The following is a 288,358-nucleotide window of genomic DNA, read 5'->3' as shown; positions in this document are numbered from 1 at the left end:
TAGAAAGAACCTTGCCCTAAAGTGGGAAACTCGCCGTTGCGAAGGTCCCTGAAACACGGGGGTCAAGGAGCACAGCGCTAGGTCCAGCAGAGCTCTCTGCACTGCCCACCCCCCAAGCTGAGTCTGCCCTTCTCCCTGCCTCTGCCCACTGTCCACCCTCCTCGTGCTCGGCTCGAGGCCCCGGGCGGGCCAGGCCCTCTGCAGACACACACCTGCCTCCAAGCCCAGGTCTCCTGCCTCCTCTCCAGGAGCTGAAGCCTACACTTCACTAAATGCTCAGATGAAGGCTGCGTCCCTCTAAGCAATTGTCCATCCCTACTCTTGTCTCCTGGATACATAAAAGTGCATCTCATGAATATATTTTTTTAGCAATGACCAAGTTCAAACTCTTCAGAGGGAAACTGAGATGAAGAAAATGAACAGCAGGGCCCCAGTCACGTGGTAGAATGGGAGTAAAACCAGTGTCCTCTGCCCCAACTAAGGGCCCTTTCCACTCTTTTTGTGACTTTGCACTTACTCACGTAGCCTCAGCATCGCTGACACCAACCCACCTCCCAGAAGAATCCATGGATTCAGTTCCATGGAGCCTGCCCACCCGATGAGCACGCGGGTTCCCTGACGGCAGGGACGGTACCGTTCACGTCCTCGGCTTGCACGGAGCAAGACAGAGTAAAGGACAGCCGAATTTAATTAGCTACATCTCAGCTCAGCACCAGATCCTTCCCCCCGGCCGCCTCCCACTGCCCCAGTAATCTCAGCCGGCACACGTCTCCTGATTGCATTTCCAGGCCCTCCCGTGCCTTTGATGAACTTCTGTGTTCTTCAGCCGCTGCGTCGCCGAAGCAGCCGCTGTGTTACCCCAGGTGGGAAATGGCACTGTAGGGAAGAGGCAGTTAATAAGCTTAACAGGTAGGGACAGAGGCTCGTTAACGGTTGCTCCGTGACTTGTGGCTCGTTCCCCCCAGCACCCAAATCTTGAAATAAATACATTCAGAGACTCGGTTATCCCGGAAGAGAACATGGATCATTTTTCTTTCATTAACAGTGGAGTCACTCCACAGCATGTGTATTTATACGTGCGTTTCCAGGCCTAGAAGCTTGTCCCTTTAAACCTGCTCGCACTAAATCTCGATCAGCCCTTGATGAAAGAAGACTTACGGGTCGCAGACAACCTGGTAGCCATCTGTGCCCAATGCATATTAAAAGGAATGTAAATTTACCAAAGCTTCCCCCGCATATATCAGTTTATCCACTCCAGGAAGACAGAGGATGATTAGATAATCTGGGGCCAAATCTCCGGATTCAGCAGGGCCATGTTAATGAGGAACCTCGCTGCAGTGAACAGCAGGCAGATACCCTCGAGAAAGGAAATTTCTGGATGGAGGGTGTGTCCAATTTTCCTCCTCCCCGACCGCGGGCGGCCCGCGGGCGCCCCGGGACCCGGCCGGGTCCCCGCTGAAGATGTGCTGTCCACGGCGGTGGGGTTCGCTGTCCCTTCCGCCAGAGACCCCCTCGGGGGAGCGGACGGAGCAACGCGCGGCGGCGTCTGCAGCCCGCGGGTGGGGTCCCGCGCGCCCGGGGCACCGTCCTCCCCCAGGAGAGAGGTGGGCTGCGGTCCTTCCCTGGAGGGGCTCCAGAGGCTCGGGCGGTGCCGCCCGAGACAGCGAAGCCAGCTAGTACTTCCTGATCACTGCAGAGGGAAAACGCCCACAGGATTGTATAAACAGTGTAACAAAGGGCATTCTGACATGTGCGCCCCTAATGGGATCACCAAGGCGCGCGCATCGCCCCCACTGCATGCCCGCCGTGGAAGGCACCTCCTCTTACTAACCCTGAGGACACACGAGCCAAACACGAACTCCGGGGCTTCCCACCAAACCCAGGACCAGCCCTCCACCCAGGTGTCAAACCAGGAGACAGAGAAAGCAAAGACTTGTCAAGGACTGAAGTCGCCCAAGGGAGACCCGAGCGAATACAGCGCGGACCCAGGGCAGGTCCTAGAATACAAGGACGACATTCACGGGGAAAATGGGTGAAACCCGAATCAAGTCTGCAGTTAATAGCCCGGCCCCAGTGCCAGTGTCTTAGCTTTAATCACTGTTCTATAGCTAGGTAGCGCGTTAACAGAAGGAGAAACTGGGTGGGTGGAAATTCTCTGTCCTGTCTTCCCAACTCTTCTGAGTTGAAAATTATCTCAAAATAAAAAGGTTTTTAAAAATCTGAAGAAAAAAAAAAAAGGAAGAAGATACATTATACATTATTCCAGTTTCATTAAAAACTCTATACCCAACCTGGTCAAAGTTCTGTCTTTCCTGACCTCTAATGCCTGCTCTTAGGTATCTGAACGCTGGACCCAAATGGGTGCCAAAGGAGGGAGGGGAGCTTGGAGGAGAAGGGATACATGTATGTGTGTGGTGGGCCCCTTCACTATCCACAACATCGCTAGTCAGCTAACACCAACTTGAGTTTAAACAAGCAACCAAACAAAAATCACTGAAGCCCACTTCCCTGCCCAGTAATTGTATCTGTTCTCTTTCCTTATGTTGATCTCTTTTCAATCTCTAAAATGTTAAGTAAATTACTTGTTAAAAAGAAAAACCCCAGTCCCCCAAAGAGGAGCGCGCCCTCCACCGTCACACCGAGGCGCCGCCCCACACCCGTCTCCCCGCCGCCCTCCCTTGAGAAGGTCCCCCGGAGCCTGCAGAGCGGAGGGAGGAACTCAGCACCACAGAAGACACCTTATCCTCGGGAGCCGCGTGCAAGTTCAGACTCAGCCCGCATCGCAGGCGGCTTTCGCTGGCAGAGCCAGTCCCGACTGCCCTCCGGCTCAGACCCTGGGCATCCGGTCGTGGGGCGGCTCCGCGCCCAGGCTGCACGGCGCAGCCTGTGATCTGGGCTCAGGCAGCCACCCCGGCCGCCCCCACGGAAACTTTTACCCCGCTTTGTTTAGATTGTTGTAAAATCCTGCCAAGCCCGTTAGGGCTAATGCTCAGCTGAAAGCAGCCGCGCCCTCCTGACAGTGCTTGGCATGGCCAGGCCACTGGTGATTGTCTGCAAAAGAGACCAGAAGCCTCTGCTTCCAAGGTGGGGGGAGCAAGAGTGGAGAAGGCACCCCTGCCTGAACCTCTGAAGCCAAAGCCTCCCCTCTGCCTGCAGCTCAAATCTCAGCTCTTGGAAGGATCCGAGCAGCTGCAGAAGCGCCAGCTCTCAGGATTCAAAAGGTCCCACCAGAAGCTCTCTCAGAGTTTGTAATCAAAACAAAAGCACACCTGTGTTTTGGAGCTTCAAAGGGGTTACAAGCGGGGCGGGAACGCCACGTGGTTAAGAGAGACGCGGCGTGAGCCTGTGGCTGCAGGGACACACCCAGCATTCCCGCACCACGGCTGCGGGTGACCTCGGAGGGTCGCCTGGGGGACCCCGGACGTGAGACAGTCACAGCTGCTTTGCCTTGAACAAGGGTGCCCTCAGGAAATCAGTCTATGATTAAAGACGTTCACCGCCTGCCTTTCCGAGGCTTGGATCCGTACCAGTCTCTTTAGCACTGAATCAAAACTTCCTGCAGCCTTCCCTTTGTTCTTGGCTCCTGGGATGTCCTTCCCTCCCAGCTCAAATCTGGCACGTTTGCTAAGACCCAGCTTTAGCGACTTTTTCTTGGCGCCTATCTTGGCCGCGTACCACAGCCTCAAGTCTCCTCCCACAGCCCTTTCAGACGGTTGCACACAGTTCTGCAGTCCTTTTGGATTCCTCCCTGCTGTTCTCAGTAATCGTGTCTGTTGTTAATATCGTGTCCTTCGATGTCATGGGCTCCTCCAGCCCAAATCGTTTGAATGCACTCTTGGATTGCATGATGGATTAGAAGGAAAGAAACTAATAAAATGGTGATGATACAAGTCTCAAGGCATGGTTTCTTGGCCACCTTCCCTCAGAATCTGTACCCTGAATCAAGAGCATGCAGCACCATGTAATTTCCAGAGGTCAGAGCAGGGTGATCGGGGTTGGCCAGCAGAGGTCTGGTGAACCTGGCCCTCTGGGCGTTGCTGCTGTCCATTTCTGCGTACCCTCCCCCCAGCGAGGGGGGTTGAGTGCAAGTGGAGCTGGCTTCCAATCCATGGTTACAGCATCCTTCCTTTAGGCCCAAGTGTGGGTCAGCTCTGGGTCCCTGCCTTGGCAGCCAAAGGTCTGACCCAGCTCCCGTCAACTTCAAGAATAGTGACAGGACCGTAAGCCTCCTCCAGCTGCAGGGATGACCACAGAGGCCCGCAAGCGCCGGAAATGACCAACAGAGCTCGGCCTGCTTGCTTCCCCTTGGGTGCCCTTGGAGGGCCAGGCCTGGTTGAGAGGGGAGTTGGGAAAATTAGAAACGAGATTTTGCAATGAAGCTCTGTCTAAGCTCCTACAGACCCTCTGTCTCGCTGACCCTGTTCACGTCGCCAGCTGCCTTGCCGTCCACACGGCTTGCTGAACCCAGGGCAGGCAAGTGCGAGCGAAGAGGTCGGAAGGAGACTCGGGGAGCCGTAGGAAGTGCAGACACATGTCTTCTCTCCTGGCTGGCTCGGCAGCCGTGACGTGCCCTCATAGCACATAACCACGCACCGCCCCAGTGCGCCAGGGCGTTCCCCGTGGAGATCATACAGGGGCGCCGCGCACAGCCGCCCGCGACCAAGCGGGCCCCTCGGGACTCGCAGGCGCAGAGCTCGCGGTGACCTCAGCGGTTACAGAGTCGGTATGCACAAAGCGTGGCGCCAGCCTGCCACACCACCTTGGCTCGTTTGCCCGTTCCCGACCCCTCCCTGGTAAAAAGGCCTGGATATCAGCAGCCAGCAAGCCCTCAGCAGCGCTCTCGAGGACCCGCAGAGAGCCCGCGGGGCAGCCGACCACGCACCCTCCCTTCCACGTCCACACAGTCCACACAAACAGGGTGTGTGGGCCTTGGAAATCCTGGTCTCTCTCAGTGGGAGAGAAGGGGGAGCAAGAAAGAAAATTCGTCCAAAGTCGGCTTGTAGCAGAGTCCACGGGAGATGAAAACAAAAACTTTCAAGTCAGTTCAGAAGGATCTAGGAACTCAGTCATGGACTGACTTCTCTGTACTCCGTCCGTCACAGACAGAAAATGTTCTGGCTCAAGTGTTTCTAGACTGGGGTATGAAGAGAAATGTTACGTTTTTTATCTTGTCCAGAGGGGAAACCAATTATTAGGAGTTGAGAAAGAGGGACATAGGCATTTTTTTAAAAAAAAATGAGGTTAAAAAATCAGAATGGGATGAATTGCGAGAACAGCATCGAAACGTATCCATCACCATATGGAAAACAGCCCGCGGGGCTTTGCTGTGAGATGCAGGGAGCTCAGCCCAGCGCCCCGTGACCACCAGGGCGGTGGGTGAGGCGGGAGGTGCGAGGGAGGCTCCAGAGGGCAGGGACGGGGCATACCCACGGCTGGTTCATGCTGAAGGATGGCAGAAACCAGCGCAGCACTGTAAAGCAATTATCCCCCAATTACAAATGAACTAATTTAAAAAATGCCAACTAGGCCTATGAAAAAAAATCAAATGAATATGTTCAGAAATGCCTGTAAGACTTCAACTATCACGCTGCATGTGCCTTTCACCGAGCTGCGTCTGCGCAGGGGCCTGGACGCCCCGTCCCGGGACGGCCTGCTCCCCGCCCTGCCCTCTCCCCCATCCTGCACGCAGGACCCCGGAGCTCACCCAGCCCCTCAGCATCACGCGTCAGCGCAGCAGCTCCTTTATCGGGCTTCTGTGAGATTAAATTCGGTCATTATCTTGGAAGAGAGTTATCTCCTGTTGACAAAGTCCCTCAGAGTTCACTGTGGAGAACTTTAATTTCCATAGTCATATGAGATTTGAGTTTGATCGGGCGTTAATTAAGCACTGGGCACTCGCAGGGACCTAGCTTCTGAAGAAGACGCACTCCCTGCTCGGGGCTCCTTCAGCGCTAACGTTCCTCCTAAAATCATCGTCTGAGGTTGTCGGGCAGACTCAGAAATAATGGGCAAACCCGTTCACATGGGTTTGATGGCTGCTTTTAAAAAGAGCCATACCATTCTAAGCCACAGGCTCCCTTTCCTGGGTCACCTCAGGCTCAGGGAGGATAATACCACACGGCAGTTAGGAGCAAGCAGGCAGACCTGAGCCCCAGCCTCAGGCCGTCATGTTCAGCCCTGTCACACCAGGTCAGCCAGCCAGCCTCTCCACATTCAGGTTCCCCATCTGCAGCCCAGGAGGTAACAAGGAGATGATGATCATTCGGGGCGTAGCACAATGCCGAATACAGAATGCGTGTTCAGTGAAAGCTGCCACTCACCAGAACCCCTCCTAGGGTATTAACCATTTTCTACTTTCGATTATACCTTTAGTCAACCATCAAACGTGTGTTGAGAACCTACCAACCCATCAGGAAAAGTAAAAGGGATAGAGAAATAAAAATATGTGGTCTCTATGACCAACCTAGACAGCATACTAAAAAGCAGAGACATTACTTTGCCGACAAAGGTCCGTCTAGTCAAGGCTATGGTTTTTCCAGTGGTCATGTATGGATGTGAGAGTTGGACTGTGAAGAAAGCTGAGTGTTGAAGAATTGATGCTTTTGAACTGTGGTGTTGGAGAAGACTCTTGAGAGTCCCTTGGACTGCAAGGAGATTCATCCACTCCATCCTAGAGGAGATCAATCCTGGGTGTTAATTGGAAGGACTGATGTTGAAGCAGAAACTCCAATACCTTGGCTACCTGATGTAAAGAGCTGACTCATTTGAAAAGACCCTGATGCTGGGAAAGATTGAGGGCAGGAGAAGGGGACGACAGAGGATGAGATGGTTGGATGGCATCACCGACTCAATGGGCATGGGTTTGGGTGGACTCCGGGAGTTGGCAATGGACAGGGAGGCCCGGCGAGCTGCGATTCATGGGGTCTCAAAGAGCCGGACACGACTGGTGACTGAACTGAACTGAACTGAATCCTCCAAGGGCTTAGAGTTGTTGCTTTTAAAGGACAGTGTGCAGATAGGGGAGCCTGGCGTGCTACAATCCACGGGTGGTAAAGCGTCGGACACACCTTAGTGACTGAGCAACAACGGCGGGGGAGCTCCTGCCCAAAGGCCAACGTCCCCCACGGGCGCCAGCGGGCAAGACTCATCAGTGACGGAAGGGGGCCGCGTGCAGAAAAAGCACAAAGAGCTGCCAGGTTTGAGGTGGGACACGCTTCTCAGCAAGCTTATGAGTCTGTACACAGAGTGCTATGAGGAGGAACTTTTCAAGTTGACTGAAGACATCAAGGGAGGCTTTATAAGTAGAAGAGGTAGCTCTTAAACTCAAAACGGAAGGGTAAGCGTGCGTGAGAATCACAAATGCGGGGAGGCCATGCCCTCCAGAGGAAATAGCTTGTGTTAAGCCTCAGGGGCTTGGGAGTCCAGCTCACCCTGTAACGCCCAGCTGGGTCGGCCTGCCTGGTGAGGAGAGGTTAAGCAAAGGTGAAGAGGCGAACAAGGGCTGGAGAATAAAGGGCAGCGGAGGCTCCCAGGAAGACAGTATTTTAGCAGCTTTGCACTTGGAGGCAAGGGCCCAGCTTGTATTGATGAATGACCCAGCTCGAGACATGCTGCGACACTTCATTTTACGTGTCAGCTTGAAGGGGCCATAGCGTGCCCGGATCTCAGGTTCAATATTATTTCTGGGTGTGTCTATGAGAGGCTTTCCAGAATAAATTAGCACTTTAACTGGTGAAACGGAGGAAAGCAGACTGGTCTCCCCAAAGTGGGGGGCATCAGCTCACCCCCTGAGAGGCCACAGAACAAAGAGGCAGAAGCACGCTGCACCCACTCTGCCCAAAGGGGCGAGGTGAGCTGCTGGACTGCATGCTGGAACTTGCACCACCGGGCGATCTCGGCACTCAGGCCTGCAGACTCAGACTGGCATGTGAGCCACTGGCTTTCCTGGGCAAGCAGCTTGCAGACAGCAGGCCACAGGACTTCTCAGCCTCGGGAATCATATATTCATCTGTGTCTGTATCGATACTTATGTCAATATCGATATTGGTATCTATTTCCCCTATTCTGTCTCTCCAGAGACAGAGAAACTCACCCACACATACTAGGTGCTCTTTAAATGCTGCTCAAAAGACAAATTAATGAGTAGAGCATCCCAGGATTACTATCTCACTGTCAGGAATCAGATCAAATTTTGAGAGGGAAGAGATTAAAAAGGAGGAAATGGGATTTCCCACATAAATCTGGTCCAAAGCCTCTGTATTTTCCTTGTCAAGACGTCACACGGGAGACCCAGGACACACCTGGGCACACTTCTCCAGCCCTGAACTGGCACACAGTCAGCTTCTGCTCAGGTGACACTGCATTCCAGCATCAATGTTCCCACCCTCCACTGGGGGAGCTTACTGTAGGGTAAGAGTATCTCTGGTAGAAAAGCCCAAGAACCTTTCAAAACAGAGGGATCAGGAATTCTGCAGAGCCAGAGCCAGCCCTCAAGTACACACACACTTCTGATGTCAGAGCGAAAGAGGGGCTGGGTTGATGGCGGGCCGTGGAGACCATGGGAAGGAAGCTGGTGTCTCCTGGGTCCTCTGCAGGGAGGACCCCGGGGGACCAGGGCGGGCCCTCCTCCACTGAGCCCTGGCTTTCCTCAGTAACCGTTTTGCTTGGCGTTCACCCTGCACGTCCCCATGGGCAGAAATTTACTGAAATATATGTTCAGTACTTTGCTTATTATTGCCACCCAAGCAAATATTGAATAACTATGAAAATTTTGCCTACGTAAGTCCCACCCATTAGCTAATACGGGGGAACAGAGAGGCACAGAGAAGGGGCCTTCAGAGCGGCCAGCTCTGGGGATTCGCCCACATACTCGGTGGTGGTTCAAGGTTACAAGTGCCTGCGTGCGAAGTCAGTGCAGTCACATCTGACTCTGCAGCCCGATGGACTGTAGCCCGCCAGGCTCCTCCATCCATGGGATTCTCCAGGCAAGGACACTGGAGTGGGTTGCCACGGCCTTCTCCAGGGGACCTTCCCCACGCAGGGATCGAACCCGCAGCTCTTACGCCTCCTGCATTGGCAGGGGTTTTCTGACCGCTAGCGCCACCCGGGAAGCCCCCAGATCTCACAGTAAACCAGGAGGCGGACACGACATGGCCTCCACGCTCACTCGCGCTGGTCGGCCGAGAAATAACGTGAGAATGCGGGGAAGAGGCTGGGCTGAGGCGGTGAGTCTACGGGTTCAGGGGGAGCGGGACCCGTCAGCTACGAGGAGGGAAGACCAGGAACGCCCCGCTCGGGGGAAGGTTCCATGGCGGGTTTGTCAAGACCACGTTCCCGGAGGAAGAGCACGCGGGATGCTGCTTGCGATGGTTTCATTGTGTGCTACGTTCTTCTGTGAAGACGGTTCTGAATAGAAGTCACTTCCCAGGGAAGCGCCGCAGCGTGGGCAGTCCTTTCCCTTCCCTTCATTTCCAGCCCGGCCTTCCTCTGGCCTTCAGCAGGAGTCCGCAGGCGCCGCAGACAGAGGCCAGGAGTCCGCAGGCGCCGCAGACAGAGGCCAGGAGTCCGCAGGCGCCGCAGACGGAGGCCAGGAGTCCGCAGGCGCCGCAGACGGAGGCCAGGAGTCCGCAGGCGCGCCGCAGACGGAGGCCAGGAGTCCGCAGGCGCCGCAGACGGAGGCCAGGAGTCCGCAGGCGCCGCAGACAGAGGCGAGCTCTGCAGGCGGGCGCGTCCGCAGACAGAGGCCAGGAGTCCGCAGGCGCCGCAGACAGAGGCCAGGAGTCCGCAGGCGCCGCAGACGGAGGCCAGGAGTCCGCAGGCGCCGCAGACGGAGGCCAGGAGTCCGCAGGCGCGCCGCAGACGGAGGCCAGGAGTCCGCAGGCGCCGCAGACGGAGGCCAGGAGTCCGCAGGCGCCGCAGACAGAGGCGAGCTCTGCAGGCGGGCGCGTCCGCAGACAGAGGCCAGGAGTCCGCAGGCGCCGCAGACAGAGGCCAGGAGTCCGCAGGCGCCGCAGACGGAGGCCAGGAGTCCGCAGGCGCGCCGCAGACAGAGGCCAGGAGTCCGCAGGCGCCGCAGACAGAGGCCAGGAGTCCACAGGCGCGTCCGCAGACAGAGGCCAGGAGTCCGCAGGCGCCGCAGACGGAGGCCAGGAGTCCGCAGGCGCCGCAGACGGAGGCCAGGAGTCCGCAGGCGCGTCCGCAGACAGAGGCCAGGAGTCCGCAGGCGCGCCGCAGACGGAGGCCAGGAGTCCGCAGGCGCGCCGCAGACGGAGGCCAGGAGTCCGCAGGCGCCGCAGACGGAGGCCAGGAGTCCGCAGGCGCCGCAGACAGAGGCCAGGAGTCCACAGGCGCGTCCGCAGACGGAGGCCAGGAGTCCGCAGGCGCCGCAGACAGAGGCGAGCTCTGCAGGCGGGCGCGTCCGCAGCTGTCCGCGAGTTCTCCCGGGCCGGACGCGCCAGCCCGCCGTGCGCCGCCAGAGCCGCCGCTCCTGCCCTCGGCGCGGCTGCCTCCCTCGGAAGGGCTCCCTGGCGATGTCGGCGCACGCGAACCCTGACTCTCTCGTGCCGGTCAAGGCCGCGCTTGTTGATTAGACTCCACGGTGGCCGGGTGAGTGGGCAAAACCAGCTTCACACTTGGAGTCAGGCTTCCCGCGAGCCACAGCTGCCGGGGAGGCTGATCTGGAAGAACCGGAAAGAGCCCTGGTCCAAAGCCATCTGCACCGACCGGGAGCTACAGGGCTGGAAATTTTGCCGCTTTCAATTCTTTTTTTTTTTTTTTTGCAGAGTTAGCATAACTCTTTCAGAGAGTTCTGTATTTTCTATTCAGCAAATATACATCACGCATGCCATAAACATTGTGGGACACTCCACAGTGAGAGAGCTTGTAGTACAGAGTCTATACGGAAGAAGGATAACCATCGATTACTGTATTCCAGGATAAAAGTAAAAATGTCTCAAGAGAGTTTCAGATAAAATACTTTGGGAATTCAAAAGGGGATGTTATTGATCACTTCGGACTCAGAGGATGGTTGGCATTTAAGCTGTGCCTTAAAGGTGGGTATGGTTTGCACCTACCTATCTGCAAGGCTTTCAAGAGGCAATGAAATTGGTGAGCTTTCTTCCTGTCTTTTTAACAGTAAGTATTCGAAAATAAATAAGTGATTTTGTTTTTCAAATTCTTTCTGTGGCTTGAGAGGTTTGAGGATCAGCTGATCACTGACGCTTTACTCTTCCCTGCACGGGAGGAACTCTGACACAAGTGACAGAAACCGATGCCGTCCAGTGACTGCTCTGGGTGATTTATGACCATCGGAGGTACATGTCAAGCCCTGGCCGAGAGAGGCAGGGCCCCCCGGCCCGTCAGTGGCGGGGTGAGGGAGCCTGGGGAGGGTCTGTCCTCAGTCTGGGGCCGCACGTAAGGACAGTGGGCCAGCCACGGTCAGTCCAAAGTCAGTAGGCGTGATGCTCTGAGAAGGTGGGGCATCAGTTCAATTCTGGCAGCTCCCTGAGATACTGAGACTGGTCATAAGGGTCTTTTTTTAAAAATCTTTTTCTACTTCTACTTGTGATAAAATACACATAAAATTCACCATCTTAACCCTTTTTCAGCAGCATTAAGCTCACTCACCTTGTTGTGCATCCAATCTCCAGAACTCTGTCCACCTTGCAAACCTGAAACTTTACACGCATTAAACAAACACACCGCATTTTCCCCTTCCTCCAGCCCCTGGCAACTGCCATTCTATTTTCTGTTTCTATAAATTTGACTATTTTAAGTACTCCATGTAAGTAGGCTCAAGTTGCATTTGTCCTTCATGTGGCTGGCTTGTTTCACTTAGTTAATGTCCTCAAGTTTCATCCATGCTGTCAGTTCAGTCGCTCAGTCACTCAGTCGTGTCCGACTCTTTGCGACCCCATGAACCACAGCACGCCAGGCCTCTCTGTCCATCACCAACTTCCAGAGTTTACGCAAACTCATGTCCATTGAGTCAACGATGCCATCCAACCCTCTCATCCTCTGTCATCCCCTTCTCCTCCTGCCCCCAATCCCTCCCAGCATCAGGGTCTTTTCAAATGAGTCAGCTCTTCGAATCAGGTGGCCAAAGTATTGGAGCTTCAGTTTCAGCATCAGTCCTTCCAGTGAACACTCAGGACTGACTTCTGTTAGGATGGACTGGTTGGATCTCCTTGCAGTCCAAGGGACTCTCAAGAGTCTTCTCCAACAGCACAGTTCAAAAGCATCAATTCTTCAGCGCTCAGCTCATAACCTTGACTAGATGGACCTTTGTTGGCAAAGTAATGTCTCTGCTTTTTAATATGCTGTCTAGGTTGGTCATAGCTTTTCTTCCAAGGAGTAAGTGTCTTTTAATTTCATGGCTGCAGTCACCATCTGCAGTGACTTTGGAGCCCAGAAAAATAAAGTCAACCACTGTTTCCACTGTTTCCCCATCTATTTGCCATGAAGTGATAGGACCGGATGCCATGATCTTAGCTTTCTGAATGTTGACTTTTAAGCCAACTTTTTCACTGTTCTCTTTCACTTTTATCAAGAGGCTCTTTAGTTCTTCTTTGCTTTCTGCCATAAGGGTGGTGTCATCTGCATATCTGAGGTTATTGATTGATCCATGCTGTAACGTATTACATTGTATATACATACCATATTTTGTATATTCATTCATTTGTTGATGGACCCTTGGATTTTTCCACTTTTAGCTATTGTGTAATAGCTAAGTAGAATAATGTAATTATAATATATTAATTTTAAAATAATATTATTATAACATAATATTCAATTAGAATAATACTGCAATGAGTATGGGCATACAGGTATCTCTTCCAGATCCTACTTTCAGTTCTTGGGGTATATCTATCCAAAAGTGAAGTCATGAGATCACAGGGTGATTCTCCTCTTGATACCTGAGGAATGGCCATCCTGCTTCATCCAGAATGGCCCCCTCGGACTCTGCCGCCAACAGTGCACAAGATTCCCGTTTCTCTGCACTGTGCCAGCCCCCATTATTTTCTGGTTTCTTGAAGGTCACCATCCTGATGGGTAGGAGGGTCACAGAGACTTATAACATTGCCCTGAGTGGACGTATGGGAGCATATATAATGAACCAGGGAACCTGAAGTCAGTTGGATAGGTGCGTTATTTCGCGGAATGTCTGCAGGGAGGGAGCCACTAGGCAAGAGAACAGGGGCAGCTTCCGTCACGTAAAAGAGCGAACCTCTCCAAGTCTGCAAGACAGGTGAAATGGAGGCTCCCAGGGAGAGGCGCCCGCCTGGGTCAGGCTGCCCCGAGCCCCGAGACACACATGCGCCGGGCTCTCGGAGCGCAGAGCGGCTCCGCCCGGTGAGGGCTGGGCTTGCAGCCCTGCGGCAGGGGACACCTCGGTCAGAGGGGCCGGGTGAGGCGCTGGAGGGGGAATGCCCCCTGCTCTCTGAGGCCTGATATGCAAGACCCAAACGGCACCCCGAGAGTTGCCAAAGGAACCCCAACCAGCGGCAGGCGCTTCAGGAGACTGAAAGTGTGTCTGGCTCTGTGCTAAGATGAAGACAGTCTGCATTTCACAGAACTGAAATCTTCTTAGTGACGCCAGATAGTATGATTAGCCCGCCATGTTACACCATGAGCTCTCAGAGGGAGGAAGGTGCAGGATATTTTTGAAACACTGGAGTGAGCACTGTTGAAGGGAGAACTAGATTTAAACCGCATCTCTGGCCCGTGTAGACAGATCCCCGGGGTTCTGGGTGAAAGCTTCAGCCACAGAGACATGAGTCTTCTGATGCAGACAGGCCCCTCTCAGAGGGAAAGGGAGTGGCACCGCTGAGGTGACACGGCAGTCTCCCACGGAGATCAGCCGCCCCAGTAGACAGGCCACCCGCCCCCAGCCGGCGCGAGCTCCGCGGCCGCGGCGGCCAGACGCTGGTCCCCGCCGGGGTGCTCCGAAGCGCAGGCGTGCACGCCGCTCGGCCCGGCTTCACCGCGGTGTTTTGGGATCCAGTCTGCTGTTTAAAACAGCGGTTGCTGATTTCCTTGGGACACATGCTAATTTTATGCCAAGCAGAATGTTGTGCACACTTCTGCAAGGAGTCCCAGCAGAAACGAGAGGCGTAAAGAAGGTAAGGACGGCTTTTATAAACGTTTGCCTGCATTTCAAAGCCCCTGCATGAGGTTTTTCAGACACCCTGGGAAATAACATGCCTCTCTATCTGACTTCAAGGTTTCCTCTCTCATCACGCAGACTCCTGTGCCTACCTGAGCCAAAGAGGGGAAGGGGAAATGTCTGCTGACAGTGAAGCACTCGTTACATGAGTGAAGCCTCTGATAAATACCGAAATCATCACGAAAAAAAGACATTGCTTTATTTTCAAGGAGGGACCTCATCTTCTCAAGTCTTCTCTTTGCTGGTCCTTCCTTTCGTCCCCCAACCTTAAACACTCGAGCCTTCCTTGAGTCCCCTGACCGTCTCACCAGCTTTACGTTTCCAAAATGAAACTAAATCTGTTTGGTTTAACAAAGACTTCTGTCCATAGGTTTACTGAGGACAAATAACACATCCCACTGTGAGCACTCTGAGGATACAGAATGGATATTTCAGCTATCAGAAAGACTGCCAAATGTGGGCACTTAATAAATTCCTAAAAAATAAATTCATTTGAATGAAAAGTTGGTTAGTGCTCAAGAAAGAATTATCTGAAGGACTCAGCGAGTGGGAGTTTGCCTCTCCTTTATCACTGCGCCCTCTTTCCTGCACATAAGCATCTGCTCCTAGGACTCGGCCCTGCACTCACCCCCTCGCCTTGCCCCGGGCCGCCAGTAGCCGCCCGCCTCCCAGTCCCTGGCCTCTCTGCTGCGCCTGGAGGTGGCACCTGGGTCTGCGCCCACGGGATCCATTCTTCTCTCTTCATTGTGTCAGAACCACCCCAGCCTGGCTTCCTATCTTGCCAGATCATTCTCCTCCATTCTTAAGTCCAATGATGCTTCAAACCACGGTCTTCAAGCTGACACATCTGGGCTTCAGGAAGGCGAGTAGACAGGAAGGACCCAGTTCTTTTTTTTTTTTTTTTTTTTAATAGCTTCACTAAAAAGCCACTTTCAAAGCAGATCCAACTGGTAAATTTCCCTTGTGATCTATGATACACTGACATATCCAGGACTCCTTAGGGAGAAAAAAAAACACGCAGAAGGTATAAAGAGTCAGTCACTAAGTGAACTGCCACCCAACATCACGGTGAGAATCACGAGTAGCACAATGCAGTTAGCCAACAGCAGGCGTCTTCTGATCCCGTAAAGAAGACCTGGTCTCTTTATGCATCAAGAGTTAAACACAGCAAAGCAACTTTGAAAGAAATTTAAAAGGTGTGGTGAATTAATCAGATGCAAAAAAACCCACTGTGTGGCATGTCTTAATCTAGTCAAGCTTCTACAACAAAAGATCCCAGGCTGGGTAGCCTACGTAAACACTCGAAACGGATGGCTCATGGTTCTGGAGGCTGGGAGGACCAAGATGCGGAGCTGGCATGGTCACGTTCCGGTTGGGCCCCCTTCCTGGTCCACAGCCAGCGCCCCCGGGTCATGTCCTGGCACAGAGGGAGGGAGCCCGTGGGGCCTCCTTTACAAGAACGCTGACCTCCCAGTGTGAACTGGCGCAGCCACCGTGGGGAGCAGTGCGGGGTGCCTGCGCGCTCAGCCTCTCAGTCGCGTCCGACCCTTTGAGACCCGGGGACTGGAGCCCGCCAGGCTCCTCTGTCCACGGGGTCTCCGGGCAAGAATCCTGGAGTGGATTGCCACTGCCTTCTCCAAGAACAGTACAGATGTTCCTTTAAAGACTAAAAATAGAATTACCATGCAATCCTGCAATTCCACTCCTGGGCATATATCCAGAGAAAATCATGGTCTGAAAGGATACATGCGCCCTGCTGTTCATCGCAGCACTGTTTACAACAGCCCAGACGAGGAAGCAACCTACTTTCCACCGGCAGAGGAATGGATAAAGAAGGTGTGGTGTATTATACACAGTGGAATGTTACTCAGACATAAAAAGATGAAATAATACCATTTGCAACAACATGGATAGATCTAGAGATTATGATACTAAGTGAAGTAAGTGAGACAGAAAGACAAATATCATATGATATCACTTGTAGGTAGAATCTAAAAAATAATGCAAGTTAATTTATTTACAAAACAGAGACAGGCTCACAGACACCGGAAACAAACTTATGGCTACCAAGGGGAAAAGGTGGGGGGATGAATAAATTAAGACTTTTTGATAAACATATGCCCACTAGTATATATAGATAGATAATCAACCTACTGCATAGCCCAGGGAACTCCACTCAACATTTTGTAATAAGCCATATGGGAAACGAATCTGAAAAAAAAAGAATCTGTGTAACTGAATCACTTTGCTGTCTATCTGAAACTAACACAAGACTGTAAATCAACCATGTTCTAAAATAAAATAATTTTTTAAAAGAACACTAATCTCATTTATGAAAACTCCACCTTCATGACCTAATCACTTCCCAAAGTCCCCAACTACTAATTACTATCTCCTTTGGGGTTTAGGATATCAGTACTTGAATTTGGGGAAAAACACAGATATTCAGACCAAAGAAGAATACCTATTACCGACTGGGCTTCTTTAGGCACTGAAGATCCAACAGTAAACTTTAGGTCCTTGCCTATTGGAAATTTACATTTATTTGGAAAGTAAAAGCAATAAATAAAAGATGATCTTCAGATACTAATAAATGTTCTGAAGAAAATATAATCAGATTGAGGGACTGTGGTGAAACAGTGGTGGGGCAAAGACTAGGTTGGATGGGAGGAGTCCTTATGCAAACTCTTTCAAAGATCTGGAAGAGACTCCTCAGACAGAGGAGAGAGTAAGAATCCCGAGGAGCAGAAAAGCCCAACAAGTTCACAGAACCTAAGAAAGATCCCATAACTAGAACAGAGTACACAATAAGGACAAAAATAGAAAATTAGGTTAAAGAAACAGGTTGAAGTCAAAGTATGTGGGACTTGTTGGACATGATAAAAGTTTTGATTTTATCATAGGCGTGGTAAGAACATAGGACTTTCCAGGTGGCCCAGTGGTAAAGAATTCGCCTATCCATGCAGGAGATGCAGGTTTGATCCCTGCATCAGGGTTGGGAAGATCCCTGGAGGAGAAAATGGCAACCATCTCCAGTATTCTTACCCGGAGAATCCCATGGATGGAGGAGCCTGGTGGGCTACAGTCCAGGGGGTCAGAAAGAGTTGAGCATGACATGACTATGACAGGAACATAGTGGAGAATTTCAAATGAAAAGTGGTAACATCTGACTTAGGTTTTAAAAATACCATTTAAGCTGCTGGGTGGAGATTAGATTTGAGGCAGTTTCGGGTAGAAGCAAGATTCATAAGGATGCTTCTGTGTGAGCCCAAATGACAGATGATGGCGACACAATAGAATAGTACTCTCGAAATTGAAGGGTAGTTAGATTTGAGGTATAATTTGAGGAACAGAGAGGACTTTTTGATAGATACAACCTAGGATATCAAGTCAACAAAAGATTAAAAGATGGCTCCTATAATTTGACCTCAACAACTGAGTAGATTTTTGGTACATGCTAAGTTTGTGGAATTTATTGGACCCTGGAGATTTCAACAAGGCTGTGATTTTGCAGTACAGAGGAGGGGATGAGGCTGGAGACGTAGGCTACCCATGACATGTAAAGACATGAAACTAGATGGAATCATCTTAGGATATAGAGAAGGCCGAGACCTGAGCCCGGAGTTCCAGTATGCCACAAACATGGTCAGAAAGAAGAGGTGGATCCAGCAGGGAAGGCCGAGAAGTGGTTGAGGATACAGAATGAATATCAGAAAACTGTAATTGTCCAGAAGTGAAGTGTGTTTCAAAAATAAGGAGTAAAAGTTTGTGTCAAATGATGCTGAGAGTTCACAGAACTGTAAGGTGGTCAGTAGAGTTGGCAGCAGGGCAGGCACTAGAGGCCTGGCCAGGAGTGGTGAGGGCAAAGCAGAGGGGAATGAACTGGAAAGAGAGTCAGACCAGCAAGCAGAAGCCGAGTGCAGCCAACTGTAGGAGAGCTTCTTCCATCGAGATGAGCAGTGAAAACAGGCTGCAGGTGAAGGAAGATGTGAGACTTGGGGTCAAGTTTCTCTCCTCCTGGTTTGTCTTAAGATTGGAATTATGAAGAGTATTTTTATACTATCCAGTAGAGAAAATGCAATATATATGGTACGAACTGAATGTTTCTGTCTCCCCAACATCATGAGTTGAAGCCCTAGTCCCTAGTGTGATGGCATTTGGAGGTGGGCCCTCTGAGATGTGACTATTTATAAAGGCAGAACACTCATGAAGAGGATTAGGGCCCTTATAATAAGAGACACTACGAGCAAGCTCCGGGAGTTGGTGATGGACAGGGAGGCCTGGTGAGCTGCAGTCCACGGGGTCACAAAGAATCGGACATGGCTGAGCGGCTGAAAGGAACTGAACTGAGTAAGAGACACAGAGAAATGATGTCTCTCCACCATATGAGATAGAGCAGGAAGGCGTTTATCTTCAAACTGGGAGAAGGGCTCTCTCCAAGAAATGAATCTGCCACACCTCGGTCAGTCCTAACAATGTGAGAAGCAAATTCCTGTTGTTGAAGGCACCCAGTCTATCAGGGAACTCAAGCCGGGCTCTGTAACAACCTAGCGGGGTGGGACGGGAAAGGAGGCGGAGGTGGGAGGGCTTTCAAGTGGGCAGGGCCGCGGGGAAACCTATGCGGATCCACGTCGACGTTTGGTAGGAACCAACGCAACCCTGTACAGCAATTATCCTTCAGTTAAAAACAAATGATTTCTTAAAAAGTCACCCAGCGTGTGGTATTTTTCTTGTAACAACCTGAACTAAGACAATGCAGAATGGAAAATGAAGAATTGCTGGAGTTTAATTAAAGGAGGATCAGCTCCAGTTTCTAAATGAATCGAGGAGTTAGCTTTGATAGGACAAATTTTTCTAGTCTAAGTGCTTTTTTTAAAAAATAAATAGACTAATTGCTTCCATTTTTCTCCTCCTTTAATAAAGGCAATGCTGTAAGAGCCATATGAAAGATAAGGATTATTTATTTCCTCTTTCACCAGGAAGCTGAGGCAACAGAGTTAAGCTACATGTCTGAAGTCAGGTGGTGACTCTCGGTGTCAGAGCAGGACTCGGGCTGTGACCTCTGAGGCCCCATCCCTGGTTCTTCTTGCTTTTCCCCAGCACATCTGTCAGTGACACAGTAGAAACGCCACTCTCGGGAGGGTGAGTCAAAGCCACGGGCATAGTATCTTGCGGAAGTCAGGTGAGGTCATCTTTTAACGAATTCATTTGAGACATGTGTTTCTTAGCTTTGATCTGCACCTGTCTGTTCCCCAACCTGTTCACGCATCTCTGTTCACGCAGACTCAGGGCTGACAGGCGGCTGTGACGACTTATCAAGGAAGCTCCCCTCCCCCTTCTCTTCTGACAATTCCTCCAGATGTATTTCTTCTCAAATGGCAGGCTTATCAAGGATATAGTGTGTTCTGCTAGCAAATAGACAGGGGATGAACCAGAAACATCGGAGAAGGCAATGGCACCCCACTCCAGTGCTCTTTCCTGGAAAATCCCATGGACGGAGGAGCCTGGTGGGCTGCAGTCCATGGGATCGCTAAGAGTGGGACACGACTGAGCGACTTCACTTTCACTTTTCACTTTCCTGCATTGGAGAAGGAAATGGCAACCCACTCCAGTGTTCTTGCCTGGAGAATCCAGGGACGGGGGAGCCTGGTGGGCTGCCGTCTGTGGGGTCGCACAGAGTCGGACACGACTGAAGCGACTTAGCAGTGGCAGCAGGACCAAAAACATAGCAGACAGCAGCAGGAAGATGGTCTGCAGTTAGGCATTTGTTGGGACCAAAGCTCAAGTGCATAATTAACAGGACGCAGTGTTTGTGGGCTGGGCACAGTGCCGTGATGCTCAGACCATCTGTAGCACCGAAACCCGGGCATTTGCGATTCTCCTCTCCTTCGTACAAACTAGGAGGTAGGAAGCTTTCTCTTTTAAACAGATTATTTACTTTTTCCTTTTTTTGCATCCTTATCACCACCTAACTTGTCCTTTAAAAAAAGGTGCTCAGATTCTCTCAGGGATAAGACCAGAGTGAGAGGTATAGAGGATATGATTCTGAAAGGTGCTCTTTGCTGTTTTGCCACATCTGCTGGAAATTCCGCAGCTGGCACTGAATCCCAGAGATCACGGGAATGACTGTCGAGTCGCACGGGTCCCAGTCATAAATGTGCTTGTGAAAATGTTCGGGGATTTGACCACAACTTTCCGGCATCAGGAATGAGAGGTGTGAGAGCTCTCAGGCAGCAGCTCACTCAGCTCTTACCAGGTCTGGAATTTTCCCTCCGGGATGAGGTTCTAGCAGATGCTTTAGTTACACTTGCTTTAAATATCTTCAATGAGGGCACCCCTCCCCTTCCCACTGAAAGGCTATTTCACAGTCCGGTGGATCTGATCACCAGACTGTGTTTTCCAGAAAGTTGCCTGAAATCCATCTTTGGTTCATTTCTTAGCATAACTCACCTTTGCTCAGTTTGGCAGCTCAGCTGTGAGCAACCTCTGTCCCTCGACGGCAATTAAGCGAGTAAGTCGTCAACTGAGAGCCCCGGGGAAGGCTTCCCTCCCGGCGTGGACGTCCCCCGGTCCTGCTCCCTGCCGGGTACACCCAGCTCGAGGAGCGCGCTGGGCAGTGGACACCCGGCGTGGTCTGCGGCTTCTCCTCTGTCCCTTCAATCGGCCCTCGGCACTCAACCCCTCACGGAACCAGCCCGCACTGCAGGCTTGGCGGGGACGCGGTCATCGCACAGGCTGTACCCGCCCTGACCGCCTCCTGGCCCCGGCCCCACGGGCTTCTGAAGCTTCTGCACCATCAGCGGTGGCAGCGCGCCCCGCACGGGGGTCGGGGTCCGGGGTCCCCTGCCTGCTTGCCCGCCCCCGGCCAGCCCCCGCCCCGAGCTCGGATCACCCAGGCCCTTCCGTCCGCGCATCCTCGGTCTAGTTTCTGCACATCGCCCTGCTCTCACCGCCCACCCCTCTCTGAACCCGCTTCTCTTTCCTCTTCACCTTGCAGCTCTTATTTGGACTCCTGCTCTGAATACGTATTAATCACTTTTATCTTTCCTTTGAAAATGACACTCCTGGGGGGTATATACATATATTTTTATATATATTTCCACTTTTCACATACCCGGAAACTGAGATAGCGTGGTCAGGTGACCTGTCTGAAGTCAGGCTCTATTATCAGCCTCAAATCTAAGTCCAGTATCGGGATGGGGGCCACAGGAGGAGCCCACCTGGGCCCCCGCAGCCCCACACTTGGCCTTCCGGCCTCCCCTGCGGCGTGTGGTTGGCCACACACAATGCAGGCAGACTTCGCCGTGGGTTCCCCTCTCTTCCCAGGACCAACTTCACACCTAAATATCCTTATTTTAATGCCAGAAAGAATCAGCCTTCTAACTTTCCTTTTTATAAGATTGGGTAGTTTGGATGCTTTAAATGATTAAAAACAAAGGAACAGTTTTTTGCACGGTTATTTTTTTCTTTTTTCTTTTAGCATTAAGACTAAATGTGTTTCACTATCTAGAGATGCTTCAGTACATTAGATGATGACTGAAAAGGGATTTCACAGAATTTACATTTTGAATCTGAGGCAATTCCATTAGGCTACGGATTTATAAAGACAACTTTTATTTTGCTCTTGCTTGAACTAAACACCCATCCTGCCACAGCCAAACAAAAAGCTTCTTTTGTCTTCCAGAACAGATGTCACTTGCCTTGTTCTGCTTTAGAATCTACAGGACTAGAGTGGAAACAAAAACAAAAACAAAACAAGCAGAAACTGGAATGCGAACAGGAGCAGGAAGATGTGACTAGCGTACCTGCATACTGCCGACTAAATGGCTTTGAATTTCCACATAATCTAAACTACGGTGGACTTCAGTTTCCACATGGCATGTCAAGAGCTTTTGCTTCACTACTCTGGTTTAATTTCTAAAAAAACACAGGGTTTCACAGTTATGGCCAACTGCTTATCCCAGGCAAATTAAATTAAGCCCCTGGCATGCCACTAAAAGTCTGTTTCGCCTAATTGAGCAGCTAATGGGTATGGATGAATTTGAGGTACAGATAAAAATACTGTTCTCAAAGAGCCTTTCTGATTAGCATGCTCTGAAACAGGCAAAGAAAAATATTTGCAGCCGTTTTTATAAACCTGTTCAAATCCATTCGTTAAGCTCAGGGAAGATTTTAAAGGGCCCGGTCCTGTCTTTACACGAAGTGAGCTTCGCAAGTGCTGAAACAGGACTAAAACCCTCCACTAAAGGCATCTGACATTCTGCTGAACCCACACCCCGCCGGTGGGAAACGTGCCTGTGGAAAAATATGCTCACCCCATCATCAGCTTGTCCTCCACCTGAGGACTGAGTGTGCCTCCATTCCGATGGAATCCACTGTTTCATCTCATAAATGGCCCTAGTGCGACCGTGCCGCTAAAGCAGCTACTAGCGGCTTACAGCAGCGAAGGAGCAAACAGCTGGGAGGATCCTCTGAAATCCTAACATCCTGGAACTTGTTGTGTTCGATTTCTAGCTTTTTGCCATGTTTGCTTTGATAGTGTTGAATGTCAGGGCAGATGGCCATTTTGCCGTAGGAATCTCCTTCAATGCTGTCTTTTAAAAATAAGATTTCATGCACAGCAAAACCAAGAAATGTATTATTTTCAACATCTTATAATTAGAAAAGAAATGCAAAAAAAATCATGCTTACAGAACTCAGTTTAAAATAAGTCGGTTAAACAAAACCTTAGAGACAAGCTATTTCACATGATAGCTGTCACTGTGACAAAGACGCCTCCCCGTCAGCTAGTATTCCTATCCACATATACAAGCTCCTGAGGGCCTTAGGTTTGTCTGTTCTTCAGTTCTAGTTTTCTTTTTAGCTCTCCTGCCCATTTATAATGAAAGAACATGGGTATTGGGTAGGATACAAAAGGCGCACAGATCATGACTCAGAAGCTACCTTCCCTGAAAACTGAAGTCAGGTTGTCCTGGGGCTAACTCTCCAGCAAATGCATGAGTTGATGGGCCTCCATGCACTGGCTTCACCTGGCCCATGGGTGAATCGTCACATCACAGTTACACGGAGCAATGACTCTTACCGTTTCCAGTACATCCTGGACCTTAAGTGAGCTCCTGCTAGAAACATTCTGTATCCAAGTAGCCTGTTTCCCAAGCCTAGGTCCAGAACTGTCAGAGATGCAGACGGCACCATCTTAATATAATCCGGCCCCTCTTTTGCTGAGGTAGGGGGATAGCATTTGGTAGACACGTTCAAGTTTCAGAACTGTCACGAAACTCAGTTGAGTTAAATCTCCCAGCCCGATCTCAAATTCACATGTTGAAGTCCTAACCCGCAGTGCCTCAGAAGGTGACCGTGTTTGGAGACTGGATGTTTACAGGAGAAATCAAGTTAAAACGAGGACATGGCATAGGCGCTACTCAAACATGATGGGGGCCCTGGAGCCAGGTCCAAGGGGCGGGGGTGGGGGTGAGGGGGCGAGGATACAGGGAGAGGATGGCCATCTACAAGTCAAACAGGAAAGCCAGAACAGACCGTCCATTCACAGCCCAGGAGGGACGCGTCCCCAACAGCCTCCAGAGCCACAAGCAAATAAAACTCTGCTATTTACACCACCTATTCTGTAGCCCTTTGTTAAGGAAGCCCTAGAAAACCAATACAGATAATCGTTTAGCAGCCACGTCCCTTGCTCATAAGAACCAAGACTGATCTGGAGAGGCTTCCATGACTACCAACAGAAATCCCTCCGTCTGGTTACTGGACAGGATTTAAACACGAAATTCTAAATTTTTTGTGCTGTTTGTCAGTCTGCCACTGATTAAATTCATCCTTACTCCTCCTGGCTTGTGTATGAAAATGTCACTCTTGTTGGTCCCATTAAAGCACTGAACTTTTTCTTCTCCCAAACTGATACTAGGCCTGCAAGTCATCGCTCTCCACACTGAGATCAGGATTCTAACAACATTCTTTTCTGGGGGCAGAAGTAACAGATGCTAATTACACATCATTTCTTTGTTCACCTACTACATCCGAACGCATAGCAAATGTATACTCCTTCATATGATGTATAGTCATGAGCCACATGGACACACACACACACACACACATTTATCACCCACTCTCCTCCTTTCTACAGATTCTTGTTGCAGAAAACCAAGAACTGGCCTATCCCAGGGGTCCCAGGTGGAGCTCGCACCTGGAATGGGAGAGATGAGAGGAAGGAGCTTAACCTGCATTTACCACCTGCTGAAAGTATATAAAGTTAAGACATATAATTACCCTAATTAACACTTACAGCAATACTGTGAGATATGTACTGTTTTACAGATACAACAAAATGAACTCAGAGCGGTAATGGTCACTCACATTAAGCGTCCTGGCCGGGACAGAAACCTTTCTTTCCCCCTAGTCTTCGCTGCAGCCCTACCCATGCATTATATCCAGGCTTCCTCCTCAATCAGGAGAAACTTCTGAAAGGTCCAGAAAAAACAGCCCCGCTCAGTCCTCATGACCACGGCGGGGTCTCCTCCTCGAAAGCTTCCACGGCAAGGCCGTTATTGGGGTTGGGATCACCTGGAGGTGGAAATCTCTCCTCAACCATCAAGACTTGGCTCCCAGTCCATCCATCTCACAGGCCCGGGGAGTGTTTAATGGAGCCGATTTGGATCGGTGCAGATTGGTGTTCGGGCTGTTCTCCAAGATTTCTAGAGTGGCCAGGAAACACAACCGTTGTTGGCAAGGAGTCCAGTGCTGACCATGGCTTTATTTTTAAGTAAACCTCTCTAACATTTTTTTTTCAGTTGCCTTTTCTATTGAAAGTTCTTTCAATTATTCAAATCCATTCAGTCAGAATTCATTGAGCACCTATTCCGTGCCAGACACAATGGGAGTATAAAGAGATCGCTGAGACACGAGACGGGAACCTGAGGGGCTGGGAGGATGCAGTCACCCCACAGATAACGCTGAGAGACGAAGATGAGGACTGTACCGGGTGCAGGTAAAGAGCGCCAGGAGCGCGGACCGAGGAGACACTGCTTCCGCTTGGGGGAAGAAGACATCGTGGACAAGGAGCCAGCGTGTGATACAGGCCTTTAGGAAGTACTCAGTCAACAAATATTTACTGGACACACATCATGTGCCAGGCACGTGCAGAGAACTGGGGACACAAGAGGAACCCAATCCCGAGCCACAAGCTGCCTGCCTTCTAGTCAATAAGTAGACAATATGCAAGCAAACACATCAGTTACAGCTTGTCACGGATATAACAAGACTTCCCTGGTGGCTCAGACGGTAAAGCATCTGGCTACAATGTGGGAGACCCGGGTTCGAGCCCTGAGTTGGGAAGACCTCCTGGAGAAGGAATCAGCAACCCACTCCAGTATCTTGCCTGGAAAATCCCACAGAGAGAGGAGCCTGGTGGGCTACAGTCCATGGGGTCACAGAGAGTCAGACACGACTGAGCGACTTCACTTTCTTTCTCCCTGTGGATGTGAGGATGGAAGGCCGGGAGGCACTGACTGCAGCGCCCGGGGTGGGTGGCGCTGGGGGCAGGGCAGGGCCCTACCTTGGCAAAGTGGGCAGGGGACGTCTCGGTGAGTTTCGGAGATCCGGGGCACAAGAAGAGCCAGCCATCTGAAAAGTGGGGATTGGAATGAACAAAATCCTGTGAGCCTGAGTGCAAAGTTCTTAAAAAGAAAAAGAACTGGGGATTATCAAGAAGGACTCAAGGGTCAGCCAGCTTGAGAGGGCGCTGGAGAGGCAGGTGGGCTTGTAAGGCATTGGTCATGAGAAGGAATCGGGATTTTCTCCCAACTGTAAAAAGACTTTTGAAGAGGTTTAAGCTGAGCGGCGGTGTGAAGCCAATTTACACCTCGAAAAGGTAGGGACGGAGCACCACGTGGAGGATGGACTGAGCTCGGGGGATAAGCAGCGGTGGTCCCTTTGGGGCAGCGTGCTTTACGCCAGGGTGAAGCTGGGAGGTGGGTAGGTAAATTTGAAATACGTTTTAGAAAAAGAAACAACAGGAATTACTGGATTGAAATAGAACAGGGCCTTTAAGGAGACAAAACAACATAAGCAAAGATTCAGAGGAGGAAAGCGGTGAGTCCGAGTGGGCTTCCTTGAGGCTGGAGGAGCCTAAGTCTTCCTTGTAGCAGAGCCCTGGGTCAATGAATAGCACCATCCTCACTCTTAACTGCAGCTTTACTTCCCACCTCCCACCTCCACTCTCCACATAAACTCACTGTAGAAGGTAAAGGTTGCAGAGTTCACAGACACCTAAGCAAACATCAAGGCCAACATTCCCCAACATGCAGACTGTGTGATACTTGTTATATACTACATGCTTCTTGTACAAAGAAAGAGGTTTTGTGGCCAAGTAAGTTTGGAAATGACTTTCACATCCCTTTTCTGGATGACTACAAAGCATATCGGCACACTAAAGACTTCGAGATTTTTTTAACACAATTGTTTCCATACTGTTCATGGTGGACCCACTGTTTCCACACCGATAGGCTTTGGGTCCCTTAGTCCATAGAACAGCCCTAGGGATTCTGGGGAGCCACTGACCTGGCCCGTAGGACCAGCTGAATAATTTGCAGGGCCCAGAGCGAAGTGAAAATGTCAGACTCTTTATTCAAATCTCATCAAGAATTTCCCAAGCCGGTGAGAGCAGACCATGGACCCCAGTGTAGGACCATTTAAAGGTGGGCTCCAGGATTTCCCTGCTGGTCCGGGGCTGAGACTCAGCTCCCAACGCAGGGTGCCGGGGTCTCTCCTGGTCAGGAACCAGATCGCACACACCACAGCGAAGACAGAAGATCTCATGGCCGCAGCTAAGACCCAGGGCAGCCAAGTAAATAAGTATTAAAAACAAAGAAGCCAAACAAAAAACAGCCAACCCACAGGGTTCTGAGGGATGGCAAAGATCCAGTACAACCGTGAAGCCAGCCATCTGGAGGCACGTCATCTTCCAGCCGAGGAGGAGGGGACAAACCCAGAGCGGCGAAGCGGCCTCCCCGGGATCTCACGCAAGGTCAGAGGAGGCCCTGGGTCCGCATCCTGGGCCATGTGACCACTTGCAGGATGCAGGCTGGCTTCTGCGAGGCGAGGCAGGTCCCCTGAGAGGCGGCTCTCCCTGCTCCGTCGTAACAGACGTCACCGCCGAGCTGGGTACAGCTCACCGTCTCTGGCCTTGACCCGCTCGGCAGGCCCCCTACCCCCTTAAAGCTTGCTCCAATTTGCTACTCAAGCCAATTCCCCTGCTCTTTCAAATCATCGCCCTGGTTTACTGCAGCTGGTCAAAGAACCTAATTACCCCTCTGACAGCAGTGTGGGGACAAAACACGGTTTATAGAGATACTGTGGATGTCTAACTAGAGATGAGCAAGAAAACCAGGGTAGCAGGGCAGAGGAGAAGAGCATGATTATCTGTCTCCGCCCCCCCCCCCCCCCCCGTTTGTGGGAAAGAGACAAATATTTCCTATGCACATCCCATAAAACATGTAACAGTATTTTATACACAGCAGGGACCCAAAAAAGAAAGAGCTTTTCCTCCAGTAAAGGCAGGGAAACGGAGGCAGTCTATGTGAAAACAGAAGGACCAGACTGAAACACAAGTCCAGTGCCCTGTGAAGCTCTAAAGTGGGTGATGCCTGGTTCTCCAAGAATGAAGTCAGGGAGGCCGTCAAGGAGAGCTCCGGAGCAGACCGCGTGAAACAGACAGGCTTAGAGAGAAGACAGGAAGAGTTTCTGCTGCTTATCCCCCTCTGCTAGTCAGCACTCTGCAAAGAGAGAGACCCAGCAGAATCTACCTACCTGTCCACGCCCAGAGAGGGACAAGCAGGATCACGGCTCGTGTGACTGTGAAGACTGACAGGTCTACAGGGTGAGCTGGCAAGCTGAAGAACCAGAGGAACCAGCGCTGTCAGTTCTGATCCGAAGACCAGCAGGTTCAAGACCCAGGAGAACACGAGCTGGGAACCGCTGGGGCGACTATGTGGAAAGGCCTTACCGAGGGATGATGTCAACACAGAACAGAGCTGAGAGATGAGGACAGAGAAGTCGAGCGCTGGTGGCGGCCTGACGCCCGCTCAGCTTTGCTTGAACTTCTCATGGCCTGAGTTAGGAGCTTCATCGGCTGCGTTTCATTGCACGCTTACGTTGCCTGAAGGTTTTTTCTCTCACGCGCAATCGGTCCTGACGCGTGCTGTGAGCACATTATGCGCACAGAGCAAGCCAAGGGAGTGGGCTCCCTTAGGAAGGCGCAGTGAGCCGGCGGCTCTGCTGTCCACACGTTCCCTTTGAGGAAGGGTCGCTGAGGCCGGGAGTGAGCTGGACTTAGCGCTGGAGGCTGCAGCGAAGTCTATGCGCTACTTAGGTCAGCCGTTAACTGGGAATCCTTCTGCTCCTGCAGATCCACCCCTTTGACCATGAAAATCACCTGGCGTCATTTGACAGGAGCACGTACCAGGTACCGTCAGGGCTGGGAATGGGAGAGTGCACAGAAGCTTAATATTCCTATCCCTATTATTGGGGCTAAGTGTGGGGCTCCGCATAGTTGCAGGGAAAGGCTAGCAGGCCGGCTGAAGCTCCCTGATGTCCCCAAGGGGGTGAAATGAGAGGCCCTGATCCAAGTCGGGAAATAAAGGAGCGGCTCGTACATCCTGAGCGAGTGCAAACTCGGCCACGCCAAGATCAAAAAAGTGAGACAGAGAACGCCCTCCTACCCCTGCTGGCTCAGGACGAGCAGTCTGGAGGAAGCCCCACTCCAGCCCGCTCCTCGGGGGCAAAGGAGTGAGCGCACCCCAGCGTCCCCGCCGTCTGGGCGCCGCGGAGAGACCGGCCGCCCCTGCGGCTCTCAGCCGGCCGGCCGGCGGGGCGCAGACGGCCCCCTGCGGCTCTCAGCGGGCCGGCGGGGAGCAGAGAGTCCCGCGCGCCCCTCAGCGGGCCGGCGGGCAGCAGACGGCCCCGCGCGCCCCTCAGCGGGCCGGCGGGCAGCAGACGGCTCCGCGCGCCCCTCAGCGGGCCGGCGGGGAGCAGAGGGACCCGCGCGCCTCTCAGCGGGCCGGCGGGCAGCAGAGGGCCCCGCGCGCCCCTCAGCGGGCCGGCGGGGAGCAGAGAGTCCCGCGCGCCCCTCAGCGGGCCGGCGGGGAGCAGACGGCCCCGCGCGCCCCTCAGCGGGCCGGCGGGGAGCAGAGGGCCCCGCGCGCCCCTCAGCGGGCCGGCGGGGAGCAGAGGGCCCCGCGCGCCCCTCAGCGGGCCGGCGGGCAGCAGAGGGCCCCGCGCGCCCCTCAGCCGGCCGGCGGGCAGCAGAGGGCCCCGCGCGCCTCTCAGCCGGCCGGCGGGGAGCAGAGGGCCCCGCGCGCCCCTCAGCCGGCCGGCGGGCAGCAGAGGGCCCCGCGCGCCCCTCAGCCGGCCGGCGGGGAGCAGAGGGCCCCGCGCGCCCCTCAGCGGGCCGGCGGGCAGCAGAGGGCCCCGCGCGCCTCTCAGCGGGCCGGCGGGCAGCAGAGGGCCCCGCGCGCCCCTCAGCGGGCCGGCGGGGAGCAGAGGGCCCCGCGCTCCTCTCAGCGGGCCGGCGGGCAGCAGAGGGGCCGGCGGGCAGCAGAGGGCCCCGCGCGCCCCTCAGCGGGCCGGCGGGGAGCAGAGGGCCCCGCGCGCCTCTCAGCGGGCCGGCGGGGAGCAGACGGCCCCCTGCGCCTCTCAGCGGGCCGGCGGGCAGCAGACGGCCCCGCGCGCCTCTTAGCGGGTTGAAGGCCTGGCACCCCGGGGCCCGGCAGTCCCCGAGGACAATGACCGCGCACAGGCACCCGCGCCCTCGGCCCTGCAGCTCAGCGGGCGGTGACGGCCCCCAGGCCCAGCTCCGGCGGCCCCAGGAGGACAGACAGGGCGGGCTGACGTCCCAGCGCTCCGTGGCGCCGCCAGGGCCTGTCTTCTCGCGTGCTGCGCCGCCGGCAGGACCGGGCACCCCAGACGCCGAGGGCTGCCGGGAGGAAGAACACGGGCTCCCAGCGCGGAGGGCGCGGGGCCCCGCAGGCCCGTGCGCCCCCTCGGGTCTGCTCCTGCGCCAGGCCCCCAGGGAGACCCGGGGAAGTAGCGTTTCGGGTCGCGAGCAGACACCCACACCGCGTTCTGTAATCTAGTTTTTAGGGTTTTCCCTGAGAAAAAAACAACCTGCGGTGAGTCAGCTTCATGTTATTAGGATTTGGAGGGAGCATTGTGTAGAATGCTGAAAAACTGGAAATAGCCTAAGTGTCCATCCATAAAGGAATAATCACATTAATTTCAAATATAATGCGATAAAATAGGGGAAAAACTCATGAAACTTTCAAAAATATTGACAACTTTTTAAAAATTAATAATGTTAAAATAACTTTAAAATGCTAAATACTATGATTCTAAATATGTAAATAAATATAATAAAATAACAGGTAGCGAGAATGTAAGTAATTTTTAAAGGAAATTTTTTTCAATCATCTACAATGAATGCATGTTAACTTTAAAGACAACAGCAACATTTTTAAGTGTTGAGGAATTTTTCAGAGAAAAAGGAAAATTCATTTCTTTTGTATACTTGACTGATTTTCAGCTAGGAGAAAGAGAAAAAAATCATACATTTAAGAGGAGTGTATTTAAGCCTCCTATTCCCAAAGCTTCCCTGGTGGCTCAGAGGGTAAAGTGTCTGCCTGCAATGCAGGAAACCTGGGTTTGATCCCTGGGTTTAGGAAGATCCCCTGGAGAAGGAAATGGTCAACCCCCTCCGGTATTCTTGCCCGGAAAATCCCATGAACAGAGGATCCTGGTGGGATGCAGTCCATGTGGTCACAAAGAGTCAGATATGACTCAGCTACTTCACTTTCTTTCTTTTTCTAAAGCCACCCCGGAAAAGATGGTCCCTCAAGCTCCTACCGCTTATTCAGAAAGACAGGCGTTGAGTACAGTCTTCCAGAGCCTCACGCGGTCTGACTGTACCGTGGGCTCCTGCAGCTGCTGCGCTGGGCCAGGTCTCCGGGCAGCCTCTTCCAGCAGGGCCAACCTCACAGAGTAAGAAGGCTCAGAGCTTACATCTGAGCACGGTACACATCAGACTAGACGCCGAGGAGCTGGGTAAACCTGGGCCTGGCCGCGGGGACGCCGCCCGGAGTCTGCCAGGGCACAGAGCCCGTGCTTCGGCATCTCCCGAGCGGGGTGAGCTCTAAGATCCCCTCCTCTCTGCCCCCTGCTAGTTGGAGGATGGCAGAAACACTGTGTAACCTCCTTGAGCTCAGCTTCCTCGACTATAAAAGAGAAATGCTCATCTCTTCCTTCTGGTGTCGTGAGCAGGGCGTCCAACCAGGTAACTCTGGCCGGTTCAGCTGTATTGATTGAGAAAATATGAAAACCTTTCAGTGCAAGTTGGTAAATAGTCAGTGCCTGAGTGTCTACAGGGTCCCCACGGCCTCGGTCACGCATCTCCATCATCCTCCAACTAGAGACACACAGGACTTCCAGGTCTGTTCCAGGGTGCTTTTGAATCATCCGTGAAGCTATCTTACTGGTTTGTTAAATGTTGAATACCATCTCTTGTTGTGGGCATTAAATATGAATGAGGTGGTCCACATTCATGAGATTATAGACTGCAGAGATTTGGAGATTTTTTTTTTTTTTTTGTAAGAAGCATATACTTGCAGTAACTGACCCAGGTCAAGAGGACCAAGATACCTCCTCTAAAAAGGTGAGGAGTACTTGAAGAGGAATACTTGAAGGGTAAAGAGCTCTGTATAGTAAGACCTAAAAGCAACCCTCTTGGCCTTTAATCACTGCCTATCCCAAGTCAGAGGAGGGGCAGCTTCGGCCTTTCATTAAACCTCATTATGTAATCACCAGAAGTGAGCTTCCTCAGTCTTGTTATTTTGTATGTGAAGAACAGAACTAGTTTTTTCACAATAAAAAGAGTTTCTGTACATGGTCTTAGATTTTAATAGGTCACCCGAGAGTTTCTGACACCGATAAAGTTTAAGTGTTGAACTTACAGTCTATCTGGTTTCAGGGCTAGGCTGCCAACTCTTCAGAAAACAGAGGCTCTAAGAGAAAAATGCTTAATTTATGATTTTATGATTGTGGTCTTCTCTCCAGGGGCATTTTGTTCATTCCTTACAAAGAAGGCCCAGAGCAGTCTTCCCAGAGATACTTCATTAGAGTGGTCACTAAATAAGGTAGACAGCACTCATAATGGACAGTTCACACTTACTTTTCTCCAAAGTATTTTGCTTGCCTTTTTATGATATAATATTGAGAAACCTGGATACAGATAATCTGACACAAATTTGTTAAGAAAATGTATTGTCTAAATTTTCTAGAAATATGCACATTACTGATACCAAAGTGAACACAATGTATACAGAATTACTTCTTTCTTATTCTTGATGAAAATGTTACCAAAAATAACATGATGTTAAACTAGGCCAGTTTCCAGGGGCATTGTTATTTGACTGGAGTGAGAGTTACACTAATCCAAGTATATGTAAATAGAATGGAACTCAGATACTTTTTTCACATATTAGGTTTCCTGTTAAAAATGTGACCATCTTAAGGCTGTCTGTTCTGCTCATTCTTGGTCCTAATGAAGTCCTGGAGAAAACAGAACAATCCAAATTCTTGTGTGCCCGTGTCTATTTTTTTGGCACTTGATTTTTCACACCTGCTCTACTCATTTGGAAACCTGATGCTCAGAGGCTCCAGGGCCCCTAAAGACAGTCTGCTGAACTAGTCCTGTTCTTTCCCTCGGGATCAGAAAGCCCGAGAACCTCACGCCCAGGCTATGCACGAGGGCAGCGGGCACTTGTGACAAAGGGCAAACTAAATCTCCTAGAGACTCATCTGCTAGCTTTTTCCGATGACTTCTGTTTCAGGGTCTTCTCTCTGATTAGCCTCCCCAAATGGACTGCTTAATGCATAACTAGTCTTGAACTTGCTCTTTTCTCCGAATGAAGAGAAAATTGCACTTCATTTTGTGGAGCTATGGTGCTTACGCTGCGCAGTTAATACCGAGTGATATTTTAGAATTCTAGATGGCAGCTGTTCAGAGTTTCCTCATTGGCAATTACTAATGGTGAATATATAAATCCTCTTTAATAGGCAATCTAGCCAAAATTTTTCTAAATATTTATCTTCTTAAATTCAAATTATTTTCTAAAATGTATTAGTCTAATGCGAATAAGAAACATTCTTTTTAGGATCCAGAGGAAAGTTGAAAGCATTTATAGCCTTTATCATGTGGCCAAATAAATCACTGATCACAATAAAATACAGTGTGCTGATTTTAACATCTTCCTAGCTATGCCTTAACATCATTTTACCCATTTCTGTTATTCTCTTTTAAATATCAATCTGAGAAAACCATACTTGCTGTTTTACCAAGGTCATTGTTCAAAGTTTGTTTTTATTTGCCCTTCTACTACAAGTAAAGAAGTGGAACAAAAGAAGTACACACAGGCTGAAATCCTGCAAACAGACAGCGTTCCCAGCATGATTCTTTTTCAATGCTCGAGCCTTCACCTTTGTAGCCGACACACAGCAGCGTCTCTCCTGCTCTTACAAGCGGAGAGTTCCCTTGGAGCAAATATGAATCTGTGGACAAAGAGCCCAGGGTATCGAAGAAACTTCCTAAACTTTTCTTTCGAAGAAGTACAGTCCTTACTTTTTCTATAGGACCCTTGAATTGAATAGAAAGTGGGAACAAAAATTAAAAATCTTTAGGTTAGGAGGTGAGGAAACATCCACCAAAGAAACAATAAACTGGGAAGAGTGAATCAAAAGATGAACAAGGAAGAATCAAAGGTTGAAAAAAGCATAAAATAGGTGCTCTAGGATTGACTGCACAGAAGGAGGCACTCAGGAGGTGGAGAGGAGGTGGGAGTCCCGGAGGTGAGGAAGCAGGGAATGCAGGAGCTCACCGCAGCACACATGGCCTGCCACCCTGCCGTGGGTCTGTCTGCAGGGAACACAGCGGGGAGCTAAGAGGATCTCAGGCTTGGTGTAGGCTGAAGCTCACAGACAATAGGTGGAAACTGCATCCAAAATGATGCACAAGACTATGTCTGCAAGGCTTGTCACACACACAGTCCAAATCCAGTTTTGACTTTCTCAAAATAAGGATAGGGAATAGTTGATTCCCTGGTGTCTCAGATGGTAAAGCGTCTGCCCGCATTGCGGGAGACCCAGGTTTGATCCCTAGGTTGGGAAGATCCCCTGGAGAAGGAAATGGCAACCCACTCCAGTACTCTTGCCTGGAAAATCCCATGGATGGAGGAGCCTGGTGGGCTACAGTCCATGGGGTCGCAGAGTCAGACACGACTGAGCAACCTTTCTTCTTTCTATTGTTGAAAAGGATTCCTACCAGCTGATTAAAGGAAAAATGGGCTGTGTCTGGGGAAGATGTTGCATTCAAAGATGGAAATGCACCACAAGATATCCAGGGATGGTGAGAGGAAGCTGGTTATTGGGACAAACTTGCACCCACATCAAAGGAAAGTTCAGTGAGAGACTGCCAGCAAAGGGGAGGCTTCCAGAAAACCTGGGAAAGTGTTCTGTGGCAGAGCCAGCTTTGGACGTCTACTGCTGATTGAGGCCAGTCAAGAAAGACTCCCCACCACCTCCCCACCCCCTTGCCTCTCCTCCCACCCTCCTGTCAAGGAGCTGAGGGTAGATGGAGATGGGTGGGGAATGATGGAGTTAATCACCCCCCTTCCCCTTCCTATATCAGCTGATAGGCCAGAGCTGGAGGAAGGAGAGATTGCAAGTGTGAATATAATTCGGAGTTTTGACTACAAATCCAAGTGTTTGAATTGAGGCTACTCTACAGATTAAATATTTTTATTTTCTAGCTATCATCTGAAAGGTTAATGGTACATTTCTCCAATTTTATCTGGAGACAGAAGAGAACCAACCCTTGGAGTGGGTTTGCTGCACCAGTTGTAAGACAAAATAAATTTTAAATTACTTTATGATTGCTCCTTAAAAGACCTGTTTTTTCATTGTAATGGTAACATAGAAATGTACCAAAACAGTTAAACAGGTAGGTGAAGACAATAACTTTAGAATAACTCTAAAAATGAGAAAACATTCCATGGAAGAGATGTAGAATTAGGAAAGACTGAAAATCTGCTGGAGATACAAAGAAAAATCTGCAATGACTTTAGGAAAACATAGGAATGGAACTAAAGGGGCTCTGAATACAGAAACTGTCTTTTTAAAAAAACTGTTGGTGGGAATATACATGGGTACAATCACTATGGAGAACAGTGTGGGGTTCCTTAAGAAACTAAAAATAGAGCTACCACGTAATCCAGCAGTCCCACTCTTGGACATGTATCTGGAGAAAACCATAATCTGATGACCACCACAGCACTGTTCACAAGAGCCAGAGCATGGGAGCAACCAAAATGTCCATCAACAGCGGAGACGGATGAAGACGCAGTACACATATACAATGGGATGTTACTCAGCCATAAAAGTACGAGATGAGGCCACTTGCAGTGACAGGGATGAACCTAGAGACTGGCATACTAAGTGAAGTAACTCAAAGACAATCATAATATGGCATCACTTATGTGTGGGATATTAAAAAAATGGTACATATGAACTTATTTACACAATGGAAAAGGAGTCATAGAGGTAGAAAACAAACTAATGGTGACCAGAGGGGGCAGTAGGGGAAGAATAAACTGGAAAACTGGGGCTGACACATATACATCACTCTGTATAAATATACAACTAACACGGACCCGCCTATGGCACAGGGGACACTACTCAGTACTCTGTGATAACCCATGTGGGAAAACGGTCTAAAAGGGCAGATATGTATTCATGCATCACTGATTCATTCTGCTGAGCAGCAAAAACACAACACTGCCAATCAACTCCACTAAAAGTTCTAAAGACATTTTAGTAAAACACTACAGCAAAAACGATGAAAGATAAATTATCTCTGGGCTGAAAGCCTCACTTCCTCTTCTATAGGAAGATGAAATAAGAACCGTCTACTCATGTGGACAACCCACCGGTCCATCCTAAAGGAAATCATCCCTGAATATTCATTGGAAGGACTAATGCTTAAGCTGAAACTCCAATACTTTGGCCACCTCATGTGAAGAGTTGACTCATTGGAAAAGACCCTGATGCTGGGAAAGATTGAAGGCGGGAGGAGAAGGGGACAACAGAGGATGAGATGGTTGGATGGCATCACCGACTCAATGGACATGAATTTGAGTAAGCTCCGGGAGTTGATGATGGACAGGGAGACCTGGCGTGCTGCGGTCCATGCGGACGCAAAAAGTCGGACACGACTGAGCAACTGAACTCATGTGGAAGCATTTCTCGGTCAACCCTTAAATCAGAAGGAAGTGGCATTTGTGACTTGATGACTGGTCTGTCTGGGGGCCCTGTGCGCCTCCCATATAATTCAGGAAATGGACTTCCTAATACAAGCAGCCGCAGGTGGGTCTGGGTAACGCGGTTCTCCCGGAAGCGCCTCACTGAAGTGCGCTTCCCCCGGTGCGGTCGTCGCGCTGGTTGTGACGTCACTCCTGTGACGTCTCCCTTCTCCTCCTAGGCTTCCTCCGGTCTGCTGTGTCCCCATTACCCGTCTCCGCCAGCGACACAGCACATGGCAGGGCCTGAAGAAACGGGGTGACGTCCGGAGCCCGGCCCCCTAGACACCGTCCTCAGCCGCTTCTGAACTCCAGCCTGGCACCGCGCCGGGTGCAGTGTCGTGCCGACTGTGGGGATGCTCTGAAATGCGTCCTGGGATAAGCCACTCTTCTGGAACATGTTTGTGCTGCGCACTCCAACAACTAAACGCCCAGGGGCCAGGCAGCTGCGAGAGGCACATCTGATGACTTGTATTTCTTCTGCTTTCTTCTCTTAGCAACCGCCTCTCAAAAACGGGAGGGCTTTAGCCTCCAACTAATAAAAATAAATGAAAAAAAAAGGAAGGATTTTCCCTGTCTAAGGGGGAAATGTCCCTTAGAGCAAATATCAGCCCTCAATACACTAGGGCTTAAGATAAAATACAGTCATCCAGATTCTGTAGGCTTAGCATTTGACTTGTAAAGGGAATTTTGGCAAACTGAAACCACCTTCCCCCGCCCCATCTCACCCAAGCCTGGATTTCAGCACTATGATCTCACCGTGAATTTTTTAAAATATGGTTTTCCACTCACTGCCAAGAAATGACTTTTCTGTTTCAAACTCCCATGACATGGTGAAGTCCATTGATTTGTTAAATACAGAGCTACATAGCAACATGGTTTCTGGGAATGAAAAAAATGTCAGATTAATGTTTGCAAAAATATTATTCCTGTAAAAATTAAAATTTAGGCATATCTGCTTGTTGGAAATTGTGAGCTAAAAGAATAATTTATGCAAGTATTACCATTGCATGTAGGGTCATAGATGATAACCTGCTTAAGACCAAATACTGTTGAGTTTCTACACGTTTGGATCACTTGAAGATGCTAGAATCACAGAGACATAGGGAGTATAGGACTCTATAGAGATTATTACAGAGAAATTTGGTACAATGAGAGATGACGTCTCCTGGGAGGCCAGTGCGATCATTCGTATGCCTTATATCACAGCCTGACCACAGTCTAGTACTATAGCCATGTGTTCTATTCCTCACCTGCGTCAACCTTCTCTTCCCACCAAGCTCCCCCGCAGACCTCCAGAGTCACTGATGGCTCTCCTACATCTGTGTGTTCGCTCTTGTGGTCACTTCAGTCGGAGTGCCCCCAGTTTAGGGCTTTAAAGAGCAAAAATCCACGAGAGCTAAGTATCAAAAGTCTTGCCTACTTCTTATATTTCCACCAAATAAGGGAATCTTGTGTTATCAGAATGGAAACACAATATTTAGTTACATTGCTTTAAAATTGGACCACAGTGGTATCTTACTCTGAGGGAACAAGAGAGAGGTCCAATTTATCCTTGCTACAGTTTGTCTATCCTTTTCAAAAGGACATCTGAGGGGGAGCCGAGGCTGAGTCTGGCTCCAGGAGGGACGATGGGAGCGGACACTGAGCAGGAGGCAGGGAGACTGTGGTTGTTGCCATGGCGACGAGCGCCCGATGGTGCTGCTGCCGGCTTGTGTTGCTGAGTGGGAGAGAACCACCTTCCTTCTGGATGGGTGGAGCTGAGGACAGAAAAATCTGAGTTGACCAATTTAACTCTCTAGTTGAGAGCTTAAACTGTATCTCCACAGATACAGCCAATGTTTGTTAAGCACCGACAAAGTGGTTGGCAATGTGCTGGATACATTAGAAGATTTCATGTGTGTAAACCCAAAAAAGTAGGGACTAACATCCCACTTTGAAATGTGAAGAAAGTAAGTTCGAAGTGGGTAAATAATTTGTCAATTACCTAGTTAAATAGGCAGGGCTGGGATTTAAACCCAGATCTTTAATTCAATTGAATTTACTTTCAATGTAAACCTATTTCTACTAAGCCGCAATGATGTCTACCAAGTGACAAAGCAGGAAAATTGTGTCCATCTGAATAATGCTAGCTTAGGAAATCCATGGTTAACCTAAGCTTGGACATTTTATAGTTCTCCTTCTCTTGCAAGTTTTCTAGGAGAATAATTGACGTTAAAGCGTTCTTTCCTTCATTTAAAACTGAACTGGTTTTCTGATAACAAAGTAATTAAGAAAGTATCCAATATGACAGGTTTCAGTGTATTTTGCATTGATGTGACAGTATTAATCATTTATTGACTGTAAATATTTTATAGATAACGCAAAAGTCATGGAATTACCTCACTTGTTCTTTTTCTTCAAAAATAGGAGAAACCTTTGAATTTTTAACAATAACCATTTATTGCCAGTAAAATAAATAATATCAAGATACCAAAGGTCCTAATTGGGCTTCCCTGGTGGCTCAGAGGTTAAAGCATCTGCCTCCAATGTGGGAGACCAGGGTTTGATCCTTGGGTTGGGAAGATCTCCTGGAGAAGGAAATGGTAACCCACTCCAGTATTCTTGCCTGGAAAATCCCATGGACGGAGGAGCCTGGTAGGCTACAGTCCACGGGGTCGCAAAGAGTCGGACACGACTGAGGGACTTCACTTCACTTCACTTCAAAGGCCCTAATATTTCTATTCTGATTCTCATCCTTAATCTAAAATAATAACTTGGCATTTGTCCTTTTTGAACATTTATGTACCGTGTAGTGATTCAGAGCATAAATTCACACTCCAGCTTTACCACTTACTAGCTGTGTGGCTAGGCAATTTAACCTCTTAGACTTTACTTATTTATCTGTAAAATAGGGATAACATTACTACCTAAACCTGTTTGGGGTCGCAAAGAGTTGGGCATCACTGAGTGACTGAACTGAACTGAAACACATGTGAATGTTGTATGGAGTAAACGAAATTTATTTTTGAGACAAATTATGCCAAATGCATAGCACAGTACTCGGCACACTGTAGCACTTCGTGAGTGTATGCCCACATGTGTATGTACTATTTACAGAAACGAATCGTGTTATATATTGAACTATAATTCTCACTCAACAAAACGTCTTAAGACATATAGCCATGTCTTTATGCAAGGAGTCACTCTGTCCTTTGCTGAGTGATGCTCCATAAGACAATGTGTCCTCATGGTGTGTGTCTGTGGAGGGAGAAAAAGCAAGCTCTCTGCTGTCTGTTTCCAAGGGCACTAATCCCATCATGGATGCCCCGACCACATGATCTGTGTAATACTAATTACCTCTCAAATGCCCAGCATCATCACACTGGGGGTTAGAGTTTCAACTGTAAATCTGGGGGAGATGCAAACATTTGGCTCATACTACATTGAACAAAGAGACCGGTTTTTAAATTGTGAGTGTTAATATGCATCATCAGAGTTTCTGCAATTTACACTCCTACTAAAACAGGTGAGAGTTCCCACTTCTCTACAGCTTATCGTTAGCAGTTTCCATCACAACTCATTTCATTCTTTGATAATCTGATAAAGCACCACAACTAATTTTGGTTTGCATATACTTGATTACGCCTGAGGACAGACATTTTTTATTTATTGGTGAACCATATTTCTCCATTTGTGAATTTCCAGTATGTATCTGCTGACTTTTCTATCTTAATGTTTCCCTCACTGATTCCACGAGTTATTTATACACTGTAAATATTAACTCTTGTCTGTCGATTCTCCTGCATACCATGTTTTCCCGTGGCATCCAGACTTACCGTTGTAACGCTTATTATACTCTAAACGGTTCAGTGTGGCTCCTTGCTTACACAGCCACACGTTTTACAAGGGATGGTCTGTTCTTGTCTTATTCAGAGCTGAGTCCTCAGCACTGACCACAGTGCCTGGTCCACAGTTACGGCTCCAGAGCCATCGAGTATATTAATTAATAACATATATGTTGCAAATATTTACCACTACATATTATTTTCTTTTTAACTATTTCTGGCATCTTGGCCACACCATTTTTAACTTGTATAATCAGATTTGTCTAATTGTCTACAATTCTCAAGTTCTCACCATGCATACACATGCCTTCTTCAATCTTAAATGATGAAAATAGACCTCTATAATATATGTATAGTCTTAATTTTTGCAATTAACTCTTTAACCTGACAATTATTTGTGTGTGTTTGAGGCAGATATACAATTTTATTTTCCTCTAAATAAAGACCATGCTATTTATTGAATAATCTAACTCTTTGCCACCAATGTGAATTGGAACCCTTATCATACTCTATATAAGATGTTACATCTGTATGTTTTGGTACGTGATAAGGCAAATCTCCATTTTTCCTCTTTGAAACTTTTTTTCCTAGTCTTATTCAGGGACACAGCCAGGTAAATATGCTGTGAATTTATCAAGTCTCTTTTGAGTCCAATTAATCCCTAGCAAGTAAGCCAATGAGCAGGGCATTGGATCAGAAAAAATTATCTTTCAATCAGGCTGCCCTCATTAGTTTTCCAGCTTTCAGAGGCACAGCTTTGAAAGATCCATAATCATAGCTATCTGACCTGCTTCACAGAGGCATCGTGAGACAAGAGAGTGCAAATTAACCTGCATATTAAAGGTGCTTTACAAATGAAGCTTCTGGGAAGTAAAAATCAGTCGTATTGTTTATTATTGACAAGTATCCCACCCTTTCATCTTGAGAAGATTTACTTAAATTGATTGGAAATAGATCAGTAACCTTCCGTGGTGAATGGTGGCAAATCACTGCACACATTTTCCTGTCTTTATTCCCAGCCGTTCTCTCCGCTGCCCGTGGATGAGGACTCCCACAGAATGAATCAGATGCCGAAGGGGCTCCGGGCAAGTCTGGTGCTCCTCTGTTTTTGGCAAAGCGCCGTGTCAGCCTTTCCTCTCGGCAGGATCCCAGGGGAGACCCGGGAGGCCCTGTGGGCACCCCCAGACAGGCTGGATCAGGGCGGATGGAGAGATGTATCTTGAATGCGCTACTCCTTTCCTGAGGCTTCTGTAACAAACACTGAACTGTGCTCAACACAACAGAAGCGGACCATCTCACGGTTGCCGGGGCCGGGAGTCGGTGTCAGCGGGGTCGCGCTGCTTGGGGGATCTGAGGAGGCCCCCCGGGACTCCGGGTCTCCAGGAGCCTCAGCACTCCTGAGCCTGGGGCCGCATCACTGCAGCCTCGGCTCTGCGTCACTTTGCTCCTGCTGGCTGTGTTTTCCATTCTGTCTCTTGTGAGTATATTTGCATTAGATTTAGGGCCCCTCCAGATAATCCACTTCATCTCGAGTTGTTTAACTACATCTTCAAAGACCCTTTTCCCACTTTAGGTAACATTAGCAGACTCCAGGGGTTCGGACATGGACAAATCTTTTGGGAACCAACCCCCCCGACACACACACACCCTCTTCACCCCACTACAGAAGCCTGTATCGTCAGAAGAGATCAGTCTCCGTGGATGCAGTACTTTATCACTTTGAGACCTAACGGGCTATAGCTGATATTAGCCGAATGGAAGTTCATTACTAAACAGTGGGCATCAAGTTCTGACATCTTTCTCTTTCTAAAATATACAGATTGTCTTTCAGATTCAAACTTGACTGAGGTCAAACTCAAAGATATACATTTAATTATCTCCTTCCCACTCCCACTCCGAATCTTTACACTTTACGTACAAAAGAGTCACGAGGGGATCACCAGATTAACACGTTCCTGGCTTCAGATGACCATGAGGCATCACTGGAAAGTGAACGTCACTCAGTCGTGTCTGGCTCTTCGCGACCCCGAGGACTACACAGCCCATGGAGCTCCCCAGGCCCGAAGGCTGGATGTGTGAGTGCGCGCTGCGTCGCTCGGTCTTGTCCGACTCCGTGCGACCCCAGGGACTGCAGCTCTCCAGGCTCCTCTGTCCGTGGGATCCTCCAGGCCAGAATATTGGAGTGGGTTGCCGTGCCCTCCTCCAGGGGATCTTCCCGACTCAGGTCTCCCACATTGCAGGGGGGTTCTTTACCAGCTGAGCCACCAGGGAAACCCTGCATTATTGGAACAAGATATAAGTCCCATCGCCAACCTTCTCATCAAATCCTCTTTGCATAAGGCAGGATCTCAGGCACTTATCACAAGGCAGCCTGTGTTTCTTCCTAAGCAATCCTTTCCCTTAATCTTTCAGGGTAAAGCTACACCAGGACTGATTTTTACCACAGATGGCCAAAGACTAAGACTCCCTGAGATTAAAATGATTTCTCATCTTCGTCCTGCAATGGAAGACTCTAGTTCCCTAGGTCCCCGGGCTGATCGCAAGCCCACAACGTGTAGGAGCTGTCTGTGCCGATTCGCAGCTTGAAACGCAATCCGTTGGGGATTTTTATGTTACTCTTCACATTCAGCCTTCAGTCTTCCCAGAGAAAGCTTCAGGCTCAGGTGGTTTCAGTGAAAGGAAACCCTGGCATTCACAAAAACAGAACAAAAATAAGTTAAACAGATATTATATTCCCATTCTGAAACATCTTTCTACCCAAAGGTGCCGTACCCCTAACACGCAGAAATAGGACTTCAAAAGGTTATTTGGCGAGAGCTGTGAGCGTTGCCATGGAGAACTGGTAAAAAATGCATTTTATTTGATCAGTTAAAATAGCTTTTTGTAAACCAGAAAAAGTGTTTGGGGAACCTTTTAATTTGGAAGCTTGGCAGTGTGGCTTTAATGAGCAGATCAGGGAAAAAAAAGATTTCTTAGGAGTTAGAGTGACTTTTCCAAGGACCTAATGTTACTTCTTGCAGAATTAAGACCAGAATATAGATTATCACGCTCCCTAGTCCAGACTGCCTTGCACTTCTGCCACATTTTCCATTCTTTTATGATTAGAATATTCTGAACATTGACTGAAGTGGGGATTCTACATCAAGTGGACTCTACAATCAGATAGATAAAAAGTTTACTTTCTTCTCTTATGGCCCATTAGGAAATATTTTCAGCTTTGTGGGCCATATGGTCTCTGTCACAACTACTCAACCCTGCCCTACAGTAGCCATAAACTGTATGTAACGAATGGTATGACTGTGTTCCATTAAAACTTTATTTGTACAAACAGGCAGTAGGTTAGCTTTGGCCTGTGGATTATAGTTCTCAGATCCTCAAGAGACCAAGACTGGAACTCCATTTCACTAGCCTTCACTTTCTTTTTCTGTAAAATGGGTATAATAACAGTACAGCCTTTATACAATGGCTAAATACGCCATGGATTTACAGTACCTGGCACATAACACTCATTAAGTGCTGGCAATTATTTTTATCATCATCTTATTTTACTTTTGGTCATACCTTCTGAAAAAGGAAGAGAAGGAGTCAACATTTAGCGCTTTTCCCTTGCCCCTGACGTTATCTGCCGGCTGCCCCGAGCCCCTGCAGCCTTGCATGCGTGGTCAGGCAGCTGACTGCCACAGCCCCACAGATGGCAGCACCAGACGCTGCAGGCCCAGACAGACAGCTTGCCTTCCACTTGGCACTTTGGCAGGTCTGGAACTCCTACAGCCTCCTGGCTCTGTGATGCCAGATGCTCGAATAGGTAGTTTTCTTTAAATACTGAAAAGCGTTCATTTTCCCGGTTTATTTCTGGAGACTTTAATGAAGCCAGGTGCAGTTTTAAAGGCCAGGCATCCGTGCCTGTGGCCTTGGCCCCTTGCGTTCCCTTCTAAACTGAAATGTCCCCAAAGGGCTCTGCTTTGGTCATATTGTTGAAGCTGAAAGAACTGGGGCCACAACTGTTGGAACCTCACTCACCTCTCATCTCCAAAAGGGTGGGGCTCAGGATAAGACGGACTAGTCTTCACCTTACACAGGTTCACTGACTCACAAACCCTCATCACATTTCAGTGACACAGGGCCAAGAAAACCGCATATGACAAAGTTCTACTAAACTTGAAACTATTAGACCCTTTTAAAGCTCAAAGTATTTTAACAATGTGTCTCATTAGTTCTTTGATTCTTAGCTGGGTGACAACACTCCCGAGCTTATAGAGACAGCCCCGCAGCAGCCTGCAGGTGGACCAGCAGGAGGGGCTGGTGACTGCGACGCCCTGGACGCGGCCTGCCCAAGCTGAGAGGGGATGCTGCTGCTTCACCGAAAGAGCACTGCGGGGTCCTGGAGTCAGCTCTCACACACAAGAAACTCACATTTCCTACCTGTCTTGATCAAACATCACATGGCTACAGCGAAAAAAATTAATTTGGATACACATTTCCTTTTCTTCACAACGATTGACAATTATTAAGGTTTCCTGAAAACGGCACTCACGCTTCTTTCCTTCCACCTTCTTAAATGTGCTCACCAGTCAATACGCACATGGATACCACCCTATCTCCGTTTTCTTCTGTAGGTTCAAAGTCTAAATACACAGTAGGAGGGGCCTTTAAATCACACAAAAACATTTCTGGCCTAACTTCCAATGACTCCCCCTCACCTACTTCCCGCAGACATGAGCTTTCCTGTTTTTGTGCCGGGGTCACCCCCACTTCCCACGTCTAGCTGGTGATACACTTCCATCCGCCCGTGCAGCTCACGCCCGCCTGCCCTCCCCTCGGCACCCCAGGTGGACGCCGAGTCCCCTTCCCCTGGGCTCTGGGTACCCCACGTTTGTGCCGCCAGCACTAAGGGGCCCTCTCAGCCTCTGACCTTACAGCCCCATAAATCCAGGCAGGTTCTTTCTCCCTCACTAGACAGGAGAGCCAGACGATTAAAATCCCACTCCCCCAGAGTGCAGAGCAGGCACCCCACTCAAATGCCAACTCCTACCAATGTTTATTGGAACTCAGTGCAAAAATCTAAAACCAATTGCCATCAGACTCTATTAAAGGGAGTCTACGCATTCACTGAGAAGAATTTGTAGATTTTCCTTAATAGATTTAAACTTCAAACTAATCATATTAACTGCGCTTTAAAAATCCATTTAGGAAGAGAAAATAAACAAATAAGTCAAATTGCTTTTTTTGAAAACTCCCTTCCACACAGCCATTCCGAGAAGACTTGAATCCTGCATCTGACAAGGATATCCATCCCAAGGAAGGCAAGTTCTCCGACCTTCTGCTCCAGGGGAGGAGGGGTGAGTTTTGGATCAAACAAAGGCCTCCCTGCAACTTCAGATCATGCTTTGAAAGCCAACCAATGAAGGTTGCATTTGGTTTAGTGAAAGTGTTTCACACATCCAGACCCTAGAGACTCGTCTTGCTTGCTAGCATTGCCATTTAGGTTTGGGATCAGAAAACGAGCCCCGGGACCACACTGATGACTCCAGATTCGGAAAGCTATCCAGGGTGTGGGGGCCAGGATCGCCAGGCTCCTCGGGCTTAACATCGGCGCTTAAAAGCAGCGCTGTTGCAACTGCCTTCCTTTGCCCAGTTTGGAGATTCAGAAGTTCACTTACAGTCTTCCAGTGAGAGAGATCTACTGGAAAAATTCTTATAGTACCTTAAGAGGTGGCTGACGCACTTCACAGAGGCCTGACCTGGCCACCTGGCCCCCGGCCCCGCGCGGCAGGCCATGCTCACCGTCTGTAAGAGTCACCTCCCCGCGCAGAAGCAGCCTGAACCGCACTGAACTGCCCTGAACCGCACTGAACTGCCCTGAACCGCACTGAAGCGGCCTGCGCTGCAGTGAACCACCCTGAACCGCGCAGAAGCAGTTGGAGCCGCCCTAAACTGCCCTGAACCGCAGGGAAGCAGCCCGCGCCGCACTGAACCGCCCTGAACTTCACTGAAGCAGCCCGAAGCGCAGTGATCCTCACTGAAGCGGCCCGAGCCGCCCTGAACCGCCCTGAAGCAGCCCCGAGCTGCCCTGAACCGCCCGGAACCGCACCGAGGCGCCCGCGCCGCGCTGAGCCGGGCACTCAGGGCGGGCGAAGGAGCTCTGTGCCCTTCGGGCATGTTTCTGGGACACACGTCCTGGGTTCATTTTGCCTTTGTTGTCTTTTCATCTTATACTTGAGGAAGGTGCCTACGCGGTGGCCTCAGGGACAGGTTTACGAGCTGTCCGGGCAAGCGCGCAGGCGGCGGGAGCAGCAGGGACACGTCAGGGGCTGTGTCCTGAGGAGCCCCGGCGCAGCGCGCCAGGCAGCGGGGTGCCGAGGCCGCCGGGAGGGGCGCCCGCTTAAAGGCCTGCGGCTCTCTGCAGCGTGGCACCGAGTGAACGCCAGGGGCTGAAACACACGCCGCGGCTTCACGTGACGAGGAGGTGGGACCGGCCCCTCGGCAGCTCGGCACCGGCGGGGACCCAGCAGGCTCCGCCCGCCTCCATTGGGTCCTCAGGCGTCTCTGCAGCATCAACGCCACGCGAAGCGGCCTTGACACGCTGCGTGCGGATGCGCTGCTCTCCCCTTTGAAGGCGGAGGCATCCTCCCCCAGAAGTCCCCAACCGACTGCTCCTGACAGTTCGCTCCTTAAAACTGTGTCACAAGCTAACTCTTACATCAGTCATCAAGGCTATGGAAAGAAATCGTGACTGATTTAGGCCAATTATAATCTACCTCCTGAGGCTCATGACTATCCGATATGTGAATAAAATCAGGATTTTATTAGCAAAGAAGCCAAGGGCCAGTGGCTGGTTGTGAAGCAAGTATAACATCTTCCATAAGGAGGTCACTTCCTTGAGGGAAATTAGGAATGCAACTTGAAAGACTTATGCTTTAATTTCGGGTAATGGGAATTTATTGAGGGTTTTCTGAGAAGGAAAATAACATCAACAAATATTGTTCAATAGCATTAAGATGTAAAGGACTTCTCAGCCTTCTATTCTGAAAATTGCAATTGTCTCCCAATATTCAATGGTGATCACCATTTTCATCAATTTTTTGAACACTTATTTTCTGAATGCCTGCTGTTCCAAGCGTGGAAATACAAAGTGGACAGACAGCTGGGGTCCCCGCCCTCAGTAGCGCTTACAGCCCACTGGGGAAGGCACACTGGCATTTCACACTTGGCTCTGTTAAGAAGAAAAGAAGCGGGGTAATAAAATACTCAGTGAGGAAGTAGGGGTAGGACTAGCATAAACGGGCTGGTCCAGGGGATTCTCGAGAAGGTGACAGTGAACTGGAGCAGAATCGCAGGAAGGCGTGAAAGCAGAAACGCTGGTGCACGAGGGAGGAGGGCAGAGAACAGCAGTAACAGCGAACGGAGCTTCCCTTCTCGTCACATCCTTGCCAACACTTGTTTCTTGCCCTTTTGATAACAGACCTTCTGACAGGCGTGAGAGGCTTTCCTTCTTGAGAAATGTCCTAGGCCAGTGCTTTAGCATGCACGGTAATCCTCTGGGGAGGGGCCTTGCCAACACGCAGATGGTGATTCAGCAGGTCTGGGGGTGGGCCTGGGATTCTGCATCCCTAACAAGCTCCCAGGTGATGCCCATGCTCCGGGTTTGAAGGCCACACTGTGTGGCAGGATTGCAGCCCAAGGTGCCCAATCCACGAAGAATGCAAACAGCGTGGATTTTTAGTTGTTTTTGCTACCGGTCTCTTATACATACCACGTGCTCCAGGGCACTGTTAATACTGTAGACACACGCTGCTATTCAACTAGAATGAGCTGTTCAGTTCCTTGGTTGCACGCAGCACATCTAAATGTTGGTGGACCACACGTGGCTAGTGGCCACCATGCTGGACGGCACACGCACAAAGAACCCTGCCATTATCACAGAAATGTTTGCTTGGAGAGCGCTGCCCCAAACAGAAGGAACTCTTTCTAGTTCTTCAGGCTTGCTGCTACCGTATCTTCCCTTATTCTGGTTTTTACGGAGAACATGCATATTCTTTCTACCTGCTGAAGTCAAATGCATCTTTAAGGAACTATTTTAAGCCTGTCTCTTGTAATGGAACCTTTCCTGAAATTAAAGCTAAGTGTGCTTTCTGCTTCCTTAAAATCTGCACATTTGTTTCTTCTCAGCAATGTATTTCTTACTGTATTTTGCTTACTTAGTATCCAAAGTACCCTAGTATCCAACTCCCTTTCCTCTGGTTGTTTCAATGGGGTAGGGGGTAAGGGGAAGTCTATTCTCCTGTGTTTTGTCCACGTGATTCAGTTGAACCCAACTCCACCGCTAGTCATCGTCATTAGGATATAAGCAAGATGACCACCAGTACTGTCGACTCTGGGACATTTGCTGAAAATCCGAAGGAAGGTGCTCTTACCAGTGGGGTCACGAGGCCGGCTGGGTGCAGGTCTGGCTCTTGCCATCTTGCCATTACATGCGCGGTCCTTGCCTGAGACGAGAATAACTCAGAGGAAAGCAAGTTAAGAGGAAAACCACATCCTGGATGACATCACCCTGTCTTGCTTCCAGCTGTATTTGGAGTTCTATCTCCCCTTGAGGTTTGTTACTGGGAGCAATAAATCACTTATTTCTGCTCAAGCCAATGTACACTGAAGAAGCCTCATCCACTGCAGCCACTCTTCAGCCCCTCCTGCAACCATTTACAGTCACACCCTTAGTTGGTGTCACATCACAGCTTTGTAGGAGGACTGTAAGAATATGCCCATCTAAACTAAATTTTTCTTTACCTGTTTTAACTTTCAAACGATTTTGGCATGTTGATAATCAAATAACATGGAGCCAAAATTTTTTCATCATCTGATGATGAAATTAGTATTTTTATTAATATTTCTCTAGGGTTTTACAGCTCAGTGTATATATGTTACAAACCGACTAGTCTCTCCACTTTGTAAGTCACCCCAAAAAAGTATAAACTTCCTAGTTAGTGTGTATTCTTTGTCTGGCTAACACATATGTGAATATGTATCCCTCTCACTCCCCTACCTCCTGGCTTTGAGGAAATTCCCCTAAAGCCACTAAGCTGCGTGCTGGCCTGGGCTGGCAGCCTGGAGGGTGTCTTCAGACTCCCACCCTTCCAGCACTCCTTACCTTCCGCATCCGTTCACAGACCTGGTTCACATCTTGGCATACTCTCTTTTTATCCTGGAATATATGGATGTGACCACGACCTCCCCCCTCCTTACTGGCTCAGAGGGTCCCACAGGCACAGTGTTCCTGGAAAGGCTCCTGAACCCCAACCTCAAAGCTGATCCAAACCCAGACGTGAAACTCACTACCACCCCTGCCTGCCAATTGCCTGCTATTGGGTTGGCCAAAAAGTTCCTTCGGCTTGAAAGTACAAATAAAAGACACATTTTTCGTTTTCACCAAGAACTTTATTGAACAATGTATTCACCGGTTTTTTTCCTACTACGTTCTGCCATTTTCCAGGCAACTTCATAATCTCATCTTCCCAAAACTTTTTATCTTTTTGAGCAAAGAACTGTTTCAAGTGTGTTTATAGTCTTCCAGGGAACTGAAAATTTTTTTCCATTAAGAGAATTCTGTAAAGATGAAAATAAATGGAAATCCAAAGGTCTGGAGAAACACCTGGATGAATCAGAACTTCCCAGTCAAGCTGTAACAGTTTTTGCCTGGTCATCAAAGTAACACGTGGCCTTGTGTAATCCTGGGGGAGATGATGCGTTTTCTGTTGACTAATCCTGGATGCTCTTCCTTGAGCGCTGCTTTCAGTTGATCTAACTGGGTGCGGTACTTGTTGGAATTAATCATTTTCCAGCAAGAGCTCATAGAGGACTCCCTTCCAATCCCACCATAGAGAAAATGTCACCTTCTTTGGATGAAGACTTGCCTTTGGTGTGACTGGTGGTGGTTCATTTTGCTTGCCTCACAATCTCTTCCCTTCCACATCGCTGTACAGGATCCATTTTTCATCACCCAATATGATTTCTTTTAAAAAACAGAACATTGTTATTACCTTTCATTAGAGAACTGCACATGAAAATATGGTCAAGAAGGTTTTTTCCTTAACTTACGTGGAACTCACACATCACAGGGATTAACATAACCGAGCCGGCACGCGTGGTTTTCAGTGCTTGATTTGGGTATTTTGAGTGCGGCAGCTATCTCCCTGTCGTATACGCTGATTGTTCTCAACGTCTCCATTTGATTGCCGTCAACTTCAACTGGTGTACATGACTGTGGAATATTGTCCAGCAAGAAATATCCAGCATGAAACTTCGCAAACCACTTTTGAAAAGTTAGCTCAGTCACAACACCTTCTTCATTCACTGCATAGATATTTTGTGTGTTTCAGTTGCATTTTTACCTTTCTTGAATAAAGCATAATATGCCAAAAATGTTACTTTTTCTTCCATCTGCATTACTAAAATGGCTACACATCAATTCACTAACTGATTTTTTTTAAAATACATGTTGATATGACAGTAGTCACAACACAGTGTAACAAAATTGTTTTGAAGATAAAGACAACTAGATAAAGTGCTACTAGAACCATCCATCTTAGAGGAAAACACTGAATAAACTTTTTGGCCAACCCAACAGAAATGGACTGAAGAAGGAGCAATTCACTCATGACAGAAGACAAAACAAGCCCCTCCTCTACTCAACCCACCAAAACATTTAATATATCTTGTTTACAAAATAAGATTTAAGAACTACTCTAGAGGACTACGCACATGGTAAGATTTATCTTTTATTAGATATCTTATATTACATATTCCCAAAAAGATATAAAATCTTCCAAGAGAAAATATCAAAACCTATTGATTTCAAGGAAAGCAACATAATCAAAATGAAAGCAAAAATTTTCTTCCAGACAAAGGAATGTGAAAACGTTGCAGCACAAATACAACAAAGACATGGGAAGGTAATTACAATGTTTTACAACACGTTTTACAGCATTTTGTTTTAATCGGTATTTGCAGAAAACAAGGATGCTGAGTTCTCAAACACTGCAGTTATAACCCCAAATTAAATTTTCAAAAAAAAAAAAAAAAAAAGAGAGAGAAAGTAATGAACTACTTGGTCAACTGAACATCTGCAATAATGAATGTAATAAAACCTAAGCAAACAAATATGCCACTGAGATCACAACTGAAGTGCACAATTTTTAGTGTGTGCCAGGGACACTAAATTATTTAATCAGTTCTTGACCACAACCCAAAGCAAAAGCATCCTCTCTTCACTTCCCTGATGATTTATTCTAGAAATAAAAAGCAGAAACTTGCTGGTGAAAGAGAATTTCTGCTTTACCTGCTAGCAGCTGGTGACAACACACACAGAGTAAGACCCCGATGGAACACAGGACCGCTCCATCGCAGACAAGCAGCAGGAGACCGCTGCTATTGCATCCAGACCTTTTGTTTCAATTGGTCAGAGACTGAACCACAGAACACAGTGACCTCCTTTAGAAGGTTTTAGACTTAAGACGCAATGAAAATGCTGATCTTATTCCTGGGGTTTGCGTCTGGCAATCCTGACGTCTGCAGATGCTCACAGAAAGTAAGTTTGCTTTTTGTTTTAGTTGTTTATCCCCCCAAAATGAGGAAGGACACTTACAGTACATGCTTATTGCAAGAAATTACTCTCCTGTAATGTCTTCATCAACACTAGTATTATTTCCTTGGTAATTAAAGGCGAAAGAAGTTTATGAACTTAATGGAACAGTAATCTAAGGAGCTGCATCTTGACTGAAAATACAGATGATAACCAGGCTACATGATAAAACAGAAATGATGTTTTATTTCTATATGAAGATGTTGGAATGGCAGGAGGTAAAATGGAAGTTATGTCAGATAACACTAAACGTATTAGTTAACAGAGAATTTTCAGCAGTGCACCTAGTCAAGAATCCTTTCTATGCTGAAACGGAATGCTCTAAATGTTGGTTTTATTTTAATGTCAAGTTAACAATGATCCCAAGTAAATTTTATCAAAAGTATTGTAATGGCACATAGGTTTAGAACTTCATTTTGAGGTTAGCATATACAAAAGTTTGAAATTCACTGAACAAACATATTCTTTAATATGATAAATTATGATGAGTTACATATAAGTGGGTTTCAAAACGGTCTATTTTAAAGCATTCTCTCTTCAAAATGGTGAACTCTTGTGAAATGAAAACAGTATGTGGATTCTGCTTGTTACAAAATCCTTGCTTCAAGTTGCAGTCTCCTTGGCAGCAGCATATTTTAATTAACAATATTTTTCTTCCTTGTTTTGTTTTCTGACATCTCAGTACATTCAGATAGTCAAAATGTTTAGAGTAACATCACCACAAATTTAATGAAACAGATCAGAACGTGGCCAGCATTGTCAGGCAAAAATTATACAATTTACATGTCATAGAAAGTACTCGCCCCTCCCCCAGCCACCCCCACCTCCCCCAACAGTTATATGGACACCAACAGATTTAACAAGACTTATAAAAAAATAAGGCACATTTATTCTGATATGGTAATTTTAAAATAGAAAACCCCTCTCAGAACATCTGTATTCAAATGAGCTGTGTAAAAAGACACCTGTGGGTACCTGAAAGAGGTCGTGGTACCTATAGAATTGCTTCTCCTAGTTTAGTGACATGGAATAAATTGCACCTATCCCACATTGTCAAGTAATGAAAATATGCCTCTTTGTCTACTACTGAATGATTCAAAATCTGGTATTTCTGGAAATACTTACAAAGGGTAGGAAGGGAGGGGTCAAGTGGTAGAAAAACATGTAAAAGCAACGATATATATTATCAGGATTGATGGATTGCACTTTTCCATATATTTCAACACATAAAGATCTTCTAACATGTATGAATGATTGCAACCATTTTGGCCATTAGCTATTACCCACCAGCTTTTTATTCCATTTTGGTAAAAATGGGTATTTTTGTAAAACTAACAAAGGGTCAGCAACATGAATACTTAGAACAATCTCTTCACAACCCCCAACACAGATATAATTAGTTAACATTTAACCTGAGATACAATCTGTTGAGAGGTTGTCTTTAGACATTTCTTTGTTTGTTGCATCAATTCATACTGATGATAGTAGTTCATGGAAGGAACTTAAAAAAAAAAAAAAAACTAGTTTCTAGCATGGCTTTTCTTCTCTCCTACTGTACTGGTTTAAGAAAAAGAATCACAGAATTCATGTCCTCACAGTAGCCAGAAGCTAAAACAATGTGCTTCTCTATTGCACTAAAACCAAGAAGTATATCAAAGCCAATGCTTCCCAATCCAAAGCTGAAAGCCAGGTTCACCTCAAGTGGATTCGGAATGTGCTGATTTCCATGGGACTCAAGTTGATTTCACTTATATTTCGGGCGTCTAGAGGAGAATGCATCAAGGATAATGACGAAGGTATGATACTTACAACAGTGAACTTGCTAAAAAGTTTCTGGACCAATATCTAAAAGGTAAATGATAAAAAAATTACATGTTTAGAATAACTTTGAAGAAAGATAAGCAGTGCATCTACATATTCAGTGTGAGAAAACGTGAAAAGTATGCTTGAAGTTCTCTTTTAGCGCAAAAGCAGAGGAAGGGGGAGATTAGCCCTCCTCCACACACTTGAGCATGGAGACTAACTCTGAAGGGAGACTGGAGCCCAGGAACAGAACGCTGCCTTCTGGGTCCCTTTCCAGCTGCTTCACAGCGTATCGTGTGCAAGGGCCTTTCTCAACGAAAGAAAGGACTCCACAGTCCAAGAGCTTTAAACACATCGGCACCCTCGTTCAGTCAGTACTCACCCCAGCAGCGGGGCTTCTCCACCATCCTCCCTGAGCCAGAAAGCTGGGGGACAGGCCCCGGGCCCCCAGGAAGGCCCTCACACAAGTGAGTCGCTTACAGGGTGGGAAGGTCGTTTGGAAAGTACTAGGCTCGCTCGTGCAGGTTCTTCTAGTGTGTCTCTCTGGACCGTACAGCCCCCTTAGGACTCAGTGCCTTAGTGTCTGAGTACCCGCGTTCCCACCCAAGTGTCTCAGGTCACCCCTGAGAAGGGAGAGAGTAGGAACAGGGGGGCCAGCAGCAGAGCCACACCGCCCCTCTGGGCACCAGGGCCGGGCGGCCCGAGCAGCGCCGTCCTCCCCTTCGTGGGGCCTGCGCTACGCACGTGCAACTGCAGGACAGAACGGCGCCCCCGAGCCCGTCCCACACCAGGCCTGCGAGGCCCTGGAGAGTGGGCCGGCTAGCTGGCTTGGTGTGCGGCCGCCGGCGTGCTGCAGCCGGAGGCGCCCTTCCCTCCGAGAGAGGCTGACGGGGACCAGCGGCAAGGCCAGCTGGAGGGGAGCCAGAGGGGCAGCCGGCGGTCAGCCCGAGGACCCGCCGGCCCTACTGCAAGCCTGCACCCAGGCTGTGTGTGTGAGCCGCGCAGTCGTGTCCGACTCTGCGGCCCCACAGACAGCAGCCCGCCAGGCTCCCCTGTCCGTGGGCTTCTCCAGGCAAGAGCACCGGAGGGGGCTGCCACTTCCTCCTCCAGGGGACCTTCCCACCCAGGGATCGAAGCCGGCCTCCTGCTCTGCAGCGGATTCCTTACTGTCTGAGCCACAGGGAAGCCCCCGCGCAGGTGCTTGGCTCCCGCAGGGCCTGGGTTTGCCATCACTGAACTGGATCAAACCTGAGCCCTCTGAGAGAGGTGGGGCGAGCGCGGGAGGGAAGAAGCCGCTTTGCGGGCTGCAAACGGAAGGCCTAAGAATCGGTGAGGCGCTGTCTTCAGACATGCGCCTGTCTGCCGGGGCAGCCTGATACTGACAAGGAGAAAAGAGTGAACACTGGGACGGGGCTGCCTTAAGAAGGGAAAACGTGAACGAACTTGAAGCTGAGGCGAAGGGGTCCGCGGAAAGGCAAGGAAACATCTCCGTGTCAGGACTGCCTGCAGAAAGGAAGGGTTTCACGGCGCTAAGTCAGCAGGACACAAGCTTTCGGCTCACCTTTCCCCGCGTCGTGGAACACTGCAGGCCGGCGCCTCTGCCGGAGAAGCGGCAGTCGAACCCCTTCCTGTGCAGGATCAAGGCGGCCTCGCTGGAGTGCTGGCCGTCCACCTGTGAACGGGCAGACAGCGGGACGCCACGGGGACGCTGAGCGCATTCCGACCCCCCTGCACAGCCGCGATGCCCCGGCCCCAGCCACAAAGGCTCCTGTATCTCAGTGACTTCCAGCCCCCCCACTCCCATTCAGGCTGGGTGCTGAGCCTGCCCACGCCTCGGCGACACCGCCTTTCCCAGGCGCTCAGGTGACGTTCTGAGACTCCCTGGCAAGTCACTCAAGCCTCGGTTCCCTCCACGGTTCCTAAGGACATGGGCTGTCTTTTGTCCACATGTTATAAACCGGTTTGTCAAAGTTTCTTCAAATAAAGCATCTCATTTTAATTTACTTTTAATAAATCCATCAGCTGAATAAAGTATACCTGAATTTGGTCCTTATCTGGTCAGTGAATGATGTATCATCCATCTTAAAACTGAAATATGCTTCTTCACTGAATACTAATTTTTGTTAATTGCATTAACATTTTTAATCTTTAATGCATTGGTTCATGATTTTTATATGAGACATTTAAATTGAATTAGTTATGCTTATCACTTGCTAAGCCAGCCACATTTATTAGTTTGATGTATCATTTAAATTCACATTACAGAAGCTATTCTTCCTATGCAGGCAAAAAGGAAAACACTAAAAACGACAAGCCAGCCACAGTGATCAGTATACACTTCCCTGCAGTAAAATTTCTTGCCCCCAATTCAAGTAACAATGCCTTGAAAGCTTTAAGTCCTTGAACATTTAAAATTATAAGTATTTAATAAATCTTACGTTTTCTAAACCAGGAAATGTTTATGATAAAATGTATTAATAAAATCTTTGGAAAAGTTAAGCAATGCACACTTACTGTATAGACACATTTACTCTTTCTTTCTTATGTGACCACAGATATGAATATGCCGAGGTTCTTGATCAACCTTGAAAGTGAAAGTGGCTCAGTCGTGTCTGACTCTTTGTGATCCCACAGACTACACGGGATCTTCCCAACCGAGGAACCGAACCCAGGTCTCCCGCATGGCAGGTGGGCTCCTTACTGCTTGAGCCACAAGGGAAGCCTTGGCCAGCCTTACTAGGGCATAGACTTTTTTTAATGTGCTACAGAGACATCTCTTCTGAATAGCTGCCAGCATTCCCAACACTGATTTGCTTTTAATGTGACTGAACAACTTAAATCTGTCCTCACCTCAGATTCTTGGCTGGAATAACCTGTTTTATGACATTTTACACTGGTATTTTGCAGTGGTACTGCTAAAAAATTTTTTTGAAGAAAGAGAAAAAAGTCACTTAGGGATTCTGAATCATCACAGGACCACACAATACACATAGCAAGTTGAAGTAATAAAGATTCCTAATGAAATCCCAAACAATTTTACAGTCTCTAAATAGCACGTTAAAAAAACCTTGTATTTAGTATGTACAGAAGGATAACAGTTATGCCAATTTTGAAACCCTGGAGCACTCTTTTATTCTTCCTGAGTACCAGTCTCCTCGTCTGTAAAATGGAGCTAATGCATGTCTTATCTCCTCATAGAGTCATGCTGTGAGTTAACCCACTAAAAATACTGTATAAGGCAGCCCAGCTTGTAGGACAGACTGTGCTAGTGCAGAAATTATAGAAATAAAGAGGTTCACAATCTGCGTTGGGAGTCAGACAGCCTAAGATCTGTAGCCTACTTCTGCAATTTACTAGCTGCTGATTTCAGCAAAACTGTTTTTCCTTTACCATAAAAAAAGAGATAAAAAGGGGCAACATAATAAGGACTTAGCCCAGGGTCTGGAGCAGAGAAAGACCTTAGTATATGATTATTATTATTTATATCAACATCATCCATCAAATAAACAGTAGTTATTTTCATAACAGTTACAAGTTAAACAATATTCTCTTTTAACTTCTTATTCACAAATTTATTTTATTGGCATCATAGCTTTGTAATTAAGGAGTCAGGATAGTCCTAAATTATATGTCCACAACTATACCTCAAAGTCCTAAGAGTTCTGATTCAAATTCACAAATTAGGTGGCCTCTTAATTAAACTCCAAAAGCACTCCTCACTGTTATCCTTGGCATCTGGCCATTTTAACTCACTAGACCACCCTTAAAAAAAACACTGATAAGCAGGCACTGTGAAAATTCCTGGAAAATATTTGTTCTCGGAATAACGACTGTGTAAGGTCTTTCGCAGACTGATGATGACAAAAAAAAGTGGGAAGGGAGACACTTTCAGGATTCTGCCATTGAATTAGACAAGAGATTTATTTAAACAAACAGTACAAAAGTGGAGATTAAAGTCATAAAAATTAATTTTCACTTATGGGAAAAAAGTTTTACTTTCTCTAAAAACTAAAATTGCATCATTTTCACAAGGACTAAAAGACTAATAAAATGGCATTCATTTTGTGTAAGTTTTTAAAAATCAAATATTCATGAAAGTATCAGTTTTCAAGCAAAAATACCTGAGGCAAAGCAGCAGTTTTTCAGTTTCAAAGACTGTCTAGACATTTTATTTCCAAGAAAACTGTTTTTCAAAGTAGGGAAACTGTGATTTTAACTTGAATATGTATGCAGGAAATTCAGTTACCCTCAAGTAGTCACCGCATACGCTCTAGGAGAATAAACAAATTTTGAAAGACCTCTTTTTATATTCATTAACATATTAATAAAATCCAGACCTCTAAAAAGTGGGGGGGCATGGGGAAGAAAACTTATAAATTTGAAACTGCATCATCGCTGTGCTGGGTGAGTGTCAAACTGTCTTTCTAGAACAGATCACCGTTGAGGCTGAATCACTGTGTGGATGTTCCCAAGCTGTACCAGGAAAATTCACTGTAGCATTTATCTCTGAGGAAAAACCAGCACCGAGTTTCTAGACTAAGCAGGGCTCATAAAGCTCCAGTGAGTGGGGGAAGGCTGGGCAAGAAGACCTGGCTACAAGCGACATCGTCAGGCTCAGAGGAGGCTAGCCTGGAGGCTCGGTTTGGTTCCAGCAGGAACCAGCCAAGGACTGAGGCTGTCACTCACCCCTGAAACTCAGGGAGCCAGGTGAGACTCGGGAAGAGCCCCTCCAGTGGTGAGGGGAACGTGGCTGCAGCCGACACTTGCTGAGCGCGCTGTGTGCCGGGCAGTGCGGGGTGCTCTGCAGGGATGAAGCCACCCCCTTCCGGCCCCTCTGGAGCAGGGCAGGCGGCGTAAAGACGCGCCGCTGTACTCACGGGCCCAGACGCTGACCGCAACACACTCCCCTCGTACTCAGCAGCTACCACAGTAACGCCACTTTGCTTTTCATCCTCTCTCCTCACCAACGGTCGGTGCATCCTTCTGTGAGTATTCCTCTATTACTGAGCAGGCAAGGAAAAAGCAAGCAGGGTGCTTCCCAAGACTGCACGTCCCAGGCAGAAGGCCGCATGCGGCAGTGAGCAGGGGCCTGCAGTCAGGCTCCTGGGTGCGCCTCCAAGCATCGCCACCTCCCGGCTGCGAGACGGGGAGGTCTCCCCGGCCCCAGGCCAGCCCGCCTCCTCCCCACACAGCGGGGCGCTGCACGGCCTCGCTCCCCGCGCTGCCGGGAGAGCCAAGGCAAGCCAGAGGACACACCCAGGGCACCGCCTGGGCCGGAGGCGGCTTTAGTGCGTGACACCGGAGCGACCTGAGAAATCAGCAGTGAGCCACCGAGGAATACGCATCACAGACACACCAGCACTTCCTGTGGCAATAAGCTTCAACGTTCTCCAATTAAAAAGAAAGTGCCAAAGTTTTTACTTCATAATCAGTAACAGTCAAACTGCTGATGGCTGAGTGATCTCAGCTGAGACCTTGTTAAAACTCCGTGCTTACTACGTGCCGGATGCTATTCTACATGCTTGACAAGGCTCACCTCACCGGAGCCTGACAGGGCCTCTCTCGGTGACACCCTCACCTCCGCCCGGTCGCTGGTGAGGACCCTGGCCTGCGGAGGATCCAGGGCCCGCTCTGAGCCAGCCGGGCAGCGAGCGGACGGAGTGCCCTGGACCCAGCGGCCCGGCCCCCACGCCGCGCTGCCTTCCCCCGCCTCTGCTGCTGCGGACTGGCGCGCAGACACAGGCCTGAGCGGGAGGAGGACCGCTTTTGACTTAATATAACAGAAGGTTATCAACTAAGGAGATCACGCAAGGAGACTTTCCAGCTTCTGATCTCAGGCTGGGTAAAATGGGAGTATTTAATCAGTGGTTCCAACAGAGCTAAAATCAAGATTTACTGAAACAGATTCAGAAAGAAAGGTTTAGAAATGATTACTTCTATCCACCTACAACCTGCCCAGCCACCCACTCCCCCCATTCTAAAAGATTTAAGGCCACCCTGAAAACCACCCCACATACGACAGGCTCTTCTCAGCAAAGGAGCAGGCAGCTGCTGCCTTCCCCAGGTGGCTAGCTCTGCAGTGTGAGAGCTGGGCCGCTCCTGTGAGGCTCACCGCCCGTAACTGCGGCCAGCCGGCAACAGTGCCGGTGCACACGCCGTCCCTGAGCCAGAGGGCCGCCACGGTGCCGGGCGCCCCAAGGAGAGCGCGACCCCCGCGCTTCCCGGCTGACGCCGCGGCTGAGCACCGGGGGGAGAGGCTCCCCGCCGCTCAGATTCTGTGACGATATCGAACACCTCTCATATTTCAGTGCATTCTGGCAGGTAGGAAGGCTAGAAAATCTCACACTGTGTTATAAGTCCTAACACAGGAAATAACCAGTAGAAATTCATTTTCCAGGGCACTTGTTAAAATGTCAATAACAGTTATCCTGTTTTAATCAACAAGGTAGCATGACAGAAAGAAAGGGGAAGGTGAACGGCTGTCCTCAGATATGCGTAACAAAGAACATTTTTTCCCTACAATTTTCACCTTTCCAGAAACTAGGGAGATCAATAAAGCACCAATCAATTCTTTTAAGAAAGGCAAAATAAATTCTAAACCTTAAACTGCCTCTTACAAGAAAAGGAGGCGGTGGTGAAAACAAGTTGAGAGAGAAGACTTTATTCAGTAAGTGGTGCTGACGTTGAAATGACTGGTTAACTCTCTGTAAGAAACACTCAAGCACAAACCAAAATAAACCCCATATAGAAAAAAGAGTTGCACGTAACACGTACAGAGAGAGAGGAGAGATATACAGACAGATGTCTAGGAATGAGGGCTCCCCAGGGGCTCGGATGGTGAAATGGCCACGCACACCGGGATCCCCATCTGGAGAACTCCACGGACGGGGAGCCTGGGGGCCCACAGTCCACTGGGCCACAAGGAGTCAGACGCGGCTGAGGGACCAACACTGCACTTCACATCTATGGATAAATACAATAAAAACGTATTTGAATATAAAAGCAAGGAAAACAATCTGCAAAAAAGAGTGGAAGTAGATATCACTGTTCAAAACATCAAGGCAGAATGACTCCATGAGGCTGAGCTAAGCAGCTTAATCAAGTTCCTCCCCATCCCCGGAAAGTCAGCGCTCCAGATGGAACCTCTCATTCTAGCTTGATCCGCGACTCATCCTCCCGTGAGATTCTCCCAGCATCCTCTCTCCCAAGGCGCTCCTCCTGAGTCACTGCCCTTTCCTGAGGATGCGCACTTGACTAGTACTCTTATTCCCTACTTTTCAACCCGTTATAGAAGCTTCTTTTTATAACTCAGGCTGCTGACAGTGCAAGAAAAGAAAGTGATGAAGAGAAGACTTGGACACCAGGCACACGGGAAGAGAAGGCTAACAATTAAATTCCTTAACAGTGGCTGGAGCACGCTGGGCCATGCAGCTGTGAGGCAGGGTTTTAAGAGATGTTTGTTCTCCTCTCCATCTGACTACAAATATATGACATAGCTGATTTTTTCCAAAAAAAAAACAAAAACAAAACTATAAACCTGAAAAGCAAGATATGTCTATGTAAAAACAAGCTCCTCTAGCAATATAGAATAATTTTTGAAAACTGGACCTTTTTTGTTGCTGTTTTTTTTGCTTGTTTTTCTGGAAAGCTGGACTTTGCAAACAGATTTAGTAAATCTTGAAATCTTCATGTGATCCCCTGAGATCACATTCAGCAGCTAGGTTCAGAAGAACTGGATGTGGCTCCTGATTCTGCCATTCACTGGTAGGTAATTTAATTTTAAGTATTTAATCTAACCCTTACTTTCCCAATTCAGTAACGCAGATAATAGGAATTTCTAGAATCACTAGGAAGAGTTTTTAAAAGTTACTAGTTCCTAAGCTCTGCACCCCAAATCTACAGAATCAGAATCTCAGAGACGAAGACACCTGTGGAAGTCTTTTCTATAATCTCACCAGTATCACCTGGGCACAGTGAGTTTGAGGACTTTAGCTGGAAAAGCTGAACCACCTCAGGGGGTTAGCAGACCCTCCAGGTCCCACATGCTCTCTGAGTCTTGAGCACACAGCGCCTTCCTCCACCAAGAGCAGGGAGCCACTCCACCAAGAGCAGGGAGCCCAGGGCTGCAGCGCAGGCTGGCAGAGGGCCCCCAATCATGCTGCGGGAGGAGGGGTCAGGCAGCAAGGGCAATGCGCCCCTTTAATGTTACGGAGGTCTGCAGACACTTTTCTCATGGGAATAGTGTGAGGTGATGGGCCAAGGCAGACCTCCGGAGGCCAATCTCTCTGGACATAATTTCAGTGGGAAACATCCACTGCAGTCCCTAAGCAAAGAGCACATTACTGCAGGCTGGGAGATGTCAACAGACCCGAACAAGAACACAGTCCAGGACGTCCAGCTCTGGCTTCTGGGCTGAGTTACTTCCATCTTTCTTCTAGTTATAACCACTGAATTACTCTGGATACCTTTTAGGTACTAAGTTTTCTTTGAATGAATATGTACATCAGCGTCCTTCAATGATTACTTTCCCATTATCAGAGATTAGGGGATGGAAGCAATTTGTTAAAGAATCCCTTCAGAGTCCTGGCAAGTTTTTAAACTGTTAGAGATAAGTGCTAAGAGTCAGACTAATAGAGAAATTGGAACCAACTGATATCTAACGCAAAACAGCCCCAAATATTTAGTCCTGATCACGTGGTTAGGCGTTAACTTATGCCTCTGGCATTTCAGTCTTTCTTCTCCCTGGTCAGACTGTTCAGTCGCTTTCTATTTCCTCTGCTGAAACCCCGGTCTGCACCTGGGCTGGCATGTACTCTAAGCATCATCGGGACAACAATGTATGTCTACAGAGAGCTTCTGTTTCCAAAAGTTCTCGCAGCATCATCTCACCCGCTTCTCATGCCAGCCATGAAGCAGGCGCACCTGCCACCAGGCCCATTTCAGACACGGCAGTGGGGTCCGCGGGCATGCAGCTGGGGTGCAGGCGGTCCGTCTGCCCAGAGGCGAGAGGGGCGATGGGACGCCACGTGACCACAGCCAGTGGGAGCCGGCCTGCAGGGGCCTGAGCGTCCACAGTCTGAACCAGCTGGGGAAAGTGTAACGGTTAGCTGCGCAGTCGCGTCTGACTCTTTGCGACCCCATGGACCGTAGCCCGCTAGGCTCCTCTGTCCATGGGACTCTCCAGGCCAGAATACTGGAGACGGTAGCCATTCCCTTCCGCAGGGGAGCTTCCCAACCCGGGGCTCAAACCTGGTCTCCCACACTGCAGGCAGCTTCCTTCCTCTCTGAGCCACCAGGGAAGCCACACTTGGGAGGCAGCGGGGCTTATTTTGGCTGCACAGGTCTTGGCTGCGGCCTGGGGGGTCTTGGCTGTGGTCTGGGGGATCTTGGCTGCAGCCTGACTCTTGGCTGCGGCCTTGGGGGATCTTGGCTGCGGCCTGGGGGATCCTGGCTGCGGCCTGGGGGATCTTGGCTGCAGCCTGAGTCTTGGCTGCGGTCTGGGGGATCTTGGTTGCTACGTTCCGGCTCTTAGGTGCAGCATGCAGGATCTAGTGCTCTGACCAGGGACTGAAGCCGGGCCCAGTCTGAACTGGGAGTGCAGAGTCTGAACCACTGGACCACACGGGAAGTCCTGGCTATGGAATTTTTAACCACAAAAGTGATTAGATTTGTATCACAGGGAAGACAGCCAACAGCAGGAAAAATGAAAGAAACAGGTAACCACGACAAAGAGGTGATCTGGAAAACAAGCGCAAACCTTGGAGGGAAAATCCCTACACTCATCGCTCTACAGAGTCAGCTGGTGCTGCTTCCAGAAAACCATCACAGGAAAGAGTCCCTGAGAAGTGAGGCTAAGGAACAGTGGCCGCTGTGGGCCCAAAAGCCATTCCCGCCCAGAGCGGGCAGTCGGGGGCCCAGAGGCTGGCGTCTCCACTCTCTCCTATCTTTCTCTCGAGCCCATGAATCGTCGACGGGTCACCGCAGGGAGGCTGCCCATCTCTAGGGTGTTCTTTCCCTGAGTCAGAGTAGACCCGCAAAGACCACAGCAAAATCCTAGATAGCGCTCTCAGGACGCACTTGTTCAACACGGTTATACCGTGCCCACTGGGTGCACATCCCGCTCTCAGTGGGGGACACGCAGCGAGGAGGCAAAGAAAAGTGCAGGCCTCCATTCTGACCAGCATCTCCTGCCTTCAGTCCTTCCGTGTGCTTATAACTCTTACGGACGACTCTACCCCCAGAAGTCCGCTAAGTCTCCTATTCCCTGACTTCCTTCAGATTTTCACTCCATTACCCCCTTTTCTGCAATGCCTTCTCCAACCGCCCTATTCAAACCACCTCCTGAAGGTGCTCTTCCCTCCTTTTCCCCTTTCAGAACAATGCTTATTACCATCTAACGTGTGTCCTCTTATTTTTGATCTTCATTTTTCTCCTCTTGCTAGAATCTAAGCTTCAAAAAGGCAGGGGCTCTTGTCTGTTTGGTTCCTGGCTGTACCCCTTAGCGCCTTTAGTGATAATCGGCACATAGCAGGCACAGAATAAACCCTGAAGTTCACTCATGTGATCTTCTGTGTACCTGTGACACAGAGGTACACGCACAGGCCTCCAACATTCACTTGCATTCGTCATTACTCGTCATATGTACTCTCCCGCACACGCAGGCGTAGGCTCCCTTCTGTGGACATCCAGTCTTAAAGCACTGAACGTCCAAATTTATATGTGCCGATTCCTCCTTTATTTGATACACTTCAGTTCTTTATTCTTAAGCTAAACAATTTTTCCCTCTTATGCTGTCTTTGAACATGAACACTTGCTTTTTTTCACACTCAGGTTATTTATTATATTTCCCACAGAATCCATAACCACTTACTATTTCCAGCTAAGTGTATGTCAATCCACAATACCAAAACAGCTCTACAAAACATAAAAATGTCAAACCTCTCATCTTTTCTTTTTTCAAATGCTATCTGACTTTAAAATTAGGCACACAGGTAAACTCAAGCAATCTGAGTTAACATTCCGTACCTAACAAAATCTTCCCTTGTTACTTCCTCTAACCTATCTTTATACCTCTCCTACATAGCTGGTTTCTCAATGCAAAGTTTTAGGAGTATTTTAAGAGACTTCCCTGGTGGCTCAGACGGTAAAGTGTCTGCCTACAATGCAGGAGACCGGGGTTCAAACCCTGGGTCGGGAAGATCTCCTGGAGAAGGAAATGGCAACCCACTCCAGTACTCTTGCCTGGAAAATCCCATGGATGGAGGAGCCTGGCAGACTACACAGTCCATGGGGTCGCAAAGAGTCAGACATGACTGAGCGACTTCACTCACTCACTAGGACTTTTTATATTTTTATGAGAAAAGATATAAATGTACAAAGCCTCTGGTATAGAAATAATTAAACACTGTGCTTTCTGTTTCTCTAGCTCCTGAGAAACACTGGCTAACAGGCAGAAACAAATGGCAAACACCAGTAGAGCTGATCTTCAGGCCTCGCTCCCCTTGTTCTCCCACCTACTAGTTATGTGACCGCAGGCCAGCTTCAGCTTCTTTATCTGTAAATGGAAGCTGTTTCTTCCCAATCTGCTCGCCACACAGGAGTTTTATGAGAATAAAATAAGTCTAAGGACATTCTCTAAACTATACAGCAACAGTCAATCGAAAGGTATAATGATGTTGCCTAAAGGTGAAGTGCTCTTAATCATTCCCTGAAGCAGAGTAAAATTCACAGTTTTCTTATTCCCATCCCCTTATACCAAGTATAATACAAAAAATCAGCTTTTCATAGATAAACTTGGGGATATACCTTCGATTGTATTGTCCTCAGATTAACCAGATGAATGTCACAGGGCAGAGGTGACATCAGTGGAGAGAATTCAGCCAGCAGCTGAAGGGTGGGCACGGGGACCTTTTCTGTCATGGGAAAGACAGGATGGTTCAGGAAAGAAGAAGTTATGTGGCTAAGGAGGGAAGGGTGACTGACTGCCTTCTGGTCTTCTTCCTGTCAAGAAAAAACAAAAATGCATAAGGGTTTGATATGTGCAACTCTCACAGTATTAACTGAATCAGCAGACATGGTTCAGACAAGAGAGAAATATAAAAATATATTAATACTTTGCTTTCACTGTATTTTATAAATAAGCCTTAGGCAAAGCACAGCAGGGTACCAAGTTCAGTTCTAAGCAATAGAAGAAAACAGTGTCCACTTAACAGTAACTTTCCTGTTTAGAAATACATCTCCTCTCCACTGCTTTAAAACTAAAAGTCTTGAGAACATTTTCCACAAACATTTTAGGATAAGGAATTACTTTATATGAAGATTCTTTCTCAACCTACCATAAAACTCTTAAAGTGGACAGATTGGGATGCTCATACATCCTGTACATCATCAAATGTTGTCTCTTTTCCCTCAGGTTGTATCTATCATAGTCTCATGGTTTCATTTATACATTTGACTAGACTGTGAAGTTATGTACCAATCCAAAATTATGTTTTAAAAGTTCTATATATAGAACTTTATATGAAGGTTCTTTGTATATATATTCTATATATAAAATATATAAAGCTATGTTCTATCCAATGATAGGATTTTTTTAAAAAATAAAAATAAATAAGGCTTTAAAAGAACACAGGTAGCATATGTAGATCATCTGTTTTCTTTAAATTTGGCAAAATCATTGCCAGATGTTTCGCTTTACTTTATTCCAAACACTGGAACTACTATATCTGTTACAGAATAGTTGTCACACATTTACATGGTATACAATTATTCAGTATAATTTTAAAATATTTTAGTCTTTGCTATGGTGTGTGGTTACAGATAAGCATTTCAGCATGTTCAGACAATAAGTAAATCCACCAGGACTGGGGAATATACATATGGCAGATGACATACACAATTAATTAAATCAGTGACTAAGTAGAATCTTAGCCAATAATGCCTAAGGTGTAAAAGCAGACCCAGAAAAGCACTGAGAAGAAAACGTAATTTATGTAGAAAGGCCTTGTGATCACCAACACCACTTCGGGATATTTCCATTTTGTATCGTATTTTTGGAAATGACTATTTCACTGATATCTTCTGATTTTGCATATTTTTTAATAGGTGGCTCAAATAAAAGGTTTGACAACTTATCTGTGTGCAAAGACAAGATTTACAGAAGACAGCTTAAAATTCAGAATGTCAGATCAGCACTGGACAGAGGGTGTTAGCAAAGAGCGCTGAGCATCCTGCCAGCAGCAAACTGGAGATATCCTGACAATGCAGACTATGAGCAGAGAAAAAAATTAAGGCAACAGAGGGACACTACAATATTAAGATACTGACAAAAAACATTAGGTAAAAAATATTAAGTTAAAAATTTATCCATTCCACATTCTTTTTTAAGGAAAAATTAAATAAAGCATATAAAATAATATTCTTCAACAACATTGAAATTTAATGCAGCTTGTAGGGTAACATGAAGAGAGAGGGAACATTTTCAACAAGAAGCTTTAAATGGACTCAAAGATCAAAGGACTTCATAATCTAGGTCAGGACTGCTGACAAAATCGCTTTTGAGTAATAAGAGATAAAAGCTTCTTACAGAAAGGAAAACACCTGTTCTATCAGATTCCAGAGGCATCAAATCCCTTCTAGGTCAAGATATGCTCAGAAAAACCGCTCTGGCTTTGTTCTGCACTCCTGGAGGCATCCTTGGACACTTCAGTGAGATGGTAGGATACTAACTAATCTATACCTTAGGAGTAATAATGTGCATAGCTAGTACTCTTCCAAGCCCAAATCAGTTCTCCAGACCTTCAGTGTTTCCCCCAGATTGCCCAGATATCAGAATGGCTTGGGAAACTTTTATAAAACATAGATCCTTGGACTTGAACCAAAACCTACCACATCAGATTCTAAGGAGAGGACCCTGCAAAGGTCAAGTTAAAAGCCCCCAAGTGAATGTCACAGTCAGCCCCACTCTGCTCTCCTGACCTGTATGATGCAGGGACTGCTACCTCAGCACCCTCCCAACCTTTCAGAGGAAACAGGGCTCACTTTGGAATTGAAAGTATAAGCCTTACCATTTAACTAGCTTAGGATAAAAAAAAAAAAGATACAGATTCAGAAGCATGTTAAGGAAGAGTCTTGTCAAATAATACAATGTCATGAATGTAAGTACTTTGGGCATTCGAGAACTGTGCTATTTACGTTCTCCTAAGCAAGAAAGGAAGAGAAGTTTATGTAAGAGTTGTGGTTCAGCGCCAGAAGAGCTCCATGAACACAAACACTTCTGGACACTGGCCAGGCCAGACGAGACCAAGACTCAGGCGAAGCACCATGACTCACACGGCTTCTTAGCAGCTTCACAGCGGTAAGGGGCTCAGCAACACATCCACCTGGGACACTATCACTGTTTTGACTAACCTGCTAGGAAGGTAATCTTTTAAACATAACCTTGATGATAAACTCAAAATTTATAAAATATATTTGCTATAGGAAATTTTACGTTTGTGTAAGCTATAAACCAGTGTTATAATAAATGATATACTACAACTGCAAACACTATTTGGTTTCTTGTAGGTTGGGAGGTTTCAGACTATATATGTCTGGCTTTTTCTATCTGCAACCTACCCGAGATTAAGGAGAATTTCTAGCACATTCTGATGCAACCCACATTAAGTTGAGATCTTCTCCACTGGGTTTAAGCCCTTATCTCCTAAGTCAGAACTTCCTGCCAGGCTCCTTGGTGCCCCTCATTAAGCCCACTTGAGTTACCTGCTGCCTAAACACCACATGATAGAAGTGAAAGAGGAGACCAAAAAGTTGGCTTAAAGTTCAACATTTAGAAAACTAAGATCATGGCATCTGGTCCCATCACTTCATGGCAAATAGATGGGGAAACAGTGGGAGACTTTATTTTTCTGGGCTCCAAAATCACTGCAGATGGTGACTGCAGCCATGAAATTAAAAGACGCTTACTCCTTGAAAGGAAAGTTATGACCAACCTAGATAGCATATTAAAAAGCAGAGACATTACTTTGCCAACAAAGTCCATCTGGTCAAGGCTATGGTTTTTCCAGTGGTCATGTATGGATGTGAGAGTTGGACTATGAAGAAAGCTGAGCACCGAAGAAATGATGCTTTTGAACTGTGGTGTTGGAGAAGACTCTTGAGAGTTCCATGGACTGCAAGGAGATCCAACCAGTCCACCCTAAAGGAGATCAGTCCTGAATATTCATTGGAAGGACTGATGCTGAAGCTGAAACTCCAATACTTTGGCCACCTGATGTGAGAGCTGCCTCATCTGAAAAGACCCTGATGCTGGGAACGATTGAAGGCAGGAGGAGAAGGGACGACAGAGGATGAGATGGTTGGATGGCATCACCGACTGAAAGATGTGAGTCTGAGCAAGCTCCGGGAGATGGTAAGGGACAGGGAGCCTGGCGTGCTGCATCCATGGGGCAGCAGAGTCAGACATGACTGAGCGACTGAACTGACTGGCCCTGTTAGACATGTTCTGGCAGTTCCACATGGTGTTAAAACAGTGTTTGTTTTTCAGTCCTCTCAAGACAAAAAAAAAAAAAAAAAAACTAACAGATTTTACATTTAAAATCATCAAAATGACTGCAGTCACAAAAACCTATCCAAACAGATAGCTTATTTTTCACCCCAAGCACTGGGAAATGAAGTCACGCTGGGCGCCCCCACTCTCGAGTGGGAACGACCATCTGGGGCTGCACTGCGGCTCTGATGTGGGCCAGGCATCCATCCTCATGTTCACCAGACCCTCTGGTCACCTAACGTAAACATTTCCCTTAAACTTGACCAACCTCCTTCTACTATCATCTCCCTGAGCCCAGTCAGCATTTGTGATTTTCATCTGATAGCTCCAAAACCCCTCTCCTATATGTAAAGAGCTGGTATCCAGAAGCAAAATGACCCAACTGTAACATGAATATCTCTAGTGCAATGCTTCCTGATTCAATGTCCCCTTTACTATTATTCTAGTTGCCAGCAGGAAGGGGGTAGGAAGTGAGGGTCAAAGAAATAAATCCTAAAAGGTCAACACTAATGAGACAATTTCTATTTCATTCTTCTGCTGAGCCCTGAGCATCATTACTGTGAAAGAGCTCACAGTCACAGTCCTCCGCTGGGCATCGACACCTCTCCCAGTGACATTTATCATCCCAATCTTGTTCTCACTGACTCTGCGAAAGACTCGAGAACAGGATGCTTCCATTCAGTCATCCAGGATTATCACCATGAAGCTCCAGCAGGTTCAAAGCTTCCCACTAAAAAGCCTTCCTTTCCAGGAAATGTCTCCCCATCTCAATTTCTACCATTGACATTTTAGTCATTAGTCTGGTTGAAAATAACAACACTTTCTAGAAAATTTAAGTTACGTGATATGTAACATTTCTTAATCAAATGTCATTTTAATTAATTTCATTAGAAATTAAAATGTATCTTCTCTTCTCTGGTTCATTTTTTATTTAAAAGAAACTACTGACTTAAGCCCAAGAATCTATAGTTGAGCAAAAGAAGAATTTAACCAAGATAGGATTATAAAAACTTTGAATGAAACTGAAATCAGTCATTATGCAAAGAGTTTTGAATGAGAATAAACAAATTATTTAACTTCTAAGTGAAAGCTTTATAGATCTGACACAAAAAATTCTTATTGCTATAGTTAACAGAAGTTTTGTAAATTAGTATCTATGGAGAGAAAAACCATCAAAGCCAGAAACATTTCAGGAGAAGCAAAAGATAGTAGCTGCCAGCACCCAGACAATGATTTTTATATGCCGTTTTAGTCCTAAAACTAAGCTATCTTGTCAGTAATTGATTTAAACCATGAGTCCCAAGAACTGGTATAAATCTTGCCATCTAAAATGTATATTAAAACCTTTTTCCTGCAAGATTCTAAATACGGAGAGAATTCTTTGCCTTAATTAGCTGCTGCCATTTCATTAAATCAACCAGTATTTTATTTGTAAAATGCCTATCGCAGACACGAGGCCCTGCGGGGGCACAGGGAAAGGAAGCAGAGTCCTGAGTCCCGGGGGGGCAGGACACGCACACGGGGATGGGCAGCGGGCTCTCCCGGCCCAGGCACCGCCGCACCTGTGTGATCATCCACACAGCACACACCGGCGTCTGCTGTGCTAGGAACCAGCCCAGAAGCAGACAGAGAGCAACTCAACCCCAGCGAGCTGCGGTCCGCAGGAGGAGAAAGGCAATGAGCGCATAACCACACACACACACGAAGGAGACATGCACGATTCTGAGGGCGGCTCGGATCTGGTCAAGCCGAAGAAGCTGCTGAAGTAGACTCAGACCTGAACGATTAATTAGGAAGAATCGCTGGGTAGAGAGACTGAAAGGCGTGTGCAAAGGTGCAGGGGGGCCGGGGCACGAGGAGCACTGAGGACTGAAGGAAGGCAGCTGGCCCAGGGCAGAAACACGGAGACCACGCACCGAGAGGAGAAGGCGGGACGGGCAGGGCCCCGAGCACGGGGCTCCGCGGCCCCGTCAGGAGCTGGCTTTCACACGGGGAGCAATGAGGGGGCAGAGGCGGGAAGCGGGGCACCGTGAGCACAGAGTCGGTTTCGAGACACAACTACTGCCCCCTGGGTTCAGAGCAGACCGGGCGGAAGGACGATAGCAGACGGGTGTGAGCAGCCCGCCCCCGGGAGGCACAGGATGCCGGTAACCGCGGGGGCTGTCCACGGACTCGGGCTTGTGGGTCTGAGCCGCTGCGGCAGCGGTACAGCCGCGCACGGGGCAGACTGCCGCGAGGAGGGGGCAGACTGCCGCGAGGAGCGGGCAGCAGGGGCAGAGGGCCCACCAGGGCCGGCCGCAGGGGCCTGGGCTGCGGGGAAGGCGGCGCCGGTCATCAAGAGCCGGGACACCGGGAAGGCGGCGATCAGAACCGCGGTTCTGAGTCTGTCAGGCTTGAGATGCCCTCGCAAATGCCAGGCAGCAGCCAGACGGATGGGTCTCAAGGCGAGAGGTGAATCTGAGGCTGAGGGTTTCTACCTGTCAGTTCCAGCTGATGCAGGGGAATAACATACAAAGTGAGGGAACGGAGAGGCCTGGGGCTGAGCCTTGAGGCTCTCCTGTTTAAAGCTGAATACAGAGCTATCGGAGAGGCAGAGAACCGTCCCAAGGCAGGAGGAAAACCCAGCCCCAAGGGCCACGGGAGCCCGGCTCGGCAGCGTTTCGGGGCCTGAAGGCGGGCAGTGTCGGATGCTGAGGCAGGAGGAGGCCAGATGACGACCGACCACACGCACTGGGCCGGGCGCCCGAGCACGGGAGCAGGGGGCGGCGAGGGCACCGAGGCCGGCAGCCCCGCCTCGGCGCGGGGGCGCGCAGGGGCCGCAGATGAGCGCCCCAGGCCCAGCGGGGTGGGTCTGTGTTTGACAGAAGACAATGAACGGTGCTCACAAGCCAACACAGCGGCTGCAGGCGCGGGGACCACCGAAGAGCCCTGGGGAGGCTGACGCTGGGGGCCGGCCGAGGAGGAGAGGAGGCGGGGAGCAGACGCCGGGGCGCGCTCCGCAAGGCGGATGGGGCCCGGCTGCGCAGAGCGGAGGCCTGGCGGCCGGTCAGAGCGCCCAAGGGCGGAGCAGAGGAAGGAGGCCGCGTCGGGGCCCTGAACTGGGAACCCGCAGCCTGCGGGGGCTCCGCGGGGAACCCTTCCTGCCTTCTGAAGGAGTGTACTGTCAGGTTACTTCATGGCCAACCAAGTCTTTGCCAGACTCTTTGCACAGAATGCTGGATTTCTGCTTTGAGAAATGAAAACTGAACAAGAAAGCAAACAAGTAAATCCACTTTTAATAGATGAGTCTAAGACTGGCACGACTGCACTAAAGCTTCAAATGAATTTTACTAATCAAACTTCATCTTCTAAGCATGTGACTAAGCTCTGTTCTCTAAACTGAGCTCTTGTTTCTGTCACAGTAGTTTCAGGAAATTTCATCAAACTGATTGCTTAACATTATTTTACAGCTACATAATAAGCAAAATAAAAAATAAAATGCCTAAATATAAATCTTACATGATACACATACCTGAAGTTCTCTTTCTTGTGAATATAGGCTAAGTCAAATATAAAGACATCTCAATATCAGAAAATGCAAAAAATAAAGTAAAGTCACATTTTTGGATGGTAAAGAACAGTGAACATTGGAACATGAGAGCTTCTTTCCTACCATATTTGCGACACTTCTTTTTTCTAGTAGTATTCGAAATAAATTAGCTGTAATCTTGTTATCATGGACACCTTGCTCAAGGCCACGATTATCATCTTGCATGAGTCTCCGATCCATGATAACTTCAATCTGACCTAGCAAACAAGGAAACAAACAGGCCAGGGTTATTCACTGAGAATCTCACAAATATAAAGCAAAGTCTAGATTTACGTTTCCCCTCCAATCAGGGAAGCTATGGGGTTCGTTTCAATAATAGCTCACAGCATTTAGTATAAATTCACAAAACAGGACTGTATTTCTCCTTTTCTTCATCAGCATTTTGTAAAATCTAATAAGAAATTTAAATGGGACAGAAGAGAGCAAAATGAAAGTAAAACTTTAAAATAGTGATCGAAAGAGTAAAGTCTTCCAAAATTTTTAGTGACAGCATCGGGAATTTAAAAATGTTTATGAAGTTCATTAAGAAATATATATATCACACATGGAGTAATAAGAAAAATACAGAAGGACAGATCTGAAAAGGATCTGAAGTAACATTTTAGGTTACTTGATGTGTGGAGATTCTCTGAAGCCCAAGGATCTGGGCACACCCACTGTGTAACCCCTTCCCTCTCCAATACTATAGTAGTGATTTCCCAGCTGTTTTTTCTCCTTTAGCTCAAAAAGCTGTTACATTTGGTTCCTCTATTTGCTACGCAGAAATTCTACAACTCCTCTAGTTTAAGCTATAACCCTAATAGTTAGGTTATGAAATTACAAACTAAAAGAAAATCACCAGAGACATATTTATATGTCTAAGATTATACCAAAACACCCCATTAACGTTATACTACTTACATACCCTGGAGAAGGAAACGGCAGGCCTCTCCAGTGTTCTTGCCTGGGGAGCTCAGTGAGCAGAGGAGCCTGGAGGGCTGCAGCCCGCGGGGTCACGGAGAGCGGACACGACCGAGCAACACACAGGCTTAAATGTGTATGTTCACCGGTCCACCCGCTAATATTTGCTACTGTACTGAGCAGTCACTTGGAGTAAGAGGAAATTTTATAAAATGCTTTCGTAACTATCATGCTCATATAGTTAAACCAGCTCTGGCTCCTTTCAGTTTAGGTAACCAGGACATAAAGCAATCATGCAGGGTTAGGATTTCCGGTGTTCCCTTCTCCACGTTCTGTAAGACAGCTGTCTAGCACGCGCTCCTCAGGCCCTGGGGCTGCCTGTCCCGTGCTTGTCCAGAGCTCCATCACTTGGCGTCCGCAGTCATCCGCCGACCTCCCGGCCCTCTCTAAGCCCTCTCCCTGACTTCAAACACTGGCCACACGCCGTGTCACACACGGTGCTCTCGCCTGACTCAGGCTGCTTTTCTGTGTAGTCATGCGAACTCCAGGGTATCTGGGCATCTACAGCAGGATCTTTATCAGAGAAGGGAGACAACGTGCTAGCTTTATGACTGCTTGGATCCTAAGGTCTAGTCCCCTATTTAGAGCCCAAATGGGAGAGTTTAAGGCAGGGTTTAAAAATGGGTAGCTCAGGAGTCGTATTTGACACCAACAGGTTTTACATTCTGATTATTAAAAAATTATGTCAACATTTACAGAATGGGCTACTTCTTGTAAAATTCCAGAGGGGCTTTTTGTGAAAAACTGCAGAACGCGACAACCCTGGGCCAGTTCCCACGGCAACAAGGTCTGCGCACTGGGGGGTGCTCTGCAATTCACCCGCATCTCAGCAGTCCCAAGTGGGTCCCCGAGGGGAGGCCGTTTTTATTTTTATAGCTGCATTCATGTCTTCATGACATGATCTCAGGATTTTGTGTAATGAAGGCCACAAAGAAAAATGATAAACAGTAAAGTTTTCTGTGTATGGAAGTACAGAATGCATGCACGTGCCCAACATGAAATGAAGATGCCAGGCAACTACACTCATTTATCACCTGCCCAGCTCTATAACACACTTGTCTTAGCAACTCTTAGTATGTAAGCAAAGAGGAGCAATGACATGTAAATAAATAAAAAGAGGCATTATGAAGGACACATCTCTCAATAGAAAGTCCCACAAAAAATCCTCAGCGTCTACTGTCTCTTTTCTCCTTCTCCCCATCTCCGTCTGCTGGGAATCTGTAGCGTCGTGTCTGTCATCTCTTTGTTGCCATATCTGTATCAGCTCTACTCCCCTTCTTTCAGGTGGCAGCATTCTAGGAGGATGCGATTCAGAAAAGGACCTAAGTTTGAACTGTAACTTTCCCCTTTTGCAACCTTGGTTAATTTATTAATATCTAAACTTCAAATTATCTAAATTTAGTTTAGTTGGAGTCTGAATTTCCATATCCATTCAGTCACAATAATGACAGAATTTTGCAAACAATGGGCTATCGGGAAAAGTAAATTATCTTTAAAAATCATCAGTTTTGTGAACTTTGGGGTCTGTTTTCATCTGAAGATTGAGGAAATTTATTATTTTATGTCAGTCTCACAAAGCTCAGAATTAACTAACAGCCTGGTTCTCAAAAGAAAAAAGCTTGTGACTGAGGAAGATAACTAACACATGACTAAGAGAAAGATGACACACTGGGAAGTGAGACTAGTAAGAGCCAGAGAGAGTCTACAGAATACACACCACTTTTCAAACTTGAAACACCTAAAGACTGAGCGGAGAGCAGACTCAACCGATGCTCGGCATCCTGGATATATGCCATCGTAGTCATGGGGTAGACGTTTGCCTGAAGAGGCAATTTACTCATTGTCAGTCTGGGTTGAATCTGCAAGACCAAACAATTATCGTTAAGAAAAAAAGAAAATCCACTGATATTTACACATGTACTTAAAAACATTACTGTTGACTACAAATGGCTTGTTTCCAAACAGAAAAAGGTACAGCACCTTTCTTGTCCAACAGAACAGTTAACTTAGAAATTAAAACATTCTTCAATATGAAGAAAAATCATGAGCATCTTAGAAAATTTTTAAGTGAAATAGGTAGAACTTACCTATATTTTTTAAAACGGGCATTACTATTTAAATTTAGAATAAAAATCCTTTACAAAAGTTTTCTAGCTCTCCATATTTGCATAAAACAAGTTATAAAGGTATTAAGTATTCATTTCCCATTTAAATCTAACATACTGCTTTTGTAATGAATGCAAAGCATAATAGCTCCCTATCCCCTTTCAAGAAATACCTCTCATAATTCTTGAATCAGTTTTAAGAAATACCACACATCTCACCACCATATCCTCTAACATACTATGTTAGAATAATCAAATGCATTTTTATATTTAAAAACTATTCAAGGCTTACTCTTCTTGTTTAGTTTCAATGTAGACAGCTCCAAATTCCAATTTTTCTTGGTTTAGTATCTGAATGCATGAACTACAACTCCACCTTTAGTTTTTGAGAGACACTGATAATGAACTAAGCTGGTTGGGTCAAGGAAACTCAGACTCACTCAAACCTCAGGAAGAGATGTCACACAGAGACTCTGTTATCAGACACCTTGCTCACACCACATAAAAATGTCCTGTCTTCTTTCAAACTCGTGAAACTTTAACTCAGAATAGGAGAAGTACAATGCAAGCACAACGGTTAACATGTACTGAGTGAGTGTCCATTAACAGCAGGCACAGGACTGGGTATGTCACAGAGAAGGTCTTTAATCCTCACAACAACCCTGCAGTGGGTCGTCCAGTTTACTGGTTCTCAACAGCGTCCCCTCAGAACCTGTGAGTGTGATTTTATTTTGAAACGTGGCCTCTGCAGATACAACCAAGTTACACGGGGTTGGGGTGGGTGACAGTCTAAAGGATGGTGTCCTTACAAGAGCCGGGCTGTTTGGACACACAGACATGCAGAGACACACGGAGGCCACGTGGCGGCGGAGGCGGGCACTGCAGTGATGCCTTTACAGCACACGGGGCGCCAGCGGCCGCCAGCGGCCAGAAGAGGCACGGTCACCCTTTCCGAGAGCAGACGGAGGGGGGGGACCCTGGCTACACCTGCATTTTGGCTCCTAAAGTCCAAAACTGTGAGGGAATAAATTTTTGTTGTTTTAAGTCACCCAGTTTGTGGCAGTTTATATCACAGCCCTAGGAAATTAACAACCTAGTAGGCATAAAAAAAAAAAAAAAAAACAACCTGTAAAATGTTTTTTAAAAAGGAAGGAAAGAAAGCTAGCTAGCAGGAAATCACCAAGCCTGATCTTTCTACTCCAATTAAGCTTATACTTTAAAAATTGACATCTAAAACCGTCACAACTGTGTAGCTGTTACCCTCCCCATTTGTGGGTCTACATTTCTAGTTTGGCCCGAGTAACTATTCTTTTCAAAGCATAAGAAATGGCCTATTCTAAAAAAGAAGAAACATTTAGCCTACAGTCTTAAAAATAATATTTTCCTATTTATTAATGTGCTCTATCTTTGTAAAGAAAATTCACATTTTCATTTTTACTAAGTTTTTTCATTCATGTATACACCCACATATACAAATGACTGCTTCTATAGGACTTGAAGAAAAGTCTTTCTTTTGTACACAAGAAAAATGAATCAACATAAAGCCAGGGCTTCATCTGAAAGCCAAACAGCTGTAGCAGAATTAACATGTTAATTTAAAATGGATGCTGCAATTTTTATGCTTTGGAAAGGTTTAAATTTAACTTTTGCAGGAAACTGTAGAAGAGAAAATTATCACAATCCTTTCCACGCATCCCAGTTGAAAATCAGAATAACAGCATTTGTGAAATTATTTCTATTCATAGTCAGAAATTTCTAAAATGCTAATGTCTCAGAGACATGCTCATGTTTTTAATAGTATTATTTCAAATATATATTGTTACACACATATACTCTGAATATAGATTTAGGTAGCAATCAAAAGAGCTCTAGTAAGTTAGAGAAATGAAAATCTGAAAAAAAATTTATGAATCAATTTTCCCATTACTATTTCAAACTATTTCACAAAAACTTTGATTAAATACAGCTATTCACATTTCTAAACAGATAGATGTTTTTATTTGTATGTCTGTGTCTATGTACACATATACGTATGTGTATAAACACACACACACAAATACATCAGTAGAGAAGGATTTCCTGGGATTGAAAAGACCCACGGTTAAATCATACATTTAAAAACATACGTGGAACAAACTAAATATGCATAGACCAATTCCTTATGAGGAAATAAAAGATATACTCTAATACTAATATTTCCTTCTACTTGATAAATTCATTTATATTTTAGCATCAAGGTATTTAACATGCATAGTGGTCTCCAAATCTTCCTTTGATAAAAACAAATCCTTACAAATAGATGTTTTACAAAATAGTCTTGCAAATATTTGTTCCGTCCTTGAAAACCTGGTTAGATACAGAAACTAAAAGTGTCTGTGAAAATTCAGTTTTATTTTAGAAATAATTTGCAACCTTAAGTATATTTTTTCAAAGAATCCAAAATTAACTTGCCTATTATGCTATATAAAAGGTACATACTATAACCATCATTTAAACATTTTAATGGAAAATTACCTGGTATCCATTTAGGTCAGTATAAAATCTGTTTTGGCTGTTGATGCTAGAAGAAATTCTCATTGCAATCTCATAGTTATGTTCTTTTCGGATGTCTACAATATTGGAAATCTCCACAGACTGTCCTTCTACTCCTAAAATCAAAACAATATTTACACTAAGACTTTGGGAAAGAATGAGGGCAGGGTGCCAGAGGATGAGATAGTTGGATAATATCACTGGCTCAATGAACATGAGTTTGAGCAAACTCCAAGAGACAGTAAAGGACAGGGAATTCTGGCGCGTTGCAGTCCATGTGGTCGCAAAGAGTCAGACAAGTCTTAGCGACTAAACAATACATTAATAAAAAACAATTGCCCCCCCTTTTCTTAAATATACTATACAGAACTCCTTCCAAAGTCACATGCATTTCCCTGTTTCCAGCTGTCTATCTTTACCATCCCTCATACACAGAGCGGTGTCACTATTCATCTTTTTTAAAGCCAGACCATAGAAAACATTTATTCACATCATGTATGACTCAACAGAAGGATTAAGAGGCTGGAATGAGATAAATGTACATGGAATAAGACATGCAAATGACCCTGCAGGAAGTCACAGAGGGGAGAGATGACACTGAAGGGCAGGATGTCAGCCCACTGCGGCTCATCCACCACTCAGCGGGGCTGCCATCCCCAGCAGAGCCATTCAGGGCTACTTCTTCACCAGGCTCTCTTCACACACTGGAAATTATGAGCAGTGAGATTTACACTCTGTTGTTTCAAAAGACAGTATATTACTGTCCATGATCTCTCTCCAGGAAAAGAGACAGGAGATCCAGCGAGATGATTCATGGCTGAAACCGACATTACCGTATTAGTATTTGTGGAGTATAATCTGGAGAGCTCCCCAGAACTTCAGTCAATTTTAACTGAGTCTGATATCTCTTAGGATCCCTTGTTATGGAGCGATTCATTTTGCCCTTTGCTATATAAAGCAGAGAGAGGAGAGCTTCAGAAAGTCCCAGATGTACTGGACATTTTTATTTTTATTTTGGATAAGCCTAAAGTATTTACTAATTTCTATCTGTCATGCTACCCTAAGTATATCTTCAGGTCTGTGGTGAACCCTTGGGTCTATTTTAGAGCTGGAGAGGAGTTATAAATAAATGGAACACTTAATACAGTGAAGTGGGTAGAAAAGATGTCGCAGGATCTTCCAAGAAAGAGAGCAATTAGGAAAGTGGTCAAAGCAGAAAGACTGGCCACATACTATCCCGTACAGCTGGAGCTTTCTGAGGCTCCTGGAGCCCGGGACACCTTCCCACAGCTGTGACTCATGACTCAGCTCTCCCCTTCCTCACACACAACCTCTCACCTCGCTGACAGCCAGCACCTCTTTAGACACAGAGGGCTGTCACAGAAACACAGGGAGGGGAGAAATAAAGTCAGGAAGACTTTTTCCCAGGAGCTAAGAAGAATCCCCGGAGCTTACAGAAGGTGACAGCAAGCAGAAAGGAAGTGTGAATACGCAGGATTCGTGGAGAAAACATCAATGCAGCTGGCCTAAGCATCAGCTTCAGGTGACCAACACACTGGAAACTGTACACCATAAACAATAACATGCAAGAATACTGAACGGGCCGCAGCTCCCGTTAACACAGTATTCTCCTCTGGTAGATGTCGCTCTTCTGACTGAACAACCTCACAGAGCCAACTTCAGTTTCTCACTGCGAGGAGTATGGCCTTCAGGGGTGGAGGAAGGACATGCCATTCCCCCTGCTCTATCGGCTTCCCAGGTGGCACCGGTGGTAAAGAACCCACGGGAAGGTCCCCGGGAGGAGGGCGTGGCAATCCACTCCAGAGTTCTTGCCTGGAGGACCCGTGGACAGGAGCCTGGCGTGGCAATCCACTCCAGCGTTCCTGCCTGGAGGACCCGTGGACAGGAGCCTGGCGGGCTGCAGTCCTTGGGCTTGCAGAGACAGACGTGACTGAAGTGACCTAGCACACACACAGCCACAGTCTGATCACTAACCTCTGCTAGTTAAACACATACAAATACCTACACACATTTTCTTCAGAGGGTTACCAGATAAACCTACCAACACAGCTGATGGAAACCCCCCACTACCGGGAAGTCTGGGGTGGGGGGCAAGCAAAGACAACACTGGTAATAGACCTCCTTGAACCAGGAAATGCATGACTTTTAAAGTAAACTTTCCCTCCAGCATACTTTAAGTAACCCAGATTTTTTTTTTTCTACAACCAAATGAATTATATAAAAAATTTAATAGACAAGTATTCACAAATGAACCAAAGAAGCCCCAAACCCAAAGTGCAGCACTAGGGACGCTAGTCTTAACGGGGCATTAGGAAAAACAGCAGACAGCAAGTGACTCTACGTTACTGGAAGCGCCTGTAGGGTTTTCAGCACTGCTTTATGTTTTTCCTCTCTAGACGGAACATTATCTCAGGGGCCAACAAAATACATAAAATGAAGTAGTCTTCATAAAGGAGGGTGTCAAGCATCTCTGGAAAACATTGACAAAAGAAAAATGCTGAGAAAAAAATTAACAATTTCGCATTACCTCTAGCAATGATAAATTATTTCTATTGAGACAATCATCTTTCTCAAGCTCAGCACTATTATGTTCAGATACTATTGGGGCAACAAATGCTTAAAGGTCCTTTAAATGGAGCCTCTATGTCCATTTGCACTTCAATAAGACATTAATTTAAATTCTGTGCCAGGGCAGAGTTTTAAAATAAGGTCAGACTTAATATACTTATTACCAACAGACCAAATGAAACCTGTGATGGTAATAAAAGCAAGAAGGTATCCCTGAGTTCTCAAAGAAAAATTATTATTTTTCAAAGAAAATGTTTGAAGGAGAAAGAGGACTAAAATGATTGGGAATGGGTGAATTTAATTCAGATGACCATTATATCTACTACTGTGGGCAAGAATCCCTTAGAAGAAATGGAGTGGCCCTCATACTCAACAAAAGACTTCAAAATGCAATACTTCAGTGCAATCTCAAAATGACACAATCATCTCAGTTTGTTTCGAAGGAAGACCATTCAACATCACAGTAATCCAGGTCTATGACCCAACCACTAATGCTGAAGAAGCAGATGTTAAATGGTTCTATGAAAACCAGTAAGACCTTTATAACTAGCACCTTACAGGGGACTGGAACGCAAAACTAGGAAGTCAGAGAAATCTGGAGTAACAGGCAAATTTGGCCTTGGAGTACAAAATGAAGCAGGGCAAAATAGCGTTTAGGCAAGAGAACGCTCTGGTCATAGCAAACATCCTCTTCCAACAAAACACTAGAGACAACTCTACACATGGACATCACGAGAGAGTTAATACTAAAATCAGACTGATTATATTCTTTGGAACCAAAAAGGGAGAAGCTCTATACAGTCAGCAAAACAAGACCAGGAGCTGACTGTGGCTCAGATCATCAGTTCCTTATTGGAAAATTCAGACTTCACTTGAAGAAAGTAGGGAACACCATTAGACCATTCAGGTATGACCTAAATCAAATCCCTTATGATTATACAATGGAAGCAACAAATAGATTCAAGGGATTAGATCTGATAGAGAGTGCCTGAGGAACTATGGATGAAGCTTTGTAACACTGTACAGGAGGTGGTGACCAGAACCACTCCCAAGAAACAGAAACGCAATGAGGCAAAACAGTTGCCTGAGGAGGCTTTACAAACAGCTGAGAAAAGAGAACTGAAAGGCAAAGGGGAAAAGGAAAGATACACCCATCCGAATGCAGAGTTCCAGAGAACAGGAAGGAGAGATAAAGCCTTCTTAAGTGAACAATGCAAAGAAATAGAGGAAAACAACAGAACAGGAAAGACTAGAGATCTCCTCAAGAGAATTAGAGATAGCAAAGGAACATTTCATGCAAGAAGGGCACAATAAAGGACAGAACTAAGGACCTAGCAGAAGCAGAAGAGATTAAGAAGAGGTGGCAAAAATACACAGAACTGTACAAAACAAGGCCTTTATGACCCAGATAATCACAATGGTGTGATCACTCACCCAGAGCCAGACATCCTGGAGTGTGAAGTCAAGTGGGTCTTAGGAAGAATTACTACAACAAAGCTAGGGGAAGTGATGGAATTCCAGCTGAGTTATTTCAAATCCTGAAAGATGATGCTGTTAAAGTGCTACACTCAATATGCAAACAAATTTGGAAAACTCAGCAGGTGCCACAGGACTGGAAAAGGCCACTTTTCATTCCAATCCCAAAGAAAGGCAATGCCAAAGAACACTCAAACTACTGCACAATTGCACTTATTTCATGTGCTAGCAAGGTAATGTTAAAAATCCTTCAAGTCAGGCTTCAACAGTATGTGAACTGAGAACTTCCAGATGTTCAAGCTGGATTTAAAAAAGGCAGAGGAACCATAGATCAAATTGCCAATATCCTCTGGTTCATAGAAAAAGCAAGACAATTCCAGACAAACATCTACTTCTGCTTTATTGACTATACTAAAGCCTTTGGCTGGCTGGACAAAACACATTGTGCAAAACTCTTCAAGAGACAGGAGTACCAGACCACCTGACCTGCCTCCTGAGAAGTCTGTGTGCAGGCCAGGAAGCAACAGTTAGAACCAAACATGGAACAACGGACTGGTTCAAAACTGGGAAAGGACTAGGTTAAGGCTGTATGTTTTCACCCTGCTTAATTAACTTATATGCAGAGTATATTATGCAAAATGCCAGGCTGGATGAATCACAAAGTGGAATGAAGATTTCTGGGAGAAATATTAATAATCTCAGGTATTATATTATATTATCATATATAATTATTATATAATTATGTATTTTATAATATAATATATATATTATATATATTTTATAATATAATATATTATTATATATATATTTCTGCCACCCTAATGGCAGAAAGCAAAGAGGAACTGAAAAGCTTCTTGGTGAAAGTGAAAGTGAAGTCTCTCAGTTGTGTCTGACTCTTTCCAACTAAATGGACTGTAGCCTACCAGGCTTCTCCATTCATGAGATTCTCCAGGCAAGAGTACTGGAGTGGGTTGCCATTTCCTTCTCCAGGGGATCTTCCCGACCCAGGGATCCAACCCAGGTCTCCTGCATTGCAGGCAGACGTTTTACCCTCTGAGCTACCAGGGAAGCCCAGAAGCCCACCAGGGAAGCCCAGGGAAAGTGAAAAGAGGAGAGTGAAAAAGTGGGCTTAAAACTCAACATTCAAAAAATGAAGATCATGGCATCTGGTCCCATCACTTCATGGCAAATCGATGGGGAAACCATGGAAACAGTGATAGACTTTATTTCTTGGGCTCCAAAATCACTGAAAATGGTGACTGCATCCATGAAATTAAAAGATGTTTGCTTTTTGGAAGCAAAGCTATGAAAGACCTAGACAGCATATTATTAAAAAGCAGAGACATCACTTTGCTGACCAAGGTCTGTATAGTCAAAGCTATGGTGTTTCCAGTGGTCATGTATGGATGAGAGATTTGGACTATAAAGAAAGCTGAGTGCTGAAGAATTGATGCTTTTGAACTGTGACGTTGGAGAAGACTCTTAAAAGTCCCTTGGACAGCAAGGAGATCAAACCAGTCAATCTTAAAGGAAATTAACCTTGAATATTCATTGGTAGGATTAACACTGAAGCTCCAATAATTTGGCCACCCGATGTGAAAAGCCAACTCATTGGAAAAGACCTTATTCCTGAGAATGACAGGGCAGGAGAAGGGGACGACAGAGAATGAGATGGTCAGATGGCATCATCGACTCAGTGGACATGAGTTTGAGGAAACTCCAGGAAATTGTGAAGGACAGGGAAGCCTAGCATGCTGCAGTCCATGGGGCCGCAAAGAGTCAGACATGACTGAGCGACCGACAAACAACATCTCCTATTCTGTGTCAAGAATCTGAAGACGCGCCTGTCCCAGCGCAGCTCCGTGGACTGAGGGGAGAAGTCCCCGAGCAGCAGGGGGACAAGCCCACTGGTTCCAGCGACCTGCTGCCTCTCTGCAGGATGTGGCAGCAAAAGATACTTCTACTAAAATGGCTCTACCAGAGCAACGGCTCTAGATGGCCAGGGGTTTTAAAGCCCCTCTAGTTTGGTCTCAATCCTGGGAAAGAAAACAGCTCTGACTCTACAAAAGTAACCCACAGGAGTGAGAGTGGGGTGCGGACACTCCAGGTTCCAACAAAGAACGAGGCGCCCGTTAGCTGTTAACAGCACCTCACGTTCTGTGCCCCCGCAGAAGAGAGGATGGGGGTTCTTCACCCGAATTAACACACGCGGTGCAAAGTAAACCGCAGCCAGCTCACAGGCGGAAAGCTGAGACAGAGGAGCCAAAGGAGCCTCTGAGAGCCGCGGCGCCCTTTCATTTCTCCTCCCACAGCCTGTGAGCACCGCACAGACACGAGCGGTGAGCACCTCACACTTCAGAGTTCAGCCACGTGCTGGGCGCACGCTCGGGGCTGGAAACAGAGAGAATGAAGACGTGAGGGGTGTCCCTCACCACGCAGCAGCCGGCCGGCAGGGGGGAGAGCAGACGGGCTGCAGAGAAGGCTCACGTGGAGATGAGGAGGAAGTCCTTTTGTTTTGAGCAAACGCACGCCTGTTACACTCTCAGCTCCTCGTGTACCGGGACCATGTCTTATTTATCTCTATGCTCCGAGCACAGAAGAGGCACGAAGAATTGAGTGAAGGGAGACAGCTGCGTTGGAGAAAATCCACCAGCAGGCACCAAGTGCTTAGTATGGACCGTATTGCGCACATCTAATAACCCACTCAATTCTGACCGCAAGCCTAGGGGGGAATTATCCGCCCAAGATCACAAGGTCTGGCAGAATCAGGACTAAACCTCTCAGCCATCATGTCTCAATGGCAGACCAACTACTAGAAAATGTTGAAAGTACTTTTATACTAAGGATTGAGAAATATTTTATAGGAACTCTTAAGCAGAGAGAAGAGCTCCAGATTATTTTTAAACAAGGAGAGAAGGCACTGATCTGCAATCTGATATACTATAAGAGCTACTGAATTAAATAAAATAAAATTAAGGGACAAGACTTGCCAGAACCTAAAATTTCTTTAAAACAATCTCAGAGTCTCTTCTGAACTGTCACAGACACTTTAGAAGCCAATAAAATAATATACATTAAATATTAAAGTCACATACCCTAATTATCTCTTATCTACCTTAAATGAACAGCAATCATGAGCACAAGGATATTTACAGTGCACTGGTGCCAAGAGTAGAAATATGGGGAAACACACCAGATGCCCACTAACAGGCAAATGAGTAATAAATCCAGGTAGGTACATCCATGCTATGGAATGCTCTGCAGCAAATGCAAAGAAAGAGGCAACTCTCTGTCCCAGCAGAGGAGCTGATGGAGAAAGCAAGCAGAGCATCTGTACAGTCTGATAAACTTCATGCTCAAAACAGACACAAATACAACATATTTCTTTGGGGGTGTGTGTGAGAGAGAGAAAAGGCCCACATATCTGTATTACCTGTCTTAAGTGGTGGACAGAGGACAGGAACAGATTTCAGAGAGATTTTGTGTCTATGCTGTTGTTGTTGCTCAGTCGCTCTGTCGTGTCGCTCTGACTCTCTGTGACCCCATGGACCGCAGCATGCCAGGCCTCCCTGTCCATCACCAACTCCCAGAGTTTGCTCAGACTCATGCCCACTGAGTCAGTGATGGCATCCAACCATCTTGTCCTCTATCATTTCATTCCTTCCCTTCCCCTCCCACCTTCACCCTTTCTCAGCATCAGGGTCTTTTCCAATGAGTCAACTCTTCGCATCGGGTGGCCAAAGTTTTGGAGTTTCAGCTTCAGCATCAGTCCTTCCAATGAACACCCAGGACTGATCTCCTTCAGGATGGATTAGTTGGATCTCCTTGCAGTTCAAGGGACTCTCAAGAGTTTTCTCCAACACAGTTCAAAGCATCAATTTTTCGGTGCTCAGCTTTCTTTATAGTCCAACTTTCACATGCATACATGACCACGGGAAAAACCAGAGCCTTGAGTAGACAGACCTTTGTTGGCAAAGTAATGTCTCTGCTTTTTAATATGCTGTCTAGGTTGGTCATAACTTTCCTTCCAAGGAGCAAGCATCCATTACTTTCATGGTTGCAGTCACCATCTGCAGTGATTTTGGAGCCCAAGAAAGTAAACTCTGTCACTGTTTCCACTGTTTCCCCATCTATTTGCCAAGAAGTGATGGGACTGGATGCCATGATCTTAGGTTTTTGAATGTTGAGTTTTAAGCCAGCTTTTTTATAGCATGTGAAATTTTTGTCAAAAGAATGTGTACACACAGTCATAAATACTATGTATTTGCATTTTATACATAAAAATAATTTTAAGCATTTTTTTAAAGAATATTTTCTGAGGCAGGGAAAAAAATGAAACTAAGTAGGCAGGAGGTGCGGGTCAGAAGCAGCGCCCTCTGCCGTCTGCTGCTCAGCACTGCTTTAGGAAATCAGGCAGCGCGGTCCGTTGTGTATGGACATGCACTTCCAGCATGTCCTCTGGGCCTTAAAGAAGAGGTGGGCCCAGCAGCCTGGAAGGTCTCATGACTGGGTGCTGCAGACAGACGGCCCGGGGCTGTGGCTCTGACAGCAACCTCTGGAGAATCCCAGGCATATCTCCTCCGCACATGAACTCTGGACCAGCCAAGTTCAGCTCCCTCCACCTGTCTAGACTACCTGACTCTAGCAGTTCTGAAATGCAAAACACACTCTTCCAAGGACATGCCTGATAAGTCAGACAGCTCTCTCATGACGGTGAAACAGTGACAGGAACAAGAGGCAGCAGCTTGGGAGAAAGAGCAAAAGACAGCCTCACTCACAGTCCAGTGAGAATTCAGGACCGTATTTAGGGGCAGTCACTATGCGCTGAGGACAAGTCATCAGATCAGACGGGAAAACAGCAACTGGCCCACCCCCACCTGGAGAAACGAACAGCGGTGACGGGGGCCCCGAGGGAGGTGTCTAAGCGACCAAAGAGGAGCTAACTGAGATCTGACACAGACAGGATACCATGCAGAGTAAGTCCTGAAAGAAACCCACCCACGATTTAAAGCAAGGTCTTCAGTGACTGTCCTTAAATCGCTGGCTTTGGGGCAAAAATGGAACCTTGCGCTCAATCTGCTGTCCTCAACAGAGGACTGGGCCCTCACAGCAGAACAGAAGCAGGACAGGAAGAGCTGTCCTGAGAAACTGGGGCTTCTCACTTTGAACAGCTCCCCTTCAATCTGGGGAGTACTTTGTTTCATATTTAAGTGATCGAAAGTTGAAAAATAATGTTCCTGGTGTGTGCTTACTTTGTGACACTGCTTTTGCAAACGTATCCAACCTAACTGGGAACTGACACATGGTTATCACTAATAATTAGCACATACTGCTTAGGGAGGCACATACATCTAAATGACAGTTCTCACAACGATGACACATTCAGTAGGTCAGCAGGAGATGATGTTTCTTTAAAGCAATTATTACCGTTACTTTATTAAAAAAAAAAAAAAAAGTACTCCTATCTGAATGTACCAAGAATAGAAATGGCAGTAATTCCCACAACCAGATGACCTTTTTCTTCATGTTGACTAACTCAACTTATCATCCATTACAAGATCTAATTTATCCTCTGAGCTACGTGGTGATTCCCAGATCTGTAAAGGTTCACAGTGATTATTTCTCCACAAGTGAAAATTTTAACATCACTTTCATGAATACAAAGTTTACTAAATTTCACTCCAAGACTCAAATTTAAGAAAACGATAACGCATCACTGTGTTTCATTCATAAAGCGCTAGATAAACAACTACCACTACTTACTGGTCAACTTGTCATGAGCTAGGCACTAGTCAACGTATTTTATGCTTTTCATCTCACGAACTCTCAAAACGACGCAAAAAGTAAAGGCATACTAGGAAAGGTACAACATTTTGATCACACAGATTGTAAATTCTGGTTAAAGATTATACCAATTAGGTATGCTATGGGTGAAAAAGCCCTAATAACTGAAACACAGACAACAAAACTAGGAAGCTGTCTCTTTTCTTTTTTTCCCTCTAATAAACACTGATTTTAAGAAACAACATGCTTTCCTGGAAGCCTCATTTTGGAGGAACATCACAACTACATCACTAACATTCTTTCAAACCCCAAACAGAATCAGTCTCACTAACCCGCACTTCTCCAGAAGGTGAATAATAGCTCATGACCTGCATGACAGGCGTGGGCTGGCCTGGTGCAGGCAGGGAGGGATGCTGCAGGACTCTCATGTCTGTCTGCCTCCACACTGGAGGCACGCTGGAGTCGCCTACTTCCCCTTCTCACAAACACGCTCTTTTCCAAGCCGCCTTTAGAGAGGAAAATCAGATTTCACGGACACAAACCTGCCATGCAGGCTTGTGATTCCTCCTTTTTTTTCATTTGTTTTTATTAGTTGGAGGCTAATTACCTTACGCCACACTTTGACTATTCCTTCCCCTAACTTACCCCACCCACCAAAGGAAGAACAAAAAAACACACAAAAAACAAAGGCAGGCGCGTTCCTCTTACACCCTAACTCCAGTGGGGCTGACAGAGACAATTCAAGGACTGGTGTCTGACTGAACCTTAATGACCAGGAACAAAGACTTTTTGCAAAACACACGGTTTCCAATTGCTGGCTTTCAACAAAATTGAAGGTTACCTAATAACGTTGTCAGACAGTACATCATTAAAAATAATTGATCAATGTTTGGCAATAGATCACTGTGATTTATGGAATATAACTCTGAAGGAATTCAAGGAATTAGATGATACGCCCATAACTAAACTCCTTCTATTCCCACCTACTTATTTATGTTTGCAACATTCCTTTGCCTTAAATTTATAAGAACAAAAAATAAGAATAAAATCAATGATGAAACTTATCTCACTCTAGCAATAAGTAACATTCACCAATGAAGGTATAAACATTTAGGATACTAAAGGTACAATTCATCTCAATAAGAAAAATGTTTCTATTAAAATTTATAAAATAAATTATCAAAATGGTAATATATATATTAATTATATGTTCTGATCAATTACATACTATTAGTAATAATTTTATAACTCACTCTAGAAGAAATTTAATACTTCGAGTTTTAGGATGACAGAATCTTAAAACATATACATATATACACACATATATACGTATATATATACTTCTTTCAGAAGAATAATGCAAAGTTGACCAATAATAAGACTCTTCAGTATAAAGTATTAAACTGAGGTAAAATTTCGTGGGGGAAGTAGAATGGAAACATGAATTCAAGGAGAAAATGATATGAAATTTACTGTTAAGAAGGGCTTGTTCAGACATTTCAAAAATGCATGATTTAGTATCAAACTGCTATGCACTGGATACGCTTATTTTAAAATGGCAATATTTACAATGTACCAAATATAACATCCTTTGCAAAAATTTAAATGTATAAAGAAAAACTAGATGTCAACTTACAAAAATGTAATGGACATAGATTCTTCAAATTCTTATAAGAACAAGGGAATTTGACCTCAACAAATCCACTTTACACCTTGTGATATTCTTTTCCTCTTTTCTGTCCATTCAAATTACATTTCTCCAAGACTAAGCCTCTCAAAAGATCACTTTTTAAAATCAAATCTTCCCCAAACCTCCAATGACTTACTGTGCAACTGGGCCTGCACCTCTTAAAGGAGATACAACACTCAGTATGTGCCGGGCTTTAGGTACATTAGCTCAGTTAATCCTCCAACGCTCTGAGGAAGACTTACTGTCACCATTTGCAGGATAATGAAACCAAGACCATGCAGGTCATAACCTGCACAAGGTCAAACAAAGCTGGTGTGAGAGCCGGGAATGAGAGGGGCATGGGCTATCTCTGGGGCCTGGGCTCTTAACCATCACACTTCCCCTGCATGTCCCATCCTGGCCCCTTCATCTCAGTTTAGCTGAACACACATTTGTGGGACATGATGCTATTTCCTGTTAAGAAGCTATTCCTTCGATGCAGCAGCTGCTGTCAAACAGCCCCCTCAAAGGTTATCTTTAACCTCTGAGTTCTGAATCTGTGCAACCAGAACATGTGTATAGCCCCTTAAAATAGCCTTCCCTTTCAGGCCTGTAGGGAATAATCAGATTCAACACACAGCTACTTATTTCATTTTTTTTAAGTTCCAATTAACAGGAAAAAAAAAAAATCCTTAGCAGTCAATTGCATATTATGACATTCCAAAAATGTTTTAATTACCTAAGTCTGCCTAGCCATAACTTACTTAATGCTTTTTACTCTTAAATCAAGCTAAATATGGAATGTAGTCCTGGGAAAAATGAGAGATTGATTGCAAACCATTTTAATATCCTCATGAATCTTTTTATGGAAATAAAAACAATTTCAGCGAAGCTCTGAGACGTTGTTTGTTAAGTGAAAGGACTCCAGGAATGAGGCCCCAGACTCAAGCATCCTTAGAAAATGAATTTAGAAGCAAGGAGTCAGTTCAGCTCAGTTCAGTTGCTCAGTCATGTCCAACTCTTTGTGACCCCATGAATTGCAGCACGCAGGGCCTCCCTGTCCATCACAAACTTCTGGAGTCCATTGTCCGTTGAGCTGGTGATGCCATCCAGCCATCTCATCCTCTGTCGTCCCCTTCTCCTCCTGCCCCCAATCCCTCCCAGCATCAGGGTCTTTTCCAATGAGTCAACTCTTCCCATGAGGTGGCCAAAATATTGGAGTTTCAGCTTCAGCATCAGTCCTTCCAATGAACCCCCAGGACTGATCTCCTTCAGGATGGATTGGTTGGATCTCCTCGCAGTCCAATGGACTCTCAAGAGTCTCCTCCAACACCACAGTTCAAAAGTGTCAATTTTTTGGTGCTCAGCTTTCTTCACAGTCCAACTCTCACATCCATACATGACCACTAGAAAAACCATAGCCTTGACTAGACGGACCTTTGTTGGCAAAGTAATGTCTCTGCTTTTTAATATGCTCTCTAGGTTGGTCATAACTTTCCTTCCAAGCAGTAAGTGTCTTTTAATTTCATGGCTTCAATCACCATCTGCAGTGATTTTGGAGCCCAGAAAAATAAAGTCTGACACTGTTTCCACTGGCTCCCCATCTATTTCCCATGAAGTGATCACTGAGGAAGGCTTTATCTCGCCTTGCTATTCTTTGGAACTCTGCATTCAAATGAGAATATCTTTCCTTTTCTTCTTTGCTTTTCACTTCTCTTCTTTTCACAGCTATTTGTAAGGCCTCCTCAGACAACCATTTTGCCTTTTTGCATTTCTTCTCCATGGGGATGGTCTTGATTCCTGTCTCCTGTACAATGTCACAAATCTCCGTCCATAGTTCATCAGGTACTCTATCAGATCTAGTCTCTTAAATCTATTTCTCAAAAAAAAAAAAAAATCTATTTCTCACTTCCACTGTATAGTCATAAGGGATGTGACTTAGGTCATACCTGAATGATCTACTGGTTTTCCCTACTTTCTAACATTTCAGTCTGAATTTGGTCTTGTTTTTGCTGACTGTATAGAGCTTCTCTATCTTTGGCTGCAAAGAATATAATCAATCTGATTTCGGTGTTGACCATCTGGTGATGTCCATGTGTAGAGTCTTCTCTTGTGTTGTTGGAGGAGGGTGGTTGCTATGACCAGTGCGTTCTCTTGGCAAAGCTCTATTAGCCTTTGCCCTGCTTCACTCTGTACTCTAAGGCCAAATTTCCCTGTTACTCCAGGTGTTTCTCGACTTCCTACTTTTTCATTCCAGTCCCCTATAATGAAAAGGACATCTTTTTTGGGTGTTAGTTGTAAAGGGTCTTATAGGTCTTCATAGAACCATTCAACTTCAGCTTCTTCAGCATTACTGGTTGGGGCATAGTCTTGGATTACCGTGATATTGAATGGTTTCCCTTGGAAACGAACAGAGATCATTCTGTCATTTTTGAGACTGCATCCAAGTACTGCATTTCGGACTCTTTTGCTGACCATGATGGCTACTCCATTTCTTCTAAGGGATTCCTGCCCACAGTAGTAGATATAATGGTCATCTGAGTTAAATTCACCCATTCCACTCCATTTTAGTTCTCTGATTCCTAGAATGTTGACATTCACTCTTGCCATCTTGTTTGATCAGTTCCAATTTGCCTTGATTCATGGACCCAACATTCCAGGTTCCTATGCAATATTGCTCTTTACAGCATCAGACCTTGCTTCTATCACCAGTCACATCCACAACTGGGTGTTGTTTTCACTTTGGCTCCATCTCTTCATTCTTTCTGGAGTTATTTCTCCACTGCTCTCCAGTAGCATATTGGGCACCGACCGGCCTGGGGAGTTCCTCTTTCAGTGTCCTATCATTGTGCCTTTTCATACTGTTCATGGGGTTCTCAAGGCAAGAATCCTGAAGTGGTTTGCCATTCCCTTCTCCAGTGGACCACGTTCTGTCAGACCTCTCCTCCATGACCCAACCGTCTTGGGTGACCCACACGGCATGGCCTAGTGTCACTGAGTTAGACATGACTGTGGTCCTGTGATCAGACTGGCCAGTTTTCTGTGATTGTGGTTTCAGTCTGTCTGCCCTCTGATGCCCTCTGGCAACACCTACCGTCTTACTTGGGCTTCTCTTAGCTTGGACGAGGGGCATCTCCTCATGGCCGCCCCCTGACCTTGGCCGTGGAGTCAAGCACCAAAGACACTTCACGGGAAGGCAAGCTTTGTGAAGCCACTTCAGTGGCAATACCTACTGACCATCTAGTCTTTCTCTCTTAAGAACTTACAGGACAAACTCAAAGTCATTCTAGTTTGCTTAGAGGCGAAACTAAAGATTCAGATCTCTAATTCCCAAGGTGAACTCTCTTAACATGTTTAACTGGATAAAGTTCATGTCAATTCTCTGAAAGTTAAGGGTCATGTTATGAATCCATTTAGAGTATATATTCAAAACAAAAGGAAAACTAAGCAAGCTCTCTTTGATTACCAAATATGCCGGTGGAAGAAAACTATCCGTCATTCCAGCCAAAGGAGAATCTTCTCTTCCCGGCGTTTTGATGGCAGTTCATCACATTTTACCCCAGGCTACTCTATTCTTTCTTAGCCAAAATCCATCACACGCCACACTTTTGTAACACGATTGGTGGAAAACAGGAAATAGTATTGCATTTACGATATTTCTCCTAAGGGTTTAACCATGGTTTACACTGATATACTCACTCACTCACAAATACTTGCCTAGGAGAACAAAGTTCTGAGGGAGGGAAAAGCCTTGAGGGTATATATTATAACAGATCTGAGACCCAAACGTCATGCCAGGAACTGTGCACGCCTCACTGGTAACCAACAGCAATCTAACTCTTCAAAAGAGCAGTTGAAAAAAAATAAAATTAAAAAAAAAAAAAAAAAACACAAAAAAACAAAAGAGCAGTTGATGCCAGAAAACCAGGGCACCAAAGTCTAATAATTACAACTCTGAAGACAAATGAAACTAAACTAGTGAATGCCACTCACTGATCGTCACTGCAAGACAGGTATGTTTTTGTGACGGCAAAATATCAAATTACTATAACACAGGGAGGTATAGGGCTTTTGGCTTGTGTGATAGTCTATCTTCTAATCCAAGCTTAATGATATAAGCTAAAGTAGCATATTTGGTAACACTTAAAGCTTCAGTTTAATGAAAGATGATTACACTATAATAAAAAATTAATCCCCACCTCTTTCACCAGTTCCTCCAGAAAAATGTTATTTTCTACAAACAAAATAATCTTTTCGAAATCATGAAATGCTCTAAAAGGGTATTTCATTAAATTATGGTCACCAAGAAAAGGGTTTCTTATTTAACTTTTTATGAGGCAAAGTATGATGTTTCATTTGAAATCTCTGAAATTTCTCTGATCTTTTGGAGCTTTTAAAGCTCATGAGCACAAGATTTCCTTTAGTTCAAATTTCTAGGAACCTTTTTGAATATAATGTCTAAACAATAATGGAAATAAAACCACAGTGTTTTTAATAGCTTAAATGATGTTAAAGAGAGACTTTAAACTGCACCACTTATTATTTTCAGAATCTGAAGAGAACACAAATAGAGAAAGTGAAGTTAAATACCAAATCAAGAACAAACCAGAAGCGAGGCTGAACCCAGGCCTCCCAAATCAGTTTGTTTCAAAATCAATAACGACCACACAGTTTATGTAATTTGGGAAGTGTTGCTTAACTTTTGTCCTTGACTTTGTTTTCTGATAAAGCTTAATTTGGGCAAAAGTTACTTTATGGAGAGAAGAAACAAAGAGTAACTTAAAAAGATTTTGAGGAATTTAAATATATATTTTCAGATTTTCATTACCTTAGGTTTTTAAGATAATGTTTCAAGTAAACAGAATTTGAAAGGTTCAATATAACATATATTCAGTAAGCTGGTTTTAGAAAAGGCAGAGGAACCAGAGATCAAATTGCCAACATCCGCTGGATCATCAAAAAAGCAAGAGAGTTCCAGAAAAACATCTGTTTCTGCTTTATTGACTATGCCAAAGCCTTTGACTGTGTGGATCATGATAAACTGTGGAAAATTCTGAAAAAGACGGGAATACCAGACCACCTGACCTGCCTCTGGAGAAATCTGTATGAAGGTTAGGAAGCAACAGTTAGAACTGGACATGGAAAAACAGACTGGTTCCAAATAGGAAAAGGAGTACGTCAAGGCTGTATATTGTCACCCTGCTTATTTAACCTATATGCAGAGTACATCATGAGAAACGCTGGGCTGGAAGAAGCACAAGCTGGAATCAAGACTGCCAGGAGAAATATCAATAACCTCAGACATGCAGATGACACCTCCCTTATGGCAGAAAGTGAAGAAGAACTAAAGAGCCTCTTGATGAAAGTGAAAGAGAAGAGTGAAAAAGTTGGCTTAAAGCTCAACATTCAGAAAACTAAGATCATGGCATCTGGTCCCATCTCTTCATGGGAAATAGATGGGGAGACAGTGGAAACAGTGTCAGACTTTACTTTTCTGGGTTCCAAAATCACTGCAGATGGTGACTGCAGCCATGAAATTAAAAGACGCTTACTCCTTGGAAGGAAAGTTATGACCAACCTAGGCAACATATTAAAAAGCAGAGACATTACTTTGTCAACAAAGGTACCTCTCATGAAAGCTATGTTTTTTCCAGTAGTCATGTATGGAAGTAAGAGATGGCCTATAAAGAAAGCTGAGCATCGAAGAATTGATGCTTTTGAACTGTGGTGTTGGAGGAGACTCTTGAGAGTCCCTGGGACTGCAAGGAGATCCAACCAGTCCATCCTAAAGGAGATCAGTCCTGGGTGTTCACTGGAAGGACTGATGCTGAAGCTGAAACTCCAATACTCTGGCCACCTCATGCGAAGAGCTGACTCACTGGAAAAGCCCCTGATGCTGGGAGGGGTTGGGGGCAGGAGGAGAAGGGGAGGACGACAGAGGATGAGATGGCTGGATGGCATCACCAACTCAGTGGACATGGGTTTGAGTGAACTCCGGGAGTTTGTGAAGGACAGTGAGGCCTGGTGTGCTGTGGTTCATAGGGTGACAAAGAGTCAGACACGACTGAGTGACTGAACTGAACTGAATTCAGTAAGACAATCCATAGTATTAACTCATTTTATGTTTCTTTACTCTTGTTGCTGAGAGATAAGACAATCTTTTGTATGATTAAATGGTTTAGTAAACTAATAGTTACAATATGTAATCATAAAGTATTAATAGTTTTCTTCCTGTCAGCCCCCATTTGTTCTTGGATCCTGAACTTAGTACTAACAACAGACTCTAGTCATTAGTATTCATTCAAATAACTGCACCCTCAATTTAAAGGGGGAAAATTAGTCTATGTCAGAAAATAGATCCATAACTTAAATTCAAGAATAGATATTTGTGTTATCTCAAGAAATTTGCAACCAAAGTCAATTTAAAAAAGCATGGAATTTGGCTGAAATATTTGTAGCACCAAACATCAGGTCATCTGTGTATATACATTCTGATCAATTACTCAAAAGCGTCAGTTCAGTTCAACTCAGAAACTTAGCTTACAAGAAGTCCTACACGAGGCCGAAGTTTAGAAGCATTTCTTAGTACAGACACTTGAGCGTCACGTAACCAAACGCTCTTCAGGCATTGGGAACACCTAGAGAGGCCAGCACCCTGAAGATTTCACGTCTCAGTCACAGGCCTGGAAGTGATTCAATTAAAACCCAGGAAGACAGGATCCAGGCAACCTGTGCCCTCAGACAGCAGTCACGAAACAAGGACAGATGGAGACAGACAGCAGAGGCCACCGGGAAAAGGCTCCACCTCCGCAACTGGGGCACGCTGAGAGCGTCTCAAACACAAACGTGGGAGGGCATACAGTTTGAAAGAAAGCACTTCAGGTGATCTAATATCTCCATTTTCTCCACAGTCTTGGTGGGGAAAAAATGCTCTAGGCTTGAAAGAGTAAAAAGAAAGATTGATCTGTCACTTCGAATAGTTACATATGCTGGTTTCAGGTTCAGCTCAAGCAAGTACACTAAAGCTCATCTGGAGAATCTCTTTAAAGTCACATTTTCTCTAACTTATCCGTCATTTCACATAAACTTCTGAAGCTTCCTGCTTTCAAGCTGCAAAAATCTAACATCAGCTCAATTTGTCCCATCCACTGAGACATCTAGAGGCAATCTGAGGTCTGCATATTTATTTTTTAATTATTATTTTTGTTATGCTAATACTCAAAGTGCCCAGTTCAAAACAACCTGTATTTCCTAACTGACTGGTCAGAGCCAGCCTTGCCACCCTGGAGAGCAGCGCAGGTGTGTGGGGAGTGAGTGACAGCTCTTGCCCTGCTCCTGCCTAAGGGCCGATTAGGCCCTGGGCCTTTCTGACCGCTCAGTGGGGAACAGGGTGGGGGAGAAGGGGTGGAAAGACAGGCACGCAGTTCTGAGGAGGCCTATCTGTTGGGATAAGCAAACAGGCCGAGGCGGAGCATAATAAGTTCCGAGCTGGCTGCTGAAACGCGACAGCAAGCTAAGCTACAGCCACAGAAGTGGAAGAGGGCCGTCGAGTTCACAGAAACCACCTCTGACATGAGACCCAGATCCTGTGGACATCCGAAGAAAACTCAGAAGTTGCACTAGTGAACAAATGCCATTAAACAAAAGCAAAAGCAGTTACGCAGACACCCCTGCTGGGATACAGAGGTTGGACTTTTCTGATGAGCTACTTCAGCATTTCCTCTGAGACATGTCGTTGTTTAGTTGCTCAGTCATGTCTGACTCTTTGCGACCTCATGGACTGTAGCCCACCAGGCTCCTCCGTCCATGGGATTTCCCAGGCAAGAGTACCACAGTGGGCTGCCATTGCCTTCTCCAGGGGATCCTCCAGACCCAGGGATCAGACCTGCATCTCCGGTACTTCCCCTGAGCCCGCACAGAAGCCCGCTCTGAGACACAGCCTGTTCCTCAAAGTCACTGATGAGAAGCGGCAGCACATGGGGCTGCTCACGCAGGTCTGGGCAACGCGCGCCCCGCGCTGCATTCAGGGCAGAGCCTCCGGTTAAAAACAGAAGTCTTAAGCAAATTTAAAAGTAGACAGGCACATCTTCTGTGTGATCATGCTATTTTATATCCGTAAGATGAAACCTTTGGCCATAGCTGAAGACGGAATTTTAGGACTCTCTCAAATGCTAAACAATGGCCTATGCAAGGGTACAAAAGGAAGGCCAAAAACAGTGTTTCTGACTTAAAAGCTTTAACAGATTATTTCAAAACTATAGACTTTCTTGTAGTTTTCAAAGTGTTTGCAGATAATTGCAAAAGACACCAGGTTAGTGTCTAGTATGATTTTCCCTGCCATGCCATCTAGAAGAACTTTCACTTTTTAATTCAACATATGAACCATGGGTTACCCTGAAAATATATCACATAAGTAGTCACATAATGAAGTTTATTCATACCTGAAATTCTAACTGGGTACCTGGAGTATTAGCAAAACAAAAATAATAATTAAAAAATAAATACCCAGACCTCAAATTGCCTCTCGATGTCTCAGTGGGCGAGATAAACTTGAGCTGATGTTAGATTTTTGCATCGATGAGGTTTGAAGTTAAAAAAAAGTTAAAAACAAAGTCAAATTTAGACACTGAAATCTGAAAACTGAACTTAGCTGAATGAGAAATTCCCTGAACAGAGTAGGCTTCTGTTATTGCTTGGCTGTGAATTAGTGTCTGACTCTTTTGCAACCCCGTGGCCTGCAGACGGCCAGGCTCCTCCGTCCATGTGGTTTCGCAGGCAGGAACACGGATGGGGTGGCCCCTTTCTCCAGAGGGCCTCCCCAGCTCGGGGACGGGCCCCCCAGCTCCTGCACTGGCGGCAGATGCTTTACTGCCGAGCCACCACGGAAGCCCAGAGCAGCCTCTGCTTCCCCACGACACCCAAAAGAAACCGTGCCTGCCCATGTACTGTATTACCTGTTTTGAAACACTTTTTGTCTACCTGTCTACAGACTCAGGGAAAGAATATTTTCCTTTTCTAATTTTTTCATCTTAGCTTACAGCAACAAAACATTTACAGTGGCATTTTTATGAGGTCCTTTACTAAGAGATGTGATACAACAGTAAATGGTCTGGTTACTAGGATTAAAATTGTGGTTGGAAAGGTACTCCATGCTAAAAACAGTGAATTAAAAATCAACCAACCTAACTATACAATTCTGAGACTGGGAACCATAGGTCCAGTCATATCGTATGAAAAAACCAGTGCTACTGGTCACAGTTCAGTCTCCAAACATATCAAAGGCCTACTTCTTACCACTTGATTAACAAAGAAGCTGCTTCAATACTGTGCTAAAAGTAATAAACTGCCTGATTTTATATGCTACAAGATAATGAGTTGTAAACAAACAGAATGAATATAGAATATTTTTCTTCTAAAGTTAAATTCTAATAATGTTCACTATGGAAACAAATTCTATATTTGAGGCAGGTTGTGTGTGTGAGAGAAAGGTAGTCAGGGATCCATTAATTGAAAGCCACATTTGATATAATTTCTATTTCCTAAAATAAGAAACTACTCCTTTTTGATCTGAGAAAAGAGCTCATGACTTATGACAGACACCGCAGAAGAAAGAGAAAGTGAAAGTGAAGCCGCTCAGTCGTGTCCGACTCTTTGTGACCCCGTGGACTGCAGCCCGCCAGGCTCCTCTGTCCATGGGACGCTCCAGGCGAGAATATCGGAGTGGGTTGCCATTTCCTTCTCCAGGGGACCTTCCTGACCTGGGGATCGAACCCAGGTCTCCCACACTGCAAGCAGACACTTTACCCTCTGAGCCACCAGGGAAGCCCCAAGAAAGAGAAGATATACAGAAGAAAAAAGAACAAAAACAAAACATGTGTATGTAGGGAGTTAAGTGTTTGACCATTTTTGATTGTTGAAGGGTAAATACCACCATTTAAAGTCAAATGAGTATGATGTCAAGTTTAGACAGATGATTATGTCATCTTCAAAAACCAATTGCTAAATTATTAAAACTGACACAAGAAAAGCAAGAATTCAAGAATCAGTATACATTTTTTTCACAATTGCATTTCTCTGTTTTCTTACCATGTATGTTGTACAGTCGAACTCTGTGGGTAACATGTTCAAAAAAGCAAGTCACGTCCGAATAAAACCTTCCACGTTGCACTATGACAAAGGGTGGTGTTGTGTAAAGGTAAGGCTGAGGAGGAAATCACATTTTTAAGAAAAATGTTTGGCTTTTAATTTTTCCAAGGAATGTTTATTATAGTTTCCAAATTGGCAAATACATATCATGTGATATATGTAATATTAAGTGAAAACCAAACCTTATAAGGTATCAGACTATGCACATGCTGTAAAAATTGAATATATGGTTTTACATTAGACAAAAACTGCTGAAAATAGAAAATAAAAATGCTACAACTTGATTGGTTTAGAAGATTTACAAACATTTCTCCCTGCCATAAAAATTTCTAATTAAAGTTTTTCTCTATGGTTCCTATGTCATCTAGGAGAACGAGCAATACTTTTCCAGCAGTGACGCTGCCCAGGCAAACATTATAACCATGGTCCCCTAATGTGCAGAGTCTGGAGCACGTGGCTCAAAGGACCACAGGGATTCATCGCAAACAAACTGGAAGCAGGATTCAGAATCATAGCTTGATCAGTTAGGTTTACTACTCTATAAAACACACTGCCCTTTTACTTGAAAGAACAAAGCGAATATAAAGCCAATTTGCAAACTTGGAAAAACTATGGCAACCACTGGTTTAGTTTTCATTATTTAGAATCTAGAGTCAACAAACTATGGGAATAAACCATGTGACTCATATGGTAGAGAAATGAACTCTAAAGCTCTTACGAAGAATTTTACTTTAAGTATTACACATCTTAGAAGGCTCAACAACAGCGCACAAAGCTAGTTTGCAATGTAGCGCAAGACTTTCAGTGCTGTGCGATTTTCTTCCGTATTTGCCTCTTTGGTTAGAGAAAAACATTCTGAATTTAACATAATGCTTTACAGTTAGCAAAGCTCCTGTGCCTAACCGCCTCACGGCTAGAAAGTCACGGGGGATGGGAAGCAGAGGGGGCCGTCTGGGCCCCGCCGTGTCTGCTTCACCGGCTGTCTCCTTCCCTGGCGCTCTTTTATTCCTTCTTCGTAAACATATGGTGATTCTCCTTTTCCGACTATCTAACATTAGAGTTATTTAAACACAAAATAATTTTAAAAAATAGAATAGTAATTACAATTGTCTGTGTATAATATTCTATAGCAAGCTGTTTTTTTAAAGTCAGTCAAAACAAGGTGCCTGTGTGACGACCAAAGCCGTGGTCCGGGAGAACAGCGACGCGGCGCCCATCCAGGGTGCACGGCCCGCCCTGGGAGGGCTGCTGTGCTCTGCGCCTACCTGTAACTCCTCAGTGCTTTAAAAGCGGAAACAAGCAACTAGAATTCTGAGCATGCTCTAAACAGTCCCTTAACACCTATCGCTGACTTTGGTTAGCAGGCTTTTCTAGAGTAAAAGTAACTTTTTCAGGAGACAGGACCCTGGGCAACAAAACAGGGAGAATACCAAATTTACCTTAAAGTGGAGAAAGCTGGTGTAAGTGTAAAAGCAAAGGAAGAAACGCTAAAGAAAAAAATACAAAATTGACTACACAAAAATTAAAAACTACTATAACAGAAAAATAAAACAACAAACTCAGTGATACACTGAGGGCATATTTTTCAATAAATAGGAAAAAGGATTAATTTTATAATATATACAAAATCTTTACAGATCCACAAGTCATATCAATAGAAAAATGGCCAGGAACTTAAATAGGACACTCACAAAAGAATTATTAAAGATAAATAAAAGCATTATAAAGTTCAATCTTACTAATAATCACAAAAATCATAACAGTAAAATATTTTTCATTTACTATTATAGGTTAAGTATTTAATATGGCTAATTCTCAGAGTTTAGAGTAGTATGCTAGATAGCTACCCTCAAAAACACACAGCTGCAGAATGAATATGTATCTTTCTAGAGAGACAAGGAAGGTAAGTAGTATCTATATGTCAAAAGCCTTAAAAGGCTCCAAACACACAAAATGACTCTTCTAGAAAATTATTCTCAAGAAATAATTAGCACTGTACAAAGAAAGCTTATCACAATATTATAGTAATAAAGTATTGGGAGAAAATTTAAAATGTACATATGCAACCACAGTAAATTCTTTACTTCCACATATATATAACACACGGACACACTTTTTTAATGTGAGAACACTTAAGTTCTACTCTTTTAGCAAATATCAATAATCCAACAGAGTGCTATCAACTATAGTTACCATATAACGCATCAGACTCAGACCTCGTTCATCTTACAGCTAAAGTTTTTAATCACAAAAGTGTGTATTGTGTTTTCTGAGAGCATATCAGATTGTGAGCATTGTCACAATGAAAAACAAAATATATTCACATAGGAAGGTAAAACTTTAAAATGGGGGGAAATGATATGCACAGAATAAAATAAACGGTAAAAATACAACAACACTGGCAAAGGTTTTCACGGGATTGGGGAACAATCGGCAAATATCATCGTTTTCTTCAGTTTTCTGCATTAAATGTGCAGTCAAGGTCGGAGAACACTTCCTTTTGTTTGCTTTTAAAGTGCTAAACGTTGAGGAGGAACATGGCTCAGTGGTCAGCCTACCTTCCCCACATGGCTGGGAATGCCGCGTCTCCACCTACGCCGCGCCGCACAGGCACGCAACCACTCGGCGGCGACCTGACCTCAACCAGAGCTAGCTTCCTTCCACACGGAGCGCTTGTCCACGGCAGCATCCTTGCTGAACTTCAACACAGAGATTATTGTTCCCCTAACACTCAACTAGAAATTGCTAAGTGTCAATAATGACATATAACAGTGGAGCTAACTCATCTGTTCCTAATAGATGACCATAATATTGAGATGCGTTTATTATGCTCCTCACTACTCTTCAAACAAGTGCCTATTCACTGCTCCCAGCATCAGCTCTTACCTTGGCTTCCCCGTCGGGTAAGAAGAGGTAGGCACCACTTTTATCCTTTTTACTTGTGGTTCCATACCATGAAAACTGTACTCTGACTTCAAGACTTTTACCATCTCCTTTATTTATCATTTCCTAAGGATTAAAAAAAAAAATTTAGTGTAAGTCAGTATTAAGACATAAACTTACTGTATCTAGCTACATGCATATGTCTATTTTCAAAAAATTACTTTGTGATAGATTTAAAAGTGATTAACATTCAGCCTGTAATATTCACAATTCTTGGATGAACACTCCAAATTTTACACTTAACCTTAGGATTTAAAATCTCCACAATAGAACAAAAAGAACACATTTCACCAAAGAAAGAGATATACTAGAGATTAGACCAGTACTTCTCAAACTTTCTGCAGTAAAGGAGTGAATTTATTTTTATTTCCACTATGCATGGAGCAGTATTTTGGTGAAGTACAATGAAAGTGAATTAATTAAAAAAAAAATTAAAGTGATATGCCAAATATAAACTCATTTTTTTATTATCAGATTTAATAGGCATATATCTACTCAGTCTAGTTACTTTCAAAGTTCCCATAAACATTTCTAAATAGCCGCCAGTTGCACACGTATCTGAGGACTAGTAACAAGCAGTCCACGGCCAGCAGCATCATGGACCACACCTGTGGGCAGCAGCGGGCACTGTGGACCATAGGTGAAGGCACGTGCACCTCTCCACCCTTTCCTCCACAGTATCTGTGCCCACTCTTCCCACTTGACATAGGTGATCTGCATATGTTGTAACAAAAGTGACAAGCCTTCTATAAATTTCAGAACTATTTGGAACATACCTCCATAAGCCCAGACTGACCAAAGCGCAGCTTAATAAAGGAGTTCTCTAGAGTTATAGCTTCCTGAGCACTTTTTATATTATTCATGTTAAAAATTCCTTCATTTGCTATATTACCATTATATAGGTCATATTTGGCTAAATGTGGACTTGAACTTGATGTTTCCAAAATCTTATAAACTTTCAGTCCCATTGGTGGCATCTCTGCTAGAAAAGATATCTTTAAAGATAAAGGAGAGAAGTTATTAAAGAGAAATGCAATCTACTGAAAGGAAACTATTTATACTTCTAGTAAAAACAAGAAACTACTATATTTAAGAAAGAATATAATACTATTCTATATTTTTATAACTTATGGGTGGAGTATTCACATTTCTGTTTAACTAGGGAACCTAGTAAATTCAAGTGGGAAGGATAATCAAAGACATTAAGGCTTTTATTCAATATATGAAATTATGTGACCATTCTCAATTGTCTGACAGTATTCTTAATGGATGCTCATGGAAATTGTCCATGATGGTAAGGGTTTACTGTGACAGTGATTTTAGGAATCATTTTACAATACTATGATAATTCAGTACATTAAAAATAAAAAATAATAAATGTAACGATGTAAACATCAAGCATATTAGTCCAATCAATACCAGACATCAATGCCTGGGGGATCCAGCAGACACTGAACAGGCACAGAGGAGGCACCCACCAAGGGACATGATCCAACCTTTCAGGAGCTTCTGCTCCAGTCTCGAGGTGAGGGGTTTCCTGTAAAATCTGATCAAAACCTGTATCATAGTTTCCTTTCTTTCTAAAGGATAATAAATTTATAAGAGCAGCCAGCAATGGCTTTTAATTCTCTTTTAGATTCCCTAGTTTTTGTCTGTGTCTTCAGAAATACAATTTAAGTTGTACTCCGAATTGTAGAAGTTCATTATTTCCAGTGATATGGGGGTTCGATTTAATACTGCTTACTTCAAGATATTTCCCCCAAAACATCTATTACTTGAACCCAGACATTTTTTTCATATTTATATCTCAGAAAAGAAGCATCTTATTTAAGAAGTCTTTCTTTCTTGGGATATTACTGTCATCTTTGCAATGAAAAGTTGAAAGTATCCAGTTATTTAGAAGGAGGTATCTATCTTCATTTCAATACTTACAACTCATTAAATTGGGTTAGGCAAAAAAGTTCAAAATTTTACAAGGAATGATTACTTCATGACATCAGGAAAGAGCTACAATATACACACTTACAAAAACGAACAATATACATTCTCATAATGCACTAAAAATAACATGCAGTCTACACACTAACAAAGATATTAATATTTTGGAAAACAAAGGATCTGTTTTCCTTTAGAGTCATTTCACTGGCCAGTGGGGCTTCCCTGGTGGCTCAGCGGTAAAGTATTCGCCTGCCAGTTCAGGAGACCTGGGTTCAATTCCTGGGTTGGGAAGATCCCCGGCAGAAGGAAATGACAACCCACTCCGGTGTTCTTGCCTGGAGAGTCCCATGGACAGAGGAGCCTGGCGGGCTACCGTCCATGGGGTCCCAGAGGAGTCGGGCGTGACTGTGCAACCTCACAACATTACAAACTATACACTGGCCGTGCCTCTGTCAGGACGCCTCCTTCGGCTCCACGGAGCGCGCATACCTCGTAGGCTGTCTGTGAGACGCTATTTGCTGTATCCCACACGGCACTCATTTGAATCTCCACAGGCTTTCCCGAAGCAGAGGACACCTGTGCTGCCGATGAGCTCACCCAGACTGAGACCACGGAGCTTCGAGCTTGTTCTGAAGGATTATAGACCACGAGATACCTGTAGAAACAGCTGCTTTACTAGTGGGGTCTCAAAATGTTTGTCCTTTTTCCACACCATTCGTAAGATTTCAACTCACAGGTAAGCACAAAGCCAACACAAGAAGAATTTTCAGAAACATTCCAGTACAACTTTCAGAGAACAGACAATTTTCATCATAACAAATACCACATTGTACAAAGGGTGATGAAACAATGATTCACTTTCTAAGAGTAAATGTTATACAAATGGAAGTCAACAATAGAACTATTATTATTTCTATGTCCTATAAAATGACTTATGTACATATAGTTTTAGTAATCTAAAATAAGCAGCCCTATACAATATCCTGATCCTTGCCTAATCTGAATAAGAAAATACATAAACTGCCTGTTTGCATTTTGAAAGTGAAAGTCGCTCAGTAAGGCAGAATACTGGAGTGGGTATCCTTTCCCTTCTCCAGCCATGGATCAAACCCAGGTCTCCCGCATTGCAGGTGGATTCTTTACCAGCTGAGCCACAAGGGAAGCCCTTAACATTTGCATTTCTCAGTTCAGTTCAGTCGCTCAATTGTGTCTGACTCTTTGTGACCCCATGAACTGCAGCACGCCAAGCCTCCCTGTCCATCACCAACTCCCGGAGTCCACCCAAATCCATGTCCATCAAGTTGGTGATGCCATCCAACCATCTCATCCTCGTCCCCTTCTCCTCCTGCCCTCAATCTTTCCCAGCCTCAGGGTCTTTTCAAATGAGTCAGCTCTTCGAATCAGGTGGCCAAAGTATTGGAGTTTCAATTTGCATTTTAGTCACAATTCATTTCAATTAAAATTCTGGCATTCATTTTAGATGACTAACACACAGTGAAATATATGGCTATACATGTAGTCACACATGTATAGTCACACATAAACATATGTGTGACATGTAGTCACATATAAACAGGGGTCCCTATTATCCCAGAAAGTTGGTCCCAGAAGAAAGATCATTTGAAACAAATTCACTTAAAATAAAACGCTGAAATCTTATAATAAATAGTGGTAAAAACTGATTGGAACTTTGCTAGAAAAGGGAAATAAAGACTATTAAAATAAGTTTAGGCAGCATTTGCAAATAAGTGCAGTTCTTAGAATGAAGTGGGGTTTTGACAAAATTTTTCCAACAATACTTTATATTAGCACACATCCATCATGTAACATTTAATTTTTACAAGATGGTTTTAAACATAACTGTATTTGTTAAGAATATTCAACGTCTTAATCATTTTTCCTGAAGTTCTCTCTCACTTCTTTGATATTTAGACCATTGTCAGTTGAAGCCCTTAACAGCCTTGGCTTCAGAAGCATTAGGTCCTCACCACTTCATGGGCTTTGCCTGTGAGTAGAAACGTTCTAGATCATGTCACAGACTTCAGGAATTATGCATTCTTTGTAAGACCTATGATTTCACTTTATAATACATTTACAACATATTATCTTCAAATAAAAGAAACAGTGTTTCAAAGAGGATACTTGACTAACAATATAACGGACTCATCAGTGACTCCTATACTTTCGTGTACCGGAATGCACTTTGCGTTCCCACCCACTCCTGTGGCCTCGGAAGCAGAGTGAGGAGCCAGCCGCGCCTCGCTCTTACCCACCGCTCTATCAGACAGGGTCCCAGCGACCACCGCCCGCTCAGCGCATGCCAGAGTCGAGCGGCCCTCCTTCATCCTGCACGTGTCCTGCACATTTCAGCTGCACTGCAAACGGTGCATTAGGAAATAAAATAAATACCGCGACCAAAACGGAAGCGAGGGCTAAGGGAACGGAGGGCGCGGCATCACCCGTACAGCGCCTGCCTCGCGCACGGCCAGGGGAGCCCTTCTGGTTAGGGCCGCACTGCAACACACACGGGGAACACCACGAGGCGTCTCGGCCCCCACGGGACGCGCCGTGTGCCTCCGGGGGCGAGCGCTAGCATCAGCACGCTCGCGGCCATCCCAGGTGTGCTTGGGAAAGGAGCACCGGAAGCATGCGGCCAAAAGCAAGAGAAAACTAAACAAGACATCTACAAAAGGCGCTGGGGCCCCGAAGCCGAGAGCAAACCCCCCTGTATCCACGAGGCAGGGGCAGGGGGAGCGCCGCCCCAGGGGTGTGCCGCAGACTCCCCGGAAGGCGTCTGCCCACCCACCTGCACCCGCCCGCCACGCTCTGCCGGCGCTGCGGTTTCCCCTGACCGTTCAGCCTCGTCCCGCCGGGAGAGGCAGGAATGCCAGGGCTTCAGGGTTACCAACCGGCCTGCCCTACCTCCCTCAGGTGCGGAGCGCGGGAAGGCGGGGGAGGACCAGCCCCGCATTACGTGTGCAAACCAGCATCCCAGAAACGAGGGGCTTGCTACTGAACCTCACGCATCAGAGGCTTACTGAGCGCCAGTATGAGAAGAGCTGTGTAGTCTGTGTGTGTAGGCTGAAGGCTTAGGCCAGCCTCCTAATTTCGTAGAAGGTCTGAGGAAGACCCAGCAATGGAGTCCAGAATTTCCACTGCAAACCTCTGGAAGCTCCACTACGCAGAGCTGGTCATAAAGGCTCTGATAATAAAATACAATGCATCCAAGAAATAAACTTAAGCAGCAAGCATCCAAAACGCTGATTCTTTCTGATAAGAAAGAAGTGACTCACACTGAAAGCAAATAATAATTTTAACCATATATCTCATTTTGTACAGTATTAAATCGATTTTTATAATATGCTGTGAACTAGGTTCTGTTTTGTTTCGTGTTAGTAACTAATTAGTATTTGACCATAAAGATGTTTCTACTGTACTAAATGATTATGTAATTATCATGCCAGGAATCTATTCAAAAGCTAAATGTGTGGCGTATATAATGAGTATAACGCTGCACTAAGGAAGCAATTCTTTAACATAACGAGAGATTCACGGCATGTCCAGGAGCATCGCACACGGTTACCTGACTCACACACTCCTATCTGTGTGTGCGCCAAGCAGAGCACAGAGAAAGCGTGGTCATACACGAATCACACCTCTGAGGGAAGTGAGGACACCACCGCAAACGAAGTGTTTTCATCAGCTGTAAGACATTTGTTACACTGTCAGTATCTCCAAACACGAGACTTATTAAACCTGTCAATTATGAATGCAACCAACAGGTTTCATATTAAACTATCATACTCACTTATTAAAAAATAGTAAGATTTCATCCATGCTAACAAAAGAAAAGAGCAATATTCCTGCAAAGGGGGAGTAGTTAATTCTATTTTACCTTGGAAGAAACTGCATAGGAAGCTCAGAACTATTCCCCCCAATCTCTCCTACATTTGCACTGGCTTCTGATCTGCCTGTCACCAACTCAGCTTCCTAGTCCTCATCACAACACTCAGCCCCCATGACCTGGGGCTACAGGCAATTATCTCATGTCTCTATGTACAAAGAGCAACCTTCACCTCATGAAGACAGAGCACTCATATGTTACCTGCCAATCCAATGAGAGACCATGATCTATCGTGGCTGAGAGAAAACGGGAAGGAGAAACATCTGCTTGTTCATGTCAAGTTGGGAATCATTTTACGAAGAACTAGAATTCCACTGTAAATGTGATTCTGTCCTTGAAGCTTCTAATGAAGGGGAGCCTATTTAAAATTCACTCACTTCTTTTGTGGAAATGATGTGAGTCATGTTAAGGCAACAGTGTTCCTCTGGGTCCTACTTTTGAGGTAATCTAACCAACACCTACTATAAACGAAGGGCTAGGGCCAGGCGGACTTCCTCCTAGGACTGCAGCCAGGGCAACAGGAAAGGAAGAGGCCCTTGGGGAGAGTGATGCCGGAGGCACCACGCACAGAGCATTTCCTACATGCCGAGCTCAGCCCGAAGGCTGGAAACCTACAAGACGCAGCATTTCATCCCTTGCTGGACAGTCAGCAGAGCTGAGGTTCACGAGGTCAGGTGAGCTGCCAGATTCCACTGGTCAGAGGGGCCAGAATGGGCTTAGGACTCAGCCTCACCCCACAGTCGTCTTACCGTCCTAACCCCGTGACTCACAGGACACGCTCACAGCAACCATTCTGACAAATGCAGTTTTCTGTGGAGGTTCCCTTAGCTCCACATTTACTTGGGAAAACTCCACTGACGTGAAGACAGATTCTTCACTGATGCCGAAGATCCCCACGGACCTTCTCTCTTCAGACAGCTCAGGATGAACAAAAAGCTATTTACATTTCAGTACACTACATTTGTGAAAGAAAAGTTATAAACCAGAATAATGGAATAGAAAAAATCTTATATACCAAAGAGTATATACTTACATGTAAGTATATAAGAGTATATAAGGTCATTTACCTTTTTACCTTACTGCATATTCAAACAATAGTCAAAACATTATTCAAATGATATTAAAAATATTAAAAAACTAAACTATATTTTTTTAAAAATTAAAAAATATTACATGCATTTATGGAGGTGAAAGGAAGATATAAACGAAAAATGTCACCTGTTACTAAAGTTTAAAAACCAATTAAACAAACACCAGGTTATATGAAAAGTAACTAACTTCATGTGCCTAGTGTAGTGCCTTGCATGAAATAACATTCAGTAAATAGTTGACAAATGAATAAAACAAGAATCTCAGGAGGAGGCTTCATCATTTGTGAATAATACCTACTAGTGTGGAGCTTTATGGTTTTATCAAATCATTCTCATTTTGATTATTTTAATTCCTCAAAAGATATGGTTGAGAAACTATGTAATTAACCCCTCTGCAAAGATGAGGGAAATGACAGATTCATGATCAAAGGGAAAGTTAACAATAAAAGCAAAAACTAGAGTTCAGTCTCTCTGATTATGAGTCAATGACAGCATATTAAAAAATTCACTTCAAACAATATATTCAACTTCTCTAAATAGCCTCATTAGTGGAGCATAATAGAAAGAAGAGTAGTAACCTTTACATTAAGTTATTCTGAATACGAAAATATGTAGTTTTATCTGTTTACAAAAACTACAATTTCTAGATATGAACTTATATTCATAGAGTCCACCTAGTTTTCTAGCTTTAAAACATAATGCTTACCATAATGGCCATCAGAATAAAAATCAAGATATTAAAAAACAAAAAGGAAGCCTTTTTGAGATATATTAGGCCTTCAAAAATCACAATCAGTTCTGTGATTCCTAAGCTTTGGAGTCAGATACATTCAAGTTCAAAAGCCAACAATCATACATACAATTTGACAGGCTTTGGACAAGTGATTTCATTTCTCCAAGCCTTAAGATCCTTATCTATACAATCAGGAGACAAGCTTGCGGTTAGGGTTAAATAATAAAACGTTTGGAAAATCCCAGGGCTGACACTTGGCACAAAGTAGAATATCAACAGCAATTAAATCTCTCCTTTCTCTTATAAGATCATTCTGGTGTCCTGACCAGGGACCCTGGCATGCAAATCACATGGATGGTGGGATGCAGGTCTCTGAGCCGCCTCACATGCTTTTCGAGGTAAGGCATATATAAACCTAAATGAGAGAAATTAGCAAAACCACACACGTTACAGACACCATAAACAAGAGTTCAGAGAAGATGTGGGGAGGCAGTGGGGATAAACAGGTGCGCAGAAGACACACACGCTCAAAGTCACCGCATGACACACGGCGTCTACACGGACAGAGGGGGGCCCGCCTGCTGTGTGCATTACACACTTCACATGTCCAAAGTCACCGCATGACACGGCGTCTACACGGACAGAGGGGGGCCCGCCTGCTGTGTGCATTACACACTTCACATGTCCAAAGTCACCGCATGACACGGCGTCTACACGGACAGAGGGGGGCCCCGCCTGCTGTGTGCATTACACACTTCACATGTCCAAAGTCACCGCATGACACACGGCGTCTACACGGACAGAGGGGGCCCCGCCTGCTGTGTGCATTACACACTTCACATGTCCAAAGTCACCGCATGACACACGGCGTCTACACGGACAGAGGGGGCCCCGCCTGCTGTGTGCATTACACACTTATGGACGTGACCGCACAGGCCCCGTTCTAAGCATTGCTGAGCTCAATATGACAGAGTAGGCAGCAAGAAAAAACTGTGTACAGAGTGTGCTGTGATGCACACAGAGATGGGAGTCAGGGTGGTTAAGAATCAATCAGGAGAGGATTCAAGCTAGAAATCAACTTTACACAAAATAAGCAAAATATATACAAGGAAGCTGACAGAGCTTTATTGAGGGATGTAAAAAATGAAGAGAAATATACTTTTCTAGGTAAGAAAACTAAAATACTGCAAAATATACAATTCTCCCAAAATTAATTCATGAATTTTATACACCGCCAACCAAAATCCCACTGAAATCCTCTTATTGGGAGAAAGGAAACAAAACAATCTTATGATATTTCTACAAATAGATGGGCCAGACATATGGTTAAACAGATGCACTAAAACATAATGCCAACATTGATTCCCAATGAATTAAAAAATTTAAAGACAGAAAAAATGATAGAAAATAAGTAGGAAAAATAAATGTAAAGTTTGTGGTACAAAACATCTTTCTAACCATAATAGAAAATACAGCAATAAAGTAAAAGGCTGACAGATTTGATAACAAAATGCTTAGAACATTTTCTATATTAAAATGTAAGATTAAAAGGATTAGAAAGATTATATGAAAAAATAAAAGGAAATCTGTAAAGTGTTGTTAAAAATCAATAGAAATATAAACACTCAAGTGGAGAAAATGAGCATTTTTCTTTCACCAAATTGAAATTGAACAATAAATGATGCTTCCACTTCCAGCAGACATAAAGTAGTTGATGACAAGAGCTCTCACTTCTATGGGTCAAGTAGGAAACCAGATAAAATATAGTAATCGCTTGCTTGAAGGCAACTGAGAATCGCTGAAGAGAGAATTTCAGAGAAGAGAGCTGCCTTCTCGAGCCATTTCCCACTCTGGGTTGTGCCAGTTCTCGGCACAGGAAAGGCGGAGCTCCGTGCAAAGCCAGCACGAAGCCTGGAGGAGCGTCACTGCCCCGAAGAGGTAAAGAGCTCTCGGAGGACATGCAGGGGCTTCACGTGTGCACTCGGCTCTCCCATCAGCACGCGCCCCGGACACTGGGGGCCGCCCAGAAATCTACACAGAAAGCTTCCGAAAAGCAGAGCAAGACGGAGAGTTTAGAACCTGCCAGAGACAGGGCCGTGTGCGCAAGGGGCCGGAGGCCAAGCGCTGCAGGTGACCACGAGAAGCAGATGGAACGGGACACGGGCCATGCTGCAGCCCACGGGGCCGCGACGAACCGGCCGCGCCCTCGGGACGCAAGACAGCGAGAAGGGCGAAGAGGCAGGGGCCAGACTCGCCCCTCGGCCCCCACGCGGACAGGCCGGCGAGCGCTTGTCACCCAAGTGGAACTGATTTTGGACTTCTGGCTTCTAAGCGTTTAAGATAATACATTTGTGGTCTTTCAAGACACTAGGTGTGTGGGTATTTGTTAAAACAGCAGTAGGGGACGGGTTATGCTGTTCCTCCTGAAAACGAGGGCCAAGCTCCGGTCTCCCAGCAGAGACCACCGCACGCGGAAAAGAAAATCCCGAGCGCTGGACACGGGCCGGAGGCGGGGCGCGGGGCCCCCGGAGCGGCGCCCAGGAGAGGCTGCAGGGCGTCGCCTCTGGCCCCTCTGCCGTGGAGGACTCCCTCCTGCTCGCTCATCCGCCGGCTACAGGGTCTGAGGAACCCAGACCCACAGTGTCCCGGAGCAAGTGCACGCAGCTAGCAGAAACAGAAGCAGAGGAGAAAACTCCCAGACCTGCGCTTCGTAAAAAGCAATGACTAACTGCCCGTTACACTGACCAAGGCGATTATTCTTACCTTTTACAATTCGGCTTACCTGTTCACCTTTGCATACCTTACACAGACATCACTCACTGAAGAAATGTACATGTGCCCAGGACTTTTTCAGACAAGTCCCACGGCCTCTCAGTTTAAGGACCCTTCTAGTTCTATAAAACAGGCCTTCTTTATTAGACATTTAACTGTTTTTCCATAAAAACTTTCCTAGAAACTATATAATAACAATCACACTTCTCTTCCATGACCAGATATAGACTTTATACTTGCAAGAGGAAAAATAAAACACCATGTTTTCTGGAAGCTTCCAGTTGATTCAGTAACATATATTATTTGGGAAATAGAACACTTTCATCTCAACAATCAAAATTAGGATTTTACTTGAATACAATAGTGCATAAATACAGCCTGAATTTCTTAACACATAAAACTTTATTTCAGCAATTTTTCTACATTTAGGAGAAATAAATTAAAATTCATGGACAAAAATATTATAAATCTAATCTCATGGAAGTCATTCACCCAAGGACGAGATTCAAAAGGAAAGTAAACAAATGTACTGCCAGTGTGAAGATGCCCTTCATGAAGCAGTAAGATGACAGGAGCACCTAAAACTGCTATTGTCAACCAAGCATTTGATTTCTGAAAATACCTTACTAAATCCAAAAACTCCGTAAGATATTACTAAGAAGAATTCTTACTTGAGACGAAGAACAGGCAATTACTAAGTAAACATTCCAGAAAGTTCTACATTAGAAGACACTACTTTGTGTAAAGAATTAAGTTTGCTTATAATACTAATAGGCAAAGCAGTAAATCAAAAATAAAATTGCAAAAAAAAATAAAATAAAACTGTATCTTAAGGGAATATTTTTACTACTTTTAATTCAAAGTAAATTTGACTTGTCAAGTGGCAGAGTTTTTCAGATGTCAGTCAGTCCAGTTCAGCTCAGTCGCTCAGTCGTGTCCGACTCTTTGCGACCCTACGGACTGCAGCACGCCAGGCCTCCCTGTCTGTCACCAACTCCCGGAGTTTGCTCAAACTCATGCCCATTGAGTCGGTGAAGCCATCCCACCATCTCATCCTCCGTCGTCCCCTGCTCCTCCCGCCTTTCAGATGTTAACAGCAACAATAACAATACCAAACAGCCAGCATTAATGGGCCTTTAGAACAGGGCCTAGCATACAGGATGTGCCTCCCTTAACTCTGTGCAGCTAACAGCCAGCTTATGAAACCCTAAAACCACGCAGAGCCAGGAATCACACGGAACCAGCCAGGCCCTAAGGGCTCTCGGAGGCCTGCCCTTCTCCAGCAGTTGAGGGCCTTGGTGGGCACGTGCTGGGAGCAGAGGCCGACCCCAGCTCCAGCTCCCCACGGCTCTCTGAACACCGCTTGATCAGGCAGCTCCAGCCACCTCCACCTCAGCAAAGAGCCCTCACTCTGACGGCCCCCAACCACCTGCAGACGGAGGACTGGGGTGGACAGGCTTTCTTTAAGGGGGTGAAACGAAAGGTACTTCTCTAAACGGCTCGAATAACACACAAGCTACTCTCTCAGCAGATTCTCCTTTCTGTAGGAAGCAGTGGGGATGTGTGTGTGCTCAGTCGCCTAGTCACGTCGGACTCCCTGTGACCCCCTGGACTGTAGACTGCCCAGCTCCTCTGTCCATGGGATTCTCCACGCAAGGACACTGGAGTGGGCTGCCAGGCCCTCCTCCAGGGGACCGTCCCAACCCAGGGATTGAACCCAGGTCTCCCGCATTGCAGGCAGATTCTTTACTGTCAGAGCCACCAGGGACGCTCAAGAATATGGAAGTGGGTAGCCTTTCCCTTCTCCAAGGGACCTTCTCAACCCAGGGATGGAACCCAGGTCTCCTGCACTGCAGGCGTGTTCTTTACCAGCTGAGCCACCAGGGAAGCCCTAGCTATATCACAGGTCTTCATTTTGCAATATTGATGTTATTTTGGGAAAAGTTTCTTTCTCCTATGTCCCAGTTATTGAACCAACTTGGTTATTTTCTAGAGTTTTCTACCTCCAAACTTCCTTTCCCAGTGATTATGCAAGTGAAATGCTTTATAAATGATTTGTATTATAACAGACAACTAAATGTCAGTTGGACATAACCCTGGGGATTATCCACAGCCCCCTCTCCCTCAAGACATACTGAAGCTAGACCTAACATTTAAAAACACGGAGCTGGTTGGTGACAGAGGTGGGACCAGAAGGAGCCTCCGACTCTCAGCCTGCGCTCCCCTCACAAGTCCATGCTCTTTCCAGGCATCGGGCAGTGAGCCCTGCCCAAAGTCCAGCAGGATGGAAGAGTCATAAATGCTACCACGATTCACAGCTGCAAATGCAACGCAATACTACAAAGTTTTAACCCTCAAAAGTACAACTACATATTTCAGGCTTTCCTACACTGAGAAAAGCATTTCTAAAAGCAGAAATAAAACCACAACCAAAGTACAATTAACACGTCATTTTAAAACTTAAAAAAAAAAAATAAGGTTGAAAAATGTTGCAACTATTCCCACCGTATAACAGAAAATAGCAAATCAATGAAAAGGATAAATATTCCTTTCCAACTATTCTAAAATGTTTGATACTAAAGCAATAAAGAGAAACAGCCACAAAAACTGTACATAATTTGGCTGACCCCAAGAGTCTTGTCACCAATTAAGCTGCTTTCACTCTGAGATAGCTTTGCCTAAAACAAAAATACCATCTGTTTTACCTAAAACATTAAGATGTTCTATTTTCTTGTCAATTCAGAAATCACATCTGTAGCCATTTTCTGAAAAGACAGCAAAAGACATTATATTTATGGGTGACTGCATAAGGAATGATGTTCAATCAAAATGTAATTTTCATCTACTAGAAGAAAATTTCATTTCTCCAGTGACTATAACGTTGTAACTTTGGAGGAATACACAGTACATAAACAGGCTGATTTTCACAAATAAAAAGATCTTAAAAGTTTAGTGCAGTAAAATAAGGTTGTTTTGTTGCTAAAGACAAAAACGGCAAATGTTTGTATTCAGTGCATATCTCCCTGTTGACAGATGAAAATCTATCTTGTGAGAGGTTTTCTGGTGAGGAGCAAACAATTTTTTACTGGCGCTACATCTCTGCATGCCAGTGAGCCATCTTGTAAGAGGTAAACCTATTAAAACAACCAGACAAAAACCATGCTCTCTTTCCAAAACACTTTGACACAATGTCGGCTCTAGGACAGAAACTCTACAGTCCCAGGAGCCGACTGAAGAAGACACAAAACATTAGGGAAAACACGACTCTCAGTGAAGGAGACACCACGTCACAAGGGGTAAAGAACACGTTTCAAAGAAAAACGCACACGCCATCCAGACACCTACAGCACTCTGAGTTTATGCTGCTGCTGCTGCTGCTGCTAAGTCGCCTCAGTCGTGTCCGACTCTGTGTGACCCCATATACGGCAGCCCACCAGGCTCCCTGTCCCTGGGATTCTCCAGGCAAGAACACTGGAGTGGGTTGCCATTTCCTTCTCCAACGCGTGAAAGTGAAAAGTGAGAGTGAAGTCGCTCAGTCGTGTCCGACTCTTCGCAACCCCATGGACTGCAGCCCACCAGACTCCCCCGTCCATGGGATTTTCCAGGCAAGAGTACTGGAGTGGGGTGCCATCGCCTTCTCCGGAGTATATGCTAAGCAACTACAAAATATCAAAATCTAAAACCAAGTACATTTTAGTTCTAAAAGTACCCCAATTTCACATTTAATTTTCTTGCCTAAAAAAATAAAATAAAGCTACTCTCCAAAGAAGGGTGAAATAAGTCCAAAGGTTCTATTTAAAATGTTTCTTTTACCACAAAGTTGTGAAGTGTTCTGAAGTCCAAGATGGGCTTGAAGCCCTCCCTGACTTTTTCAGCATCAGGATACCTTCACTAAAATCCTTTTCCTTGTTCCTCTTGTACTGCATGGTTAATTAATCTGCAATCAGAAGGAAAAAAATCTGGTCCAGAAGAATGGAAGACTGCAGTAAGCCGCACCTCTCCAGCCCGCGCTCTGCACCGCCCTGGGCTAACAGCTCCGTGTGCGCGGCTTCGGAAGGCACGATGGACGCTGGGAGGGAAAGGAGACAGGACAGAGGGCTGAGCGTGCACGAAGCCAGGGGAAGCAAGCCCCCCGGTCAGCTCCCCCAGACCCGACACAGACCGCTGAGAGACCACGCAGGTGCCAGACGCTTCAGTTCCTTCCGCACTCTCACAGTGCGCAACCCCAGCTGATGGCGGGGGTAACTCGGGTTATCCGGCAGACACAGCAAAACCAACTCTAGCTCTTCTCTGACACAGCGCCAACCCAAGTGTTTCTTGGGTTCTACAAACTTATTTCGAAATATCGTAACTGGCAATTATTATAATCCGTCTTAGATACAGGCGACAGTCCCCAAGCTAACTCTGCCTTCATATTGGAAGGTATCAAAATAATATCATACTTCTACACAGACAGAGGCACATGTTACTTCTCTCCATCTTCAGCACTTTCTTGACTGTGGTCCTTGGAGTCATTATAACATGTATTCAATGTGCAAAACCACTTTAATTTCATTAGACAAATCACACAACTAAAACGTAAGTGTAAACCTAATTCTCTGTATGATAATCTGACAACAACAGACTAGTACCGCGCGGCCAGTTAATAAAGTTTGATTTAAAGTATAAACAATAAAAAGGCAATTAAAACATAGCAACTTAGCAAATGTTCTCTGAACACACAACTACTTTGCCATTGCTCTTAAATAAACCTTAAAATAATTATTTAAAACAGTCTGTTCACTTTTCAAAATAAAGTCTAAACCTAATAAATCTAAAATAGTTTTGTACCTAGGAACAAAAATGAAAACAGAGTAATCCCAAGGATCTGGGAAGAATGTGAGCATTTCAAGGTCATGTAAAACTGGTGAAAGGAATGACTGAGGACACTACGCCCTGAAAGCACTAAGGAGAATCGTTTAGGAGACAATGCGTGAGGCCCAAGAGTAGCCTGCTGACAACGACAGTAAAAATGTATATATAAGAAGCAATTATATTATTTAAATCATTCTATCATAAACTTTAAACTGGTTAATGTAAGAATTCTGAAAATTATTACTTCAGGAGGTACAAGAATGGAATAAGAAATGTTTGGTTTTTTTAATTCTGATAATGAGGAAGCAAGGAGTACAATCAGGGAGCCAGAACACTCAGAGAGTGTCCTCTGAGTGAAAAGTCAGCACGCCACACTGCGCTGTGATCAGGAGATGGGATAGAGATGTGGAGAGAGAGCGGTGCTCAAACTGCAAAGACCTCCTGAGAGGCCAGGGGCAAAATCAGACAGGGCAGAGTCGAGGCGTCAAACATGTTGGTCATAATCTGATGCCAGCTGGAAGAATCACGGTGGCTTCTATACCTTCTGGGCGGGGCTCACTAATTATGTCAAACAATTTCATCCCTCTTCACACCACTAATCTACAGTTTTAGAGGATTTTCCAAAGTTCTTTTGGTGCCAAAACTTAAACTGAACTGACACAAAGCTATATATAATTATTTATTCCTTTTAATCTGAATATTCAGAATCTTTAAAGTATTTGAGGAGTTTTGCCCCAGTCTCTGAAGTACTATATAATACACCACATGTCTATTCCTATCATGTTCCTAAAATTTTAAAAATTCTAAATCCACAAATAAATATCTAGCCCTGAAGACTTCAGGTAAAGGACTGAGGACTTGTACTTGGAGGCGATGCGGCAATGTGCGTTACACAGGGCTTGTCGATTCTGTGCAGACTCTGAGCAAGAAAGAACCGAGAGGTGAGAGAGCGGGAGAGGATGCGCCCATCCCGCCCAGCGCTACCCAGGGCGGGAGCGCAAGCTAACTCCGGCCGGGCGGCCGACCGGCGCGCCGCGGAGCAGCTGCGCTTTAACATGCTCTTAAGTGGGCCACCAAGAAACGGAGAGTGTTTAAGAACACTCTGTTTTCTTCACACGTGGAATCCCAAATCCCAACAGGACACACGTCCGCTTCTGCGAGACAGCCCTTCCGCTCTGTCCTGACGTCTAACTGCGCCATGTTCGATACGCTTCGGCTTCGGAACCCACGGAACACTCGTTCCTCCTACAGCTGTGACGGTGGCGCCCCCTTTTCAGGGCCTGCTGCTGGCTGTGTCTGGCTCGGAGGCAGCGCCTGGGCCCCGACGCACGGGGCTCAGCCGCCCCACGGGCCGTGGGTCCCGGCGCCCCGCCGGGGCTGACCCGGGTCTGCTGCCTCGGAAGCCAGGCTCTCAACCACTGGACCGCCAGGACGTCCCCGACAGGATCGTCCTACCTGACTGCTAGCAAAGTCTTGGGGACACGTTTTTAAGATGCTCTTAGTACCCAGGACTCATTTCTTCAGCACAGACCTGTATCTATAATACACAACACATAAATGCACGCTGAGCTGAAGGGAGCAGGAAAGGGCAAGCGGCGGTCAGAAAGCAGGGTGGCTGCCCTGTGGCTGGCTAACAAGCGTGAGCGGACACTGCCGGGTGGTTCCTGCACAGCCATTCTCAGCTCCTACTCGGCCAGAAGAAACCCAAGTTCACCTGGGATGACAACAATCCTAGCTTAAGACAGGATCACAACATGTGATTTCCCACGCTTGGGGTGGGCCATGTGGCACAGTTCTGGCCAACAGAGATATTGGAATGATCTTTTAACTGGAAATCAGTAAGTAGAGCGTCCTAGAAAGTTATTCTGTGTGTGCGTGTGTGTCCGTGTGCACGCGTGCACATGCTCAGTGGCTCAGTCATGTTCACATCTTTGCGACCCCGTGGACTGCAGCCCCCAGCCTCCTCTGTCCATGGGATTCTCCAGTCAAGAATCCTGGAGTGCGTTGCCATTTCCTACTCCAGGGGATCTTCCCGACCCAGGGATCAAACCTCTGTCTCTTGGTCTCCTGCAGTGGCACGTGGATTCTTTACCACTGCGCCACCTGGGAAGCCCAGAAATTTATTATATCACCAATTTAATAAAAGTCAGCAGGCTCAACTGGTATAACTTTCATCCTTTGCTCCTTCCCATCCCTGGCTGGAACACAGATGCAATGTCTGAAAAAGCAGGAATCTTAAGACCATAAGAACAATAGCGACAGGCTTAGTGGCAGAGAGCTGAAAGGTAAAAAAGGCCTGATCTTTAATGACCCCATGAGATACATCACATGGGCTACCCACCTCAAAACTCGTACATAAGAGGAATTACCTGCCTTCAAGTTTGTTGTGGGCAGCTGAATGCAACCCAAAGTGGTTCATTAAACACATGAGAAACAATACTGGTAACAGGGAAGCCAACAAGTGCCAGAAACTCACAGTAACGCTGAAAGCAAGAGACAATTCTCCTAAAGTAGGAAATTCCCCATAAAGATTCATCACTACAGACATGCTTTTCCTTAAAGGGTTGTTTATTTTTTAAACAAGTCCTTAACTGCTATCAAATATTCCACATAACTTCTTTCTCATAATTGTCACCTCCTCCATTTCAATTTTTAGTTTGCAATTCAGCAAACATGTCCTACAAGCCAAGCACTTCTCCTTATTTGACTCAACTAATCATAATTTCTTCCATTCAAACAAGTCATCTTCCTTTCCTCCATGGGACTTGCAAGAGAGATTTCATAAAAACATAAAATGAAAACCTCAGAATTTACCAATCCCATTCTTTTATTAAAAAAATAAAAGCAAGTTTAGCATCTTTTTAAAACTTCACACAGAACTTTATGAACACAGAAATAAAAGTAGAAAAGTGAAAGCATTAGTCGCTCTCATGTCTGACTCTTTGTGACCCCACGGACTGTAGTCTATGAAATTCTCCAGGCAAGAATCCTGGAGGAGGTTGCCATTCCCCACTCCTGGGGATCTTCCCAACCCAGGGATCGAACCCAGGTCCCTCGTATCCCAGGCAGATTCTTTACTGTCTGAGCCATCAGGTAAGTCCCAACATAGAATATCTGACAAATTCATTGATAGTTATTATTGATGAACACAAAAATCTTTAAAAATATTTGTTCACGCAATAAAGCCAAGAGACATAATCTTGTCCAAAATTCTCTTCATATCTATATATGATTATTTCTGCAGGGTAGATTTCTTCCAGCACACTGTCCAATCCAAATGCTCCTGGCACATACTAAGTCCCTTTCCTGAGAGATTGCCAGGTGCCATGTTTAGAATGAGGAACAAGACGCAGCCTCTGCCTTCATGAGGTTTATAGTAACATTACACACACAGTAACAGAAGCAGCGGTGAGTAAGGACACACTCCTGTGAGAATGTGCAGAGCGGCACCCAGCCCTGACACGAGGGTGCCAGAACGAGTTCTAAACCAACGCCGAGTTCTAAAAGGTAATCAGGGATCAATCAAGCCGTGTGTGTGTGTGTGTGTGTGTGTGTGTGTGTGTGTGTGTGTGTGTGTGTGTGTGTGTGTGTGTGTGTGTGTGTGTGTGTGTGTGTGTGTGTACGCGCGCGCGTGAGGATGTAACACCAACACCGAGTTCTAAAAGGTAATCAGGAACCAATCAAGCCAAGTGTGTGTGTCTGTGCGCGCGCGAGGTTGTAACACCAACGCTGAGTTCTAAAAGGTAATCAGGGATCAATCAAGCCAAGTGTGTGAGTGTGTGAGTATGCGTGTGTGTGCGTGTGTGTGTGCGCGAGGATGTAACACCAACGCTGAGCTCTAAAAGGTAATCAGGAATCAATCAAGCCAAGTGTGTGTGTGCGCGTGTGTGTGCGTGCGTGTGTGTGCGCGCCTGCGCGCATATGTGTGTGTTTGGGGGCAAGGTGGAAAGGGTTTTTTGTTTTTTATTTTTTTCCAGGTAGCAAAGACATGTAAATAAGACAGGACATAGCCAGTCAAAAAACTGATAGCTTTTGAAAGGTTAGAGCTCCTGGTGTAGGCTAGAGTATCATATGGAAGATAATACAAGAGAAATCAAAATGCAGACAGAAAAGCCAAGTTAAAGACTGGAATGTTTCTTTCGGGCAATGGGAAAAAGAAGGGTTTTGAGCAGGAGAGTTACAACATCATTGCTAACACTTGCTGAGTGCCTACTAAGCACTAGATCCCATACAATTAAGCTCATATACATCTTACTTAATTCCTCAAACAAATATATGCAGCAGGGACACACCCCAGGGAGAAAGAGCTGGCACTGAATAAATAGGGACAAAACTGAGATACATTTAATAAACAACACAAGAAGAAACGGTGTTTGCCTGGATCCAAGTTGAAAGTGAAAGGGATGAGATAGAAATAATCAGGGTAAGACCGTAATTTCTTGCCCAAACAAGCAGACTTTTGAGCGTGAAAGGGGACACTAATGAGAAACTAGAACACATGATCACTTTCAGGCTGAGGCCCAGGTTTCTGGCCTGGGGAACTGGATGATGAGGCGAAAACTTTATCAAAGAGCTTGGAGCCACAAAACAAGTCCAGGCAGGGAGGAATCCCATTTAAACACACTGAGGTCGAGGTGTGGGCGGCTGTCCCAGGGGAGCTGCCCGCACAGCCTGCGGGTGCGGGTCTGGACCTCCAGGGACTTCTCAGCAGGCCTGTGTATTTAGAAAGCCAGTGATAATAAGTGACGGCAATGGGGAGGAAATACCACCCTCACCACAAACTTCTAACTTTCAAATATTTCCAAGGCAACATGACTATTTTCTAAGATCTCAACATGCTCTGCTTCTCTACCTCTTTCAGATGTTAACATAATCTGAAGCTAGAGATCAATACTACTATTAGCAAACTGCCTTTACATTATAAAAATTCTGCCAAAACTAGATGGGAAATTCTAATTCAGTTTGGTAATCAAATTTACAATAATGATTTGGATTTTCACTATGTCTAATTATTTCCAATGCCTTCTTAATTTTGATTCACTTATCAGTCAGAGAAGTTAAGTTTAGCAGGAGCATTTTTAAAATTTCCTTTTTAAAAAAAGAAAAGAGCGTCTGTGGTGTGCTTTATAAATGTTTTCACATTTGAAAATGCCTCTTTGTTGCTTTCACATATGAAAGACAACTCTGAGTACAAATGATTTCAAAACGCCACAGACTTGTTACAGAGCAGAAACCCTTTTTGTGCCATATTGCACAATATCTGTCCTTCTGCCTGGGCACTTTTACAAAATGTCCTTTTCCTTTTAATTGAAATAAGTTACCAAGATGCACGAGGGGTGACTCTCCTTTCATTATATTACCGAGAATTTAGCCCTGTTCATCTACAAAGCAAGGCCGCCTCCGCTCAGGACACTTTTCATTGTATCTTTGATGGCTGCATCTGCCAACATTTCCCTACAGAAAGCCCACGGCTCCTCTGCTGAACTCCCGTCCTTGACCCCTACCACTGTCCCCCTTCCCTGCACTCCTGAAGGGCGTCTCAGAGCGTCCCATTTTTTTCACGTCACTGATGTGCTCTTTCACCATGTCAGCTTCACTCTTACGTCTCACCAATGAAGATTCTGTTCCTGTCATCCTAACAGTCTTTCCTTATCTCACCCCACCCCCTTTCTACAGCATCTTGCCATCTTCTGCCTTCCACTCTTTCTTTTTCCTTTGGGATTATGACTCAAACTGAGAATTACAAAGAGTTAAAAATTTTTTTTTCTGGTCTTTGTAATAAACTATTTTAAGATAAGTTACTCTTCTCAATCTTCATGTTACCCCAATTTTCAGAATTCTGCAGGGCTTCTTCCCAAGCTCTCCTGTGATAATTTCCCATTTACTACTTCTCCTCATAGAAATAGACATTCACCTAATCCTGTGTATGAGAAAGGTACCTCGTGGTCTTCACCGCAGTACTGGCCAAAGTTCCTCTCTTCTCTAGAGTTAGTTATTTCACAAATATTGTTGATCACCTACAGTGTACCAGTTATTTGCCAGGGGATTCAAAAGTAAAAGCTCCCTGCACTCATGAAGCTAACATTTTAGCAAGAGAGATGGAAAACCAGAAATAAAGGAAATAATCAGTTTGTTATTAAGGCCTGAAGGATGTGAAGAAGATGCAGTAATAGAGAAAAGAATGAGTGAAAGATAAGTTCACAGGCACAGACGCAGTCTGACTGAAGCTTCCGAAAGGCTACTACCCCAGGGGGCTACGGCCCACAGCACTGAGTCTTCTGCACCAGCTCTGCTGCTCCGAAAAAACACAGGGCTTCTTCCTTCAACAAACAACATCCTGGCCCATGGCACCAACAGCAACTTCCCTGAGTGGATACTGCGCTAGATCAATGCTCTATCATCAGTCCCCCTGTTTGTTCACGCCTATTTTATTTCTGGCAGATTCAGTCCCCACATTGATTGTAAAATACAGGCGCAGGGAAAACCATTAGTGCGATTAAGGCTGGCAGTGGCTCTGCTAACTGAAAGGGTTAAACTTGACTTGAAAGTAAAATTTAAAGTAGAACATCTTTTTTAAAAAAATTATTTTTAATTGAAGGATAATTGCTTTACAGAATTTTGTTGTTTTCTGTCAACACGAATCAGCCATAGGTGTATCTTTAAGGACATCTTCCATCATTCATCACTCTGCAGAGCTTCACCATAAAAGACCTCATCATAAAGCATACAAATACGCATCATGCCCCAGTCTACTGATGCAAGAGCACAGCTTCCGCTTTGATTATGGGACCACCAATTGGCATTCTGCGTCATATTTTCTGCATAACCATACACATGATAAATTATATCTGGTTCCTAGCCTAGTTTTTGTAAAGAACACCAGGAATTTAAATACTCAAAATTATTAGACAATATGAACACAGAGTGCCTCTACATCTTTACAATTTCTTCCCAAATCTTTTGTAGGCATCTTGTCGGTACTTATCGGTGACTTACCTTTATTGAAAATTTCCAAAGCACTCAACTTTATGATTAAAAAACTTTATACTTAATCCATTAGTTTAATAAAAATCAAATGATGACAGAACAGTAGCAAGAACAACTGATTTGGGAGTAAGTAACTGCATTATGGTAATCACACGGATCAACTGAATTCCTGGCAGGAGGGAAGTCCCAGCCTGATGGCCAGCGGTCTGTCGGCAGCAAGGGTGGGTGCCATGGGCACAGAGCGCCCGTTGGTCTAGCTGGTCAGCTAAGCAGGGATTTGTAAATAGGGATGCGAGGCAAGGAGGATGAAAGGGAAGAACAGCTGCCTCAAGCTACAGAAAGCAGCCCCCTCTTGTCCAGTTTTCTTGTACCAGAATTTCAGAGCCTTGTGCCGTGTGCTCACTCGCTCAGTCATGTCTGGCTCTTTGCAACCCCACTGACTATAGCCTGCCAGGCTCCTCTGCCCATGGGCTTCTCCAGGCAAGAATGCCATTCCCTTTTCCAGGGGATCTTCCCAAACCAGGGATTGAACTTGGGTCTCCTGCACTGCGGGCAGACTCCTTACTGTCCGAGCCACAGGGAAGCCCCTTCAAAGCCTTGTGGATAGACATAAAGCAATCAATCTCCACACCTGCTTTTAGAAACCTGCATGTTATTTTTACTTCTGTTTTCATTGGTTAGTGAGCAGGTGCATTTTTTAGTCTAGTTTGATCAGCACTGCAGTTTGCAGTTATCTTACACTGCTGTAATAGGGTGACTGTCAAATCAAGGTTTTGGTGTTCCTTTGATTGTTGATCATCTGAGCTTTAATAAAAAACTGAGAGTCAATTTCAGGGTTCCTAGTCAGTCACCATATAAAATGGAGGCATCAATATTTTGTCAATATTTTTAAGAAATATATAACAGGTGTTACTTCATGTAAGTCAATGTGAGGCTGAAAGAGTATTTTAGGAATTAATACTCATCATTGCTGATATAATAAAATAAACAGAAATATTAAAAGTAGGGAGAACAGTGTGAAAAAGGTGGAGTCTTTCCTCCTCTTCTCTCCTCTAAGATCTATTTCCCTTAAAAGTCAGGTAAAAAGCAAGCTAGTAAATGACTGATTTAGAATGGCAAACTCTAGACAAGGTTATTTTGTTTATCAGACATGGTTGTTCCCAAACAGTTCCAACTACTAGGCAAAGAAGTTTTAACACAAAATATACCACATGAAAGGTATCTCCAATCCCCTAAGAAACTTTGGTTGTTTAAATAACATATTATAGTCCAACTCAGTCTTCAGTTTAAAACATCCTCTCTAAAATATTCCAGATTACAAACAGGCTGCAAAATATTTCTGGGTAATCACAGAACTGGTCAATCTATGGCTTAAAAACAGTCAATGTTAATAAAACACAACTCAGACAGAACATAGATAAAAATACACAAATACCCTTCAAAAGTAATTAATACTTAAACAGAACAGTATCTCAGAAGAGAGTTTAGGAACTCCTCCTTCAAGTCCAGTACTGAATATTAATTTTAAAATAGACTATGCAATTAACACCCCGATAGACTTAGATGAGCTCAGCTTTTCTGTCTCCAGTCCCGTCAGTTACGGCTCCTCTGGAGGCTCAGTGGTAAAGAATCCCCCTGCCAACGCAGGAGACGCGGGTTCAATCCCCGGGTCAGGAAGATAACCTGGAGGAGGAAACGCAACCCACTCCAGTGTTCTTGCTGGGAAAGCCCATGGACAGAGGAGGCTGGCAGGAACCTTCAGGCTATGGAGTTGCAAAAGAATCAGACAGGATCAAACAAGTGTCATTAACAAGTCCTCGTTAAAGAAAAGTTACAGACTGGTTTTCTAAGCAAAGGACCTCTGGGTCGCTCTCAGAGTAATAGAATCATTAAGAGGGTTCAGTTTTTCAGAGCCCAGTGAATTGTGTATTCCATTATCACTCTGAATTCCCTTGTGATAATTTTAAAATGCAGCCACTTCCAAGGGAAAAACAAAACAAAACAAACAAAAATGCTCACAATGGATACAAACCTTGATTGTATCCATTTATTTTTCTGCTAACTAATGTGAAGACATTTCTACACTAGCTTACTAGTACATGACAAGACTTGAGCTCAAACATTATAAACCATGAGCAATAAGCACAGTCCTCACACTAATTATCACTGTTAATTAACACTGTTCCACCTCCCCCAAAGAATAAGCCAAGAGTCCAAACAAAAAAATAAGGCTTTGGTTTCTTAAGCTTATGCTTAAATAACTGGCAGAGATGTTAGGTACTTCCTTAGATATACTGTGATGTTATGACATAATGACCAATCAGAAAAGGCTCCAAAGCCTTGAATCCTATCTCACTAGTGGAAAATTACTATCAGAATAACTGTGTCTGATAACAGTATTAAAAATACAATGGCAGAAACCATCACAACATTATAAATCAATTTTCCACCAATTAAAAAATACAAAATGTAGAATTAGGCAAATAATCTATGTCAACAACAGCAAAAGTCTCATGACAAAGTATACTCATTCAGATATACAGGTGTATCTTTTAAATCCACCCATTCTTTAGAGACCCCAAGAATGCAATCCCAACAAAGTTAATTCTATAAGAATGCAGTGGTGCTGAGATGCAAAGCCAAATCTGTCAAGTCTCATGGTATTATACTCTGAAATCTCAAATGAACAGTTTGCTGAACAAATTTAAAGTATACTGAATTACTGCTTATTTTTATTTCTATTAGTATTTAGTGGATTGGAAGTCTTCTGTCACTCCAAATGTCAGATGAAAGAATCTATTGAGGAGAATATATACCAGGATACTACGTTTTCACATAGAATGTGAACCATATTCTATGCCTATGTGGTATCTGAAGTTTAATCTTCTCTTCAAGCAATAATCAAATGTGTTATAACCTATCTTTATTAAATTCTCACCATGCTATCACACCGTAGGCACAGTAGTGGACAAAAATAAATCCTCAAGGAGTTTACAGTCTTGTGGGACACACTTCAAACAATTACACTGGCAGAAAAAGCCAGCATCAACCCCCAGTCACGCGACTGAGCTGAGACCATGGGATTTGTTGGGACTGCATTCTTGGGGTCTCTAAGCCAAGACCATGACGGGATGAGACCCTGGGCATCTCGGGAGGAGGGGCGTGTTTCACTTTGCACTGGGAAATCAGTGAGCCGTGAGGGCCGTGCGAGCTGCGGCAGGCCCTCCCCAAAGCCGCTGCCGTCCTCCCCTCTGCGTCCCCTACATGCGCCCCCGGTCGGGCAGTGGGGAGCGACCCCCCTTAATCCCAGGTGGCCTCCCCGACTTCTCCTCTAACTGAACTCAAAGTGACCTGCTAGGGCTTCCGAGTCTAGGTCTGAAGGCTTGCCATTTCTATGCAAGTAACGTTTTCAGAGTGGCTTTGCGTAGACTCATCAGAGCTGAATTAACAGTTCAGGTACAGAGACAGGCCCAGGGACGGTAAGCTACTACAGCAGTTCACGAAAAACATAAAGGGCTGGTTAAAACCAAAAGCAACAGAAAGAGGAGAGAGGATGGACGTCAGAGATGAGTAAAGCTAAAATCCAAGACTCTCCAATTGATGACACTTAAGGATTGAGAAAAAAAAAAAGTCAATGTGGGTTCTGGCATTTCAGAACCTAGACAGCTAAAAGAAAATGATGCTCTCAATCAAGGTCCTCCAACAAATGAACGGCAACACTTCAAGTGAGTGGAGTACTGAGTGCCCGTTCTGGAATTGTGTCCTTTTCAATCTGGCTGATATTCTGAAGTAACCTGAGCCTAGAAAACACTGACTTCCTTTGTGTCTCCACATGGTTAATGCTACCTTTTCTAATTTTTTTTTTTTTTTTTCTGGCCAAAAGAGATGTAGGACTCCTTACTAATAAATACCTCTCTAATAATTAGAAGCATATCAAGGTAACTGTGTAATAGTGATTTCAAACTAAAACCTTATCTACTTGAGAAACTTAAGCTTTCAGACCTGCAGAAGCCACCGCGGTACCATTCTGACCACCTCTGTGCCTTTGGTGTGGGGCCACTCAGTCCCGTCTGACTCTTGGCAAACCCGTGACCCGCCAGGCTCCCCTGTTCACGGGATCTCCCAGGCAAGAACACTGTAACGGGCTGCCACTTCCTCCTTCAGGGGGTCTTCCTGACCCAGGGATCAAATGTGTGTCTACCCGTGGGTTCTCTACCACTGAGCCACCAGGGAAGCCCTTGCTGGCATTTCAAAGTATCCACCATTAAAAAAAGTGACTTTATGCTCCGTCAAGCCCATGACTGCAGACCCGTGCTGCGGCACCATTTACTCCTGGCCCTCCCGAGCAGACGGGAATGACAGGAGACTGAAGTCCCTCTGTCTGTCTCAGGCTCTCTCCTTGCGTCCTCAGTCCCAAATCCTGTCAAATCTTTGTATTACATGTTCTTACAACTGGTTTCCTTAGGCAACTGTGAACGTAAAGAGAAACGGTAACATCTCTGTGTATCTAAGCATTAAGGCTAGACAATCTATGACTTGTTCAGGGTGCCCTAACTTCTAAGTTGTAATTTCACATGCTTTCTATGCAAAGGCTAAGCAAGTATTTACTACACAGCTCACACAACCCTGTGAACTAAATTAGGCACACAGGCAAGTACCATGTCAACTTTCAGCAAATCAAGGACTACTTTTACATACGCACAAATGAAGTCCTATCAGGTCGTAGCTTTAACTAATGCTGCCAAAAGCATGATAAAATTCATTTTACATGTATTATTTAAACTGCATGGGTTTAGACCAGTGCTTCTCAACCTTTTGTCATCATAGCCTCCTTAAAGATTCTCTTTATATATTTTTTCCTAATCGTTCCTCCACACAATTTTGACACTACATATAAAATGTTCATCTGCTGGCACCATTATGCACTGTATCTGCGCTTTGCCTTTCCCAAAGAATACTTTTTATTTTTTAATCCCCCACCCCAACATCACCATGGGCCCAAGAACCAATTCTTATCCTCCTGGGGAAGACACCTCCCTATTGAGAATGCACACTTTATTTAGACTAATAATATGTTGTTCAAATTAGAATTATTCCTACAATCAAAATAAAACTAGGCCTCAGAGCATCTCAGAAGACACACGAGAGGACAAGACTGAGTCGCGGCCACTCTTCTGAAACTGCCAGCGTAAAGACGGAGGGGCACCGATAATCACTGTGACGGCCAGTACCTGCCAAACAAGCTACGAAACGCTTCCATTTCAGAGGACACCGACAGTCCTCCATTCTTGACTGATTTTATTGAAAGACAACAACTCATATAATTTGTGGCTAACAAGTAAAAAGTGGATTTAAAACCAAAAATATAAGTGGTTTTATTCATGAGGCTCTAGAGTTCAAAAAGGACAGGAAAGATAAAAATAAGGATCTGACAATCCTAAGTATTTCCAACACACTTAACTCTGGAAACAGCAGCACTGACATTTGGTAGAAAAGAACTCTGAAGATATAATATGAAAATGAAGGACACTACTTAAACAGAAACTATTTAAAATGAAATATCAAGAAGTGACTGTTCTCCTAATAGACTCAAAAAGTCTATGCTTATTTTTTATCAAAACTGTTCATTATTAAAGCTCAAAAATATATTTTCCTCAGTTAATAGACTTCTGTCTCCTTTCTCCCTCTAGCATCAGGGAAGTTGAGTCTCGCGCACAGCTGGCCAAAGCAAGGCCTGCACGGGAAGAGAAACCACGGCGCACAGGTCCCCCTCTGACCCCAGCGCAGCCCGCCCGCCCGCCCGCCGCGCGCCCACCCTGCCCGCCCGCCGGCCGATGCGCGCCCGCAGGACCACCAGGGGTGGGGGTGGAGCGCGAGGTCCCAAGAGCACACAGAGGTCATTCTCGGAGTCAGCAAAAAAGGAGATCTGCGCCGCCAGAATAGGAAAAGATAAAGCAGGTAATAGATAAGAGGATTACACCTAAACCCAAAGAGATTTACTGACACCACAGTTTATTAGGGACACAACATATTAAGAGTTGCCATACAATCCCAAACCCATCAAAACATTACTTATGTTAAGAAAAAGAAAATGTTTTATAATTTTATAACTGATTTTTCTTTTAGGATCATTCATTATCTTTTCATCCTAACTATGGCTTGGCTATATGCAAGCTTTTAAGACTTTAGCAAGGTTAAACTTTATTTTCTTTTCAAAATAATCCCTTCTTTTTTACAGGCAAAAGGGATGTTAAGTTTCTTTAGCATTACTTTAATGATACCTAAGTATTATTGAAATATACTACTGCTCTCAGGTATGGCCTGAATCTGCTGGGAATCTGAGCACAGAAGAGGTCTCAACTGTAAAATTTCTGTAATCACTTTGATCCCATTTATTTTAAAATACTTTTAATAAAGTGTACCTATTTAAAATAATGCATTACACTTTACAATTAGTCTTTTATTCTATAGTTTATAAGAGGTGATACTCAATTTCTCAACATAGATAGCAAAAACTTATATTACCAAACTATAAGGTGGCAAGAATACACAAAAGAACTGTACAAAAAAGATTTTCACGACCCAGATAATCACAATGGTGTGATCACCAACCTAGAGCCAGACATCCTGGAATGTGAAGTCAAGTGGGCCTTAGGAAGCATCACTACAAACAAAGCTAGTGGAGGTGATGGAATTCCAGTTGAGCTATTTCAATCCTGAAAGATGATGCTGTGAAAGTGCTGCACTCAATATGTCAGCAAATTTGGAAAACTCAGCAGTGGCCACAGGACTGGAAAAGGCCAGTTTTCATTCCAATCCCAAAGGAAGTGAAGTGAAGTCGCTCAGTCGTGTCCAACTCTTTGCGACCCCATGGACTGTAACCTACCAGACTCCTCTACCATGGGATTCTCCAGACAAGAATACTGAGTGGTTGCCATTTCCTTCTCCAGGGGATCTTCCCAATCCAAAGATCAAACCCGGGTCGCCCACACTGCAAGCAGACCGTTTACTGTCTGAGCCACGAGGGAAACAATGCCAAAGAATGCTCAAGCTACCACACAATTGCACTCATCTCACACACTAGCAAAGTAATGCTCAAAATTCTCCAAGCCAGGCTTCAGCAATACATGAACCGTGAACTTCCAGATGTTCAAGCTGGTTTTAGAAAAGGCAGACAAACCAGAGATCAAATTGCCAACATCTGCTGGATCATCAAAAAAGCAAGAGAGTTCAAGAAAAACATGTATTTCTGCTTTATTGACTATGCCAAAGCCTTTGACTGTATGGATCACAATAAACTGTGGAAAATTCTGAAAGAGATGGGAGTACCAGACCACCTGTCCTGCCTCTTGAGAAATCTGTATGCAGGCCAAGAAGCAACAGTTAGAACTGGACATGGAAAAACAGACTGGTTCCAAATAGGAAAAGGAGTACATCAAGGCTATATATTGTCACCCTGCTTATTTAACTTATATGCAGACTACATCATGAGAAACACATGGAGGAAACACATCTGGAGGAAGCACAAGCTGGAATCAAGATTGCCGGGAGAAATATCAATAACCTCAGATATGCAGATGACACCACCCTTATGGCAGGAAGTCAAGAAGAACTAAAGAGTCTCTTGATGAAAGTGAAGGAGGAGAGTGAAAAAGTTGGCTTAAAGCTCAACATTCAGAAAACTAAGATCATGGCATCTGGTCCCATCATTTCATGGCAAATAGATGGGGAAACAGTGGCTGACTTTATTTTGGGGGGTTCCAAAATCACTGCAGATGATGACTGCAGCCATGAAATTAAAAGATGCTTACTCCTTGGAAGGACAGTTATGACCAACCTAGACAGCATATTAAAAAGCAGAGACACTACTTTGCCAACAAAGGTCTGTCTCGTCAAAGCTATGGTTTTTCCAGTAGTCATGTATGGATGTGAGATTTGGACCATAAAGAAAGCTGAGCACCAAAGAATTGATGCTTTTGAACTGTGGTGTTGGAGAAGACTCTTGAGAGTCCCTCGGACTGCAAGGAGATCCAACCAGTCCATCCTAAAAGAGAGCAGTCCTGGGTATTCATTGGAAGGACTGATGCTGAAGATGAAACTCCAGTACTCTGGCCACCTGATGCGAAGAGCTGACTCATCTGAAAAGACCCTGATGTTGGGAAAGATTGAAGGCGGGAGGAGAAGGGGACGATAGAGGATGAGATGGTTGGATGGCATCACAGACTCAATGGACGTGAGTTTGAGTAAACTCCGGAGTTGGTGATGGACAGGGAGGCCTGGTGTGCTGAGGTTCACGGGGTCGCAAAGAGTCAGACACGACTGAGAGACTGAACTGAACTGATATTGTGTATTTAGGTAATGACTAATTGATGCTTGGGGTCAATTAAAAATAGATAACTTGGTTAAATAATTGTCAATAAAAACATAAAATGTTTTTTGAAAATCAGAGGCAGCTATAAATTAAATGCCCCATATTTAGGTTGACTGAGCACCTTTCCCATTTAAGCATAAATCTACAGTGTAAAAATGAGGCAGTTTTACATGCACAGTGATAGTTATCTAGTAAACAATTTATAGTAGGAACACTTATCATCTAATAGTAATTACATTTCTTCTTCCATTTAAAAATACATGATCAGAGATTAATAAGGTAAGTAAACAGAAAGTTAAGAAAGATTATACTCTAAAAAATAATCAATATTACAAATGTAAGGTAGCTTTTATAATAAAGCTACATGTTTCCCACCCCGCATTAAGTATCTGTTCAGAACTCTCCCTACACAGTTACTGGCCGTCAGTGTCCCAAGCACGGCGTCAGCTGTGAGCACAGACCACGACACTGCTCTGGGCTTCCGCGCTGGCTCTGGGGCAAAAATCCCACCTGCAATGCAGCATACACAGTTTCCATCCTGGGTGCGGAAGACCCCTGGAGGAGGGCCTGGCTGCCCACTCCAGGATTCTTTCCAGGGGAATCTCACGGACAGAGGAGCCTGGGGGGCTACAGTTTATGGGGGCGCCAAGAGTTGGTCATGACTGAAGCGCACACTCACGCGTGGCACAGCCGTGGGGGAAAAATCTGTTCTTCAAGCAGGCGTTTTAAATTAATAAGCTGATTAAATGAAATACTGCCTTAAAATATGTGCTGGATCCAGAGCAAAACCACGAAAATCCAAAAAGTCAAGTCACAGAAGTGGTCAAAGTTTATGAGAAATAATGCTATTTACCTTGGCTCTGCACTCAGACTTATTACATTTTTTTGTGGCAGAGAACTTTGCGTTCTTTGTTTCAAATCCTAGAAAAATGAACAGAAATTTTTATTTTACTTTTAAAACAAGTTTAAAAATTAGCTGTGTAATAGTATCTTGAAGAAAACATGAAAAGGGCACAGTAGAAAAGAAAAAACAAACCTCTTTCCAGTTACATAAAGTCCATCCAAGTTCAAAGTAAGCAAATCTTGTGTCTATGAGTATGTATTGTGTATTTAGATTTTAGGCATGGCATATGTTTCAGGGACTAGAGAGTCCATAATGTGTAGTTCTAATTAGTAACCAAATAAATCAGAGTTCTAGAAACAATTCTGCAGAAAGTTTTACTATGTTACTTTGTGTCACATGCTTCATATCTTTAGAAACTTAAGTTTGATAAATAAAAAACAATTTAAAAATATCTGAGTTGCTAAGTAGAAGTGTAAAGAGGATTTCAATAAACACATTTTGAACCGTTCTTCCTTGCTGTAGACACCATGCTCTTCCTCTCAGGGCACGGCCTGTTTTACTAACTCATCTGACCCTAAGAAGCTAAGGCACGCATCATTCTGTTTCACAGATGAGTGACCAAGGGCTCACAGATATAGAGCAACTTCCTCACCCCCTGCAGACGGGCAGAGGTGAGACTAGCAGCTACTCTCGTAAGCCCTCATCACGGCTCTGCTCTGACATCTCAACACTGCCCAGAGCACTCCTTGACTCATCCTGAAACCAGAGGAAAACTTAGGATCATTCAAATAGAAATGTAGCAAGAACAGGTTCAGGATTTACGGCAGTTCACATATCAAAGAGTTGTTCATTAAAGCTAAGGAAAATAATGAGTATAAAGCCTAGTTACCTTACAATACCATCTTAAGTGTTCTAAAAATCTGAATGTTTCGCATACCTTGAAATAAGTTCATTATTTCATTTTTCATGCTTAGATTTCATGGGAAAATACACACCATAAATCAAAGAGACACAGGAAAGAAAAACACAGGTAATTTATATAAAGTGATACAAATTATTTCAAATAATATACAAAGAAGTCATCATATTTCAATGTCTCTTTTTCTTGGATTATTCCCAATCCAAGAAGAAAAGAATCACTCATTTTTATCATGAAAATAGAAGATATTAACTAACCATTTCTAGGAAGGTATCCGAAGAGTAAGAGTCATATAAGCGTTTGTCCTTCAAAATAAGCAGCAGTGCAGAATGCCCAATTATCTTCTTTAAATTCATCAGTGAATGAAAGAGTCTGTGAACCAAAAATTTTACTCATCTGAGAAGTGATTCAAACATTAGTATACAGCACTTTCACAGAGATCAGACTTGTCGCCAGGGAGAGGGGAGGAGGGGATTGGGAGTCTGGGGTGAGCAGACGCAAACTCCTATGCACAGAATAGATGAAACAATAAGGTCCTACTGTAGCACAGGGAGATATGCACACTGTTCCGTGATGCGCCACAACGGATGGGGAATTAAAAAACGTGTATGTAACTGAGTCACTGCTATGCAGCAGGAGTTAACACACTATACGTCAACTAATCTGTATACAGTATTTTCAGTTGTTTTATTTATGGCCAAACCACCATCATCTTCACCCTGTATTCAAACTAAAACCTATCATGAGCCTATGATGAATCTCTACTCTGAATGAAGTACTTAGGGAAAAAAAGTTAGTCAGAAGGTATCACTGGTAAGGATTCATTAAATAGCAAACTTTCTGGACACAGCTGAAACATATAAACTTATCCACACTACTTATATTCTCCATGAATATCATACTAAATAATAACAATAGCCAGCACGATGACCCCAACAGCTCTAAAGCATTCTACCAATAGCAATGAGTTGATGTTTCACTTTAGAAAAATCTTTAACAAGCATTGAAATAACAACAAAAGAAGACATGAGATTAACTCTCATTCACAAGAAAATTCAATCAGTATACACACTTCAAAGAATTTAAATTCCTAAAGAATTCTAATATTTTGTTGAATTTAGTTTCATGTTCGTGTTCAAAAGAATTAGAACAGTTTCTCAGATCCAGATAACAAAATTGTCTTTGTCCTTGTTCTACTTCTTTGTCACTGAAAGTCTTAACTGTATTCAAACTGTGCATTTCTGTCTGAGGAACAAAAGAGATGCCTATGAATCGACTGATTCAAGTTCAAATCTAAAATATAATCTTGGAACATTACCAGCTACTGGTGAAGCACTATACATAGGAAAAATAACTTGCCTTTTTTTTTTTTTCAAAGTCCCATCTTATTTCTTTAAAGATTTAGGGAGCAGGTATCCCTAAGTAAACTCATAATGGAGAAATTGGTAGAGAAACTTTCATAGTACTGCTTTCAATCAACCCTCAGATGTTTATAGAGGGATTATATTATTTTCGCCAACACAGAAAGCAATTTTGGATCTATGTGTTAAAATATTTTTGTTTATATTCAACAACAAAATAATTGTAAAAGAATTAGATAACTTCAAAGATGTAAGTGATCATAATCAGTAAGTTATTAATTAAGTGCATTTACATAGTAAATCTGTAACTACAGTATTAAAATCTTATGGAGTTCAATCATCCAGCTAAATTTCTCATTCTATTCAAATATTTTATAAATAACAGTGTTTTCATAAGACTAAGAGACCATGAATGAACACAATGCAGTTATGAAAACAACTCCTTCGATCCAAGTTTATTTTTATTATCTACATGGTTATCTTTATGAGGTTATCTGAACCTACAGAATAAAAGTCATGTTCTGCACCTGCTAAAATCTTACTCCTATTAGTGTTTTAGAGAGTCCTGATTAAACTGAATGAATGCCATAAATCAATGTTTGTGTCCTGAAGGCACATATGTAGTCTTCTTATGAGTTAAAGATAGTGCATTTCCCAAATACTTTCTCAAGATGTATAAAGCTGTTTTGCTAAAAACAAGATAAAGCTAAACCCAGTAAATAAGTTTGGGAAAAATTGGGAAAAACAGAATTTTATACATTTCAACATTTCATCAACGTGGTATTAAAATGTCCTCTAATTTCCTAATCGCACTAAGAAACAAGTTTAGCAAACATCACTGAGCAATCAGTCTTCAGTCTCTCACCACTGCTGCTGTTTAAAGAGGCGTTCTCATGCTTGTCATTCAATAGTTTAGACTACACGTTAGGGGCTTCAGGCTCACCCACTGTTCATTCTTTTCTCCTACCTACCTTTATTACAGTTTAGCCACTGGCAGAAGTCTTAATCTCTCTGTAACTGACCTCTTACCATCCCTTCTTCACACAGTCCCAGGATTCACTGTTAAGCTAAACATCCAGCAAAACACTGCCTAGTCTAATTCATTTTTGATGCCATGATTTTTATGCCATAATTAGAATTAACCTCCAAATATGGCGTGATGTATATGCGCTGTGAAGAGCGGCCCTGAGAAGGCAGAAGAGAGGGCTGACGGGGCCCGGAGTTCTGACGGCGCTGCGGAGCGGTCACACCGGAGCACAGCCTGGAAACGCAGAGGCAGGGCTCATTCAGGTTCCAGGGACATCACCAGCAACCGTAGTCAGCTCCTAACGCACACACTTGTTCTCAGGGACATCTCTGCCAGCATCTGCATAAGCAGGAGTCAACAATCCAAGAACCGGAAGTCACCCTGTACTAGCTGTTCCTTTAGTGATCATTCTCTAACTTGTGTTTTGAAACTTCCTATTTAAAAATGTGTGTGCTAATGGCCTGATAATTGTTTATGGCTTTTCAATGAAGCATGAAGGGCTGACAAAGCAGATTTACGAATGTCAAGTACAATGAGAATTACTGTGTCTTTTTTCTCTAAGATGCAGTTTTCCATGGGGATGCTTTTATAAGTTAAAAGCAACACCAGATACATGGAGGAACTAATGGCAGGCCTTCTGGAGAGGTCATGAGACAGAAAATATTCTGTACAAAAGCCCCGTGACCTGGCCCCTGGCCCCTTCAGTGCGGCAGCCAGGGAGGGAGCAGCCAGTGGGGGAGGAGGGCTCTCTGTGTGCTCCTAGGAGCTCTGCTCCGGCCTGACTCCCGGCAGCCTCGCTTTTAAACTCTCGAGAAACCAAGAAAATAGAACAGGTGAAAAGAAAAATGGAGTATCTGACCTTACTTTCAAAGACACTTTCTGTGGGAGCAATAACATCACTATCATCCAGTAAGTATCTTCCACTTTAAGCTCAGCTCAAACTCAGACCAATGCCAGATATATCTGCCACAAGAAAACTGAGAAGATATCTAAGGTACTTCCCTGAATATATTTTTTTTAAGACTTAAGGCAAGCAATGGAACCTCCAGAATATTTGTTACCAAGTTTCCTGAAAGGCAGTCAAAATATTATAACTACAAATTTAGTTAACACTATTACAATTAGTTGTATCAGCTGTAGATCAGTTTTCTAAGAATAACTTTATGTGTTATGTACAGTTTCTACCAATGAGAGTATCTATAAAAAGAGATTCACTTTTTGTATCTAAGAAAATCAGATTTTTAAAGATTTTTATATTATCATCAAAGAGTAATCTGGAAGAAATACTAATCTAAACTACAGTGAAACAATAGGCAAAACTCCTCCTCCAATGTCAGAATCTCCCCTGCACCGATCCTAATGAATGATAGCCTCAACTCTGGTATGATGATGGAAATCTCACTATTACAAAAGGTAAGCTTATTGGGAAGCACAGTTTACAAAGTGCCCTGCTATTCTGAGCCAAAGCCAGTAATCATTGTTTCTGATCTGCAATATGAAAATGATGGAATTCTACTCCCTCATTCATCTAACAGATCATCTAAGAGCTGAAGATAGCTTTGATATCAATACCCAGACCATCCCTTCTCACCCCAATTCTTTATATCATTATATATGACAAGGTTTCTCGGTTCTTCTACTTGCTGGATATTCTTCTAAACATAGTTTTTTTTTTGTCAGTGCCCCTCTTAAAAAATGAGGTATGCAAGAACAAATGGATATGGTAGAATGGAATTAAATAGCTATATAATGAAATGGAGCTCTGCATGGCCCTGGATTATAACTATGATTTATTTTGATACCAAATCCTTGGGCAAGAAGGTAGCCTCAATTACCACACTCTACTTGGGGAAAAGTGGGATCAGTTTTATAACAATGTTTTTACTACTCCATTTACAGAAAGGCACTACCATATAAAATTGGGACGGCCAGTACTTTTTGTCAAGTGATTCCTTAAAAACTTGATGGTTTTGAAAATTGATGGTTTTTCTATAGCAATACTTATAAGAGATGTGGTTATTAAAAACTTCATCAAAGATAAGACTTTTGGGTTGTCAGCATAACTGAAAATGTTTTCTTGGCATGACATATGTATCTTTGAAATTGGTTTGATTTAATGTGCTCTCCTTCAATAAAAATTCAGTATTGCAATTAAAAAAAACTTCATCAAAAGATAAAGCTTATGACCCCAAATTGTAAAAGATTTTAAGTTCACTTTGCAATAATTACATTACCTGGTACCATAATCCACAACCACCCAATCTTTTGCAGTTCCTGTGATAGCATCATGATGTTGAAATAGTCCCAAATTTCGTCTTGCTTCTGTCAGCATCACATAATGGGATGATGAAAGAAATTTATTTATCTTGTACTGCTTAGCTTGTTTCAGGGCGAAATAGTAAAGAATTTCAGCAGCCCTAATTGCATAAAACAGTCATTAATTTTTATTTCAAAACAAACATTTTAATTTACTACAAAAGAGGTATCAATGATACATTTTCAAACTTTTTTTAAAAAAAGAAATCCATGATTTCAGTATGATCAATTTATAAGACAAATATTGAAAACAGACATTTCTATAAAACCACCAAGGTATGCACCTAATACATCTAAATCCTTAAGTATCAAAGAACACCATGTCTCAGTGATACAAGGCAAAGCAGTGAGCATCTGTTGGCAGCAAGATAGGCCCATTTCCATGTAACATGTGAAAGCAATAAGAACTAGGTGAGTGTTTCTGCCCTTTCATCTCCGCAGTGTAGACATACCATGAACTCCCTCAGAAGGCCATTTATCCTCACACGTACAGTGGAGGCGGCGGTGAGGAAACGTGTGGGCCTGAGTGCTAGACTAACAGCTTATAAAGGAGAGGAAGGGGATGGCGGTCTGACAGCTCAGGGACAGAAGTCAGTCTAAGAGCTGAATGACAACACACGCCAGCTACAGAGAATTTAGCAACATAACCTAAAAGGTGATCAGTCACACACTGGCCTTCCTCACTTATTTTAAAAAATAAAAATACTTTAGCTTAAGAATAGTTTTGAGCAAGAATATGGGGGTTTATAACTTTCACCTTTAAATTTTTTCACCCAAGGATATGGTTCAGGATACGTTTCTGAATAGTTCTTTAAAAAGAGACACAGCTTGATGGAGTAAAAAATATAAGGGTCCTTATGACAAACGTTAGGATGAGGGAGAGAAAACTCAAGGGAGCACAGAAATGTATTACGATCTCAGGAAAAAAGAAGATTCAAACCGCTCTTTTTAAAAAATAAGTCCTTTGAATTTCTGAAGATACTAAATAATCTCTACTTTTTAAAAACAGATAAAAATTTAATATCCACTTTTTAAAATTATAAGCCTTCTTGATGGCATGAGAATCACTATATTGGAATTAAGGAAACTATATGTACGTAGGCATACATATCCAGAGCAAATGTACATATACATACAAATGTTCCAAATATTCCAAAATATTAAAAAAGTGGATTTTAAGAATTTTTTTTGTACTTTTCTATTTTATGCACCTATTTTTACAAATGAGTTGAGGATTAAATATAATTTTTATCACACAAAAGACTTAGTTTCAAATAAATTAATTACGTTTTGAAATTCAAATTACTGTATGGTTTATTGTTTTATTTTAAAGCAGGAGAATTTTCAAAATACATTACCAGTAGGAATATATTCAAGTAGTACCTTAAATAAGTTCAATAAAATAAGACTGAACCAATACTCATAACTTTTTGCCACCAAAAAATACTTGATACTTAAAAAGTATGCAGTGGCCCAAAAGAATTTCTACGTTATTTAGTACTTGCTCTGCTCTTATCATAGTTTAGAATAACATAACAGATAACTAACATTCTATTGGTTAAGGATGCAGAAATCTTTATAATATATAAAACTTTTTTGTTATAAATATAATAATATACATTCATCTGGCACATTAATGACTATCCCCTCAAAGATTCAAAGGTTAGGGTTTTTTTTTTTTAATAAGTTACTGTTATTTTTTGGACACAGTATCACAGAAACAGTAAAAATAATAAACACACATACCACTATACCAAAGTACAATGCTTAAAGAAATGAATGATTTTTAGAAAAATACTGTCCAATATATACTTAATAAATAGTACAAGAAGAAGGTAGGTTTCATATAACTTATTATTTTTAATACCAAGATTCATCATGAAAATTAATCATCATGATTTCATATTTTGAACTGAAGGGACAATAAATTCATCATGAAAGTTACTCTCCTGAGCTACACATATAGAAAAAGCCACAGGATTCTCTTGGGATGGCTTCTGAGCATCTAAAATCAACGAGACTCAGGTGTTTAGAGCGGTGCTCTCCACTATGATAGCCACTAGCCGTGTGGCTGTGTGCACTACAGTTAAATAAAATGGAGAACTCAGCGCCGAGTCGCGCTGCTCCCGTTTCCAGTGGTCGAGCTGCCGCGGCAGCGGCTGCAGGGCTGCATCAGCAGTGCAGAGGCTGCGCACTTCTCGCTACAGGGAGGGCTCCTGGACAGAGGCTGCGAAGAGCTGGGTAACGCAGGCTTACAGAGAGCTTCTATGTCTTTCTTACTGACTTTTTCTGTCTTCTCCCTATCAGTTTATTTTTTCAACCAATCATTCTGCCTCCATCAGGTCCCATCTCTTAAATTTTCTTCTTTAAGCAGAAAACCATATCTGCAGAAATGCGTTTTAAAACAAGAGCGGCGATGGAGTCCCCAGTCCTCCCAGATAGGAACTCGCTGTCTCGGAGGACAGGTTTGAGGCCCGCCGCCGGCGGCTGAGAGCCTGCCTGCTCCTTCTGCCCCTTCCCCGCCTCCGTGACCCAGCTGACCAGGCTCCCGGCCCGCAGGCACGGTGAGGCTGCCGGAGGCTACTGCAGTGTGCAGACAGGACGGGGAGTCAGTCAGAAAAATATAAAACAGAGTGCAACTCCCAGAAAACCTAATTACACAAAATGCTTTTCCTTCAAGAGCAATACCCTTGTAAATATCTGATTATTTCTGAAGATATAGATCCGACTGCATTAAAATTTCACAATTACATCAAACACATCCTTACACATACAACATAAATGCTGTATATTACGCAAAACTCTACAGACAAGTTATGATAACATAAAAGAAGTGAAAAAATAAACGAAGCTCTCTAAAGGTAAATGTACCTTAAATGGGATTCCAATATCCTATCCATTCGTTTGTAAAAGGGTCTGGATGTAAAATAGCCACTCCAGTAATGATCATCTCGGTCAGCATAAGTGAAAAAATCCCCACTTAGAACAGGGAATGTTGATTGGCTATTCCTACTCTTGGCTGAAGCGTCTTTTTCCAGTGCATCAAAATAATCTGATAAAGTCCCAAACTGTACCTAGTGGGGGAAAAAAAAAAGTTTACATTTCACTTATTCACACATTCATCTGTACCTTAAAATTACTTTTAGGGCTGAAAGGAAAAGTTCCTGATAAATATTTAAGGCAAGCTTCCAAATTAGAATAAATATATAGCTCAGATTTACTTAAGTGCAGGGGGAAAAGCACTCGGTGATTGTCTTTTACTTGCATCAAGTCCCAAAAAACTAAGAGAAAACTTGCACATGTAAGCAGTTAGAAGAGTTAATCAGAGCTACAAATGTGTGGATCTGAAAACTCCTTATATATTTCTAGAATCTCCAAGTGTGCAAGGATCGGGCTACGGCCTAATCCAGAGGTGAATGGCAAGAAGGGGAAACAGCAAAAATAAAAGGCGTGTATTTTAAGTACATGTTCCAGCAGTCCAGAAGAGCAGCTTTGTTAGCTATTAAGTATTTCCACATATCATATGTACATATTCTCCTCTGGCCTCCACTCTCCCCAGTCTGTATTCTTAAAAAGGAGAAAAGAGAGCCTTTAAGAACAGCAGGTCATTTAAAAAAAAAAAAAGGACTTTCTCTACCAGTAGGTAACAGTGAACAACAGAAGCAAAACAGAAAAGCCGATGAGAATTGCAAGGTTGGCTGCTCAAATGAAAAGGTTTTTCTGACTAATGACTCAAATTACCGGTACATAAATCCATTTTTATGATCTCAAACTAGTCTATAAATCAAAGGAAAAAAGAAATATTATACAAGACCTCATAAACATAAATTGAAAGGTAGTGTTGCTAGAAGTAAATAGACAATTAAACAGGGAATGTGTTCTTTTTAAAAAGATGCTATTTTTTTTGTTTCTGGTCTTATATACACACATATGTATGTGGCCAATGAGTTAATTTGAGTTTTTCCATAAAATGTAATGAAACCCAAATGACCTTTCTGGCCAACCCAAGACATATATACACACATACACACACAGATGTTGAGAGTCATTTTGATTCAATGTGGCAGAAAAATAATTAAAGTAATCAAAAAGAGTTAGTGGCCCTGCAGCAGTTACTAAGAGCAGCACAGAGCTGGGCCCTGATGACGTGGCTTTGAACGCTCTCTCCACCACTTATCTAACATGTAGTTCTGAGCCTATTATATAATGTCTCCGCACGCCTCCGTGGTACAGCTAATAGGATTCTAAGTAAAACCCTTAGAAACATGACTGGCAAATAAAGGTATAAGTTTTGGCTGTTACTCCACCACTGCAAAGGCAAAATATCAACTGGAACACAACAATCATATTAGTAAGGCAAATGTAAGTTTTCATAATCTGTGATATAACAAATTTTGTAACAGCAAAAAGGATGATTATTCCAAGTCCTTATGCTTACATTAAAAAAAACCATTTTTTTTTAAAAATATTATTTTATTAGTTGGAGGCCAATCACTTCACAACATTTCAGTGGGTTTTGTCATACATTGACATGAATCAGCCATATAGTTACACGTATTCCCCATCCCGATCCCCCCTCCCGCCTCCCTCTCCTCCCGATTCCTCAGGGTCCTCCCAGTGCACCAGGCCCGAGCACTTGACTCATGCATCCCACCTGGGCTGGTGGTCTGTTTCACCATAGATAATATACATGCTGTTCTTTCAAAACATCCCACCCTCACCTTCTCCCCCAGAGTTCAAAAGCCTGTTCTGTACTTCTGTGTCTCTTTTTCTGTTTTGCATATAGGGTTATCGCTACCATCTATCTAAATTCCGTATATATGTGTTAGTATAAAAAAGCAGCTTTTTAAAAGTTAACTTTTTACGCTGATCTTTACTTGGAGGATACCCGTCTTCCGTTTCGTGCCGGTTTCTGCTGCAGAGTGAGGTGAACCAGCGGGAGGCACACACGCCCGCGGCCCGCGCCCAGCTCGCCAGAGCGCGGCTGCCCGTCAGCTGTCCGCCCTGCCCGCGGCCACGGACGCCTGCCAGCGCCCCGCTCAGGCTGCCCGCCCTCTCCCTCCCCCACTGGGCCCACAAGTCCACTCTCCGTGTCTTTCTATTCCTGCCCTGCAAATATGTTCATCAGTACCATTAAGAAAAGCAGTTTTAAATTACATTATCTACTCTAATCTAGGCTTCACCAAATGCAGCTTTTCTTGGGCAAGTTAATCTATTTGTGCCTGTCTCCTCAAATATAACTACGTGCTTACCAGAAAATGCTCAGAGAATTAAATAATTGTTAAAATAAAGCACTTTACCAGAGGATATTAAGCCAAGTAGATAAAGAGAAGGATAAATACTCTATGACCTCACTTACAAGTGAAATATAACAAAAATAAACAGCTCAGAAAAAGAGAGCAGAGGTGGGGGCAGGGAAGGAAACTGGCCAAAGGTGGCCGAAAGCTACAAACTTCCAGTTACAAGAGAAGGAAGTTCCAGGACTGTAACATACACAACATGATGTCCACAGTTAACACTGCTGAGTGACATGTATGAAAACTGTGAAGAGAGCAGATCCTAACAGTTCTCATCACAAGGGAAAAATTTTTTCTTCTTTTTTTATTGTATCTATACAAGATGATGGCTGCCAACTAAACTTATTGTGGTAACCATCCCACAATATAGGTAAGTCAAAAATTATGCTATTAATATACACCTTAAACATAAAGTGATATATATCAATCATACTTCAATAACATTAGACACATATTAAAAAGTAAAGCCCTTTACAGAGTTAATAGCAAATCAATCTCTCAATATACTTTAGTTAATATTTAAGTATTACTCCCCAATCTCATTACTAGGAAGCAGAATACACTTAATAGGAAGCAGAGTATGTGTGAACATAGAAGAAATGAGGAAATGAGAGTCACAAATACAAGGACACAGCATTAGCTTCCCACCCAACAGCTACAGATGAGACCAGGGAAGTATAACAACGACAGTGGCAAAATATCCATTGACCTAGGTATTTGAGTCTCCCTTTCCTCATCCATACAGGGCTTCCCTGGTGGCTCAGCTGGTGAAGAACCCGCCTGCACTGCGGGAGGCCTGGGTTCAGTCCCCGGGTTGGGAAGACCCCCTGGAGGAGGGGAAGGTTACCCACTCCAGCATTCTGGCCTGGAGAGTTCTGTGGATTGTACAGTCCGTGGGGTCACAAAGAGTCAGACACAACAGCGACTTTCACTGTCACTTCGTCATCTATATAATAAGGGATTACTATTAGATAACAAAAATCACTTTCAGTTTCAAATTTTAGGGATCTGTGACATGCTAGAAAGCTAATATCAAAAACAGAGTACACCCTTCTTAAAATATTTCCGTTAATTTTTGGTACTACCCAGAATGAAAATATTTTCTTCCTGGCAACATCCCAGAGCAAAGTTGATGTAAGTGACCTGATGAGCTTTCTCACAAACTTAAAGGACTGAAATAAAATCCTCTATGAATGCTAAAGTAGTTTCAAAAAAATTTATTTCAAGTAAATTTTTCTATAGTCTCTTGGTAGCTCAAATAAAGTATTTGGGATACCAAAAAAATAACCAAACAAAAATATTTAAATGTTTTACACTAAAAGGCAACAAATAATCTTAAATATAACCTTAATTTTAAACATAACATTAAACTCCTCTACCAGGACAACATAAAAGGAAAGGTTACACAGATTGTTAAACAAGTCATGATCAATGGCAAACTGGCTGACTGAGCTAGTCCAATGTCAGTTTTTCAGTCACCTAAGTCTAATTGCTTATTTTTGTTTGTCCTTTCAGTAGAAGAAAATAAGGTTACACTTTCAGTTTGATTAAGCAACTTTAAGCATCTCACAGAGAACAGATACAACTAGACAAACAAGTTTTAATACATAGAAAAAAATGTTTGAAGATATCTGAGGGCCCTCAAAGCAGCCAGGATCTGAAGGACAAAAATTCTTGAAATAAAGGAAATCAATAACCTCAGATATGCCGATGATACCACCCTTACAGCAGAAAGTGAAGAGCACTAAAGAGCCTCTTGACGAAGGTGAAAGAGAGTGAAAAAGCTGCCTTAAAACTCAACATTCAAAAAATGAAGGTCACGGCATCCAGTCCCATCTTCAAGGCAAACAGAAGAGGAAAAAATGGAAACAGTAAAAGACTTTATTTTCATGGGCTCCAAAGTCATGGCAGGCAGTGACTGCAGCCATGAAATTAAAAGACGCTTGCTCCTTGGAAGAAAAACTATTACAAACCTAGACAGCATATCAAAAAGCAGAGATAACACTCTGCTAACCAAGGTCCATATACTCAAAAGTAGGGTTTTTCCAACAGTCAATGTATGGATGTGAGAGTTGGACCATAAAGAAGGCAGAGTGCCGAAGAATAACCAATGCAATATTGAGAAGAACAAAACTAGAAGACTCACTAACAGACAGTAAGATCTATCGTAAAGCTGAAAGTATGCAACTAGTCAAATAGACAAAAGCGAATAGAAAATCTAGACACATAAAAAGAATTCATTTGAATCAGTTCTAATGAGATGGACGAAACTGGAGCCCATTATACAGAGTGAAGTAAGCCAGAAAGATAAAGAACATTACAGCATACTAACACATATATATGGAATTTAGAAAGATGGTAATGATAACCCTATATGCAAAACAGAAAAAGAGACACAGAAGTACAGAACAGACTTTTGAACTCTGTGGGAGAAGGTGAGGGTGGGATGTTTCGAGAGAACAGCATTATATTATCTATGGTGAAACAGATCACCAGCCCAGGTGGGATGCATGAGACGAGTGCTCGGGCCTGGTGCACTGGGAGGACCCAGAGGAGTCGGGTGGAGAGGGAGGTGGGAGGGGGGATTGGGATGGGGAATACGTGTAACTCCATGGCTGATTCGTGTCAATGTATGACAAAACCCACTGCAATGCTGTGAAGTAATTGGCCTCCAACTAACAAAATAAAATTAAAAAAAAAAAAAGAAAAAGAAAAGAAAATCTAGACATAGACCCACACATAAATTCATCTCCACTCATGATTAATAATAAAGACGACACTGCATAAAAATGGGAAAACTATGGTCTTTTCAATAAATGGGGCTTGATATTCACATGGGCAAAAAGTATCTTGATCCCTCCCCTCAGACAATATACAACAATCTATTCCAAACATTATTAAAAAGCAGAGACTTTACTTTGCCAACAAAGGTCGGTCTAGTCAAGGCTATGGTTTTTCCAGTAGTCATGTATGGATGTGAGAGTTGGACTATAAAGAAAGCTGAGTGCCGAAGTATTGATGCTTTTGAACTGTGGTGTTGGAGAAGACTCTTGAGAGTCCTTTGGACTGCAAGGAGATCCAACCAGTCCATCCTAAAGGAAGTCAGTCCTGAATATTCATTGGAAGAACTGATGCTGAAGCTGAAACTCCAATACTTTGGCCACCTGATGTGAACAGCTGACTCATTGGAAAAGACCCTGATGCTGGGAAAGATTGAAGGTGAGAGGAGAAGGGGACGACAGAGGATGAGATGGTTGGATGGCATCACCGACTCGATGGACAGGAGTCTGAATGAGCTCCAGGAGCTGGTGATGGACAGGGAGGCCTGGCATGCTGTAGTCCATGGGGTCTCAAAGAGTCCAACGTGACTGAGCGACTGGACTGACTGATCCCAGACACACTACAGACCTAAATGCTGAAGGCAGAGCACAGCTTCCTAAGAAAGAGATCCTCATGGCCATGGGTAAGCAAAAGCTTCTTAAGCAAACACAACAAGCACTAACCGTAAGATTCAATTAAAATTAAGAATTTCTGTTCATGAAAAGATAGCACTGAGAGAGAGGAAACACAGGCTACACAGTGGGAGATAACATCTGCATAACTTTTATCTGAAAGAAGACTCAATCCAAAATATAGACGAGAAATATAAATGGTTAGGAAAAAGACAGACGACCCAATTTAATAAAATAATCATCAAAAGACTTAGCACTGCTCAAAAGAGGATACCCAATTGGCAATAAACTTATGAAAAGAGACTCAACCTCATTAACTACTGGAAATACAAAATAAAACCATCACATCCATCATAAAAGGAACAAAAAAGTTCTGATAATACACAGTCTGAGTAAGGAAGTGCAGCAATTGAAACTGTCATAGGATGCAATATCCAGTGGATCTACTCTGGAATTTTATTTGACAATATCTACTGAAGTTGAACCTGTGCATACCCAATAACCCCAAACCTCCATTCCACTTTACACCCCTATAAACTCACACATACACTGCACAAAAAGGTCCATGCAGTGTCACCTGTAATAAACCAAAGCTGAAAGCAACCCAAGTGTCCATCAACAACAGAATGGATAAACGGTGGTATGTTTATCAATATTACATGACACATGTTACATGTAACACATAATAGTAGATGAATTTCAAAAACATAATGTGCAGCAAAAAAAAAAGTGAGACAAAAATAACACACACTTAAGATTCCCTTCTCATAAAATTCAAAAACAGGTAACACAAATCACGAAGACAACCGAGAAGAGTGGGACGGGGTGGGAGGGAGGAGGGGGCTCAATAAGAAGGGGACAGACACACACCCACGGCCGGCCCATGCTGAGAGACGGCAGAGACCAACGTAAAACTGTAAAGCAACTATCCTCCAATTAGAAAATAAATGAATTTAAATTAAAAAATAGAAATCAAAGTGATGGTTACTCTTATAGAAATTGGTAACGACTTGGAAGTCTAGAGACGTCCTACATATTGGATAGTGGTTACATGGTGGCTTTGTTTTTTTCTTTCAAATGAAGTATATTTGATTTACAATGTCATGCCAATCTCTGCTATACAACACAGTGACTCAGTTATACACACACATATATATATCTCCTTTTCAATACTACGTGGGTGTTTTAAAACTTGAAAATATTCTCTGTATACTTAATGGTCTGTGCACTCCTATGTACATGATACATTAACTTTTCAAATTACTTTAAAGATTCTTCTAGTGGGCAAAGGAGGAAACAGGTGAAATACTAAAGACAGGATTAAATTCTTCAGAGTCATGCAGTTGATCCTTCTGCAGACCTCAAAACTATTCCCCAAGAAGGTGTATTTAGAGATATATACACACACTCCTCTAATCAACTGTCCCTATATGCACTTTCTCTTGGAGGAAAGTACAGAGATGATTTAAATACAGATTCAATACTTAAAGTTTATATCATGGTTGAAATTCAGTTTTAAGTATCTTGAATCACCATGATATTTTATTTAAGCTTATTCATCTATTCAGTATTATGTAATTTTCCTTAATAAGCTTGAATTTATTTTCCACAGTTAATACCACTTCCTCTCTATTGTATTTTCACAGTCTAAAAGTTCTGTCTGTGAATATAATACACTTGTTGGATAATTAGCTTTCTCATATGGGGTCCAGTACATGACTCTTACTCAAGTCCTCACTCATGCAACCCGTCTGTTAAAACACTTATGAGATGAGTAAAATTGGAATGTGCCTGGATATATGATATTACCGTTAATCTTTTAGATGTGATAATGGTATTATGATCGTTATTTTTCCACAATGTCCTTACCATTCAGATACATAATGAAATGGTTATAGACAAAAACACACACGCCCTCTGAGATTTGCTCCAAAATTCCAGAGGAGTGAGATGACAGTGGCACACAGCGGAAACAAGGCTGACCTTGAACTGATGCATGACCTTGAACTGATGCATGACCTTGAACTGATGCATGACCTTGAAGGCTGTAGCTGAGTCATGGGTATTGGTAAGCAGTGGGGGGTTGGGAGAGGAATTTATGCTATTCTCAAAATTTTAGGGTGCATTTTAAATTTTCCAGAGGGGGAGAAAAAGAGCAAGAATGACAGACGAATGATTAATTTTAGAAGACTTCTCATCTAAGAAAAATGCAAGTGTAGTCTCTGGATACAAGACATTTGTTTGCAAAATTCTTGACATGTGCGTCTGCATCTGCCAGTCACACTACTAAATCATAGGAAGCAATTGAGAGAAACAGCAAACTTTCAGCGATAGTAGGAAAACAGGACATCACTGGAAAATGAACATCACAACTTAGTAGGTACGAGTTTTCAGCCACATAAAGTAACGCCTCTTTAATCCTCAACGAGTGGTAAGGAAGGGATAACTTTAGAAATGGAACTGTAATGTAAGATAATTTTCCCCTTCAGGAATTACACTTTTACAGAAGAACTACATATGCTAAGAAATAGTAGGATGCGGGACAAAGAAACAAAGGCTGTTGTGTCTCAGCCTCCTTTAATAAAGAAGGTTCACCTTCAAATACAGCATCATGATAAAGTATGTTCTCATTACCTTAACATTATACTGAGAATGAGAATTCATATAATCAAAAAGCAGCTGGTAATTCTTGAACTGATGATCCCATTCGGTGCGTTCAGTGTAGCGGAAATCATCTCCCAGCGGGGCCAGAACAACTCTGGTACGGAAAAGCTTCGACTTCTTTCGATACTGGTCCAGAAGCATCTCGGCCCTGCAACAGGAAAAGGAGTGCTAGCAACAGCGGGGCCGCCCATCACAAAGCGTGCCATAGCAAAATAAAGCGTCATATGCTCTGCCTGTATCCTAGTTTAGCATGACTTACGAGGCAGATTTTTTTAAACTACTATACTCATTTTTATTATCCCTTTAAAATATTCATAAATTCTTTTCAGAGGGAAAAACCCCCTAGCTTTTCAATGGAATATCCTTAGAGAAATAAAGTCACATGACAGCTTTGCCATACAAGGACTGACGGCATCACTGCCCTCCTAAAGGTCAGTCACAGAGACTAACCTCCAGATCGCCTGCGTCATAACATAATTTACTCCAAGAAGATAGAATTTCTCATCTACATGAACTCTGAAGCTTGCTTTGACTTAATATCCCTTTCTTTAACTTAATCTAAAATTGCCTAATTAAAAAAATAAAGAAAATTGCCTAATTAAACATAGTTATTTTGAATGAAACCAATTATAGAACCATATTTCCTTTTCTAAAGGAAGAAAACCAACTCAGTGAACATCTTCCATCAATAATCCGAGTATCTGTTACAGTGTCCTTCATACTGAGCAGCAGATACAGCTTCTCTCTCTCTGGGCCCTAACCCACGACTCAAAAGGACGGCTGAACACAACGTGCTGATAAGCTTCTATATTTCATTTACTCATACTCCGCAGAAAACCTTCTGGGAGACGCTGAATTGGGGCCCCGTTTGAGAAAGTCTGGGAACACAAAGTAAGAGGAAGAGCTTCTGAAAGTGAAATTAAACAAGCAGATGAGGAGTTCTCCATATTTCTAGTGCCAGAGCTTAAAAAACAGTGATAGATGACAAATATGCTTTTTTACTCAGTATTCCAATTTTCACTTCAAGGATTATCCAGAAGTAGATTCTAATTCATGATATAAAAATTTATGAAGAAATCTCAAAGAACATCAACGACGGAAAGAGGCATTTTACACAAACCATGAAAAAACACTGAACTAAATTTAGAATCTCATATGCTCTTTTTATATTGATGGTCTCTGAAACTGTTCTTCAAATATTAAATTAGCAAAAGTTTAATAAGTTGGTGAGTACAAGACAACCATAATATTCTTACATAACGTATAATACTTAGTTTCCTGAGGTGACCATTCCGTATAGAACTTAATTTTTACTAGTAATTTACTAACAGTCCATATTTTCCAAAAACCAATTTTAAATTATTACTTATAACTAAAAGGCACACATACAATGAGATTAATCACACAGGAAGATGTATAAGACCTAAAGAAATAAGAGGAAAAATACGACATAAATCACAGATGCAAGATGAAGCATAAACGGGCATCGAGCAGGCCCCCCAGGCAGGCAGCAGAGAGGCGCGCCCCGAGGCTGCGACCAGGGTCGCCCGCTCCCGAGTCCGTGAGCCGGGGGAGGGGGCAGGCAGGCTCCCGCGGAGCGCCCCCCGCAGCGCGGCCCTCCCGCCTCGCACGCTCTCGCCCGGAAAGGTGGGCGCGGGGAAGGCAGGGGCCGCGGCGCCAGCCCGCCGGGGGCCCTCGCTGCACACGGCGACTGGCGGCAGGCGCGCAGGCCAGCGCCACAGGCGGACGCGCCGCTGCGACTCGCTCTGCACTTTCTGCCGGGCAAGCAAGGGCAGCCTGGCTGGCACAGACACCAAATCATTACCACACGCAAAACCCACAGGGGGTGCGCTACCAGCTGCTCAGCCGCGTCGAGCTCTTTCTGACCCCGTGGACTAGAGCCCGCCAGGCTCCTCTGTCCATGCGATTCTCCAGGCGAGAGCACTGGAGTGGTGAGCCAGGCCCTCCTCCAGGGGACCTTCCAGACCCGGGACTGAACTCCAGTCTCCTGCACTGCAGGCAGATTCACCACCATCTGAGACACCAGGGAAGCCCAAATTATATGGTATTAGAGCTAAACCAAACTGGATAAAGAATGGGTTTCTCTATCTTCAAAGTAGAGAAACCTGATAAACTAAACATACTGAATGTACCACCTGTACATTATGGTTAAAAATAGTTTTCTTTAACGTATTAAAAAATCCAGTGCCATTAAGCTGGAATGCCCATGTTTGATCTCTGAACATCACAAGTAAGGTGACATCTGCATGGGAAATAACCAGCAGAGCTAAGACTTCAAGACTTATAAGCTAAACAATCAAACAAACAATCTGTGTAAGCATTATTTAGATTCATTCAGCTCTATGTCCCTTGTGCCTTTTTGAAGCCCTTTCAGAATCACTGGGACTGACTGAACACAGGTGTGTTTTGAGTGGGGTGGGGGACAGGTGCTGGCATCTTTGAAGCGGTCCACGACCATCAACAGGATTGCACAGAATGGCTCCCAGGCACCCTCAGCAGCACCCGAAACAGAAAAAGCGGGGCCTCGCCCCATGTACGGGTGCGCGGGAATTCCCCGAGCTGGCCTGCAAGAAGTCTCCTGGAGCCCCTGACCACCGGAGTGAGGAGGCGTGCAAACCCCACTTGGCGGCAAACAGCTGTTCTCCCGAGAGGGCAGGCAGGGATCCCCACCCTGACAGCCCACCAGCACCCCTCTGCTACATACTGTGCTGGATGATCCTCTTACGGCGTTAAGACTGCCGTGCTAAGATACTTTTATGTCTGCCACAGTGAGAGGTTCACACTGGAATATTTCCTTCATGGCCACAGGACTCACTCAGTGCAAGGAGACCCAAATCATATCTTCATCCTCACACACACTTTTTTAAAAATAGATTTTACTGAGCACAGAGCAACAATCTTACTTTATTTAAAAGGCTCTATTATTTTTCTAGCAGAGTTGAGTGGCTTATATTATAACACAGTGTTTTATTTTAGTGTATTACATACCATTAATTTTACAGTGAAAAAATTAAACTTTTAAAAGCACCAGAATTAGAAGTATAGGTAGCTCGGTTTAATGAGGTGCTTCCATCTTTAGGACAGTTTTCTTCTAAGAAAAAACAAGTAACTCATTTCCTGATTTTTAATTAACAATTTTTAAGAATAAATATTCCTAATTAAAGTTTCCAGTAAGTCAAAAACGTCAGAAAAATGCAAAGACATGTATTCATCAGAGCTGGGCAGCATTCACTATTACTGAAATTGTTATCAAGGGAACAGATAATTACACTCTTTATGTGATCCATTTCAATAAATGTGTTTTTGCAATTGGGTTGCTTTTCTTACCAATTTATACCATAGAGACCATAAGTTTTATTATCAACAAAAGTATATGAAATCAAACAAACACAGTAGGAAGCTTTTATAATAAAAGCAAAGAAGATCATAATAACAGTGTATAATAGGTTACCCACCGTACACTGATCTACTATCGTTCACTTTCCATTAAGTTATATCACAGAAGACAAACAGGCAAGGCTCTGGCATTTTTCAGCTGCTTTAAATCTCATTTGAATGAATGCCTTGAGTAAGGATAATACTGGCTACCAAAGCCCATTTATGCAACTCTTCAGCAACAAGCCACTAATGCTTACTTGTTCAAGACGCTGACTTATAAAATGCATATTTTCATACCTGTTCTGGAGATTTCCAGGATATATTGTTTCTGGGGGGACTCCCCAGGGACAACCATATCTGCCTCCAGGAAGCCGTTTGAAATCAAACTGGCAGCATATTTTAGGATCAGGTCCACAAGTGTGGGGGATGTCGTAACTGTAGAAGGGCATCATATGGCAAAAAATATCTGTGACTGATCCCAGATCTACAACAAAGAGCAACAGACCTGTGTAAATTTACAGATTTCATCCCCAAACTTTCAAAACGCCAGTGCTTCACACATACACAGTGCAAGCTCCATCCTAAAGCAACCACCCCTCTACTAGTGCACACGCCCCACCCAGCAGCATTCAACGCCCACAGGCCAGAAGGACGACAGGCCAGAAGGCAGGCAGTCTCTACCTACATCTTCTGTCTAAACTTAACTGAACAGTAACGCCCCATCCTAAAGCAGCATCCACTGACCTGGAAGGATATAAATGAGCAGAAGTTACAACCAGCTCATCCAAAGTTACAGCCACCCCTGGCTGCCGGCGCCTGCCACATCTGCATCCACCTCGGGGAACAGGGACTCTGAGAGGGACCAGTGGCTGCAGAGCCCGGGTGTGAAGGAGACAAGAAGGCAGTAAAACAGGGAACTGGGAGAATAAGAGGCGGAGAGGGAGGGGATTGTGAAAACACTGGGGAAACACTCTCTTGCAGTGATGAGAAATAAGCGCGCTCAGGAGAGCTTGTAGAGGGCCCCTTACCAATGAAGGGCCAGTTTGACTGTTCTTGGAGGCAGAGGAAAAGTAAAAGTAATTTTCAAAAGCAAGGAGAAGAATCAAAGCAAACAAAAAAGATACAGAAAACGAGTACTGGTTCCCAACACAGAATTGTTTTTAACTGAAACCTCAACGCCTGTATGTGTTGACATCACTGCCCTTGAGAGGTCAGAAGCCTCCCACAAAGTAAGATTGGAAGGCTTTAATAAGAGTTGAAAGTGGCTATTTTTTTTTTAAATTCTGACCTGTAAATACCTCTTCCTCTCTACATACAGCTCTCCAGTCTCAGCAATGTACTGCTTTTATAAGACAGACAGACAACAAGAAAAAACAAACAAGCACCATATACATTTTAAAAATTTGAAAACTGCTTCATTAACAACCAGAACAAATGAAGAAGCTCACCTTAATTCCAAAACATCATTTCAAGCAACAAGCAGCCCATTTACACATTTCAGTTTATCTGCTGCATTTGGTGCTGTTAGTCTTTTATCAAATTAGACTATGATTTTACAGGCAAGGATGTTTTCTATATTTCTTCTTAGCATAGTATTAAGTACATAAAAGTATTAATTTTATGCCAACTGATATTTATAAGCAATTTGAATGTAAGCAATAGTTTAAGTAGGGCTTCCTCAAATAAATAATCCTTTTTCTAAAAAAATTAATATGCTACTAAGCATCTGGTAAAATTATATAGGATGCAATCCCCCACAAGTTCCTGTTTTCCAGGATAATAAGTCAGGCAGTTAATGTGTCTCCTTTTGAAACCATAACAGTGCAAACAAGAAAGATACTGTCTAAATTTACAAACGATGCTACTGGAGCACTTAATGAGGGTCGAGACCACACAGAGAAGCAAGTATGATGTCATGCAGTAATGGCTGAACAGTTTTCATAATGAAACCCTTTTTTCAGATGAAATTTTACTGACAACTTGATACAGTTGGCAGCAGATGCTATAGTTAGGGGGCCTAGGCTTTGGAAGAGCCCAGAACTGGGTTTAGATCTAGGCTTTATACCTATTACCTGTATGATTTTTGGCAAATGGCCTCTCATTTTTGGCAAATGGCCTCCACTTTTTCACCATTTAAAAGGTCCTATAATAATAGAATCCAACTTAACGATGATTACAAAGGTTCAATGACAGAGTGAATATAAAGCATGTAACACAATGCATGTCATAAGGACTCAATAAATAAAAATATGTAAGCAGACAAGGTGTTCTGAATTGCCTGGGGTTGGGAAAGGCAGAGGCCCCTCAGGAGGTCCGAATCCCGTCACCCCTCCTCCAGGACAGAGCTGGAGAAGCACATCCGTGGGTCCCCTGGGGAAATCAAGTGACGCAGGACAGAGGACAGCTGTTCCAGGAGGGCAAGATGCAGGTTTTCAAGGGCAGTTCTAGCCAGACACACAGACAGGAGGGGCAGAGGGGAGAAACTCTGGGAGAATGCATGCCTGGATAGCGGTTCTAAAGAGGATTCCCCAGCGACTCAGCGGTAAAGGATCAGCCTGCCACGGAGGAGACGCAGCAGAGCCACGGGTTCGATCCCCGGGTCAGGAAGATCCCCTGGGGAAGGAAATGGCTATGCACTCCAGGACTCTTGCCTGGAAAATTCTACGGACAGAGGAGTCCAAAAGGCTACAGTCCACGGGGTCGCAAAAAAGTCCGACATGACTTAGCGACTAAATAAACATCAGTTCTAATGCAATCAACTTTGTGGTAAAATGGGTACATTTTAAAACAGAATCAAATGAAGCCATCTACCACGTTCTACAGATAAATATTTTTACCAATACTTAAAAGACTCCTGACACAATTACATTGAAAAAATAATTATGTATATCTTTAAGCACTCTGATTCTCAGGACTGACAAGTTGAATAAAACCTGTAACAGGAAGAGGTCATGACCCCTGTGAAATAATATCTAGGTCAAGTAAGGTCTTCCACTTTCATCTAACCCTACATACCCCAATTTTGTCTCCAAAAAAACTCCAGTGTTTTATGCAATGCAAAATGTTTTTTAACTGCATAATGAACTCTCTGAATAAGCATGTGAGAAAATCCAGCGCGTTTTAGAAGATAAGCCATCGTTGGTGAATGTCCAAATGGATCGATAGCCCAACCAGACCGAGGTTTCACTCCTGTCGATAAAGAAAATAAGTGTCATTTTTTTAAATTGATAAATGAAAAAGAAGTCACAACACATTCAGACCCACCCGAGCTCCCTGGTCTCTTGGATTCCAAGATAAAGCTCAGCCCAGACCACCCCCGTGAGGCTCCCTGCAAGACCACCTGAGAGGAGGGCTCTGCCCGGGCGGTCCTCCCAGGCGGGGACCCACGCTGGAAGGGAGCCGGCCGGAGCTAGCGCGGGCGCTCTGCCGTCTGCAGAGGCTAGAAAGCTGCTGCAGTCCGCGGAGCCAGAGAAACACAGAGGACCGAGGCGCGCGCTCCAGGGGCCGCCAGTCCTGCCTCCTGCGGGGCTGCAGAACCCCGCGGCCTGCTCTCACACCACACACAGAACCAACCGCAGGCACTGCCACTTGTCCTCTCCGATCCCAGTGCTAAGGGAATTTAGGCTATCTTTCACACTCTACAACAGCGCCAAACCATCATGTAATACAGCAGCAGAACTGGCCAAAGTAACTCTGCTGTTATGTCATTATAAATCTTAAGACATTCTTAAGACACACCAATTCTGGTAAAGGACTAAAAATATACCTCAATTTCACAGAGGATAACCTACAAAAAAATCAACATAATAAATGCACAGGTTAGAATTAATGAAATAAGATTATTCACTGGGCAGCATGCAAACATTTTATTTATTCAGGATTCTCAAAGAAGGCTTCTATATGCTACCTATACACAGATATAAGTAATTTAACTGCGCATTTTTTTCATTCAAACACCTACTTAGCATTTTCCATTTACCGAAGGCCTGGAAAGGCCCTAGGATTACACACGAGTTAATCTTGATTCTGACTATAGCTTTATAGCTGTAGAGATGACCACACAAGGCGTTCACACAGAGCAACAGAAGAGAAAGCAGAGAGGAAGCTGCAGATACTGCAGGTGAAGCCAGCAGAGGCGACCGAGAAGGAAAAGCCGCGCTGTCAGAGAACCAAGAGTACGTCTAAACTCAAAGAAGCTGCCACACGAAGTTTGCCCATTTCACACATGTGATTTACCTCCAAAAAAATTATACAGAAATCTTGAACCTATTTAGTAATTTTGGGGTTTTTGTGGTGGCAGAGGCTTAGCAATTCTGAAATTTTCATGAATTCCAAGACTGAGCAAATTAATTAGATTAAAGTAGCCAGGTTTTATATTTTGAGAGAAGGAACTACAAAATAGTTCCTGTAAATCTGAGAGTAGAATGGACCCTATGATACTGAGTTGAAACAGGAGATAATAATACTAACTTATGAATAAATATACAAATAAACACACAAACATATATATATATTTAAACAAACTATACATATATGTGCGTGTTTGTACACACACACATCTCCTAGCTCACAGCACTAGGAAGGCCTAGATGCAGTAATACTTCAGTATCAATTAGCAGAACTTTGTTCCTCGATTTTGACCTCTAAATGCTATGCTCTATAAAAAACAACCTCAAAGAAACAGCTTATTTCAGAGCTGGGACTGGGAAAGTACAAGATAACCCTAGAACAGATTCTTTGGGGCATAAAGTAAAGAAATAGCCAAAGAGGTCATGGAAACACATTACATAAAAATAAATCAGGAGATAGCTTGAAGGAGCTTCCATTAGCCAAATGTGGGACAACTGGGGCAGCAAGATAAAGAATAGTAGTACTGGACTAGAACTCACTGAATAAAATAAAACCCACAAGCTCACAAGTAAGAAACAAAAAAGAAAGCTCTTCCTTTTAGTAAAATGGTAACAAATAATTAGGTCTTCCTTGGCTCAGCAGTAAAGAATCGCCTGCTAATGCAAGAGATGTGGGTTTGATCCCTGGGTCAGGAAGATCCCCTGGAGAAGGACGTGGCAGCCCACTCCAGTAGTCTTGCCTGGGAAATCCCATGGACGGAGGAGCCTGGTGGGCTACAGTCCATGGGTCACAAAACAGTCAGACGTAGTGACTAAACAACAACAAAACTAATAGTTACAGAAGGAATGGTGGAGTTAGAAAGTCATCAACAGACCCTAAAACTAAAACACTGATGCTTGATGAGGACTTCTACCTATTCTCAATGTGTCCCCACAAAGCGGGGTGCGAAGCGCAGGGAAGAAACCCAAGACGAGGCTGGTCACAGCAGCAGCACGGACGCGGGAACAGGGAGATGGTGCACTTTCCGATGAGATGCGCTGAGCCCACAGAAAACGACCGCAGTGAGATTCCAGGAGAGCAAACAGACTTGGTTATACTACGTAGACGGATCAGACAGATAAATGATCTGAAGTTAATGATAAGGGAAAAAACTCAACTGAGAGATGCTTTACAACAGACGTCTGACCTCCTCAAAAATACCAAGGCTAAGAAATCCAGAGAAAGGCTGAGGGAGTGTTCCAGGTTAAGGAGACAAAAAGACGTGACAACTAGAGGTAATACACGATCCTGGTCTGGGAGAGGAATAAACAGCAGCTTTTATTGAAGAATATTACTAAGACAATTGATAAGATTTGAATATACTGTGAACTAGATTGTGGTATCATTATTAATACTCCTGACTTGAAAACTATCTTCTGCTTATCTTAGAAACCATCTCTGTTTCTTAGGAAATAACACTATGAAATACTGAGAGATGAAGGGACAAGATGTCTCCCACTTACTGTCAAATGGTTCAAAAAAAACATGCATGTGAATCTAACTAGTCATCCCTTGGTATCCAAGAGAGATTGGTTCCAGGACTCCTGAGCATATAACCTACACACATCCTATTGCATATAGGCATACCTCAGAGATATTGAGGATTTACTTCCAGACCACTGCAATAAAGAGAGCATCGCAATAAAGTGTTACTCAGTGCATACAAAAGTCATGTTTACACAGTCCCTTAAGTGTACAAGAGCATTAAGTCTAAAAACTGTACATACCTCAGTTAAAAGGAACTATATGCAGAGAACAGAGAAGCCCTGCACTGCTGGTGGGAATGTAAGTTGGTACAGTCACTGTAGTAAACAGTACAGAAAATTCTGGAAAAATTAAAAAAGAGAACTACCATATGACCCAGCAATTCCACACCTGGGAATTAATCTAAAGAAAACAAAAACACTAATTTGAAAAGATGCATGGACCCCCACATTCACAGCAGCGTTATTCACAGTAGTCAAGATACCAAAGCAACCTCAGTGTCCTTAAGTGGATCAGTGGATACACACACACACCCACACATGTACATACACACATGCATACAGGTATGTATACACACAAATGTACAACAGAACCCTATTCAGGCATATAGAAGAACGAAATCATGTCATTTTTGACAACATTTATCAGGCCTGAGGCCATTTTCCCTCTGAAGTAGAGAAAGACAAAAAATGTATGGTTTCACTCACATGTGGAAGCTAAAAAAACAAATGAACAATGAAACAGAAGCAGAGTCACAGACACACAGAATAAACAGGTGGTTTCCAGAAGGGAGGAGACTGCCAAGGAGAAAGAAATGGGTGAGGAGATTAAGAGGCACAAACTTCCAGCTGCAAAATAAGCCATGTGCTTCCATATCTGAAATGTACGGAAATACAGTGTCACGACGTTGTATATCACGAACATAACGCTGCAGATAAATTATACTTCAAAGCGGCACACTCAAAGAAAAAGAGGTCAGATCTGGGGTTACCAAAGGTGGGAGTGGGAGAAGAAGGGACTGAAAGAAGAGGGTCAAGAGGTGCAAGCCTCCAGGTACAAGACGTGTAAGCACCAGGAATGCAACGCTGCGGGCCACTTAAGTCCGATCCTTCGCAACCCGAGGGACTGCTGTGCGCCAGGCTCCTCTGTCCTCCCCTCTCCCCCAGACTGTGCTCACACCCGTGTCCATCGAGCTGGTGACGCTATCTAACCATCTCCCCCCTGCCGCCCCTTCTCCTTCTGCCTTCAGGCTTCCCCAGGATCAGAGCTCTTCCAGTGAGTCGGCTTCCCTTGCGGCTCAGTGGTGAAGAACTCGCCAGCCAGGGCAGGAGATGCGGGCGCAGTCCCTGGGTCGGGAAGATGCCCTGGAGGAGGAAACGGCAGCCCACTCCAGCACTCTTGCCTGGGAAACCCCATGGACGGAGGAGCCTGGCGGGCTACAGTCCACAGGGCTGCAAGAGCCGGACATGACTTGGCGACTAAACAAGAAAGAGTATCAGCACTTGACCAACCTCGCCACAAGTGTGCAGGGATGTGAGTGCAACACAACCAACGCAGTGAACACTGCGGTGTGCCACACATGGAAGCTGTGGAGAGAGGTAAATCTCAAGGGTGCTCCTGACAAGAAAAACTTCTCTTCTGTTTAATTTTCTATCTATATCAGATGACACATTTGCTAAACTTATTGAGATAATCTTTTCATGACGTATGTAAGTCAAATCATATGCTGTATACCTTAAACGTAAATAATTCAGTACCTCAATCATATCTCAATAAAACCTGAAGAAAAACAGAACAAAGTAAAACTTTATTGCTAAAATTGCTAACCATCCTCTGAGCCTTCTCCAAGTCTTGCTCCTTTTGCAATAGTAAAAGAGCACTGATCACAGCTCACCCTAACAAGTACAATAACAATGAAAAAGTCTGACACATTGCTAGAATTACCAAAATGCGATACAGAGACACGAAGTGAACAAATGCTGTTGGAATAATGACACCAACAAACTTGCTCAACAGGGCTGTGACAAATCCTCAATCCATAAAAAACCTAGTATCTGTGAAGCACAGTAAAGTGAGGTATGCTTGTGATTTAAATCATATCCAGATTATACATAATATTTAAAACAATATAAGTGCCATGCAAATAGTTATAAATACAATGTAAATACTATTAGGATGGTGCAAAAGTAATTGCTGTTCTGCATTGTTGAACTTTGCCCATTTGATACTGGCATACATTCTTAAATGTGGTTATGTTATACATTATTTTAATGCGCATTTCTTGCTTTACGTTTTTGCTAATAACTTATTACTTGCTGTTTGTTTTATATGTATTTTTGTTTGTTTGTTTGTTTTATATTATTTTAAATGATGCGAGACTAAAAGCAAATCTGAACTCTTGTTCAAGTTCAAAATGGGTCATAAAGCCGCAGAGACAGCTCACAAGTTCAACAATGCATCTGATATAGGAACTGCTCATCAGCGTACAGTGCAGTGGTTCAACCAGTTCTGCAAAGGACACGGCGGATGGACATGGGAAGCCGACAGTGACCAGCTGGGAGCAGGTGTCAGAGCCGACCCTCTTACGGTTACCCGAGAAGGGGCCAGAGAACTCAGCACCAACCGTGCTACGGTCCTCTGGCATTGAAGCAAACTGGGAAGGTGAAAAAGCTCAGTAAGTGGGTAATTCATGAGCTGACCACAAATCAAAAAAAAATAATCTTTATTTTGAAGTGTCATCTTCTCTTATTCTACACAACAAACCATTTCTTGATCAGACTGTGATGGGCAAAAAACAGTATGACAACCGGTGAAGACCAGCTCAGCAGCTGGACTGGGACGTTCCAGAGCGCTTCCCAAAGCCAAAGTTGCATCGAAAACAGGGCCGCGGTCACTGTTGGTGCAACCGCTGATGGTGTGATACGCTACGGCTTTCTGAATCCCGGCAAAACCACTACTTCTGAGAAGTGTGCTCAGCAAATCCATGAGAGACACCAGAAACCCCAATGCCCGCTGCCAGCATTGGCCGACAGAAAGCACCCAGTTCTTCTCCACAACAAGGCCCGATCGCACGTCACAATTCACGCGCCCAAAGTTGGACAAACTGGACTATGAAGTTTGCCTCATCTGCCATATTCACCTGACCTGTCGCCAGCTGACTACCACTTCATCAAGCGCCACGACAACTCTCAGCAGGGAAACGCCTCCACAACCAGCAGGATACAGAAAGTGCTTTCCAGGAGCTCGTCAAATCTCGAAGCACACATTTTTACGTTACAGGAATAAACAAACTTATCATTGGCAAAAATGTGTTGACTGTAATGGTTTCTATTTTGATTTAAAAAAAATGTGTTTGAGCCTAGTTATAATGATTTAAAATTCAGGGTTTGAAACCACAATTACTCTTGCAGCAACCTAATATTTAAGCAACTGCCAGGCGTGGCAAATTCAAGTTTTGCTGTTTGGAACTTACCAGAAAAATTTTTTTCCATTATTTTACATTCATGATTGGTTGAATCATCAGATGCAGTGTCAGGAAGCATTTAACAAGAGGCTTCCTGTGTGCTGTTCTGGATCTGTCAGGAACCCTCTGGCCCTTATTAATTCCTGATTATTCAGGAATCCAGGCATTTCTCATTACGGTGATAAGTACCCTCTTCCTTTTTATGACCCAAACGGTAAAAAGTGATTGTTTACGACTCTCTCTTTGATAGGGATCGCATTATGTTTTGTAAATCTGGAATTTTAATCTTTATCTTTACTGAGAATAACTACCTTGTAAGACAGTATATATGCCCACACCATGTTGATTAAAACACCTTTGCTCCATCAGAGCTTGGGTCCCCGTGTCTGTCTTTCTTTCTTTCCCTCTCTCTCTCTTTCAGGCTAATTCCTTTGAGCGCGGAGGCCCGCTGAGCTTACTTTCTTGCCCGGGGGTCTAAGCCCCTCTCGAGAAGGCGCCTGGTGCCTGCGTGCAGCAGTGTGAGCTCTAAGAACAGGGCTTTACTGGCCTTCTGCGTAAACCAGGGGTATCAGCCTCTTTCTCTCTCTCACTTTCTCAGCGTCGACTCCGGACCACCAGGTTCCGGTCCATTAAAGGACCAACAATGCAGAACCAGTGAATGTGGAGAGTCAACTATTCAGTATAAACAGGAGTCCTTCCCAAATACTAGCATGCAACTCTTTACAAATTTGAAATTAAATCAAATTAAGCTATAAAATGTGGAGAAGGCAATGGCAACCCACTCCAGTACTCTTGCCTGGAAAATCCCATGGATGGAGGAGCCTGGTAGGCTGCAGTCCATGGGGTCGCAAAGAGTCAGACACAACTGAGCAACTTCACTTTGACTTTTCACTTTCCTGCACTGAAGAAGGAAATGGCAACCCACTCCAGTGTTCTTGCCTGGAGAATCCCAGTGATGGGGGAGCCCAGTGGGCTGCCGTCTATGGGGTCGCACAGAGTCGAACATGACTGAAGTGACTTAGCAGCAGCAGCAAGCTATAAAATGATTAAGGTTGATGTATGGCAAAAACCACCACAATACTGTAAAGTAATTATCCTTCAATTAAAATAATTAAAAAAAAAAAAAAAACGGAGTATATATTGTCCAGGGCTTCCCTGGTGGCTCAGAGGGTAAAGCATCTGCCTACAAAGGGGGAGACCTGGGTTCAATCCCTGGGTTGGGAAGATCCCCTGGAGAAGGAAATGGCAACCCACTCCAGGATTCTTGCCTGGAGAATCCCATGGACAGAGGAGCCTGGTGCAGGCTACAGTCCACGGGGTCGCAAAGAATCGGACACAACCGAGCGACTTCACTTCTTTACATATTGTCCAGAATAACAAGGGCAGAATAAGCTTACAAACAAGAGTAAAAACCAACATGAAAAGTTACAGTGATGTCTGAGATTTTATCATCACCAGTGATCTTTTCCAATCAAAATCACCTGATACACAGGATAGAGCAACTTAACCTAGCTGCAACAGATTAAAGAACCCCTGATATGTCATGACGGAGAAAAGAGAGAATTTTTAAAAACTGATAATGAAAGATGAAAGTTACAGACAAACTTAGAGGGAAACCCAGTATCCTGCCAGGATTCTTCTTGGTATAAGTAAGTATTTTTAAAAGGGGATAAGTGACAAATTTTAGGGAAAATGCAGTATAAGAAAAATCCAAAATTTAAAAAGAGGGCACATGTGTCAATAAAATCAGGAAAGATTTTGTGTTTTCATGTAAGAATAAGATTGCTAAAATACATAAAAGTAAAAGCAAGAAAAGTTGCAGGAAATAATCATTAAAAAGAATAAAACATACCACTTAAGTATTGGCAAATCTAATAAACTTAAAATCAAAACATGAGCAATATGAATAACATAACTAATAAAATTAGATCATTTCAAATATATCTAATATTAGAATTTAAGAGGAGTCAGAACAGTTTCAAAACACATATTTTAGGCAGAAGATAACCTTAAAAACTCAAATTTAAAGTTTCTAATGATCAGTTTTATATAATAAAACTTATAAAAACAGAAATTAACAACCAAAGACTAAATTATTTTAAAAAGTATCCCAAAACCAAACAAACAATGTCCAAAACAAGCTGCTCCACGACAAGATCCAGTCACAGCTACAATAAGGAAATTAATATCCTCAGGTGTGTTCACTGAACTCCACTCCTAGGACGGGGGCAGCGGCCGCACCAGTGCGCGCTGGCGGCGCCGGCAGGCGGCCAGCCACGGCCGCTCGCCGGAGGCGGTGCCGCGCTTCCCCCTGGGTGCGGCCACGGGGTACTCCGTGCAGCTCATAATGCGACTCGACCCCCGGAAGGAGGCAAGTGTCCATCATATACGACGCTGGTTTTACAAGCAGCTTAAACACAGCGAGGTACTCATCACTGAAGAATTCACCTCTTCAGACACCCACCGCAGACCAAGTCTGCAAGCACGGCCTCTCTAAGGAGAGCAGTGTCGACCTGCCGGGCTATCTCTTCTCTGCACAGGTATGGAGTCCGCAATCACTGCGGGAATCACAGCAGTAACCACACGGAAAGAGAAGAAAGTAAAGCCAAAGTGTGAAACAGTTAGCAACTGGCGGGTGCGACTGGGGGCTTTATGGGAGTTCTTTGCAGTACTCTTGCAATGCTAATATTTGAAATTATTCCAAAATTAAAAGTCAATATTAATGGGGTGGGAGTGTTTCATTTCTAACAGAATATTTTTAAAACATTTTAAAATAATAAAATATCTAGAAATAATTTCAATTACAAATGTATATTTACTATAAACTACAAAATTGTACTGAGAAATATTTGAACACAGTTACACACACACTGTTTGCTGTTGTTTCAGTCATTAAGTCTTTTGTGAGCCCATGGACTGCAGCCTGCCAGACAGACTCCTCTGTCCATGGGACTTCCCAGGCAAGAATATTGGGTCAGTTGCCATTTCCTTCTTCAGAGGATCTTCCTGACCCAGGGATCAAACCCACATCTCATGCACTGGCAGGCAGATTTTTCACTACTGAGCCACCAGGGAAGCCCCATATACCATGATGCAGAATGCAAATATCATATATCACAAAGATTTCTATTACTCCCATGTTCTTATGAGTTGTATGAACTGATTTTATCAGTTCAGGATCCTTCTTCCCGTTACAGGACCCATTCACCTGGTTCAAGTGAGGCTGAACCTCAAACCTCTCTTTCCTCGAGGCCATTTCCATCAAACGGACCAGGTCTCAGTGATTTCAGCTCTTATACCTCTGGCCACAATAAACTGACTCAGAAATAATCATCTAACTGAAACCAGGCCAGTTAGATAAGGTATTAATCGCAGACGACTCCTGTTAGGCTACAAAGCCTGGAGTCTTGACTGTCTCTGGCCACCGCACTCACCAGGAGGAGATGCAAAAGTAAGCAGGACCAGGAGACAGCACCCACACAAGAGAGTCTACATCCCCTGGGCCCAGTCACTGAATTCTCAATGACAGAACTAGTTATTTTCCTCTCCTTTTTTTCCCTTTGCTTAAGCTAGGAAATTAGGTTTTTGCCTTTTATGATCAAGAGTCTTAACTAATATATGATTAAAATTCCAGTGGGATATTTTTAGGAAAAAATACTAAAATTAATAAACAAAATTGATAAAATAATAGGTGAAACAAGGTAGATGATCCTAAGAGTGACCATGCTATACCTATATAACCGAGTTTATGATCCAAAAAACATAAATCAATGAAAAATAAATTATTCAATAATAATCAGTCCTAGAAAAGTTAATTATTAAAAAAATTTAAAAACCCATCTCACCTTTCCCAAAATGAACTGCCCAAAGTAGTCCACATGAGCTACCAGGGCTGACCTAACATCTCAGCTGATAAAGAATCTGGCTGCGATGCAGGAGACCCTGGTTCGATCCCAGGGTCAGGAAGACCCCCCGGAGAAGGGACGGGCTGCCCACTCCAGTCTTTCTGGGCTTCCCGGTGGCTCAGACGGTCAGGAATCTGCCTGCGATGCAGGAGCCCTGGGCTCGCCCCCGGTTTAGGAAGACCCCCTGGAGGAGGCCGCGGCAACCCACTCCAGTGTCCCTGCCTGGAGAGGCCCCACGGACAGAGGAGCCCGGCGGGCTGCGGGCGCGGGGCCGGGCGCGACTGAGCACCGCACAGAGCGCTGTCCGTGTGAAAGACAAAGATGCCGATACATACCTAGGTTTTCTTCCAGCCACTGATGTCCTTCGATTAGTTGGTCAATTATGGCAAAATAATGGGCCCCAGCTTCATCAGGCATTACCCAGCCACCTGTCACAATTTCAAACTGACCATTTTCTAGCAAACTAGGGAGAAAATAACATAAGAATTTACATTAACATATGTAGGAAAAGTTCAAATAAAAAAGTAAGACATCATAAACATTAGGTATAGCCTTTAAATGTAACCGTATTTACACTAATTAAAAATAAAACAAAACAAAACAACGAATGAATTCCAACTCCGGGACACTGGTGATAAAGCATGCGTGGTAAAGTATCTGAGGTAGCCCATCCTAAAGACAGAGCCACAGAGGCGACTCTGGAAGTTCTACTCATAAAGGGTATAGTCTCCCACACAACGCCCTGAAGCCAGCAGCCACGTCTCACTCGTGTCTGGGTCTTCCTGAGCACATAGCAGAGTGGCTCACTCAGGGCACACGCGTGATGAGTGCTCACTGGCGGACAGTCACTTTAAGCTCAGTATTTGTCTCATTATACTTAGGCTAAAAAATCACCATTTACTTTAGTACTCCTGACATTAGTAAGTTAATCAAGCAAACTACAAAAGTCATGATAACAAAGGTGAAGCTAGTAGCAGCACATGCTTCTGGGAATACAGAAGACATTATAAAGCACCCTGCTCCAGAGTCAGTTATAATATAAGCTATTAAGTTTATCTTTGATTATTGAATGAAGAGCTCTACCATTATCATCATCTGTTCACTGGGTTCCCCTTTACATAACACTGTACAAAGTAACTAGATCCCCCATCCTGGAAAACAAAGTGTCACAATACATCTTTCTCAGAGAAAGAAAAAAATCATCAACTAATAAAAAAATCTGAAAAACTACATGAGGAAGTATAAATGTCAAGAACTTTAGCAAACATCTTAAATGCCACCGACTTCTGAGTTTGTGACAAGGTGGTTTTGAAAATGCTGTAAAATTTCAGAAGGAAAAGCAGTTTTAATAAGGATAAACATCACTGAACACCTATAACTTAACAGCCAAGTATCAAGCCAAATTTAGCTAAAACAGACTAGAAGCATAAAGAACACATAATTTTCTACAAAGCATATAACAAAAGCTACAGCATTAACAAAATATTGATTTTTTCAAACACAGAACCAATGACAGAATGGATAAGGACACAATTTCTAAAAGTGAATGAATGAATGATTTCCTTGTGTAAAATGAAAACGTATTAACTACATCTGTGTTACCACGGGGATCACCAACTAATGCAATCTCACACAGAGAACATGATGGTTCATTATTGTAGCTTAAGAAATCCAAACATTCAGTCAAACCTCAGATTCTCAGGTTCTTACAGGCCCACATCAGAACTTACAAGAAAGAAGATGGGAATTCATAACAACTGTCTCTCTCTAAGAACACAATGAAACCCGAGGCGATTCTGTCCCACTCTCCCTGCCAACAGGACTTCATTAACGGTTTCCTCCTCTTCTCCTTCTGCTGACAGCCTGCTCTGGCCACACTCTGGAGGCCGTGGCCAGCCCCAGCCCCTCACACCTGTGGCCAGTCCCTGGAAGCCCGAGACGTCGGGGCAGCTTTAACCCCCAGCCCTCAAACACAGAAACCTGGCCTCCTCAGCTCAGCACTTCAGTGAACACGCCTTTGGGAAACATCACAAAGGAACTGGCCAAACAAATTCTGTGCTCCCCTCAACAGAGAATAGAAACTATAAAGTAATTAATCTAAATGCCATTAAGGTTAAATGGAAAAAAAAAATCACTCAGACAATGGAATTTTTCACCTATATCTGCCAGTTTTATTTTGCTACATATTTCCTGTCCCACAGGCATAAATGGGCTGCAGGAAACAGCCACTCTGGCAGATAATCACGCATACTAAACTCCTTCAACTCCTTTTGTGAATACTTTATCCCTTCCCCTCCCCATGATGCCTGAGATACTACTGAGATTATAGCTGAATTCTTATCTGAACACAGTGACTATTTTAAAAACTATCCCATCTATAATATAGGAGAGGCATGAAAGCCCCTGCTCATTTAACTGCTTTTCATAATTTTCTTATCTATTTTCTCCTGTCTTTCTGCTCTCAGCTCAAATAAACCGGCCCACAGAAGTCTCCAGGACACCCATCCTTCCTTGTCCCACCAACCGTTACAATATTAGCTCCGGGACAGAAGGGACCAGACGAGCTGCTTTGTTCACTGCTCCAGGCCCAGCACCGAGAAACTTCCTTGGCATATAATGGGCACTCTGTTGCTAGATGAATAGGGAACGCATGAATGAGGTTCTCAGTTTAAAATCAGTATGAACATAAAGTCTTTTATTAGCTGAAGCACAGACATAGGCAAAATAAATTGGACAGGGAAGGGTCAGCTGAAAAGGGGCGTGAATCACGTAGGTATGAGGTGACATGATCCGGAATGCGGTTTATGTATGAAAAATGAACGAGGAAGGAGAGAGGGGAGGCGCTCAGGGAGCATCAGTGGAAATCAAGAGAGGCCTGAAATAAGAGCATTAAAGCACACACGACGCAGCGTCTGGGTCCCAGGCGTCTGACAGCGGCGCTGCTAACACTCAGTACAGTTCCGCGGAGAACGGAATCAGTTTACAATTTCCAGTGTGATAAACATAAATTTGTTTAAGGCCACTGGATGTGACAATGAGCAGTCAAAAGAAGCTAACGAAAAAGGAAAATGAGTTTTGGGGAGAAGGCCAGTATACAGACTGCATTTTGAAGAAAGGACACAAAGAGGAAAGAGAAAAGGAGAGGAGGTTTGGAGAAAACAGTCAAAGGAGAGTGAAGGAACGAGTGGCAGGAAAACACAAGAGGAAACGGAGGCAAGAAGAAAGGTTAAAGACAAAACTAGATCTGTGCCTCTGTGCCGAAGCAACCCAGAGAGAGCGAGGAAGAGCACCCACTCCTCTGCCTGCTAAAAGGCGTGTCTGCAGCTTAAAACGCTACCGTGTAACTGCAGCTCAGGCACAGACACATCAGGGGCTCAGAACGTAACGTTGAGAAATAGATTTTAAACATATTTACACTATTAAAATAGCTATTAAATTACTGGGGAAGCCTGGATTACAGTTTGTTTTTAAAATCTTCAGTCAGAGTGATTTAAAACAAACTCATAAGAAAGCCAAGATATTTTGTCATGGAAGACAAAGAATTGACATCTGAAGTGGCTCAGACAGATTTTTAATAAAAATTACATGAGGCAGTCACAAGAGCGTAAGTGGTATCAAAACAGCGAGCCAGAAAGAACGCAGGTTTCCTTTTTTCTCAGCAGAGTCCCTCTAACCCGTGCAACAGACTGGGAGAGAAGAGCATGATTTAAGACATACAGCGATGTGACAGCTAGTGGACACCTGGCCAGACAGTCAGGTTAGTGAGCACTATTTCACTCGCTAGTCCATACATATAAACGATGAAATCTGGATTATAAACCGGACAGCCTTACAGGCAGGAAGGTCAGACTTAATATAAAATACTGTGTTAAGCAAAAGTGCCACTTGACCAGTTACATAAAAAGACACAGGCACACATGCAGCAGTGCATAAATTTGCCATGTCTACCCCTGATTTCTAGAGCATATGCAATAAGCACTTAAGAAGTATCTGAGGAATGACAGGACAAAATGGTCCAATAAAGATGAGAAACACTGAGCTAATGAAGCACGGCAGCCATCAGCATCATGTAGTGACGGGGACAGAACGCAATCCGGACAGCCTTGCAGAAATAACGCTCCAGGAACTAATTAGGAAAAATACTTATAAGCCATAGCAGAAAGGCCATGCTACCCTGCAAAAAGCACCATATTTAAAACTGCCATTGTTACCAAACAAAATAAAGTTAAGGCAGAATGCAAGCTGTACATTTGACACTTTCATAATTTTTTAAAATCAACTAACGGGAACCAGAGAAGCCACTTGGAGCAAATACAGGTGTTCCCAAGTAATATTTCCATTCGCTTAGCACTCAACAAGCAAGATTTGAGCCATTCTCTGCAACTGTCAGGGGAGCACAGCAACAAGGACCTACTGCGTGGCACAGGGAACCACGTATCTTACAATAACCTATAATGACAAAGAGTCTGAAAAAGAATATACACATTCATACATAGATACACGCATAACTGAATCACTTTGCTATACACCTGGAACTAACACTGTAAATCAACTATACTCCAATAAAAGGTTCTTTGTTTGCAAACAAACAAACAAACAAATTACTTAAACTACTCTTAGGCGAGCAGTGCCTACTGTTCCAATGATAAAACTTAAAGGGTGAAGAAAACTGTAAACAAAATGACCCAGATCTAACTCCCTGATTGGAAGGACTGATGCTGAAGCTGAAACTCCAATACTTTGGCCACCTCATGTGAAGAGTTGAGTCATTGGAAAAGTCCCTGATGCTGGGAGGGATTGGGGGCAGGAGGAGAAGGGAACGACAGAGGATGCGATGGCTGGATGGCATCACCGACTCGATGGACATGAGTTTGAGTAAGCTCTGGGAGTTGGTGGCGGACAGGGAGGCCTGGCGTGCTGCAATTCATTGGGCTGCAAAGAGTCGGACACGACTGACTAAACTGAACTGAAACCCCTGAAAACAACCACTATTATCACTCTGGGGGAAAAAAAAGGAAATGCAAAATCAAAAATGAGGTGCCCACCTCACAGGGTCTATTGCTTAATTTCTGCCCAGACAGAAATTACTTTCTGGTTTCTGGTTAATTTTTTGCATGAATGCTCTTCCTAACATTTCCTAATAAACCAGAGATCTAGAAACAAATGAAAAGACAAGGAAAGAGAGGGAGAGAAAGGAATATGTACATACAGCAAGTCCAGAAAACAGGGAACCAGGCACTAACTTTCACCATTAAGTCAGTGTTTGTTTGTTTGGGACATGCTTTTATTTACACTTGATCACACAATTGTATTGACTTTCCTTGTCAACAGCTGTATTTTTATGGCTAATATGCCACTGGATCGATGTGTCATAAGAAAATTTTTTTTTATCATTTATCTTTTTTTTTCATTTATTTTTATTAGTTGGAGGCTAATTACTTTACAATATTGCAGTGGGTTTTGTCATACATTGACATGAATCAGCCATGGAGTTACATGTATTCCCCATCCCAATCCCCGCTCCCACCTCCCTCTCCACCCGACTCCTCTGGGTCCTCCCAGTGCACCAGGCCCGAGCACTTGTCTCATGCATCCCACCTGGGCTGGTGATCTGTTTCACCACAGATAATATACATGTTTCGATGCTGTTCTCTCGAAACATCCCACCCTTGCCTTCTCCCACTGAGTCCAAAAGTCTGTTCTGTACTTCTGTCTCTTCTTCTGTCTTGCATATAGGGTTATCGCTACCATCTTTCTAAATTCCATATATATGTGTTAGTATACTGTAATGATCTTTATCTTTCTGGCTTACTTCACTCTGTATAATGGGTTCCAGTTTCATCCATCTCATTAGAACTGATTCAAATGAATTCTTTTTAATGGCTGAGTAATATTCCGTAGTGTACATGTACCATAGCTGCCATATGACCCAGCAATCCCACTCCTGGGCATACACACTGAGGAAACCAGATCTGAAAGAGACACGTGCACCCCAATGTTCATCGCAGCACTGTTTATAATAGCCAGGACATGGAAGCAGCCTAGTTGCCCATCAGCAGACGAATGGATAAGGAAGCTGTGGTACATATACACCATGGAATATTATTTTACTTTTTGAAATGGCTGATCTGTAAGCCACTATGCACTTCTCCGTTTCTACAATTTCTCTGCTTGAAAGCTTGATATAAAAAGCTTTAGAAGGCACTGATGAAAAGTGAGCTGAGCGTCTCTGTCACACTCACTCTGTTGTGAAGAGTGAGTTTACTTGCCAAGCTCAGGAAGCGGCAAGCCCTCTCCTCTGCGTGTCCCCCTCCCCGACGTAGACACACCACACGCCGGGACTTGGGTCACACGCAGAAGGACAGACGCACAGAGCTTTTTTCCCTGATGGAGAAATTGTTACAGATAACTTAGTAGCAAACAATGCATCATTTTGCCAGCATCAAAGAATCACAAGTTAATTTCACATGACAAAATGAGTTGAATTTGTAATCATACATCTGGGGAAATATGAAATAACACATGATACACAGGGATTCATTCTTAAATAAAAAACTAGTTAAATGGAAAATTTAAAAAGATGGAGGCTCACAATGAATCAATTAATAATTTAAAAACATTTGCTCATCAGACTATCCGATTCATATGCCTTTCATGAGGAGTATCTAATAGGAGAGTAACCGCTCAGATAATAATTCGAGAAACTTACTGCATTATTTGAGTACTGCAGATGCCCATCTTTAGACACTGCACGATGGACAAATGGCCCGTGAGCCATCTCCCCTCCTTTCCTCCTCACTTCCCTCCAACCACACCCTGTCCCTGAATTCGCAGTCTATGCACGCTCTCTGTCTAAACGACCCTCTCCCAATACCTGCCTCACTGGCTCACAAGGCATCCACTAGGAGCCATCTCTGGCCAACACACCCCACCCACACCCCACCTAAACTGTTATCTTGCATAAAATCCAAGTTTTTTTCATGGCACTTTTCATGAAATTTAGTAACACATTTTCATGTTCACGGTCTTTGTCCCCCAATAGACTACAGGCTCACGAAGGCAGGAATCATATGTTTTGTTAACCATTTAAATCTCGGCGTTCCTATTAGAAGAGAGTAACAACAAGCCCAAAGAAATGCAAACAAAAGATATGAAGCAGATATTTCAGAAATAACTAGCTCCTAAAAATGAAAAGAAGTTTAATGTCACTCATGAGGAAATGCAAATTAAAACTTCAATGAGATAAAAAAGTTGTACAACCACTGTGATGTCAAGGCTGTTTATAAATAGGTATTGTTATTTAAGACAAGCAATAACTATCAAATTTTAAAATGCATATATACTTTTATCTATGCTCATTAAAATGAAGTCAGAAAATAGATAAAAATAAACAAAAGTACTGTACAGTCAGCCCTACATATCCGCAGGTTTTGTGTCCACAAACTGAACCAACTTTTGAAGGAAAATTTTAAAAAGAAAAACGTTCCCAGAAAGTACCAAAAGCAAAAATTGAATTTGTCATGCACTAGTAACTATTTACATAGCACTGACATTATATTGACAACTATAACATAACATTTACATTGTATTAAATATTATAAGTAATCTGGAGATGGTTTCAAGTATACAGGAGAAATGTATGTAGGTTAAATGCAAGTATTACTCAATTTTATATAAGGATTTTGGTATCCGGGGCAGGTTCTGCAGCCAACCCTGTGAAGATTATCAAGGGTTGACTGTATACACTAAAGATAAAGATATACACCATGCATTCACAAGAGACCAGAAAAGAAAATACAGGGCCATTAATCAGGAGAAGTTAAATTAAGGCCGACTCATAACAAAGACTTTTATACAGTCTTTAAAAAAGAAACTTTCCTAAAAGATTCTCCGAGACATATTAAGTTTAAAAAGCATGGTACAAAACTCATTAGGATAGTTATTATAAAAAAAAAAAAAAAGAAAGAAAGAAAGAAAAGAAAAACAGAAAACAGGTATTGATAATAAATGCAGAGAAGTTGGGAACCTCAAGTACTACTAGTGGCAATGTGAAATGACGCGGCTAGTATGGAAAACAGTATGGGAGTTCTGTGAAAAATTAAGCACAGAGCTGTTCCGGGATCCAGCAATTCCACTTCTGGGTATACACACAGAAGAACTGAAAGTAAGGACTCAAACTGGTATTTATGTGCTCATGTTCACAGCAGCATTTTTGCAATAGCCCACAGGTAGAAATAACCCAAATGTCCACTGACGGAGGAATGAATAAACAAAACACAGCATATTCATGCAGTGGAATAGTATTCAGCCCTGGAAAAGAAGGAGACTCACACATGCTGAAGCATGGATGAATCTCAAACATGTTATGTTAAGTGAAATAAGGTAGACACCGAAAAACAAATATTGTATGATTTCACCTAGAGTCACACCGACAGAGACGCAGGCAGAAGGGTGAGTGCCAGGCCAGACGAAGGGGAGGGGGAGTTACCATTTAACAGGTACAGCACTTCAATCTAGGGTGATGGAAACGTTCCGGAAATGGGTGATGGTTACGTTGCAAAACAATGTGAATATATGTAATGCCCGCGAATGTCACACATAGAATCATTAAAATGATAAATTTTAGGTTATGTACATTATACTACCATAAAAAAGATGCGCTCAAAAAAACCACAATGTCCGTGGCATGCTATCGTTTGCATAATACATATGAATGTGTCTTTGCACATATGTACATGAACATATCTTTTTCCTATTTCTCTGTAAATTATATACTTCTGATCACAATAGCTGCCTCCTGTGAAGAGTTAGATGACAAAGAAAGAGGAGTAGTCAGCACCTTGCCTTTCACTGTGTACCCTTTATATGTTCAGACTTACGTTAAAATATGAATTAAACTTTTTTCTAAACTATAAATGCCATACTACCCTGATTTCTTTTAAGCACTAAAAATAAAACTATAGCACAAAATAGTCATGAAATTTCATTTAGGAATATTTATCACATTAGATGGTTTAACTAATAGTTTCTGAAAATTTTTAGTAAGATATACTTTAAATATTTCATTGTATAATAAATAGTATTTCATTTTCTCATTTTTTAAAAAATAAAAACAATAAAATGCTCATTCAAATAAATCAGAAAATACATGAGGTTGAAGAATAACATTGAAAAATTCACTCTTAATGTCCTTCTATAAATACATAAAGGGTTATGGTAGACATAGTTTTTAACCAGTTTATTTTACTTAATACTATATACCATAAGTATCTTTCCATGTCAATAAATAGACATATATCATTATGTTATGGCTGATCATTTTTGCTAAAGTATTTATAATTGAGATACAGCAACACATAATATACATGTGTTCAGTTTGATGCTTTTTGACAACAGTTTATACCCCAGTTACTGCCCAAAATTGTACCTGTCACTACTGAAAATAAGACATAAGCTTTTCAGAGATTTCCCTTCTGCCCTTTTCCAATCAATTCCCCCCAACAATAACAACCAAAAAAAGACATTCTTACTTTGTGATTTATATCCCAATAGATTAGTTTAGCTACTCTCAGACTTCATAAAACGGAGTCATACAATATGCTTTGCTGTCAGGATTCTTTTGCTAACATGTTTGTTAGATTCATCCATATATCTGTATATCTCAGTAACATTATTTTTCATTGTTGAGTGGTAATTCATTGTTTAAATATGGCACAAAGTTTTAATTCATTATTCTGTTGATGGATATTTGAACTGTTTCCAGTTTGAAGTCTTCATAAAAGATTCTGCTATAAAAATGTCTATGTAAGTCTTTTTGTTAACATGTTTTTATTTTTCTTGAATAAATTCCTAGGAAGGAGCCCCCAGGAATTAGACTTACCTGGTCCCAGCCCTCAGAGCAGGGGAGCGAAGACAATGGAACGAAAACTGTATCACAACAAAGCAGTTCCTTCTATGGAGACAAGGTCTTGGAAAGCTGATGAACATTTAACTTTGGAAATCCCAGGCCCCCTTTCAGAAAGCAGATTTCTCGTCTCACATTGCCACTAGCAGTGTGAGAGCTACAGCCACTGCACGTTCTTCCCAAGCCTCGGTGCTGTCAGCCCTCTGGCCTGTAGCCCCTTTCAGGGGTGTTGGATGGCACGTTGAGGCAGTTTTAACGTGCATCCCCTGATGACCACACACGGCTCAGCCCCTGCACGCACACCCGCCCCTGCTCCGCTGCAGTCTCATCAGCTTCCTTCAGGCGTCTGAGCATGCCATGTTCTTGCTAAGCCCTGGCCCATAATCACAATTCTCCTCTCATAACCTGGAATCCTTTCCCCACCCTCTGCTACTGGCTCTTCTAATAGCCTTTCCAGTTTCAACATGAACACCACTAGCTTCAGGAAGTTTTCCAAGACCCCCTAGTTTCCACAGAAGGAAAGACTTGATTGTGATACTGTGTTAATTCCATCGTCTTCCCTCCCCTGCCCTGAGGGCTGGGACCTGGTGAGTCTAGTTCACTCCTTGTATCCCTGGAGTCTAGCACCGTAAATGCTTGCTGAGTAGATGACGGAGAAAATAAGGGAAGGCTTCGGAGGTGAGGTAACATTTCAGTTGGGTCTTAAAGAATAAACAGCATTGAGATTATCCACTGCACAAAAGGAAAAAAGAAATTCTCAGCTAAACTGTGAGCAAACCCCAAGAAGGAGAAGATAGCCGTGACTGAGGACATCCCCATGGCTCAGCAGGGCTTAGAGCGGGGTGTGAGGCGAGGAGTGACAGAGGGAAGGGCAGAGAGGCGAGTGGGAACTGGGCCAGAGCAAGAGCGTGCCCAGCGGAGGGGCCGCGCGGGGCCTCTGGACGCTGGATGTCAGAGGCATCTGAGGCCAAGAAAGAGACATGGGCAGGCTCACACACTGGGACCCGAGGCACACTCCTGCCCCCCTCTGCCCTGGTTCCTCAGCAGGAGAATGAGGATAATGCAGGATCTCAGCAGGCAGGAGCGATCTAGGAGCAACTGAACACACATGGCACTGTTGAGACTATGCCTTCTGCACTGAGCCGAGCAACCACTCAGTGTGTGAACTGTTACTCTTAGCCTTGGCTGGGGAAGAAGAGGGAACGTGAGGCTGGAACTGTAGATCTAGAAGCAGCCTGCACACATGGACATTAAAACAGTGGCGTGGCATCGCCCGCGACGCCCCCAGGTGAGGGCTGGCATGCGTAGGAAGGGGCAGAGGAGGGAGTCGCCGAGGAGAGGACAAAGCACTGTTGAGCCACACACACCTGGGGTCAGAAGAGCTCTGGGCCACAGAAGACAGGAGGAGGAAAGAATTTAAGGCGAATGGAGTGGTCAGTATCAGCGCTGCAGAGAAATCCCCTAGGAGGACTGAAAAGTACCCACAGACAGAACAGCTGATCAGCGCTCCAGGCTTCTGCCCGTGCCTGGTGTCAGCGGAAGCCAGCCGATGAACGGAACGAGGGGGGAGCCAAGCCCCCTCAGTCCAGACGAGCTGGGACTGCAGGGCGTCGGGATGGAGTACGGACTCTGAGATAAACGGACACCCGGCTTCAGCTATTAGAACCAAAGCCATCTGCGACACCAGGCACTGCTTTGACTCCTTTGATGAAACGCTATGTATCTTTAGGCTCTAAACTCAATCCAAACTTGCAATTTACGCTGAACATCACAAGACACACTGTAACTTCTCATCGCTCTGCAAATTTTATAGGAGACTTTGGTTAAATACCATAAAATCTGACCTGTATAAAACGTATAGTAAATTAGCTAGTGTAAGAACTTTTAAGGTTATTTTTTCTAGTGAACTCAAGATATAGAATGTATGTAGGTTTGCAATATGTTTGCAATTGTATTATTTAAGAAAGCAACCTCAAACATTTCTCTGATTTCAATAAGCAGAAAGAGTTATTAGGACAGGGTAGAAGGTTTACTTAATTATAAACCTAGGGAAAAAAGATGTAAGGGAATGGTAGAAAGATGAAAGACTGCAGGCTTGGCAAAGCAATGCAATCCAGAAATGCCAAGACAATATCTAACACATACATTTAGAGACTTATTTCATATCAGAAGTCCACACAGAGAAGTTGGTCAAGGTACTGGCGAACACATAAACTGTTCTAGGTTCCAACAGTTCAATAGGCTTCTCACGTGAACACTGGCCTCAACAGCAGAAGCAAATGCTATGTAAAAACCCTTTCAATATCTCAAAGCCCAGAGGAAAAATGAATATGTAACATGCTGGGTGCTAGTCAAAGGAAATGCTAAGGCTAACGTTTCAGCTGTCTGGATAAGGGTCCACATTTCTATGTAGTATAAATATCACACAGTATTGAAACTGAATTTAGCCAAAAAATATTCAAATAGGAAGTTTAAAAAGTAAAAAGAATGTTAACATACCAGTTATTTTCAAAATAAAACAAGAGTAGACAGAAAATGGGCTGATTATAACAAGGCAGTTTCTTTTAAATCCACTGGATACGTGTTACAAGTAGGAACCGTGACTATACTTGATTAAATTACTTTGAGCCACATAAAATAAAGAAGGTAGATGTTGTCTGCATGAATCTCCTTTTAGTTAACTAGATTTTTCATTTTTAAAAGCTTATACAGCTGAATACTGCTACCACAGGGGGAAGAATCAAACAAGTCATTGCTAGCATAGATTACGAAGATCACTTGAGCTATGTTTCTGTTAAATTCCCATAATCAATTGGTATTCTTCAGGGACAATAAAAGCTTACAGAGAACTCTGCTAGATTAACAGGTTCTTCTCTGCAATAGCTAGCTTGTAAATTTAGCTACAGACATTTAATCCATACATTCATCTTCAAAAAGGGAAAAATAGCCATTGCATAACCATTACACTAGCAGTCAAAAAAAATTCTATCAGTAATGCCACTTAGTATAAGTTCAGAATTTAAAATAATGGGAGCAAACATATGTGTCTTTTCTTTCTTTCTTTCTGGAACCCTGCTCTCCAACAAAGGATTTAAGGAGAAATATATCAGCTAAAACATCTACTTCTGCTTCATTGACTACAATAAAGCCTTTGACTGTGTAGATCACTACAAACTGTGGGAAATTCTTTTTATTTTTAAATTTTATTTATTTATTTGGCTATGCAGGTCTCAGTTGTGGGAACTCTTAGTTGCAGCATATGGGATCTAGTTCCCTGACCAGGGACTGAACCCGGGCCCCCCACACTGAGTGCAGAGTCTTAGTCACTAGACCAACAGAGAAGTCCCCAAAATGTGGGAAATTCTTAACAAGATGGGAATACTAGACCAGCTGACGTGCCTCCTGAGAAACCTGTATGCAAATCATGAAGCAACAGTTAGAACTGGACATGGAACAACGGACTAGTTCAAAATCGGGAAAGGAGTATGCCAATGCTATGTGTTGTCACCCTGCTTATTTAACTTATATGCAGAGTACATCAAGTGAAATGCTGGGCTGGATGAAGCACAAGCTGGAATCAAGACTGCCAGGAGAAATACCAATAACCTCACATATGCAGATGACACCACCCTTATGGCAGAAAGTGAAGAAGAACTAAAGAGCCTCTTGATGAAGGTGAAAGAGGAGAGTGAAAAAGCTGGTTTAAAACTCAGTGTTCAAAAAACAAAGATAATGGCATCCAGTCCTATCACTTCTTGGCAAACAGATGGGAGAAAATGTGGAAACAGTGTCAGATTTCATTTTCTTGGGCTCCAAAATCACTGCAAACGGTGACTGTAGCCACAAAATCAAAAGACACTTGCTTCTTGGAAGAATAGCTATGACAAATCTCAACAGTGTATTAAAAAGCAGAAACATCACTTTGCCAACAAAGGTCCGTCTAGTCAACGCTATGGTTTTTCCAGCAGTCATGTATGGATGTGAAAGCTGGATCATAAAGAAAGCTGAGCACCAAAGAATTGATGCTTTCAAACTGTGGTGCTGGAGAAGACTCTTGAGAGTCCCTTGGACTGCAAGGAGATCCAACCAGTCCATCCTAAAGGAGATCAACTCTGAATATTCACTGAAAGGACTGGCTCTAAAGCTCCAATACTTTGATCACCTGATTCAAAAAGGCAACTCTTTTTGGAAAAGACTCTGATGCTGGGAAAGTTTGAGAGCAAGAGGAGAAGAGAATGACAGAGGGTGAGATGGTCAGACAGCATCACTGACTCAATGGACATGAGTCTGAGAAAACTCAGAGAGATGGTAAAGGACAGGGAAGCCTGGTGCGCTGCAGTTTACGGGTCACAAAGAGTAGGGCACAGCTGAGTGACTGAATAACAACTGCATGTCAGCTAGCTTTCTTGCCCACAAGCAACACTGACTGACTCTGAACAGGAAATGTATTGGGGGGCTGTCGTGGGCACACAGGATTGAGGGCAAGCGACAAGTCCAGGCTAAACAAAGAACTGGAAACCACGAGAAGGCACGCCACAGGCACGAGGCCTGGGACCCAGGGCAGGAGGCCAGGAGGCCTCTCGTGAACGCACCAGAGCTACAAGGGAAGACCCCAACCTGCCCTCCATCCTGCTTCCCTTCCTTTCACCTGTCCACCCTCACGCCACTCTCTAAGGCTTAAACCCTGGGAAATAAAACCCTGACTAGCTGAGTCAGATAACAGCTGAGCTGTCTGACCTAGGGCAGGAAAATGAAAGGTGTGACTTCTGCGTTTCGAGACCGTTTCCTAAAAGGAAACCAGGTGAATGAGATGGAAGCAGTATCCGGTTAGAAAAGGAAGGAATGTGATTCAAGCTACACTCTCTGTTTTGAAATACATTCCAGGTGTGGATACATGTTATTCCTCATAGGATGAGTTAAAAAAAAAGAGAAAATGTTTGGACCCATAAACAACAAAAAGAATCCAGAACTCATTAAAAAGCACACTTAAAACCATGCATTCGCAGCCAGAAAAGAACAGGCTCTACATGACCGATAACTGAAAGTGAAGTGGGAAGAAAAAACCTTGAAAAAAATCACATAAAATGCAGTAAATATAACAAAAAAAATTAAAAAGCATATGCCAAAGAGAGACCAGAGATAACTAGATAACTGAATTACAAGAAAATGAAATAAAAACTAATTAGTAAGAGCAAAACAGATAAGCTGCAAAGTATCTGAATTGATAGATGAAAAATTTAATAGTAAGTTATACATACCCAAATAGATGGCAAAAGAAAACAATAATACAGTTACAGATGATTTAGGAAAAAATACCATATTAACAAAATAACACATAAAAATGTGAATGCTAGTTAAGAGCAGTGCTAAAAGGCAAACAGAGGAAGTAATACTTCTTGTTCAAGTAAATCAACTGGCCCATTTAGCATTAGTTAAAAAACAGGCAGAAGGAATTAATAAAAACAGAAAAGTCAAGAGTAAATGTCAGTAAAATGCAAAAAACTTTTTAGGAAACAAGTGGCAGTACAAAAACCAATGAAACTAGTAAGAGCTTCAGCCAATCTAATCAAGATAAAGAAAAAAATCAGGTCCCACCAAATAATAAGGAAAAGAAAACCTACAGATGGAATAAAATCTTAAAATCTGCACAATCTAAGTAAAACGCTATAAAATTATAATTTAAGAAACTATAAAGCATTATTTATAGTCAAGGAGCAACATAAGACCTAGACAGACAGAAAAATTTGTCTTTAAACTTAGTTTAAAAAAAAATTACATATCTGACAAACACCAACTCCATAAGCAGTGCAGGGCAGTTCTTAACTTTTGAAAAGTTGCAAACCAGGGGATAGACTGACTTTAACTAAGGATGTGTATATGTTCATGTTAATCTAAACTAGCTGCTAACATTTCAACTGAAACGTCAACACATTTTATGTAATGTCTTGGAGTCCCAGCTCGCGGGACTGCCTGGAAGAGTGTCCTGACAGGCACTTCCCGCGGCCGCACACAGCACGCACGGAGACGGGGGCAGACCTCTGGGTGCCACGGTCATTCCTGGTGAGGGCAGGCCTCTCAGAGCCTGCAGCCCTTAGTTATGACTTCCTCTGACCACTCTTGTGAGCACCTTAAGGATGCTATCAGGGAAAAAAAAAAATAGATAATAATGGAAAGCCAATTCTCCCGAAAATACCTTTAAACATTTAGGTCAAGACCTCTCAAAAACTTTCCCATCTTTTTTGGGGGACAGAGTAGGAAGAATTAATCCTAAAGTTCTCTGGGAAAATTAAGCAGTCACTCATTAAAAGAACTTTTCAATAAAGAAAAATAAGGGAAGATTTAAACTGTCTGTTAAAGAAACACCTCATAAACTTGCAATTACAGTTAGACGGAAAAGTCTATGAAAGAGGTCAGAAAGCCCAGAAATCAATGCTTATTTAAATACAATAAAGATGGCACTTCAAGTCAGTGGAAAGAATGAATGTGTAAGGGAACAGCGTGTGGGGCGGAGGCTGCTCTGGACGGTAAGCGGTGTGGCATGTCCGGCTGGGTGATCCCTTCTGCAGAATCAGGACACTCACTGGACTCACTGCACAGGATCGCCGCAGCGATCATCAGTTATCATCTGTAAGGCACTTAACCCAGGAAGTGGTACAGTACATGGTGCATGTGTGACACTAAGTAAGTAGAAAAAGTAGTTTATGCTGAGACAAACCTTAAACTCCCGGAAGCCGGGCGGGTGGCGGGAGGAGGGAGGCAGCAGAGCAAAAGCCCTCATCACACCACATTAAAGAAAAAACCGGAGGGCTCATAAAAGGGCGCAGTAAAAACACTAAAGCGGGGGGAGAAAGATCCCCTCCTAGGTCGGGTAAGACTTGGGGGTGACAGAAAAGCCAGTATCAAGAAAATAGATTAATACATTAAGACTATATAAAAACTTTTGAAGTCTATTTGTCAAACACTAAGAATTAAGAAGAAATTTAAAGCTTCAGAAAAAATAAGGGTTCATACGTGTGCATAAATACTCTTAGAAATCAGTAAGGAAAGTACATGACGAAGCAGTTCACAAAAAGTTCTGCCTGCATATATGAGAAAACATGTAACACTATCACTAATTAAAAATGCAAATTTTTCAATACTTAAATTGATATGGTTTAGAAAACATTACACTGTTGCCTAATATGCAGAGAAATTGGTCCATTTCTAAATGAAGAACACGCTGAAACCACCTTTACAGGCACCACTTTGATTTACATGCTTCAGAAACATCTTTACAACATCAAGCCCCTTTGACGTAGTAGTTCCATTGCGAGGACAAATTTGGAACATAAGAATTTCAGTGAAGAAGTTTCAGGTCGCTTTTTCAAAAATGAACCAGAATCAAGGTAATAAAAGGATATGGAGAAATATTTTAAGTTTCATTTATAAAGCTAAGAATTTTCACCTTCTGAAAAGTCAACACATGTTTCATTGTAAAATCAATGCATTTAATATTACCTAATTTCAAAAAACAATAGTTTTAAACAACACACCTTTTAACAGCATCCTTCTTCTGAATATCTATAGTTTCCCACCACTTCCAGAGGTAAGAGATCTCAGACCATATAAATTTTCTCCGTGGGTCTTCTTTCAACTTGACAACCATGTTATTAAAGATATACTGAGTCTTCTCTCTAAAGTAGTCATCAAAGGTCTTCAACCAACCTGAATTAAGACACAAATATATCACAAAGGTCTGATTTAAACTCAGTCACACTCAATTGCATTTTGTATAACCTTAGGGGTTTCATTCATACAAAGATAACTAAAAATTTAGCAAACATTTTCAGTTAATGAAATTCCACTGAATGGACATGAGACTCAAAAAGTCACTAATATTGAAATGATAATAAGACTCTGAAAACTGTACAAACTCAGATATCAATGGGAAAAACAAGAAAGCCAAAAAACATTTATTCATACTTAACAATTACAGTATCTAATTCAACTACTTGTAACTTATCTCTAATTTAAGGAATTTTTTAAAATTTAAAAAACCCAAACAGCATTAGCAAGTTGGACATAATACTCTTTTAATACGGAATCAAAATTTTACTCTCTCTCCTGCTGCTGCTTCGTCGCTCAGTCGTGTCCAGCTCGTGCGGCCCCAGGGGCTGCAGCCCGCCAGGCCCCTCTGTCCGTGGGATGCCCAGGCGAGGGTCCCGGGGTGGGCCGCCACGGGGAGCATCCCAAGCCAGGGCTTGAGCTCCGGTCTCCTGCACTGCAGGCAGATTCGCGACTGCTGAGCCACCAGGCAAGTCCGCTTATTCTCTCATACCACATCTAAAATTTCTTCTTCATTAAGTACCCAAAACCGAGAAAAAGAAAATCACAAGTACAAACTGTATCAAAGGCCTAGAAACAGAGCAATAAGGTAGTTACAGCACTATTATGAATACTAACAAGAAGAACTCTACCAAAAATAGGCATCAGTTCCCAAAAGGCTGCTCATTATTCCACTTTTTTGAAGAACAAATTGAAAATAATCAAACAACAAATGTGCATACATCCATATAAAGTTTTTTTCAGAAAAGAATTGTGACAGCTCAGTTCTTTGCCTTTTCCTACTACTTCTCAAATATCCTGGAAACTATATCTAAAGACATTTACAATCTGACTATTAAGAAACATTTTTAACAAGATCTATAGTTTCAAGTACAGCCCCACCCAGCCGAGTACTAAAGCAAGGGACAAAAGGCTGAGGCAGAACACACACAACCGTCAATCCCACCTACTGGTGGGAGACAAAATGTCCTCTGTGAGAATCACCTCTGATCTGTGACACCCTATAGGACCGGGAGCTTCTATCCAGACAGGCAAAACTGCTGTGCTATTGTTTCCAAGTCTCAAACATGTGGGAGGTCTAAAACACAAAGGATCCAACTAGTTATTTCTTTGGTCTGTCTACAATTGAGTGAATATTCAATGCATACTATATTTGCTGACAAAACAAATAACAAAAACTTGCAAGGGCTGAGCAGGCAATATACTCTTTTGACAATGCAAACATGAGATTCCAATGGGCACTGCCTCTATGACTGTATTTCTCCCTTTCGCTTTAACTGAAATCTATTCATTCTACGATTATTTGTCGAGCACCCACAAAGTGATGGGTATAGGAGCTATGAGCCAGACAGGATACAGTTTAAAATATTCTTTAGAGAACTTCCTTGATTTGGGACATTTTTAAGCTAGTCTGTCACCTAAGAACACTACCTGCATAATTCAACTTTTCCATATTGAGTAAAAAGCCTGTACCTACAGAAAACTCAAAAATACCTCAGGAATTAGTGGTTTACACAGAATTCCATCTTGTTTCACAAAGCAATGAACCCGGACCCTGCCCCAGAGCATTGAGGCCAGGATCTACACCCAGATTCCCAAGGACAAGCAAAGAAAATTCAACCTATCCTTAAATGGAGACGCCCTAATTTCCTGCTGACCATGCAGCACCCCGGGACACAGAAACGATCCAGTGCTCAGACCCAAGCCCAGGACACACGTCAACACTTGATGACGTGGCTGCTGCTGCTGCTATTTTTATAACCATCATCAGCCTTTAACTACCCTTTTCACATCTCTACAATCAAACTGGGTCAAAGGAGAAATAAAAGATGTTCCTAACATCCAATTTTGAAAAGAATACAATTTATTTATAACATTAAATAAACTGCTCCACATCTTAAACATATTGGTTACCCAATACACAGCATAGAATTCATTTTATGTCCCTTTAATGGACTGGATTTGTCCTCTTGAAATGCATACACTGAAGTCCTAACAGCCAGTAACTTCAGAATATAACTGTATTTGAACATAATGTCGCCAAAGAGGGGCCCCCCTGGTGGCTCAGAAGGTAAAGCGTCTGCCTGCCCTGCAGGAGACCTGGGTTCGATCCCCGGGTCAGGAAGATTCCCCTGGAGAAGTAAATGGCAACCCACTCCAGTACTCTTGCCAGGAAAATTCCATGGGCAGAGGAGCCCAGCAGACTACAGTCCAGGGGATCGCAAAGAGTCGCACGTGACTGAGCGACTTCCCTTGTCTCCAAAGAGATGACCAAGATAAAACCATGTCATGAATGGAGCCTAACCCAGTGCAGGCATAACTTGTTTCATCGCGCTTTGCTTTATTTTGCTTCACAGATGTTGCATTTTCTACAAACTGAAGGTTTGTGGCAACCCTCTGTCAAACAAACAGATCTGTGCAATTTTTCCAACAGCATTTGCTCACTGTATGTGTCTGTCACACTTCAGTAATTCTATTTTAACATTTTTAATTGTGATCACATTTGTTACCATGGACTGTAAGCAGTGACCTTGATGTTTCACCTGCAGTTGTTTTGGGGTGCCACGAACCACACCCATATAAGGCAGTGAACCCAATGTTCTGACTGTTCCAAAGGCCATTCTTCATCCCCCCCTCTCCTCCAGCCTCCCTATTCCCTGAGACAAAATAAAACTGAAAGTAGACCAATTAATAGCCCTACAATGACCTCTTAAGTGTTCAAGTGAAAGAACAGTCCCATGTCTCTCACTTTTAATCAGAAGCTAGAAATGATTAACCTTAGTAAGGAAGGTGTGTTGAAAGCCAAGACGGCCAAAAGCTAGACAAATTGCCCTGAAATAGTCAAGCGATGAATGCAAAGGCAAAGTTCTTAAAGGAAATGAAAACTGCTACTCCAATGAACACATGAACGATAAAAAGCTAAACAGCCTTATTACTGATACAGAGAAAGTTTTGGTGGTCTGGACAGAAGATCAAACCAGTAACACATTCTCTTAAGTCAAAGCCAAACCTAGACCAAGGCCTAACTCTCTCCAATTCTATGCAGGCTGAGAGAGTTGAGGAAGATAAAGAAGAAAAGTTTGAAGCTAGTAGAGGCTGATTCATGAGGTTCAAAGAAAGAAGCCATCTCCATAACATGCAAGTGCAACAGCAAGGGAAACAGTAGGTGCTAACGCAGAAGCTGCAGCAAGTTATCCAGAAAAGCCTAGCTAAGATCATGAATGAAGGCGGCTACGTTAACAAGAGATTTGCAATGTAGATGAAAGAGCATTCTGTTGGAGGGAGAAGTCATCTCACACTTTCTTATAGCGAGCAAAGAGAAATCGCTGTCTGGCTGCAGAGCCTCGCAGGACAGGCTGACTGGCTTGTTCGGGGATAATGGAGCTGGTGACTTGAAGTTAAAGCCAATGCTCATTTACCATTCCAAAAATTCGAGGGCCCTTAAGAATTATGCAAATCTATTCTGCCCGTGCTCTATAAATGGAAGAGCAAAGCTTAGATAACAGCACATATGTTTACAATAGGATGTACTGAATATTTTAAGCCCATTACTGAGATCTTCTACTCAGAAAAAAAGATTCCTTTCAAAACAGTACTACTTATTAGCAATGGTCACCTGGTCACACAGGGTCTCTGATGAAAATACACAACAACATTCACACTGGTTTCATGCCCACTCATACAACATCCATTCGGCAGCTCATGGATCAAGTACTAATTTTGACTTTCAAGTCTTATGCTTTAAGAAATACCTTTCATAAGACTATATAGCTGTCATAGATGGCGATTTCTCTAATGGGTTAGAGCCAAATCAATTGAAAAACTTCTGGAAAAAATTCACCATTTTAGATGCCATTATTAACATCTGCAATTCATGGGAAGAGGTCAAAATATCAATGCAACAGGATTTTGGAACGTATTGACTTCAATCTTCATGAATAATTTCAGGGGTTCAAGACTTTAGCAGAGGAAGTCACTGCAAATGTGGTAGAATTAACAGTGGAGTCCAAAGGAACTTCCCTGGTGGTCCGGTGGTTAAGACTCCAGAAGACCCTTGAGAGTCCCTTGGACTGCAAGGAGATCAAACCAGTCAATTCTAAAGGAAACAACCCCGAATATTCATTGGATTGGATTCATTCATTGATGCTGAAGCTGCAGCTCCAATACTTTGGCCACCTGATGCAAAGAGCCAACTCACTGGAAAAGACATTGATGCTGGAAAAGACTGAGGGCAGGAGGGAAGGGGACGACAGAGGATGCGATGGCTGGATTTTATCACCAACTCAATGGACATGAATTTGAGCGAACTCGGGGAGATGATGAAGGACAGGGAAGCCTGGCGTGCTGCAGTTCATGGAGTTGCAAGGAGTCAGACATGACTGAGCGACTGAACAACAAAGACACACATCTACCACTTTCTACCTAAATTTTAACAAAAATCAAAATTAATCCCAATTATTTGGCTTATAAACTCAATTAAAGAAAAGAACTACAGTGAAATGCCTCTGAAATTAATTTAATAATAAAATACCAGCATAAGAGGCAAATTTAGAAGAAATAGTCTTTATGAAATTTAATAAGATAAAGGCTGTTTTAAAATACAACTACTTATTTTCATCTTTGTGATGAACTCAGGCCATTTCAAAGAACAGTTTATCAGGGGAGTGTTCATAGAGGAATTACAGTGACTGATTAATCCATTTTGCCTTCAACACTTCATTCATCCTTCAACAATCATGCAGACAATATGTCAAAGATATTTACGTGAGCCAAAAGACAAGCTCAGAGATGTCAACTTAAAAGGATTCCATAAAACTCATATATAATAGATATGAATATCACTACAATACAGCACAATTAATGTAGAATGAACAGAAAGAGAGTCTCTTGCAGTTTTCAATACTGAGTAATATAACAGTAAATTAGCTTTTATTGCTCTTATACAATAGAGTAATCAAGTATTCTCTTTTACACTGAATTGACTCTTTCTTTTTCTAAATTACTGTAAAACTCCAACTGTATATTAACATGAGACCAATCACAAAGATAGCATTTTATAAAAAGTTGTATGGGATGAATTTTTGTGATATAAAATTACATTCCTATGTCGAGATTTAATAATCTTGGGACATTCAGATACAAACTGATTTACTTAAATGGTCAATTCACAGACTTTTTCTTTTATTTGAATATACTTAGAAATTGAGACAGGGCTAGAACAGCGTTAAGAATACCTTTCAATTTATCCTTTTTCACTCTAACAGCACCATCACCCATAGAACAGCTAACCACTATTTTAAATAAGTGAGGAAATGTTAAAAAACAAAGAGTACACAATTAGAAGTTTTATTCAGCCATCATAATTCCAAAGTCATTATCACTATTTTATCAGAGACATTTTTAATTTCTAAAATATAAAAATAGCACAGTTGAAAACTCTATTGCTTATTCTTAATCTGCATAAACAAATGCACACCTAATAACCGTTCACTAACAGAGCACAGCTTATTTTTTAAATTGTGGACTTCTGACCCAGCTCAAAGCCTGCAGGCTTGCGGGATCTGAGCGTCTGAGGAGCGCTTCACCCTTCTGGTTGAGGGCACGTACAGGGCCACCCAGGGGCCTGGGCAGGAGCGCCCGCACTGCGCACGGACCCCGGGGGTCTCCTGCTCCTCCTCTGGCCCACCCTGTCCACAGGACAAAGCCACCGGGCAGAGGCTGTGCCCACCCTCTGTCTGCACCACAGCCCTGCCCTTCTGAGTCCCCAGGGCGCAGACATCCGTGTCTGATCACCCACGGCCAGCTTCCTGAGCCTCCCAGGGCCTCTCACTAGGCCATCCCTGCCAGGACAGGTGAACCTGCAGGTGGCCACGAGCCTGGCAGTAGCCAGGAGGTGCAGTTTGCAGGGATGTGGGGAGAGGGCTGGGCTGTCTGCAAGAAGCGCCCTCCCAGGTTCAGGCAGGGCCGGAGTCCCAGAGGCTAAGGCTCCCCACAGCAGCAGCACCGCCAGTGGGGGAGCAGAGCGCAGGCGTCTAAACCCTCGCTTGGCCTTTCAGGTCTCTGAGCTGTTACATCCTCAGACAACAGGAAAAGATCTACTTTATTTAGCAATGTATTAGTTTGATTTGCAACGTTTAAATGTTTAGACGTAGTGTTTGAGGGCCCCCATGTACTTTTGCCCCAGGTCATGCAAGTTTTAGAAGCGAGCCTAGAGAAACGCTGCCAGCTGAACTTCAAACAAGTCCACTCTCCTGACTCTAGCACCTGGTACAGTCCACAACAGCAAAAGGTCAGTCAGTAAGAACTCGATAGATGAATGAATTGTATGGCGAAAAGGACTGGAAAAAAATGCATGTGGAATGAAAAATGCAAATTTACTACTTCAACTGAAAATGAAACCAAAGGTCAAAGACACCACATACTATCAGCTCTATTATGTGCACAGTCCTGATACCCAATAGTCTTTGAACAATGTCTTTAAGTTTCTATTTTATATTTATAAAGGCTCTGTCAGTCCTAAGATGACTTAAAACACACACATCCGGAAGAAGGCATGCCCCAAAAATCATTGTTACACTGTTATGGTTTTAATTGCTACAATAATGACTTTTTAATGAGTACATTAATTCCACTCACACAGGTACCAACTGTTAAGAAAACATAAAAAGATTCTGAGTCAAAAATATATCCGGATAATAAACACTGAAAAAAATCCAACATGTTTCAAGTTATTTTCATTTTAACAAATATTTTCAAATTTAAAAATATAAGTAGAGTTCATTAAAAAAGAAAGCGCCTATATTTTAGTCATTAAGTTATTCTATATTAACAAATGATCAACAAGTTCCTTACATCACTTGTCAAACCTTTCCATGTTCACCTGCAACATCCAATCCTACGCTTAAGGGGTTACAAACAACTTTAACTGATGTTACCATAACTCACATGATGATTAATTTTAATTACAGTATTTCTAGTACAAAATAAACTTACTTTTCCCCCTGATAAACTGTGAAAGAGTTTTAATTAACTTTCTGTTCTGGTTTATTCATTCAAACACAATCCAAGCATCTAATGATGACAAAGCAATAAAGCTAAGTTGAATGAAAACATTTTACAGTGAAAATATAAACAAAATGCTGTGGGAATAAAGAAATGCTAAGTTCCTATTAGAAGAATAGAAGAGAGATTCTTAGATTAGATGTCACTTGGTTAGAGAGAAAAGGGGGGCGTTCCAAACAGAGGCAAGAGGAGACAGAAAAGACAGGAAGCCATGAAAGGGTGTGTCAGTTTCAGGAAGCGGCAGGCAGCGGGGCACAGCCTCACTGCACCTCACGCGGTGGGGACACGGTGAGACACGGAATAACAGAAGTGAGATCAGACCACTGAGAACTCCTCAACCATCCTTGTTCTCTCCAAAAACTTAGAAGGAAGGAAGTGAAGGTTTTCTGAGCTGGGTTTTCAAATCTGCACTGCAGATAAACTAACCAGGTAAAGGATAAACTAACCAGGTAAAATAGGAGAAAAACAAGACATGAGGCCACCACCATCATCCTGCTGAATACGGTAATGGACCTCCATGGGAACAAACACAGGGAAATACAGGCCAAGAAGGCACGGTGAAGGGAGTTGAGTAGTTAAGTTTTCAGGAGAGAGGAGAAGCAGAGTCAAAACTGAAGCTGAGTCTTTGAAAACTTACAAACCTGCCGATTCCTCTAAATGCTTTTAAACTCAGATATCCAAAATAACCCAACCTTTTTGCAGGTGAGTCAGTATCATCTAATAGTTTTTAAAACATATCAGCTTCACTTCCATTAGCTTGTTTGAGATACAGCATTTTTTTAACCTATGTAAGATGCTGTCACTGGAAATTCTACCCCACACCACAAGAATCCGTTTGCATTACTATCAGGACAGCTGGATTTGGTTCACATTGCAGTTGTATTAATGACCAAATGTGACCTCTTTCTGCATTGCTTTTCTAAATGCCCTCTAAAAGACCTGCATACCTTGATACCTGACACCTGCAATTGTGAGATAACCCTCCAAAATATTTTCTAAATCTGTGCTTCCCTGTGTTACTTCCCTTCCGTGTTAAAAATTTCATCCATGAGTATTTATTTGAACCAAATGAGGACACTTCCGGACTAGTAAGTCCTGTCCAAACAAAGTTTGATCATTTGAAATAAAGAAAAGTATCCATGAGAGACATGCATATTCCTTTGGGGCATTACTCTTAGGATATGTGAGGAGTCTACTAACTTAGCCTTATGAGCAAGCCAATACTGGGCAAATTATTAATGTTTCTAGAAGAAATCACTTAAAAGCTGGAAAATACTGCTTCTCAATCACTTTGTAGTAATGAGAAAAACCACTCACCATTTCATGTACTAATGCAGTATTTAAGGACTAAGCCATCTGTTTCAATAAGGATAGAAGAAAGAAGGATAACATACAGTGTAGTGAGATATCTACTTTAGCAACAGTCACTAAAATGTTTTATACAATTAATAATATTAAAGTAGATGGCATTTGGCTTGGAAAAACTTAAAGACATTCTTCCTAGAAGCTCTTTTTGTGGTTTCAGAAGTATTACCTGCAAGAGGCAATATTAAAAAATAGTTATGAATTCTGATTCCAGGCCCAGATGACTTGGGTTCAAACCTAGCCCTGCCACAGACACATTACTTATCCTCTTTTGTGCCTCAGTTTGTTCTGTTTTTTCATCAGTGAGATGAGGGTGAAAACATGATTTTTATCATAAAGTCGCTGACAGGATTGATGGATTCAAAACAGTAAAGCATCCGCCTGTAATGCAGGAGATCCGGGTTCATCGCTGGGTGGGGAAGATCCCCAGAGCAGGAAATGGCAACCCACTCCAGCAGACTTGCCTGGAGAATCCCACGGACAGAGGAGCCTACAGGGCTACAGTCCATAGCGTCACAAGAGTCGGACACGGCTGAACGACTCTCTCTCTCTCTGTTTCACACACACACACACACACACACACACACACACACACAATACCTAGAACAGTGCCTGGAACATGGTAAATTTCCACTGTACCAGCAGTTAGTTGTATAGTTAGCATAGTGGTGAGCTCTGAAGCACCCAGGACTAAAGACAGACAAAAGTAATCGAAACAGGGGAACTGGAAGATGTTTAATGATGACCCACATTTCAGGCACTGCCTGACATTTGTGCTCCTAAGGAATAAAGTCTAGTGAGAGCCCAAACAATCAGATTTTTTTTCCCTCTAAAGAGGAATATCAATATACCAATTCTAGAGATCTCTTCAAAACAAATGCCAAATTTTCTTAACATTTAAGAGTGCCAGATAAAATACAGGATGACAGGTTAAATTTGAGCTTCAGATAAATAATAAATGTTTAGTATAAGTGTGTAGCATATGATATTTGAGCACATGTAAAAAATTATACATTGTTTATAGAAAGTTAAAATGTAAATGAGCAGCCTGTTGTTGTTTTCTTTTTTCCCCAGCTAAATCTGGCAACTCTATTAACAACCAAAGTTCAGACAAATGTGCTAAATTAGCCAATGCCCATGAAGCAAGAAGAAAAGAAGTACCAGCATCATTTGAACTAAACAAAGCATCTTAAGAGGCAGTATAGTAAATGGAAAGAATCTGGGGCTTAGAATCAGGCAAATCTGACCTCCAATTCACCATCCTCTGCCACTTTATAACTGTTTAACTTTGAATAAACAACTACAGTTACTCTAGCCTCACTGTCCTCACCTGGTAAATGGGATTTGAATTTACCACTTTTCAGGGCTGCAGGACAGGTTACACTAAAGAATGCATACCCAACACTCCCTGAGGCAAGATGGGCAATAAAGGTCATAGTGTCTTAGCTCCAGAAACTCAAATTTCCTGTACAGTAGCCAAAACCAAAGAACTCACTTTACCCCACAATAACTAAACAGAAAAACACACGCACTCCCCACCGTCGCCACAGACAAAGCTCGCCTTCTCCCGACGCCCTCCTCCTACCTGGCAGTCTCCCTGGGCAGCCCAGCTCCGTCCTGGCCTTTCGCCTGCGCGGACGTTCACTCACCCATGGAGAACCAGAGCTGTTCCCTCTGGACTGTGCTTAGCGTACTGGGACAGAAGAGCTGGGGAATAACACTACACTGTGATGTCCTCACATGTTTCTCTTTCCCACAGACTTTTTAAGAATAAGGATACATAAGCAAATTCATTTCAAATTATCACATAATACTAAAGGCAAAAATCTGTCCTCTCAGTTTTCAAAAAACAAAGGCTGAAAATCCTAAACACTCATTTGAGTCAAAAATTGGGCAGAAGAACTGAAAACTCAGGAAAGAAAATTATCTTCCAGTGTGACTCTTGGGCCTAGATCTTCCTTCAGTTTTGGAGTCACATCACAAGGGAGGATTATTTTCTAATGTTCATTTTACAAACTGCTTACCTAGCAATATGCTGTCCAATTTTTCATTTAGTGTACCTTACCTTCTCTCTACACACTTTTTTCCTTTGAAGGAAAATTAACTATTTCCACAGTTAACTAGCAGGAAGCAAAGAATTAAGATTGTAGATATAAAGGTGCTGTAATGGTGTTTTAATCAGCTTATTAAATACAACATGAACATGTATCAATCAACTGACATTTAATTTCATGGTCTATGATTCCAAACTTTTCAAAAGAGTAACAGTACACAATTATCAGCGTTTACTTAATTCCTTTCCAAGTTTGTCTCAACTCATGTAAATCATATAAAATATTACATGATAATTGTTACACGTCCTTATGTACTGGAAAAAGACACAGTTAGAAATTTTATTAACATATAATTTGAAATTTACCTTTCCAATTCAATCCAAAAAGAAAAATATCTCCACACACAAAAATGCAGCAACATAATTTTTCGAGTATGGTGACTTAATATAGGAATTTCCTAAAAATTTATTTCAAATATTTCTAGCCCCAACAGACAAAACTCCACTGATGAAACCAACTACTGGGCTAAAGTTTATTTTAAATTGTTGCTGCAGAAAAGGAAAAACTCTATAAATTTCATTTACAAGTAAACTGCACATTCACTTAGGAGTATTATACAAATATTTCCCAAAACTTGGAATGCATGTGTACATACTCATCTCTTTTCCTGTACTGAAAGGGTGGTTTTTCATGATCTGAATGATTCAGTTTTTTACAGAATAATTCAGTTATCTAAATTCTATTTTTGTTAAGGAGCAATGAAAATTAAGTCAGCAGGTTCTTTTCTCTAACAGTTTGCTTGAAAGCAAAAATTGCTTTAGTTTTAAAAGGTCTGTTTCTGACCATTACTTTTGACTCAAGTGGAGAAGGGCCTGAGGGTAAAGGTCATTAACATCTTTCACTAAGACAAAAAGATTCGGCTGTGGTTGCTAGGATACCAACAGACAGACTCATTTATTAGTCAGGAACAATTATTCAGAATGCCTTCTCACAGAAGAAGATACTAACTGCAACAGGAAGCTTAATGCAAACAAAGTTTAAAACGCAGAGACAGTCCCTGCCCTTTAAGGGCGTAATATCCTGTTACTGGTATTCAAAATTATACAGTGCACTTTAAAGAAGCTATTTTTTAAAGGGCTGGAAGTAAGCAGACAACAAGAAGGAGGGCAGTTGAAAGTATAGGCCAAAGAATAAGTCAACTGTTTGATCTGAGTCTGCAGAATCAGATTCCTTAGTTCATTAGCTTATTTACCAGAATGAGTCTGTACTATGTGCAGTTTGAGGTATTAACAACCTGAAGAAGGAATGCCTAGGGCCAGGACTCCATCTCAGGCCTGTCCGTGCTGATCATGCTCGGCTGCCTCTCCAGTGGACTCTGCGCTCTCTGCTTAGTGCCTGTGGGAACGACAGTGGAAAGATAAGACCCCCTCCAGACAGGGGAATCTTGAAGATCACTTCCAGGTCACTCATCGCCTAAGAGGAAGCATACCGCAATCACCCCTGTCTCTGGACAGGTCATAAACTTTTTCCGTATCTATTGGGATGTAATCACAGGCTTATCGGTTATTAACTGGTTGGAACGTAACCACAAGCTTATTGATTATTAACTCTTTGGAATGTAACTGCGGGCTTATTGATTACTGACTGTTTGAACGCATAACACGTGAATGATGGGGTTACTGTAGTTGTATTTACCCTTCCTTTGTTTATGTAAGTCGCAAGGGAATTGGGGTGGTGGGTTTGGACACGTACACATGGGGTATAAAAGATTTTCACAAATGCTGGTCGGGGTCCTCGGCTAAGAGGAGACTCTGCCTTGGGCCCGCCGGTGTAATAAACTGCACTCCACTCTCTGCATTGTCCCTCTGAGTGAGTTTGTTTCCCGGAGAGCGTGGCTGTAACAAACCCAGTGGTTAACAGGACAAAGTTCAAGCCCTCACTGAGCTTACACTCCAGTAAGGAGACTGATCAAAATTTGTATCTGTGCTGACACGCAAGCATGAAGTGTGTGTGTGCGCGCACATACACAGTGTGAAAAAGTTGTGAAGGGGCATGCAGGCCAGTTAGTGAAGGCTTGCACATGTTTAGCAAAGACGATATGCCAACTATTGGGCTAGGCAATGAGGACAGCATGTAACAAGAGACCCATGTTCTCTGCCGATCCAGGTAAACCGGCAGGGACGTGCTCTGGTGCCACTTACTGCCTGGGTGACCTTGGCAAGTTGGTAACACCTTCGTCATGAATAGAGGCTCTAACCTTCAGAAGTTATTGACAGCATTAGCTGTTTATAAAACATCTGCCACACTGCCTGGGAAACTACAAATTGTATTATTTCAGTTAAGAGCCCACATTATAGAATAACAAGAAATGAGGTCAGTGGAAGCTGAGGATGGCAGAAAAGAGGAAAGGATAGCAAAGGTCTCTAAAAAGTAAAAAGGAAGGAGAGGTGTTCTCACATGGGGAGGTCTTGTGAAACACACCGTAAGTGTATTTATAAACCTATGAGGAGTTCCTCGGAACTCCTATTATGGATTTGGAATTATGGGAACATAATGCAATAACATCACAAACCCAATTAAGTGACAAGAATTAAACTAGGCATGATTGGCAGAGAAAAGAGGAGGAGAGAACAATTTAAATAATAAAACCAGCTTGGCCACTATCTCACTCAATGAAGAGATATTTCAGAGTAAATGAGATTTATAGGAAAAAAAAAAAATCCACTGTCCTACAGTCTCAGATCCCATGTGAAGTGTGAGCACCTCACCTCAATGAGTGAATCCAAATATAAATGAAGATAGTATGTCTTTCATATGTGTCCCCTAAATGCAAATGTACTACTTAATCTGGTGCTCAAGTGGGTAAATAAATAGCAAGAGAAATTTTGATTAGGTACGATTTTCATCGCCTTTTGCACTTACTTTATAACTAAATCTCGCTTAAGATGCTGCGCCGCCTACGTGACCTCCACTTCACAGACACACACACACGAACAAGCCCAAGGACACCTGGAGGTCGGCCTCATCCAGGCTGGCCCCGAGCTCTGCGGCCTTTACACGGGAGGGCCTTTCTGCACGCTTAGTCGCTCAGTCGTGTCTGACTCTCTGTGACCCTTGGTACTGCAGGCAGCCAGGCTCCTCTGTCCACGGGATTTTCAGGCAAGAATACTGGAGTGGGTTGCCATTTCCTCCTCCAGGGGATCTTCCCAACTGAGGGACAGAACCTGTATCTCACTGCAGGCAGATTCTTTACCTGCTGAAGTGATGACTAAAACACCTAAGAGGAAATGTCAATGAGACAAATAGAGCTAGATGAAGACATCACAACCAAAGACAAGGAAACCAACTCAGAAGCTGATGTGTAGTGACTGCTCATCACAAATTTCCAGAACAGCATTGCTTTCATATATATATATATATAATACTGCTTCTCACACTACACACTGAAGTACACTAGAGATTCACACGTTTCAGCATCCAGGCTCTATCTTGCAGACCATCTTTCACATCTAAAAGCAGTGTACGTGGACAAACACACACATGCAAAGCTTCACCAAATCATACTTCCAGACATAAAGTAACAAGTTCTACGGTCTTAGAAAGAAATACATAAAAATAAACTAGCGGAAAAGAATATGACAAAATTGAATGCTAAGAGCAAAAACATGCAAAGTAGTAAATGAATATGGTGCCTCTGATAGTAACAATGAAATTGAGAAAAATGACAAACAGAAGCGTAAGTAAGTCTTTCAAAAGAAGTCTTTGGAAGTACATTCCAAAAAATCCTGCAACTTAATTTACAGGCCATTTACTCATTACCTGTGTCCTCACACTGATAAAGACAAACACTGAATTACATTTCCCATTATCATTTTAGCAACTTTCCTTTACCTTGGGTGGGAAAATCTCTTATAAATACAAAAAGGTGTCGCATGAACGCATACCAACACTAATGGTAACGACAGCAGTTATCTTGGGCTGTGCAACACGCCTCTAACCTTTCACTCTATGAAGCGAATACTTTATCCTGTCTCTACCTGGGAGGAAACTCACTCTGGCCTAAGGCCGTCTAACACTGCTGGGGTTGGGACTGACACTCACGACTGCTTGAAACCAAGGCTCTTCACCACTTCATGCTGTTTCTATATTCTAAAGAGACAAACTTTACCATGAGCATTTTGCATTTTCTAATGCAGAGTTTATGGACATGAAACAATTCTCTCACACAATATTTAAGAAGCAACTGAAATGAACTATCAGTACCTTAAATGCATGTAACTTTTCATCTCCCAGAGCTAAGACCTTCTTGTGTTTATTGCGATTTGATACTGCACAAGCATTACCCTTGAGCGGCCCATAAACTGGTAAAATGAGAACACTGTGACATACAAAATATGTTAAAAGTCAGAGAGTAACATCCCCAAAATGTGAAAAGTAGGGTTACCTGATTCTCATTAAAATTCTTTGGGCCTACAAGGACTCAATAACTTCCAGATTTTTGAAGTGCAAATTTTACCTGGGTCATTATGGGAATGAGGCACCACAAAGACTTGAAGGGGCTGAGTGTCCCATTCATCAGGGTTATAAGTAATGTCAAATCCTTGCTTCCAAACTCCACCATCTGGATTGTCAAAAGGAATTAGACTGTAAACATCCAACATCTAAAAACAGAAAGACAAAAAAAGTTAAGTTTAATCATGTATGCATGTGTGTTAGTAAGTCATGTCCAGCTCTTTATGACCCCGTGGACTGTAGCCCGCCAGGCTCCTCTGTCCATGGAATTCTCCAGGCAAGAATACTGGGGTGGGTTGCTGTTCCCTTCTCCAGTTAATCGTGTATAACCATGATTAATTTAAACTTAATGTTGGGAATATTTGCTCAAAACTACTTGTTGCTATACTCTGTATATATATTTTAAAAAATGAAACTATTTCTGTAGACCTTAACTAAAGAGGTTAAGGCAGAACACCTTTAACCATCATTCAAACGGCTAAAATAAAGGTTAAAATTGTGCTATATAATAAACCTGATAAATAACCCCATTCCTCTTTTGCTCCTAATATAAAATAACTTCATTCAATTCCTCTGCCCCTACTTTACTTCCAATACAATGTAACAGAAAATGATGGGAACTGAAGAGCTAACGAAAAATTTCAATATGATCAAACATTTTAGCATTTTCAAACAAAGTACTGAAAATTACTTTATAATTTGTCTTTATTTTATAACCAATCTCCTATATTTTGAATTCTATATCTGAATGGAAACGGATCTATAGATATTCTTTAATTTAGCTTATGTCTGTTTACCTTTTTTATACTAAAAATAAAACTATAACAGGGTCAACTAGGTTTAAAATAATTTTTTTTAATTGAGATTCAGCTCTTAAGTGTTCAAATGTTTGCTAAGTTCCAAAGTAGTATTTCTTCTAAATAATAATCCATTTGGGGGGAAAAGGGAAAAAAATATTACAAGAAAACAAAGCCAAGCAAACCTAAACACTTATTTTTCATATTCTCTGTGACACGAAGTATGACAGGGAACACGACCCTCCTTTGGTAAAATTTAAACTACTTGAGAAATTACATCCTAACTAATACATAAATGGGTTACAAAACAATTTTTTAGGATAACAAGCAAATTATACAAAAGTGAACACAAAATATTTTAAGAAAATAACGTACCTTTCACTTGGACACTCCCAATGCAAACGAAACGCCCCAGGATAAGAAGGGACGTCTGTGCAGCTGCAGGAAGAGGAGGCGGAGCGGCCCCGCCACCCGCGGGTCCTTCCCAGGCCCTGCGGCTCCCAGCGCCCTGCTGCCTCGCCGCCTGAGCTGTGCCTGCCCTGCACCTCTCTAGCCGGCTCAGATTTAGGACCACGCCCGAAAAAGATTTTATCGTTTCCCTTTAAAAGTACTTAGTTAAAACCTAAACACAGCCAAGCCTCAGAGAAACAGATATCCCCTCAAAGCCCAGGATCCTGATCCTATCTGAACCTGGCCACACACTAGCTGATGAGAAATCCCACTGTCCCCAGCTTCCAGCTCAGCCAGCGAGCCATGGCCTTGAGATCATATCACCTTCTCTGTCCCCAAGAGTCAGTGAAAGTTTCTACACTGAAGCAAGGCCAGAGCCAACTCCTTTTGTCCAACTTTAAAATATTCACTCCTTAGGGTACGGCACCAAGATCCAGTTTCCGGTCTAAGTACAATGTTAAAATAGCTCTTCGTCAACTTGTAGAACAGAACAAATATGAGCGACACACTCAAAGTTTAAGAAAGGCAGAAGCCCTGTCTTACTGAGTTCTCAACACCACTACCCTCCAAGAACAGTGCTGCTGGAGGAAAGAATTGCTTTGGCCAAAAAGTTTGAGTGTTTTCTAAGCCATTACAAGACACCCAAACAAGCATTTTGGCAAACCAATACAATGCAAGCTAAATACATAATTTAAAATTCTCTAATGAAATGAAATCAGTAAGCTCCAGTTGAAGACGGTGCAGCAGAAGACGATGTGCTCATCTTCTCTTGCCAAAGCACCAAAACCACAACTAGCTGCTGAACAACCGTCGATAGGAGCGCTGGAACCTAACAAAAAAAGACTCCATGTCCAAAGACAAAGCAGAAGCCGCACCAAGACGTAGCAGGGACACAATCACGATAAAATCAAATCCCATACCTATGGGGTGAAAAGGGAAGTCACTCAGTTGTGTCCAACTCTTCGCGACCCCGTGGACTGTAGCCCACCAGGCTCCTCTGTCCATGGGATTCTCCAGGCAAGAATACAGGAGTGGGTTGCCACTTCCTTCGCCAGGGGATCTTCCCAACCCAGGGATCGAACCCAGGTCTCCCACATTGTAGGCAGACGCTTTACCATCTGAGCCACTGGGGAAGTTATCGGGGTGGGTGACCCACAAACTGGACATCAATAATACTAAAGAAGTTTTCCCCTTCTTGGGAAGGTTCAGAACCCCACATCACGCTTCCCAGACCCGGGACCCAACAAAGGGACGGGAATCCCCAGGGTATCTGACCTTGAAGGCCAGCAAGATTTGACTACAAGACTTCCACAGAATTGGGGGAAACAAAGATTTCAGTCTTGGAGGACACAAACAAAACCCTGCGCACACCAAGACTCAGAGGAAAGGAGCAGTGACGCCACAGGAAACAACCAGAACCACCTGCCTGCACTGCAGGCCCCCATGGAGCTGCGGGTCAGCAAGGGCTCGCTGCAGGGCCAGGGGACGGGCAGCAGCGGCCTGGGAAGGTCCCCCTGGGCATAAACTCTCTTGGAGGTCCCCAGTAACCCAATCACAGGGCCAGTACACCCAAGGGCTGGGTGGCCTCAGGCCAAAGGACTACCAAGGAGGGAGTGCAAACCCAGCAGATGACTGGATTAAAACTTTACTGAGCAAGGCGCTGCCCACCACAGCAAGAGCCAGACTTTTCCACCACCAGTCCCTCCCATCAGGAAGCTCGCACGGCTCTTGGCCTCCTCCATCAGAGGGCAGGCAGAAGAAGCAAGAAGAACCACAATCCCACCGTGACTGAAACAAAACCACCATGACAAAGCAGAAAGTTACGTCCCAGATGAAGGGACAAGACAAAATCCCCAGAAAAACAACTAAATGAAGTGGAAATAGGCAACGTTCCAGAAAAAGAATTCAGAATAATGACAGTGAATATAATTCAGGATCTCGGAAGAAGAATGGAGGCAAAGATTGAGAAGATGCAAATAGCGTATACCAAAGACCTACAATGGACATGTTTTGAGTAGACTCCGGGAGTTGGTGACGGACAGGGAGGCTTGGTGTGCTGTGGTTCATGGGCTCACAAAGAGTCAGACACGACTGAGCGACTGAACTGAACTGAAAGACCTACAAGAACTAAAGAACAAACAGAGAAGAATAACTGAGGTAGAAGCACAGATAAATGACCTGGAGGAGAGAATGGTGGAAATCACTGCTGCAGAACAGAATATAGAAAAAAGAATGAAAAGAAATGAAGACAGTCTAAGAGACCTCTGGACAACATTTAATGCACCAAAATTCACATTACAGGGATCCCAGAAGGAGGACAGAGAGAGAGAAAGGGCCTGAGAAAATATTCAAAGAGATAATAGCTGAAAACTTCCCTAATATGGGAACCAACCAAGCCCAGGAAGCACAGAGAGTCCCAGGCAGGATAAAACCAAGGAAGAACACAAGATACACAGTAATCAAACTGACAAAAATCAAAGACAGAAATAAAATATTAAAACCAACATGGGAAAAATGACAACACACAAGGGAACTCCCATCAGGATACCAGCTGGTTCTCAAAAGAAACTCTACAAGCCGGAAGGGAATGGCATGACATATTTAAAGTGATGAAAGGGAAGAACCTACAACCAAGAATACTCTACCCAGCAAGACTCCCCTTCAGATTTGATGGAGAAGTCAAAAGCATTCTAGACAAGCAAAGTTAAGAGGACTCAGCATCCTCAGACCAGCTTTATAACAAATGCTAAAGGAACTTCTCTAGGCAGAAAACAAGAGAAGGAAAAGCCCTAGCTAGAGAAAATAAATCCAGAACAGTTAAGAAAAAGGCAACAGGATCACAGGTGCATGCATGCTAAGCTGCTTCAGTTGTGTCCAACTCTGTGTGACCCTATGGACTGTGTCTCACCAGGCTCCTCCGTCCATGGGATTCTCCAGGCAAGAACACTGGAGTGGGTTGCCATGCCCCCCTCCAGGGGATCTTCCTGGCCCAGGGATCGAATTCCGGTCTACATATCAATAATTACCTTAAACACAGAGTAAATGCACCAACCAAAAGACATAGCCTGGTTTAATTAGCAGATGAAAACATGTGTATGTATGCATGTCCGTTTACCACATCACTCTGCTTGACTCCCTAAATTGCATGTAATTATTTTATATTGTTAATCAAGTTCCCATTATACCTTGCGATTGTAATCTATACAATTTTTTGTATAGATTTTATTTTTTGTCTGGCTATTGATAGTGAAAACTAATAAACATCTTTTACTATTGTGACAATATAACTATTACTCACTTAATATCATTGTATCATGATTGGTCAACAGAAAAATCATAGACAGAAATTTATATCACCAAAACTACCACTTAATAGAAAAACCTGTAATCATTTTTTGAAATCTAGATGCATAGCAGAATTATTTTGGTATTTTTTGAAAAATACAAATGCCCAGGTATTACTTATTTGCCAGAGGTCCAGATATGTTTCTAATGAGCAGTCATATTTAAAAGCAACCAGACTGTATGAGAATCTTTTCCTTTTATCTAGCTTGTTTCACTTTTTCTATTTCATATTCAGTGCTCCCATTTCATTTGGTTTAAGTTTTCCAATCTCTCCATCGATTATTTTTTAATGTTCTTTCTCAAGCCTTTATCAAGCATATTAGAAAAGCTTTTTTTTTTTTGTGTGTGTGTATATATATATATATAATATGTATATATTTTACAAAACTTAAGAATCTTTGCCTAACTAAAAAGTTCATGACATTTTGATTCCACTTGTTTGACTTGGTATGAATAGAATGCTAGATTTCTAATTCTAAAAAATAGATATGCAATAAGCAACAAAGGTTTTCTGTATAACACAGGGAACTATAGTCAGTATCTCGTAATAACCTATAATGGAAAATAATTTCACAAATACCATATGTGTATAACTGAACCACACACACAAAAGAAGAATTCTACTTTCTGAAATTTAGTTATGTCTAACTTTTGCCAGCTTTTCTAAAAGGCCTATGCACATCTAAAAACAATGTATAAAATACAAAATATTAAATATATTTGTGTAGGATATGATTAATATAAATTAATTAAATCACTGCAGATGGTGATTGCAGCCATGAAATTAAAAGACACTTACTCCTTGGAAGGAAAGTTATGACCAACCTAGATAGCATATTATAAAGCAGAGACATTACTTTGCCAACAAAGGTCCGTCTAATCAAGGCTATGGTTTTTCCAGTGGTCACGTATGGATATGAGAGTTGAACTGTGAAGAAAGCTGAGCACCAAAGAATTGATGCTTTTGAACAGTGGTGTTGGAGAAGACTCTTGAGAGTCCCTTGGACTGCAAGGAGATCCAACCAGTCCATCCTGAAGGAGATCAGTCCTGGGTGTTCATTGGAAGGACTGATGCTGAAGCTGAAACTCCAATACTTTTGGCCACCTCATGCTAAGAGCTGGCATCTTTGGAAAAGACCCTGATGCTGGGAGGGATTGAAGGCAGGAGGAGAAGGGGATGACAGAGGATGAGATGTCTGGATGGCATCACCGACTCGATGGACATGAGTTTGAGTAAACTCCGGGATTTGGTGATGGACAGGGAGGCCTGGCGTGCTGCGATTCATAGGGTCGCAAAGAGTCTGACAAAACTAAGTGACTGAACTGAACTGAATTAAATATAAACCAATTATATTTAAATTATTAATGACATCACTCAAGATGCTCCTATTCTTATTTTTTCTGCACTTGATATTCTCAGAGAAATGTTAATACACCTCATTATGATATATATATGATTATGTATTTTTCTTTTCCCTCATATTTCTTCTGATTTCTCCTTTATGTATCTTTGTTTCTTTATTGTTAAGGTGTCTAATGATTTATGTCATCTATCTTCTTTGTGAATTGTACATTCTATCATTAAAACTATTCATCTTTGTTTCATTTAAAAAAAAAAAGAATCCAGGGCGGAGGAAGGTATCTGTAAATAAATGCAAAAGTGTAAAGAAAATAAAATGATACTACCTAGATAGGAAAAAATAAACAAACAAATAAATGAAAGATAGAAGTTATTTGAAATCCAAAATATAATATCTCAAAATTAAAATCCAATAATTACTACCTGAAAGTAGCTTTAAATATTACTGGGCAGCAAACTAAAGATACTAAAAACAAAAACAGGATCAAGCTAAAAATTCATAAATAAACCCTTTTTAAGAAAGGGAATCAATCAGAAAAATGAATAGTCTTATAGACCATAAAGAGAAGGAGAATATCTCCTACTAAATGAAAATGGTAAAACTGATCATGTTTAGGGAAATATATATCAACTTCCTTTTAAATAACTGCACAACTAATTTTTAAAAGAGCTCTGACTAAACCAATGAAAGGAAAATAGGTGAAATTAATTTTGATGATATATTTTAACCTAATACATTCAAAATATTACCAACCCAATACATAATCAAAATAAAATAAGCAAGATATTTTACATTCTTCTTTTCACACTAAATCGTCAACACTCTGTGTGGATATCAGCGCGTATCTCAACTCAGACTTGCCACACTTGACGCGCTCAGTAACCACAGGCGGCCAGCAGCCTTCACGCCGCACAGCTCTCGGACTTTCCCCTTCCCCTCTCACAAAGGCATATTCAGGAAAAAGAAGATAACAGTGCACTGTGTGAAACCTATGTATGACAGATATACAGTAAGAGTAGGGCTATTCTCTAAAGGGAGGGGGGAAAAATCTCTTTACCAAGATTTAAACCTCTAAAAGTCTTTATTTTACAGAAAATAAAACCTAAGAAGCACACTTAGAAAAGGCCATAGTCACATAGTATAAAAGAAAGAAAAACTAGGACAAACACAGAATTACAGAATTTTATCACTAAAAAGAACATCAATGATCATGTGACCAATTAAATGACTTTACAAAAACAGAAACTGTAATCCAAAGAGTTTAGCAACTATAAACAGGTACCAAATCAAATCTAAAAAGAGAAAAACAAATCGAACCCGGGTGGTAATTAATGAATGCATACATTACCTGCACGTCTGAACTCTGACTTCCACTTTGTGAGGCAAACAGACAGTCTCCAGGGTCAACTGTGAGGGACAAATGTTTCGATGGCAGAAGAGGCAAGCCAGCACCATGGCTGAAATTGCCTTTTGAGTTTTTCGTACCATCCTCCACAGATTCACTCAAATTGATGACTGAGTCTCTAATATTTGAGATGATTTCATTATTCTCAGCTAGCAAACGTTCCAAATGGTCTATTTTTTCTTGCAACATTGAAAGCTGGCCCTATAATAAAAAAGAAAAAGACAGCTATATGAAACTCTAAGATAGCTCTACTGAGACAGACAACATTTTTTTTAAAACTATGTGCCTGACCAAGAGGGTAGCCACTCACCCTTCACTTTTCTCTTTTATAAGTGGGGTCACTGAAAGCATGAGTAGCTGGCAGGGTTTTAAACACCAGAATACAGCAGAAAACCTTCCCCATGGCCGTAACCTTTGTTTAGTCATATTTTAAAAGGTGCAAAACAAAGACCAAGAATATTTGGGCCTATGTTTCCTATCGCCCCAAACCCAGTCCTAAAAGACCTTCAGGGCTCTAAAATCACCAAGGGCAATACCATATTATATTCAGGTATGAAATTTTAAATTTAGGTACAATTGAGTCCAGTTACTTAAAAGAACAAAAAAGTATGAACTTGAAAATGACCGTTCCATTTCAATCAGTAACACTAGTGAACAATCCTAAACAAGAACTACCATCAATAGAAAAATCTAGTCAACTCTTTTAATTAGCTATATTGTGAAAAAGACTGGCATGAGCCTTCCCCCAGCAACTGCACTGTACGTCATTCAGATCACTTCTACTATACTGTGCACTTTTGTTTCTTATAACTGATCCTCACATGTAGAAGCTTGCCACCTCTAAACACAAACTTTCCTTTATAGAATAAGCCTTCAACCTCTGATCTGTAGGAGGCTATTTCTGTCACACATGTCTAAGTAAAGGGGCTTCTCTGGTGGTTCAGTCAGGCAAGAATTCATGCAATGCAGGAGACCGCCTGCAATGCGACAGACCAGGGTTCAATCCCAGGGTCAGGAAGATTCCCAGGAGGAGGAAATGGCATCCACCTCAGTCGCAGTCTTCATCTTGTTCACTCCAATATCCTGGGTCCCAAAGACATAGTATGTAAACGCTTGTCACACAGCTCTCTACACTTCTTCAATGCAACAACAGTGCTTTAGTGAACACCCTCTGTACAGGCATAATGCTACATGCTGGAAAGACAGATGAGCATTAGATATGGCTTCCTACATTGAACAAACAAGGTGGCATTGTATTCGTGCCATAGCAATAGCCCGCCCCATGACTGCAAAAAAGGTTTAAACCACATTAAGGTGTAAAAAAATAAACGCACAGAAAGCAAAACAAATCTGGACACCCAGAAACAAAATTTCTCTCACCAGTAAATAACAGAAAGACAGAAAGGAGAAAAGAAAAAAACACCTACATGTCCCAAAATGAAGGACTGCTCAAACAATATAACTAACACCATGAATAGCTTTTAGTCACTAAAAACTTAGAAATACAATTTTTTTAAAAAATTGAGGAGCCACTTTCAGAAGATAGAGTGATGCAAACACAGTTTTAAAAGTGTGTGTATGACATAATCGATCACTTTTTTTTTTTTTCGATCACCTTTTTAATAAAAGACACATACAGAAATAAATAAGCAGGGTGACAACATACAGCCTTGACGTGCTCCTTTTCCTGTTTGGAACCAGTCTCTTGTTCCACATCCAGTTCTAACTGTTGCTTCCTGAACTGCATACAGATTTCTCAAGAGGCAGGTCAGGTGGTCTGGTGGTGACCGCAGCCATGAAATAAAAAGACACTTACTCCTTGGAAGAAAAGTTATGACCAACCTAGACAGCATATTAAAAAGCAGAGACATTACTTTGCCAACAAGGGTCCATCTAGTCAAGGCTATGGTTTTTCCAGTAGTCATGTATGGGTGTGAGAGCTGGACTATAAAGAAAGCTGAGCTCAGAAGAATTGATGCTTCTGAACTGTGGTGTTGGAGAAGACTCTTGAGAGTCCCTTGGACTGCAAGGAGATCCAACCAGTCCATCCTAAAGGACATCAGTCCTGAATATTCATAGGAAGGACTGATGTTGAAGCTGAAACTCCAATACTTTGCCACCTGATGCGAAAAACTGACTCATTGGAGAAGACCCTGATGCTGGGAAAGATTGAGGGCAGGAGGAAGAGGGGACGATAGAGGATGAGATGGTTGGATGACATCACTGACTCAATGGACATGAGTTTGAATAAACTCCGGGAGCTGGTGACGAGCAGGGAGGCCTGGCATGCTGTGGTCCACGAGGCTGCAAAGAGCTGGACACAATTGAGCAACTGAACTGAACTGAAATGCACTATCAAAGGCTGTCTGAAATAAGGGAAAATTTTTCTTCACTCATCATCAAAATAACCCAGACTGAGGCTTTTTGAAATCACTTCTGATGAGTTCTTTTGAATATTTCCAGCACCGAAGACACAAGCCTACTTCAGTGATACTTACAATTTCTACCACAGCAGGTCCAACAGTAAATCAAGTTCCTCTGATTCCAAGCAGAATTAGAACGTGTTGACTTGTCTGGCCTGCAGTAAAGCTACACACCTCCATAAAATAAAACCTTAGTCTACAATACCACCATTCCAGAGCTTTTAAAGATGCCATGTGTTTTACCAGACACTTATAATGTATAAATTAATTCATGGGCGCTGTGTTTCCAGGAAAAGATAATTTTGGAGCCATGAACATTGCAAAGTTACTTGCAGCTTAAAAGAACACACTGAAAAAGAGTTAATTAAGTTCCTTTTGGGAATGTTCTCACTGTGGCCCCAGTCCCATAACCCATGGATGGAGAGCACCACACAAAATAAACATTACAGGTGGTCGGTGCTTCATGAAAAAGGATCCAGCAGGCATTTAAGATGACTTTTAAGTTCACTGTAGCTTTAAAGATACAATGAATGATCAGTACCTGGAATTCTGTGCTGAATAATAAGTCCATAGAGAAAATCCTGGCCTGGGGATATGTTAGCATAATTGTCTAGTGAAAATCATTTTCTAAACTATATTATGCAGTAGAATAAAGTCTTGATCCAAACAGCTGAAATTCCTGAAATACACATACTTCCATAAGCAAATTCTGTATACCTGTCAGAGAAGAGTGATATGACTTTAAAAAGATACACTTGCGGTCTGCATTAAAGTAACAGAAATCATAGATAATGTTTCAATTATGCTGACAAGTCAAAGAACACTGATGGTAATACTGAAAAAGACAATTTTCTGTAGGGCAAGAAAATCACTTGTGAGAAAACCGCTTTATTCTTTGATTTGCTAATCAGTTCTAAAGGGAGGCCAGTGTTGCACTGCCACAGAGTGGGAAAGAAGGTCACCATGATTTATTCTGCTTTTGGTGAAAGAGGATAACTGAGTAAAGGGGAAAAAAATCACTGACAGCAAAGACTTCTGAGAGAAAATTCAGAGTCTGCTGCCAGAGAATCAGGATCAGTGCCCCCAAGTGTCCTGTGGACAGAGCCAACCTATGCACACCTGCGGCTACGTTTACAAAATCATTATGCAGCTATTTGCCCCACAGAAGGCTCTCGCTTGGGGTTGGCGTCACGGCCATCACTGGAGCAGGCAGAATCTGCACATCAGTCTTCCTTCCTGGGACAACTGAGAAGAATACATGCCTCCTGTCTCTCTGTGCTTCAGAGGTCAACGCTCCACTGGCCATCTCTAAACCCGCCTCTCAACGGCTCAAAGGCATTCCCTTTGGCTAAATTCCCTCAACACTGCTTCATCAAATTCCCCTTCTAGAAGTAACACCTCCTCAGTAGTATAACATTGTACTAGGTCAAAGGATATGAAATTGCCATTCTCTTAAGCTGGAAATAGTCAAATGTCACCAGTTTCTCAGGCTTCCACTTAACACTACAGCCCATCCAAAAAACCACCTCTGGTGTTTCCCTTAGCCCTGCCATTCCCTTCGAGGGCCCTACCGGTTACCAAAACCACCAGCCGGAGCGCCCCTGCAGAGCAAGGCCACACAACAGTGAAACACTGGCGTCTGAAACAGAGACAGGCTCATTACAGCGCTAGGCAGGGCGATGGGGGGCTCAGGCCCTAAGAGCCCCAAGTTACCGAAAGCTGCCAGCACAGCCCTCTTCTAGAACGGGGAGGGAGGGACGTGGTTAGCTGGCACAGACTTCGTGGTGTCAGATCCTTTGTCCTAGGGGTCAGGTCATGGTCAAGCAACCACGCTCCCTGTCATCTCTCTCTAAGGGACGTTCTCCTCTGTCCTCAGAACAAAGGGCGAGTCCGGTCCCGGCTAGTAGGAGGCGTTTCCAGCGGCAGCTCCCTCAAGGCCAGGGCCCAGACCCTGCCCGCGGTCATCGTGAGGGGCCGGGCCGGGCCCAGGTGGCCCGCAGGCGCCGAGACGGCGGGCCCGGGGCCCAGGCTGCCTCCCTGCACACGGCCGCTGCCGTCGGGTGGCAGAGGTGCGCCCGGGGAAGGTCCCCGCCGCCCCCAGGCCTGGGCCTGGGGAGACGGAGCCCTCGGACGCACACCGCATCCTGTACTCACAGGCCCGGCCCGGCGGCTGCTCGGGGGTCAAAGAGCCGGGCGGCCTGGGGAGAAGGCAGGCTGCCTCTGACCTCTGGCCTCGCACTCTGCCCGAGGACCACCCTCTGCCCAGCAGGAGCACGGAGGGTGGCTCAGGGAGTGCTGGCGAGCGGGAGGGGCCCGCCCGGACCCACGGTGGAGCGGGACCCCCGAGGGGCCCACCTGGACCCACGGCAGAGCGGGACCACCGACGGCCCGCCCAGACCCATGGCGGAGCAGGACCCCCCAGGGGCCCGCCGGGACCCACGGCGGAGCGGGATCCCCGAGGGGCCCACCTGGACCCACGGCAGAGCGGGACCACCGACGGCCCGCCCAGACCCATGGCGGAGCGGAACCAGCGAGGGGCCCGCCGGGACCCATGGCGGAGTGGGACCACCAAGGTCCCGGGGCCCCTGCCTGCTCTGCTCGGGGGCGGAGGATGAGAGCGCAGAACAGTGGCTACGCTACCGGCCGCCCTGGGCTGCCCTCCCTTCAGTCCAAGCAGCCGCTTAAGGATTCCCTAGATCCACAGCATCAACCAGGCCCTCCTAAGGTGGAACACGTTTACTCAATCCAGGGGTAGTTGCTCACGCACTTGAAAAAAGCAAAACACTGAAACGCCCAGCATAGACTCAGTAAGGACCTGCACGTCTACCTCCCCACCTCACTCTTTCTCTCCTCCAACTTCAGTTCAGTTCAGTCGCTCAGTCGTGTCCGACTCTTTGCGACCCCATGGACTGCAGCACGCCAGGCCTCCCTGTCCATCACCAACTCCCGGAGTTTGGTCAAACTCATGTCCATCCAGTCAGTGATGCCATCCAGCCATCTCATCCTCTGTCATCCCCTTTTCCTACCTTCAATCGTTCCCAGCATCAGGGTCTTTTCAAATGAGTCAGCTCTCACATCAGGTGGCCAAAGTATTGGAGTTTCAGCTTCAGCATCAGTCCTTCCAATGAATATTCAGGACTGATTAACTTTAGGGTGGACTGGTTGGATCTCCTTGCAGTCCATGGAACTCTCAAGAGTCTTCTCCAACACCACAGTTCAAAAGCATCAATTCTTCGGTGCTCAGCTTTCTTTATAGTCCAACTCTCACATCCATATATGACTACTGGAAAAACAATAGCTTTGACTAGACGGACCTTTGTTGACAAAGTAATGTCTCTGCTGTCTAGGTTGGTCATAACTTATCTTCCAAGGAGCAAGCGTCTTTTAATTTCATGGCTGCAGTCACCATCTGCAGTGATTTTGGAGCCCAAGAAAATAAAGTTTGTCACTGGTTCCACTGTTTCTCCATCTATTTGCCATGAAGTGATGGGACCACATGCCATGATCCTAGTTTTCTGAAGGTTGAGTTTTAACCCAACCTTTTCACTCTCTTTTGCTTTCATCAAGAGGCTCCTTAGTTCTTCACTTTACTTAGCCACACCCTTCTCCTGTGCTGTGCTCCTCGTAGACACTCAGTCGTGTCCGAGTCTTTGTGACCCCATGGCCTGTAACCTCCAGGTTCCTCCGTCCATGGGATTCTTAAGGCAAGAATCCTAGAGTGGGTTGCCATGCCTCCTCCAGGGGATCTTCCTGCCCCAGGGATTGAACCCAAGTCCCCCACGTTGCAGGCACATTCTTTACTGTCTGAATCAGCAGGGAAGCCCACACCCTTATCTTATCTCAGCCCTAAACCAGCTCCTCCCACCTCATCCAAATCTGGCACAGGTTCTCTCTTTAAACAGTGCTTCATCCCTTCTCAAGCGTTCCCTCTGCATGGTTTTCTCCAGTCATCTTCTCTAAAATAGGCCTCCTCATGTTACACTTCATGTCGGCTTATTGTTTTTGCTTCTGCCACAGTATTTTTGCCTATTTTATCCAAGTATTTTTACCTACCTTCAGCACTAAATGAATCGCTGTATTCAGAACAGGCACTATAGCTGTTTTACTCACCATTGTACCCATGCATTCTGAGGCCGAGCACAGTGCCTGGCACAAAGCAGAACTGAAATATTTACTTTAAAAAAGTGTGCAGCATTTTTCTCTAAGACAAAGAAGCAGTGACTGTCATTTTGTGGCACATACACCTACACTACAAACACAAATAAAAATGAAACTAACAATTTTTAAAGAAAGAAAAAATCTTCCCTGTAACCCTAAATGTAGGTAAGAAAAGAATGAGGAGTCCTAAATAATAGGATGATCTTCATGGACTGTCTGGGAAATGAGAGAGAAACTGATCCATATTCAGCCACAGGGTGATCATCATGACATCGTGAGTACAGCAAAAAAATGTGGCTTCCTTTCTAAAGCAAAGATTATGGATTCTGTACAGTCCAACCAAATGTTTTCAGGTTTCACAACCATCAGTAACTGTGGCTCAATGAGCTATGATTTTCAGCTGACAAGGGTGACTTGAGGGCGTTTGAATTCAGAACCCTGAGACAATTCTAGAATCCCTCCTACCATGTTAGTGATATGAAATCTTCACACAACCAAATCAAACTTACAATTAAGGGAACTCCAGAGGAAATAATATTACACGTATATAACCAGCATTCTAAAGAGGCAGCATTCTAAAGAAAAAAGCTTTCCCCATGGTATGCTTGTGTGTACACCTGATGCTTTTTCCCCTTTAAATATAATTTGTTAGAGTCAGCTGTCACTCCATCACACCAAGATTTTTCTGCCTTTGGACTCTTGCACTGAAGGGCCCTTCGTCTACTGAGTGCTGTTGGTCAGCAGGCTCCAAGAGTGACCATTGAGCCTCACTGTGAAGGCCGCTCAAGAGCGCAAACCCCGGGACCCACCTAGCGTGCCACGCAGGCCCAGAGACTGCGATGCTTATGCCCCACGGGTGACGCTGAAGCCACACATCTCGGTGCGATACCAGGGGTCCCCAGCCTCCAGAATCTGATGCCTGATGATCTGAGGTGGAGCTGAGGCAGTAATAACAAAGGGCACAATATATGCGAGGCACCTGAATCATCCCGAAACCATAGTCCTGACCTCGGTCAGTGGAAAACTGTCTTCCACAAAACCAATCCCTCCCAAAAAAATGGGAGGCTGCTGCCTAAGAGGAAGCAGCAGACAATCAACCATTTGGAAGATCATCCCTCAACTCCCCACAGGGTGACGTGAATTCACAGAGCTGCACGGGTTCGATAACCCGTTTAAACCAGACAGTAACGCTCACCCACCTCACGGTCTTGTGGTAGGAGATCACATTTGTATTTTCAATAGCAACAAATAATGATTACTTTTATTTTTAATGACTCCTTTTACCAAATAAAGGCAAAACCAGTTTAGCTAAAAAGTTAAAGTACATGGGTTCTGGATCACACTATTTGGGCTCTAGTCCTAGTTTCAGCACTTTCCTGCACTTTCCTGTGACCTTGAGAAAGTAGCTTAACTATTGGAAGCCTCATTTCCTTACAGGCAAAATGTAGTGCTAATCCCATTGCTTGCAATGGTTATAAACAAATTAGCACTGAGTCTGCCATCAAGGGGAAGGGCCCCCCTGGTGGCTCAGACAGTAAAGAATCTGCCTGCGATGCAGGAGACGCAACAGACCCGGGTTTGATCCCTGGGGCAGGAAGATCCTCTAGAGAAGGGAATGGCTACCCACTCCAGTGGTCTTGCCTGGAGAATCCCATGGACAGAGGGGTCTGGCGGGTTCCAGTCCAGGGGGTCACAAAGATTGAGACACAACTGAGTGACTAGCACTTTCACTTTTGCTACTAAGTAAACACTCAGGAAGACATCACTGCTACTACTGCTCTAACAAGGGTCTGGCTTTCTAAAATTACGCTGAAGGGAGCAACAACTGTGATTAGGAGCAGACTCTAAAGCCACGTCAAACGAGTGGCGTCACCAAAACAGCAGCATGGAAGACCCTCACCCCCATCTTCCCACAAAGATCAACAATTAGACAGTTGTCCACAAGCAAAATTGTTCTGGGAGAGCTCTGGAGGCTACTTACAGAATTTCAGCAACCTGGTGGAACAAAAAGCCCCCGAGAGTACCACCCATAAAAAGAAGGACTGCAGCATCACTGTGCTGCCTCATCCCATCCCCCAGGCTGGCGCTGCTCGAGGCCAAGAGGGAACCCACAGCTGGCAGAGTTCCTCTTTCTGGGAAAGGGAAGCGGGGTGAGGGGCCGCCGTCCTCAGTGCTCTGGAGCACTGCGTGGGGAGGCGCACCGAGGCTGCGAGACACGGGCGAGGGCGGGCTGCGGGAGCAGTCACACAGCCGGAGCGGAGCGGCTCCGAGGCCTGTCTCCCAGAGAAAGCCGCGGCTGCCCCGAAGGAGCCCACGGCCAGCACGGCAGCTGCAGGAGCCCCGCAGAGCCCACCAGCTCTCGCCCGCAGGCGGGCACGCCCGAGCCCCCTCCTGCTCCCCCCACGCAGCCTCTCTGGAGCCCGGGAGCCGCACCTGCCGCCACCTCTGGCCTCCGGGGCGGCCAGCACGGCCCCGCTGTCTCCGCACAGGGCACTGTCCCCGCAGCGGCGTGTCAGCCAGGATGAGGCCCCGTCTGCTGTCACCCCCCACCCCCGCCAGCTGTCACCTCGGCGACGCCTGCCTGCCCGTCCCCAGCCCCCGCCGCACGCCGGCCGTGGGGCCGAGCCGTCCCCACAAACACCAACAGCCAGGAGGCCTGCAGCCACCTGCGCACCCAGAGCCGGCTCCAGCTCTGCTGCCTGCCGTGGCCCCACAGCCACACGCCCGGCCGCCGCCCTGCTCCCCGCAGCTGGCCCCACAGCCAGATGCGTGCACGCCCCCACGCTGGCCGTCATGCCGTGCGGTCTGAGGCACAGCCATGGAACCCAGGAGGGCCCCTTAGGACTCACCGCCCTGGAGCCCTCCTCAAACACCTGCGGCACTCACCAGAAGCCACGGAGAGCAGGGCTACGGAACGCAGGGCCCGAGGCTAAAGACAGCACACCACCCCCAAAGCTACTGATGCGGCCGCACACGGCGGCACTGAGGCCCTGCCCTACTAGGCTGGGCCGCCACGCTCCAGCATGTCCACGCACAGGCCGAGGCTTCCCGCACTGAGGTCAGGCCACGGGGCTTGGGAGAGCACACTGCTTCTTCAAATGCAGGGACCTTTACTAGGCTACAGGGAACACAGTCAGGGAAGGGTGACTCCATCACAGGAACACAGTAAGCCCCTAGTAACTAGTCCCAAACAAAAGAAGGTACAGGAATTGCCCAACAAATAATTCAAAATACTTGTTGAAAAGGTGCTCAGAGTTACAAGAGAACACAGATAAGCAACATAAGAATATCAGAAACACAATACAACAACAAAATAAGACGTTCAGTAAAGAGAAGGAAATACATGGAAGAGCCAAACAAGAAGTTCTGACCTGAAGAATACAATGATCAGTAAAAAGTTCGAACATCAGACTTGACCAAGCAGAAAAAAGAATATGCAAGCTCAAAGATAGATCTACTGAAATCATCCTATCAGAGGAGAAAAAGAAAAAGGAATGAGAAAGAATTTTAAAAGCCTACATGTTCTGTGGGATACCAGTAAAAGGCCCAGTCTGCAAATTACTGGAGTTTGAGAAGGAGAAGGATGCAGAAAGCTTACTGAATGAAATAATGGCAGAGAACTTTCCCAAACTAAGGAGAGATGTGGATCAGGTTCATGAAGCTAACAGGTCACCAAATACACTTAAAGAGATCCACACCAAGACATAGTATAATAAAATTGACAAAAGTCAAAGACAAAGAAAAATCTAAAAAGCTGGAAGAGAAAAAAAAAAACCCTATAAATTTTAGGGGAATCCCCCATTAGGCTACTGGTGGACTTCTAAGCAGGAATCTTAGATATCTTACAGGGCAGGAGAGAGTGGGATGATAAATTTAAAGTGCTAAAAGAAGAAAACTGCCAACCAAGGATACCTTACCAGGCAGAGCTGTCTTTCAGAAATGGAGAGGAGATAAAGACTATCCTAGACAAACAAAAATTAAGGGAACTTATTACCACAACACCTGTATTATGAGAAATGCTGGGGAAAAGCCTGCAAGCTGAAGACATACTTATTAGTAACACAAAAACATAGAAAACGCAAAACACACTGGTAAGGGTAAGTATGTAGTCAAACTCAGAATATTCTTAGCAGTAGCCTGTAGTGTTACCCCTAATTCAAAAAAAAGTTAAAGAACAAGAGCATTAAAATAACTATTAGCTACAGTAATTTGTCAGTGGATAAACATTATAAAAAGAGGTAAGTCATGACATCAAAACATCAAAAGGGTAACAGGAGTAAAACAAACTCCTTTACTTCAAAAGGAGCAAAAGGGTAAAAGCTCTGGTCTGTGATCAAGATTAAGTTGTCATCATGGTAAAACAGACTGTTACAACTACAGAACCTTTCATGTGAGCCCCATCCTCATGGCAACCACAGAGCAAAATGCTACAGCAGATTGGCAAAAGACAAAGAGAAGAGAATCAAAGCATAATGCTACAGAAAATCAAGTTACAGAGGAAGGAACAGGGGAGGAATAAAGAACAAGGGAACTACAAAAGAGCCAGACAACAAAGTGACATTAGTAAGCTCTTACCAATTAGCAATTACTCTAAATGTAAATGGATTGAATATGCCGATTAAAAACCAGAGTGGCTGGATGGACGAAAAGCAAGACCTAACTAAATACTGCCTACACAACACTCACCTCTGCTTTAAGGAGGCACGCAGATTCAAAGTAAAGAGGCAGAAAAACACATTCAGGAGAATTCCCTGGTGGTCCTGTGGCTGGGACTCAATGATTTCACTGCCAGGGCCCAGGTTGGATCGATGGCAGGGGAAATATGATCCCACAAGCTGTGCAACTCAGTCAAAAAAATTAATAAATAAACTAGCAATTTTTTTGAAAAAAGATATTCTGTGCAAATAAAAACCAAAACTGAAGTATAATTCTATCAGACAAAATAGACTTTAAGCCAAAAATGGTAAAAAGAAACAAAAAAGTCACCATGTGTCGATAGAGTAATCAATTAGTCAAGAAGATAGAACAATCTTAAATATATATGTGCCCAACATTGGAGCACCAAAATATATTAAAAGCAATTATTAACAGACCTGAAGGAAAAACAGACAATACAGTAACTGTAGGGGACTTTAATGTTCAAGCTGGATTTAGAAAAGCCAGAGGAACCAGAGATCAAATTGCCAGGATCCACTGGATCATCCAAAAAGCAAGAGAGCTCCAGAAAAACATCTACTTCTGCTTTATTGACTATGCCAAAGCCTTTAACTGTGTGGATCACAACAAACTGTGGAAAATTCTTAAAGAGATGGGAATACCAGACCACCTGACCTGCCTCCTGAGAAATCTATATGCAGGTTCAGAAGTAACAGTTAGAACTGGACATGGAACAACAGATTGGTTCCAAATCAGGAAAGGAGTATGTCAAGGCTGTATACTGTCACCCTGCTTATTTAACTTATATGCAGAGTACATCATGAGAAACGTTGGGCTGGATGAAGCACAAGCTGGAATCAAGATGGCTGGGAGAAATATCAGTAAACTCAAATATGCAGATGATAGCACCGTTATGGCAGAAAACGAAGAACTAAAGAGCCTCTTGATGAAACTGAAAGAGGAGAGTGAAAAAGTTGGCTTAAAGTTCAACATTCAGAAAACTAAGATTATGGCACCCTGCCCAATCACTTCATGGCAAATAGATGGGGAAACAATGGAAACAGTGACAGACTTTATTTTGGGGGGATCCAAAATCACTGCAGATGGTGACTGCAGCCATGAAATTAAAAGATGCTTGCTCCGTGGAAGGAAAGTTATGACCAACCTAGACAGCATATTAAAAAGCAGAGACATTACTTTGCCAACAAAGGTCCATCTAGTCAAGGCTATGGTTTTTCCAGTGGTCATGTATGGATGTGAGAATTGGACTGTGAAGAAAGCTGAGTGTCGAAAAATTGATGCTTTTGAACTGTGGTGTTGGAGAAGACTCTTGAGAGTCCTTTGGACTGCAAGGAGATCCAACCAGTCCATCCTAAAGGAGATCAGTCCTGGGTGTTCATTGGAAGGACTGATGTTGAAGCGGAAACTCCAATACTTTGGTCACCTGATGTGAAGAGGTGACTCATTAGAAAAGCCCCTGATGCTGGGAAAGACAGAAGGTGGGAGGAGAAGGGGATGACAGAGGATGAGATGGTTGGATGGCATTACCACTCAATGGACATAGGTTTGAGTAAACTCTGGGAGTTTGTGATGGACAAGGAAGCCTGGAGCGCTGCAGTCCATGGGGTCTCAGAGAGAGTTAGACATGACTGAGCGACTGAACTGAACTGAACTGGGGGACTTTAATACTCCACTTTCAACAACTGATAGATCATCCAGACAGAAAATCAACAAGGAAACATTGGTCTTGAGCCATACTTTAGAACAAACGGATCTAAGACACGTATGGAACATTGCATCCAATGGCAGCAGAACACATACTCTCTCTGAGCACACGAGGAACACTCTAGCACAGATGATACGATAGGCCACAAAGCAGGTCAGTAAATTTAAGAATACTGAAAGCACATCAAGTATCCTTTCCCACCAGAATGGAGTCTAACTAGAAACTAACTAGAAATCAACTGACTGGAAGAATCCTGGAATATTGACAAATATGTGGAAATTACATAACACACTTCTGAATGACTGATGGGTCAAAGAAGAAACCAAAGGGAAATCTAAAAATACCTTTATACAAATGAAAATGGAAACACAGCATACAAAAACCCAGTAAATGCTGCAAAAAGCAATTCTAAAAGGGAAATTTATAGTGATAAATGTCTACATAAAGAAAAGGAAAGATCTCAAACAATTTAACTTTACAACTCAAGGAATAGAGAAAGGAAAATAAACTAAGCCCAAAGCTAGCAGAAGGAATTAACAAATATTAGAGCAGAAACAAATGGAAAGATATTTCTTGTTCACAAGTTAAAAGAACAAATATTGTTAATATGTCCATATTACCCAATGCCACCCCTATCAAAATTCAATGCAATCTCTATCAAAATTCCAAAGGCATTTTTGACAGAAATAGAAAGAACAATCTTGCAATCTGTATAGAATGATCAAAGACCTCAAAAAGCCAAAGCAATCTTGAGAAAGAAGAATAAAGCTGGCATTTCCTGATTTCAAGCTGTACTACAAAGCTACAGCAATCCAAACAGTATGGTACTGGCATAAAAAGTGACCCACGGGCAGTGGAACAGAATCAGAAGCTCAGAAATAAAATACTCACATATATGGTCAACCAATATTTAGTAAGGGAGGCAAAAATATTCAGTAGGGAAAAGACATTTTCTTCCACAAATGATGTTGAGAATAATGAAAAACCACAAGCAGAAGAACTGAATTAGACCCCTATTTTATACCAGTGAAATGGACTCAAACGTAAGAAATGAAACGATAAAACCCCTAGAAGAAAACATAGGGAAAATGTTTGACATTGGCCTGGGCAACCATTTTTTGGATATGACCCCAAAAACACAAGCAGCTAAAGCAAAATTAATAAATCGGACTACATCAAACTAAAAAGTTTCTGCATAGCAAAAGAAGCAAACAACAAAACAAAAAAGCCACCTATGGAACAAGAAAAAAATACTTGCAAACATATATCTAATAAGGGATAAATACCCAATACATAGACAACTCATACAATTCAGTATTTAAAAAACAAATCTGATTAAAAATTGGGCAGAGAAACAGCTATTTTTCCAAAGATGACATATAGATGGCCAAGAAGTACATAAAAAGGTGCTCAGCCTCACTAATCATCAGGGAAACGCACATCAAAACAACAATATCACCTCTTAATGGGTAGAACGTTGTCAAAAAGACATGAGGTAGCAAGTGTTCGTGAGGGTGTAGGGAAGAGAGAACCTCTGTGCATTCTCAGTGGGAATGTAAACTGTACAGTCATTATGGAAAACAACATGGCATTTCCTCAAAAAATTAAAAACAGAACTACTATAGGATCCAACAATGGCACTTCTGGGTATGTATAAAAAGGAAATGAAAATAGGATCTCAAAGAAATGTCTGCATCCCCATGATCACTGCAGCATTGCTCACAACAGCCAAGACAACACAACAATCTAAGTGTCCATCAGCAGATAAAGAAAATGTGGTACACACAGACACACACACACATACACACAGACACATACACAAACACATACACACACGCATACACACAGACACATATACACACATGCACACACATGCATACACACACATATACACACACAGACACAAACACACATGCATACACACATATATACACACGCATATACACACACACAGACACATACACAAACACATACACACATGCACACACAAACACACATGCACACACATACACACACATGCACACACATTTGCGCACACACGCACACACACCCTCAGTCATGAAAAAAGGAAGGAAACCCTCCACCTGTGATAAAACAGATGAAATGTGAGGGCATTATGCTAACTGAAGTCAGTCAAGGAAATACATATAGTATGTAGTGTCGTTTACATGTGGGATCTGAAACACCACAGAAACACAGAGCAGACTGGCAGGCACTCGGGCTTGGCAGAGGAGAAAACGGGGACACGCTAATTAAAGGGGGTAAACTAGCAGCTGTAAGCTGAGTACCTCCTGGGGATCTAATGTACAGCATGATGACCACAGCTAAAGATACCGTGTATGTATGCTTTCTCACCACAAAAGAGAAACAGTGAGTACGTGAGGTGACGGATATGTCGACAAACATTATTGCACTATACATGTATCAAATGACCACTTGTACACCTTAAACTTAAGTGCTATATGTCAGTTATTTCTCAATAAAGCTGGAAAATAAAACAGGATAAAAATAAAACCAAGTCAAATTTGAATTATGATTCCACTATAAATTGTTCTGTAACCTCGGGTAAATTACATAATTTCTCTGCTTCAGTTTCCTCATCTGTAAAACAGGGATCACAAGTAAGAACTAACCCATAGGACAGTTATGAGTGTTAAGTGAGCGTTCATACACAAATCAGGTTAAATTGCACCTGGTGTGGGAGGCGGAATGGCCTCCCAAAGATGTCCGTGTCCCAATTCCTGAAATCTGTGAGTCTGTTACTTTTCATGGCAAAACAGACTTTGCTGATGTGATTAGCTTAAGGTTTTTGAGATGGAGAGAGTGTCCGAGAATATTCAGGAAGCCCAAACACAATCACATAAGATGGAAAAGAAGGTGACGCCGGGTCAGAGTCAGAGGAGACACGGAGACAGAACAGGAAGCCTAGTGATGCTGAGTGGGAAGGGACCGTGCAGCAGTGACACTCACAGGCTCCAGAGGCTGACAGGGGTGAGGAAACAGATTCTTTCATAAAGCCTCCAGAAAGAGGTGGTGCCGCCAGCATCTTGATTTTAGTCAAGTAAGACCTATTTCAAACTTCTGACCTGCAGAACTATAGGATAATACATTTTTTCTTGTATAAGCCACTGTTTGTTATGACTTATTAGGAAATTAATACACCTTCATTGACTACACTAAAGCCCTTGACTGTGAGGAACACAAAAAAATGTGGCAAATTCTAAAAGAGATGGGAATACCAGACCCACACCTGCCTCCTGAGAAAACTGTATGCAGGTCAAGAAGCAACCGTTAGAACTGGACATGGACTGGTTCCAAATTAGAAAAGGACTGAATCAAGGCTGTATATTATCACTCTGCTCATTTAACTTATATGCAGAGTACATCATGCGAAATGCCAGGCTAGATGAAGCACAAGCTGGAATCAAGATTGCCAGGAAAAATACCAATAATCTCAGATATGCAGATGACACCACCTTTATGGCAGAAAGTGAAGAGGAATTAAAGAGCCTGTTGATGAAAGTGAAAAAGGAGAGTGAAAAAGCTGCCTTAAAACTCAACATTCAAAAAAAGATGATCATGGCATCACTTCATGGCAAAAGATGGGGAACCAATGGAAACAGTTACAGACTTTATTTTCTTGGGCTCCAGAATCACTGCAGATGGTGACTGCAGCCATGAAATTAAGACATTTTCTCCTTGGAAGAAAAGCAATGACAAACCTAGACAGCAAATTAAAAAGCAGAGGCATTACTTTGCCTACAAAAATCTGTCTAGTCAAAGCTTTTGTACAGCCAAAGCTATGGTTTTTACAGTAGTCATGTACAGATATGAGAGTTGGACTATAAAGAAGGCTGAGCACCAAACAATTGATGCTTTTGAACTGGGATGCTCGAGAAGACTCTTGAGAGTCCCTTGGACTGCAAGGAGATCCAACCAGTCCATCCTAATGGAGATCAGTCCTGGGTGTTCATTGGAAGGACTAATGTTGAAGCTGAAACTCCAATACTTTGGCCACCTGATGCGAAGAGCTGACTCATTTGAAAAGACCCTGATGCTGGGAAAGATCAAAGGTGGGAGGAGAAGGGGACGACAAGAGGCTGAGATGGTTGGACGGCATCACTGACTCGATGGACATGGGTTTGAGCAAGCTCCAGGAGTTAGTGGTGGACAGGGAAGCCTGGCGTGCTGCAGTCCACGGGGTCAGAGTCGGACACGACTGAGCAACTGAACAACAACAACAACGCAGCTGGCAGAGAGCTGACCTAAACAGAGCTCAGCAAGCGTCCGGACCGTTGCAGGCAGTGTAAGGACGTCTGTCCAAATGCGCGTAGGAGAGGCGGAGGGCTGGGAGCGTAAAGAGCCGGGAGCTTGTACCATGGGGCAAGGAAGGTGAGACCATGTGACTTTATAAGCTGCTTTCCCAGGGGTGTTGTGATCTAACAAGATTATATATTATCTTTACATAAAGGAGGCGGGAAAAGACATGGTTAAAAATGTTTTCCCAGGAAAGAAACACCCATACCATCTGTGTGGACGCTTCGGGATCAAAGAACAAAAAGCACTTAAAGCTCCTCTGGAACTGTGGGGAAGCGGTGGGGTCAGAGGTGACTGCGGTTTGCCTGGTAAATACCAGGGTAACCAGGGCCAAGGAGGCCGAGGTGGAGGAATGTGAGCACATCTGCCAGGACAGGTGAGCCGGGGGAGGGGGGCACCAGGAAAGCGAGAAGAACGGCCCCTTATTTTTGCTGAGGCAGCTGGGGAACTGAGGGGGGGGTGGGGCGGCAGCCTAAGCAATCAGGACACGCTGGGGAGGAGCAGAAGGGGCCATCAGACAGCTCCACGGTGGTGTCACACAGACAGGCTCTCTGAACGGCAGGAGCATGTGTGAACCCGAGTGGTCAGTTCCAAAGTGAATTTAAAGCAGTGTGGACAAATGGGATCACCCAGAGAGAGAGTGCACAGATCTGCCTTTTATCATTTTGTGAAAGGCTCACCAGGCAATTCTCACACATCCTCAGTTAAGATCCACTGCATTAAAGCTAAATATGGGAACAGTGATTTGGTAAAAGAGAGTCCGCATTTCTAGCAGGCGTGTCACCGTAACCGCCATAGCCCAAGGCAGTTAGCTGCTGTTGAACTATTCAGAAAAACCCTTCTATTGAGTCAGATCTCAGTAGGAAGCATTTTGGTTTGACTGAATGACAAGTCACCCAGGTGACCACTTACCCCTTAAGACGTGCACTGCTCAGGCCAGAAAGAGTGTGAACTACAGGGTGGCCACAGTTAACATACGTAACTCTATCAAACAAGCCACAAACCAGTCACTAATGACCTCTCCATGACTTCCCACACCTAGAGCTTATCATGCCTGAAGCTCTTCCAAGGTACTGTCTTTGTGCTTCTACTTGTCCATCCAAGGAAATAAACGCCCTCATGATGTGAACACAAAGAATACTTAATTACTTACTACCCTATCAAAACACAGGGGCCAAGGCACTCTCTGCCCCGGAAACCATCCCTCATAGATCACGCACCTGCAGAGGCGCTACAGTCACAAAGGCAGCGTGCTGGAGCCGAGTCACTCTGAAGGGGCGAGCTGGGACTCCACATCCACCAGCCCTTACTTCCAGCAGGGGGCCCGAAAGAGTCACGGCCGCATGTGGACAACCACTCCGCAGCTGCTGGAATCCCTGCAAAGCCCCGACCCAGAGAATCAGCAGGCCTGGCCCTTGTGATCCCAGCCTCCCCACCTCCCAAGGCACGGTCAGCACTCCAGCTGCCAGCAGCACTCTGCAGGCTCTAGGACACAGCTGTCCTTCCCCCTGTGGGTTCCCAGCGTTCACGGAGGTCAGAACCCAGCCACCCCACCCACACTAACCCAACGCAGCTACCAGAAACCACCTCCTGTTGAGGCAACATTTTAGGCACAAAGGCACTGTATAAAGTGAAGTTTTGCAAAACGGGCATCTTTTTAAAAATTATTATGAGAACGAGGGCTTGTAGATAGCACAAAATGTTTCAGCTGTAAAATATTTTCATACAGTGCAATTTTATTACTTTCAAATACATTTAATAACTACAATTGACATTAGCAAATTAGGTGCTGGCTAATAGAATTCTTTCTTTAATTCCACACTTTGCAAACTGTTCTAAGGAACATTACTTTCCTTTATATTTTGCAACATTTTAAAAAACCACACTGATTTTTCTTCTAAAACATTTCATATTTTAATGGAATTTCTACTCTTAAATATAGCACTCGGAAATAATATGTCAACATTGTATCCCACCCAAGAACCTGCATAAAAGTTCATGAGACACACTTTCAGAATGCAAAAATTCCCAGAGAACCAGGGTTATATGTCATATATTTATCTCATCAAAGACTCCTGGTCTATGTTGTTAATCCGTCTCATATTTTTTTGACATATGCCTGTCTTTGTACACAAGGGTTATTATGCATGATCTATTTATACTACCTAAACTCATTTTCCATGAAGGAAAGGCATATATTATATTTTAGGTTCTCCTAATAAAAGTTCTATCAACATAATTTTAAACAAATAGTTTTGAGAAACATGATTTTAATGTAAAAAGAGAGTAACTGCCAATCATGGAAAAAGCAAAACAACCTAAACAGCATTAGCCTATTAAAATAAACGCAGTTGTCATGTCTAAGACAGCGTTTCACACAGAAATTGTTCAGGGGAGCCTCCTGAAGGCAGGACTGTAGTAAGCAGGTAATCAGTCTACCTTCAGTCTTCTTTACACTAACCATTTCCTGAATAAGCCCCTCTATTCCTTACTCACAAGAGACAGGTGTTTAGACAAGACCCATCTTAATTATTATAAATTCTGAATTTCCTTACTTTTATTTACAAGCATCAAAGATTCTGAAGTTCTACCAATCCTTTCCTCCTGGTGCTGCTGCTAAGTCGCTTCAGTCGTGTCTGATTCTGTGTGACCCCACAGATGGCAGCCCACCAGGCTCTGCCGTCCCTGGGGTTCTCCAGGCAAGAACACTGGAACGGGCTGCCATTTCCTTCTCCAATGCGTCAAAGTGAAAAGTGAAAGTGAGGTCGCTCAGTCATGTCTGACTCTTAGGGACCGCATGGACTGCAGCCCACCAGGCTCCTCCATCCATGGGATTTTCCAGGCAAGGGTAGTGGAGTGGGGTGCCATTGATCCTCTCCTAGTGACTTTATAAAAATTGGTATGATGGCGAGCAGACTTGTAGTGGCCAAGGGGTGGGGGATGGATGAGGAGTTTGGGATTAGCAGACGCAAATTACCACACACAAACAAGAAGGTCCTACTGCGGAGCATAGAGAACTATGCTCAACATCCTGCAACAAGCCATCATGGAAAAAACATGAAAAATAATGTGCAAATATCATGTATATGCATAACTGAATCACTCTGCAGTAATTAACGCAACACTGTATATCAACTATACTCCAATAAAATAATTGTTTTTAAAAAAAGGGTCTGAACCAGCTGCTCTACAAGGGTGCAGAGGGGCATGATGCCTGCTGTGGGCACAACAAATGTGACAGTGTGAGGCACGCAGCATTTCAGATACAGAAACACAAAACAGCAACCTGCTAAATATCACACTATCAGCTACCAAAGATGAGTTAGAGATATACATTTGTTGGGTTCTTCATTTTTTTTAAACAATTACTGGTTAAATCTCCCCTGAAAGTCACAAGAAGTATCTTGCATCTTGAGTGACGTCATTCGGCCCTAAAAATTTTCAAGAATTGCCCTGAGGACCAAAAGAGTTCTTCAGTTTGGGGTGGGAGTGGTGTGGGGGCCGGTCACCAATCAGATGGGAGAGGCTCGCCTTTACTATAAACAAGAGTAGTTGGGGGTGTTCGCAGACGTCCGAGATCTTCAGACCGACCTTGAGCAGTGAAGCCCTTTAAACTCCTCTCTCTCTCCCTCTCCCTCCTCCAGCCTCCAACACAAACCCGCACACATAATCTATTTTCATTCTTATAACCTAGAAGAAATAATTCCGAACCAGAATTTGGGCCAAAGATGAGATGGGCCTTTTTTCATTTCCTACCAAAACGCTTCTTTGAAACCCTTCCTTGGGATAGCATTATCTGTTCTGAGATATGCTCATCAATACGCTGGTTTCTGACAATTTGAGTACAAGGGGCTGCCTTTTATTAACATCCACTACACAGCACTCTTAACCTAGGACGCGTGGGTTCTGGCTGTAAGGAATGTTGCTTGGCGCTCTGCTCTCCGTTCACAAAGCGAGTCCCAAGTGCGCGCCCCATCCGTCTGTGCAAGGCTGCTCACCGCCTCTCCCTCTGGCACACCAGCCCACTTGACTATTTCCACACACAACCACCTCATCACAAACCAAACTGAACCTGGCTTCCCAAATCAGCTTATCCTTCCAACTACTCCCTTCTCCAAACAGTACAAGCAGTCTCCAAACACCCCAAAGGACAAAGGTGGGAGAATTTGTTTTAACTCCAGTCACCTATCGTTACCCTTTATCAAATCTGTGAGGAAGCCCAGATGCTTCTTTTCACAAAACGTCTCCACATTTCCCCTCTGCCTCTTGATTCCAGCCAATTCAGCACTGTTACAGGGATTTACTGCCTTCTGTCTGTATTACTGCAAACAGATTCTCAGCTGCCTTCCTGCTTCTGAGTCTTCCTACACACTGTTACCAGAATAATTCAGACTGAATATTCTCTTAGCTTCCTTCCAGGTCTAAAATTTTTTATGAAATTAATTCTCCATCACTGATTCTCTCAAGCAGCGTCCTGACATACTCAACAATTCTGAACGGTTCACCCCCACCCAACTCATAATTCCCCGCACTGGCTCTCAGAGCAATTCACAAGCGGATCCCAGACTCCCTACTGTGTTTTCCCCAGCCACTCTACAAGTTCAAAGGTCAGAAATCAAACCAATCCCCTCAGCCCTTCTCTCGTGGCCAGGCCCCACTGGGACTCCAAGCCTTCGGAGGTGTGGTGCTTCACACAGGAATGTCCTTTCTCCCTTCAAAGTCCTACCCGATCAGGGAGGCCGAGCTCTGTCCTGTGTCATGGTCAGTGTGAACTCGGCCACTACATGAACTTAGTTCTGAATTCTAAGGCCCCTGCCCTTATACTGAAAATAGGAATTAAGAACATGGACTCTTGTTTTACTCTTAGTTCCTATACTCCCAGAACCTACAACAGTGCCTGGCACCTAACATGTACTGCTTAGAACTGCTCATCAGTAACAACTAGCATTTACTGAGCTTTTGCTATGTGCCAGGAAGTCTCCTAACTTCTCAAAATTAACTCTTAAAGAATAACTAAACGTTCAACTGTCTCCAGCCGTCTCACAAATGGCAGTTGTGTCTCCACAACTAAGCAGCTCTGTCAAAGCAAGGAACATGCCCGGCAGGTCGATCACAACCTGCACGGTACCTGACACAGCGAGCCAGCAAAGGGCGCCGGCGACAGCACAGGAGGGAGCTCCCTGAGGGACGGGACAGCAAGCATGCCCAGGGATGCTGTCATAAGGTACGGGGCACAGACCAAAAAAGACTGCTGAGGGCCAGTCTGCACGTCTCTGTCCTTATCTGAAAGACCAAACACTAAACTACCAACCCTGGAAGGACCTGCCCAACTCCAAAACTTCCGTGGTGTTTTCATATGACTTTTCCGGGATTCTGATGACTGCCGAGAGAATGACTACCTCACTGGATTTTAAAACATGCACATTCAGGATGACTTTATGCAGAAGAGAACTCTGAGAATGATTCATACTGTCAGGCTTCCATCCTCTAACGCTCCAAGGGTAAAACTGTTGCCACAAAGGCCGAGACCACGCCTGCGGCAGGGAAGAGCAGGCAAGCGCTGCAAAGGGCGCCCTCAGCCCAAAGCAGAGCTGCACCCCGGAGAGGGAGAGCCCCCGCCTCCGCCACAGAGCTAGACACCAGCAGGCAGGGGCAAAACACGCCTTTACAAGACAACGGCCATCGGCAGGTCCCCTGGCTCTCCAGACCCCGCTTCAGGACAGGGAGGTTCACCGGTAGGATCAGGCCTCACTTGAGACCTGCTCTGCCTCTCCAAAAGGCGTTTCATTTCTCTAGACTTCTGAAGGCGACGACATGCAAAGGGAGCCAGTGTGGAAATCTACTTACATATGAAAAATGAATATATTTTAAAATCAGGGAAAAAACTTTAACGTTGCATCACTCAATGAGATGTATTACACCCATTTTGTTCATGTGAAATGTACTGCATTTTAATGGTGACAGCAAAGTCTCTGAGGATGTAAATGGGAGTGGCCTGTGCCACAAGGAACGATAAAAATCACACATAATCTTTAAGAAGCTTGAAGACGGCTCAGAACCAATGGAATTAATCACTCCTGGACAAACAGACTAGCACAGGGCCCGCCGACACCCTGGAAGTCAGTTCCTCGCCTCCACGCTCACCAGTCCTCGGGCTCCCAGAGATGATTGCTGAGTTCTGGCCTGGATCTCTGGCTTATGAAGAAGATACCTGGACTTGGGCAATCTAAGCAGTCAGATTAGACTCAGGATTCAGTCCACCTGTGAATTACAACAAATCTAAAATCCAATAAAGTCACGGTGTGCATCTCAAGACTATGGATCAATTTTGCACAGTTCATGCCCCAGAACCCTCCATCCCAGAGCAGTCACAGGGTAAGAAATCTTTAGGAGGGAGAAGAGAAACAAATGAAACATGTCAAGCATATCAATGCTATAACACAGAAGTTCCCCAAGGACATCTGAAAAATCCATGAAACATGCAGACAACAGGAGTTTTAAACGATACTCTCAAAACACAAACTAAGTTTGAGTAATGCTAACCTAATAACCAGCTTACAAGAATTTTGTTTGTTTTTAATTAACCCACACTGTTTGCTTCCAATGTGAATGACAGAGAAACACAGCTTAAAGCAGGGGTTGGCGAGCTTCTGCAAAGGGTCAGACAGTAACTTGGGCTTTGTGGGCTTCGCTGCTTTCATCCCAACCACCCATCTCTGCCCTGGCAACACAAACACAGCCAGAGACGATTCGATTCAGAGGAACAGGTGTGACCACATCGTGAACTATTTAACCATGTAAAAATGTAAGCTCCAGTCTCACATTGTGGTCCTACAACAGGCAGCAGGCCCTACTGGGCTGAGTTACCTGACTTCACCAGAGTTCAAGCCCAGAGGCCTGGGAAAAAGGAAGGAAGCAGAGCACTTGCCCAGAATGTCCCCTTGTCCTACCCCTATCTCCACCCCCTTCTTTAAAAAGCCTAGTTAGGACAAAATGAAGTGAACAGGAAGGAAGTCTCCAATGGTGACCTTCTAGTTTCCTTCCCAGCCTTTTCTGATCTCAAGAAGGAATAAAAAATGCAGTAACCAAAGTCATCAGAATTAGAAGAAATAAAACAAGTAATACTCTGAAGAAAGTAAATAGCTTGCCTGAGAAAGTTTCAGACCTCTCAAATTATTTTTGCATATGCCTTTCATACTACCTTATTACTAATCAATATATCTTATCTTCCTGTGCTAAAAGGCAAGGGGAATAAATCTAAACCTTTAACTAAGTTTGCATAAAGGAAAAGATGGCTTATGTACTATCATTTGATCAAATGTTTTTCTCAGAATAAAACACTTGCCCAATTATTTTTTAATTGTTTCATTATAATAATATTCCGTTTTTAACTTCCATACGAACATAATCTACTCTTGTATTTTCTGTAACATATTGTAATGACGAATCCTAAAAATGTAAGTGAATTTTGGGCATCTAGTTAAAGGACACATTTCAGTCGTGGAAAAAAAAAAAAGCTAGTTATCCCTGAGTGTTAGAATTAAACCTTCTGACTTAAACGTAAGACATGACACCATAAAATCCCAGGAGAGAACACAGGGAAACATACTGTGACATGACCTGCACCACTGCTTTCTTGGCTTTTCCCAAAGCGGTAGAAACAAACGCAAAAACACACAAACGGACCTGCTCAAACTTACAAGTTTTGCTGCACAACAAAGAAAACCATAAACAAAAAGACAACCTACAGACTGGGAGAAATTATGAGCAAACAATGAGACCGACAGGACTTGATTTTCAAAATATACACGTGGTTCATACAACAAGAAAACACAGTCAAAAAATGAAAAGAAGACCTAAACAGACACTTCCTCAAAGAAGACATACAGATGGCCAATAGGCACAAGAGAGGAGATGCTCAACATCTCTAATTACTAGAGAAATGTAGATCAAAACTACAAGAGGTACTACCTCACAATGGTCAAAACGGCCATCATTAAAAAGTCTGCAAATAAGAAATGCTGGACAGAGTATGAAAAAAAGGGAACCCCCCTACACTGCTGTTGGAAATGAAAATTGGTGCAACTCCTATGGAGAACAGGAGGGAGGTTCCTCAAACAACTAAAAATAGAGTTGCCATGTTATCCTGAAATCCCATTTCTGGGGATATACAGACAAAACTATAATTCAAAAAGAGACATGTACTCCTATCTTCATACTAAGTTAGTTGCTCAGTCGTGCCCAACTCTTTGCAACCCCATGGACAGCAGCCCGCCAGGCTCCTCTGTGCATGGAATTCTCCAAGCACGAGTACTGGAGTGGGTAGCCTATCCCTTCTCCAGGGATCTTCCTGACCCAGGGATCAAACCTGGGTCTCCTGCATTGCAAGTCGACTCTTTACCATCTGAGCCACCTGGGAAGGCCCCTGTGTTCACAGTAGCACTACTTACAATACCTAAGACGGGGGGAAATCTAAACGTCCATCTGCAGATGAACAGGCAAAGAAGATGCGGCACACACACATATGATGGAGTATCACTCAGAAATAAAAAAAAGAATGAAATAATGCCATTTGAAGCTACATGGATAGACCTAGAGATTATCATACTAAACAGACTGAGTCAGAAACAGAAAAACAAATACTGTATGCTATCACGTATATGTGCAATCTAAAATATGACACATACACACTTACCATGAAACAGAAACAGATCCACAGACAGAGAGAATAGACTTGTGGTTTCCAAGGGGGTAGGGGGCAGGGTTGGACTGGGACCAGCAGAGGCAAACTATATATACAGAATGGATAAACAACAAAGTCCTAATGTATAGCCCAGGGAACTACATTCGATACCCTATAATAAACTACAATGAAAGAGAACATGTAAAAGAACACACACACACACGTATGTGTAACTGAATAGACTTTGCTATACCCCAGAAACGAGCGTAATATTGCAAATCAACTCTAATTAAAAAAAACAAAGAACTGAACCTTTTAGTCACTTTTTCCTAAAATGCAAAATTACAACATAGTGCGATCAGCATAAAGAACACGTCTTTGGCGAGAGTGAAGTCAAAGAGGTTTTCAAAAGGGTTGATTTTTCCTCAGGAGGCCATTTAGCAACGTCTGGAGACATTTTTGGTAGCTCCCAGTTGGAGAAAGGTGTTTCTGGCATCCCCTGGGTAAAGACCAGGGATGCTGCTACACTTCCTAGGATGTGCACGGCAGTTCCCCACACTGAAGACTGCAGGCACAGACGTCAACAGCACAGGCAGTGAGGCAGCCAGAGGAGGAGCACGCGCAAGTCTAAACCAGGGTGTGCCAAGGGTGATCCTTTCTTTAGAAATAGTTAAATTTACAAATTCAACATAAAACATTTACCAGCTACCAACTATGCACTGGGTGGCATAAAAGTATAAATAACATTACCTTAAACTTAAGTACACTGTCTCACAGAAAAACTACACTGTAACCTCAGGAGACTGAATTTACTCCACTCAAATTATTTAATTCTTCCCTATCATAAAGCAAATTCAGCAATACCCAAGCACTAGGTCTGAATTCCATTTCAGTACAATCGACCCTCAAACCTGTTTGAACCTAAACACGGTTTCGACCTTAAAAATAGCAGTTTTGCTATTAACACCTATTACTGAAACAGAAACCCGTTTTAGCTAAAATGGTCTACCTCCTCTCCTGATCAACTTGCTAATCACAACTAACAGAAGCAAAATTTGCTCTTTAGAGTTCCTCCTCCTCTCTTGAGTTCTCCATTTCCTGTAAAAGATGGTGCTACCAGGACAGAAGGTACAATCCAGCAGCTGGAGATGGTATCCTAGTTGTTGAATATCCTCCTGTTTCCTTAAAGATTACCATGGAAATGAGGGAACAACAAGGGAAAACTAAGACTGCTGGATTTTAAAAACTAAGAGCAAAGCAGAGAATCAGCAGCAGCTACTGATCTACTCCTTTTGGGAAAATCTCAACACTTAGTCCAGTCTGTTAAAAAAAAAAAAAAAAAAGCCAAACTTTTAACAGCTATCACAAATAGCAATAGCTGACTTAAAAACAACAAATAAAAGTGGTAATTTCAATCAATGTGTTATCCACAGCCCAGATATCCCTTAATGCTAACTAATGAGTCACAGAGAAAATCTCTTTTAGATAAATAGGATTGCAACATCTCCCAAGCAAATGTATTTGGTTAAATCCTAACAGCAGTGCTGATCTGGAAATAAAACATTGAATTCAACTTAAAAATTAATAAACTTAAGCCTTCAAACCGGGTGCAGTCCTGAGTGTCTGTCCATAGGAAGACCCTTTAGCCTTAGTGAAACATGAAGGTAAGAGAAGCGCTGAAGGACTGCTGGACTCGGGAGGAGGAGGAGGAAACCAACTCTCTTCAGGGGCTTTCCTGTTCGTTTACTCATTTCTCTGAAATCCCTGGATGCCACCCTGATCAAAGTTCCATCACTTCCCAGAAGTCACAGATCTCAAACAGAAGACCTCAAGAAGTGAAACACACTCTCTGATACACACCTGCACAAACCCCAGCAACAAGTGCCACAGTTTATAAACGGAGTGCACTGGAGTGTGGAGAAGCAGAAAAGGTCATATTTCTCTATTTATTTCTCTTAAGAGTCACCGATTTTAAAAACAAGAAAAAAAAACTGGGGAACTAAGGTCAACTTTTATTAAATATATACTATGTTAACTCTTAAGAAAGTAGTACTGATGTAAAGTGTTCTAGCATATTTTTATAGTTGTATTATATTTTCACAGTCAAAGTAAAAAAAAACAAAAAAGGCAGAAAAGTCTCTCTCTACCAGTGCCTTTTTTTTTTTTTTACCAGCGCCTTTCTATCAGATTCACACTTTGTCACTTGACAAATGTTACCTGGGCACAAAGATAAAACCTGAACTTCAATTTTACATTTTCCATCAATCTCAATCTCTGAACTTTCAAGAGGTAAAATTAATCCCTATATCATATGCTATACTAAAAATTGATAATTTGTTATATACAACCTGAGTCATTAATTCTCCAGATCCAAATATAAGACTTTAATAGGCCATCTGCTTAAACACAATGTAGATGGTAAGCAGCCTGTGAAATCTACTTATGGGAAGTGATGAAGAATTTCAGGAACACCTTAACAGTGTTTCTCCTTTCCATTTGCTTGAATTCTTACATTACCTCAAAGCATATTCAGGGCACTAGGCCCCGGTCAACCTCTCATTCAGAGTGGAATTTTTATTAATTTTTCTAGCTGAGATTTATTAACCCTGAAAGAGACACACAAAAGCTACTGTTGCCTCAAGGCTTCAAAGGAATTCCTCCCAGAAACAGAGGAAAGTCTTCTAAGGACTATATCCAGGGTGGGGAAACTGGAGCACCCAGAGTTGGGCTTACTTCCAGCCGAGTCTGGCCAAGTGGTGGAAAACACAGACCTGTGGGAAGAAAGCTAGAATAACCAGCACATAGACTGCTCTCAACTGAAGACAGTTTTAAAACATACCTTGTTTACATGATGGACCATGTAAGGTTCCATGTTAACTGGAAGAAACTAAAATGGACAATTCAGAGCAAATCAATCCCTTCCTAGAGAAACCATTTTACTAGACACCAAAAGTGGTTTACAGTGACTGACTACCTTAAAGAATTCAATACCCAAACTCGTCAAAGAAATACAATTTAGTGCCACCTAGTTTCGCTGTTTGGTATTCTCATCAGATTAAGGTTTACACAGATATTAGAAGGAGTGAAAAAAATAAAAATCAACTCAAATGCTGGGATGCTATGCTGCATAATGGTTTCCATTATAACATTTAGCTCTCAAGTGAGCTGGGAAGATAGTGCAGGAGAGGTACAAATCTCAAGCATTAAACGTTTCATAAAAAGGAGCACATTCAGTGGTCTAGAACTGAACCCACAATATCTCTCAGGTATGTCTGTACAATGTGTATGTGTTTATGTGTGTAATACGTGTTGTGTGCATGCTCAGTCGAGTCCAACTCTTTTCGACCCCATGGACTGTAGTCCGCCAGGCTCCCATGTCCATGGGGATTCTTCAGGCAAGAATATTGAAGTGGGTTGTCATTTCCTCCTCCAGGGGATCTTCCTGACCCAGGGATCGAACCTGCATCTCCTGCAATGGCAGGTGTGTTCTTTACCATTGAACCACCTGGGAAACTCTATGCCTATACCATATGACCCAGAAATTGTACTTCTGGGCATTTTTCACAGAGAAATCAGGACATGTGTTCACACAAAAACTGCATGTGAATGTTTGTAATATCCATAGCAGCTTTATTCAAAATAAACTATCCCAAACTGGAAACAATCCAGATGTCTTTCAACTGGATGAATGGTTAAACAAACTATGCTCTATGGAATACTACTCGATAGTAATAAGGAAAAAATAAAAATGAAAAGATAACAACATCAACAAAAAATAATAAGGGACAAACATGTAATAACCTGGATGTCTCTCCAGAGATTTACACTGAGTGGAAAAAGCCAATCCCCAACGGTTGCACGCTATGTGATTTCACTAGTCATTCTTGAAATGACAAAACTACAGAAATTGAGGAGCAGATGAGTAGCTGCCAGGGGCTAGAAGGGGCAGGGATGGGAAGGAAGTGGTTGGGGCTGCTGAAGGGCAATGTAAGGGGTCCTCGTGCCGCGGGAGTACTCTGTATCTTCACGAGATCAAGACATCAACATCCAGGGCGTCACCCTGCAGTTTTGGAAGATGTTACCGCTGGAGGAGACTGTTAAAGGATACATGTTATCTCTTTGTATTATGACTTATACTTGCTTGTGACCCCACAATTATTTCAAAATCAACAAATTTTTTAAGAGCATCAAAGGAAAAAAAAAAGAAGCAGCACATTCCTTAGGTCTTCATATTAAAAATTCCTTTAAAAAAAAGTCATACGCTAAGAAGCCACACAGCAACACGCTCTATTTTCTACAAGGAAGCGGGGGCCTAAACAGTAGGCAAAGGATCACTAAGGGGCAGTACAGCGTAATGGCTGAGAGCTGAGACTCCAAAGGCTGCCTGCTGAAACCTCAGCTTTTAGCTGGTGACTTTGGGCAAGTTACCCTCTTCATGCCTGAGCTTCCTCACCTACTAGATGGTGACTGTGTGAATGCAGTTTATCAAGTAAGACTAAAACACATAAGCTAGTATCAGACTTACAAGGGTATAAGAATATTTATCCAGTCCACCTGCCTGGGGATTCAGTGACTCTTCAAAGCTAAATCAGCAAAGGTGTCTTTTGCACTGAAGACCCAGTATGAAAATCTAAGAAAGACAAACAAGTATAAAAAGTTCTACTTTACAAACCCTCTCCCCCTGCGCACAAAACAAAATACACACAGGGCCTTCTCTTCCAGCAGTTACTGTCACTTTCCATTAAATGCTTTATGTTCTAAGCAGAACTTCAGTTCCTTGATGAGAACTAGGGCTGGATGCTAAAATATTAGAATTAACTTCAATTAAGACTTTCTAGAGACCAAATGAGTCACTCACTTCTTTAGAAACAGTCAAATATCAAGGTTGCCAGAGAAGCCAACCTCAGATGTTTGCATAAATCATTTCCAAGTGATCTTCAAGTCAAACCCAAAGGATATTACTCAAGATAACATTCTGAGTAAGATCAGTTTTTATGGTTTTCCCTGTAATGGAGAAAATTCTAAAAGTGGTACTACTGGGGCAAAAATCACATTAAGTTAAGCCCCAAAATTATACAACATATTTTAGAAAGGCTTAAAACTCCAGGGTGTCACCGCTCCCCCCACTTTTTTTAAACTGTTTATCCAGTCTCATCAACAAGCAGTGGACAAACTCTAAACTCCGTATTTAACGATACCCCACAGTGCCCATCCCACCGTATTTTCTCCATAATCTACCACCTAAAAGTGTAGAGAGCACAGCGACTGCAGCCCTCAGAACAGAGCCATTGCTGCGCATCACTACGCCATTACCAGGTAACAGGTCCTGCTCAGCTATTGGTTGGCACCACAGTGGGCCCCGCCCACTGGCCATTACCAGGTAACAGGTCCTGCTCAGCTATTGGTTGGCACCACAGTAGGCCCCGCCCACTGGCCATTACCAGGTAACAGGTCCTGCTCAGCTATTGGTGGCACCACAGTGGGCCCCGCCCACAGGCAACCAACGGTCAATCAGAGCCCGTTAGTGGTCCTGCTCAGCCATTGGTTGGCACTGCCCCGCTCACTGGCAACCAACGGTCAATGAGGGTTTCAGCCTATGGTTGTAGGGTGGTCATCAGGTGGAGAGTGAGGCAAGAGGTGGCTCCTGGCCTTCTCCCCCCGCCCCTCTGACCTGTTCTCTGGCCTTGGGCAAGTGGATGAACTGCGGGTCCCAGGGAACAGGCTGAGAGCTAGGTCCTGCCGGGCTCCAGAGCCCTCCCCAAAGTCACCGCTAGCCTTGGCCCAGGGCTTCCCGGGCAGCTCGGCTGGTGAAGAACCCGCCTGCAGTGCAGGAGTCACTGATTCGCCTCCCGGGTGGGGAAGCTCCCCTGGAGAAGGGATAGGCTACCCGCTTTCGTATTCTTGGGCTTCCCTGCTGGCTCAGGCAGTAAAGAATCCACCTGCAATGCAGGAGCCCTGGGTTTGATCCCTGGGTTGCGAAGATCCCCTGGAGGACGGCCTGGCAACCCGCTCCAGGGTGTGTGCCTGGGGAGGGAGTCCCCACGGACAGAGGAGCCTGGCGGGCTACAGTCCAGGGGGTCACAGAGTGTTGGACATGACTGAGCGACTAAGCACAGCGCAGCACCCCTTGGCCCAGGCCTGGAGGCGGCGGTGACCCTCTCCTCCGTCCCTGCCTCTGTGACCTGATGGCAGCGGCCATCTGCACGGCAGCAGCCTGAGCCCCGGCCCACTGTCCTGGCGGCCGGAGGACTCGGTGGGCCAGCTGGGTCCGGGGCCGGCTCCTCAGCGATGACCGGGGCAGGGTCTAGGGCCCTGGCCCTGAGGGAGCCACCGCTGAGACCGCCTCCTCTTAGCAGGGACCCGGACCTCGGTGGGGAAAGTTGTGCCTGGGGATCTCACCCCCCCCCCTTTTTTTTTGTCAAGACAGAGAATAATATTCGTTACATAGAAAGTTACAGAAACATCCTTACCTGACCATGACTTGACTTCAAGAATAAAGGGTTTGACACCAAGAAGTCTGCAATTAACCATGCCCCTCCCTCACCTTTTGCTTTTAAAAGGGCTTTCATGAAAGTTTTGAGTAAATTTGGGGCTCTTAAGACATGAGCCACCCATCTCCTTGTATGGCCCTTGTATGGCCTGCCTCTGTTCCAAACTCCAATGTTTTAGTGTTGTTTGGCTTCACTGTGCATCAGACACACAATTTGTATTTTCAATAACAAAAGCAAACGATTTTAAATTTTTGGATACATGTTTACAATCAGATTATTAATATCATCTACAAAGCGTTTTGAGTGCTCTGTACTGATGACACCATTCACGATGGTGTCACATGGTCTTTTTTCACTTTCATAATAATTCGGGTAAAATTAGTCTAATTTCATTAAATTCAAGCCTTTTGCCCTAGTGTACCACCGGAAGAAAAGGCAAGAATATTCTTTCATTATTTACACTGTCACACAAAAGATAAAAAACAAAACAAAAAACGCCAACTTGTTCACGTCCTACGTTTCTCTGCTGTTAAGTAGCTGATGTATCAGCTTGTTGGGGTTTTGGGTTCTTCAGGTTCATTCATTGCAGGGGATACTACACATTACTCAGTTTTACTAAAATTTCTAGATCTTACAGATCATTGGCAAATAACTTGAAACAAATCGCACAGGCGGCGCGGTATCTTCCCAAATAGGAACCTTCCGTTCGCTTATTTTTAGTAACTTTAAATAAAAGACTGAAGATGGGTCGCTTTCCCAGTTCCTTTGACAGGGTGACCGTGGCCCGGGACGGAGCGCCCCACAGCTTCCGGCTGGAGAATGACACGCGCTTCCCCAGGTTCTCCCGACTGTGCCCAACAAACCCGAGGTAACAGCTGAAGAATGACGACACCAAAATCAACCCTACAGCTTTTCATCCTGGAGGTCCGCAACACCAAATAAACTTTCATGTCTCCGGAGACAGTGGAGTTAGAAAACAAATAAAACACCCACATGGGGTCTGCTCGATGGGTTTCCGCGACCCAGGTCGCGCAGGGGGTCTGCGGTGGCTTAACTCTGTGCTGGCGGGGGGCTCCCCAAACAGCTGTCAGGGGGCGCTGCACGCGAGCGAGCCGCACGCAGCGCCGGCGGCCCGGCCCGCAGGTGAGCGCCCCCGCAGGCCCGGGCCCCGGGGCGTGATCCCGCCACCGCAGGCCGCCCGCCCGGTACTTTGCTAACTCCGCGCGCCCCGGGAGGCGGCGGCTCCCCGGGTCGCGGCCACCGCCGTCCGAACGCCATCCGAGCGGGAGAAGGATCCGAGCCTCCCCCGTCCAGTTGGGCCTCGCCCTGCCCGAGCGCGGAGCCTCGGCGGAGCAGCGGGTAACTACGGGCCCCGCCCGCACCCCCCCGGAGCCCCACTCCCCCGGGCTCACCTGCGGGAAGGAGCCCTCGCGGCGCGGGTTCTTGGGGTAGTCCAAGTGACCCCGGTCCAGCATCAGGTAGAGCGAGAAGATCACCACGCAGAAGATAGCGCTGCCGAAAACGGTGAACTGCCGGCTCAACTTCATGTTTCCTCGATAGACCCGGCGACCGAGCACGGTCCCCGCTCGGAGCCGGCGGAGCGCGGACTCCAGGAAGCGGCGGCCGGAGGCTCCCGGCTCCTGGGCTCTCACCCTGCACGCGCTCCTCTCCGGCGCGGGCGCGGGTTCGGGCGGCGCTCCGCACCTCGTCTCCGGCGCCCCCACGCGCCCTCGGCCCGGCCCGCCGCCCTCCCCGGGGCGGGACGCCTCACGCCCGGAAGGGGCCCACTCGCCCTGGCCGCGGAGCTCCGCGCCGGCCGCCGGCGGGGCGCGCGGAGCAGGCGCAGGCAGGGTCGCCGCGCGGACTTGCTGCCGCCGTCGCGAGCACCGGGTCGGCAGGAAAAGTTTTCTCGAGCCGGGCCGGCGCGTTCTGTCCGCCCACGAGTGCGGTCGCGGCGGCCCCGCGCCGAGGGAACGGGTCCGCGGAGCCGCGGGGAAGGAAATCAGGCGGGAGGGGCCGGGCCCCACAACTTAGAGCCGGGACTGCCGGGCCCGCCCCGAGGCGCCGCCCCCGCCCGCCGGCGGAGCCCCTTCCTGCCGCTGCCGCCGCCGCCGCCGCCGCCGCCGCCGCCGGGTCCGGGCGCGCCCGGCTCTGACAGGACTTTCCTCAGAGTGCGCGCCCGCCGGCCGGCCTCCCGCCCCCGCCGCCCCGGCCTCCGGGCTCTCGGGAGCAGGGCAGCACCGGGGGGCGCTGGGGGCGGGCGGCGGCGGCGCGCGGGGGAGGGCGACGGGGCCAGGAGGGGAGCCTCCCCCGGAGAAGCCCGCTCCAGCCGCAGCCGCGAGTCCCCGCCCGCCCGCCCCGCACGCGCGGCGATGGCGGCGACCGCCGCGAAAGGCAACGCCGGCTCTGCAGCGCCCCTCGGCGCCCGCGCGCCGGCCGCCGCGAGCCCGCAGAGACAGCGGCGGAGCAGCGCCGCGCGGTCAGTGGGCGCCCGCGGCCCCGGCGCCGAGGCGGCGTCAGGCCCCGCCCCCCGACGCGCGGGCGGGGGGCGGGCGCCCCAGCGGCCAATCAGCGCGCGCCGCCCGCCCGCGCCGGCCTCTGGAGCGCCGCGGCGGGAGGGCGGCCTCGCGGGAGGACCGACGCCGGGCCCCCGGGTCCGCGGCGCTCTCTGCCCGCCTCCTTTCGTCGCCCCGGTCTCCTGACCTCGAGGCCCAGGCCGGAAGGGCCGTGGGCAGAAACTCGTGAGGAAAAGGGGGCTGCGCGTTGTGCCTCCGTTGCCTCCCTGACTTCCGGTCAAACCTGAGGGCAGGAGCCCCCGACAGGTATAGACACCGGCCGCAGAACGTGCGGGAAACCGGCCTGTGCCGGCCGGGTAGCCACTGCGTCTCAGCTCGGCTCACCCTTTTTGGCTGCACTGGGAAAATGGATCTGGGCCTTGTGAAGTGAGCGTTCCTCTGCCAGCAGAGGCGGACGCCTTGTCCGTGGAGAAGGCTGAAGAGACGTTCCGGGAAGAATTGCGTTTTCTGCCAGGTTTTGGTGTATCGGCAGGCAGGCAGGGGCAGCATACCTTGCTCTCCCCGTACCGCGCTCCTGTGTTGCTCAGGGGCCAACGGTTAGCTAGCACTTCGCCAACTCTTTTTTTTTTTTGTAGTTCAGTCGCTCAATCGTGTCCGACTCTTTGCGACCCCATGGACCGCAGCACGCCAGGCCTCGCTGTCCATCACCAACTCCCGGAGTTTACCCAAACTCACGTCTATCTAGTCAGTAATGCCATCCAAACATTTTTGTAGTAGAGGGGCTAAAAATAGACTCGACATCCTGAATAATTTTCTGAGCACCCTGGAGGCAAGATGCAAGATTCATACCAAGCTCCAGAGGGCGGATTTTTCACGCGGAATAGCACCGCAGTGCTTTATCTGCCATGCAGTGGGCCAGGCACTGCGCTCTCCAGTCAGGTCTGGGTCTTAGCCCTGAGAAGGACAGGGGGAGCTCATCTTTAACAACTCTGTCTCCTAACCCCAGGGTTATTTATAAGTCTGACTCCTTATAGCGGCTATTTCTGTATTTTCACTCATCTTACTAGTGAATCTCTCATTAGTCCAAAACCCTGTGGTAGTTAATAATTCTTTTTATTAAGCTTTTTTTATAGTCCCAAGAGATGGTTCAGTTTGATTGGACACCTGGGCTTGAGCTGGGTGCTGAATTTCTTCACAGAATCAAGAGGCTAGGACTTTGTGGTGCTGGGGGCATCTCAATTAACCAGCCACCTGTGGACTTTGTGGTGCCGGACTACAAGTGCCTTGGGGCCCCAAGTGGCAGTTACACTGGACTGTTACAGCTGTGAGGTAACTGTAAGGACTGTGGTGTGAGATGTATTCTTTTGAGTTCCTTTGAATGCTTAAAAAGAGAAATAACAAGCACAGTTCCAAGTTACCAGAGAGATTTTGTCCAATCCTAAATGAAGCTCATTGATTGTAGCGACAAAATGATATTGCTGAAAATCAAACACATTTTCATTTTCATGTTACTGCATTACAACTTCTATCAAATTCACAGATATGCTAAGTTTCTCATGTAAAAGTTAGAGTGCTATTAAATAACAGGATCCCAAAACTTGGAGTGGGTTAGACCCAGAGAAAATGGACAATCTTGAACCCACATGTTTCTCTGAGCCCCTCTCACTATGGGAGTAGGTTGCCCTCCAGTTTCTGAAGAGGTAGACTTCCTCTGCTTGAAAATTCACCTGGGGCGGGTGCCTTGAGAGGAAATTCACATTCTCCTCAAAAACCATGGTAACCACCTTCTCCCACCAGTGTTGTCACAACTAAAATCAATTTACAGCAAGTTCCTGGGAGTATAGGTGTGCACTATGATAAGGAAGAAGCAACATACAAGCAAAGGAATGACAAGACTTTGCTAATATATAGGCAAAAACCCGGAGAACATGTGTTTGTGTGAATTCTGAGGTGTTAGACCATGGATGATGGGATGTAATAGTATGCTGAGTCAAGTTTATTGATAGAGTTTTTATTATATATGTTAACTCATGTAGCTAGAGGTGGTTCTAATACTTTACTTGGTTGATTGATGGAAACTTAGACTCATTGGTTGCCTTAAGTTTGTGAGGTTGAAACGCCAAGCTTCCCTGGCATAATGTGCAGCAGGGAATCCAAAATTGAGGGAAATGTTACCCTAGACTTACTGCATGTAATCTGCATACCCATCCCCCAAAGACACTCCCCTCACTGAAGAATTGAGAAATACATCCGTGAGAGGAAGACGTGCATCTCTGAAAATTTCTGTGGGTGTTTCCCTCAGTAGGCCATGTCTGACTATTAATGATGCCACTCTTGAGGTGAACTCATTGATAATGATGGGGATCACAAAACCCCCAATTAGCACAGACTACCACTGATGATGTGACACATCTGCCTTATGAAAGGGCAGCAGGTGTGTCCAGGCAATCAGAATGCCTTTGCCCACAGAGAGGCCCTTGGAAAAAGAAAGGCAACCTAAGAGAATGCTATGTGTGCTCAGTCGCTTCAGTCGTGTCCAGCTCTTTGCAACCCCATAGACTGTAGCCCACCGGGCTCCTCTGTCCATGAATTTTCCAGGCAAGAATACTGGAGTGGGTTGCCATACCCTCCTCCAGGGGACCTTCCCAATCCAGGGATTGAACCTTCTGCATTGCACATTTGGATTCTTTACCACCTGAGTCCTCAGAGAAACCCCCTTAAACTACTTGATATTTACTAAGAAGAAAAGCTCTAAATCAGGTATCCAAAATCCAACCTGAGTCACCACAGTGGATTCTCTCAGTTTTTAGACCTATATCGAGTCTCAGACCCAGAACCCCTTGATTGGAGGAGAGTCTGTGTACTCTTTAGGAATTACCTTGCACCATTGCCACAGTACATGTTGTAAATGATCCTCAACCTTGTCCCCCCGAAATGTGTAGCCATATATTAAAGTGGTACTAGAGTGGTTCTGAGGTTTTCTGGATCTTGGATCTGAATTGATGCTAATTCCTGGGGACACACAACACCACTGTGACACTTCAACTAAAGCTGACTTGATCTTGGTCAGTTGATAGATGAAGCCTTAACCATATCCAGCTCACAATTGGTCGTTAGGTCACTTGATCCACACACCAACCAACTATGTAATTATTTTGCGAGGTCTAGAATAGGTCATATCCCCATTTTGGCTTTCTTATCCATGGGATGAGGGCCATTAGAGTAGGAAGAGCTAAGTGGTTGCTCCTGGAAATTTCACTCCCTTACAAGATACTAAAGCAATTAATATTGTTACCAGGTCCAAGCTCATGCTGCTTGCTTCAGGACAAGCCAATAAATCAAGAGACAATGTGTTGAGACAAGGAATAGCGACTTTATCAGAAAGCCAGCAGACCTAGGGGATGGTGGATTGGTGTCCCAGTGAACTATCTTGCCTGGAGTTGGATGCTGGTTTCTTTTACAGAGCAAGAGGAGAAGATGAGGAGATAGAGTAAAAACGGAGGATATGTTTTTGCAAATATTTGTGAGTTCTGGCCAGATTCTGGAGGAGGTATGTTAATTTCTACTTTCCTGCAGATCTTTACAGGTCAGGATGTTTCTTGTGAGCTAAAAAAGGTATTTTATCGTGAGATCAGTCAAGGGAAGCTGGGCTCCCTGAGATGGGCCATTATGTACACTTTAAGCTATAGACAACATCCCTTAAGTAATTAACTTACAGCTAAAGTAATAGAATACAAAGGTTAAAGTGAAAGAAATAGTCCCAGTATAGAGTCAGCTTTGCTCTTCCCTGTTCAGTGTCACCATAAGAGACTTGGAAAAAAGCACGGGTGCTGATACCTATCTCATTCTCATTTAACTCACCAGTTTGGCCAGTGCAGAAGGAGATCTTAAAAATTGACTGTGGACTATTATAAACTTAGCCAGAAGGTAATTCTAATTGTGGCTGCTATCCTCAGGTGCAGTATTTTTACTGGAGCAAATCAACACAGTACCTGGTACTTGGTATAGCTACTGATGTGACCAATGCTATCTTCTCTATACTTATTTGTAAAAGCCCCCAAAAACTGGCTTTTACCTTTCAGGGCCAACAGCACGTTCCTGAGTCCAGGCTTGAACTGCTCACTGCTCAATAGACCAATAAATCAAGAGACAAGTTATTAGAACAAGGAATAGTAACTTTATTCAGAAAGTCAGCAGATTTAGAAGATGGTGGATTAGTGTCCCAAAGAACCACCTTTCTCTAGAATTCGGGCTTCTTTTATACTAAAACAGGAGGTGCAGTTGGTTATTGCAGACTTCTTGGTGTTAGAATCCTTTGTTACAGCTGTCCATGTAGATCCTATCACAATATTCTTGTAACACCCAAGAAGAAAATGTTATTCTCTGTTCTGCAACTTTTTATTTATATGTGAATGGAAAAGTGTTAGACTGTTAGTGATGAGAGTCTTGAGAATGGACTGTCTTATTTATTTCAAGCTATGGGCATCTTTCTCATAGCAAAAGCAATAGAATACAAAGGTTAAAGTAAAAGAAACAGATGAACTATCGAGCCAGATTGCTTCTTCCCTATTACAGGTATACCTCTCCATTCTCCTTACTCTAGCCTACGGAAACGTGATCATCTTGACATTCCATGAAACATCACACAGGTTCATTTTGGTGGTTCATAATGACAATAGTAGGGTGATTGGAGATGATAAGCAGGAAGCAGCAAGTATTTAATACACCTTCATAAGATGTATTTGAGCTAGAGGGCATCGGATAATCAAGAATGAGAGATAGCAACTCCAAAATGTTCCTGCAAAGACCCACACCTCAGGGGCAGAATGGCTTCTAGGATGGTACAAGCTGTACGAGGAAAAAGACATTGAGAGATAAATCCAAGCAGATGGTGTTGGTCAGAAATTATAGGATTGGAAAAAACAGGGACGTGGGTGCTGCAGACTTGGGTCGTACCACTCATCTGGCTATGGAAGGAAGGCAGCAGCACAGTTGGTAGAGGACTTCAGGTAGAACACCTGAAGCGCCAGGAAGCTGAGAACTGGGGGAAGACTCAGTAACCGCTCAACTGTTACATGTAGAACACCTGGCCTGGTGTCTCAGGGTGCTTTGGTAGCTGAATACCCATTCTTAACTTGGATCCTAGACCCTTAGGCCTCAGGACACAGCTCCTGGGTCCTTAGATCTTACACTCAAGATTGTTGACCTTTTGAATGACTTCCACCAATGATGACAGAACAAGATTAATTTTCTGGACATTAGTATGGTTGCCCCAGCTGAGATAATTCAGTCCCATGTGCTCTCTGTTTACTAGCTAAGAGAAAATTGTCTTCTATGCTTTCCCCAGACTGTAGCTACTGCTCTGAATTTGACTGTTGTATATATCACTGTCTCCTGACCCTACTGCCAAATACTTAACAGATGTTCCTTTGGACACTGAAAAATCAAATCTTGACCCCCATGTCAACAAAACATTGTTGCTGGACTACAGACCTATCAGTGGAGTCTCGTTTACCTGGAGCAGTCCTTACTGAAAATGCTAGGCTGGTTGGCTGTGATGGGCAGGTTGTTCTCAGAAGCACTGCAGCCTGCTCTGCAGGAATAATTTAGGCTTAACCAAGGGCTTTGTCCACCACAAGGAACACAAAATTGACTTGCCCTGATAAATGACTCCTGATACAGTTTATGCCCCTAGGAGGGGAGGCATGGCAACCCACTCCAGTATTCCTGATTGGAGTACCCCAAGGACAGAGGAGCATGGCCGGCTGCAGTCCGTAGAGTCACCAAGAGTCGGACACGACTAAAGTGACTTAGCATGCATGCATACAGGCCGCATATACGTCAGACTTATACTTGGTTGACAAAAACCAGTATGGACTATCTAATGAAACTGGTTATAGACAACCACATCGCTCCTGACCAATCAAAGTCCATTCAAATGCCAGCACCACTGCTGCACTGGGATGAATAAATCAGGGCAGGTGGGGCAGTGCATCTCCTCCATTATAGTGGCTCTCTAAGGTCTGTCTCCGGCTTCCCAGGTGACTCAGTGAGGAAAGACTCTTGTCTGCTAATGCAGGAGACACAGGCACAAGTGTGATCCCTGGATCAGGAAGATCCCCTGGAGGAGAGCACAGCAATCCACTCCAGTATTCATGGACAGAGGAGCCAGTCCACAAGGTCGCAGAGCATGAGACACAGCTGCAGTGACTGAGCGTGCATGGAAGGTCTACCTCGGTAGTACTGAACCGTGCGTAGCTGGCTTAGCTCTGGGTGGGAGTCTGTTTGCAATTTAGCTTTCAAGTTGGTCTGATCATCCTGCCAGGAGTCAGAGTCTTGGTCACTCTCATCTGAAGTAGTCTAAGACAAACAGAAAATGTTTGGCCCAAGCCCCTGCAGTTAATCAGTAGAGTTAATTAGGTAATCTGATGGGTGGCCTAAATTCATGAAAATAGTAAATAATTCTTTCTTGGATGCGTGGAAAGTCAGGATTGTAGTTACTAAGAAACAGCTCTGCTACCACTTGACTTCACATATCTTTACATAGACCAGACAGCCCAGTCTGACCAGGGTCTTGGTGGAATGCCCTGCAGTCCCTTCTCGGCCAGGGGAGATTAGCTTCTTGTGAGGAGCTGCCATAAAACCACTGCTCCTCCATCTCCCTCATCTCAGTTGATTGCTTTGATTCCTTCTAATTGCACCTTCCTGCAAATACAGCTCTAAGCTGTGTAAGTCTAGAAACTGCTTGGCTGTGGCTGAGACGGGTCTCGGTAGCAGACCTGCCATGGCTCCTGGCTCTGTCTCGGGTCCCCCAGGCCAGTGCCCTTCGGTGGGGCTAGTGATGTGGTGGTGATGCAGTGTGGGACTAGAGGTGTGTGGGATGACACGATGTGGGACTAGGGATATGGGGTGACGCGATGTGGGACTAGGGACGTGGGGGTGACGCAATGTGGGACTAGAGATGTGGGGGTGACGCGATGTGGGACTAGAGATGTGGGGGTGACGCGATGTGGGACTAGAGATGATGCGATGTGGGACTAGAGACGTGGGGGTGACGCGATGTGGGACTAGAGATGACACGATGTGGGACTAGAGATGTGGGGGTGACGCGATGTGGGACTAGAGATGTGGGGGTGACGTGATGTGGGACTAGAGATGTGGGGGTGACGCGATGTGGGACTAGAGATGATGCAATGTGGGACTAGAGATGTGGGGGTGACGCGATGTGGGACTAGAGATGACACGATGTGGGACTAGAGGTGTGTGGGATGACACGATGTGGGACTAGGGATATGGGGTGACGCGATGTGGGACTAGAGACGTGGGGGTGATGCGATGTGGGACTAGAGGTGTGAGGGTGACGCGATGTGGGACTAGAGACGTGGGGGTGCACGATGTGGGACTAGAGATGTGGGGGGTGACGCGATGTGGGACTAGAGATGATGCGATGTGGGACTAGAGATGTGGGGGTGACGCGATGTGGGACTAGAGATGACACGATGTGGGACTAGAGATGTGTGGGATGACGCGATGTGGGACTAGAGACGTGGGGGTGACGCGATGTGGGACTAGAGATGATGCGATGTGGGACTAGAGATGTGGGGGTGACGCGATGTGGGACTAGAGATGACACGATGTGGGACTAGAGGTGTGTGGGATGACACGATGTGGGACTAGGGATGTGGGGTGACGCGATGTGGGAGTAGAGACGTGGGGGTGATGCGATGTGGGACTAGAGACGTGGGGGTGCTGCGATGTGGGACTAGAGACGTGGGGGTGACGCGATGTGGGACTAGAGATGTGGGGGTGACGCGATGTGGGACTAGAGATGACACGATGTGGGACTAGAGATGTGTGGGATGACGCGATGTGGGACTAGAGACGTGGGGGTGACGCGATGTGGGACTAGAGACGTGGGGGTGACGCGATGTGGGACTAGAGATGTGGGGGTGACGCGATGCCCATACTGTTTTTGCTGTGCAAGTGATACGTTGTCTGAGTCTAGTTTAGCCGGTGGTACTTTAATGGCTGAATCTCTCAAGCTGCGGTAAGCCAACCTAGAAGCTTCAGCTGTGACCCTCGTGGCTCTGTTAGCTACTGCAGTGTTACTTAGGAGCGGCTCAGCCAGTCACTTAGAAGGGTAGGATTTCCCCCAATCTGAAGAGTGAATAAAACAGGTATAACTCAGGGGAAAATACTCATGTGAAAAACTAGGGGTGAGCAGGGGGAAGTCTTTGATATATTGGGGCAACTAAAGGCCATAGGGGTGAAGTGGAGAGAGATTGAAGACACAGGAAAAAGAAGAGTTAAGTAAAATATTGAGATAATAGAGAAGAAGGTACAGTGATGGGATCACCAGTAGGGCTAGTAGAAAGGATCACTCCCAACAGGAAGCCACCCAAGAAGCCTCCTCTCCATTATTTTCTATCACGCACTCCTGCTATCTTCCGGTCTGTCTCTCACCAGGTCTCCTGCCTTCTCTTGTTATCATGACTTTTCCAATATCCCCTGTTTGTGAAATTTTTAAAATTTCAATTCATACTATTGCCTAAAATCCATCAGTAGTTTCCCAGTACCATCACATCTGATGCTAATCACAGTAGTATGGACCCTAGGTTCCTTCAAGTTCTGACCTCTGCCTTTATTTTTAATTTTTTTAAAAAAAATGAATGCTATTTTCAAAGGTTACTTTCCATTTACAGTTACTTCAAAATGTTGCTTGTTCTCGGTGTTGTACGATACATCCTTGAGCTTATCTTACACCCAGTACTTTGCACCTCCCACTCCCCCACCCTTTTGCTGCCCCCCCAACAGATAACCCTCGGTTTCTGCTCTACGTCTATATCCTCCTTTCTGTTTTACTCACAAGTATGTTGTATTTTTTAGATTCCACATATGAATGATGTCATACAGTAATTGTCTTTCTCTGTCTGACTTATTTCACTTAGCACAATGCCCTCCAAATCCATCCATGTTGCTGCAAATGGCAAAATTTCGTTCTTTTTTATGACTGAGTACTGTTTCATTTTGTGTGTGTGTGTGTGTGTGTGTGTGTGTGTAGCACATCTTCTTTATCCGTTCATCTGTTGATAGACATTTATGTTACTTCTGTACCTTGGCTGTTGTAAATAATGCTGCTATGAGCATTGAGGTACATGTTTCTTTTGGAATTAGTGTTTTGGGTTTTTTCTGGATATAAGCCCAGGAGTCTGACCTCTGACTTTCTTATCCAGCCTTATCGCCTATCATACTTTCATGTACAATCTTCACTCGAGTTATGTTGAACAACTTGTCTCTAATGGGCCAGGCAGACCAGTCTACTATGTATGGCTGTATATACCACACATTTAACATTTCCAAGAAGTGCTATGCATACTACTAATATTGTCAACCTGTATAGTTATTAGAACTATTTTCTGGAAGGTGGCAGTAAGCTGTCTTATTCCATTAAAGTTAATATGACAGTTTTGTGACAAATAGAAGTTAAGCACCACCTTGAAGAAAGGGTCAGTTTTATAAAAACTTGAACAAAGGTGTGCCTCAAATCCTTGTCTTAGTTCTTTTTGTTTAGAATGTCCTTCAGCCTTCTTGTCCACCAGCAAATTCCTACTCATTCCATGTAAGGAAACTCAAACACTATCTCTGTATCTCTTCAACTGTGACCAGGTATTTTTTAATAGCTACTCATCTCATGGTCTGGAAATATGTGCGTTCTTATCCCTCCTCTGAGTTGTCTAGTGGTGGGGTTTCCATATCTGTCTTTATTCACTTGACCCTGAGTGAGTGTACAAGGTGTTCTGGATCAGAGGCAGATTCCTTATTACCCCGCAGTGAGGAGGAGCTGCATGCTAGCCTTTCCCAGCCTGCCCTGGGCCTTACCCCAGGACAAAGTGAAGAAAGTCAGTAGAGGTTTTCTTACATAAGTGGCCAGATACTCTGTAGACAAGGGACAGGGAAAAGTAATTTTTATCTGCTTATGAAGGTGAAGGGCTTAGTTGTCCCCCTCCCTTTCCTGAGAGGGTCTCCTTCTTAGCCCAGATGTCTTCAGCCTCAGGGCCTCATCCTAGCTGACATTTAAATAACTAGAGAGATGACCCTCCAGTCTCCCCAGCATGTTCAGAACCAGCCTAGGGTCCTTTCCCAGGAAATAATTTTTTGCTTTGGGGAAGATAAGAGAGGTTTTATGAACCCTTTGGATTATAGCAGCTACAGATCTAGCCCTTATACTATGAGAAAATGTATCTAGAAAAAGTGAAAGAAAACAGTCTCGATAGTGCATACATTTCTATGGCTTAGGAGGCTGGAACCTCATAGGAAAAAAAAAAATAAAAAATGGTGTGTGTGTGAGTCGCTCAGCTGTGCCCAACTCTTTGTGACTCCATTGACTGCAGCCAACCAGGCTCCTCCGTCCATGGGATTTCCCAGGCAAGGATACTGGAGTGGGTTGCCTTTCCTTCTCCAGGGGATCTTCGTGACCCAGGGATCAAACCTGGGTCTCCTGCACTGCAGGCAGATTCTCTACCAACTGAGCTCTTACTGTTTCCAGAAGCCTACATGAGGAAGGTCCCATGTCATAAAGGCTTCTTCTGATTCCTTCTCCAGGACACACAGCTTTTGTCACTTTGAGAAAGTTACATAAATTCTCCAAAACACAATTTTCTAATGTATCACATTGAGATAATAATAGATATTTTTCAGCATTTGCTGCAGGACTCAAGAGATTGCACATGACATGTTAGGAGAGCATTCCCCAGATGCCTTGCATTTCTCTGGGAAAGGGGAAAATGGAATCCACAAGAGCTGAATGGGGTAGAGAACGTCTGAAATCACCACCGTGGGAGGTGGAGAGTGGAGTTCACATAGATCATTGGACAACATTGGTTTCTTGTGGAGCAAGTCTGCAATTTTCTCTCCCTGGCTTGATGCTGAAGGAAAGTGGACCCTGAGAAGGACACACAAATGACCCTTTCTCCCAGGATTCAAGCGCAATGGTTATCAAGGCTGTTGCTTGGGGCTGTGAACATATATTCTGCCCTTTTCCTATTTTCCCTACCCATATAAATACATGTTTGCAATGGAGGTTTGTTAAAATGAGCACTCAATGATATCTTGAATAGGAAAAGACACTGGGTGAAGTTTCAAGAAGGACTAGCACCATGCTTCCGAAAACGAGAGGCTGTATATCCAAACAGAAGCCTCAGGTTACCTTTGGTAATAACTGGAAAATATCTGTCTCACTCTGTCAACTGCTTCTGTAATCTGCCTGAGGTCTTCAGTTGCCTAGATACATCGTATTTGGGGAGAAAGGTTGGAAGGGAGTAGAAACAAATTCTTTGTTTTTGTTCGGTTGCCCAGTAGTGTCCGACTCTTTGCAACCCCGTGGATTGCAGGGCGCCCAGGCCTCCCTGTCCCTCCCCATCTCCCAAAGCTTGCCCAAGTTCATGTCCATTGCATCGGTGATGCCATCCAGTCATCTTATCCAGTGACACCCTCTTTTCCTTCTGCTCTCCCATGTACAAAGTTCTAGAACCTTAGAAAATGTTAATGATTGCACAGAACTGTAAAGGATGGCGGATTCAGTTATTGTACTCCCTCTACCTGTTGAGAAAGCAACCTGCTGAGGGTCCAGAGCATCCCTGGACACACCAAAGATGCGGAGCCCAAACTAGCCTTCACTGGGGTCAGTTCTCAGAGCTGGCTTTGCAGCGAGCAACGCTGAGTAACCAATCTCCCAAACAAAGAACTGGATTGCTTACCAAACACTGTGACAGCAATTCAATACTTCTTGGCTGTGACAGAAAACCACTGTATATGCGACACCCAGCTGGATCCCTCCCCTTAGACCTCATGGGGTTTGGGTTAACATGCTAACGCCACTTTGACACACTCCTCTGTCTCTCCTACAGGCATATTCTGTTTTCTCTTGGCATCCATGAGACAGTAGCAGGCTCCAGTCTCTTCACATGTCCTGAAACTACTCAGCATTATTGGCATAACTCCACCTCCCTGTGCCTTTCCTGCCATGGAAGGAAGCGGAGAGAAGGGATGAGTCAAGTAACAATAAACTTCTGAGAAGGTAGGGAAAGGAAGAACACCTGTTTCTCATAGTCCTTCTCATTGTTTGAAATTATATATTATTTTGTGTCCATCTCTCCCAGTAGAATGCCAGCTCCTGGAATTCAGGAACCTTTTGATTTACCACTGTACCTTAATGGGTGATGTCTTGGAATGTTGAGGCTTGACAAGTATTTGTTGAAATAATTAGCCAGTTATCTGAGCCCTGAACTACCAGTTGGGGTGAATCAGTAGTACTCATAATAGAAGTCTGCTCTTGAGCTGAGTTTAAACCTATTCGTCTTGCCTCTGTGAATCAGTGCCAAATCTTCGTGTTCCTACAAGGTTTTTTTTAAAAAGTCCTTTAAAAGGAATTGCCCCCCAAATTATTTTATAATCACTTCAATCACTAAAGGACATCCAACATGGGGAAAGAAAGAAATGAACTCTACAAAGTGAGCAACAGTTTGGTGCTAGGTACTACGGTCATGAGTTTGAGTAAGCTCCAGGAGTTGGTGGTGGACAGGGAGGCCTGGCGTGCTGCAATTCATGGGGTCGTGAAGAGTCAGACACGGCTGAGCGACTGAACTGAACTGAACTAAGGTCATAGATACTTTGCTTCTGTTGCTTCATTTAATTCTCATAACTCTACAAGGTTAGTATACTAATATATATTATGTGTGTGTGTGTGTGTGTGTGTGTGTGTGTGTGCGCGCGCGCGTATATATATGAATATATAGGAACTTAGACACAAAAAAAGTTATATAACTTGCTTTAGGATAGATAGCTACTAAATGGTATAGCTTTTTTTTTTCTGATTTCAAAACCCCTCCCCTATTTGCTATAGCATTGCATAGAGTTATAATACTTTGCATCTTGTATTACAGTGAGTAGACTTTCCAAAATAATATCTAGGATGTGTATCAGTCAGGATTTGGTGCAAGCAGATACAATTCTAAATGTTTTAAGCAGGGAGGTATTTAATAGAGGGTGCTTACAAAAATCCATGTCAGGGTTGAAGAAGTGAGTTAACAGACGAGGCCTGTGAGAATGAGTAATTCCAGCACATACAGAGTGGAGCTATTACTGCTGAGAATGACCGGAACATGGGGTTCAAGAGCATCACCCTGTGATAGGAGGTGGAGTCAAAAAGCTACTGCCCTCACAGCTGCCATAAGCTGCCTCTTATCTTCCAGGAGGCTGGGAGGTTGAGTAATGAACTATGGAGCATTGCTCTAGAAGGAAGTTTCCATTAGCCTAGTTGTAAGAGAAATACAGTCATAAGTGGTCAGGAAGCTTACCTCGACTTCCCTTGTGTTTTCTAAATCTTGCATGAGTGTATTTAACTGACAGACCTAATTCATATCCATAACTCTTGGTACTAAAAGTCTGGAGCGTGTTTTAAGCTTCCAGTCTCTGCATTATGAAAGCCTCCATAAGAGGACAGTGGACTGGACCCTGAGTGGGCCACCCTGCAGTCCTTACCCCAGGCAGCATTTGGAGAAATGAAAATGCTCCACAGGGAGAATGGGTTAAAATGTTCAAGACTGTCTCTGGCCAGGAAAGCTTACATGATGTGATTATTTATTTGAACTCCAAGCTCCTAACATGCTCTTAATGACTATGATTTGTCCTGGGAAAATAGTCCCTGTGCATATTAAGGCCAATTACATATCTAAATGTACACATATCAGAAATGAGAAAATTATTTGCAATGTGGGATCATCACTTTCATTTTTCTATAGCCCTTTGTTTGCTGGCACTGTTATTGGATTGAATTTTGAGAAGAGGAGGCTTATTTCCAGCAAGCCCCAGGCCTTTCTCTGGATTCTTCCTGGCTCCGACTTCTCATATGCCAACACAATACTCAAAGAGGAAGGGCTTAGCAGTTTAGTACTCTAAATCTTCAAAGACACTTAGCACATCCAAACATTTTTACATGGAGGCCCCAGAGAAGCAAAAAAAATGTGCCCAGGATCTTACGGAGACTAGACCAGAAGCCAAGTTCTCTGGCTCCCTGTCCAAAGCTTTTTTTAATCACAACCTAACCAAGCCTTAGATTTTTTTTTTTTTTTTTTTTTTTTTTTTACTATTTATTTATTTGACTATGCCAGATCTCATGTGCAGCATGTCGGATCTTTAGCTACAGCATGCAAGCTCTTAGTTGTGGCGTGTGGGATGGGGTTCCCTGACTAGGGATGGAACCCGGCCCTCTGCGTTGGAAGCTCAGAGTCTCAGCCACCTGAGCACCAGGGAAGTCTCTGTGTGCTTCTTAAACACAGTGATATTTAAGGGGGGGGGGGGGTGTCAGGTAGAGAGAGAGAGAGATTCCATTCATATCAAGCTTAATGCAGGTGAAATGAAGCTGTACTCTTAGGGTAGTATACTTAGATGTTTAAGTATGAGGCAAAGCAAACAAGTGTTAACCATTGTATCTGATTAGTGGTGGAGGTGGGGAACTGTTACTGGAAAAAGGCACTGTGGAGATTTCTAGGGTGTTGACAATGTCTCAGGAAACTCAGTTTTCTAGAACTTAAGCTTTTTTAAACCCAAGCATAATGTTTTTTGACTTTTTTGTCTTTAATAACACTTAGTTTTAGTATTTACTGTATGAAAGAGGCAGGCTAAGTGCTTCCCACAGATTATTTCATTTAGCTCTCACAAGAACACTCTAGAAGAGGCACTATTATTATGCCCATTTTTATATCTGAGGAAACTGAGGTACAGTCCTTACTAATCTGTCCAAATCCCCAAAGTTAGGTAGAAGAGCTGGTGTTTGATTCACCTGGCCCTAGTGTCAGATGCTTCACTACTCTGCATTGCTAGCCACAAGAAATTTGATGGATGAGTCTAATTATGGACCCCTTTATTGTTATTATTTTACAGTCATAAAAGTTATAGTTATGAAAATCATATTGATAAGAGAAAAAATATAGATGCAGAATTGTACACATGCATGCACACATGCACAGAACATGACTGCATCTATATTAAAAATATATATGCTTATGTATAGAAAGACCAGAATGTAAAACACTTAGGATGATGAAAATATAGGTATTTTTTTGCCTCTCTTCTCTGGTTTCCAAATTTATTTTTAAAGTAGCCATATTAAATTTATAATGGGAAAATGTGCTGTAAAATAAACTTTCCATTTACCTGAAACATAAAATTTCATTTCCACACTCTTCTTTCCTGCAGCTTTGTGTAATCTTTTAGAAGCCTCTTCTGTTCAATGAGTAACTTCATTACTAAATTGATGGCACCAGATCATTCTAGCTATGCAAATCACAGACCCACAGCCAGCTCAGGAAAAGGCGGATAAAAGATTACATTAAAAATTAAAGCAACGTGTGGAGATGTGGAGATAATGTGCATACAATTATTTCTACATATTTAATATTTATGCAATTACAAAGCCAGTCACGACAAATCTTAAATCTTGAGTCATATTCCTTTTGCCCTCTGATATTTTTTGACCTTGAACCGAGACTGCCAAGTATATCTAAAAAAAAAAAAAAATGGCTGTGGAAGAAGCATTTCCTTTGGCCTATAAATGATAAATGTGTTTTTCTTAGAAAGTGATCTCATTTCTTCCTAGCCTTTCTTTGTTTATTTTCCGTGCCTGGTATTTTTTTAACTCTGTTACGTTCTGATCACCCTGGAAAGCGCTGGGCCTTCAGTCTTCCACAGTTTGGTTGTGTTGTTTTCTGGTGCTGCTGCTGCTGTGATGTGTTTTCTGTCAGAGGAAATTTACAGGCACATTAGCCTACTTGACAGGCACAATGAGCCACTAGGCTCTCCTAAGGAGAAACCACTGCGTGCTGTGATGAGGCTTTCTGCGTGTCTCCATCTCACCCTCCCTCTTACACCTTAGAACCCCACCACGACTCAAATACAAATCCCTGCCACTGCTGCTTCGAGGTGTTGCCTCGGATCCTGGGTTTAACTCTCTGGTTCCCGGTAACAGCTGTACATTGGTTCTGCATTTATTAATTCACGTCTGCAGCAATCTGACCCTAGCAATTTGTGGAAAAAGCCCATGTCTTCACTCACAGCCATGTAGATACCAAGTCAGGAACGGGTGGGAATGCTTTTGTTCCCATGATGTTATCACTGACACAAGGCATGGGAGAAAATCCAAGATCTCTTCAAACAGAAAGCAATATCATTGCGTTTTATGGAAGGCATTTAGAGAGAATATGCTAAAACACTTCATTTACTTTCCTCAGTGTGTCATAGAAAAATGGTCAAGAAAAATCAATAAAACTTATTAAAAATTCAAAAACATAAATTGAGACATAAATGAGAGGGTAAACTGTTTCCTTGGCAGATTCCAAATAAATTAGACTATTACCCTACAGCCACTGGGAAACCAAATACCTGTGCATTTTTGGTTTCACATATTATGCTACCCCTCAGGGTGAAATTTGCTGAGATAGAGCAGTTCTGGTACTGCTGGATCTGGTTCAACAGGGTGTGAGCATTCAGACCCTGACTTCATGTGACTGTCTCTTCAGTTTAAAATTTTTCAGATCTTTTAAATAATTTTTGAAGAGTGCTCTTATTTTGATAATATTCCCTTTATCCTTGGTATGTTTGACCATAAGCATGTGACTGTGTAACCTATAGAAATTCTTTAGAAGGATGCTCCAAAGTCACATGTAAGTTTCTTGCTTGATTATCTGCCGAGAAGCAGAGATATTTACTAAGCCAATCCATCATACTGGTCTGAGATGCTCTATTTGTTGAACGAATAAATAAATGAACGAATTTTGTGTTATCCGGACACCAGGACTAGGTAGCTTCCTGGTGGATTTATTTTTTAGAAAGTTTACTAGGAGCATTCTTAGCTTGGCTCCCCTGGTGGCTCAGGTGGCAAAGAATCTGCCTGCAGTGCCAGAGACCCTGGGCTGGGAGGAGCCTGGAGGGGGCGGCTTCTGGCAGTATTCTGGCCTGGAGAACCCCATGGACAGAGGAGCCTGGCGGGGCACAGTCCAGGGGGCCACACAGAGGCAGACACAGCTGAGCAACCAAGCGACAATAATGACATTCTTGATTTGGTCTTGTTCCAGTCAGTTCAAGTTTCTATAACAATATAGGCGAGATAGCTTGTAAAGCGCAGAATCTATCAGTCACAGATTCGGAGGCTGGATATTTGAGTTCAGCATGGTCGGATGAGGGCCCTCTTCCAGGAGGCAAGCTTCTCACTGAGCCCCTGAGTGCCAGAAGGGGCTGTGGAGCTCTGTGGGATCTCTTTCTTTGGAGAACTAATCCTGTTCTTGAAGGCTCTAACCTCATGACTCAAGCAGCTTCCAAAGGCCCAGTTCCTAGTCCATCACCTTTGGGGGTTCAGTTCAGTCCAGTCGCTCAGTCATGTCCAACTCTTTGCGACCCCATGAACCGCGGCACGCCAGGCCTCCCTGTCCATCACCACCTCCCAGAGTTTACCCAAACTCGTGTCCATTGAGTCCATGATGCCATCCAACCATCTCATCATCTGTCGTCCCCTTCTCCTCCCACCTTCAATCTTTCCCAGCATCAGGGTCTTTTCAAATGAGTCAGTTCTTCACATCAGGTGGCCAAAGGATTGGCGTTTCGGCTTCAACATCAGTCCTTCCAATGAACACCCAGGACTGATCTCCTTTGGGATGGACTGGTTGGATCTCCTTGCAGTCCAAGGGACTCTCAAGAGTCTTCTCCAACACCACAGTTCAAAAGCATCAATTCTTCGGTGCTCAGCTTTCTTTATAGTCCAACTCTCACATCCATACATGACCACTGGAAAAACCATAGACTTGACTAGACGGACCTTTGTTGGCAAAGTAATGTCTCTGCTTTTTAATATACTGTTTAAGTTGGTTATAACTTTCCTTCCAAGGAGTAAGCATATTAATTTCATGGCTGCAGTCACCATCTGCAGTGATCTTGGAGCCAAATAAAATAAAGTCAGCCACTGTTTCCGCTGTCTCCCCATCTATTTCCCATGAAGTGATGGGACCAGATGCCATGATCTTGGTTTTGTGAATGTTGAACTTTAAGCCAACTTTTTCACTTTCCTCTTTTACTATCATCAAGAGGCTCTTTAGTTCTTCTTCACTTTCTGCCATAAGGGTTAGGATATAAAAATATAAATTGTGTTGAAATGACATGCTTGGGCCATTACAGCCCCTCCCTTCTCTCTCTCGGGCTTTGCTCTGAAGCAGTCCCTGCGGCCAGCTGCAGCTGTGTTCACACCCTCTGTCCTGTCCTTCCACTAGGAAGACACAGCAGGTTCTTCAGCACTGGTAGCCTGCTGGTCCCTGGAGAGGCTGACTCCCTGCTCGGGTTCCCCAGGAGTGAGATGGGGGTCGCACACTCCTGCCTTTGGAGTGGTTCTTTCCTGGTCTGGTGCTCGGCAATGACAGTGGCTCTCCTCTTGGCCTTTTGTCCCTCTGTAATGACTGCAAGGGTAAAAAGAGGGACCTGGTTTTCCAGATTGTCAGGATCACTGGGATCTTTCCAGCTAGCTCAGAGCAACGGCAGCAGGCACCGTTAATCTCGCCCACTGTCTGGAAAGTAAAGAATACCTGAAGAAGAGGAATTATTCATCCTCGCACAAAGAAAGCCAATATGGCAGCCACTGGACTTTATACATAGCCATTTTCCACCTAAACATCTTTAGAAATAGAACATTAATCCAGGGTGATTTGAGGAAGATTCTTTCTGAAACATGAGGCCAATTTAGGTAAAATCCGAGGTGTCTTTAAACTCATTTTTTTTAACTGAAAAGATCGTAAAATAATGATACATTTTCATGAATAATATAAATTTCTGTCTGTATCTAAACAGTGGGAGATTTCCTCTAATTTTAACACTGAAACATTTTCACAAATAATCATCAAATGCCTACTTTGTGCTAGGCAGACACTACTGTAGATGCTGGAAATATAGATTAATGTGCATATTAAATCTTCAGTGTGAAGACTGTGTACAGATGCTGAGAATCCTTCAGGCTCTCTGATGAACCCATTCACATTTTTCTGTACCCACTCATACTTTAAAATGTAGTCAGGTGAGCTACCCAAAGTGTGGGTTTCACTTGCCTCCCTGAGCCTCTAGGACTAAACCAAAAGCATTAAATGCCAGCTGCTCCATTGCCAACCCCAGCCTGATGGATGCATTTTCACTGAGATGAAAGTGTCCAGGCGTAGAATTTTATCATCACCCCAAAGTCCTGAGGAATTTTTATTTCAGTCCCAAGAACTCTTTACTTGAAAGTCAGCACCCAGGTAGATTAATTGCCAAATGGTACCTTAAAACATGGAGATATTTGCCAGTCTGGAGTTCTTCACTCATCACCACCTGGGGATCTGCTACAAAATGTATAGAGAGGGAAATTACTCTTCTGGAAGCCTGGATGTCAAAGAAAATCCAAACCCAGGAGCTTTTCTCCCAGGAACCCCTATGACATTTTATTCTTTAAATAAATCTTTTCTTCCTCTCCTTAGGTGCAAGATTGACATTTTAAGATCAATCATGCCTCTGCTTTGCAAGGTTGGTAGACTTAGAATAGGATAAATGGAAATTAAGCAAAATTTCCATTTTTTTGAATAAAAATGATCAAAATAGCTATATTCTCACTCAGTGTAAGAGAAGGATGGTATTCCCTCAGTGGTCATTCTCATTACTGTGGTTATCTCAAGACCTTTTGATGTCAAAATTTCCCCCTGTTTTCTCTAAAGGAACCATTCTGAACATCCACCTGCTGTTTGAATAGCCACATAAAGCAAAAGACTCTCATTCTATGTTTTACTCCATCATCGCCAAGGATGCTTTAGTGTTCCTGATACGGCCACAGGTGACCAGCTCTTCCAGCCCCTCATTATGGGACGTTTTAGCTGGTTACTAAAAGCTATGGTTGTATTCCTTCCTCCTGTTTATATTATTCAGCCATCCCTCTTCTTGTTCAAGATGATCTTGTTGCAGTTGTCTAGCTTGTCTGCAAACTTCAGTGTTTGTAACCAGTTTACAATGATATTTTAAATTATCGAGGCTCTTAGGCTGCTCAGTCAGCACACATTTATTGTGGGCCCGCTAACTACCAGGCGTTGGAGGGGTGCTGGGTGCTGGTGAGTTCCAGGCTGCATGCTGTGGTCACAGGAGCCACCGGGTGAGGTCGGGAGGTGCCATCCTAGAGACAGCCGTACCCTGACGTGTGCGCCTGGCACGGCCCCCGACCTCTGGGATTCCAGCCTTCTCACATACGAAATAAGGGGTGGACAGGGCTTCTCTGGCCTCAGACCCCAACATTTTATGGTTACTGCTGATCTCGTTCACTCGTCACCCTGGAAACCCAGTAGCCTTCCAAAAGTGAGTGCTTTTATAAGCCTTCCCAGAGGGTCCTAATTCTAGTCCAAGAAGCAGTTCTGTGCTAAAATGAATGCTTTTCAAAGACCCAGGAAGACATTTAAAGCAAGGGTTGTTGTTGTTCGGTCGCTAAGTCGTGTCTCACTCCTACACGTGTGTTTTTCAGCTTACTGTATATTTGAGCATATTTTCCTCTTAAATGCTTGCCTACTTTCTAGTTGCTAGGTAGTAGAAGGGAATAATTTCAAGTATGGAGGGTCAGATAGAATTCCAAGCACCATAGTCTAATCTCCTCAGGATAATAATAAATCAAAGATACAAAAACAAGCCATGAGTCCAGATATTTCTGCACTTAAAATAGTGACAGTTCATCAGGGCATGTTAAAGCTCTCTAATTTGTGTCATTTCTGTAGTTCCAACAGTGTTCAAAGCATCTGAGACTCCCTAGTATTATTGCTCTGTATTTATTTGTATTGAGAATAAAATTATTGCTTCCTTATTTACGATTCACTAGATATTCTAAGATCATATGAGAATTACTTTTTATGTGTTTTTTTTCTCTATATAAAATTTCTTTTACAAAGCGTTTTTTAAATGCAGAGATGGCTGGATGGCATCACCAACTCGATGAACCTGAGTTTGAGTAAACTCCGGGTGATGGACATGTAGGCCTGGCAGCTGAGATTCATGGGGTCGAAAAGAGTCGGACATGACTGAGCGACTGAACTGAACTGAAGTTTGCAAAAATATGCAACAATTTGGTATTGGGACCAGGCAGATTGTTTGAAATTCAGAATGATTCCCCAGTTTCTAACATAAAAAAGCAGAGGAAATAAAGAAAGCTTTATATTGCTTTTTAGACCTTATCTTCCTGCATTTGTGGTTAGTTTCTTTCAATTTCTTGTGTAAAAGAACATAGTCACTTACCATACACCAGTGACCAGAGGGAGGAGGATTCTCATTTCTGTTTCTTCAAAAAGACCACACGTACACATCACATATAAAAAACTTTATATAAAAAGTGAAGAACAGGTAATAAGGTACGAGTTATATTGAGTGGCTCTGTCTGCTTGCCTGACTTCCTAAGAACATTTCACAGCTTTCTCGTCTCTCTTCCCTCTCACTGTAAATATCAGAGCTGATGACTGACTTTTCTGCTGCCTTTCATGCGAACTCCTAAGGCTTGCAAATCAGCTGACTCCTGGAGCCATCTGCCTGTCTCTGCCCTTGCTCACACGGTTTCTAATGGGGCTGAGGGGCCGCAAAGGACATGCAGACGCTGTAGAGCACACTGATCTGAGAAGTGAAACTTGAACAGGCGGATGTTAGACTCAGCGCATCAGCTCATTTCCCTCGCCTTGGCTCATGGTACACGGCAGCCGCCCGCGGGACATTTTGCCTGTTGAGAGGATGGCAGAAGGGCAACCTGTCAGGTGACAACAGTGGAGAAGAAAGTAGAAGTGTTTGCAGAAACCTTCCTGCAAGCCAAGATTCTCCTCCCTACCTGAAATGCTGCTACTCTTTTAAAATAACATTTCAAGATATTTTACCCTTCTAAAATGAGTTCCCTTCCCTCATAATGATCCAGTGTAACATTCTGTTATACCTGTTCTCTAACCTTCACATAGTACCTTACACTCACATTCTTGTTCTGTCTGGTCAAAAATTGTGAAGCAGGTTTAGTGGATCTGTTGGGATGTGTGTGTATACACACACACAGACACACACACACACTCACATATATCCAAATGCCGTGTTGATTTAGAAACGTGGAAGAATGAAATAACTATAGTGATTAGCATTTTTGAGAATATGATATGAGCCAGGGACTGTTCTCTCTCATTCACACACACACACATAAACACACACTCACATTCTCATTCGGAGAAGGCGATGGCACCCCACTCCAGTACTCTTGCCTGGAAAATCCCATGGACAGAGGAGCCTGGTGGGCTGCAGTCCCTGGGGTCGCTAAGAGTTGGACACGACTAAGCGACCTCACTTTCACTTTTCACTTTCTTGCATTGGAGAAGGAAATGGCAACCCACTCCAGTGTTCTTGCCTGGAGAATCCCAGGAACGGGGGAGCCTGGTGGGCTGACGTCGATGGGGTGGCACAGAGTCGGACACGACTGAAGTGACTTAGCAGCAGCATATTCCCATCTAACGCAGTTTCAGTTAGAAACTGTTAGCTCCATTTTCTAGGTGAGGAAGTTGAGACCCAGAGAAGTTGAGTGACGTGCTGAGGGTCACACAGCAGAAGGTTTCAGCGCAGGCTTGCTAATCCACGCACAGCACTCCTTTGCCTAAAATTGAGATGCTCCACACAGCCCCCAGAAATGATGCAACATGTGTGTTCTTTGGGAACTCACTTCCAAACAATAACTGAACTTGGGTGTTACTGCCAAACTTAGGAATTTTGTGACAATTCTATCCCCTGGAAAAGTGAAAGTTCTAAGAATCACAGCTCCTCAAAGCAAACTTCTGAACCTCATGCTCTTGGACTGTGCCAGCCAATGTGATAGCAAGTGGCTATTAAAATTGAGTTCAAATTAAATTAAGCTAAGACCCCCAGCTGCACTAGCCACATTTCAAACACTCGGTAGCGGCATGCGTCTAGTGTCTACTCTGTGAGCTGGCACAACTATGGGACATTTCCACCATCAGAGCAGTACTGCCCCAGGAGACAGATAACTGAGGAGACACAAAAGAGTGAATGATCCTTGGGTCCTTTCTAGAAAAGGAACTGATGTGTGTTTCCAAGGAAGAACGCTTATCAAGTGCCTGCTGGGTGCTAGCTGCTGAGGGCGCAGTGATCCATACAGACCGATTAGGCAAGCACGGTCTCTGCCCTTTCTGGAACTCACAGTCTGCCTGAGCCAGTCGCCAGGGTGAGCCCTGCAGTGAGAGGGAAGGTCTGACATGCCAGGAGACATAGAAAACCCAGGAAATGCGGGGTCAAGGGTCAAGGAAGGATTTCTGGAGGAGACAAGAATCTAAACTAAGACCTTGATTGTGAAAAAGCTGAAGACGCAAACACAAGAGGAAAAGATCAAAGAAACAGCCAGTATGAAGATTCCTGACGGGGAGAGAGGGTGCCATGCTCCGGAGGAGTTTAAACAAGTCAGTAAAATTGCTTTCTCTGTTCTGTTTCTTAGGATCAGAGCTTGGATTAAAAAAAGAAGAAAAAAAGTTTTTTTGCAAAGTCAGTTATTTGGCTCAAAGGGAGGGCAGTAAAGAAAGAAAAGGCAAGGGGCAGCTCAGAGCAGCCTTGCAGGGCCAGGGGTGAGAGGTGCTCTCCCACCTCCACCGCGGCCGAGGCGCTCTCAATGAGGGCCGTGTGCCAGACACCACGCCGGGCAGTTTGCTAGCATTGTTTCTTCAGTCCTCATCCTGAGCCGAGCCATTTACTTCATTTAAGTAATTTGAAATTGGTAGAGCAACCCATGAGACAGAACAACAGGACTCATAAGCTCTTTACTTATTTGCTGAGATACCCGGCTGTAGAGGGTCCCCAGTTCCTGCCCTTCCCTGCCCCAGGCTAGTACCCCCCTGAGATGACCAGCTGGTCAGAGGAAGGATTGACCTGACGTGAAGGCACGGAAGCTGAGCCAAGGTGAAACCAAGTAAGCCTCTGCTGCAGAGAAATTAGTTTGCACCAAACTAAAAGTAAAGAACAACTCCCAGAAAGAAACACGTGACTAGGGGACACGCCCTCTCTCTTTCAGAACTGACTCCTAATAATAATTAGCCATTTACCCATACTGATTAGCCCCAATAGAAGAGTTGTGTGGTTTTTAAACTTTTCCAGAAGAGCGTTAAACTAGGAACACTTGTATTTGTCGTCTTATCTAGCAATCTTCAGACTGACTCAAAACATTTATGACTTAGAGTGAGATAGTTCAAGCCAACTTTCCTCACAAACTTCCCTTTAAGATTGCCTCAATCTGTTGAAAACTGTTTTATGACTCAACCCAGCTAAAATTTCAGCGGCGCATGTCTTCTGATAAAACGCTTCATTCACATCAAGCAGTAATTAAATGTGCAGGGCATGAAATAAGCAGCAAGCTTGGCTTCAGAGCCATCTTGCAATCTGTAAGCGATCCAAGATAGACCATATGCCTTTAAATCTAGATGACTGCATATGTATCCAAGAGAAAGCTAGCTGCCATTTCTGCACAAGACTCATCAAAAGAGGAAAGAAGACAGATTTATGTTGCTTGTCTGATAAAGGGATGGTAATATATATGTCCATTGATACTTGGTAAACTGCCCTTAACTTTCCCTTTTGCATTCTCAATCCCATTCTGCTTGAGGAAGCATCCAAACTGACATCTCAAATCAGCATTGTTTTTAAGGAGCTCATTGCATTGAGCTGAGGTAGCCATTTGGACAGACAGAGGTTTTGTCTCTCTAGCAAGGGTAGCCCCCTTCTTTTCTTGGTTTTTTAAAGAAGGTTTTTCCCCTTTCCATACTGGGCCTGTGCCACCCAGACTCCTGCAGACGCTCGCCACGCCTGGGTGAGGGGAGTGGGAACCTGGTTCAGTCATAAACAGGCGGCATACGGAGCGCGTCCCAAACCAAACCTTCCTCGGGATCGCTGTATACACATGGGAAGGAGAAGTCTTCCCTCCATGGGCTTGCTAAGCCAGGAGGACGTGAGGATGGAGCTGGTGTCATCTTGCTGCCGAACGAGAAGAGTCTTCTTTATGGCAACAGTCAGGAAAGAAAAGCAGAGCTGGACACGGAGACGGAGGCCTGCCCTCACTGCCGGGCCCCGGGGTTTCTTCAGGTCTGCTGTCATGTCGTGAGGACTGCGTGAGGTGAGCAGTGTCTGCTGACCCAGAGGTGCTCAGGGAGTGTGATCTCCCGTCTCTTTTCTTCCCTCTGACTTTGGTGGCTGCCAGACAAGGGTTCAGACCATCTACGGCAGCCAGCGCTGCTGTTCTTTGTTTTATAGGAAAGCCGGCCAGACAGACTGGACAACGAGGAGCACGCAGTCGGCTGCCCAGAGCGGTGCCCGCTGCCCCTGCGCCTGGCAGGTTCCCTCTTCAGAAACGACCGCCCTTCGCTCGGCGGCCTCTCGTAGCGTAGGCAACAGCCCACTCCCAATCAAGCTGCTACACAGACGGCACTTTGTGCCCTAAGAAAGGAAGGAGTTGGCCTGGTCAAACCGTGAGTGGACCCTACCACAGGACGCAGGCTACATAAGCGCCTCAGAGTGCAGTCTTCCAGTGGCCAACTGGGTGAAGCTCCCAATCTGTTCTCGTTTGCCCTTTTCCAGTGGCACCATTCTGTAGAAAGCAGACAACCTAGACTGTTAAAAATGTGGAATTCAGTGCCCTGACAGTGTTTAACCTCACGACGCCCACGCATCATGGGTGGTGCACGTGTGTGCGCTAAGTCGCTTTAGTTGTGTCTGACTCTTTGCAACACTCTGAACTATATAGCCTACCGGCTCCTCTGTCCATAGGCTCCTCCAGGCACGAATACAGGAGGGCTGCCCTGCCCGCCCCCTGTCATGGGCGTAGTTAGTGCTGAATATTAAGTGATCTAAAATTCGGTTAAGATCAGGCAAATAAAATCATCACTGCTGAGTGATGTTTGCAAAATAGGCATCCTCTCATCCCTGCACAGTTGTGCAGATAAGTGATTTGCTTGCACAATAAATGCTGGTGGTTGATTATCAAATTGGATTGTTTATGGGATGCAATCTGTATAGTATGACAATCTTAAAGGTAATTTCTGAGACCTTATGTTTGTGAAATTGTCAGACTCAGTAAGCAATGTCATAAAATATCGTAGAATTTGGAACTTCAACGGATCTTATAGATGCAAGAAGTCAAGACTCAGGAAAGTTTAATGAGTTGTTAAATGGTGAGGGAGGACCTTCAGCCGCATCTTCCGGTTTTCAGTTGGGCCTCTCTGTCGTACCGCGCTCTCTGCTAGACAAGAGCACCGACACGAGGGTGGCGAAGGACCCTGTAAAGCAGCTGGTCCAATCTGCTCATCCATAAGCATAAAATGGGGCTCAAAGACACGGGGTTCTCGCGGAACTTCCGTAAGGAATTAGGCTAAAATTTATTGACTCCTGGACCAGAGTTGGTTCTTGGCTGCATTGGATAAGTGTGCTTTATCAGACTTAGTTGTAACTACAAGTCATCCCACCACTTAATTTCTGTCAGAGGGCAAGCAAGTTAGTAAACACCTAGTCATCACCAGAAAAATCTGGCAGTGGGTAACGTCTGGAAATAAAATTTTTTAGAGAACCAGGGTCTGCTAGCCAAGAAAGTGTGTGGTGAAGTATACATACACAGCAGAGCTGACGGACTAATCTGTCGGGCATGTTGTGGTGTTCTATTTTTCCCAGAGTCACTGACATCTAGAGGCTGTGGCTATCTTTGATAATGAAACCTACCGGCTTCAGTGAGAAGGCCTTTAAATTGCCTACAGCGTCCCGTCTCTTCTCGGTTCTTGCTTCCTAATTTATTCTGATATGGTAGACAGGGTTAAGCAAAGAGTATTTGTCTTGTTACAAAGTTAAGCGCTTTCTACGCTCCTGTAGGTTATGTGTATCCCAAATGGAGGCCGCATCACTGTAAATACGTCTCTCTGTGCTCCAGCCCCCAGCCCTGAGTCTCCCTTGCTCTCTGAAAATCAGAAGAGCTCTATCTAAGGAAGTGGGGGAAGGTGGAAAGCAAGCCTCTGAGCTGCCTGTCCGCCTACATACGCACATTAACATTGTTGATCAGCATTGCAGGCTCAGCTCGGCTTCCCAGGGAGTCGGTTTGTAGCGACAGAAAGCGTTTCAGTCCTTTCCAAGCAGTGCTGTCCTTGGCGATAGCCAGAAGGAGGGGTTCTTCACGTTTATACCTTTCAGCAATCTTTGTACAGTTTTTTGAGTTGCTAACAGTAAGATCAAACTCGTCGAATAAAGTCATGTCAGGTTAATGAAGAATTATCAACTGCTTGTGCTATGCCCACATTGTCCTGAGTCCTACTAGAGTGGCAAAAATAGTACTGTCTTTGCCCTTGAGGAGCTTACCATCTCCTTGGAGCAACAGTATGTGGTAACAAAAATGATACAAGGCTGCTCTCCGTTGTAAGCGCTCCTAGTAAATTCTGGTACCGTGACCCTTAGCCAGTGGGGCATAGCTTGTGAGAGCAGTCCAAAGGCCAGGGAGGAAAAGAAGGTTCTGATGAGCCAAGGCGGACGTGAGGGCAGTTTGACGTGAGCTCCTGAGTAGAGTGGTTTCTGGGGTTTTTTGTTTATTTGCTTGCTTTGGCTTCCTGCACCCAAGACTCTTAAGACTGCACTGTGAAGTGTCTGTCATCCCGCACGCCAGCCCTTGGTCCATACGTGGCTTGTTATGTGGCTTAGAAAGCGGTGGTCTCAGAGCCTCGGAGAGACAGTAAGAAGTAGCCCACTGGTGGGCCTGCCTGAAACACCTTGGCCTCAGACCCGGGGGTTGCTATGGGCATGAGCAGATGCCCCCTTCTGGCCCTGAGTGATCAGCCTGAGACCAGACCTGCAGCCTTGACTGCTGCATTATGAATAACGAGAACATGGTTTTTATTGTTGCTTTCCCTATTTTTTTTTTCCTTCCACAGTCTGTGTCTTTATCTTTCATACAAATAATTCCCCTGATGGATCCACCCTATTTGTTCTTCAGTTACATTCTGATTTATCTAAGTCTTGGGTAAACAAAGCTGAGACAACAGTCACAACCCTTGAACAAAGAGTAATAGTCAATCAACCCATTAATCCTGTTGAAACTAAATAGGTGTACCTGCCAGCTCCCCATTCTGAACTGCTTATCCAGGCTCCATTACGGTTACTGTAAGGACCTGGGAGACACACTCCAGCTGGTGGGCGTTCCCATAAGCTATCTAGCTTCTCAGAGTCTGATTCCTTATCTCTAAAACAGAAACAGTAGTAATCCTACCTCCAATGATGTCAGGAGGATTAAATGTGGTGCTACAGCAAGGTGCTAAATACTGTGAATAAGCAATTGGGGCTTTAGTTTTTAATCATTTTCCTTAATGCTGATCTTAATGCTCTTTTCAGTTGAATTTTACTGTGTCAAAAAGCGTTTCAGGTGAGTCAGAGGAAGGCCACAATACACTCTGCTGTTAGAACAGTTCAGTTCAGTCGCTCAATCGTGTCCAACTCTTTGCGACCCCATGAATCACAGAACGCCAGGCCTCGCTGTATATCACCAACTCCCGGAGTCCACCCAAACCCATGTCCATCAACTCGGTGATGCCATCCAGCCATCTCATCCTCTGTCGTCCCCTTCTCCTCCCATCTTCAGTCTTTCCCTGCATCAGGGTCTTTTCAAATGAGTCAGTTCTTCACATCAGGTGGCCAAAGGATTGGAGGTTCAGCTTCAGTATCAGTCCTTCCAATGAATATTCAGGACTTTAGGATGGACTGGTTGGATCTCCTTGCAGTTCAAGGGACTCTCAAGAGTCTTCTCCAACACCACAGTTCAAAAGCATCAATTCCTCGGTGCTCAGCTTTCTTTATAGTTCAACTCTCACATCCATACATGACTACTGGAAAAATCATAGCTCTGACTAGACGGACCTTTGTTGGCAAAGTAATGTCTCTGCTTTTTAATATGCTGTCAAGATTGGTCATAACTTTTCTTCCAAGGAGTGAGCGTCTTCCAAGGAGTAAGCTGTTAGTACAAGAAGAGGCAATTCTGAGTTTAGGCACAGGCCTGTGCCAGTTGAACTCTCACAGAACTTTTATTATTCAGTCAGTAGTACCTAGTGATAAAGAATAGCAAAGTACCTGCTACTCCTCCTCACCCTAACAAATCAGTCATTAGTTTTCTATGTTCTTTTTCAAATTTGTCCATCATCAAGCATAATTTTGCAGTTGCACATATAGCAGTTGGGATCCATCCAAAAAAGCAAATAAATCCCCTGACAAGCAGTTACCAACCGCCTACTAAGTGCCACTGTTCTAGGTGCTGAGATCATGAAGAAGAATACACCTTGAAAATTGATAGCAGTCTAATTAAAATACTGGTTTTTATTCTGGTAGTGTATTTTTTCTGAAGGGTAAGAGTTTTCACATGTTGCCACAGAGGAATGGAGGAAGAGTCAAGAAGCTGAAGATAATGTGTATTTCAGATCTGGTAGTAAAATAAAGAAGTGGCTGGAGAGTGCCTGATCCATCGATGTGTGACAGCTGAGCCCATTCTGAGGCACAGGAATGTCCTGCATTGGGAATTATTTATGTAACAGAAAAGGTGAAAATAAGTTCGTGTAACACATGTATCATGGGGTATCTGCAATAGTGATGACTTAAGAAATAAAATAAATAAATAAATAAAAGTCAATAAAAGTAAGAAAAGAGACTATTTATGAGATCGACGCCATTAAGAAAATGAAAGAGATGAAAACTTAAAGATAAAATTGTTCATATTCACTATTTTATGCTAGTAGGTACCACAAAATAAGGGAATGTCAACCAAAAATGAGAAATCTATCCATTCACAGAAAGGTAAGAAGTCAATTTCCATTTTAAAAAATTGTGTAACACTCAAAACCCAAAAACTCTACAAAAATAAATGAGATAAGTGGGAGGCATTTGGAGCATTCTGTAGGAGATTTTTTGAATCCTCTTTTTCACTTTGAATTATCTCACTGCTATTATTGCATTTCGTATGGGAATCACACAGACAGTTATGCAATGTACACAGTCTAAGCTGAGATCTTACTGATCCATGGCCTTTCTGGTAAGCTTTCGTTGTCATCAAAAAGAAAATTATCTCATTGGCCATCAAAATAATCAATCTTCCTAAATCATAGCAAACTCTCACCTAGAAATGAAAGCATAAATATGTTTTACTGACAAGAGTAGTGATGCTAGGAAGGCTGTTGTTTTAGTTAACTCGTTTGTTGAGCGCTGCTAGAGAAGCAGAGTATGAATTGTTATTGGGACAGAGGCTGGCATGGGTTGGATATTGGTGAATTTCAAGTCTCTCCTCTGGTCAATTGATGGCCATTACTCAGTTACAGGATAGACAGTTTAATTGATATCCATCACTTTATTAAAAGTAACCTAGCATATCCCATTCTTTGGATCAGAAGAATTAATATTGTTAAAATAGCCATACTCTCAAAGAAATCTATTAATTTAATATGATCCCTATCAAATTATTCATGACATTTTTCACAGAGTTAGAACAAATGATTGTAAAATTTATATGGAACCACGAAAGACCCAGAACCATCAAACCAATCCTGAAGAAAAAGAACAACCCTGGAGGCATAACCCTCTGAGACTTCAGACAGGATTACAAAGCTACAGTAATCAAAGCAGCATGATGCTGGCACAAAATCAGACTTATGGATCAATGGTACAGAATAGATGGCCCAGAAATAAATCCACATACCTAACATCAATTAATCTTTGACAAAGGAGGCAAGAATATACAACAAAGAAAAGACAAATATTGTTAGCAAGTGGTGCTGGGAAAGCTGGACAGCCACATGTAAATTGATGAAGTTAGAACACTCCCTCATATCATACACAAAAACAAACTCAAGTGGCTAAAAGACTTAACTAAGACGTGATGCCATAGAAGAGAACGCTGGCAAAACATTCTCTGACATATGTTGCAGGAATGTTTTCTTAGGTCCATCTCCCAAGGCAGTTGAAAAAAAATAAGCAAATGGAATCTAATCAAACTTATAAGCTTTTGCGTAGCAAAGGAAACAGTAAACAAAATGAAAAGGAAACCTACAGACTAGAAGAATAAATTTGCAAAAAACGCGGCCAACAGGGGCTTAATTTCCAAAATATACGAACAGCTCGTACAACTCAGTAACGGAAAACAAACCCAGTCAAAAAGTGGACAGCAGACCTGAGTAGACGTTCCTTCAAAGAAGGTCTGAAGATGGCCAATAGATGCATGAGAAGATGCTCAGCATTAGAGAAATGCAAATCAAACAACAGTGAGGTACCACCTCACAGCAGTCAGAATGGCCGTCACCGAAAAGTCTGCACAAAATAAATGGCAGAGAGAGTGTGGGGCAAAGGCAACCCTTCCTACACTGTCGGTGGGAATACAAGTTGGTGTAGCCACTGTGGAAAATAGTATGGGGTTTCCTCAAAAAAATAAAAATATTTTTAAAACTTAAAAAACATAAAAATAGAGTTACCATATGATCTAACAATCCCACTCCCAGGCATATATCTGGAGAAAATTAATTTGAAAAGATACATGCGTTCCAGTATTCAAAGCAGCACTGTTTACAGTAGCCAAGATATGGAAGCAATCTAAATGTCTATCAACAGATGAATGGAAAAAGAAGATGTCTGTTACTCAGAAATAAAGAATGAAATAATGCCATTTGTAGCAACATGAATAGACCTGGAGATTATCAAACTAAATAAAGTAAGTCAGACAGAGAAAGACAAATATGATATCTCTTATCTGTGAAATCTAAAAATGATACAAATGAACTTGTTTACAAAACATAAATAGACTCATAGACATAGAAACAAACTCATTGTTACAGAAGAGGAAAGGTCAGGGAGGGATAAATTAAGTGTTTTGGATTAGTAGATATAAGCTACTATATATAAAAACACAGAGTCCTATTGTATGGCACAGGGCACTATATTCAATACATACAATAAACTATAATGGAAAAGAATCTGAAAAGATTATATGTAGCTGAATTATATATAACTGAATATATATAATACTGAAGATTTTATATATATATATATATATATATATATATATGAATTACTGTATGGTACACCAGAAACTAACACTTTAAATCAAATATACTTCAATAAAACAGTAATCTGTCAAAGAACTTCTAAATATCTTAAATGTTGATAAATTGAAAACTGAAAATTATAGTACATCCAGTGCAATGCAGTATTAATCAGCTATTAAAATAACATGTATACAAATATACATGTGTACAAATACACATATATTTAAATATTTTACAGAAATCTCATAATTAGCATGGATAGATAAGATGTAGACACTCAAGGTATAGAAAAGTATCAAAATAACTATTAAGTAAAAAATAATTATAGTTATATACTGGATCATATACATACCTTTTTAAAGGGAAAATACATATCTAAATATAATTATTTCTGGAAAGATACACAAGAGATTGTGAACAGTGACTACCTCTAGGAGATAAAGTGTGGTGAGAGGTATATTTATGCTTTTCAGAGTACATACATTCATATTCTTTAAAGTTTTAGCTATGAGCATGAATTAATTACCATAGGTAAACTAGTTAAAAACTGAGAAAAATTTACTAAAAAATTGTAAAGACAGCTAATGGCAAATATCAACTATATCAAAGAAAAAACTGAAAAGTTAATAAAGGGAAATCATCTGGTCAAAAAAGTGAGGTAGATAATTTTCAATGGAAATAAATTTATCTCATAATTCTAAAAACAAACAGAAAATAAATGCTGAACAATATGGTAAACACATTAGTTGCCATGTGTTAACAGTACTAAGTTAACAACAAAACTGTGAAGCTAATGGTTCCCTTTCAGTCACTTGCTTTAATTATCAAGAATCAAATATATAAATGAAACTTTTCTCAAGGAGCTTTATGAGTCTCCCCATGAATATGCATCTGAAAGACAGAAGGCTTCTTCCCTCCTTCCTAACTACACTCACTCAAAGTTCTGCCATCCCTGTCAACAGATGCTCACTACTGAAGGGAAATTCAATTTCATGACCCACTTAAAATATCGACATCTAAATGTAGACTTTCCTTTCACTGGAATAACTGCTGTGGCCATACCCTTACGTGGTAAAGGCAAATTCAAAGGGATATATACATTTTTGGAGTGCATCAAATGGTACTTTAAATGTGGCACTTGGAAAGGGTAGGCTTTGGGGTGGGAGGAGCTATCTCCTTGCTTTACCTATTCTGGGCCAATACTTGTTATCAGATGCATCTAATATTTCTCTCCTTTCAGTGTTCATGTTAATATCACAAGGGATTCTTGTAATGTGAAGTTTTGTGATGACAGCGGAAGGGGCAAAATAAGGATACCTGGATCCACATTGGGGAGTGGAGATATGGAGTCATAAATAATTAATTAGGCATGCAACTACTACTTGATCCTGTCAGTAACCCCAAATCTTCCTCATCCAAGGACTGATGATGTCTTGAGCCTGGTCCCATTTGGATGCTCACCTTCTTTCACGTCTTCCATTAATCCTCAGCCAAGTCCTTTAACTGTTATCAGTAACTGCTATTATTAATGATGACTCTTGTCACCATATATTGGGAGCCTAGCATATGTCAAGCACTGAGCCAACCACAGTGTATATAGCTTCCAATTTCTTATAATTCCACCAGGAAGTGTGGGCTCAGACAGGACACCCAATTAAAAACTGTAGAAGCTAAGATAGGAACCCTGGTGTACCACTTAGGGTTCTGGGTTGCAAACACAGTAATTCTGATTCTGGTTAACATAAAGTAAAAGGGTAGTTCACTGAAAGAATATCAAAGACCTCGCAACATCTGTGTGTATCTTTCCAGAAATTTTACATATGTGTGTGTGTGTGTGTGTGTGTCCCCTTTCATAAATGTATAATATTATGCAGAGAAATAGGCTCAGAACTAAGCAGAGCATGAAAGGGGAGGCTAGGTATTCAAGCTCAGCACAAGTCATGCCACTCGTTCATAATAGAAAAAGATATGGAGACAGCGAATGGCCATCAGGAAGAATGGCTGAATAAATTACGATGGAATTAATTGAATATAATGCAGCCACTAATTAAGATGAATAATGCTCTCCCTGGTACCATGGATAGATTTTCATGAGCAATTGCTGAGTGAGAAAAGCAAGTTGCAGAAAAGTGCTTATACCAGAAGTGACTGGCTGAGGCAGGGAAATGCTGGCAGGGGGTGCTGGATGAGAGTTGACGGAATCAAGCAGAAAAGGCAAAGAAAAAAACCTAAAGAGATACACCATACATGTATAATTATATTTCTGCATTTATATGAAGTCGTGTTTATGTAATACATGTAATGATTTTTTAATGCTAAAGGAAGGGTAAAGGGTCTGATTAGGATTCAGTAACCCCTACTGTCACCCTCGACATAAGCTCTCTGCATCTGAACCTTTTCTGGATTCTTGGCTCCAGAAGGAGACCATCTAAGGAACGAAAGCATCTGCTTGGGCCTGGCAAGTGTATCAGTCAGCTCAGCTGCGTAACAAACTACCTCAGGCTGGGTGCCTTAAACAACAGAAAACAGAAGTCTGCTACTGTTAGTTCACAGACTGTGAGTCGACGGCCGAGACGTGGCCAAGTCAGCTTCTGTGAGTGCCCTCTCTCTGGCTGACAGATGGCCTGAAACTCAGAGTACCCTTACATGACCTTTCCTTTGTGTGCCGGCAGAGATTTCTCTTTTTCCTTCTCCCTCCCCTGCCACTCTCTTTCCTCCTCCTCTTATAAGGCCACTAGTCTTATTAAATTAGAGCCCGACCCCTGTGATTTCATTTAACCTTAATTACCTCCTAAAGACCGTATCTCCAGATACAGTTACACTGGAGTTAGGATGTCAGCACATGAATTCTGAAGGCACACCATTCAGTCAGTAACAGTAAACCAGCTTCTTTGTTTTTTCTTCTGTCATGGGAATCTAGATCCTGACTTCCACTTGACCTATACATACAGAGGCAGAGTCTTCAAACATGAAAAAGTGACTTGGCAGGATGGCACCAGACACTTGACTAAAATGTAGATGTCTGATTCCAAAGCCTGTGCAAACTTTTCACAGTTAGACAGTTTCTGCAGGGAATTTCCATCTCTGTTTCAGTAAGGTTTATTCAGGCTTCACCTATGGAGTCTTGAGCAAGTTTATGCCTATTGCATTAGCCACCAAAGTTCCTAATTTGCTATTGTACAGACCAAACCTAATCTGCTTATAGAATTAGCACCTTCAAGAAATAACACCGAAAAAGGTGTACTTATCATCGTGCGGGATTGGAATGCAAAAGTAGGAAGTCAAGAGATACCTTGAGTAATAGACAAGTGTGGCCTTGGGGTACAGAATGAAGCAGGACAAAAGCTCACAACGTTTTGCCAAGAGAACGCACTGGTCATAGCAAACACCCTCTTCCAACAACAGAAGAGAAGACTCTACACATGGACATCACCAGATAATCAATACCAAAATCAGATTGATTACATTCTTTGCAGCCAAAGATGGAGAAGCTCTATACAGTCAGCAAAAACAAGACCTAGAGCTGACTGTGGCCCAGATCATGAACTCCTTATTGCCAAATTGAGACTTAAATTGAAGAAAGCAGGGAAAACCACTAGACCATTCAGGTATGGCCTAAATCAAACCTCTTATGATTTACAGTGAAGGTGGCAAATAGATTCAAGGGATTAGATCTGGTAGACAGAATATCTGAGGAACAATGGACAGAGGTTTGTAACATTGTACAGGAGGCGGTGACCAAAATCATCCCCAAGAAAAAGAAATGCAAAACGGCAGAATGGTTGTCTGAGGAGACCTTACAAATAGCTGAGAGAAGAAGAGAAACTAAAGGCAAAGGAGAAAAGGGAAAGATATACCCAACTGAATGCAGATTTCCAGAGAAAAGAATAGTAAAGAAAGATAAGAAAGCCTTCTTAAGTGAACAATGAAACAAATAGAGGAAAGCAATAGAATGGGGAAGACTAGAGATCCCTTCAAGAAAATTGGAAATAATAGGGGAACATTTCATGCAAAGATAGGCACAATAAAGGACAGAAATGGTATGGACATAACAGAAGCAGAAGATACTAAGAAGAGGTGGCAAGAATACACAGAAGAACTGTACAAAAAAGATCTTCATGATCCAGATAATCACGATGGTGTGATCACTCACCTAGAGCCAGACATCCTGGAATGCGAAGTCAAGTGGGCCTTAGGAAGCATTACCGTGAACAAAGCTAGTGGAGGTGACGGAATCCCAGTTGAGCTATTTCAAATCCTAAAAGATGATGCTGTGAAAGTGCTGCACTCAATATGCCAGCAAATTTGGAAAACTCAGCAGTGGCCACAGGACTGGAAAAGGTCAGTTTTCTTTCCAATCCCAAAGAAAGGCAATGGCAAAGAATGCTCAAGCTATTGCACAATAGCACTCATCTCACACGCTAGTAAATTAAAGCTCAAAATCCTTGAAGCTAGGCTTCAACCATATGGGAACCAAGAATTCTCAGATGTTCAAGCTGGATTTACAAAAAACAAAAGAACCAGAGATCAAATTGCCAACATCTGCTGGCTCACAGGAAAAGCAAGAGAGTTCCAGAAGAAGATCTACGTCTGCCTCACTGACTATGCTGAAGCCTCTGATTGTGTGGCTCACCATAATCTGTGGAAAATTCTTCAAGAGATGGGAATACCAGACCACCTTCCCTGCCTCCTGAGAAATCTGTACGCAGGTCAAGAAGCAGCAGCCAGTACCGGACGTGGAACAACCAGAACAGCCTGATTCCAAATTGGTAAAGGAGGACATCAAGGCTGTATATTTTCACCCTGTTTATTTAGCTTCTGTGCAGTGTGGCATAGTAAATGCTGGGCTGGATGAAGCACAAGCTGGAATCCAGGTTGCTGGGGAGAAATATCAACAACCCCAGATATTCAGATGATACCATTCGAATGGCAGAAAGCTAAGAGGAGCTAATGAGCCTCTTGATGAAAGTGAAAGAGGAGAGGGAAAAAGCTGGCTTAAAACCTAAGATTCAAAAAACCAAGATCATGGCAAATGATCCCTCTGTGGCAAATGTTGCTTTAGTTACTGAGTCGTGTCTGACTCCTGCAACCCCATGGACTGTCGCCCTAGAGGAAATTAACCCTGAAGATTCACTGGAAGGACTGATGCTAAAGCTGAATCTCCAATACTTTGACCACCTGATATGAAGAGCTGACTCATTGGAGAATACCCTGATGCTGGGGAAGATTGCAGTCAAGGGGAGAAAGGGATGACAGAGGATGAGATGGTTAGATAACAGCGCTGACTCAGTGGACATGAATTTGAGCAAACTCTGGGAGATAGTGGAGGTCTTGAGGAGCCTGGATTGCTGCAGTCCACGGGATCACAAAGAGTCGGACAAGATTTAGCAACTAAAGAACAACAGCATAATCTATAGTGCAATTGCTTTTAGGTATTGGGATTGAAAGACAGGCACTTGAGAGATATCTTTTATATTTCTATGTTTTCTCTCTTTGCTTGCTGTGATAGTGGGAAGGATTATTCAGACCACCCTGCCTTTTTGGAGAAAATATTCATTCATACTTGAAAAAAAAATTCTTATTCTGGTCAGGAGTTATTTTTCTTATCTCACACATCAAATGCCTCCTAGCTAGTCATGTGAGTTTTTGCTATTATTTCATATCCACCTTAATGGATTAAGCACTATACCTAGAAATTACTATTTTTCAGGACCCCTTGGTAAGCCAGAAATACAAAATGACTCCTCAGTGTCTAGTCCAAACATAATTTCTATGAGGCTAAGACCCATACAGTCATTACTCACGGTAGAAGCTCCTGACTCTTGAACGTCTATCGGATATACGCAGCGGATGGTACATAACGGATGTGTGTCTGGGTGTGTGTGCTAGTCACTCAGTCGTGTCTGACTCTTGGTGACCCCATGGACTGTAGTCCACCAGGCTTCTCTGTCCGTGGAGTTCTCCAGGCAAGAATACTGGGGTGGGTAACCATTCCCTTCTGCAGGGATACTAAAATTCAAAACTATATTTAGCAACATGCCTCTGAAATAAAAATAAGCCAGAAAAGTGCAAAGAAATATAAGTGCTATGCTACCATTTGTGTAGAAAACAAGGGAAATAAGAAAGCATTTCTGTATCTACTTAGCTCCACAAGAATAAGCATAGGCATGTATCATTGATTGCGTTGTGTCCCCTTAAAATTCATGTGGTGCAGTGCTAACCCCCAGAATCTAAGAATGTAACTGCATTTGGAGATAAGACCTTTAGAGGTAATTGAGTTAAAAGGAGACCACTAGGGTGGACCCTAACCCAGTGTGGGTTTATAAATCCATTCAGATAAATGGCGGTGCTTTAGTGGGGGGAATGCTTTTGGTATACAGGTTGACCTAAAATCAAAGGACCTGCACACCACTCCAGACTGAGCATGTCACTATCAAAAATTCTAATATCACATGGCTTGCAGAATGACCATCAGAGCTGAACCGTCTGATTAAGAACAAATGCTATTGTTTTTTAGATTAGTAGAAATGCACTCTTTATAATATCCATCACAATGTGGTGAGACCAAAAAATCAAAGCCCGTCACCCAAGCTTTGCTCCGTTTGGGGGAGCACTCAGATAGAGCAGCAGCAAGCTTTTGGCAAAGGCTCATTCCAGGCCGTTACTGAAGGGGATGCACATCCGGCTCCCTGCGACTGCTGACCACCCGGAGTGCCGGGTAAGGGCAGGGGTCCTGAGGGAGCGTGTCCCCTCTGAGACGTGAGAAGTAGAGTGGGGCGAGCCTCTGAGCAGAGAAGAACCTGCAAGGTCGGTGAAAGCTGTGTCTTCTGGGGGCTCTGTGGGAAGGCCCTCGGGCTGAAGGTTGATGAGGGGCTGTGAGCGCGGTGCAGTGAGTGCCTGCGCGGCGGGAGCCTGGGTTCCAGCCCGGGCTGGAGTTGCGAGACGCCCTTTGCGCTTTGCCGACATTCTCGGCATTTGTTGTAAGATGTAAGAATTCCTTAGCGTTGGTGTAAACTACCAGCATTCCCCAGTGGCTCAGTGGTGAAGAATCTGCCTGCCAACGCAGGAGATGCAGGTGCGATCCTGGGTCAGGAAGATCCCCTGGAAGAGGAAATGGCAACCCACTCCAGTGTTCTTGCCTGGAGAATCCCATGGATGGAGGAGCCTGGCGGGCTACGGTGCGCTGGGTCACAAAGAGTCAGATACGACTTAGCGACTGAACAGCAACAGCAAATAACCGAGTCTGACGCGTCCTTAGAGAAGGGTGTTAGCACACACAGAGACGCCAGGCGCCCCAGCTGTCCAAACAAAGAGGCGGCAAACGCAGCCAAGCCTGCAGGCCCCAGAGGAGGCAGCATCGCGGGCTCCCTGGCCTTGGACTGCCACCCTCCAGCACTGCGAGGAAAGAAATTCCTGTGACTGAAGCCAAACAGCCCGTGGTGTCTTGTTATGGCAACTCTCCCAACTAAAGCAGAAGGATGAGCCTGAGAACAGTGAACCTGGTTCCTTACAACGGGGACAGTAAGTAGGGTAGGAGAGACACGAAAGGACTTCCACGTCTCTCTATACCTTTTAGCACAGTTCCGACTTTCGGAAGCATGTTAGTGTTCCACCAATTGGAAATAAAATCATCTCACCAAGATGAAAAGCGGGGAAAGCCTACAATGGAAAACCACCTGCCATAAACAAATAGTTGTGTTTCAAATGTATGCCGTAGCTACACTGAAGTGGGGGAAAGTTTGCATCAATAGCATCCCTTAATGTAAGGATCAAGGGCTTCTTAGAGAAAGAGCTGCTTACAGGACAGAAGCGGAATGGGGCAAGATGAGCTTGTAATATTTTGTCATGCCAGAAGCAAAGGAAGTGATTTTAAAAATAGCAGGTCAGTGTGAAGGTGGTGACACCAGCCAAAAGTGATACAATGTTAGTGCCAGTATAACTGAGTACAGCAGTGAATTATAAACCAATTCCAAGACAGCAATACATGCGCTCATACTGACAGTAGGTGGATAAATCGATAGGGGATAAAGAGGGCTCTTGCTTATAGCAGAGCGCTGAGTATAGAGGGCAAACATGGAGGGGAACTGAAGCCGGATCAGTTTTAGTCCCAAAGATTGTCCCAGGATAGAGTCACCAATAGATGCTGAGATGGGGAGCAGGATATTTGTATAGTCTTCAAGAAATCCTCATAGGTTGCTTAATAGTTACAAGGTAAAAAATAATGACTCTCTAGTAAACAAATAGTATACCTTTTCCACATAATCAAAATTAACATCACCAAGGCAAATAGACATCATACCCTTCTAGACACAATACACTGAAAAGGACACAGCATTGTTTATGTGATATTCTGGTCAATAATGTATAACCTGAATCAAATCAGAGGAAATATCAGATAACCCTAAATGAGAGATATTGTTGCATATTCTTATATACTTCAAAAAAAATCAATAACATGAAAGACAAAGCCTGTTTCAACATTCCATTGAAAGGCTGATACATAAATGCAGTATTCTGGGTTCTGTACCGGATCCCATGCTGGAGGGAAAAAAAATGCTATGAAGATTTTATTTTGTTAATAGGTAAAATTGATAAGTGGATGGTAAATTTGTTTAAATGTTGTTTCATTGTATATTTACTGAAGTTGGAAACTATTGTCGTTATTTATATAAAAGAATGTCCATAATATTGTGAAACATCTTAATATGCTAAAGTATTTAGGGATAAAGAAGGTGATGGTTACATGTTACCCTCAAGTTGATGATGAAAATATTATATATATATACACATCCGTACATGTATATGTATATACACAAGATGGATGGATGGATGGATAGAGGGACAGATAGAAAGGAAGCAAAAACAGCGCTGGAGGAAAACAGTAACAGTAGGTGAATCTGAGTAAAGTGAGTGTTGGGTTTTTTCTGTAGTATTCTTGTATCTTTGTATACATTGAAATTATTTCCAAATAAAAAGAGTAGGTGTTTTTGTTTGTTTGCTGGGACTTGCATGTTTCTTATACTTTTGGGAAAGATACTTTAAGTAAAGGACTTTTTCATCTGAAAAATTTCCTGTTTAAGAGTTGGTCTGAGTGAACTGTTTTTCTGTCTTTTAGAGGACACTGATCTTAGAGAAGATGGCAGTGAGTAGGAAGGCAGCTAAAGAAGCTTGTTATGAGCACTGTTTTGATCCAGGAGAAGATACTTTTTTCTTACACTGATAAGTTGTTAGCTTAAGAATGAATAAAATTGTCATGGGGAGAATATGAGATTGTAAGTTATAACAAATTTATTTATAGCTTTAACATTTTACTTTAAATAAATGACAATGTGTAAGAGAAAACAAAGTACTTTCCAGAGAACAGGTATGGTATCTTTGAGGGAAAAAAAGAATTCCGTTGCTTCCTTAGAAACCACCGTTGTCCTCTAGCGCTTTTTCCCGAGTTGTGCAAGGAACAAATTCAGTTTTCTGCTCCACTGTGACTGTTCGGAGTCCACTTTGCTCCGGTCCCCCCATCTCCCCTCACTGGAGTTAGAGTGAGATCCGCGGAGGCCAGAGCGGCACACTCCCCACTTGCTCACATGCCTAGGCTTGTCTTATTTCAGTCACAAGACCTTGTGCTTGTGATTATTTTAAGCTATTAATTTGTAATTGAACTAGTCCCAAATGAAGGGCTCATCTCTATGATAGTTCTGTTAGAATTTTTACAAATAGTCATATTCAGGTATGTATATTGATTGGAATGCTACAAAGCTCATAAAGGCTGCAGTATCCTAAGGCATTTCATAAAATATGTGTATTCTTTTTTACTTTAGAATATGTTTTACTTGTGCGACTTTTTGTGATGAAAGTGTTCAGACATACACAAAAGTAGGCAGTGTTGTATGATGACCCCCCACACACCAGTCACACAGCTTCGACGGTCATCAGCATATGGGCACCTGGTTTCACCCGTAACTCTGCCATCCTCACCTCTCACCCCCCACTGGATTATTTCTGAGCCAACTCTCAGATATTATTGTGTTTATAAATGCTTCAGCATGTAGCCTATTGGAAAATACCATTATTACCCTGAACAATAAGTATTTAAAGGCAATTTTAAAGTAAAATTTTATTTTCAAGTATTTGGTTTTTTCCTGCTTGCTGGCATTTTTTCTTCATCTGTCTCTTTGGCCCCTAAGCCTTTGTGTACAATATTGAGACAAATAAAGGGAAAGGCATTGCTTACAGTCCAAGAAACTATGCCCCAGATTATAGTTTACACAGTTATGCTCCTAACCTAAAGCTATATATTCTTAAAATTTTTTAGCTACTTATTGTAAAGTGAAACACATACAGGAAACTAAATAAATGGGTACAGCTTAATGAATTATTACGAGGCTAACACCCTTGTGACCTCCACACGGGTCACCAGAAAACCCTCCACACGAGCTGTCCCAACGTCAGCGGTCCTGCCCCTCAAAAGCAACCACTAACTTCATAATTATCCCCTGCACGCTGTACTTCACAGTTCTGTCACCCGAAGTACAAGCCCAGACCCTATAGTTCTTAGCCTTGCCCATTCGTGTTTAATTTGGTGTACCTTTTTGAAGCTACGTGTTCTTTAAGATGGGCTACATGCTTCTCCCACTGAATAATCACTACTTTCCCCATCCATGAAAAGTAATTAGCTTTTAAGCATTCTTTCTTTCAATGTACCATTACTATAAAATGTATTCAACTAAGCCCACACAAAAAATAAAAGCAAACATTTCTTTTCCCTGATGTAAGCAGACAAATTAGTCCAAAATACTTTGATCTCGATTGAGGTGGCAGGCACAGAGCACATTTTTATAGTTTCAGCCAACACTGGAAAGCCTGACAGTATTTCATTGTATTCTGAATAACTTATGGTGGCAAAATTTCCTCTTAGTTGTCATGACGATATTCACATTCTTTGCGGAAGCAATTAAGAGAGAGTACCTGGGAGATAAAGAAAGAAAAAAAAAAAAACAACTTCTAGACCAAACACAAAGGTGTTTATTGAAGATAATTACGGTGAAATAAAGACTATTACATTTTGATCAGTTCCAGGGAGAACACTTCTTTGAAAATCCTTCCATCTCTGTTTTCATTGGTTAGGGAAACATTATGGCCTCATAGCAGCTATGTGATTGAAGGAAAATATAAAAGAGAGCATACCTTAAAATATGAGTTCCCATTTTGTATTCTGTCTTTTCACTAAGTCTGTTATGTTTGCACATCATAAGGTAAAAAATTCAGAAATATAGCTTATGCTGCAAAAAGGGTGTCCATTTTAGAAATGGGTGTCAGCAAAAGCTTCCCTTCAATAAGATAATAAATAATTTTAAGATATTTTCCTTCATTTATATTTCATAGACTTAGGTTAGAAAGAAACTGAAAAAAGTCTCCAGCGTTAACAGTCGTATTTGGTAAATGAGCATAAGAGTAACATTATTGCTGGTAACTTGATTCTTGTAGAATGTTTTGTATCTTGGTGAGAGTGATAGATCCTAGAATTTCACTATGTTGTTTCCCTTCAGTTTTACTTCCTGCTTTATTTCTAGGTTTTCAGAAAAATAATCTTGTGTCATTGATTATCCACTAGCTATAAAATCAATCATTAATGTGAAAAGTGATTTTCATTCTTTTAAAATGGTTTCACAAGGCCTGAAAAAATAATCCACATTATAAAAAGTCTTGAATCTGCTAATAAAATGCACCATTGTTTAATTTGAGTCATATTTATTGCCGCAAAGAGAATTAGCTGGAGAAATAACTATGCTACTGTTATCATGCGTTTACATCAAAGAGTTTTTATGTTAACCTATATTTTTACATCAATATTATATACGGCAGTAAAGGTCCAACTGAATAAATATCTGTCCTTGTGAAGTTCTGAGGCATTGTTAAACTATGCTCTAAATTTAATTCTCACTGAATCATATCACTTGTTTTCCCTCAGAAACTTAATGATTAGAAGTCTTTGTGCAGTCTTAATATTACCTTAAACTCTTGAGGATCCTAACCAAGATGTGACCTCTGTCCCAAGTTTTGTATTTCAAATTCCTTTAAGAGGAAAAAAAATGACTTCAAGATCTAGTCACCATTTCTCAGCTGTCAAAACTGTCTTTTCTTTCTGGTGGCAGAGAAATATCACCTTGCACACCTTTGTTTCAAGGTCGTCTGTCAAGAGTCCCAATTTGCCTGCAAGTCCTGATGGATCTGAAACATCAATAAGTGTTCATCCCTCCCTTGCAATTTAAAACTGAGCCTGTTCTGACGTCACTAGTAAGACCACGAGCACTTTTTTAGCAGTTTTAGCGCTTTTTTAGTTTTTTAGCGGTTTTAGCAGTAAATACTCAAAAGCATCACAGGTACGTCTCTTCCTGTCTTGAGAGAGGGCGAAGACGTCTCCGCTGAAGGAGCAGAATCTTCCGGCATCCTCTCTTTGTCAAACAGCCCTCTTCCTAAGGAAACACGGACCTTTCTATACACTGAATCTTCTTTTCAAATATGGTTTTTTTCTGTCCCTGTTGTGAAAGAGACACTATGTCCTGCCTGGGCTGTCCATAAAACATCCCATTCGTGTGCATCCTTCCTGTTTTTGTGAAATTTAAAGCATTCTTTACATTGACACACTCAACAGCCACCTGGACTCCACAGTAGTGGGCAGTTTATTAAAGAGAAGTTTTAAAGGAAACTGTTAAGAGCCTATTTTATTCTTCACATTGCAAATGTAAGGACATCAAATGTCAATGAATTTATTTTTCTGTGACACTGGGTCCCTTTTTGTGCAGAGCATAA

The 288,358-nt window shown here is 43.8% G+C and overlaps 1 protein-coding gene across 1 annotated transcript; it reads right to left on the bottom strand.

Moving 5' to 3' along the window:
• Positions 1–51,159: 51,159 nt before the first annotated feature.
• MAN2A1 (mannosidase alpha class 2A member 1) lies at positions 51,160–242,467 on the bottom strand. The gene is made up of 22 exons (XM_065923691.1): positions 242,295–242,467; positions 208,372–208,629; positions 201,075–201,219; positions 185,786–185,957; positions 168,685–168,812; positions 158,123–158,296; positions 155,405–155,591; positions 151,679–151,856; positions 143,167–143,369; positions 140,214–140,396; positions 135,849–135,963; positions 134,682–134,749; positions 105,606–105,771; positions 103,955–104,173; positions 103,122–103,244; positions 100,176–100,290; positions 78,554–78,687; positions 75,652–75,793; positions 73,038–73,171; positions 65,644–65,838; positions 55,400–55,510; positions 51,160–53,880 (listed from the first exon to the last, which is right to left on the bottom strand). The coding sequence occupies exons 1-22, from the start codon at positions 242,427–242,429 to the stop codon at positions 53,728–53,730; spliced, it is 3,438 nt and encodes a 1,145-aa protein (XP_065779763.1). The 5' UTR covers positions 242,430–242,467; the 3' UTR covers positions 51,160–53,727.
• Between the last annotated feature and the right edge of the window lie 45,891 nt (positions 242,468–288,358).

This window comes from Muntiacus reevesi, chromosome 1, assembly GCF_963930625.1.
Source record: "Muntiacus reevesi chromosome 1, mMunRee1.1, whole genome shotgun sequence".
Lineage (NCBI taxonomy): Eukaryota > Metazoa > Chordata > Mammalia > Artiodactyla > Cervidae > Muntiacus > Muntiacus reevesi.
This window is presented reverse-complemented; position numbering and strand designations above follow the sequence as displayed.

What these genes read in the sequence shown, in the direction of transcription:
- MAN2A1 (XM_065923691.1), bottom strand. Translation starts at nt 242,429, where the DNA reads ATGAAGTTGAGCCGGCAGTTCACCGTTTTCGGCAGCGCTATCTTCTGC. An exon ending in GCGAGGGCTCCTTCCCGCAG is followed by an intron (nt 208,630 to 242,294) that starts GTGAGCCCGGGG and finishes TTTTTATTATAG; the next exon opens with GGCCAGCTTTCAATGTTGCA. An exon ending in AAAGAAGTGTCGCAAATATG is followed by an intron (nt 65,839 to 73,037) that starts GTAGGAAAGAAG and finishes TTTTCTTGACAG; the next exon opens with GAAGAAGACCAGAAGGCAGT.